The 243,793-nt window shown below is 43.3% G+C and overlaps 2 protein-coding genes and 1 long non-coding RNA gene across 9 annotated transcripts in view; 1 reads left to right on the top strand and 2 right to left on the bottom strand.

Annotated features, from left to right (window-relative positions):
• Positions 1-210: 210 nt before the first annotated feature.
• Positions 211-189,099, bottom strand: ARFGEF3 (ARFGEF family member 3). 7 transcript variants are annotated; one of them, XM_086707978.1, is made up of 35 exons: positions 188,853-189,099; positions 180,021-180,072; positions 143,684-143,765; positions 139,851-139,982; positions 121,430-121,498; positions 111,087-111,218; positions 108,206-108,328; positions 104,225-104,267; positions 101,306-101,384; positions 93,888-93,992; positions 92,668-93,001; positions 80,669-80,781; positions 78,971-79,881; positions 63,142-63,308; positions 61,648-61,813; positions 57,756-57,863; positions 57,194-57,409; positions 56,923-57,033; positions 55,272-55,422; positions 53,630-53,950; positions 51,047-51,180; positions 48,898-49,043; positions 46,966-47,145; positions 38,343-38,487; positions 36,392-36,514; positions 31,459-31,562; positions 29,693-29,837; positions 24,680-24,808; positions 22,604-22,780; positions 20,622-20,736; positions 19,609-19,711; positions 19,239-19,370; positions 16,823-16,944; positions 11,612-12,830; positions 211-7,919 (listed from the first exon to the last, which is right to left on the bottom strand). In XM_086707978.1, exons 1-35 carry the CDS (start codon positions 188,935-188,937, stop codon positions 7,728-7,730), a joined length of 6,666 nt encoding a protein of 2,221 aa, XP_086564104.1. In that variant the 5' UTR covers positions 188,938-189,099; the 3' UTR covers positions 211-7,727. The 7 variants fall into 7 exon arrangements, with proteins under 7 accessions (XP_086564104.1, XP_086564097.1, XP_086564099.1 ...); XM_086707971.1 differs by lacking the exon at positions 111,087-111,218 and having other exon boundaries at positions 188,853-189,093; XM_086707973.1 differs by lacking the exons at positions 111,087-111,218; positions 139,851-139,982 and having other exon boundaries at positions 188,853-189,098.
• On the bottom strand, positions 120,095-121,408 carry LOC147581244 (uncharacterized). The gene is made up of 2 exons (XR_015251575.1): positions 121,046-121,408; positions 120,095-120,800 (listed from the first exon to the last, which is right to left on the bottom strand). It is a non-coding gene; the product is annotated as an uncharacterized LOC147581244 (long non-coding RNA).
• A 50,453-nt stretch (positions 189,100-239,552) lies between the features above and the next one.
• Positions 239,553-243,793, top strand: part of PERP (p53 apoptosis effector related to PMP22) — a 16,233-nt gene continuing 11,992 nt past the window's right edge. Inside the window, exon 1 of the mRNA XM_086707970.1 lies at positions 239,553-239,892. Within this exon, the coding sequence (XP_086564096.1) occupies positions 239,679-239,892 (214 nt within the window). The 5' untranslated portion in view covers positions 239,553-239,678. The remainder of the gene's footprint in view (positions 239,893-243,793) is intronic.

The raw sequence follows: 243,793 nt of genomic DNA, 5'->3' as shown, positions 1-243,793 counted from the left end.
GGAGACACAGAATCGGAAACAGGCTCCAGGCTCTGAGCCATCAGCCCAGAGCCCGACGCGGGGCTCGAACTCACGGACCGCAAGATCGTGACCTGGCTGAAGTCGGACGCTTAACCGACTGCGCCACCCAGGCGCCCCTGTGGTAGTATTCTGTAAACATAAGATATTTACACAAATTATTTTGATAGGTTTTTTAGATAAGAAAATTGATCCACATAGATTTTTTTTAATGCATTTGAATTTTTATTCTACAACACAAGCAACATAAATACAATATCTTTTAAAATATTTTCTCTTTAGAATTTTCATTTTCACCTCCGATAAAATGTACACAAAATACACTTGCAAGCTTGCTTACAGGGACCTGATAAACAATGAACAGACAGATTCTATCAAATCAAACAGTTTATCAACATATAAAGGAGGGTAGTCTCAGTTGTGTGTGTGTGTGTGTGTGTGTGTGTGTGTGTCTTTTAATAAATATGACCAAACTAAGAAGGCAAAATAAAAACTGTACTTCTAGACAAGTCCTTTGGAGTAAACAAAATGCTTCAAGGCTCCTGGTGAATGGGATTGCGAGGATGAATTCTGCATTTTATAGATAAAATGGTACACTGACTCAAATCATTATGGCTATACCAAGCTTCATTTGTTTATAATTTTTAATGAAAACAAGTCGATTCTTTGGCATAATATAAGAAGGGATAAAAGAACCCTTACCACCCACTGGCTTTATTTAGAGTGGGAAATGATAACAGGGAAACTGTTTATAATGTAATTTATTTTATTTCTCTTAGAAAAGCAGGAAAATAATCTCGAATAATAGTTTTTTGGCATGATTAGGGCAATAAATGTCTTCTTCTTAGCCACCCCCACCCACCCGTTGAAAACAAATTAACAAGCAAAAATAACGGAAAGCAGCCGTTCCCTCTGGGCACCTGCTCCTGCCCCTATCATGCCATACCTGGATATCCTATCACATGGCTTCAACTGAAGTGAAACCCACAATATCAAAAGCACTAATCCTTGTCCATTTTCGCCTATTCAGCAGGGAACCGATTTTTATTACAGAGAACCACTTCCAACAAAATACAGATGGAAGAACTTCCATGGGAGGAATGCAAAGTAGCCTGCACATGACCATGAGGTAGCCCTGGATGACTGTTGTGGCTGGTAATGTCAGGGCTTGAGATTCCCTAGCTTGAAGAGAAAACATTTTGTGTGGTAGTTCAAAAGGTTGGCTTTTAGCTTCCCCCCCGCTCCCTTTTTGGCACCAGTTGGTAAAATAAGTTGGAACTAAATTATTCCTAGAGATTAATATTTTAAATTTAATTTGAAAACCAAGGACTATTAAAAGAACTAAATGCACACAGAGTTTCCAAAACAGATTATGGAAAACAAACGTGAACTGAAACAATTATTTCCATCCACAGAGGCAAGAACTTGACTCCTTAATACCATCAACCCTTTGATATGCTTTCTGATCTCACTAACTCTCGTAAATATAGTCATTTCTATTCATACAACAGTCTAAAGTAATTTAAATGATGTCAGCGTATTTAAGCAGAAGGCTTTATGAAATCAATAAGAATGATATAATTAATATAATTTATACATGGATGATAATTTTAAGGTACTTAATTTTTCTCTCTTGAACTATTCCCTGATTATTCTTTTTTTGGTGGAAAAAAGAATTTCCGAAGTGAACTAATCAGACGAGGTGTTAAGAAACATAGGCCCCACCTATATTTAAGTTAACATAATTTCACTGTATTCCCAAAGCCTGCTGATGCCCGTGTACATTTCTCCCATCACTGGAAGATGAGATAATGAGTACGGTCTCCACTGTGCAGGTATGAACACAAACACACTTACCAAAAAGTCCTTCAAACAGGCACATGTACTGCTCAAAAGGGAGTTGTTCAGTTTGCAAATTTCCATGAAGCCACTTGGTAGACTCTTCACAGGTACATAAGAATTAAAATATTAATTTACACCAGACAGTTAAGATGAAGCTACGTCTAATAGTGTAATACCATTTTGAAGTGTTGATATTTGGGTGACTAATGAGAGAGAGAAACCTACTGGCAAGCAAGCAACTACTCAAAACTTCTGGAAGCCAGGAGCCAAAGTTGTGATGGAGTTGAGATGGAAACGTCTCACTAAAACTGTAATGACAGAAGAAACTCAAACACTACATATTGAAATTTAAAATCACCTCAGTACAAGTCAAAGGGTCACCATCATACAAATGATCATCCATAACCAGTGTTTCTAAATACAAAGACGAGAAGCTTACACAGAATTCACTGTTTCATTGAACTTATACATTCATTGTCTTCTAGCTTGTAAAAAAAAAACCTAATTGTTGGCATAATAAACCTAGAAACTGGGAAGATTGAGTAGGAATGCTGTAGAGAATCCAATCCCAAGGTGTCTGCCCAAGATTCAGTTCAATGTTTCTATAGAGCTTGATAAGTCAGGCTGATCTCATAGGCAGTAGTTGGAAATTTTTTCAAGCCAGTTCTCAAAATGTGGTCCCCAGACCAGCAGCACTGACCTCACCTGGGGACTTATTAGAAATGGAAATTTCCAGACCTACTGAATCTGAAACCGTGGGCATGGGCCCAACGACCTGGGTTTTAACAAGCCCTCCAGGTGATCCTGATGTGGGCCAAAGTTTGAGAACCACCTAAGAGCAAAGTCAAAAGATACTAGACAACAACCACTAAAAACTTTAGGATAGGAACTAATAATACGCAGCAATTCTTGGTGGTTGACAAGCTGGAAGGACCATACCTGGATGGGATGCACCAGTAGCTGACTGTAATTTTGTTACTAAGATGGTCAGCTAGTCTCTCCTCCCTGGAACCCTCACGCATTATTACACAAAGATACAGGGGAAAGGTTTTATATGGTGCTAGTGGTATTGTATTGCATTTTCCTCAATTAGTAAGAGGTGCCATTGTTAACAAGGAAATTGAATATTGTTCTCAACTGAGCTTCTCATAAATTATCCCCCGGGATAATTTTTTTTTTTTTGGTCTGTTTTCCCTGAAGCAATGATTGTATTTTGGAAATCTAAATGGTGTTCTAGTCCAAAACTCTGTATTAAAATTTTAGTTACTTCCACATCAAATATAAACATTATAAGCAGAGGAAGAGGATCTCATAAAAGGAGAGAGACCATTTGCTAGATTGTTCCACTATGAATGAACATAGTTTTTTTTTTTTGATGAAGCATAATTATGAGTTCTTTACTGATTTCATTAAATCTTGCCCCATAACAAGCTCCTTTTCCCAATAAAAAGTGCTTAAAGAGAGTCTCTTGCTTTTTCTAAGGCCACACTAAATGTCACCAGGATCACCTAAGTGGTACCCATGCATATCCAAGTTCTGTCACCCGCTTAATGTCATATGTTGGATTTTCCTTACGTCTGTTTCCTTGTCTGCAGAGTATGTAGAAATATTGAGGCATATGGCACATGGTGGATATTGACCTGATGCCCTCAGTACCTGGATCTTTAAACAATCTTGTCCTACCTGTCGCTTCCTTTTCAGAGAGTGCAGTGGAAAACTGGTTAGAACGGATTCTGCATATTCTCAAACTTCGATGATGACTTTTACTGCCATCTACTTCCCAGGGAAGCAAGTCGAGAGGCACTGTTGGCTACAGGGCACTTGATTCTGAGTGATTAAACGGCAATTGAGAAAAGTTTACCAATCGTGCGTGTCCTTCCGGACACAGACTGCCATGCATACCTGCAGAACAGCTGGCCCCGAATAGTAGTATTCCATCACTTCCGGCTAATTTGGCAAGTTTTCTAAATTACCACTGAGGGTCTGCTTTAAGACTAAAGTTCAGACCTTAGTTTATTTTCAAACACCCCAAAACATTATATTATGTGTGATCTTTCTATGAACGAACACGTTTTTAAAACCCTATTTGAAAAAATCCTCCTAGGATTGCAGATATGGGACATCGATTAAATACTTTCAACTCATTTTCACTGTTTAATTCCTGGCAACACTCATGTATTCACTCTGTGTCCTTAGAGCATTGTATTGTAGACAGAGCATGGCCTTTGAATTCAGGAACACCTCTTTTGCAACCAACGTTGCCATTTACTGGTGATCTTGGGCAAATATCTTAACCTCTCTGGGTCTGTGTCCTCATCTGAAAAAAATGAGGAAAACAGAACCTGTTTGACAAGGTTATCGTGAGAGCTAAAGGGTAATGTAGGTTCAGGTCTCCGGTCACGGTGGCATTCAACAAATGTCACCTCCTCCCTGTCGTCTGTAACCTCTTGCAATTGTTACCGGCTCCAAACTAAGGTCTTCACTCGCTTAGTCTGATGGGGCGGACACAAATGGATTTTCTTTTCTGAGAAAGAAAACCTTCTTGCAGAAGCAGCCCTGTGATGTATTTGGAGAAAGTCAGGGATCTCTGTCATATAATTGCATTACGTTCTTGCAGTGAAGGCTACTTGATGGTCTCAACGGGCTCTGTATAAACCTTGAAACAACAAGAACTAAAAGCCTGGTGACACTGTACCAAGAAGTTTCCATTTAAAGGTGCTTTTGAATTAGGTTAATATTCTGTCATGTTTGAAAATAATTTAATCTGAGCCATTATATAGGTTAGCATCTGCCTTGGTCATTACATAGCGTAAAGATAGTAGAAAGTGCCCTAGTTGTATATTGATGGAGGAGGCTAGAAAATAATCATAAGGGGAGAGATGGCAACATGGTGTAAGGAAGCAGCCTAAGCATTTTTAGAAGCTAATCAGGAGAGGCAAGAGCTAGGCGAGAGGCTGGCCCTCCATCAAACCTATGTCCTCATGGCAAGGAGAAATCTGATGATGCGTGTGGTCTACTTGGCTGTCAGGAATTCCTAAACACTTTGAATTTTCTAGGTATTTTCATGATGCACACTTTACCAAAATATTAGAAAAAGAGAGTACGTCTCAGTCGTAGGGTAACACACTTTGGGCAGTAAATACAGGCAACTGAAAGTGACGTGCAAAATCTTATTCTGCTTAGATCAGTAAATACATGGTCATGACTGTTTTCGCCACAAAGGCTGTCTTGACCTTGGTCTTTCAGAGACCTTGGGAGAGATGGAGTGAAGGAAGAGAGGGAGAGAGGCAGAAGCCCAGACACTGGAAGTGTGTGAGGGGCCAAACAGGGAAGGGACCACTCATCTACCGAGGGTCCCTAATTATTTCCCTTTCCTCTCCACTCCTGGAGAAGACAGACGTCATTGTGACCTGAAGTCGACGGACGTCATTGTGACCTGAAGTCCTATTTGTTAGAGATTATTTGTCTCCGGCGATGTCCTCTTGACAACAGCAAATACTCTGGGAAGTATCAAGGTGAGCTGAGACCAATATGGGCCTCGGGGTAGGCTATAGAATAATGATGGGAAAGGGCTAAAACCCTCTTACAAAATTGTAGGTAAAGAGCTATGCACGTTTTCTCACTTTTTCACTCTTCGAACCTATAATGAGTCCTAGTCTCAGAGCAGTGTTTGCACATAGTACGGGGTAAATTTATTTTCATAAACTAGCCTTGGATCTCATGAGAGAGAGTCTATGGGAGAATGAATTCTGATTTCCAAACAACTAACATATTCTGGGACGTGACATTCTAAATTGAGACTGGCTTTGAATTTTTATGCTATATAAAAAGTTGCTACATGTAAACATGTTATAATCATGGATTTGACACTCTGCTTCTCTGAAGCTTCCTCCCTACCCCACCCCATGGCCCTCACCCCCACCAAGTTAATTTTGTAGTCCTCATGGGTTCACAAAGGGGAAGTAAACCTCAGAGAAGCAGTATATCACGGTGGTTCTGTTTCTTTTTGTGGTTATTGTGAAAACAAAGGAAAAGCATCTGACTTTCCATTCTACTTCCAAAATAGAAAAAGTTTAAAAGTATAGAATACTCTTAAATACATTGCTGTTCCAACAATTCACTGCTTAAGATCAAATAGCTGATCTGTGTTTATACTTGAACTGTTGTCTAATGAGTAAAACCTGAAGGCAAAGAGAGGGTTTTGTGGAACTGGAAAAAATGCCTTCTGGATTTTGCTGTGATCTCTGGATGGCATACGAAATGATGGGGTTCTTTGAGATTGCCTAAATAAATCAGGGAACTCTGTCTTCCTTGAGAAATATGTAAATATCTACAAGGTTAAGATGAAGTTTACAAATACTAGCGCTGAGCAAAGTTGTTGGTTTGAAATCCTTACTTCTGTACTGAAGAGTTGATGTTTTATTTTTCAATGACATTCCATTGTGAACACGTTTTTAGGCGCTGGGAAAATGATAATGTATCTTAGCAACAAACTCTACTTTCTAGAATGTACATGAGTGGGCTTGATGAGTTTCAATCATTATAACTGAAGAACTATTAAGCGTACTGTAAATATAAAGTTTCCAAATTGATTTCCTAGTGAGATCTAAAAGAAATATTCGTGTAAAATAACAGCCTGGAAAGACACCAGACATAAGTAAATTTACTTGCCAGAGAGGAGAAGTGTTTGAAATTGAAAAACTTAATTTCCTAAATTTCATTCCGTGTCCCCTTCTCCTTTAGTTCTATTTTCTTCTGAGACCAGAGCTTGTATGCCTGACACCCTCATTTTATGTGATGCTTGTATAATATTTTAAGATTTAAAATGACTTCGTCACAATCTCTTTTCTCACCCCTTCCAGCTGTCTCCCTACCCCACACTTCCTGCCCCGTTCCCTGAGAAGTCTGCTCACTGGATGGAGAACTGAGTCCTTTCCTCCGAAGGTGCGGATACAAAATGAGTTGCATTTTAACGTTTTGTTTCCTTAAAAACCCAAGGTTCTGCCCTATGTCCAGGTAACTGTGGAGCATAGAAACGTCTGTGCAACAAAAAACTAAGGCACCATTTTTTCTTTCCTTTTCCTGTTTTGCCTTGGGAGCAAAAGCAAAGACTAATGGGGAGCCAGGGTGGCTGGTCAGTCTGTCTCTTGGCAACATCTGTGTCAGCCAATCTGTGTGTCAAAGGCTGCCAGCCCGTAGACTTAAAACCCTGCCAGGGAAGCATTTTCTTCCTTTAGAAATAGGGAAACGAAGGCACAAACGTACCTTAGAAGAAGTTGGTGAATACCAACTGGAAAATCTTGACAGTTTGGGACGACTTTGAAATGTTCTGGGATATTTTACAGAGGAAGCCATCCCTTTCTTGATTATGACCCCCAAGAATGTTTTTCCAGCTGCTAATAAGCCCATAATCATAATAGAAAATCTTCCTCCAGTGAATGTCTTTACTAGATGCCTGAGTGCTTACACATCAGCTTGACTTACCAGCAGATATTTCCTTAACATTTCCACCAAAAAAAAAAAAAAAAAAAAAAAAATCATAGGTCAATGTAGTGTTTTCAAAGGGGTAGTCCTGGAAAGGGATCCTTTTGGGAATAACATTGCAAGCAAAAGCACTGGGAAATAAACATCGAGATTTAGAAACGTATCAAGGAATGGAGACTCTTCTGCAATAATGTGCAAAATCAGAGTATCAGTTGTGTCATCCAGATACAAGGTTAGTGCCCAGGTTGGCCCCAGTGTTAGGGAGCAACAGATTGTTCTCTGAGACACTTGTTTTGGTGGGGCTGGTGGTGGGGATAACGCGATCAGTCAGACTGGCAGGCACTCTCTAACCCTTGCTGCTGAACTTCCTCAAAGTGAGTCGTCTACACGATGATGTCGTAGACCCGGCCCACTCTGCCCAGCCATTCTCTCACGGCCTGGCGCACGCGGATGTCGGTCACGTGACAGGTCAGCTGGCTGATGCACGGGAACACTGCAGGCTGGAGAGCCGTGAAGGTCTGGTCTGGAAGGATCTGAATCTGGTTGAGAACTGTTAGCATCATGTTGGTCCATGCCTAAGAGAAAGGATTTGGGGGAATTAGCCGCTTTCTCCTCTGGGTTCAGCTGAACTCTCAGGTGTGGCTAAGCCCTGCCAGGGTGCGAATGAGTTTTCTGTCTTTGGGCTGCAATAAATCTGTCTTTACTAATTGAATGTAGCGACTAGAAATTGTCATTTTGAGTTCATCCATACAAGGAATAGCAGAGACTCCTCTGACATTAGGAATACCTGATTTTCAGCTTTTGTAGGCTAGAGGCATAACTCATTTTATTGCAGTTTGCTTTTACTGGGCTTCCCAGATAGTGGGTTTTTTGTTTGTGTTTTCATTTGCTTACTTTGTGTCTCTGTGTCACATTTTGGTAATTCTCACAATATTTCAAACTTTTGAATTATTGTATTTGTTTGGGTGATCTGTGATATTACTATTATAACTGGTTTGGGTGCCATGAATTGTGCCTATATAAGATGGTGAACTTCATTGATAAACATGTGTGCTCTGACTGCCCCACTGATCAGCCCTTCGCCCGTCCCTCTCCTTGGGCCTCCCTATTCCCTGAGACCCAACAATATTGAAGTTAGGCCAACGAATAAGCCTACATTGACCTTTAAGCGTTCAAGTGAAAGGAAGAGTCACAGGTCTCTCACTTTCAATCAAAAGCCAGAAATGATTATGCTTAGCGAGGGAGGCGTGTTGGAAGCCGAGACTGGCACAAAAGCCTAGCTTCCAGCCTAAGTTAGCCAAGCTGTGAACGCAAAGGGAAAGTTCCTGAAGGAAATTAAAAGTGTGACTCCAGTGAACACACACATGATAAGAAAAACAACCTTAGTGCTGACAAGCAGAAAGTTCGAGGGGTCTGGATAGAAGATGAAACCAGCCCCAACATTCCCTTCAGCCAAAGCCTAATCCAGAGCGAGACCCTAACTCTCTTCCATTCTGTGAAGGCTGAGAGAGGTGAGGAAGCTGGAGAAGAAAAGTTTGAAGCTCGCAGAGGTGGGTTCATGGGGTTTAAGGAAAGAAGCTGTTTCCCTAATCGAAAGTATTGACTGGAAGCTGCAGCAAGTTTTCCAGAAGATCTGCTAAGTGATGAAGGCGGTTACACTAAACAGATTTTCAATGCAGATGAAACAGCCTTCTGTTGGAAAAAGATGCCATCTAGGACTTTCATAGCTAGAGGGAAGTCAGTACCTGGGTTCCAAGGGCCGGCTGACTCTCTAGTTAGGGGCTAATGCAGCTGGTGACTTTAAGTTAAAGCCACTGCTCATTTACTATTCTCAAAATCCTAGAACCCTTAAGAATTATGCCGTATCTACTCTGTGCTCCATAAATGAAACAGCAAAACCTGGATGACAGCACATGTTTACCCATGGCTCACTGAATATTTTAAACCTACTATTGAGAACTGCTACTCAGAGAAAAGGATTCCTTTCAAAATATTACTGCCTGTTGACAATGCACCTGGTCACCCACGAGCTCTGACGCAGATGTACAATGCGATTCACGCTGTTCTCATGCCTGCTAACACAACAGCCATTCCGCAGTCCGTTTCTACTTTCAATTATTTAAGAATTAAATACTTTCATTATTTAAGAAATGCATTTCATAAGGCTCGAGCTGTTACAGTGATTCCTCTGCTGGATCTGGGCAAAGTAGATTGAAGACCTGGAAAGTATTCACTGTTCTAGATACTGTTAACAACATTCATGATTCATGGGAAGAGGTCAGAACATCGACATGAACGGAAGCGTGGAAGAACTTGATTCCAACACTCATGCAGGACTCTGAGGGGTTCAGGACTCCGTGGAGGAAGTAACTGCGGTGTGGGGGAAACAGCGCAAGAATTAGAAGCAGAGCCGGAAAATGGGCCTGGATTGCTGCCATCTCATGATCAAACCTGAATGGATGAGGGGTTGCTTCTTAGGGATGAGCAAAGAAAGTGGTTGCTTGAGATGGAATCTACTCCTGGGGAAGACTATTGAAATGACAACAGAGGATTTAGAAGATTACATACACTGAGTTGATGGAGCAGTGGCAGGGTTTGAGTGGATGGATTCCCATTTTGAAAGCAGTTCTAGTGTGGGTCCAATGCTATCAAACAGCATTGCACGCTACAGAGAAATAATATGTCAAAGAGTCAATGCAGCGACCTTTATTGTCGCCTTATTTTAAGAAAGCGCCACAGCCACCCCAGCCTTCAGCAGCCACCACCCCGATGAGTCAGCAGCCACCAACATGGAGGCAAGACCCTCCACCAGCAAAAAGATTATGACGTGTTAAAAACTCAGATGAGTTTTAGCAATGAAGTATTTTTAAAATTAAGGTATGTGTATATATATTTTTAGATATAATGCTATTGTACACTTTATAGACTACAGTATAGTGTGAAAACTTTTATATGCACGGGGAAATCAAAAACTTCATTTGATATGCTTTGATATTTGCTTTATTGCAGTGGTCTGGAGCCAAACCTGCAATATCTCCAAGGTATGCCTGTACCAAAATCTTATTTATTCCTCATATTTTTAAAAACTCTCTCGCCTTCTCATAATGAAGAAACTTTATTTATTTTATTTTTGTGAGGAGGAGGAGAGAGAGAGAAGGGAGGAGAGGGGCAGAGAGGGAGACAGAATCTGAAGCGGGCTCCAGGCTCTGAGCCGGCAGCGCAGAGCCCGATGTGGGGCTTGAACCCATGAACCGTGAGATCATGACCTGAGCCAAAGTCGGATGCTTAACCCACTGAGTCACCGAGGCGCCCCTTATGAAGACACGTTAAATTATCAGTCTCTATAATGCCTAGCAAACTGGAATAGGACTACCATATGTCTCTGTTAGACTAGATTAGCAGAAGTCCAGTCAAAGATGATTTTTGTGGGTTCTAAAGTTTAGCACTATGTTCAAAATACTTTAGAGGAAAAAGAGGCATCTTGCAAGATTCATGCTAAGTCCAAATTTATGTTCGTCCTAAGAATACGGTTATGTGTAGGTTCATAGAATCCTAAGATCGAAGATCTTCTAACTTATGCCTGCAACAGGGGCCCGCAATCTAAGCGCCCAGAGTATTTTGAAAGGGCCCCTGCTCACTCTAGATTCCATTTCTCTTTCCCCATCTCATCAGTTCCTAAACTGAACAAACACTACCGCCACCGTTTTCTTCTCAGGCTGGGCTGTTGATGCCCCCACGGAATTACAAACATTAACTATATAAAGGAACAGGAACGCTCTGAGCCCTCTAAGGAGTGAGAAGTTTTGGGTGCTCAGAAGGGGCTAGCAAAACTTGGGACCAAAACAGTTCATTGGTAGGACCACATAATAACGCGTGCTCTGCCTGTGTCCTTTACATATTTCCTCAGGGCATCTTCAGACACACTCGGGACTCCATGCCAGAGAAGGTATGTTCACTTTAGAAGCTTTAGCTTCATCTCATTTATCCGAGTGAGCTCCAGATTCTCAATAATATCTCTTGGAACCCATAAAACCATCCCTGAAATTATCTAAGAATCAAATTTCAGTTTCACACAGATAGAGTGACGCAGACAGATGCTGCGTCTTAGGCTCAGGCCATCCTCTGACTTTGGAGGGAAACGGTCAACTCTCAGAATGCGTATGAGTGTTCTGTAAGGGGGACGTGTCTGCGCTGTCACGGGGGACCCAGCCTCCCTCTTGCGCTGCCAGGCGCGCCTCCCCGCAGCCTGGGGCTGGCAGGAACCCACCTGGATCTGTGCCTCGGCGTCCCTCCCGGATACACTCAGGGAGCTCCCGGTGGAGCCAGAGCGGGGCCTCTTCTCCTGTCGCAGGAGCTCAGGGCCCGCGCTGAAGGAATGCCGCATCTGCCCTTGGTCTACCAAGTGCTGGGGACGCTGAAGCAGCGGGGAGTCCTGGCCCCGTGGACCCAGCGGCTCGCCCTTCTTCTCCGCTTTGCCCTCTTTGGGGAACGTGGGCAGGTTATGCTGCTGTTTCCTCTTTTTGTATTCAGTCATCAACTTGGAAATGGTTTTGTCGGCCGCCATGGTGTAGATTCTGTTCCCCGCGTTCTCCCACCATTCTTTCTTCCGGCTGGGATCCTTCTTCTCCACCTTGGGGCTGGGGGGCAGCAGCATGTCCCCGCTGCCGGCCCGCAGGCTCCCCGGCTCGCCGGCGTGATCCCGCGTCTGGCTCCGGTCGTCCTCAGAAGGCGTGTCTTTCCCCGAGAACCCCCCGGTGGATGGGGTGGAGGACTCCGACTGGAAGGACGGAAGGATGAAGAACGGGTCACTCTTGAAGATGGGAGCCTCCTCCATGCTGTTCTCCAGGTCCAGGTGCATCTGGATGTAGTTGGTGGACAGCTCCATGCACAGCTGGTGCAGCCTCTTGACCAGCCACACCCAGTCCGCGTTGCTGATGGGCTGGACACTTAGCGACGGCATCCGGGCCCTCCACTGCCTCTTCTCCTTGCCTCTCGGGGGGCTCACCTGGGCCGTCTCCTCAAAAATGTCTTCGTCTTCTGAAGAGCACTGCTGGGAGGAGTCCGTGCTTCTCTCGTCGTCCTCGAAAAGGACTTTCTTCACTTGCTCGGCCGTGATGGTTTCTTGGTTGGTGAGGACCGCGCAGACGAGCGCGTGGAAGTAAATGTTAAAACTCATCGCGGACTGGCGGTAGAGGTTGGCAGCGCCTCCGATCCCAGACACCTTCTTCAGCAGGCACTTCAGCCCAGGGCTGGTGTCGAACTCTCTCGCCGTCCTGTACGAGTCCAGCAGCAGGTCGAAGATGACCGCCAAGTTCTGCATGGAGATGTACCTGAGGAAGCCGGCCAGCTTGGCCTCGGGCACCTGGACCGTCTTCTCCTCCCCGGGGGAGGGGCCCTTGACGAACTCTTCTAACAAGATGTCGTACAAGTTCTGGAGCAACACTTGATGCGAGAGCAGGCTCACCACAATTTCCCTGAAAGAAACGCTTCAAACGAAAAGAGAGGGATTGATCAGTAGTCTTCGTTCGGCCGAACGTGAGGTTCTTTAAAGCGATTGGGATGTTGCACGTTTTGGAACGACGCGGGTGAAATGATAAACTTACTTGTAGTTTAATGCCTTCCTTTAAGAAGGGGCATTACGTGGTAACCATTTTCACCATGATTACTGGGATTGCTGATACTTTTTTAAAAATCTAGGAGCTATAATATTAATGTATCATAAAAACTATTAAATACAGGCATTTTATTTCCTTCATAGCTACATGAAGTGTAGCTACATGAAGTGTCAAACCAGAAAGTAACAATTTCTGGTCAATTGTCTGCATTTTAATCGGCTTTCTCCTCTGCCCTTTGGCTTTTTTTCTCAAACTCCAAGACGGCAGCAATCTCACTGAAGCCTGGCTTTCTAGGGACCACACTTGCTTACCAGGATTAACTGTTAATGCTCTAGGTGCCTATGTGTAAAAACTCCAGTGCTGCCAACACGTGAGATGGAGAAGAACCAAACATGTGCAGCATGAAGAAAGATGTACTTTAACTCAAGCTTTGTAAGCCAAATTGAGGAGAGAAAGCAGCATTCACTCAACACACGCAATTCTCTTTTGTGTCCTCTCCCGCCAGCATGGCCAGGGGACTCCTTTGCGGACCCCGAATGCTCTTTTGGATCCACGGAGATACCCCTTGTGTCCGCTATGTGGGGTGGGGCGAATCCTCCCTAGACATCTAGCCAGGCCTCCTGGTTGAGAAGCGGGCACAACCCATCAGTCACGAGGACAACTTCCTCCTCATCCTCATCAGGGCACAGCCCACATATAAGGAAGGTTTAGAAATGCCCTTTGGCGATGTGGCCTCTTCTGTTTGGTTGCATTCTTATACTAAGAAAACAATTTCAATTCCAGGTACTACCTTCAGCTGAAAATTTTAATTCCCCCACGTGGCTTGTGGTTTCACATTCTTTTCATTGCTCTTAAGAACTCCATGCAAATAGCTTATGCCATTATGTTGCAAACTGATTCCCGTGATGGGATAATTATAGCAAGACGGCAACTCTTATTAATAATGTTTATTTCAAAAATCCAACCGTTACGTTAGTATGTCTAGTTATGACCTTGCATGTAAAAATTACTTTTTTTTTTTTTTTTTTTTTGTAACAGAAAGGAACACAAATGCTTCTGTACATTGAAAGGCTGACCCTGCCCTTTGTGCAGTGGAACACTGAGGGAACACCATATGCTCAGCAAAGATGGAAAGAATGAGCAGTGAAGAACCGTCACCCTTTTTTTTTTTTAATTTTTTTTTTCAACGTTTATTTATTTTTTGGGACAGAGAGAGACAGAGCATGAACGGGGGAGGGGCAGAGAGAGAGGGAGACACAGAATCGGAAACAGGCTCCAGGCTCTGAGCCATCAGCCCAGAGCCCGACGCGGGGCTCGAACTTCCGGACCGCGAGATCGTGACCTGGCTGAAGTCGGACGCTTAACCGACTGCGCCACCCAGGCGCCCCTCGTCACCCTTTCTAACGAGTCACTTAAGTAATTGTTTTGGTGGTTAAGCGCACATGACACAAAGTTGCTATTTTGGCCATCTTAAAAAGTACAATTCGGTGGCATTAAGTACGTGCACAATGTTGGGTAACGGTCACCGCTATTTCTAGAACTTTTTCATCTCAAACTCAATACTTACTGCACAGTAACTCTCCATTCCCCCTTTTGATAAGTTAGCTAATTAATTTTTAATTTTTTGTCCTCCGCCTGATAATTTATTGAAGGTATAGGAACCCCGAATATGCATTTTTCCGAAGAAGAGGGCCCGAAAAGCCACCAAATTGGTCTAATACTTTGTGTCTACAACTAAAGGACACTAACTATAAGGGAAGTCCTGTCACCAATTACTCAAGTCTATACCCTTGTCTGTCTTCTTCACCACACTCTAAAGTCCCCAAGGTCCAGGGCAGTATTTTATTCAGCTGTGTCCCCAGGGCCTGGGAAAATGTCTGGGGAGAGGAGCACTCAGTAAGTATCCAAGACGAACCGAGTAACCAAAACTTATCGGTTCTAGGTGCAGGTGCCTGAACACATCACTGCCGGGACAAAATGTTCTCCCTGAGAAATGGCTCTGATGCTCCAACCCCAGGGCCCTGGCAGCCTGGACTCCTGAAGCAGGAACCACAACCAGAGGGGTGAGTTTGATCAACCTTCTGAAGGTATAAACACCATAGCCCAGAGGACATGATCTATCACCTTCCCTGAGAACTGGGAAACCCTTCACCAGCAAACACTTAAAAAGAGGGTTGACGCAAGGCCATGTTTGAGTTCTGGAGGATCTTTACCAACCGAGATGCCCCTTTTGATGCTTTAGGATATAAAATGGCTAAGTGTGCGTGTAAAAAGAACAGAAAATCCCTTTTAGGTTCAAGCTGACTGATGTAGCAATAAGAAAACAAAGTGGCAGCAACAATACTGAGGAGATCAAAATTTCAGAAAGATATCAAAACGACATAACTGTTTACAGATATGCAACTCTTAATCATCTTTTTAAAAAGACCCAGAGCAAACAAAAATCCATAGATGATTTTTCAATTTGTCCTACCCAAGCGTTTCAACCTTTTGCTCAGCATATAGCATCCCTTTAAAGGAGGGGACCGTGAAGTGTTCAGATGCCAAGTGCAAAGGAAAGTTCTCCTCCTTGAGTTAATTGCATAACAAGTGGCTGACTTAAGACACGCTAATGTCAGTATCAGCGATAAACAGATTCCTGAAGTACTACTTCTTAAAGCTCTCACATTAGGTGGGTTGTGTAAAGCTCAGGGACTATCGATGCCCAAGCGATTTAAAAACTGCACCCAGATTTCTCTTTATTCATATTATAATCTGAATTTGATTTAGGTTTTTTTTTTAAATTTATTTCCATGGGTGATTTCAATATGGACCTCTGAGGATGCACTGGACGGCATATAAATGAACTTTTTTTAGGTCTAACTCCTCTTGCTCTCCGTCCTGTGCTAAGTTAAGGTCTGTAGTAAGAGTCAAATCCAAGAAGGCAAAGTGGCTCCACCCTTTTGCTATGTCCCTGGGTAGGTGGCCCAGCCTCTCTGAATGTTTCCTCGTGGATAAAACGGGAGTGGAAATACCTAGCCACTGTATTCCACATATAGTGCTCAAACACTTATCATCATTACCATTCCTGTGTCGGAAGTTTAAAAATGGAAATTTCAGTCATGGCTATTCTCCTTCAAGTCTAGGAACAATAGTTTTCAGGCAAAATGATAGTATTTAAAAAAGGCAAGGTTCTTGGGGCAGGGCAGAGATCTTTCTGTCTCCTGACAGCTGTCTTGCTCTTAAGAAGTTGACGTATTTCTCCCTGAAATAATATAAATCATGCCTCACGTTACAATTTTCTTTAAAAAAAGGGTGTAATATAGTCCTAAAAACACACTGAGTCGTGTCCCCACCAACACCACTCATATGTTGACATCTGAACCCACAGTACCACAGTGTGACTGTATTTGGAGATAAGGTCCTGAAAATTAATCAGGTAGACCCTAATCCATTATGACTGGTGTCCTTATAAGAAGAGATTAGGACACAGACATACACAGAAGAAAGACCACGTGAAGACACAGGGAGAAGGCATCCATCCAGAAGCCAAGAAGAGAGGGCTCAGAAGAAACTGACCCTGCCCACACCTTGATCTTGGGCTTCTAGGCCCCAGAACCGTGAGCAAATACAGTTCTGTTATTCTGTTTAGGCACCCAAGTCGGCGGTACTTTGTTATCGCAGCCCTAGCAAATTAGTACATGTGAAATGTGGAAACTTTGGTGGAGAGGTGAACAATTTTCTGCGAAAACCTTGGCTAGAGGACTCTGTGACTGTTTCCAGTCTTCTCAGCCAAAGCTTGGACTACAATGAGCCAGAACGGGAAATAAATGAGCTCTGCTCGTCCTAAGTTCCCCACATGTTTAGGCTGGTTAGCTGCTTACCTTTTCTTGGTATGTCCATTTGGCTTCTCATCGGGAGGCAGCTCAATAATGAGCTGACAGGACTGAGCGTGGTCGAAGTTGTTTGGAGTCTTTGGTGAGCACTGGGTGTCCAACATAAACACCTGCGAAGACATGCAAAGGTACAGTTCAGAGCCCCATCATCCTCGACCTGACTCCACCAGGGATTAGCTGGGTGGCCCTGGGTAAGTGGCTTATTCTTTCTACTCATTTTCTCACCTATAAAATAAGGTTGATATTGAGGTTTCCTACCTGGTGTGTTTGCTGAGAGAATTAATATGTGTACATTACATACACATAATGTTGGAACAGTAAATATTCAGAAGTTAGCGGCTGACGCTAACACTACTCACTACCTTTATCATGTGACAGTTCATTACACTCCAAGTAGCAAGTGCTGCTATTTAAGGTTAATTACGAGCACGTAAAGAGGGGCTGTGTTGGTGAAAAAAAAAAAAAAATCTGATTTTGATGTCAGTTATATTCTATCCAACACAGGAATGAGAAATTAATTAGGACCTCCTGTCGGGACTACTAACATGGACCTGCAATTCTACCAGAAGGTGGGAGAAGTGACTAAGAAGATAGCAACCGCTTCCCAGTCCTGACCTCCGTGATCTCATTTCACATGACTTCACAGACCTTCGCTACCTCCCTTTGGAAATAGAAATAGTCTTAAGAAACTTTTCCTTTGTTTACACAATTTAGAAGGGAAAAGTTTCTTATCAGATTCTCTGGGTTATCTGAAGGGTGGACACAGGAGGCACGTGGGAAACATCTGTATCTAGCGGTGTAATGATGTCCCATTAGACAAGTTATCCCATCAGAGGACCACCCTCTGGGCTTCTCTGTTACAGTGCCTTAATGCTGCAGCTGTCCACAACAGCCATGCGGATGTTAGTGGTTCTTCGCTGCAGCCTTAGGACCTTTCTTCTGTTCCAGCCTCTGCGGACGGGCCATGGATGCTTCAGAGGGATGTGCTTTCTCCCTTCAGAACAGTACAACCGTCACGGCCTGAGATATCACGAGTGTTGATGGCAGATGATGGGAGAAGCGGGAGGTGGAAGGTGGTCCCACTATGTGAGGAGTGCTGGGGAAAGCCCTTTAGAAACCAGGCCTAGCCTGGAAACTTCTCAACTGATAATCGGGGTATCCTGGATTATTAATGTACTAAGGGGAGATTTTATTAAGAATTTGAACAGATCTTATAGAGAAAGAGAGCCTCTGAATAACACCCCTAATTCACTTTATTTTTCTAAGTAATTAGAACGTATTTATTCAATGATTGAATCTGACATTGCATATACATTTATAAAAATTGCTTAATTTTATTTATTTTTTATTTGAGACAGAGAGTATGCGTGGGGCAGAGGGATAAAGAGAGAGAATCTTAAGCAGGCTCCATACTCAGCATGGAGCCCGACATGGGGCTTGATTCCGTGACACTGGGATCATGACCTGAGACGAAATCAAGAGTCAGATCCTCAACCTACTGAGCCACCCAGGTGCCCCACAACTGCTTAATATTTCAAACATACCACACATGTATATGCAAAATACCTTCTGTATATGAAGACATAATTCATATATATCTGTTGCCATTACATGAGACTGTATTCCCCATACCCACTCACTATTATGAATATATGTAAATTTAGGAACAGGGCTTAATTACTGCTGGAAGCCCATGCAGGGTTTCTTGGAGGTAGACTGACGTGTTGCTCAAGTGTTTGGGGGCATATCTGTAGCCAGTGCTAATGCTGGAAGGCCTTTTGTGATTCAGTTAACTCCCTGAGTCAGCAGACATTTACCAAGAGCCTTCTATATGCCCTGCTCTAGGGCGAATACACAGAACGTGCTCTCTGCTCCTCAGGAGCTCTACAACCAACTTTCGTGAGTTCTTTGACATCTGCCAGAAGAAAAAGTCATTGGTACATGGTGATCCCTGCATGAGTAAGTATATGTTAATTTCACTTCTCAGTTATAGTCAACTGAACTGTGAGTCTGCAAATTATGCAACTTGTAAGTGCCATCCTTAGGCACTCATATAGTCTGGCAGTAACATCAATATTTAAGCAAATACAGATAATCTAAGCAGTCCAAGCAAGGCAAGTGGTGTATGAAGTGGAAGCGGCCAGTCAGAAAAAGGACTCTATCTGATCTGGGCACTGGAGGACGCAACAAGCGAGAGACAGTAGAGACAATCCTAATGCTGTTGACTGGGTTAGTCATTCCTCTTAAAGGACGGTACGGACCAGGCGCAGAGGAACGACGTGTACGTCCCTAAGGGAGTGGAAAGCAGTCTGGTGATGTGAGAGCATCAGGAAGAGGCTTCTAGGATCACAAGCCCTAGTCCCAGCATCTAGCAGCCCCTGGGATCACAAGCCCCAGTCCTTACCTGCTGAGCCATGGCTCGAATGCGCCAGTACTCGGCCTCCGCACTGGGGGAGGAGGAGGGGGCCGCCACCCTCACCTGGCAGCCTTCCCCACTGAAGCTCTCCGTGCCGCTGTGGAAGCAGCCCAGCAGATCCTAGGGAGAAACACAGCAGACGTTCCCTGGGTGCGTCCAGGCCCCGTCCCGGAGCTGACACTGTCCCTGCGTCCGGGACGGAAGCACTGATCCGACAACTTCTCTCTCCCCCTCTGCAGGACTGCGGGTGAGACAGCCTGCTAAGGGGAGGAGGGCAGAATCCGGGTGCCCGACCTGACAGGGGGAGGGGGCAAAGGAAGGCTGGCCCCTGCTCGGGCTCCTCCTGCCCGCACTTTACCTTCACCGGCTTGAGCGTGGCGGAGAACGCGTCCTGCAGGGCACAGCACGCGAGCCTCCACATCTCCTCGGTGAACACGGGGCCCGCCGTGACGAGGACATACCTGCCCAGGGAAACAAGGAGATCCTGAATCTGTATGTTTGTCGTCACACGGTGTAAGTACTTACAGACGCGTGCACAGATTTATTCCATAGCTTCCATAGCAGGTCTCACTGCCTCTCATCACTCCTGGCTTCCGCCTGTGACGTTCCATCGTCCTAACACTGTTCCTAAAGCATTTGACTTTAGAAATGTCAACGGGTCCCCAGTGTAAATAGGGCAATGTTTAGGCTTGCATGCAAGACTGTATATATTCTGTGCTAGGTTTTCCATTCTAGCTCCATTTTCCGCCACTCCTCTACAAAGGACAACCAAACTCACCCCCCTCCGCCCCCGCCCCCGTCACTGGTAACTCTGATCTCTGTGCTCATGTTTGTGATGCTCTGCTTGTGAGTCCCCACCGATCAAAAGCTTACCGACCTCAGGGATCTGACCAAGTGTCATTAATACGAAAAGCCCTTGCTGACCACCCTGCTCCCCGGCCCTCCTGTCCCTTCTTGGCATGGAGGATAAGTCTTTACTATTATCATTTTTCATGGGTCTCTCTTTGTTATGTCCTTTAGAAAAGGCTATAAGCCTCTTGAGGGTAGGGATCTTGACTTCTTACCCAGCAGAATACCTCGTATAATGCCTAAGACGATAAATGTTTGCTGATTAAACACGAAATGAGGAATTATTAGCGTATATAGGTGTGTGTGTGTGTATGTATGTGTATATATATATACACACATACCTATATATGCTAATAATATATATATGTACACACACCTATATATGCTAATAATATATACACACACACACACACACACACACCCCTATATAGTCATTTTTACCTACAGAAAGCAATCTAATTTCCTTGGATTTTATAATAAAAACTCTTAATTTTGTGGAGCGCCAGGGAATCTTTTTCTCACCTAATACAGGAGCAGCCCACCCTGGAGATGGTCTCTGTGGGCTTGGCCACACACGCCACCAGTAACTCAAACAGGTCCTTCAGCATCGTGTTGATCATGCTCTCATACCTGATGTCTACAGGGAAAAGCAAGACCACGATTTCACTCAGTAAAGGAGGGGGTTGAAATGGCATCTGCAGCGAAAGGAGGAAGTCCTATAAACATCTGTGAGAAAAGTAATTTTCTTGGATTTTTTAAACTCAATTTTAGCTTGTATTATCCATTTCAAGATGAAATATATGTGGTTTGCTTTCATGTGTCGGTGTGCATTCAAAGTTAAGCGTATAATTCACCTACTTTACTAATTTATTACTATTAGGCGGAATACAGCATCTACAGCCTGAAGAGTGGCTAGCAAAAAATTTAAATTCTTAAAAAAACAAAAAAGAGAAAAATGAAACATATACATTCCTTATTGCTGATAGACTAAATTGAATTCAATGCTCTCAGCAAACAAGACCTCTCTTGTCTTACCACTTCTTGAACTTTTCAGTCTGGCACACTATCCCCAGACCAAAGGTGAGACTTCCCCAAGTCATTCTATTTGTCCAATTCAAGGGAATACATCTGTATTATTTTCCCTCAGAGTCCTTGTGATGCCACAGATTCCATTTTCAGTAGGATCATCAAAGGTTCTGGGCCGTGCAAAAACAATGATCTAGATGAGAACATCTACCCCTAGGGACAGTTATCGCTTACACGTGGAAAAATCCACTAGTTTTCTTTCGCGATTGACGTTCTTTTTTGTGGGGCAAATGGTCCTTCAACTTAGTGCAGCTACCCACTTCTTATCTTTGCTTTTAGACTCTCCCTTAGGGTGACTGTCTCAGCAGATTTTCTAATGTCTCTAACAAGGGAGTCTCTTACCTCACCTCTCCCTTTATAAAGAAAAGAGAAAGGCCTGTAGAATTATTATTTTTTAGTGCTTCTTTTGAGGTGGGGAGGGGCTGGGAGAGAAGGGGAGAGAGAATCCTGAGCAGGTTCCACACGGTCAGTGCAGAGCTGGATGCGGGGCTCGATCTCATGAACCTTGAGATCGTGACCTGAGCTGAGATCAAGAGTTGGACGCTTAACCGACTGAGCCACTTAGGCGCCCCGGCATACAGAATGAAAACCTCTAGAGTTAACGGCGATTCTTCTTCTGTTCTCAAACTTCCAACTCTTCCTATGAAGAACCATGAGCAAGAATGTAGATTTCACAAATGGTGCTCCCCTGGTACCACAGCTGACCTATTTCCCTTGCCTCTAGTTCCTGCTTCAATATATTATCTACCACATACTTTGAGATCTTTTTCAAAGTGCCACAGATATGAAGACACCTTACCCCCTACCCTCTTAAACAACTTCTTGCCTATAATTTAGGCCGGTTCTAAAATCTTATCTCCGCCGTTTAGCCTCCCCAGATGAAGCAGGAAGATATACACCCGTCACTTTTTTAATGTATTCATTATATATTTGAACTTGCCTCCCCTCTCCTCATGCATAGACATACTAGATGGAATTTTATTTTTAGTCACATATGTACTGCAAGTATCAATTTTCATTTTCATCATCTACTATGAGAAGGTTGGCCCTGACCACATAATTCTATTTTTGTCATTTCTGGACAAAAATCATACACTGGGGCGGGCGGGGGGGGGCACCTGGGTGGTTCAGTTGGTTAAGCAACTGCGACTCAGGTCATGATCTCGCGGTTCGTTGAGTTCGAGCCCCGCATGGGGCTCTGTGCTGATAGCTCAGAGCCTGGATGGAGCCTGCTTTGGATTCTGTGTCCCCCTCTCCCTTTGCCCCGCCCTTGCTTGCACTGTCTCTCTCTCTCTCTCTCTCAGTAAATGAATAAACATTAAAAAAAGTCATACCCTGGTATTTATAAGCACATTTAAATGGTGACGCTTGCCACGAAAAGAAATCCTCAGCATGGACTGCTGTGGCACCATAGATACCTGAGTGTATAAAGCTTTGAATGTGTTCCACCACCAGCTCACAGGACAGGCCAATGGCATGCTTGAAATTAGCAGAAGCCACATCCCAGTACGAATGGTCTTTATGGCTACGACGGAGCCAAAGGGACATCACAGGGAGGAGAAGGTGAACCACCGCATAGATCCCAAACCCGGGTCCTGGAAGAGAAAAGCCAGCATGAGAACTGGGATCGCAGAGCTCTCCTGTAGTGCAAGGGAAGCTCCTGCCATCGCTTGGCATCGTCCGTCTCTTTCCCGGGCATCCCCTACCCTCTGAGAAGCTGTAAGGAAAAAGAACTTACTACTGATTGGGGAATATATGGTCTTCGGTGGCATTTTTCTTCTTTGTTTCTGATGATTTTACTTATGGAAGTGACACATGAATAAATTCATAAAAAAAAATTCAAACACCGATAAAGCTATAAAGGATCACCTGATTGACTCCAGTCCCCAGATATGTGTGTATGTATCTGTAGGTTTATAAGAAAATACCCTCTAAAGTGTAAGTACATATGTCTACACGAAACACTGAGAAGCACATTAACATGTGTTAGAGACCATTCGTTGTTAGCAAATTTAGGTATTCCTCATTTTGACTGCCACATTCCATGGTCTGTATACACAGCAGTTATTTATCCGGTCCTTTACTGATGGACATTTAAGGTGTTCCTAATTTTTTGCTTTATAGACAATGCTATAATGAAAATCCTTGTGAAAGTGATGGATTTTTAAAGTCTGATTATAAAACTAAGGCATCCTATTTTTTCCCCTTTTTCTAATAAACAGAAAACACATGGGAATACAAAGAAGAAAAAAACCTCACCCACAGAGATAATCACATTTTGATGTTTGACTTCTGGTCTTTTTGAATGTACATGTATATTTATAAATGCATAACATTTCATAAATTTGAGATTGTACTCCGTAGTATATATATTTTAAATATTCACACTCATTTTAATGTCTGCAGAATATTTATATGCTCTTACTAGAATTCACTTAACCCATGTAGGGTGTTCATAATTTTTTTGCTGTTCAATATATTTCACCAAGCATCATTATCAAAATTAATAGCGAGACAAAATGTATATATGATTATCAAGTCTTCATCAGTTTATGATAAATATGAAACTCCTCTTACTACTAAGGAATTAACTAGTGGGTTCATTTGTGGTTCTGATTCTGTTTGTGAAAACCAAAATTTCTAGTTTCTTGGATCTTGGGAAAATTTGCATGTCTAAGTGTACATGCTAAATTTGATTAATTCAAAAGAAGAAATAAATGCCCTCAGGGCCATTCTTTTCCTATATTACTAAGGTACCAGGTGACCACTAAATGTCTTTTTCTAAATCTAATCACCTATGACCTTTATACATTTAAGATCTTGCTGTCTTGGGGCACCTGGGTGGCTCAGTTACTTGAACGCCCAACTCTTGGATTTTGGCTCAGGTCACGATCCCAGGGTTGTGGGATTGAGCCCTGCGTTGGCCTCCGCACTGTGCATGGAGTCTGCTTAAGATTCTCTTTCTCTGCCCCTTTCTTTCCCCTGCTCATGTGCTATCTCTAAAATAAAAATAAAAAGATCTTGCAGTCTTAATATTGCATCTATATGTATGTATATGTGTGTATATATGTATATGTATTTATATATATACATGATTTGTTTATGTCACTGGAGACCCAGTGAGTCCCACTGACAGCTCTGGGCCAAGAGCATGTAAGATCCGGTCAAAGAGGAAGACTGTAATCCTGGAAAAGAGCAAAGCCAATACCCTTGGCCTGATTATTGTGGGAATCCAACATCTCCAACTAACTGGATAGCACACATTATTTATAAAGGGACTGCTGGGAAGACATGGAAACAATAACAGGACATATCTTAAACATCACTGCATCATAGCCATTCAACAAGTATTTACTGAGCATCTATTTTGCATGGAGCTCTGCACCGAGTCCAGGGATATAGCTGTGAAACAAGCAGACCCACAGAAATACCCTCCTAAAAAAAAGTTACATGCATAAGAACTCCCCCCAAAAGACAGACGTAGAAATTCTTACCAGGTGTTTTGGTAACATCTCTCAACAGCTCAAAGAGTAAATCCAGGGTTGGTGGCTGATGCTGACGTGGACAGTTGGACACAGCTGCTGTTAGCTGCTCCAGCAGGATGATCCAGACTTCTATCAGCCCTGGAAACCAGAAAGCAGATCTCTGTGAAATCCATAATACAGAATCATCATAAGACCAAACTAAACATTGTTAGTTTAGCAATGTGCCGTGTGGATGTGAGGCATTGCCCGGTGGGGTAGCCCGCAGTGTCCACAAGCAAGGACAGATTATGATTTACATGTTCTAACAAAGTCAAAGGGCAGAAACCCGCCAAATTTCTTCTTATTCCACTATAGGAAGAAGGTGATATGGTAAATTCTACTATATTGAAACAACTGTCAGATTTCTGGGGAGCTGAGAGTACCAAAACACTAAAATATCCTTTTGTATCACCCAAGTATATCTTTAAAAAAATTTGTTTTTAATGTTTATTTTTGAGAGAGACAGAGAGAGCATGAGTGGGAGAGGGGCAGAGAGAGAGGGGGGAGACACAAGATCTGAAGCAAGCTCCAGGCTCTGAGCTGTCAGAACAGATCTTGACATGGGGCTCGAAATCATGGACCTGAGCCAAAGTCAGACACAGAACCGACTGAGCCACCCAGGTACCCCTAAGTATATCTTTTTTTAAAAAAATTATTTAATTACAGGGGCGCCTGGGTGGCTCAGTCGGTTAAGCGGCTGACATCGGCTCAGGTCATGATCTCGCGGTCCGTGGGTTCAAGCCCCTCATCGGGCTCTGTGCTGACAGCTCAGAACCTGGAGCCTGTTTCAGATTCTGTGTCTCCCTCTCTCTGACCCTCCCCTGTTCATGCTCTCTGTCTCAAAAATAAATAAACGTTAAAAAAAAATTAAAAAAAATTAATTACAAATATATAACAAAAATTTGCCGCCTTAACCCTATACATAATTATGCATACAATTCAGTGATATTAATTAAATGCATGGTTTTGTGCAACCGTCTCCACTGCCTATTTCCAAAACTTTTTCATCATCTCAGAAAACCTACACCCATTACACAGTAACTTTCCATTCTCCCCTCACTCTAGCCTCTGGTGTGGGCTTTATGGAAAAATGGTTTGGTACTTCTTCAAAAGGCTAAACAGAATGATCAGATGACCCAGAAATTTCTCTCCTGGGTCTACACCCTAAGGAATTGAGAGACTGTAGGCTGAAAAGTCTACTTTCTGTATGAATGTGCCTATTCTGGATATTTCATATAAGCGGAATCATACAGTATTTGTTTCTGTGTCTGGCTTATCTCACGTAGCATAATGTGTTCAGGGTCCGTCCACGTTGTCCTGTGTGTTGTGTCATGTTTTGTTTGTCTATCTGTCGAGAGACAAGGTGTGGTTTCCACCTTTGGCTATGGTGAATAAGGCTTCAGTGAGCACGGGAGTGTAAGCATCTGTTTCAGTCTCTCAATTTCTTAGGGTCTAGACCCAGGAGAGAAATTCCTGGATCACCTGGTCATTCTGTATAGCTTTTTGAAGAAGTACCGGACTGTTTTCCATAAAGGCCACACCATTTTATACTCCCGTGAAGGTTCCAATTTTTCCAGGTCCCTGCCAATGCTTAATTTATCTCTTGTTTTAACTGTAGCCATTCTAGTAGGTGTGAACTGGTACTTCACTGTGGTTTTGATTTAGATTTCCCTAACGACGAATGACGCTGAGCATCTTTTCATGCGCTGATCGGCCATTTGTTACATAGTTTGAGAAATTCATGTCCTTTGCCCATTTTTAACTTGTGTTGTCTTGTTGGGTTGTAGGAATTCTTTATAGAGTCTCGATATTAAAACCTTATCAGAAATAGGACTTACAAATATGTTCTATTCTTTCGACTGTCCTTTCACTTTCTGGATAATGTCCTTTGATGCACAAAAGTCTTTAATTTTGGTGAAGTCTGAGCCATCCATGTTTTTCTTTTGTTGCGTACGTGTGCTAGTCTATCTTCTTTGCTTTTCTATCATTCATCCCCTAGTGTCTCCTTTTTTTTTTTTTTTTTTTTTGCAATCTATACATCATTTTGAATTTACGTGTCCACATTGCACTTGGTGCTGCTCACACTCTCTCGTCCTGTGTCCACGCAAATCACTGCCTGTATCGCTCACAGGCAGGGAACGGTGCTCACGGCATCAACAGAATCATAAGCGCAGGCAGCACACTTCTCAGTACACAACTCTTCTCTCTCCTCTTCAGATTTCATTTTTATTTTTTTATTTTTAAAAAATGTTTATTTATTTGGAGAAAGAACATGTGCATGCACAAGAGAGTGGGGGAGGGGCAGAGAAAGAGGGAGACAGAGCGTCCCAAGCAGGCTCTGTGCTGTCAGCTTAGAGCCCAACGCAGGGCTCAGTCTCACAAACCCGGAGATCATGACCTGAGTTGAAATCAAAAGTCAGAGGCTTAAGGGACTGTGCCACCCAGGAGCCCCTGCAGTTTCATTTTTAGTTCATTTAGTGTTGCGCACTACTAGGCAAGGGAAAAAGCATGAGATTCTTTTTATTAGATGGAAATAATTTTAGTTTTGCCATTTACATAAGCACTACCTGAGCCAACACTCCAGTTCACCACTGCCTTTGGAAATACGTCAACCTGCAGATCGGATAACTGATACAGAGAAAGGACTCAGTTTCTCTAGCTTAATCCAAAAGGACCTAAAATAGAATACAAAAAAAGCCCACTCTACATTTTAATACTTCTAATTTTCCTGTGAAATATGACTGTATCAGACGATGGTAGCTTTTAAATATGCCCATTAAATTGGGGCATCTGGGTGACTCGGTCAGTTGAGAATCTGACTCTTGATTTTGGCTCAGGTCATGATCTCACAGTTTGTGGGATTGAGCCCTTTGTTGGGCTCCATGCTTAGCATGGAGCCTACTTGTGATTCTCTCTCTCCCTCTCTCTCTCTCTCTGCCCCTCCCCTGCTCATGCTTACACGCTCTCTCATAATAAATAAACTTTAAAAAATTCCCATTGAAAAAATTACTTCCAAAGTTTTGAATACACCCATTAATAGGAAGCAAAACCAAACCCATGGCCAATAAATAAAATCAGGTGACAAATACTTATGAACCTCAAAATGTAAGCAGGTGTGAACAAGCTAACTTGCAGGAAGTTTAGAGGACAGAATCACGTTATGCACCACTAGAAGGGGTATAACCAATAAAGTCCACATGGAAAACTCCATGGGACACTGGACCATACTTCTAACAAATGAATTGCAAAGGAGTGAAAAAGAGCTGAAGAGGAAAATCTAGAGATTGAAAGGGATTTAATAGACCTATCAGCCAAACATGTACTGTGGATCTTATGTGAATCCTGAAAATTAACTGACATAAGAAAATAGGAAATGGTAACACTGAATGGATATTTGATGTTAAAGAATTATTATTTTTGGGTGTGGTCATGGAATTAATGGTTATGTTTGTTATCTGTGAAGAACACATACTGAAACATTTTCAGATGAAATGCTATAATGATTTGATCTAAGACAGAGGAAGCGGAGGGAACAAAGGGAGGGTGTGTGTGTGTGTGTGTGTGTGTGTAAATATACAGTAGTTGAAGCTGGATGATGGGTACATGAAGGTTCATTATACCATTCTGTCTAGTTTTATCCATGTCTGAAATTTCCATAGGCACACACAAAAAAAGGAAATTATTGGCTCTTGGAAACCAAAGGAATAGCATCTAAGAATGCATTAATTTTTAAGACTAACTTAAAGCCTTTGCCTTTCTTTTCTCTGATCTAGCTATATTTCATATATAGTTGTAACTTTAAAGGCCTAATGAATTGATAACGTGGAAAACTTTAGAGAGGTGGTTGGTGGTAACTTATCCATACAAAGATGGGCTGCCTAGGAAAAACAATGGATTAATGGTTTGCACAAATGGAAAGGGGATTCCTGATAACGACCCTACACAAACCATGTACAACTGTTTTAAAGACTATATTATAGATAAACAACGTTAGTTTCTGTTTATAATGGTCTGGGCTGGAGCTTTAAGAGGCTAAGCACAAATTATTCTTAACTAATCATTAAATGAAACCTCTATCAGGCAACACCCAGCCTATTTCCAATATTTTCACTGTCCTCTCCATTATTCTTTCCTATGGTTCTTCCTTACACCTATTCTAAACTAGTGAGGTTTTAGTGTCTATAATCCCTATGGAAGACTGTCAATCCTCTCACTGCTCTCATACGTGGATTTATAATAGAAAAAGAAAACAAAAATTAAAAACAAATAAAAAAGCAAATGTAAAAAACCTCCCCCCGAAAGTCCTTCTGCAAGGGTTTGAAACAACCTGTGATGCATAATAGACTCCTTTAAGGACATAATTTCTATGTCTAGATCTAGAACAGGGCAGGGTCGACGGACTCAGAAGACAAGTGTGAGCATGAGTTAACCCATCTGAAAATGTCCCCAAGTTACTAGACTGAACTCCAATCCTCGGGAAATTACATGGGAACTAATTTGAAACACATTCTTTGAAATTATTCTTTTAATGAGCCTTCAGTTCCACCAGCCACAAAGAGATTCTCTCTTCAGTAGTGGCTTAATTTCCCCAGTCTCTAACCAAAGAGTCCTGCAGGAAGTAATTATATAATGATTGTGTTTCCTAGAAGGTATTAAAGACAATTACCAGCCAATTTAAGTACCAATGCAACCACATTCCAATTTACTAAATTATAGAGAATTCAGAGTTAGAAACTATATTTAGCGGAAGCTGCACTCTGTTCACACTGAGTTTCGATGGAAACTAAAAAGGATGGGTTTGGAGACAAGACATCAAATGATGTTTTTAAAGAGTCCATGGAAACTTTAGGTGGCCGTGTTCTATTAGAATTAAAAACAATAGCAACAGAAATGGATGATCATTCTTATGATCTGTAAGTTACTGAACTCATGACTTAAGCTTCTGGGAATATGAAAGTATTTCGGTCCAGTCAACTAACTTACCAGTGTCGTCATCAAAATCAGACAGGACTGACTCAATGCCATCCTCACTGCTCGCCGACTGCTCCTGAAGTCTTCGAGGCAAGCTAGCGAGTCGCCCGCTAAGGAATATTGGCTTCAACGGCATTTTGTAGATTTTGGCCAGTAACTAAAGAATGAAATATCAAATGCAATTATATATTGGAAAAAGCTGCACTCTGGGTGTTAATGAAGAATAAAATTATATACCAGCCATATTCATGTTAGGGAAAACCAGAAAAGCTCTCAACGTATGAAAGTTCTAAGGTTGGTTGGGATTTGGAGGCATCTATCCCATGGAGGAGGTGAGACAGCATTCAGTACAAACCAAAAGGTGGAGAAAAAGACTCTAGGGATACTTGTTCAGCATCTCAATTGCCTATGAATAGTATAGACTTTTGTAAACCTTCCCAGGGAACCACAAAACAGGTCAAGAGTTTTTGCCTATGGGGGGAGTATTCTATGGGGCTCACTGAGGAGAGAGTCTATAGGTAAACGGGATACTAGACTTTGATTTCCCCTTCCCTTCAGTCGACACCAAGGCACTGAGGCCAACAGTAAGTGGGGGAACGAAGGATTGTGTGGGCCAGGTGGGAGAGAGGAAGGTAGAGGAAGCAGAACTGACAGACTGCCCTGGGTTCCACATTCCCCTCTCACTGCTATGGAGCCTGTCGCCCAGGAATCAGCATTCCTGGGCCAAACTCCCCTGGAGCCTCATGAATTAGAATTGTGCCTGCTGGGCCTGTCCTGTTCCAGAAGCCAGGAAAACAGCTGTGAAGGGGAGAGAAAAAATTCCTGTCCTGGGGGTCTTACAATAACAATTTTAGACATAAAGGCTATAGGAACAATTAGGTGATATTAGAATGACCGGGGAATGTGGGAATGTTGGCAGGGAGTTGGTTCATAGCTCTGGTCTCTCTGAGGAGGTGATGTTCCTGATGAGATCAAGAGAAGGAGCATCCCACAGAGTTCCAGGGAGGGGAAATTCTAGGCAGAGGAGATGGCGATAGCCCTGAGCGGTAAGGCACCGTGTATCTGAGGGGCAAAAAATCTGTGTGGTTGGAGCCCAGAGCGAGAAGGAAGCATCTGAGGGTGAAAAGGTAGCTGCGGTTCTGTTGTGAGTGGGGCCTGGTGGAGGCAGCTGGGGGAAGAGGCGGGGGCTGGGTATCCTTTCTAAAGTCCTGGGGCTTCATGCTATACCTGCTATCACCATGGGAGAGGTTCCACAGTCCAGAAGAGGCCTGGGGACAGAACCCGCAAACACAGGACTACAACTACTGAGACAGGGTATCACTGAAGCCTGGGGGGGGGGGGCAGGGGGAGAAAGGGCTTCAGGAGGGACCATCCTCTGGTCCGGCGGTGTTGGACGCAGATATTGGCAGTGACTGGATTTCGCACAATGAAGGTCGCTGTTGACTTGGATGAGCGCTGTTGCATGGGATTTCTTCACTAGATCTTGGCCGACTGCATCCCGCTTTTGTTTCTGTTTCTCTCCACTGGCCGCACCCCCACGATCCATGTTCTGGTCCTATCGTGAGGACTTCCCGTGACCTCATGACTCCCTTCCTTACAGCCTGACGCAAACATAGAGATTAGGATGGTTCCTGCGTCTGAGCGTAAATGAGAAGTTTCAGAGACTGCAGTTCAGTTGTGCGTTCTAGTATATTTCCGTTACTTTCTTCCTTTCCTTCCTGGAAGGGGTGGGGACAAAAACTTATACTAGAGCTGCGTGCAAGCACCGCCCCCGGTACCTGAGAGCAGCGCCGGAGGTAATCCAGGGCAGGCAGGCACAGGTCTGGGGATGTGGCTCCCGGTCCTGGGACACAGTCTCCTATTTCTTTACAGTCCACTTCCCCTGGCGGACAGAGATCGACAAAATTACTCTCGCCTTCCTCCTTCAACAGGAGACCTGTTGAGTCACACGGCCTTCGCTCAATAAACGTCTACTGAAATAACCAGAAAAAGTTACCCCAAGCTCTGCAACCCCGGAGACAGTCCTTTCTCCCCTCTGCACGTGTGCATCTTAAACACGGTTGGGATCACAGCATGCATCTAATTTCGTTGGGAATATTCCATTTTGTGAGTCTCCTTTTCAGTAAGCAATGGACACTTTTTCTGGGTTCTACCACAGTACCCACGGTGGCTGGACGCTGTTGTTTTGTACCTGGACACCCTGTAACTCACTTCACTGTGCCCCTGCTGCTGTCGGTATGACTCTGAAGCTTGATGATTAAGGAGAATCCTGGCGACAAGCCACATGTTGGGCTGGAATGAAGCGCCAGGCCTCTCTCTGTTTGGAAAAGAACCCATCGGCTACCAGTGCTCAGCACTAAATAGTGATGATAAATAAAGGCTCTGGGATGATCTAAACATCTGGGGCTTGGGGACTGAGACGACTGAATTGAGTTGAAATGGTTTTTCTTGGGGCGCCTGGGTGGCGCAGTCGGTTAAGCGTCCGACTTCAGCCAGGTCACGATCTCGCGGTCCGTGAGTTCGAGCCCCGCGTCAGGCTCTGGGCTGATGGCTCGGAGCCTGGAGCCTGTTTCCGATGCTGTGTCTCCCTCTCTCTCTGCCCCTCCCCCGTTCATGCTCTGTTTCTCTCTCTGTCCCAAAAATAAATAAAAAACGTTGAAGAAAAAAAAAAAAATTAAAAAAAAAAAAAGAAATGGTTTTTCTTTCTTTTTATTTTTTTGGTGGTATATATCTAGAGATTTCGCAGATCTGTAGAGGGCATCTAGATTTTCTATAGGTAAATACTAGTCGTGGGGCGCCTGGGTGGCTCAGTCGGTTAAGCGGCCGACTTCGGCTCAGGTCATGATTTCACGGTCCGTGAGTTTGAGCCCCGCGTCAGGCTCTGTGCTGACAGCTCAGAGCCTGGAGCCTGTTTCAGATTCTGTGTCTCCCTCTCTCTCTGACCCTCCCCTGTTCATGCTCTGTCTCTCTCTGTCTCAAAAATAAATAAACGTTAAAAAAAATTAAAAAAAAAATACTAGTCGATTATCATTCTTCTCATGCAATGAATCTATTCACATAGTTTTAGTAACTTTGTTCCACTGACACCATAATTGTTTCCCATTGTCTACAAGGGTAGCAACTAGCACCCTTGCCCGGGGGTAAACAGACCTAATTACTAGGCATTAGTTAAAATTCAGACAAAGAGGCATGTTTCTCCTTTAAAAAGAAGAGATAAACATTTGTATTTTAGATCAAGGATCACCCTTTTCTGTACAGGTTAGACAGGAAATACTTCAGGCTTTGCAGGTTCCCTTGTTTTTGTAACACCTTCTCAAATCTACTGTCGAAGCACAAAAATAGCTACAGACAAATGACCATGGCTGTGTTCCGATAAACTTTATAAAATAATTTTTTTTTTTTGCCAATTGTTTGCCAACCCTCGGTTTGGATCAACACACTTCACAACGTGAAAACACGGCATAGAGCAAATTCATGTTGAATAAGCCAAGCGGGAATTAAAAATAACGTTCGTTTCTTAGCCTGTTGATCACAGTGAGCCGTCCCAAAGTTTTTTTTGTTGGTTTTAACCAAGGCCGCCGCGGTACACATCAAAGTCTATGCAAGTGGCGCCCCCTGGAGTCCGGGGCCGTCCACAGCCAGCAGGGCTGTACTGGAGGCCCCTGAGTACCCCCCAGGCTCCATGCTCCGTACAAATAACTCCACCTTATAATTCACAGAAAAAACCATCCTCCTTGTGCATCCCGATAATTCTGCATCTCCATTTGCTGCCCTTAACTCCCTCCTTAAGAGAAAATCTCACATTTGTGACACGCTGTTAGGCATCTCCCCTCGAGTGGAGTTTCACAGAAGTTCAACAGGTCCAAAGGTCCAACGTCAATACTTTCTCCTCTCCTCCACACCTAACCTGCTCTCCTTTTGAATGTCCTAACTCTGGGCAGCACCAGCCTTTGTATGAAACGTGGGGAACAGGAGCCATCCTCGGGTCCCCCTCCCCGACGAGCCCTACAGACCCCACCTCTGCCATGTGCTAGAGCCAACTGCATTCTCTCCACAATCCGCCTGCCCGCAGCTTCTCGCACCCACGTATGGGGAGATGTGCCTGCCAGAGTTTAGTGCCTAACCGTGCATGTGACTGGAGTACTCTTTACTTAATAACCCTCCCCACACATTCTGGATTCCTTGACTTGGCACGCGGCACCCTTCACAACTGCCCTCTTCCTTTCTTTCTGACTGATCACCCACCATCCCTCTTATGTGCGTACCTTCAGTGTACTTTGTCTTTAGGAAAGTAAACCCATGGCTTACCCCACCAAGTTCAAATGTCACCTCCCCTTTGAAGCTTGCACCTAGCTCCCGCTACCAAACATCTGTCTCAGCGGCTTATTCATTTCAGCTTACGTGTCTTCTTTTTTTTTTAGTAGCCTCCATGAAAATATTCATCTTACTGAATTGTAACAATCGATTTATATGGGTTTCCTAGAAGAGCCTGTGAGCGTCTCACAGGCAGGAACCTCTCCCATGTTTTATTCATCTTTCTAACTTCACATAGATGTGCCCACATGGCAGGCACTCAACTGTTCACTGAATAACAGAATAACAGTCATTATGACTCTTCAATGAAATATAAGACTGTGACATAATAGCAAACACATATACTGGTCTCTGCTCCCGGTTCCTGGCACATCGCTCCTAAAACCTTTGTAACTTCCCAAGTGACAAGAGTACTAGAAGCATCTTTTGTTCTCATATTAGGTCTTTGACTCCAATTCCTGACACAGAGCTCCTACAGCCTTGGAATTTCCTGGGTGGTAGGAATATCTATTGTTCTGATTGAGGCAACAGCCGGTGGGCTCCTGGATGTGGACTGGTCACCAGAAAGATCAAGCCATGACTAGAACATCCCCTTCCTAAATCCTAAACAGAGTTAAAGATCTATCATGCCTACTTGATGAAGCCTCCATAAAAATCCCCAAAGCATGGGGTTCAGAGATCTTCTGGGTTCGTGAGCACATCTACATGCTGGGAGGGGAGCACACCTCAACTCCATGAGGACAGAAGCTCCTGTGTTTGGGACCCTTGTGGACCTTGCCATATGTATCTCCTTTGGCCGTTCACCTGTATCTTTTATTATATCCATCATATGATAAACCGGTACACGAGTTCCCCTGAGTTCGGTGAGTTGTTCTAACAAATAACCAAATCCAAGGGGCAGGGGTTATGGGAAGCTCGTATTTGTAGCCGAGTCAGAGTTGTGGGTAACCTGGGGACCTACTTGTGCTTGGCATGTGAAGTGGGGGGCAGCCTTGGGGGACTGAGCCCCTGACCTGTGGAGTCTGCGCTAACTCTGGGTAGTGTCAGAATTGAATTGGATTGTAGGACACCCAGCTGGTGTCGCAGAGTATCACGTGCTGTGAGGGGCCGCCCCCTTCCCCCATCCAGTATTGGGAGTGTGGTAGTCATATGGGAACAAAGGAGATACGCAGGAGTGAGTTTTTCTCAAACAAAAGCTGAATTTTCTACTACCTAATAAAAGATGCATACTTTAAGTTCTTCTTATGATTAAGATTATTTGGCTTCTATTTAACATACAGCAGAATTAAAAAAAAAAAATCGTATGCTGTGCTTCAGAAGAAGTCTTCCTCTGAAGCCCAATTTGTAACATCAAGAAGCAAGTGGCTGCGATGGTTACCCTTCCGCTCAGTCCTCTGTTTCCCAGGGTGTACGTAATAATAGAATAAAGCATATATGATAAATAATAGACTACAACAACAATGGTCTACAGATCAGACTTGTTGCCTTCAGGCGCTATCCTGAAACTTGCATTTTGTTCCTGGTCCCTAAAAAAAAAGGGAGCGTGAGTGAAGTCACCTCGTTTCTCTGTGTCCAGTTTTCTTGTGCAAAGGAATTGTGAATTATTGAGCAAAAATTAAAAAAATATATATATTATGGACTTTATATTGCCCTTATTTAAATTGTTCTTAGCCTCCATGTCTCAGAGCACTCCAGGGCGAAGTTCTCAAAACTTTAAGATTTAAGTTCCTTCTAAAATTTCTGGTTTTAGGAACTGCTGGCAGAAACTAACTGCCCTCCCCTCTCATCCCAGGTAGCTTGCGCTTCATAGCAACCTGCTACAGCAGGTCGTGTTGTATAGCAGGACTCTACTTTGTTAAAGTATTGCTAAATCAAGCAGAAAATCAACTTAGTAGACTCTGACACCCACAAGGCCTCAGAGAAGGGGGACTTTGACATTCCAGAGAAATTTTATGATTAGCAAGGCCCAGGGGAAGGCATGCTTGATTTTTTTTTTTTTTTTTTTTTTAGGAGGAGCTGGGAACTCAGGCAGAGGCCGCCAATTATGGGACATCGAGGATCGTAGTTCCTGCATCGGGGCAGTTACTGAACACAGTACCGAATATTCTGAGACTCAAAAAGAAGTTGGAGCAAAATAACACATAGATTGCAAACGTGCTACAAGAGTGTCCCGTGAACACGATGAATGACAGCAACCCTGGACAGAATCCAAGCTGCTTTCACAGTAAGCTTTCTGCTCCTGAGTAGACAGCACACTGCCATCTGCATATCGCCCAGGCTTGCTTGCTTGCTTGTTGCCAAGCTTGTTCTTGGGCCTGTCTCCGGGCCCTTCCACACAAAGTCATCCAGGACGGGGCCCCCAGCTGTCACGAGGCATGGAAAGAAGACCCCACTTACCCAGTCCTTTGACAAACTTCATAAGGCACATGATGTAACTCGTGGCTGCATTGGCGAAGACCTGGATGTTGTCGGTATTGAGAAAAGCTTCAAATACATCAAACACCGGAGCTTGGCCTTTTCCTGAGGGGAGGAGGTTGTAGAATTGTAAGAAAATGAAGTCTGTACCCTTCAGGCTGTCCGTACTCTCAGCATCTTCCATGGGGTCTTGGAAAAGACCTATTGGAGGAAATCCCTGGCCTTTTGACGGAGCGCACAGTACTGTCTTTCTCAGCTTTGCCTGCAGGGGGAGCTGCAGGAAGGCTACAAATACCAAGACCTCGGTAGACCAGAGATGAGGGCAAACAGCTGAATGCAGGGCTGAGGCAATGTGTGAGTCTACAGGGTAGTGAAACATGCGGGCCTCTGGGATTCTCCTGCACACACAATTATAGGGAAGGGAAGGTTTTAGAAAAGCCCTGATGGCGTATTCTGATTGACTCATAACTGTGCAGAAAAGAGTTCACAGGCTTGAGACTGCTATTCTTAGAAGGCCTGCTTTGCAAGAGTTTCCCTTGATTGGTATCTGGGAACTGGGTTCTCAGAATATTCCCGGGCAACAGTTAACTGATAAGGGTGGTTCACGGTGCCTAGACTGTGCAAACAACATGGTTTATTCCGAACACTTGCTTTCCTTTGGGGAGTCTGGGATTTTGGTGGGTGCTAGGTAGAGGGTACCCATGTGGCCAGCTCTTAGCTGGGTCTCTAATGGGCTTTGCTGGGAAGAAACAGCCTCATGTTGCTGCATTTTCACTACTGGGGAAGAGTATGCTCTGTGGGACCCTCATGGGAGGCAGAGAGCACACGAAACCTGCACAGGGATGTCCCAAGATTCTCTGATTTTTTTTGCTCTGATCCTCTGGCCTGTCCTTAGTATGTTGCCATGATAAATCTCGGCTGTGAGCCATGTAATAAATCTGAGCCATGCAACAAGACTTAGTATAACTATAGGCTGAGTCCCATGAACCCCTCTGGTTGGTTTCTGAACGTATCAGTAGTCTTGGGGACCACGCATTGACAGAATACCCATGGTTGCTGGGCATGCTCTATGGGTCCCCATCCATTTCCAGCCAAACCCAATTTCCTTAACTGGGATTCTACTACATGATGATGCTTTCCTGCTTCTTACTAGCAAGTAAATAATGTTTTCCTTTTTGGCTTTAGGAATGAACTCAACACAGATAGGTGTAACTGAAACAACAAACAGGAGTGCCAGTCTTCTGTCTAATCTGTCCATAAGAGCAGGGCCTGATTCATCATGCTCAGGGTTCTTGGCCTGCTGGCAGAACTCAGAACGTGTGTCCCTGCTCTACCAGACTGTTCCCTGCTGGAAAAACATGGCTGCATGGCGGTCTTCCCTATTGCTCTGTTTCTTTAGATAGCATGAAAACTGACATCAAGAACTAATGCTTTATAACAAGAATCATCCAGGGGCGCCTGGGTGGCGCAGTCGGTCAGGCGTCCGACTTCAGCCAGGTCACGATCTCGCGGTCCGTGAGTTTGAGCCCCGCGTCGGGCTCTGGGCTGATGGCTCAGAGCCTGGAGCCTGTTTCCAATTCTGTGTCTCCCTCTCTCTCTGCCCCTCCCCCGTTCATGCTCTGTCTCTCTCTGTCCCAAAAATAAATAAACGTTGAAAAAAAAAATTAAAAAAAAAAAATAACAAGAATCATCCACATATACTTCCCTCTCACTATCCTCACTTAACAGAGGACTGGAAATGCTACCCACAGCAACTAGGCAGGAAAAGATAAACTACAATGCCCCCAAATCAGAAAGGAAGAAGTACAATTGCCCGTTTGTGGATTACGTGGTCTATTTTATTTAGAAACTCCTCAAGACTCCACCCCAAACTTTAGAACTCACAAAAGCGTTCAGTAAAGTTTCGGGATACGAGACGAACACACGTTCTTACCCATGGAGTAATCACCAACCAGATACTCCTTCACTTCAGACTTGTTCCCACTGTGCACCGTTTCCAGGGCACTGAACAAGGACCTCCATCCTGACTGGATCTGGGTGGAACACACTTCAACCAGCTCGCCGATGGATGTGACAACCTGGCGGAGGCAAAGGAAGTAGCACTTAAACTTCTTCCTTACAAGCAGCAGGAGAATTTCTGGAAAGGGGGATACGCTTCTCTGGTCCCTATATCTGGATCAGTGCCAGTGAAAAAGAAAAACCAGAATTCAGCCAAACTCACTCAAAAATCTACATTAGCAGCCACATTGCATTAATTTGCATTCTGCTAAAGACTTCCATTGTTGAGCAACTGTTCACACGCCTGTTAGCCATCCATAAATGTTCTGCTGTTTTTTTTTTTTTAATTGGGTTTTTGTCTTCTCATTATTGACTTTTTATTAATGAGTTATTAGAGTTCTTTATGTATTCTAGATTCAGGTCTTTCCTGGGGCGCCTGGGTGGCTCAGTCAGTTGAGCGCCCGGCTTCGGCTCAGGTCATGAGCTCGTAGTTTGTGAGTTCAAGCCCCGCGTCAGGCTCTGTGTTGACAGCTCAGAGCCTGGAGCCTGCTTTGGTTCTGTGTCTCCCCCTGTCTCTGCCCTCCCCCCCGCCCCCCGGCTCATGCTCTGTCTCTCTCCCTCTCTCAAAAATAAACACACATCCAAAAAAAAAAAAAAAAAAGACTATTAGATTCAGGTCTTTCCTGAGATATAGGATTTATACATATTTGGAAATAGTTTGGCCTTGTCTTTTTATTTTTTAATGGTGTCTTTTGAAGAACACGTTTTTAATTTTGATGAAACCTAATTCATCAATTTCTCTTCTTATGGATCATGTTGGTGTCATTTCTTTTCTTTAAATTTTTATTTTTGAGAGAGAGAGAGAGAGAGAGAGAGACAGCATAAGCAGGGGAGAGGCAGGGAGAGAGAATCCCAAGCAGGCTCTGCACTGTCAGTACAAAGCCTGATGTGGGGCTTGAACTCACAAACCGTGAGATCGTGACGTAAGCCTAAGTCGGATGCTCAACCAACTGAACCACCAGGTGCCTTCATGTTGGTGTCGTTTCTGAGAAATCTTTGCCTAACGCAAGGTCCCAAAGATTATTTCTAGTAATATTCACCATATTAGTGTGCATTTTGCCTGACATCAATACAGCCACCCCAACTCTTTCATGGTTACTATCTGCATGGCGTATCGTTTCCAATACTTTATTTGCAATCTGTTTGTGCCTTTGAATCTAAAATCTGTCTCGTCACCTGCATATTATAATATCTTATTGCTTTGTCCAGTCTTAGAATCTCTGCCTTTTGATACTTTTAGTCAATTCGTGTTTTCTAACATCTTTGAAACATAAATCACATACCATAAGATCGACCCATTTATACTGTGTAACTTTTTTTTTTTTTTTTTAGCATATTCAAGGAGTTGTGCAGCAATCTAATCAGTAGTCTAATTTTAGAGCATTTTCATTACCTGCCTGTGTCCACCAAAGCCAGCACCTGGGGACAGTCATCCTTCCCACCCAACCCTACCCTCCACTCCAGGCAATCCTTGGCCTACTTTGTATCTCTACTGATTTGCTTATTATCGATGGACATTTTACATAAATGCAATCATACAAAAGTGGTCTTCTGTGACTGGCCTTTTTCATTTAGTGTAATGTTTCTAAGGTTCATCCATGTTGTAGCACAAATCAGAACTCATTTTTTTTTATTGCCAAATAATACTTTATTATATGGAAATACCACATTTATCCATTTATCAGCAGATGGAATTTACGTTGTTTCCAACTCTCTGGCTATTATGAATAACATTACTATGAATGTTTGTGCCTAGATTTATACGGATATATATTTTCATTTTTCTTGGGTATGTACCTTTGGAGGAACTGCCAGACTATTTTCCATGGTGGTGCATTTAACCTTCCTGTCAGTAGCACATGGGAGTTTTGACTTCTCCACATTCTCATCAAAACTTAGTATCTTTTATCTTGGAGTCATTCTAGTGGGTTTGAAGTGATATCCCATTGTGGTTTTGATTTGCATTTCCTTAATGACTAATGACATTGAGCATCTTTTTGCCAATACATATTGAATGCTATTATTAACGATGTCTTATTTAGGTCTGTCATTTTATTATTTGTTTTCCACATATAATGTGATTTGTGTTCCTCTGTTCCTCCTTTACTGCCTTTTTTTGTGTTAAACATGTTTTTTTTCTTATATGAAATTTATTGTCAAATTGTATGGAATCCTTTCTCTACTTTTAATTTATTATTTGTGTTATTCTCTTGACTGTTGCCCTAGGGATAATATACATCCTTAATTCATCACAATATTCTTCAAGTTAATACTGACGTAATTCTGGCAAAATCTAGCAAATTTGCTTCTAAATGGTTTCATTTTCTCCCCCTTTGTTCTGTTATCGTTATTTATATTTTTATATTTAATAAGTCCAAAAATAGAGTGTCAGACTTAGCGCTCTAAACATTATTTTTAAAACAAAAAGAAAAAATACATAAATCTTTTTATATTTACTCATATAAGAACCATTTCTTCTTGTAAAACTGATTTACTATCTTGTTACCTCCTTTTAGTCTGAAGGAATTCATTTAGTATTTCCTTTTTTAAACCCTTTATTTTTGAGAAAAAGAGAGCACAAGCAAGGGAGGGGCAGAGACGGAGGGGGACAGAGGATCCAAAGGGGGCTTTGTGCTGACAGCAGTAAGCCTGACACGGGGTTCAAACTCATGAACCATGAGCTCACAACCTGAGCTGAAGTCGGATGCTTAACCGACTGAGCCACATTTAGTATTTCTTATAGGTCTGTTAGCAAGAAATTCTTTCAATTCTTGTTTATCTGAGAATGCTTTTACTTCATCGTTATCTTTGAAGGGTAATTACTCTAAATTATTCACTGACCTTTTTTTTTTTTCTTTCTTCTAGCACTTTCAATAGATCATTCCATTATCTTCTGGCTTTGATTCTCTCTGGAAAAGCAGCAATTAATCTTATTGTAGTAATGAACTATTTTTCTCTTGCTGCTCTCAAGGTTTTGTCTTTGAGCAGTTTGACTATAATGTATCTACTGTGGATCTCTATGTATTGATGCTAATCGGGGTTCCATTATTTTTTGAAATATGTTTTCTCACCCTTTGTCTTTCTCATCTATCTCTGAACTCCCATGCCACGTAAGCTTGATATTTTCCCACAGGTCTTCAAGGGTTTGTTTCTGGTCAAACAATCCTCTCCAATCTTTAGAATGGATCATTTCTACCAATCTACCTTCGAAGTTCACGAATTCTTCTGCCATTTCAAATAGTTTTCATTTCTTTAGACTATTTTTGAGTCATTGTCATATTTTCCTTTCATTCTTTGAACATATTTATAATAGCTGTTCTAAAGACTGTCCCTCACCTCCAATATCTGGGCTCATTCTAAGTCACTTTCTGTTTGTTTGTTTGTTTGTTTGTTTGTTTGTTTTTTTGCCTCCCCTCTCAATGTGTCACTCTTTTTTTGTCTCTTTGCATGTTCTTTTCTTTTTTTTTCCTGTAAATTTGACATTTTATATAATAGAGTGTAGCAATGCTGAATTCTGATTAATTTTTCTGATTTTTTTTTTAATAAAGGGTTGGACTTACACTGTGCAACATCTCTTCCTATGTATGAGAAGCCAAAGTCTCTGGCTCAGTTTCTTTTTTTTTAATTTGTCATGTCTTAGCCTTACTATCTCGTATTCATCCCCACGTCTGCATAGGTTAGTGGTCAGCTGATGAAGCGGGAAGAAGTTGTGCTCAGATAGCTCTCTTCAACCAATCCATGTGTGTAGGTTGAGGAAAATATTCCAAGGCTAACCAGTTTTCAAGTTTCCCTGGTTTTTACCTACTGATGGTATTTGTATGGTCTATCTTACACCATGTTTCAGTCAGCCAGAGATGTGCAAGGAACTTATCTAGTCTTTCTATTAAGTCTCTGGTTTTCAGAGACTCATGCTACATTTCCTTTTTTAAATTTTTTTTAATGTTTGTTTATTTCTGAAAGAGAGAGATAGAGCATGAGTGGTGGGGGCGATGCAGAGAAGAGAGGGAGACATAGAATCAGAAGCAGGCTTCAGGCTCTGAGCTGTCAGCACGGAGCCCGATGTGGGGCTCAAACTCACGAACTGCTAGGTCATGACCTAAGCTGAAGCCGGATGCTTAACTGACTGAGCCACCAGGTGCCCCCAAGACTCATGTTACGTTTCTTACCGGTTCACTGCTCGCTGCAACCTTAGGCTAGCAAAGTTGCGGGGTTCCCCTGTTCGCTTCCAAATGAATTCACCACGTTTAGTTGCCAAACCAATGGTCTTTTTTCATCTTCTTCAAACCAAGTCCATCACTTATAGGAGAAACACTGATGATTTTCCAAGTTAGCTCCACACTGGTCAAACTCCTATTCTTGCCAATATCTTGAGAGCAAGGGTGATGGGTATGGTCTTTGCCAGGAAGTCAGGCACTTCCACTGTTCCCAACCAAAGTTGTATCAGAAACTATTTCTACACACAAATGCTACTCAATTTGTTGTCTGTCCTTGGTCAGTCTCTAGAAACCTGAAAGTGTTGCTTTTGACAATTTTGTCCTGTTTAATACTTGATTTTTGTGAGGAAGATCCGTTAACTTTTTCATGCCACCGTTGCCCAAATCCCTCCTGTCCTAAATCTTCCTCAACATATTTAAGCATAGTAATTTTTTTTTATTATTTTTAAAATAATTTACGTATTTTTTAACTTACATCCAAGTTAGCATATAGTGCAACAATGATTTCAGGAATAGATTCCTTAATGCCCCTTACCCATTTAGCCCATCCCCACCCCCCACAACCCCTCCAGCAACCCTCTGTTTGTTCTCTATATTTAAGAGTCTCTTATGTTTTGTCCCCCTCCCTGTTTTTATATTATTTTTGCTTCCCTTCCCTTATGTTCTTCTGTTTTGTATCTTAAGGTCCTCATATGAATATGTGAAGTTATATATTTGTCTTTCTCTGATTAACTTCACTTAGCATAATACCCTTTAGTTCCATCCATGTAGTTCCAAATGGCAAGATTTCATTCCTTTTGATTGTCGAGTAATACTCCATTGTGTGTGTATGTATGTATGTATGTATATACACACACACACACATACCACATGTATGTATATACATACATACATACCATATCTTCTTTACCCATTCATCTCTCAGTGAACATCTGGGCTCTTTCCGTATTTTAGCTATTGTTGATAGCGCTGCTATAAACATTGGGGTGCATGTGCCCCTTCGAAAGAGCACACCTGTATCCCTTGGATAAATATCTTGTAGTTCAATTGCTGGGTCCTAGGATATTTCTGTTTTTAATTTCTTGAGGAACGTCCATACTGTTTTCCAGAGTGGCTGCACCAGTTTGCATTTCCACCAACAGGAAATAAGAGATGCTCTCTCTCTCTGCATTCTCGCCAACATCTGTTGTTGCCTGAGTTGTTAATGTTGGCCATTCTGACAGGTGTGAGGTGGTATCTCACTGTGGTTTTGATTTGCATTTCCCTGATGATGAGTGATGTTGAGCATTTCTTCATGTGTTGGTTGGCCATCTGGATGTCTTCTTTGGAGAAGTGTCTATTCATGTCTTTTGCCTATTTCTTCACTGGATTGTTTTTTGGTTGTTGAGTTTGATAAGTTCTTTATAGATTTTGGATACTAACCCTTTATCTGATATGTTGTTTGCAAATACCTTCTCCCATTCCATTGGTTGCCTTTCAGTTTTGCTGATTGTTTCCTTTGCAGAAATTTTTATTTTGATGAGGTCCCAATAGTTCATTTTTGCTTTTGTTTCCCTTGCCTCCAGAGACATGTTGAGTAAGAAACTGCTGTGGCCGAGGTCAAAGAGGTTTTTGCCTGCTTTCTCCTCAAGGATTTTGATGTCTTACATTTAGGTCTTTCATCCATTTTGAGTTTATTTTTGCATATGTTGTAAGAAAGTGGTCCAGGTTCATTTTTCTGCATGTCGCTGACCAGTTTTCCCAGCACCATTTGCTGAAGACACGGTCTTTATTCCATTGGATATTCTTTCCTGTTTTGTCAAAGATTGGTTGGCCATACGTTTCTGGGTCCATTTCTGGGTTCTCTATTCTGTTCCATTGATATGAGTGTCTGTTTTTATGCCAGTACCATACTGTCTTGATGATTACAGCTTTGTAATAGAGCTTAAGTCCAGGATTCTGAGGCCTCCAGCTTCGGTTTTCTTTTTCAAGATTGCTTTGGCTATTCGGGGTCTTTTCTGGTTGCATACAAATTTTAGGATTGTTTGTTCTAGCTCTGTGAAGAATGCTGGTGTTATTTTGATAGGGATTGCTAAGCATAGTTATTTTAAAGTCTGTCTCTGATAATTCTGATGTCTGGATCCCTGGCTGAGCATGCACGCATGTGTGTGTATTTTTATTGTTTTTCTTTTTGTTTTCAATGACATGTTATTTCCTTTTTAAAAATATTTTACTTTTATTTTTGAGAGGGAGAGAGAGAGAGAGAGAGAGAGAGAGAGAGAGAGAGAGACAGGCAGAGAGAGAGGGAAACACAGAATCTGAAGCACGCTCCAGGCTCTGAGGTGTAAGCACAGAGCCTGATGCAGGGCTCGAACTCATGGGTCGCGAGATCATGACCTGAGAGCCAAAGGTGGACACTTACCCGACTGAGCCGCCCAGGTTCCTCAACATATTATTTCTTAATGAGCCTGATTAGTTTTTGATTGAATGTAGACACTGCACATGCAAATCAAGAAGTAATCTGAATCCTTGGGATGATGTCATCTTCTAGCAGAGAGGTATTCTGCACTATGGCTGGCACTAGAACTCTCAGTCATTCATCTCGTGTTAGGAATTGGGATTATTCCCCGTTATGACTAGTCTGTTTAAGTTTCACTCCTCCTCCTAATACGTCCCCCTTTTCCCTTCACGGTTCTGCCCCGAGAGATCAGTGTTTCATTAAAGACTCTAATCTTGCTTAGTTTTTCAGTCTTTTAGCTTCCTCTTCTGAGATTCGGGGATTCCAGTTCACGGAAAGTCGTCTCAGGCACCAGGTACAGACTCTGGGTATTCTTTTTCTCCTAGATACTGGCCTCATAGCTATCGAATACATAGTTGTACTCCAATGCCTTCCAGTGATTGAACAAAAAATTTTTTTATCCAACTTTTTCTGGTTGATCCCTGTGGGAAGTTGATCTGAACTATCTAATTCACTATTATTGAACCCCCCCCCACCCCCCACAATTTAGAGTTTAGGTATTAACTTGCATTTTCTTTGCTTTCATTTCCTTAAGCTTATTAGGCATTCTTATTTAATATTTTGCAGGCCAAGATGCCAATATTTCAATGCTCTTTAGCCCTAATGGTACCACCTGTTCCTTCAGCAGTTCCCTCTGACTGCTGCCTTGTTTCCCTGTGTCTTTTGTAATATTTTGTAAATGCTGTGAACTCACACATGTTGGAACTTTACTTGTGGGATTCTTTTGTGGCCCGATTTGAGAAGAGTTCCTCTGGAGGAATTTCTGTTGCTTCTGTCACGTGCCTGTATAAGGCTTCTCAGTCCACCAGCGTGGTCTAATTTCATATGCTGACCGTACAGAAAGCCTAGCTTGTAATTTTAAATCCTACAGAGTTGTTTTTTTTTTTTTTTTTAATCTTTATCAAGAGCCAATGTTAGGGACAGGCTGCCAGTATCCTCAGGGACGGTGGTACTTGGATTTATTACTCATTTACCTTTGGCCTGAGTGAACCCCAGTTTTGTAAGGTTTGCATCGAGATCTGTCTCCCATTCCCATGGCCTCAAGAATGTGATAAGCAGAACTCAGCTCCAGCTGATGGCAAATCCCCTCGTGGCAAAGCCAGCCTTCCCGTTGTTACTTAGTTCTGGACATCTTAGTATTCTTTACTTTCTTGCCAGAAAGCGTCAACGTGCTTCAAAGGGATTTATAAACCTTTACTTAACGTTGTTGGTAGGTTTCAGAGCGTGGGTCTGTGTTCCTAGCCCACCGTCACGCTAGGCATGAAGTGTCCAGAGGGTACTGTAGTGATCAAGAGTAGGGGAGAGGTGGGGCGCCTGGGTGGCGCAGTCGGTTAAGCGTCCGACTTCAGCCAGGTCACGATCTCGCGGTCCGTGAGTTCGAGCCCCGCGTCGGGCTCTGGGCTGATGGCTCGGAGCCTGGAGCCTGTTTCCGATTCTGTGCCTCCCTCTCTCTCTGCCCCTCCCCCGTTCATGCTCTGTCTCGCTCTGTCCCAAAAATAAAATAAAAAACGTTAAAAAAAATTAAAAAAAAAAAAAAAAAAAAAGAGTAGGGGAGAGGTATGTGAAAGTGTAGACCGCTACAGCCAGATTGCCCCGTTTCGAACCCTGGTGCCACCAATCACTAGCCGCGCATCTAGTTAGCTAAAGCGCTTCCCCTCTCCGTCACAGATTCCACGGCGGGTTAGTAGAAAAATGAAATCTGCAAAGGCCGCAGAGCAGTGGCAGCCAGCGTAGTCAAGAAGAGCCCGCGGTGGGGCTGGCGACGCCGACTTGAACGGCACCCTGACCTGGTCCTGGACGTCCTCGTCGCACAACTCCAGTTGCATGATGCGCTCAAAAGGCCGGAAGAGGGCTTCGTTGAAGTGAAAATGGGGCGGCTCGTTCCAGTCGGTGAGGACCTCCGTCAGTATGTCGTGGATGAACGAAACAGCCTTCTGAGACACGTGTCTTTCCTTATGGCAGGCAGCCTGCGAAATTCGTGAGAGAGAAGAACACCGTCAGGACTTCGGGAAAATGGTTTCTCAGGTTCCTAACCGCCCCCCCACTGTAGGGAGGTAGAAGCAGCAATTCTGTTAAAGTAAAAGAGAAAAAAAAAAAATCCAAGGAACAAGTATAGATAAACAGGACACCAAAATTCAATGTTTAATCATTTAACCGAAGATCAGACACAACTCCAGTTTTACTTTAATATTTCGGGAAAAATAAGAGCTTCTAGTAATTTCTTTTTTTTCCCCCTTATAACGTTTCAGTTTTCTTGGGCGTGGAGAACACATGGACCATCGAGACACCAGAACCTAGGTCGGGGAGTTGCCCATGCTCTCATTTTTAGCCATGCCCCAGGTATGAAGATCAGATGAGACATCGTCCCTCAGAGAGGCGGGCCACCTGCACCGATAGTGCTCTGATTGGGTCACATCTTTGGATCTTTAGCAGTCCTCTCTCACACGGACCCTGGGCTTGGATGTCTGACCTGCTCTGGAAAATGGGACAATACCAAACACCGCATGAGTAGAGAACTGAAAAGTGGTTCTGATTCGGGGTCTGCCCTCTTGCTTTCCTCGGGAATCCTAAGAATGCCACGTCAATGAGCCAGGGCTGGTCCACTGAAAGGAGAGAGACCATGGAGAGAGGCCCACTTGTCCAGCCCACCTAGCCAAGGCCACCGGGAGCCAGCCGACCACAGACGTACAAGCGAGGGGAGCTGAGATCAGCCAAGCCTGGTTCAGACCAGAAGGGCCCCGCTGAGCCCAGCTCAGACTTCTGACGGACAGAATCATAAGCTAAGTAAATGGTTATTGTTTTAAATGGCTAGGTTTTCGGGGTGGTTTATTATAGTGTAACAGATAACTGATACACGGTTCTTCCATGACCAAGTTGTTATTTCCTTGCTAGAATGTTCTCAGTTTAGTGAATTAAGTTCCAAAAAAAAAAACCACCTTTATTTTATGACATAGCTCTACCAGATGAGCACTAAAGAAGGAGTAAGAATAGTTTTTAATGAAAAACAAGGCAACAGTTTTCCCATCAACTGAGAAGTAGCCAGTCGTCATGTGTTGAAATGCTTAGTTTGTATGACAGAATTTATCCTATGAACTGCTTTGTGGGAGAGTGAAAGGGGCCCTGGTATTAATTTTGTTGAGAAAACTAGGATGTATGGTTAGTTACAGGGTGCTTCCCAGATTATATATAATCAGCTATCAGAAAAGAGAGGCTGGCAGGAGCAAAAGGCATTGTTGTAATCACGCATAAAACTGAAGCCTTGGGGCGCCTGCGTGGCTCAGTCGGTTGAGCATCTGACTCTTGATTTCGGCTCAGGACATCATCTCACGATTCGTGAGACTGAGCCCCACGACGGGATTCTCTCTCCCTCACTTTCTGCCTCTCCTCTCCCTGTGCCCATACATGCTCCCTTTCTCTCTAAATAAATACTTAAAAAAAAAAAAAAAAAGTGAAGCTCCAGCCTTGGTTAAAACCGGAGCATGAAGAATGAAAAACCGGCTGTGGGAGGTACCTAGCCAAGTCACGTAACTGTAAAGAAAGAGGGTCAGGGTGACACCGTGGTGGTACCGCCCTTTGCGGTGACTCTCTAGGTGCCGTGACGGATAGAGAACTGTGGTGCTTGTGCCCAGGCGCTGCTCTCGGGCAGAGTGCTCTTTGTCCGCACACTGGCTGGAACCCCCTGCACTGGCTCCACTTTCCAGGTGCTCATAGGTGCTCACCTCCACCAGGTGCGGGGCCACCAGGCTCCAGCAGCGCATCACGTGGAGCAGCGGCCGCGATTTGCTCCGCACGATCCTCAGCATGGCATCCCCAAGGCGGAACAGGTGGAGGGCACTTTTCCGGTCTTGGGTGGATTTAACTTCTCCTGTAAGAAGGCAAGACCAGAACGCCCAAACACAGAACTAGCTGGACCCATTCGAGCGCAGAGACGCTAAAAATACCCAGAGCGGTAGGATTAGTCAGCTGGGGCCGAGCAAGAGGAGAGAGGACCCTGGATTCAAGACAGACAGGGTGGCTCACTCAACAAGGCCAGACCCCACCCCTCCGAGTCACCAGCAGATGCCCAATGCCTGCTGTGACAAGTGTGAGCAAGGCTGTGGATGAGGAGGAATGATGCGGTCGTTAAGGAGGAGGGCAGGGGAGTCCGGCTGCCTAGACTCAAATCTTGGCTGAGCCACTTAGAAGCCGGGTTCCGTTGGACCAGAGACTTCCCTCTCCAAGCCACGTTTCTGGTTGTGCAAGTGGGGATAACAGCACTCACCTCTTCAAGTTACTTTAAGGATGGTGCTCATCGCGGGGCTTGGCACATACGTACCGACCCCCCCTCCTAGCTCGTTGCTGTCGTCACTCATGCTCTACTTTGCCAGCCCTTAGTGGCACCTCTGAAGCCCTTGCCAAACAGGTCAGGCCCCTGCCTACTCAATAACATGCTTGTTTAACCTGCTCTGTCTGGTTCCGTGCAGTCCTTGCCTACTCTGACCTTTTGCAATTTCTTTGCCCCATCACCTTGGTCTTCTCCCTTCTTGTCACTTTCTTCTCACTCATGTCTGGCTTCTCTCATGCCGCCTACAAAATGCTGATCATTATCACGCTCCTCCTTTCTAATTAATCTTGCCATATCAAATAAACTTCAAAATGACAGTAAGAATAATCACTGACATTCACCGAACGTTTACTCGCCATCGAATGCTGTGCTGGTTCTTTAGGTGTCTTCAGTCACGTTATTATTTTTTTTAAAGCAAGCTTTAAACAAACGTAATTATTGCCATTAAGAACAATGAAATGTCAGGAAGGTAGACTGACTCGCCCAAGACAACGCAGCTGGTAAACGGTGAAGGCAGCATTTTAACTCCCGTGTGATTCATTCCGAAGCAAATGCTGCCTTCTCCTCCTAGGTGTGCTGCCTCCTTCTGACCCTGCTCGTTGCTTTTCGTAAGCTGAGAGCCTGCTGATTTCTCCAATGCAAAACACTCTGAAGGCTGCCCCTGGGCTCAGGGATGCTCTGGACGTCTGATGGGTCTGGAGGTTAGCTTTATATAGCTAAGGTTTTAAAGTGTGTTAAAAACTAGCGGGGAAAGAGTTGTACTTCTCAAATCAGAATCTGCAGTAAGGATCAAAAGGCCAAACATATACACTTAGAACTTCAGATTCCTCAAGATGGAAAGGACTTCAGATGTTGCGCAATCCAACCTTGCCACCAGAGCGCGTGCCCGGCCTGAACCCATCAGGACAGAGGCTCTCTGTTTCCGCACGACAACTGTGGCTGTTGACGGACAGTTGCATTTGTGAGCAACCTGCCACCCATTTGGGACCCACGGGCAGCTCAGTCCAACTCTGCTCCCTTCAGGAGGACCTTTCCTTTTCCCTTGGCCTCATCAGTGAAGACGGTGATATTGACTGATCGCTAACGAGACATGCCTTGATGGCAGGAGGCTTCTGACCCTTCTGCTTTTTTCTCCCACCAGTCCCTTGTGGAATTAGGCACCGCTGAGCTGAACGAAGAGACACGGTTTGTGATATGGAGATGGGGTCCCACCCTCATGTGAAGCTATCTGCACCCTGAGTAGCCACGCCATTTTCTACATCGCAAGCACAAAACTTAGTAGAGCAACCCAGCACCTGCTGTAGGTGTAGTAACACCTACGGTGCCAGCAGCAGCGACATTTCCATTCATGGAGAATAATACTGTCACTCCACCCCCGCCCCTGCCAGACTTCACAGCTGGAAGACAGATCTGCACCAGAACTCAGCCAGGGTACCGTGTGCAAAGGGAATGTGGATTCAAGTCTTCAGAGGGGCTGTTGCTATCAGGGATCTGGGCCGTTTCCCGCTACTCTCACAGCACAGTCTCTCCCGGGAAAGAATTACCTGGCATTGCCAGAGAGTAATCGACTGTGTCCGTGACAGAATGGAAGAGCTGGGACTGCGATGCTTTCTTCAGCTGATAAAGGAACCCTCCCAAAGCTGTAAGGTTCAACTTATCCGTAGCATCTTCAAAGAGCCTGGATGGAGTAAACAGATTTGTTATCTGGAGACAATCTAGCCAAGTCTTTGCGGTAGAATCATTAGGACGGTTTTGTCAAATGGGATTAATGAAAATGTGTCAACACTGAAAATAAATATATGTTATATACGTATTACTGCCGGGTACGAGTCTGCTCTACCTATGAGGTTTTTTTTTTTTTTAATTTTTTTTTTCAACATTTATTTATTTTTGGGACAGAGAGAGACAGAGCATGAATGGGGGAGGGGCAGAGAGAGAGGGAGACACAGAATTGGAAACAGGCTCCAGGCTCTGAGCCATCAGCCCAGAGCCTGACGCGGGGCTCGAACTCACGGACCGCGAGATCGTGACCTGGCTGAAGTCGGACGCTTAACCGACTGCGCCACCCAGGCGCCCCTACCTATGAGGTTTTAATCTAAGGGGCACAGATGATTAAAAAAAATATCTGTGTATCCCCATGGCTTAGCACAGCCATGCTAGACAGTAAGAGCATGTTTGGCAAGAAGTTGAAAACTGACAAAGCATTGGCCCCTGAAACTGAGTAACGGGGAATAGAATCCTTAGAAGTAGCTTCAGTGTCCTAAGCTGTATTATAGAGAAGCCCACTGAGTGAATCAAGGCATTTGCTGGGCTACAACTGATGAGTCTAATGCTGGGCTTGGCCTTGAGAAGGACACAAAACCCAAGTAAACCCAAGCTTGTAAGCCCCCTCAGGGTGGGGCTAGCTTTAAGGTTGCCTCTGACACACACCCAGAGCCTTGGACTTGGTGGGAACTCAAGTATCAGCCAAAAGAACAAATATCCCTACCCTAATGGGCCTTGCAGGTTCCTTTTGTTTTCTACTCAGCTGGGCGCAGACATTTCTGGCAGAAGGAGCTGGGAAGGAAGAGGGGAGCACGGGCAGCAGGGCTTAGAGAAGGATCGGAGGCTCACTGGAGTTCAGAAGGTTGGCATTAAATGTGCGTTTATATGGCCAGCCTTCCACTGCTCTTGGGTCACCTGCTGCGGGCCCTCCCAGTCTGTGCTCATACCAGAAGGACAAACAGCCCATGGGGTGTGACGTGCTGGGCAAGGGAGAGCGTCGCCAACAGAAATGGAACAAGGAGCCTCTTTTGAAGAGGTTATAGGACACGTAGGGGTTTTAAGATGGGAATTCGTGGATTAAACATTCGCAAACTATTGAAACAAAGACACTTTTCCTTGCTATTTTGAAATCCCTATTTTAATATTATTGAGTTTCTGCATCCTATTAACCATTTCTTCTCTCTCGTTCCTATTAAAAAAATCAGTGGTGGATATTATGCACCACCTGACACTCGTATACTGCTTTCCAGATGCCGAAACACTTTTACAGCCATCTTGTTGGATAAACAGGAAAAAGGGTTAGTAGATAGAGAAACTGAGTCTCAGCATAACTATTTACACAGACGTGGGGGCACCTGGTGGCTCAGCTGATTGAGTGTCTGACTCTTGGTTTTGGCTCAAGTCAATCCTACTAGGGATTCTCTCTCTCCTCCCCCACCTGCCCCTCTTCCCTGCTCTATCTCGCTAATACATATATATACATATATATACATATATATGTATATATATATAAAACATATATATATAAATTACATACAAAAATAAATAAATAAATATTATACACACACACATATATATATATATATACGTATATACATATATAATACACACACACATTACACACATACAACCAAAAACTATACGGATGTGACCTTGCAGTTAGCGTCAAGGCCAGGAAAGAACTCTCCTGAGCACCAGTGATTGCTATTCCGCTCTCCCACTCCCTGGCTGTCTGGCCCCCTGTGCAAACTTCACTGCACCTGTGCTGGGGGCACAATGACCCAGCGTGGAGCCTGAAGTGAGGCAGGACTACATGTGACTGGTGACCAACAGCACTTTCAACATCAGAAAGCGTCACTGCTTGGGGTTATCGTTGAGTTTTTCCTCTCGACCGTAACGTGGTCAAATAATATATCACACTCCTGGATGTGGGACTGTAATTATCATCCAAATAATGGATTTCTCCATTTAGCAAGCTCTCTCCTAAGTGCTTCAGTTAGTTTGACCTCACGGCTACCCTGTGAGAGAGTGACTTCGTGACCCTACTTTAGGATGAGGCAATCAGGGCCAGGGGAGGTGAACCTGCCCAAGGTCACAGGGTACGTGCAGACTTCTAGGCCCAGGGAGCCTGCCTCCCGAGCCTCCGGTCTTAGTCGTCAGACGGCAAGCGGTTCATTCTAAGTGCAGGGCATGCTGGGAGACAGAAGTATGTTTGGACAAAACAAAAAATCAAAAGAGGCTTAAATGACCGGCCAGCGAATCAAATTGCCCTGGGAGTGATTTTGAGCCCAGAGAGACGGACGTGGCGCTGCCCTCCGGCGAGCAGCCGTCTGGGGTGTGGGGACCATGGCGTGCGCTCATACCTGTCGGCCTGGGTGGACAGTGTGAGCACGGCCTTGGCCGCACTGCTCCCTGTCATGAGGCCGCCCCCACGGAAGTCGGAGGCCCGGCCTCGGCTGCCTTCCCTGACCAGCTCTTGGATGGAGAGGGGCTGGATGACAGGGGCCGCGCTCAGGGAGCTCTCCGGCTCCAGGTTCTGCTCCGCAGCCGAGTCCTCACGCTCTGGGTCGCCAAGGAGTCCAGAGTCCCCCGGCGCCCTCTGGGGTTGGCTGATGGTCAGAGGGGGCTGAGGGGTGCCAGCGCTGAAATGGGTGTGTTCTAACGTGCCCACGTACTCGCAGACCCTGGACAGAGTCACAGACAAGCAGCTGTTAGGCCTTGCCGCTCAGCAGGACAGCTCTGTAAATCCCACAGTGAGAGAAAGGAAGTCCGGCCAGCTTCACAGTCCTCCCCGATCTCCCTCCTTCCTCTGGTGAGGGCCACCTCTCCCTCTCCCTCCCCCCCCCCCCCCTCACTATCCACATTCTTTTTTTTTTTGAGTTGGACCGGATGGGTTGGAAGTGGGGTAAGGATTCCTCAGACTCTCACCCCATGCTGGGGGAAGGTGGGTAACAAAAGCCCTCTTCATCCTGTTGTGCCCTGTCCAGCTTCCTGGCTTATTTGGACTTCAGCTGTTGGAGGGAGTTTTCCCAAGGAGCCCTCTCCCCCTCCCTCTAGTGCTCTGATTAGGACCCAGGAAGCGCTTCTGTAGGATCCCAGAACGAATGTCCACGTGGCTGGCAGGACCTCTAGCCATAATGGGCCCTCTCGCAAGGGCTCTGTCCAGCCGTGTCCTGCCTCGCCCCGACAGCCCCATATCACTAATGCTGGGGTGGTGCCCTAATCACAGTAAACACAGAGAAGTGTCACAACGTAGAGTATAAGTGCCAACTTCCAAATTGTTCCTGCCCAACAGACCCCGGAACTAGGACGGTTCATAAGAGGCCCAGTATCACAGAGTAAGTCCAGTTACCGGTAAAGACCATCCCGGATAGTTCACTCTCGTGTTCTGTAACTGGGCAATTTTTTGACTGCGTGTAAAACGCTCTGGTACGATGTAAGTGGTTTTCCTGCCCTGATGTGCTTGTGAGAGGCAGGAAGAACAGGGGGTCTCCAGCCTCCACATTAAAACCCATTTTGCTCCAGGCTGATTCACCCTGGCTTTTTCATACCCTAGTTCCTCCCAAGATGGGTTTTGGGTTTTTCGATCCTTGGATGATCTGACGGATTCTCTCTTTCCGACTCAACAGACATTTGCTGTTGGCTGCATCTGCTTTGGGGGCATCAAACTGAACCCAGATCTGGCTGGTGCTCTGGCTGGCGAGATCCAGGTGCCTGAGCCCTGCCCCTGACTCCCCATTGCTGCTCTGCCAGAACGGAGCTTGGCGCGAGGTTTTGGGCAGGTGCTGAGAAGGAGAAGAAACAGCCTGGCGCCTGGCACCTGTCCCCTGCCTTGCCCCCCCCCCCCCCCCCCGGGCAGTGCCTCATTGTCCCAGGTCTGCCCAAATGCCTGGGAGACGGGCTTTTTGTCTTTGTCTCATGAGGACTGCGGAGCTAATGCCGTTTGCATCTTACAGGTGCTGTGAACTCTGTCACTGACCGGGGTTTGGGGATCTTGTCATGCACCTGAACACGTGTGGCCAGCAGTCCGGGTTGTGGCTCCCCATCTCCAGGCCTACGCTGAGGATGGCATCCATGCACAAGACGTGGGCTGTGTGCAGCCAGACCCCCTGCAGCTTCCCGATCTGTTCCAGTTTCTGCTCCACTTTGAGTTTCACTGTGCCAGAGAGACATTCATTACCATAATGGTCCGAGGAGGAGACAGAAAGGGAGAGAGAAAGGATGGAAAGGAAAGAATGGGTCGTTGTGCAAGGGCAAAAGGCAAATAGTAGATGTCACTCGGTATCACTGGCAGCAAGCTCCTCGACAGCAGGTCCCCGTGGTTCATCATGCAAGCCACCCAGCCCGAGGCCCCACAGACCCTGGCGAGCTCAGCTCTCTGCAGTTCAGGAGTAGGGTGGGTCCTCGGCTGGTGGTTACGGTCCTTCCAGACCCATCTGTGGGTTCTAGGTCAGTCACAGCAGTGAGGATGGGCTTCATGTGCTGACCCCAGCGAAAGCCCCTTGTGCCCAAGCCCTTCTCCCACCCGTGTACTCAAAGTGATAAGACAGAATTCCTGGCAATCTGTAAGTTCTCTGAGGTTTATTTAATGTCACATGTTCATGACGATGATCATCTAAACCAGGTGCATGTATGCTCTGGGCACATGGCTACGTTATAACCGAAGATTACTGAATCGTTTCACTCCCTTTTACATTTATATTTGTGATCTTCAAATAATACTTTTTTAATTGCAGAGGACTAATGAGAAAGGATGCACAAGGTAACTTGATATGTCAGTTACAGCAAACGCCAAGGCAAGGCCAAATGACAATATCATGGACAATAGCCATGAATCAAGGTTCCAAGTCATTGGAAGATGGGTCTGATGGGATAACTGAGTGATGGTCCAGAACGCAGGAACACAGCATGCTTACATCAGAGGAAGCCGAACCATATTCCTGTTGTAAGAGGCAAACTGAGTTTTAGCAAAGCATCGTCTTTCATGGATGTGATACCGACTTTAGTTTTCATTTGTGTAGGATTTGAACATCAATTCTGGTTTTATAATTTTTTAAGAACCTTGAATGTAAGGGTTTTTATGTAACTTACAGTTGTGCACATTAAGTATATATCCTAGATGATCATCTGCTTCATTGGCTAATGGATTTTAACCAGGTAAAAGTCAACTCTTTCTGGAGTTCACAAAGCTCAGGTTTTTCTCTTATAAGAACAAAGGTTCTCTGAAGCTCCTCTCCAGGATTTCCTCCATTTCATTTCCCTACTCAGAAAACTGGCCATTCTGCCTTGCCCCACTACAACCTGAGCGATCTTCAAATGTGTACTCTGTGCAGCACCAACACAAGCGGCTGGGTGATGACAGAAGTGTGAATAGCTCAGCCAGGGGGCCTCTGGTGTCCTACAGGACTCCTGTTAGCAGCCAAGTTGCCGGGGCCGGAATGGTACGTCTCTTGCCTTCACAGGGATCTACGATAGGCATTCTGCAGGGTCAGCCATGTAAAAGAGCCAAGCCTGTGATCCAGGCTGGGATCTTGTGATCAGCAGTAAATACATGCTGTGCATCACACAAGGAACAGGGACAGGTGTCTGTCACATGTGCAGGGGTGTGTAGACCGCACATAAGGCGCCAGGTGGATTCTGGCTCTTTAGCTGTTACCTTGTGCTATGGCATCACTGGGCTCTTGGACTTCCTTTTCCTCTTTTTCTTCCTGGACACAGGAGGCAGCTGCCATCTGGGCAAGGGCCGAGGCGCAGTTAGCTGCAACTCCTTTGGAGAAAAGAAACAATTACCCCTCACTGAGTCCACCGTCTAACCTTTTACCAAGCAGCCCTTCTAAAAGATTCGTTTTCCACGAGGGCCATTCCCACAGCGCTCCTCAGGGACACCCCGCGGGCCACGGGTCCGGGAACGTTACTCTCTCCTGTACCTAGAGCACAGCTCAGCCGCGCTGCTTTCCGCAGCCCATCGAGGCTCATGCAGATGGCATCACGTTCCTTTTGGTTCTGCTCTTTGACGCCTTCAGCTCCCAGAATGAAGGCCAACCCTTTGGAGCTTCCTGCCATGCGGCCAGTCAGGGGGGTGGATAAAGTATCGATCAAGTTCTTCCAGCAGCCCACCAGAATATAGCGAGCAAACGCCACACCTAGGACGTGAAGGAGCAAGGATCATTTTCCGGAGACAAAATAAACCACCGGCGGTGAATGGCATGGGAGCTTCTGACAATCAAGTTAGCAATACTGCGGTGTATGCAGTTCTACTACAGGAAATCAAATTTAATGGATATTGGATTGTGTTATACTTTGTGTTTATAAATAATGAATGTTGCATCATCAGCTAGGTGTTGCTAAGTAACTTCCTTCAGGCACTTTTCTGCCAAGACGAGATGTTAACTCATTTATGTCAGCACAGAAAGCTGCCACTTAATGATTTAATTGCTGGTAACATATGGGATGTATGTATATTCATAAAGTCAAGACCCAAGTCATTACCTGCCACTGTGGAGTCATCAATCCTCCTGCCCTGGGCGAAAGGAGACTCCGTAGAAGCTGAAGCCATCAGCTGGCCCCCAATCGCACTGCTCTCTAAGCCATCAATGTCTGTCAAGGAAAAGGAGGAAGGTTTTCCCAGATTGGAACACTCCAGGAAAAACCAAAACCAAAAACCAAAAACCAAAAAAACCCAAATGGCCAACACAATATTCATTTTTTTCCCACAACAAACATCCATTGGATCTATTATGTACCAAGTATGTAAGAATTTTTTTATCAGAATATTAAAATTTTTGTTTTATTCTTTTAGTCTCGTTTTCTTTCATTGCCAGAACATTCTTCATATTTTTTACTAAAAACATAAACTCTGCCCTCTCTGTTGTTAGAAAATCTATTGACTTAGAATATTTTGACGTTTGACTATTCCTTTTATCCAAAGTGGTGGCATCGTTCCTACATTTTATATGAGCAGTTTGCCCCAACGTGGATTTCTCTTTCAGAATTTCCTCACAGGAATGAAGACGAGAATAAGAATAATATCCCCTTGGTCAGATAATTACATCATCTGATTCCAATGTACAACAATAACTTGATAATAATATCTTACAATTCACAAAGTGTTTTCACATAACATTGTTTTCATCAAATCTTCCAGACAACTCCAAGCGGGTAGGCAGGGTAGGTATTATTTTTCCCATTTCACAGAGAAGGAAATAAATGTTCAAGGTAGGTAAACTGCACAAGGCCACGAAGCCGGTAAAAGAAGGAATTAGGCTTAGTATGCAAGTCTTCTGACTCCCATCTGGGCCTCTTTCCAATGACACCACACACTTCGTGCAGCGTGATATAGGACCTTCATTCTCCATTTAAATTTTTGTTAAAACCAACTCTCATCTCTGGAATTAGCTCAATGAACCACTTCTTAATAAATTGGCAAGAAGAGCCTGGGATTGAGAAGATTTAACTCTGAATTAAGTAGCCTTATAGCCCTGGGCTACACTGCATCTTCTGGCTTTGAATGTCTAAGTGGAAAGGAAGGAACCACCGGAGAAGTGACCATGGAATTGAAGCATATATCCTGAATGCAACTAATATAGTTGAATACAACACAGAGAGGGAATGGGAAAAAAGGGTAGCCTAAGTTTATTCCTTGACTTTAGAACTTGACTTTCACCAACAGGATGAGAGTTCTCTGCATGGTGTTTGAATACTATTTCATTATAGCTTTGATTCTTACAGTAAGTCCATGAAGCCTAGAGATTTCCGGCAACACATCTCTTTTCTCCCCCCTCACATTTTATGTACTTCTATTTGCATATTTAAAATGGTGCATTCCAATAATTAAAATCATACAAAGAAAAAAATGGCGCTTGATTAAACCGCATTTTACAGCCTGCAGAGTGCCTTAGACCAACTTAGGCTTTATTGGTCACCCCCAACCAGCTTCTTCCTTCACCAACATGCAAGTTCTTTTCCTTCCCCACCAGCCAGACAAGCAGAGGGAAGAGGAGGGGTGGTGTTCCTGAGCAACATATCTCTTTGAAAAAAGTTGCTAAGATAGGTTTTAAAATTTCTCACCACAAGAAAAAAAAAAAAAAAAAACGTGACCATGTAAGGTGATTGACATTAACTAAACTTAGTGAGGTGATCATTTTGCAATGTACACATATATCAAATCATCATTTTGTGCACGTTGGGCTAATATAATGTTATATGTCAATTATTTCTCAACAAAAATTGGGGAACCAAGGCAGGGAGAAATCTCAATGACTGCTCAAGTCGGAACAGGCCAGTTTCACTGAAATGAATTTGACCCAGAGTCAAATGGTCTTATGACATTACCCCAAAATTTCCAGTTACGAAAGTTATGTTTCCTATATGCTAGGTAGAGGGCTAATGGATTCAAGTAATACAAAGTTTATTTGAGTGCTAAAATTCCTCGGTTCTAGACAACACTTTTATATGACATTAGGAACGGCCACAGTTAGTACAACGTCAATGGTAAGATCGTGGCTATTGCTTTTAGCTGCACAAGATGAAAAGATCCGATGGAAGTTTCCAAGCTCCAGGTTAACTACTGCTCAAATTCACTTGCCATCTCATACTGGGAATTTGCTACAAAGAATCACAGAACTTTATTTTGTAGAATTCTGTGTGAAAAAGCCTATGTTTTTCTCTCATTTTCTAGCTAGAGTTAGAGAGCTCTCCCGTGGATGTGGCCCACTGAGCTTACAGTTCCGTGACAAAGGGGTGGCTGAGTCACAGCAATGACTGATGAATGTGGCTACTGTGAGTGACCTGTTGTTTGTTCATTTTTATGACTACTGAATGACTCCTTTTGTTAAGGTCCAGGTAAGAGTCACAGAGATTAATTTTGGCAGAAACTACGGTATTTGAAAATTAAAGCTGGCACATTTAGGATCCTTATCCAGGTTCCAAGGCCCTTTAAGCGCTGGGCAGTACTTTCAATCCCTATTGGACGGACTTGGCAAAGACAGGTGGAAACGAAGCACGGCTTACAGGCAACTGAGTAAATGTCCCACACGTGTATGTATTCCTAGATTTGGAATGGATGTAAGTGTGACCATGGTTAACCAAATGCAAATTGGTCACCTGTGCAGTGATCCGGATCCCCAAAGTTTGGGACCTAAGCCTCGCTTCTCTCAGTTGCATCCTAGTTCGAGAACTAGGACTCCAAACACCTGCCAATGGCCGAGACTCTGCTGGCTGTGGACAGACTATGTGTCTTGACTCCCTGCCTGGTTCCTAAATAGCACCTCACCCCACATTCCTCATTGTTGGGTTCTGCTTGTCAGCAGTCTACTCTGCCTCCTTTGTAAGAGCCCCCCAGTACTAACCAAAGGTAATATAACGTTCATTTTGGACAACAGAAACGGCAGGGAAGGCATAGAGCCATGCCCCACACATCGTGTTAGCCAGAGCCAGGAGATGATTCAGATCAGAAACCAGTCTGGGAACTCAGCTCAAACATAAGATGAGCCTGGAGATCTAATATATGAAGGCTACTGATGACAAGTCTTGAGTCCTCCCTGGTCTTTACCTGACATCATGGTGAAGCCATGAAAAGCCAGGAATGACTGTGTTTGCCCACCCCCCCCCCACCCCAAATTCCTTCATGACCATATCCCATACTGTTCTCTATGCTCTCATATAAAAAATCTTTTTCTTTTTGAGAGAGAGAGAGAGACAGAGAGAAAACGAGAGAGAGAATCCCAAACCAGTCCTATGCTCAGTGCGGAGCCCATCGTGGAGCTCGATCTCACGACGGTGAGATCATGACTTGAGCCGCGATCAAAAGTCGGATGCCCAACTGAGCCACCCAGGTGCCCCACGTGAAATTTCTAATGGACAGGGTTTTTAAAACTCAGGGCACTGAAGACAAAGAGGCTGGGCAACTGTTTGGCATTATTTTTAACTCTTGTGCAGCTGGGAAGGGAAGAGAGGACCTCCGACACGGATAGGAAATGGGAAGGGAGCCAAGTTGAAAGTCAAGCGTTTTAACGTGTCTGGCAGCTCAGGAGCACTGAAGGATTAGGGTCACCTACTAGCACGTGAGAGCTTCCAGGAACAATTCTGGGCTTCGTGCCCAGAAAGCACTTCATATCCCTAGCAGAGGCCTGTAGCTCTCCCCTGACAGACGTGGGTGCTAAGTAGTCCTCATCCGAGGGGGCACAGTGAGTCCTCCAGGGTCCCGCGTGAAAAATGGACGGAACATTCCTGTGAGGTGGCTTCGTGATACCTCCCTGGCACCGTCACCAGCTGCCGGGGGTGGGGGGGTTGCCGGGGCTGTTTCAAGGCTGCTTCTCTGAAAGGGGCTCTCGGGCACTCTCTCCCCGCCGAGCGCCACACGGCTGTGTGAGGAGCCACTGACCGGTCAGCATGGTGATGAGGGGAAGGCTGTTATCCTCTGGGCTGCCCCAGTAGCCAGCTTCTCCGAGCATGTTCCTGTCGAGCACCTGATGGTAGAGTTCCTCGATCCAGGCCTGGGAGAAAACCATCAGCACCCCGCTGGTCTGCACCTGCTTCATGAACTCCTTCTGCAGAGAGGACCACACGAGAAGGTGACCAGATAGGATCCCCCCCGCAAACGAACAGGCCCCTCCTCTGCCTCTTTCTCTCACTGGGGCCCTACCTGAGTGGAGGCTTCAAGGAACAACAAAACCTGTTGATTAGGAGTGGGGGGGTGGCAAGGGAAAGGGGAACCAAAATGGAGAAGTCCCAAACTTCATGAAGTTCCTTTTACTTATGATATGTTAAAAAAAATTTTTTTTATCGTTTAGTTATTTTTGAGAGAGAGAGAGAGAATGAGAGAGAGAGGCAGAGCGTGAGCAGGGGAGGGGCAGAGAGAGAAGGAGACACAGAATCCAAAGCAGGCTCCGGGCTCTGAGCTGTCAGCACAGGGCCTGACGCGGGGCTCGAACTCATGAACCCGGAGGTCACGACCTGAGCGGAAGTCGGATGCTTAACTGACTGAGCCACCCAGGCGCCCTACTTATGACATCTTTCTAAGAAACCCACATAAGGATAAAGAACGCTGCACTTCCTATCTTTACTCTTTGATGTGTGGGGGGATTAGAAACAGCACAGAAAAAGGAACGCAGCAGCTCCCTCTCACTGCCCCAACCGCCGCAGAGATGGAGTGTGTCGCCTGAAACAATACGTGTGCCTCGACAGATACTTGACTTACACCCACGAAGCTGCCAGTTCCCCTCGGGAGTTTACAATTTATCAAGCGAACCAATGATTGCGGATTCCCTTCTAGCAGTTCTGTGGACTGAGGCTCGTGAACTGGGATCAGGGCTATACCATGGGGTGGCTCGCTCCGGCGAGGGAGCCAAGCACAGCGTAATCACCATCGTGCTCATTCCACAGCTCATTCCCAGCAGGTGCTTTGTTACCGACAGCTAGTAAGCTTAGCTCTGGGTCACAAGTAGGTCTGGGTACCTTCTGGAGGACAATGAAGAGGTTTCGCAACACAGCAAGCCTTGCTTTTCAGGAAAGGGGGCCATACCCTGTATGTCGTCTGATGCTCCTGAACATTCTGATCACCTGTTTTGGAAGGTGGCTTACACTTGAGTGTGTGCAGCAATGCCACCGGCTGACATTACTAGGCCACCGGCAGGCGGCCGCTTCTAGGGACTGGGGGCCCTTCCCTGTCTGGAGCAAGGTGGGTAGCTGTGTGCCCCGCAGCACGATGCAAACTGCACCGCACCCCCTTCCACCCTCCACACAGCCCCGCAGGGACTGCCCAGTCCAGAGTAGCAGGGGACATCCCTGCTATCCCTCCCAGGGATCCCTCCCAGGACAGCGATGCTCGGCTTTCCAGCCACTTCTGGCCAGGTCCGAGTGGAGACCACGCACTCACTATCATGCCCGGTGCCAGGGTGGGCCGCTTCCGGTAGTAGTCGCCATGGGAGAGCTTCAGGTTGAGCAGCAGGGCGCAGTGCGCGGCCGTGTACAGGCTGTCGGCGTTCATCAGCATCTGCAAGCTGAGGCTGCCGCTCCCATCGAATCCGGGAGAGTGCATCATGCCTGGGGGAGAGAGTCAAGAAACCTTTGGGGTTGCAAGCAAGGCAGCTGGCAAGACCAGCCTGTGGACAGCCGTGGGCCAACCCTAGCAACAAGAACAGGCACCTTGTAGGACGCTCCCGGAAAGAAACTAGAGCCAGCCAGGAGTATCGTGAGGGCCGGACACACGCCTTAGCCTGGTGGGGAGGGGCATGCACTCTGGAGGGAATCTACTGGGCAAATCTTGAGGAGTTACCCACCAAATACTTCGGTAAAACCACTCAGACCCCCTAAGTCTCAGCTTCTTCACCGACGAATGGGCAGAATAATCGACTGCATCCGTCTCTTGCTCAGAGTCTCTAACGACTTCCCATCACAATACAAATAAAACCTGGACTCCCCCTCCTCTCTCCTCACTCCCCACAGCCACCCGGAGCAGTGCTGCTCCTAGACCAACACCGAGACTGGGCCTGCCTCAGGGCCTTTGCATTTGCTCTTGCCACACTCCCCAGAATGATTTCTCAGGAACTCTGGAGGATGTGCTCCCTTCTTTCAGGTTCCTGCTCAAGCATCAGCTTTACAGAGACCTTCCCTTTCAATTCCATCTGAGAGAGCCTCCCCAATACTACCACCCATGCAATATTCCTCCTCCCCACTCTGCATTGTTTTCATTGCCTCCATGTCATTTATTCTACCCAGCATTATACTAACATGTTTTTATTGTCTGCTGTCACTACTATTATCTACTTTTACGTTAAGATCTATGAGAGGGTGGGGCTTCGTTCGTTTCGTCCCCTACAGAATCCCCAGTGCCTGGAGAAATGCCTGGTATAAAGAAGACCCTTGAAAAATATTTGCTCAATGAATAAAAATGAATGAACACGTTTGTTACGAGAACTAGATGTGATAAGGCACGTAAAACGCTTAATGCAGTAACTGATGCATACTTTTCTAAAAGCAACAATGTTCCTCAAAAAGCAAAACCAGAATTACCACATGACCCAGTAATTACACTCTCTGGTACGCAGCATGCTCAAAAGAATTACAAACAGGGATTTGAGCAGACACTTGTACGCCAATTTCACTGCAGCATGATTCACAACTGCCCAAAGGCAGAGCCAACTGAAGAGTCCATCGACAGATGAATGGATAAACGAAATATGGTAGATACGGACCGCGGAGTTCTAATGCATGCTACACCATGGATGAACCTTGCAAACATGCTAAGTAAAATGAGCCAGGCACAAAATGACAAATGTAAGGTCCATGTAAATGAGGTACAGGCAAGAACAGGCAAATTTATGGAGACAGAAAGTAGATTAGACGTGACCACGGGCTGGGGAAGAAGACTTTCTCTTTGGGATGATTAAAAAAAAAAAGTTCTGGGGGCACCTGAGTGGCTCAGTCGGTTGAGCGTCCGACTTTGGCTCAGGTCATGATCTTGCAGTTTGTGAGTTCGGGCCCCGCATCGGGCTCTGTGCTGACAGCTCAGAGCCTGGAGCCTGCTTTATATTCTGTCTCCCCTTCTCTCTGTCCCTCCCATGCTCATGCTCTGTCTCTCAATAATAAATAAACATTAGTGCTCGCTTCGGCAGCACATATACTAAAATAATAAATAAACATTAAAAAAATCTTTAAAAACAAAAAAAGTTCTGAAAACAGTGGTGATGGTTTTACAACATTGTGGATACAGTGAGTGCCATTGAACCGCACACATAAAAATGGTGAAAATGGCAAATTGTAAGTTATATATATATATTTTATCACAATTAAATAATAATGTAATATACCAAAACCGTTGAACTGTGCCCTCTAAATGGGTGAATTGTAGGCTATATGAATTTTATCTAAATAAATTTTATTTCAATCAATCTTTTAAATGAGGAAACAGAGTTTCAAAAATATATGTAAATGAAGAGCTATTGGTTTTTCCCTCATTATTTTTTCTAAACATCGTTTTATGTTTAATAAGGTTTTCATTTTGAAGGGCTCCTTGTGCTTTATACAAATTAACTGAAAGAAAACAAACAAACAACTATATCCCCTGCTTTAAAGATGGGCTCACTCAGGGGCACCTAGGTGGCTCAGTTGGTTAAGTGTCCAGCTTTGGCTCAGGTCATGATCTCATGGTTGACAAGTTTGAGCCCCACTTGCGCTGACAGTGAGGAGCCGGCTTGGAATTCTCTCTCTCCCTCTCTCTCCCTTTCTCCCTGCCCCTCCCCAGCTCATGCTCTCTATCAAAATAAATAAGTAAACTTAAAAAAAAAAAATGTGCCTCATTCTTCTCAAAGCTAGAACAAACAATCCTAAAATTTGTATGGAACCACAAAAGACCCCGAAGAGCCAAAGTTATGTGGAAAAAGAAAACCAAAGCAGGAGGCATCACAATCTCAGACTTTAGCCTCTAATACAAAGCTGTAATCATCAAGACAGTGTGGTATTCGCACAAAAACAGACACATAGACCAATGGAATAGAATAGAGACCCCGGAATTGGACCCACAAAAGTATGGCCAACTAATCTTTGACAAAGCAGGAAAGAGTATCCAATGGAATAAAGACAGTCTCTTTAGCAAATGGTGCTGGGAGAACTGGCCAGCAACATGCAGAAGAATGAAACTGGACCACCTTCCCATACCATACACAAAAATAAACTCAAAATGGATGAAAGACTTGAATGTGAGACAGGTAACTATCGAAACCCTAGAGGAGGAAGCAGGCAACAACCTCTCTGACTTCAGCTGCAGCAATTTCTTGCTTGACACGTCTCCAAAGGCAAGGGAATTAAAAGCAAAAATGAACTATTGGGATCTCATCAAGATAAAAAACTTCTGCACTGCAAAGGAAGCAATCAACAAAACTAAAAGGCAACCGACGGAATGGGAAAAGATATTTGCAAATGACATATCGGATAAAGGGTTAGTATCCAAAATCTATGAAGAACTTACCAAACTCAACACCCGGAAAACAAATAATCCAGTGAAGAAATGGGCAGAAGACATGAATAGACACTTTTCCAAAGAAGACATCCAGATGGCCAACAGACACATGAAAAGTTGCTCAACATCACTCATCATCAGAGAAATATAAATCAAAATCATAATGAGATACCACCTCACACCAGAGTGGCTAAAATTAACAATTCAGGAAACAACAGATGATGGCGAGGATGTGGAGAAATGGGAACCCTCCTGCACTGTTGGTGGAAAGCAAACTGGTGCAGCTGCTCTGGAAAACAGTATTTAATTTAAAAAATGAAAAGTAGAACCACCCTACGACACAGCAACAGCACTACTAGGAATTTACCCAAGGGCTACAGCAATGCTGACGCATAGGGGCACATGTACCCCAATGCTTATAGCAGCACTTTCAACAATAGCCAAATTATAGAAAGAGCCTAAATGTCCATCAATTGATGAATGGATAAAGAAGATGTGGTTTATAAATACAATGGAATACTACTTGGCAATGAGAAAGAATGAAATCTTGCCATTTGCAGCAACGTGGATAGAACTGGAGGGTATGATGCTAAATGAAGTCAGTCAGAGAAAAACAGGTATCAAATATTTTCACTTATATGTGGAACCTGGCAAATTTAACAGAAGACATGGGGGAAGGGAAGGGGGAAAAAACAGTTACAAACAGAGAGGGAAGGAGGCAAACCATAAGAGACTCTTAAATACAGAGAACAAACTGAAGGCTGAGTGGGGAGGGAGGCGGAGGAGAGGGGAAGATGGGTGATGGGCATTGAGGAGGGCACTTGTTGGGATGAGCACTGGGTATTGGATGTAAGTGATGAATTATGGGAATACGCCCCCCAAAACCAAGAGCACACTGTATACACTGTATGTTAGCCAACTTGACAATAAATTATTTTTTAAAAAAGTGCCTCTTCTATGAAATGTAATAGTTTTCAAAACTAACAAGTACATTGGAAACATAAATTTGTAACTGGAATGGTTACTTATATCCTTGTGAATTTCTTAATGAATATGCTAGCAAGAGGATATGGACCAGAAGAAGCTTTTAAAGTTGAAAAATCTTCAAGACCTTTGCTTATTTGAGAACTGTATAAAGACTTTTTTGTTTGGAGTAGGTATATATGTTCTTCCAATAAAACTACTTTATGCAAATGTTAGGCATCACCTCTTCCTTCCTTTAAGAATTTTGCAGCTGCCGTAAGAGATTTTTTACTGAGGGCACTTTGTGATCAGAGGCAGAGGTGAATTTATACAAGAAGGGTTCTCTCTCTGTCCCAAAAATAAATAAACGTTGAAAAAAAAAAATTTTAAAAAGGGGCGCCTGGGTGGCGCAGTCGGTTAAGCGTCCGACTTCAGCCAGGTCACGATCTCGCGGTCCGTGAGTTCGAGCCCCACGTCGGGCTCTGGGCTGATGGCTCGGAGCCTGGAGCCTGTTTCCGATTCTGTGTCTCCCTCTCTCTCTGCCCCTCCCCCGTTCATGCTGTGTCTCTCTCTGTCCCAAAAATAAATAAACGTTGAAAAAAAAAATTTTTATACAAGAAGGGTTGAGAGCAGGATTTAAAAATGACATCCTTGGTCAGGATACAAACACTGTGTTCCTACCCCTGATGGTCCAGAGGAAAACTCCATACTCTTAAGCTCCTGGTGATCTTGGTTCTAGTCTCTGGTAAATTGAAAGCTGAATTCAGTGTTGCTGGGTGTTTATTCTGGATAGAAATGAATATTCGAGTTTTTCAGGGAAACAGAATTTGCAAGTGGCTCTGATCTTAGGCACGAGTAATAATTTCTTTAAAAAACTTAAAACCAACTACTATTTACCTCGGAATATGTCTTGGAAAACCCAGTACATGTTCAGATGCTGAAAAGGAAGAAGGCAGCTGATGCGTCTGCTGACCCAGAGACGCAAATCATTAGCGGAGGGGTGACAATGTCCCAGAGGGCACTACTAACGGGTATGTGGAGTTCTGAAATAATCTGTCAGACCTGTTAGAAACAATCCGTTGGTACTGCCTTCTCTCTCGAGGTTGGCTAAATTTCTTACATTACACAGAGCTGGCAAATTTGAGAATAAAACAAAAGGATGTATTATCTGTCAGTCATTTTCTTACCGTACCAAATACAGTTCACTGGTGATGTTAAGAAGGAAAATAACACAATGGCCATTACTTTATTAAGTGATTTCTAATTTTTAGAACAAGTCTCTTCTCATACATTATTTCATTTGACATATAAAGTATGTATCAATTGCCTTCCTTTATTTTACCAGTAAGGAAAGTGCCTCAGAAATATTAAAGGAATTTACCTGAAGTTATATAGCTAGAAATTGGCAAAAGGCTTTTGGTTACAAACTCCAGGCACTTTGCACTATGCCATGTCGTACTTGCTTCCAATGTCGTGAAGAGACTCCACTCTATCATGTCCCTCTTTGTTTTTTTAAATTTTTTTTTCAACGTTTCTTATTTATTTTTGGGACAGAGAGAGACAGAGCATGAACGGGGGAGGGGCAGAGAGAGAGGGAGACACAGAATCGGAAACAGGCTCCAGGCTCTGAGCCATCAGCCCAGAGCCCGACGCGGGGCTCGAACTCCCAGACCGCAAGATCGTGACCTGGCTGAAGTCGGACGCTTAACCGACTGCGCCACCCAGGCGCCCCTCATGTCCCTCTTTAATAGATAACTTTATTTTACATTCATCCTGACTGGGTTCATTGAAGTGTTCTAAATTTGGAGTGACAAACTATAGGAACTATGACCTTTACCACATTCTGGCCACTTGCTTTTTCCAGTGTTCTGTAACATTCTCTCCCTCTATAATTAAGATGTTCTTTACTGTCAGGAACAGGAGGGTGGGTCACCTGCTTGATTGGTTACCAGCAAAAAACTGGATACAAGATTAGCATAAATGACTTTGAAATATCTCCTCCATGTCTTAGACAATTTAATGTGCCTTTTCAAATACAAATTAGATACTTATGCAAAACATTTAACAGAACAGAAAAATTTAAAAAATAAGAAGAATAGTCCCTGCTTCTCCCAAGTCCCAGTGATACCCATCCCAGATCATACTACATACATTGTAATGAAACTTGGTATTTTCTTTTTTAAAATTTTTTTTTTCAACGTTTATTTATTTTTTGGGACAGAGAGAGACAGAGCATGAACGGGGGAGGGGCAGAGAGAGAGGGAGACACAGAATCGGAAACAGGCTCCAGGCTCTGAGCCATCAGCCCAGAGCCTGACGCGGGGCTCAAACTCACGGACCGCGAGATCGTGACCCGGTTGAAGTCGGACGCTTAACCAACTGCGCCACCCAGGCGCCCCGAAACTTGGTATTTTCTTAGTAATATACGTTCGACATCTCTTGATATGAGCACTTCTAGATCTGCCTCATTCTTTTCAAATAACTGGGCATGCAGGTCACGATCTCGCGGTCCGTGAGTTCGAGCCCCGCGTCGGGCTCTGGGCTGATGGCTCAGAGCCTGGAGCCTGTTTCCGATTCTGTGTCTCCCTCTCTCTCTGCCCCTCCCCCGTTCATGCTCTGTCTCTCTCTGTCCCAAAAATAAATAAACGTTGAAAAAAAAAATTAAAAAAAAAATAACTGGGCATGTAGCACTGCATGTTTGGAGTATGATTTATTTAAGTAATGCTCTATTGGTAGACATTTATGTAGTTTCAATTACGAAAATAGCTGAAATGATGTAATAGCTTTTAGCACTTATGCAAGTGTATCTGTGGGCTAAGTACCCTAAAGCAGAATAAAGACATACATTAGGTTTGATAGATATAGCCCAGGTATCTTCCAAATAGTTTTATACCAAATGTTCTTCCTACCAATGGTGCGTAAGAATAATGTTGTACCCACTCAGCAATACTGGGCATTATCAATTTTCTAAACCTTTATAATGATGTTATGTGATTCTTGGTTGCATTTCTATACACTAATAACAAAGTAGCAGAAAGAGAAATTAAGAGAACAATTCCATTTATAACTGTCCCCCCAAAGAACGAAATACCCAGAAATAAACTAATCAAGGAGGTGAAAGACCTATACTATGAAACCTATAAAACATTGATAAAAGAAACTGAAGACGATACAAATAAACGGAAAGATATCCTGTGCTCATGGGCTGGAAGCATTAATATTGTTAAAATGTCCCTACTACCCAAAGCAATCTCTATCAAAATACTAACAGCACTTTTCACAGAACTAGAATAATCCTAAAATTTGCATGGAACCTGAAAAGATCCCCAAATATCCAAAGCAATCTTCAGAAAGGTATCACAGTCTCAGATTTCAAGATACACTACAAAGCTGTAGTAATCGAAACACTATGGTACTGGCACAGAAATACACACATAGGTCAGTAGAACAGAATGGAGACCCCAGAAATAAACCCATGCTTATATAGTCAATTAATCTGCAACAAATAAGGCAAGAGTATACAATGGGGAAAAGACAGTCTCTTCAGTAAATGGTGCTGGGAAAACTAGACAGCTACTTGCAAAATAAAACTGGATCACTTTCTTATACACAAAAATTAACTCCAAATGGATTGAGGACCTAAATTTGAGACACAAAACCATAAAACGCCTAGAAGAAAAAGAAGCAGTAATCTCTTGGACACTGGCCTTAGCAACATTTTCTAGATATGTCTCCCCACGCAAGGGAAACAAAAGCAAAAATAAACTATCGGGACTACACCAGAATAAAAAACTTTTGCCCAGCAAAGGAAACCATCAATAAAACAAAAAAGGCAACGTGCTAAATAGAAGAAGATATTTGCAAGTAATATATCCGACAAGGGGATGAACTCCAAATATATAAAGAACTTACACAACTCAACACCAAAATCCAAATAACCTGATTAAAAATGGACAGAGGGCCTAAACAGGCATTTTTCCAAAGAAGGCACACGGATGGCCACCAGACACAAAAAGATGATCCCTATCACTAATCATCAGAGAAATGCAAACCAAAACCATAACAAAATATCATCTTACACCTGTCAGAATTGCTAGAATCAAAAAGACAAGAAATAACAAGTGTTCATGAGGATGTAGAGAAAAAGGAACCCTCATGCACCGTTGGCAGCAATGTAAATTGGTGCAGCTACTGTGGAAAACAGTATGGAGGTCCCTCAAAAAATTAAAAAGAGAACTACCATATGATTTAATAATTCTACCACTGAGTATTTACCTAAAGGAAATGAAAGGGGTGAAAAACACGCACCTCCATGGGTTGGTTACTGTAGCATTATTTATAACAGCCAAGTATGGAAGTGTCCATCCATAGATCAATGGATAAAGAAGATACGGTGTACACACACACACACACACACACACACACACACACACACACACACACACTGGATTATTATTCAGCCCTAAGGAGAATGAGATCCTGCCTTTTGTGACAACATGGATGCATCCAGAGGGTATGCTAAGTGAAGTAAGTCACAGAAAGACAAACACCTTATGATTTCACTGATACATGGAATCCAAAACACAAAACACACAAAAAGCAGAAACACACTTGTAAACCCAGAGGACAAACTGATGGTGACCGGAGGCAAGGTGTAGGCATACGCAAAACGGGCCAAGGGGAGTGGGAGATACAGCTTCCAGCTACGGAATAAGTCATGGGAATAAAAGCCCCAGCACAGCATAGCCACAGAATGTCGTCAGTGGTACTCCGATATGTTGTATGGTGACAACAGGTAGGTACACTTGCCATGACCACAGTATAATGTATGGATGTGTCCAATCACTAGGTTGTACACCTGTAGCTAGCGTCAATTAAGATAAAAAGATTACGCTATTTTACGTGGTAACATATTTCTTTAATGAAGTCTCTGGTTCTAATTTTTATATAACGTTACTGCTTTATTTTCTGATAGAAGTTACGAGAAAAAAAAATTTTAAGAGGTTTGGAAAAAGGTCCCAACAAGCAAATGAAAATAAAAATAGTCTGTAATTATACCATTCTGAGATAAGTACTAACATTTGATGTTAATTTTGAATCCTTTTAAAAATTACATTATGACCATTAACCGTGTCCTTATATGTTACTGGAAAGCATCATTTTAAATAGCTACATAATTTCACAAATGGAGGTATCGTAACTCAGTTAGCTTTTCCCTTATTTAGGGGCATTTAGGTTGTTTCTGGTATTTTTGCTGTGAAATACTGCTATCATATACATTTTGATATATAAATCTCTGCTTGAGTTTCTGTTCCGTTAGTATAAGTTCCTGAGATTCTCTCAGGAGCCAATGCAGTGACAGGGCTCCACGGGTGTCTGTCTGTCAGGACTTGGAAAACTGTCACACATTTGCTGGGCTACAGTCTGTGACTGTGCTTTTTTCTTTAAAAAATTTTTTTTAATGTTTATTTATTATTGAGAGACAGAGAGAGACAGAGCATGATCATGGGAGGGGCAGAGAGAGGAGAAGACACAGAATCCAAAGCAGGCTTCAGGCTCTGAGCTGTCACCACAGAGCCCGACGTGGGGCTCGAACTCGCGAACCATGAGATCATGACCTGAGCCGAAGTTGGACACTAAGCCGACTGAGTCACCCAGGCGCCCCTGTGATTGTGTTTTAATCCCAGCAAATCAACTTCCGAGGGTTCTGTGTTCTCAAACAGTGTCTCCGATTTGCCCATCCACTCAGCTCTCCTCCATTACCCCGCCTGCCCACCCTAGTAGATAGAGTGCGATACTAAGAACGGATCTCTGGACCCACACTTTGCAGATTTGTACCCTGGCAAAGTGTACACCACTTTGTAGCTGTGCGCCTTGTTTGATTTATGACTTGACCGCTCTGTGCCTCAGTTTTCTCGCCTATAAAATGAGGAGAATAATACTGCCTATCCTATGGGATTATTATGAGTATTAAATGAATCAATATATGTAAAACCCTTCATCAATGCAGGGCATAAGGGAAGTGCTATGTTCTTACTAGCTATTATTATTCTCAAGGATACATAGAAATGCTAAAAAATAACTTCAAGAAAAGACACCAAGATCCAAGATATTTCAGAGGCGATTTCTGGGTGGTATATAATTATGCTTTTTTGTCTTCATATTATTACATTCTCTTGATTTCACATTTCACAAATGCCAGGGTATTGGAGGAAGATTTTGTTAGACTACTTACTCCCTAACCCTGCTTCCAGAATACTTTCCTTCCTCCCCTTACTAAATTTTTTTTTAATGTTTATTCATTTTTTTGGGAGGGAGACAAAGAGAGAGAAAGGGAGAGACGGTGCAAGCGGGGGAGGGGCAGAGACAGACGGAGACACGATCCGAAGCAGGCTCCAGGCTCCGAGCTGTCAGCACAGGGCCCGACGTGGGACTTGAACCCGTGAACCACGAGATCGTGACCTGAGCCGAAGTCGGACGCTTAGCTGACTGAGCCACCCAGGTGCCCTGTTCCTCCCCTTATTAAAGCAAACCAATCAACCAACTCCACCAGTCATCGTGGTAAATGAGGAAACGTTAGGCGAAAGTCACACGTTCACAACGGGTAGGGCAGAGAGACAGGAGAAGCCATCACGGAGCGCACAGGACAGCCTACCTCGGACGTAATTTAGGGGAAACAAGTGGACTCTTCTTCTTAAAGTAAACACTTGAGTTTTCCACTCACTGCAAACAAACCTAATCCTAAGCGACCCGGAGGCAGGATAACACATTCACTTGTTTGCTGGAGGTCTTCTTCCTGTATTTTACCTCTCGTGTTCCACAAAGACACTGAGTTCCGTTTGTATCACCATCTCCTGGGCTGTTCAAATCCCAGGGCCCAAAACTGAAGCCGGAAAGAGCATACTTGCCTTCCTGGCTTTGGATCCACAGGGCTCCTTCCGGAGACTGTGGGCCGTTCCCAGAAGGCAATGAGAGGAGGGAGGAAGCAGTGGGGCAGAGGAAGGAGACCCTTAAACGGGCAGCGGATGGAGGTCTGTCTGTGGCTTTCTGCTGCCTGGCAGTGCCAGAGGGCCTGGGCAGGGCCCCAGAGGAGAACAGACAACGGTGCCTGGCCTTGCCAGAGCAGCCCAGGCCCCACGCCACCTCCCGGGTGCCAAGGAGTCTGTGAAGCAGATAACGGGGGATCCCTGGCCATGTGAGAGGTGAGCGGCCTCCCTGTGAAGATCCCACCTAAGCCCCAGCTTCTGGTTTTACCCTGGAATGGACAGCTGAGGGAGAGCATCAAATGCCCGGCCAGCCAGGCTGGCTGGGGGTGGGGGGGGTGGGGGGGGTGGGGGGGTGGGGGTGTCTGGAGTCAGACCTGTTGTAATGTAAAGAAACAGATATTTCTTGTATAATGGAGATTCATGATCGCTGTACTATCTTTTATGAAATCGGGTGCTTTATAAATATCAAATCGCTTGCAATGAGCCTCACATGTGGTCACAGTGAATCTCAAGATCGTAACCAGACACCGCTAATCGAAGGAATGGCAATCCCGAAACCACACGCCCGTGTGCCTCTATTCGTTGCTGTGTGAGGCTGGCTCCTGCTGTCTTGTCCCCGAGGAGCCACCTCACACAGATGCACTCTGCTCTATGCAGGAAGAGGAAGGCGTTTCTGCAGCTGTCCCGGCTCGCGTCCACTAATCATCTTTATAAAACCCATTTTGTCTGAAGGTTTTCGAGCGCCCCCACCGTAGGAAACTAATAGCTTTCAAAGGAAAGGCTCTCTTGAATCACGTGCGATTAAGGGGGCTCATTTTAACTGTATGTTAGTTGTCTGAGGATAGGAGTCTCTGAGAAATGCCGAGCGAGTCTGATCTCAGCCAGCAGGGCAGACCCTGATAACAGGTCAGGGACAAATGCCCAGTGGGAGTTGTTGGCACAATAAGGTTTAAAGCTTTTGACACAAAAGTAAATAATGAGCAAAATATCTGGGTTATCACTCAGGGAGACTGTCTCTTCTCCCCCTCTCCGGTTGTTACTCTCTGAACTTTGCCTTGGGTGGACAAAGGCCATCTGTCCTCTCCCGGGTCACTGCAGGGTACAGATGTTTCTTTTTTACTAATCTTCCATATTGGAGGTGATGCTCGCGCGTGCACTGGTTCGGTGCGGAAGTGAAGTGGACCCAAGCCAGCATCCGGCAGCTTCGGCTGACCCACAGCGATGGTCCCTGTGACCCATTAAACCACAGTGGTCACTGAGGAGAACGAGCTTATTGGTAGGGGGACCACAGAGTGATGGGCCTGTGATTTGGAAAGACCGACCAACTCCTGATTGGTAAAAGCATTGTGGAAGTCACTAGGACTAAAAAGACAAACGACTAAATCAGTTACAGGCCATTACTAAAAATTATATTCGGAAACAAAGGATTTTGAAGTCTCTTTTTGATGTATGGATTCCTATGTGTAAAACTTAAGGTGACAACATGCTGGGTCTGATGGGACATTTTCCTGACCTCTAAAATTTGAGGAAGTTTGCAACTTCCAAGAGGCCACATTCTGGCCAAATAAAACATTCACTCAAGCTCTGTTTAGCATGTACTGTAAATGTCCAATGTACAAGATGTCCAATGTACAAATGTACAAATGTAAATAAGCATTGATCTGAAAGGCACAAAAACACAAATGATAAAATTTGCTTTAGCTTCAAATTTGACAAAAGACTTTGCTAGGATTATATTTCCTAATTCTCATAGGAAATGAAGCAGGGCGCTTGGGAGGCCATCTTTGCTGCTATGACAACTCACTTATCTGGCACTACTTGGGGATGCTGTTTGTAAACAGGAAGTTATCTGAATGTTAGATCTTACGTTATTTAAATGCTGAAATTTCTGCAGCTGAGTTATTTTGTAAGGATTATTTTAATTGTAAATAGAAGGCCCTAAATATGCTTTTACTATTTCTTGATGATTCAAGGCCATCGTTCATGCAACCAGTGGCGGTGCCGTGATCTGATCCACAGCTGTTCTTTGGGACCACTGATGTTTGCTGGCCAGCCTGCCTTGGTGCCACGGACGCCAAGCTGGTCAGAGCAGGCTGCTGGGCTCCCTCTCCCCATGAATATATTCAGCTGAGAAGAAATCCAGGCTCAGAGGCCCTGCCAAACCCCATCCAAAGGGGAGTGAACATTCCTTCCAACTCAGGCTTTACCCATGATTCTTTCATACCATAAAGTATTTCACATGTTAAGGGACCAGAGTGCAAGCTCATGAGTCTACAGTCAATGAATATTTATTAAGAATAAGCATGAAAAAAAAAAACAAAAATAAAAAGGGGCGCCTGGGTGGCTCAGTCAGTTGGGCGTCCGACTTCGGCTCAGGTCATGATCTCGCGGTTTGCAAGTTCGAGCCCCACGTCGGACTCTGTGCTGACAGCTCAGAGCCTGGAGCCTGCTTCGGATTCTGTGTCTCCCTCTCTCTCTGCCCCTCCCCTGCTCATGCTCTGTCTCTCTCTGTCTCAAAAATAAATAAAAACATTAAAAAAATTAAAAAAAATAAGGCATGCCTATCTTATGGCCCCTGGTTCAGAGCACAATGAAGCTTCTCTATAAATGTTGACTGATGAAGTGTGTGTGTGTGTGTGTGTGTGTGTGTGTGTGTATGAGAGAGAGAGTGAGAGAGTGAGTGAGAGAGAGAGACAGAGGAAGAGACAGACACACAAAACACATACTAGCAATGTTCAACAAAACAGTGTCAAATTTAGTAATGGTGGCATAAAAGATCTTAGGGAAAAATATAGTTTTTAAGAGAGTATTTATACATTGTCTTAGTCTTTCAATGGAAGATGAATTTGCATATGTGTGTGTGCTCCTTCACACAAATCAAATATCTTGAGAAAAATGTTGGATAGCCTCAAAAATAGGTATTTTCACGTCTTAAAAGAATCACAGTGCAGTTAGGAAACCTCAGACATCATATGTGTCTCTTTCCAACCTCTAGAGAGGTTGAGAAATCCAGAAGTAGTCGTCTAGGATTATAAGTTCTATATTCCTGTGGCTGCTTCCAACTTTGGATCATTCTTATATTAAAAAGCGTCCTTCCTCAGATACACCTGGATTAAAGTGTCTTTTTTGTGTCCTTTTGACAAAGGACACTCTAGTCAGTTTCTTAAAGATACTTATTAAGCTACCTCTTAACGACACAGCAGTCAGCTTCTACCAAGTTCTAGTAACTGGGCTAGAATTTGTGTGTGTGTGTGTGTGTGTGAGATATGTTCTTTGTTGGAAGATCAAAATGAGTTACACATGGTTGGAGGGCTCAAGGAGCTGAAAGTTCAGAGAGGGAAAGGTGGATGCATTCACAAATAACTCTGATAAATGTGGTAAGGGCAATGACAAACACATGCTCAAGGCTGTGATGGAAGCACAAATGGTGATCTTGATCTGGGTTTGTTCTCAGGGTTAGTCCTTTCTATGTGAGCACAAGCCCAGCAGGGTCCAGCCACCTCAGTCGTCTGTGGTCAAGAGACCCTTGAATGTCAGGGGAAGACACAGTTGACCACCCAGGAGTCAGGCACTCAGTTATTCCTCCCATAAGTGTTTTGCACGCATTACTTTCTTTCTGTAGTACTGTGAGAGGATAGAAAATATATATACTGGTCTGTGCCTGTTTCCTGGCACAAAGCTCCTAAAATCCTTACAATTTCCTAAGTGACATGAACACTCGACGCATCTCTTGTTCTGATATTTGTCTTTCACCCCATCCTGATTCCTAAAACACTTGTAAATGGCTACGTGACAAGAGCACTAGGGACGTCTTTTGTCCCAAGGAGGCGACTCCGGGTGGACTCCTCGATGGGGGCTGGTCTCCAGAAAGACCACGCCATGATCAGATGCTGGAAGTTCAGGGGAATTCAGACTATATTGGGAGGACAGCCTGCATCTGATCCAAGGCCTCTTTTAAATTAGTTTACAGGGGCGCCTGCGTGGCTCAGTCAGTTAAGTATCTGACTATTGATTTCAGCTCAGGTCATGATGTCACTGTTTGTGAAGACTGAGCCCCCTGAGGGGCTCTGTGCTGACAGCAAGGAATCTGCTTGGGATTCTCTCTCTCTCTCTGTCCCCCTCCCGCTTGCACTCTTGCTCTTTCAAAATAAATAAATAATAAATTTACAAATTGATATACCAAAAGTGCATTGTTTTGTGACTTTTAAATGTTTATTTATTTTTGAGAGAGAGACAGAGAGAGACAGAGAGACCGGGAAAGAGCATAAGCAGGGGAGGGGCAGAGAGAGAGAGAGAGAGAGGGAGACACAGAGTCTGAAGCAGGTTCCAGGCTCCGAGCTGTCAGAACAGAGCCTGACGCGGGGCTTGAACTCACAAACCATGAGACGGTGACCTGAGCTGAAGTCGGATGCTTACCCCACTGAGCCATCCAGGTGCCCCACTTCGTGATTTTTAGACACTAAGGTGTAGAAGCATGCTAAGAACTCGATGTTCTGAGAGTCAGAGATTGTCAATTTGTCTCAGTCAGCAGCAGCTTTCTAGAATGCAGTCACCTCTTATTCGTTGCTCTGCACCACGTACATCTATCAACCTCCGAATATTCCAGCCATCCACTGCCTAGATTCAAACAAACCACCACCTGTGCGTCTTACGTTCCTTTGCTCTCTTCCAATACAAGAAACCCCAAGAGCCGTTAAGACGCTCTGGGCACCTGAACCTAAGGCAGGATGGCAATTTCCCATCCGGGCCGAACGCTCTGAATACGCTTACCCACTGTGGCAGGAGCCTGTTGCACGAACCTGAGCAGAAGGTGGAGGCGAAGTTCTGGAGGGCCGAGTCCACCTCCTCCACGCTGGGCAGAGCCAGCAGGCGGGGCAGGAGGCTCTCCAGGGCCTGCAGGAACAGCCTGGCGCTGTGCTGGTCCGCCTCCTGGTTCTTCAACAGTTTCAGGGACAGAGCGGCAGTCCGCAGGGACCTGTGGCCCAGGCAGTCCCGAGGGGTCTGCTCTTCGTCCGCCAGGGAGCCGTTGTCCGACCCGATGTCCGACACGTCGGACCTGCCCGAGTCCTTCTCTGCCGCCATCGAGTACTGGTCGCAGGAGTCGAACTCGGTCCGCGAGAGGTCTTGGTCATCTACGCTGAAATTGCTCTCACTGTACCGGGAGCCGTAGGACCTCATCCTGCAGTCCACCGACAGGAAGTTCGTTATGTCGGGGTAAGCCACCGTGTGGCTCCTCTGGACCACGTCTGGTTGGTCGACCGCCTCGGGCTCCGGCACCTTGCTCAGCGTCTCCCTGCTCTCCGGCTGTGCCGGCGACCTGAGGCTGTGCTTGTGGTTGTCGGAGCGGTCCTCGGGTGTGGTCTGGCCCAGCTCACCCTCCAGGGTGGTCTGGCCCGTGTCCGTGGTCACACTGATGCTGATGTCCGGGCTCCTCTCGTTCCCCGCCTCCCACGGCGTGTGCTCGGAGGACAGGACGCGCCGCTGCCAGCGGAAGTCGGCCTCGTTGATCTCCATGGAGTCCCGGCTCCATTCAGCCCCGTCCTTGAGCTCCTCCAGGCGCAGCAGCAGCAGCTGCACCTGGCCTTCGCTCAAGCCCTTGCCCTGGCTCAGCTCGTCCAAGGCCCCAAGCAAGGTGCAGACGCAGGACACGGCCGCATAGCACGCCTCGATGCCGCCCTTGATGCACGCTTCGGTCATGCCATCCATGATGCTAAGGGTTCGAGGGAGAAAACAACATCAGCATAGGCAACGTGGGAGAATGCTCCAGAAGGAACAAGGCGGGTGAGTCTGGTGAGCAGGGCAGTATGCAAAACAGATCCTCTGCTCTACATGAAGTGAAATGGTCTGGGCAAAAAGTAAAATGAAATAAACATGCTCCGGCTGGCAGAGGAAAACCTCCAGGTGAAGTGGCCCACCTTGAATCACACTGACTCTTGGTTGGCTGGTTTATCTGGAGACACACAAAAATTCCGGATGGGAGTTTGTGATCTCCACAAGGACAGGCACTGCATAATCTCACTTTTGGATTATGTTCGTTTTTTGTTTTTTTTTTCCCCCGAAAGCAAACAGTTATAATGGCTATAGGATAATGAGGACATCCTCTATAAGACGAATATATTCCGGAACAGGTGCAGGTGAATATAACAACTGCAAATTAGATGATGTTCAGTTTTCTAGGGAAGTGACAAGTAAAGGAATCTTATAGCTATAGTGCTGGAATTCAAAAAGTTTTTCCCCAACATAACCCCAATGGATAATTTTTGTACATTTCATTCTGTACATTGCGTTTACTTTAAGTATGACAATATGGAAAGTTACAGGATTGTAATACATTGAGATAAGACTTCTCATATGGCTTGCGGGGACATTATTGAACAATAACATTCCACTTAAGGCAGATTCATAAAAATTTCAGGGCCTTAAAAACAAGGTCAAGTGCATTCAGAGAAGCATCGCTCGCCAAACAATAGTAGGTGGAAAAGGGGAATGTATCATACAGTTTGAGAAGATCCAGATGAGACTTTCGTTTTGAAATTGATCTTTTTCTGGATTCTGGTTCAGTGGAGCCGGGTCCTGCCAAATCACAGAGGCGCTGTGGGCTCCCAAGTAGCTTTAAGAAAAGGGGGGGAAAATAACAGTAAAGTGAACACCATAAAAAAGCACAAGGTCTTAAAATTGTGAGTTCAAAGAGACATGTACGCTCTCTATTGATTGACACACTCGAAAAAAACCCCACAACTGTTTGGAACTACAAATCTTTTTTTTTTTTTTAATTTTTTTTAACGTTTATTCATTCTTGAGACAGAGAGAGACACAGCATGAACAGGGGAGGGGCAGAGAGAGAGGGAGACACAGAATCAGAAGCAGGCTCCAGGCTCTGAGCCATCAGCCCAGAGCCCGACGCAGGGCTTGAACCCATGGTCCGTGAGATCGTGACCTGAGCTGAAGTTGGACGCTCAACCGACTGAGCCACCCAGGTGCCCCTGGAACTACAAATCTTAATAGAACTGATCTAAGTATCCATCTTGTCACAGAACACACATAGGGTTCCCAGGTCCTCAGTTCAGGACTGGCTTAGACAAAGCAAATTCTCTAAGGGGTTGTTTCAAAAACTTTTATAGCACAGAACAATAAAGCACTTGTATCTACGTTCTTTAGTGAGAATGGCCTCTAATTTAACTTCCCTCTACTCTCTTTGTCTCACTTTGCTATCGGAGCCGGCTAGCTGCAAACTGCATTGATCAAGCATACCCAGAACATTCTCCAGAATAGATCATATGGGAGGGCACAAAACGAGTCTTAAATTTAAGAGAAATGAAATCATATCAGGAGTCTTTTCTGATCACATTGGCACGAAACTAGAAATTAATTACATGAGGAAAACTGGGAAATTCACAAATATGTGAATTTTAAACAACATGCTACCAAACAACTAACGGGTCAAAGAAGAAACGAAAAGAGAAATTAAAAAAGACCTTGAGACAAACAAAAATGGAAATATAACACCCCCATATTTATGGGATGCAGAAAAAGCAGTTTCAAAAGAAAAATTTAGAGCAGTAAATGCCTACCTCAAAAAAATAAGAAGAGTCTCAAACAAATAATGTAACGTTACACTTTAAGGAACTAGAAAAAGAACAGGTGAAGCCTAAAGTTAGTAGAAGGAAGTAAATAAGAAAGATGACAGCAGACATAAATGAAATAGAGACTAAAAAACAACAGAAAAGATCAATGAAACTAAGAGTCGATTCTTTGGAAAGATAAAATTGACACACTTTTATTAGACTCGCCAGGAAAAAAAAAACTGGAAGATTTAAATAAAATCAGAAATGAAAGAGGTGTTACAACTGATACCACAGAAATACAAAAGACCCCAAGAGACTCTTATAAAAATGATATGTCAACAAATTGGACAACCTAGAAGAAAAGAATACATTTCCAGAAATATATGACCTACCAAGACTGAATCATGAAGGAACAGAATATCTGAATAGATCAATTACTGGTAAGGAGATTGAATCAGTAATCAAAAGCCTCCCAACTAACAAAAGTCCAAGACCAGATGACTTAACCAGTGAATCCTACCAAACATTCAAGGGATTAATATCAATCCTTCTCAAACTCTTCCAAAAAGCAGAAAAGGAGGGGATTCTTTTCTTTCGAATTTTTTTTTTTTTTTTTTTTAGTGTTTATGTATTTTTGAGACAGCATGAGCAGGAGAGGAGCCGGGAGGGAGGAAGACACAGAATCCAAAGCAGGCTCCAGGCTCCTAGCTGTCAGCATATAGCCCAATGCAGGGCTCAAACTCACTAGCTATGAGATCGTGACCTGAGCTGAAGTTGGACGCTTAACCGACTAAGCCACCCAGGCGCCCCAGGAGGGGACTCTTTCAAACTCATTTTATGAGGCTGTCATCACCCTGATGCTAAAACTTGACAAGGACACCACAAGAAGAGAAAATTAGAGGCCAACATCTCTGATGAACATAGATGCAAAAATTCTCAATAAAATGTGATCAAACCAAATTCAACAACGTATTAAGAGGATCATATACCATAATCAAGTGGGATTTATTCTAGGGATGCAAAGATGGTTCAAGTGACTGAGCCACAAATTAGTCAAGTGATTCACAACGTTAACAAAATGAAGGACAAAATGAAAAGATAATTTCAATTGATGCAGAAAAAGCATTTGACAAAATTCCACATCCACTTATGATAAAAACTCTCAAAAAGGTGGGTGGAGACGGAATATATCTCAACATAATAAAGGCCATATATTTCAAATAGCATCCTATTCAACAGTAAAAAGCCAAAAGTTTTTCCTCTGAGATCAGGAGCAAGACAAGGATGCCAATCTTGCCACTTTTATTCAACATAGTATCGTCAGTCCTAGCTACAGCAATCAGGCAAGAAAAAGAAGTAAAAGGCATCCAAACTGGAAAGGAAGAAATAAAACTGTCACTATTTGCAGATGGCATGATATTATATATAGAAAACCCTACAGACTCTTTTAAAAAACTGTTAGAACTAACAAATGAATTCAGAGAATTTGCAGGGTACAAAATCAGCATATAAAAAAATCTGTTGCATTTCCATACACTAATGAACTATCAGAAAGAGAAATCAAGAAAATACTCCTATTTACGAGGCATCAAAAAATAAGGAAATGCCTAAGAATAAATTTAACCAAGGAGGTGAAAGACCAGTATACTGAAAACTATAAGACATTAATAAAATAAATTGAAGATGACACAAATAAATGGAAGGATGTTCTGTGCTCATGGATTCAAAGAATTAATCTTGTTAAAATGCCCTTACTACCCAAAGCAATCTACAGATTCAATGCAATCTCTACCAAATTTCCAATGGCATTTTTCACGGAAACAGAACAAACAATCCTGAAATTTGTATGGAACCATAGAAGACCTGGAATAGCCAAAGCAATCTTGAGAAAGATAAAAACAGGAGCCATCACACTCCCTGATTCAAACCTTATTACAAAGCTATGGTAATTAAAACATTATGGCACTGCATAAAAACGGACGCATAGATCAAAAAGAACAGAATAGAAAGCCTAGAAATAAGTCTATACGTGTATGTCAATTAATATATAACAAAGGAGGCAGGAATATACAATCGGAGAAGGACAATCCCTTCAACAAATGGTGCTTGGAATGCTGGACAGACACAAGCAAAAGAATGAAAATAGACGACTGTCTTCCACCATACAGAAAAATTAACTCAAGATGGATTGAAGGCTTGGATGTAGGCCTTGAGACCATAAAACTCTTAGAAGAAAACATAGGCAGTAAGCTCCTTGACATGAGTTTTGCAGATGACTTTTAAAATCTGATACCAAGTAAAAACAACAAAAGCAAAAATGATCATGTGGGACCACATCACACTAAAAAGCTTCTGCACAGCAAAGGAAACCATCAACAAAATGAAAAGGCCACATACTGAAAGTATTTGTAAGTCACGTATCTGATAAGGGGTTAATATCCAAAATACAGAAAGAACTCCTATCACTCAATAAAAAGATAAAAAAAAAACCCAAACAATCCAATTTTAAAACTGGGTAAAGGACTTGAGTAGACATTTCTCCAAAGAAGACATACAGATGGCCAATGGACATATGAAAAGATATTCAACATCAATCATCACCTGGGAAATACAAATCAAAACCTCAATGAGATACTACCTCAGACCTGTTAGAATGGCTATTATCAAAAAGACTAGGGGTGCCTAGGTGGCTCAATCAGTTAAGTATCTGAGTCTTGGTTTTAGTTCAGGTCATGATCTCATGGTTCACAGGATCAAACCCCTCATCGGGATCTGTGCTGACAGCATGGAGCCTGCTTGGGATTCTCTCTCTCCCTCTCTCTCTCTCTCTGCCTCTCTCCCACTCATGCATGTGTTCTCTCACTCAATAAATAAACTTAAAAAAAAGACTAGAAAAAACAAGTGTTGGCAAGGATGTGGAGAAAAAAGAATCCTTGTGCATAGCTGGTGGGAATGTAAATTGGTACAGCCCCTATAGTAAACAGTATGGAAGTGCCTCAAAAAATTAAAATAGACTGCCATACAATCCATCGATTACACTTCTGAATAATTATCTGAAGAAAATGAAAACACAAATTCAAAAAAGATACATGTACCCCCATGGTTATTGCAGCATTATTTACAATAGCCAAAATATGGAAACAACCTAAGTATCTCTCAAAGGATAAGTGGATAATCCAAAGAAGATGTCGCATACCCGCCCCCCCCCCCCCACAGAGAAATACTACTCAGCCATAAAAAAGAATGAAATCTAGGGCGCCTGGGTGGCGCAGTTGGTTAAGCGTCCGACTTCAGCCAGGTCGCGATCTCGCGGTCTGTGAGTTCGAGCCCCGCGTCGGGCTCTGGGCTGATGGCTCAGAGCCTGGAGCCTGTTTCCGATTCTGTGTCTCCCTCTCTCTCTGCCCCTCGCCCGTTCATGCTCTGTCTCTCTCTGTCCCAAAAATAAATAAACGTTGAAAAAAAAAAATTTAAAAAAAAAAAAAAAAAAAAAAGAATGAAATCTTGTCATTTGTGGTAACATTGATGAAACTAAAGAGTGTTATGCTAAGTGAAACAAGTCAGACAAAGAAAGACAAATATTGTATAATATCTCTTATAGGTAGAATCTTGAAAAACAAAAAAACAAAAGATCACGCTCATAGTTACAGAAAATTGGTGGTTGTCAGAGGTGAGGGGTGAGGGGATGGAAAAAATGGATGAAGGGGGTCAAAAGGTAAAACAACTTTTAAAAAATTAAAAAGAACACATGGGTTGAGGAGTATTCCCTCATTCTATTCCTTGGAAAAGCTCACATATTATTGGAACTATCCATTCCTTAACGGTTGGTATAACTTGTTTTTAAAGTTGTATGGGGCCAGTGGTTGTTTTTTTTTTTAATTTTTTAAAATTTATTTTTATTTTTATTTTGTTTTAGGGAACAATTTTTAACTACTGATTCAATTTTTTTAAAAGTTTCTAGGGGCGCCTGGGTGGCACAGTCGGTTAAGCGTCCGACTTCAGCCAGGTCACGATCTCGCGGTCTGTGAGTTCGAGCCCCGCGTCAGGCTCTGGGCTGATGGCTCAGAGCCTGGAGCCTGCTTCCGATTCTGTGTCTCCCTCTCTCTCTACCCCTCCCCCATTCATGCTGTCTCTCTCTGTCTTAAAAAAATAAATAAATGTTGAAAAAAAAAATGTTTAAAAGTTTCTAGAACTATTTAGGTCCTCAATTTCTCAGCTTGTTAAAGGCTATGCTATTTCCCAGGGATTTATCTATTTTATCTAAATTTTCAAATTTACTGGCATCAGTGGCCTTATTAGACCTTGATTTCTTTAACGTTTCTAACATTTATAGTTCCAAGTGTGTTTTCATTCTTATTTCTACTTAGTTGTTTTTACCTATTCTGGGATTTTGTGATTGCTTTTATCAAGAGTTTTTCAATTTCCTCAGTTTTTTTAGACCCCTGATATTTTTCACTTTAGTGATCCACTATATTTGCTTTTATCACATTACTTTCTGCTTTTATCTTCTTTATTTTTCCTCTTTTCTACCTTCTTTGAATTAAATCTGCTCTTCTTTTCCCAACTCTCTAACTTGGAGAATTAGAATATTAATTGTAGGCTTCCTAACTTTCAATATAAGCATTTTAAGCTATCAATACCCTTGTATATAGCGCTTTGGCTACATCCTACAAGTTTTCACATATAGAATTCTCATTACTGTTCAGTATAATTAGTTATTATTTCCATGTGTTAGATGTCTTTAAACAAAATTTTATTTTGAGGCTAATTCAGGAAAAGATTGGGCTAAGTGCATTGGAAAAGACTTTCAATCACTATGTCCATTATTTTCAAAGTGATTTACACTCATGGGAAAAGGTATATTAAGTAGAAAAAGTTGTATCTTAAGGGGCACTTCTCTTTCCCTCTCTCCTTCTACATTTCTTTTGGACCCCAGAAATTGGGAACTTCTACTCTCTTGGAGGCAAAGAAATGAAGCTTCCAATTTTCTCTACACATTTTATTTTTTTTAAATCAAAATATATTTACCTTTTTTCAGGAACAGAATTTAATGATTCATCACTTACAAAAAATACCCAGTGCTCATCCCAACCAGGGTCCTCCTTAATGTCCCTCGTCCATTTAGCCTTTCCCCCAACCCTGCCAGCAACCCTCAGTTTGTTCTTTCTTATGGTTTGTTCCCTCTCCGTTTTGTATTATTTTTGCTTCCCTTTCCTTATGTTCTTCTGTTTGGTATCTTAAATTCCACATATGAGTGAAATCATATGATATTTGTCTTTCTCTGGCTTATTTCACTTCGCATAATACACTCTAGTTCCACCCACATTGTTGCAAATGGCAAGATTTCATTCTTTTTGATCGAGTAATATTCCATTAAATATATGTACCACATCTTTATCCATTCATCAGTCGATGGACATTTGGGCTCTTTCCATACTTTGGCTATTGTTGATAGTGCTGCTATAAACATTGGGATGCACGTGTCCCTTCAAATCAGCATTTTGGTATCCTTTGGATAAATACCTAGTAGTGCAATTGCTGGGTCACAGGGTAGTTCTATCTTTAATTTTTTGAGGAACCTCCATACTGTTTTCCAGAGCGGCTGCACCAGTCTGCTCTCCCACCAACAGTGCAAAAGGGTTCCCCTTTCTCTGCATCCTCACCAACATCTGTCGTTGCCTGAGTTGTTAATTTTAGCCATTCTGACAGGTGTGAGGTAGTATCTCCTTGTGGTTTTGATTTGTATTTCCCTGATGATGAATGATGTTGAGCATTTTTTCATGTGTCAATTGGCCATCTGGATGTCTTCTTTGGAAAACTGTTTATGTCTTTTGCCCATTTCTTCACTGGATTATTTGTTTTTTGGGTGTTGAGTTTGGTAAGTTCTTTATAGATTTTGGATACTTACCCTTTATCTGATACATCATTTGCAAATATCTTCTGCCATTGCCTTTTAGTTTTGTTGTTTCCTTTGCTGTGCAGAAGCTTTTTATCTTGATGAAGTCCCAATAGTTCATTTTTGCTTTTGTTTCCCTTGCCTCTGGAGACATGTCAAGTAAGAAGTTTCTGTGGTCAAGAGCGGAGAGGTTGTTGCCTGTTTTCTCCTCTAGGATTTTGATGGCTTCCTGTCTTACATTTAGGTCTTTCATCCATTTTGAGTTTATTTTTGCGTATGGTGTAAGAGAGTGGTCCAGGTTCATTTTTCTGCATGTCGCTGTCCAGTTTTCCCAACACCATTTGCTGAGAAGACTGTCCTTATCCCATTGGATATTCTTTCCCACTTTGTCAAAGATTAGTTGGCCATATGTTTGTGGGTCCATTTCTGAGTTCTCTATTCTGTTCCATTGATCTGAGTGTCTGTTTTTGTGCCAGTACCATACTGTCTTGATGATTACAGCTTTGTAATACAGCTTGAAGTCTGGAATTGTGATGCCTCCTGTTTCGGTTTTCTTTTTCAAGATTGCTTTGGTTATTCGGGGTCTTTTCTGGTTCCATATAAAGTTTAGGATTGTTTGTTCTAGTTCTGTGAAGAATGCTGGTATTATTTTGATAGGGATTGCATTGAATATGTAGATTGTTTGGGGGAGTACTGACATTTTATTTTTTTGAAAAAATTTTTTAATGTTTATTTTTGAGAGAGAGAGAGAGAGTCAGAGCACCAGTGGGGGAGGGACAGAGAAAGAGAGGGAGACACACAATCTGAAGCAGATTCCAGGCTCTGAACTGTCAGCACAGAGCCCAACATGGGGCTCAAACCCAGGAGCTGAGCTATGAGATCATGACCTGAGCCCAAGTCCAATACTAAACTGAGCCACCCAAGCGTCCCTTATTTTTTTGACATTGAAAGAGTCAAGTTTCCCTCCCCCCTTTCCCTCCCTTTCCTTTCCTCTCCCTTTTTTTTCCTTCCTCTCCCACTCTTCTCCCTCTCCTACCTGCCTAGTCTCCTCCTTCTTCTCCCCCCTGCCCCCACTCTCTCTCATGCTACCTGCCAGGCCTGCACCCAAGTGAAGCTGGTGGGGTCTAAGTGCCTCTAGCTGTCCCATCCCTTGATACAAAGGTAAGTGCATTTCAGGGGCAGCATGGCTGTGGGGAATGTCACTTTCTTTTTGGATCTTATTACATTCTTGAATCTAACCTTACCAGTAACAAATTAGATGACAATATTTAATTCCCACATTAATCTTGTGTTTACTTCTCAGTTGTTTCCAAATCTGGAGGGAAAGGGCACTGAGTGATTACGATTCTGAAGAACCCTCAACAACTGCTTGAAGAAAGGCAAGACACGTTTAATCCCAGCTTCTTGCTGTGGGAATGAGGGATGTGATGTCAAGTGGCTGGGATGTCAAAGGTCTGATTAAAGATTAGGGAACTCCTTCTGAAGCCCGACCATGGGAGAGAGAAAAGGAAGCAAGGTGTACTATTGATCATTGTTCATTTTGGGGGAAAGCAGAAACAGGAAAGAGAATGTGCTTCGAAAAACAAAATGTCCTGTCTTTGATTAATGGGCGCACAGCGCACATGGCAGAGTGACAAATTACAAAGAGAACAGGGAAATAACACACCAAGCATTCAAACTCCGATAGGCTAAGCAAACATTCTGGTGCCCAGTGGTTTTCCTTGGGTGCACAGACTGCACATTTTGGTTTCCAGGTTACCAACCTCCCCCAATTATTGGTTGTCATAGCGAGTGGAGGTCCCACTTGTCACAATAACCTGGCCCATGTCAGTCTGCTGTGCTCCATGGGGCAGCACCGTCTGGACATGCTATTTAGGCGCTGGTGTCTAATTCCAGCCTTGCCCTGTAAGATAATCTCGGGAAGCTAGAAAATCTATGAGAAGGGGAAAACATATTTCCTCTGCAGTCATAAAGAAATTATCATGTAGGGGCACCTTGGTGGCTCAGTCGGTTAAGTGTCCGCCTTCGGCTCAGGTCATGATCTCACGGTCCGTGAGTTCGAGCCCTGCGTCGGGCTCTGTGCTGACCACTCAGAGCCTGGAGCCTGTTTCAGATTCTGTGTCTCCCTCTCTCTCTGCCCCTCCCCTGTTCATGCTCTGTCTCTCTCTGTCTCAAAAATAAATAAACGTTAGAAAAAAAATTAAAAAAAAAGAAATTATCATGTCAAATACATGTAGACACCTCCAGACCCCGTATGCAATGTATTTACTTAGCATTCACTCATCAAGTGGATCCACCATAAGTAGCCACAACCCCAGTGCCGGTCAACCCTGAGTGGGAAAGAAAGGTTGCTGCTGCTTACAAAACGTTGTCTTTGAAGATAGTCTGTCTTCAGGGCCATCTGTCATTCAGTCAAAATTTATCGAGCACTTATTCGGATTCAAGCACTGCAGTGTTGGATACCGGGTTGGGGGTGGGGAGAGGGAACCCAAGAAAGCAACGGATACAAACACGTATTTGAGAAGAAGTTTGCACCATGTGGAAATGTTCAGTGGGATGGGACGTACAATTAATTGCTAAATGAGGGAATTTAGAGAAGAGCAAAAGTAGTGGTTTGGGGAGGCAGCAGTGTGAAGGAGGAGGGTTTTGACGGCACAGAGAGCTGTTCTTCGAACATCCGGGTTCATGGGGCGGCCCTGCTACTCACAAGGACTTTGGGCAAGTAACTTCGACTCATGGAGCCCCAGCCTCCCCACCGAGAAACCGGGAGTAGTGTTACCTTCCTAAGAAAGTTTGTAAATCAACTAACATGCAGTGCCGGCTGCGCCTGGCACATTTCAATCAACTGCTTGACGCTAAGTGGAATGGCCCGTGGGGAGACGGGAGGGGAGTCTGAATGGAAGCAGGAGCCTGGGAGCTGAACGGAGCAAGGTCGGTCAGGTGGAACGAGGGTGATGACAGGAAATGAGGACGACGACAGAAGGGTCTAGCAACGGGGCAGAGGAATTCAGACTTGACGGAAGAGGCAACAGGAGCCATGAGAGCCCGAAAATAAACTGTTAACAGTGGTGATTGAGAAGTCTAAGTCCAGAAGGACAAAAGGAAGGAAACAGGCAGCCGGAGAGCAGAGCTAGAATTAGAGCCCCACTCTAGGCAGGAGGTCATGAGGAAGAGTGAGTTCCAGCCTCCACATGTTTTTTCTTTTCCTTGGGAAAGCAATAAGCATGCCAAATGTCTGTCTGGCCCTTTATGCTTGCAGAGTACCGATGCAAACCGCATGGCATTTTGAACCTTTGGAAGATTACTACTAGGCACGGATACAAAACTGTAGGCTCAGAGTTAAACGCTTGAGCTACTATAACCTAGCTGGGGAGTGGCAGAGAGAGGATCCAAACTCTGACTCTTCAACTGAGGCTTAAGAAGGGGGTAGCTGAGCCAGCAGGGGAACGGGGGCTCCTAGAATCACTGGCATTGCAATATCAAAGTCAAGTACGGTAGTAAGCGCGCTGTAGGAAAAGACCTTGGGTTTCAGGTCAGACAGACCGGGGTGTATACCCTTTCTCTTTCTTTGGGACCTTGCGCAAATCATTTGACTCTCTGAAGCCTCAGTTTCTTTGCGGGAGGGAAAATTCATTTTTTCTGGCATCGTGTCTCTGCGGGGAGGAACATTCGGTGGAATAAAATCCTGGACCTCTCTCCTCTCTCTCTCACTTCCTCCTAATTGAGGAGGGGGAGTCTGATCTCACTGGTGAACGTAGGGGGAGCTGAACATGAGTAGCCAGCCTCTTCCTCTTTCTTCCCCTTGAAGATCTGCCTATTCAGAGAAAGCCCATTCTGCTCCCGTTTATAAACTTAACAAGGGTAGGGCTGGGTCCCCAAGGGAGCTGGGTGGTGAGAAACTAGTCTAGTCTCACTTGCCTCCAAAGCTGTATTGTGTTCGTCAACCTGGGACTGATCAGTTATTAAAGCTGACCCTTTGTTTGTATTGCCTGAAGCTGTGATAGGGAAAAGAAATAACATTTTTCACTAGTACAGTTGATATACAACATCCAAGAGTTATCAAGAGTATTAGAGATAATATATGTGAAGTGCTGGGCATAGAGAAGGTAAGGATTCAAAGGTTATTATTGTGTGCTCATAGATTTTCGTAACCACAATTAGATCTGAATCACTCCTTCGTTTCTAGAAATATTGAGTCAGAACTTTCCATTGTTCGTTACAATCAAATCTTGTTAAAGCAACACCAAGGGGCATTTTAAATTAAGCTTTTGAGAAACTGATGAGTAGCAAATATTACTTTAAATAAATGAATCATCAACAAGGGAAATTTGCTACTCTGGGTTTGTTGTTGTTTTGGTGTAGGAACCAAAAGCAAAGGCAACGAACACGTGCACAAATACAAAAACGTGGGTCTCTTTTCTTTTTGGTTGAGAGACAGCAGAGAAATTCTTATTTGAAGTACCTTCACAATAACCCTAATTCCTCCTCAAAACCATGAAGGAGCACACGGGGATGGCTGTTACAAGCTGGACAATCTTTACCTTCTCACAGGGGTCATGATGTTTGGGATATGAGGCCTAAGAAGGAATGAGGCAAAGGGATTCCTTTTAATAGTCAGAGATTAGTGATGGTTTTGTTTTGTTTTGTTTTGTTTTTGGATAATATACAACATGAGTAGAAAATCACTTGGAAATCCAATTTTGGCAAAAGGGAATAAACACATATAGCTGCACAAACAGCACCTAAGGGAACGGGATGAAATCAGCCTGGGGCCCGGTCAGATGCCTGCAGCTTGAATTATCAATGGCTTTGCATCGGTCAGCACCCATCGACCCCTCCTTCCCCGGGCTCCCAACACATGGATACACGCCCCCGTCCTAAAGATGCTGCCCGTGACTGGATACCACGTAGTAACAAGTAAGTTTGAGCAGGTGCCTGGCAAACATTTTCTGAGTGCTTTCTGCGTGTAAGACACAATGTGCAGATAACGCCTCCCGCCATCTGGCCAGCACGGTGGCGTTCTTCGGGGCCTCCTTACCTCTTTCATGATTTTGATGGCTTCCACCCGGTGTTGGGGTGGCGGATAGAGCAGCACCCGGTGATACAGGGACTGGAGCACGGGCTTCATGGAGTCCACCGACCCCACCAGCCGGACCAGCTCGGCCGCGATGTAGTAAATGGTCCGAGCCACCGGCCCGCTCAGGGCTGGCGCCGTGGAGGAGCAGCCCGACCCCCGGCCGTGGTCGGAAACTCCCGGAGATGCAGAGTCCGACTCGACGCCCGCACCGGCGCTGCTGCTGTGAGCGGAGGTGATGGTTTTGTCATGAATTGGATTCCCCAGGATCACGATGAGAGCAGGGCAAAGGTTCTTCCTGGGAAGACACAGGAGGAAACATCCGTTCCGCGACAAGCCGAAATGACAAACTGTGAATATTACCCCTGATGCTACAAAAATGGCTAGTACGAGTTGGGTTCTTTACTGCCCCTCTTTTTGGCTAATGTCCTGCCTCCGTTTTCCGCGTCTCTCCGTCACTTCTAGGTATACGAAGAGAATACTTTTTCTCGGAACTCAAGGCAGAATTGACTAAAGAAAATCCCAGGAGAAGTATTAAGAAACTGTCTTACGTAAAGAAACAGACTCAAAATGCTAAATGGCTTCGTCAGAGTGACTCATTTTACTATAAATAACAAAATTATTTCTACTTCTAATTTCAGAAGTTAATTTGAAATTCTGACACATGGTACTGTCACATCATTCGATTTCCTCCCTGTGGAAAAGCCCCGGAACCCACAGTAACTAGCTGGCTGCCTGCGGGCCCTGTCACTTGTGTGTACCTCTGGCTATAATTAAGTGACTCGTCTGCACGTTGAGATGGAGAATGTACCACGGAAGGGCTAAGAATAACACTCAGTCGCTCTTGCCCCCCTGTGCAACCTTCTGGTGCCTTCGCATACTTTTAGGATAGACCGGTAACCTAGAAAACAATCCCCTCCTTCCTGAGTCTCATGATCCCGTGGTGTCAACAAAATGCAGGAGGGCCCTGGAGACCTATTTTGTTAAAAAAAAAAAAAAATCATAAGCTTCTCTCTATCCTGGTCTAGTGCATGCAAGCAAAACAATTTTCCTGCTTTCTAAAGCACGTGCCCACGGGCGAGATGACCAGTAGGTCACGGATGCCATGGGAGGGGACCCCCACTCACGGCTAGAAGGGGAGAACGCTCGAGTTGGGGTTGGGGGGTGTGAGGACGGGTGCTCACCAGATCAGGTCTGTGAAACCTCTGTGCAGGTGCATGGAGGGGGAGGAGCTGCTGAGCACGGACAGGATGCACTCGGAGTACAGGAGCTGTAGCTGCTGCTGGTCGCTACGGAAGAACAAAATCAGCGTGCAGACGCATGCCAGGTAAGGGCAAAATTGAAAAGGTGATGTGTGGGAAATGCTTGGAAAAATAGCAGGCGTTAGAGAAGTCTTAATTTGGGGGGGGGCGGTTGGCATTATGGGTTGAATTGTATCCCCCTCCAAATTTATATGTTGGAAGTCCAAACCCCTGGTACGTCAGAACATACATCAGAACCGGAATCAGGAAGAATTTAATGTGCAAGCACATATTTACTACAGACATATGATACTTTGAAGAGAATTCATTCAAGAATCCTGGAATCCTGGAAGGGAATGGTCAGAAATAAAAGAACTTGCTTTGAAAAATCTTTGGTTGTGTCTCTTTTCTCATAACATAAAGTAAATAAATGCCAAAAGGAAGCTTCGCGCCCTCAGTTCATATAACTTCCAGGACGGTGGCGGGGGGTGGGGGGGGGGGCGGCTGGTGGTGGCAGGGAAAGGCAAGACCAGGGACAGGCAGACTAGAACCCTGAGACAGGAAGGAAGAGAAGTTAGCACCAGTCCCAAACTCCAGAAGGTCACATACACACACAACTGTCAAAGGGAGAAAGGTTGCACAGATCCAAGAGCAAGGATTGCAAGAGAGGGGCCCGTGGGTCCCTGGTTTAAGCACTGTGTTAGATACCTTGGCGATCGGTCTCTGCAAAATTGACATCAAGCTGGTTGGCGAGCTATACGCCAAAGGCAAAATCCTGCCCATGGCCTCATGAACCAGACATGCTTTTCACGTTTTTAAAGGTTATAAAACAGTAACAGAAATGAACAGTGAGCAGAGGCAGAGGCAGTATGTGGCCCTTTACGGCAAACTCTGCTCATCTCCTCGTCCAAAGAGAACTGTGCAATGATTCAGATAGTGAGTAATCCAAATACTAATGCCATTATTCTGAAGAAGGGAACTCCGCTCATATTTGGATGTACTCTACCACACCCCCTAAGCGGGGAAGAAGAGATGGGTAAAGGCTGAAACTTATTACCACGAAACTTATTACCATTCGCCAAGAGGAAGGTGGTGGTTGGAGGAAGAATAAGAAAGGCAAGACTGGGGCGCCTGGGTGGCACAGTCGGTTAAGCAGCCGACTTCGGCTCAGGTCATGATCTCACGGTCTGTGGGTTCGAGCCCCACGTCAGGCTCTGTGCTGACAGCTCAGAGCTTGGAGCCTGTTTCAGATTCTGTGTCTCCCTCTCTCTGACCCTCCCCCGTTCATGCTCTGTCTCTGTCTCAAAAATAAATAAATGTTAAAAAAAAAAAATTAAAAAAAAAAAAAGAAAGGCAAGACATACTTAGCCATTTTGGGGCCAGGTCAGGACTTTCGGTTTCCATACTCCTACACCCACATGCTTCCCTACCCTTCTGAGCAAGACCTTGTTCCTGGCAGGAAGAGCACATTCTTCATTAGAAGAGACTAGAGACTCTCTAGAGTCTAGACTAGACTAGAGAGACAAGAGACTAGAGAGACAAGTAAACAAGTGGGTAAAGCACTGTGGAGGAAGTGCTACAGGTGAATGATTTAAACACAAGGTTCTAACGAGAGCACAGGAGTGGCATCGAATCCTTAGAAAGATCCAGAAAGAATTTCTAAAGGAAGTGGTATCTTCACGGAGACCTGAAGTTCAAGTAGGAGTCTTGCCTGGCAGCGTGGGGGAGACGGTGTGTGTGGAGCACAGGAGAGAGGGTGGTGGTAGTCTGTGGTTGGAGCAAAGTGTGAAGATACCATCAGCAAGAGGCAGGACGCGAGTGGTGGCAGGGGTCAGATCAGAAAGGGTCTTGGAGGACTTGTCTGGACAGTCAAGGCTCCTATGAGTATCTACAGGGTGTGCCACAGCAATATCGCAAGCTCAAGTAATCAGACCCCATGACAGACAGGATGCGTTGCCAAGGTAACTGGCCTGGGAGTCTCCTTGGAGACCGAACGCGGCAGCTTTTCTGTGGGCTGCGACAGTCTGCAAAAACGGGTGCCCGTGCCTCACGAGTCACGTCATTAAAGGAGCTGTCTGAAATGTAAGCAAATTCCACACGTGCCCCTTGCTAGATCCACATATGCGTGTGCACAGTGTGTGCGTTTCTTATTTGTCTGACCATAGACACACAAATATGTGAAAAGCACAAGGCAGAGAGAAGCCCAGAAACCAGCCAACTCTTTCAAAACACACAAGGAACAATCTGCCTACTTAGGAGGGTGGTGGGTCCCTTGGCCTGGTCTTCTGTTTGAGCATTTCATGGCTGGCAGGTTGAGTGTTGGCTGGGTTTCGTTTGCTGCTCATCTCTGAATCTCTTCCCAGGCTCAAGATCCACGGGGAGCAACTCCCGTGAGTGGGCCAGTGGGCCGTGAAGGCTGAGCAACCACCCGTCCTGGCAAGGCGGCTGCAAGGGTAATCTGGCGGCATGTTCTGGATCTCTGGAGTTCTTAATTTTTTTTTTTTTTTTTAATTATTAGTCATTTTGACCTTACCTCCCTTTGAGGTGGTTCAAATTTAGTTAGAAAAAAGGAGAGAGGGAATGAAGTAATTGTGTGAGAAGTAGAATGGAATTAAACGCATGATACGGACACTTGGCCTTGCCTCAATGATTCTGAGAATGCTTTGGTGTAGAGCCCTCTCTGACACTCGGTACTGGGAAGAGAGGGGGGTAGGGAGAGGTTGGTCGGAGACCAACAGGCAAAGAATGAATACATATCTTTATGAGCCCAATTATCCTTCCAAAAACTCTTGGATTTAAAAAGCACCATGTAGGGGCGCCTGGGTGGCGCAGTCGGTTAAGCGTCCGACTTCAGCCAGGTCACGATCTCGCGGTCCATGAGTTCGAGCCCCGCGTCGGGCTCTGGGCTGATGGCTCAGAGCCTGGAGCCTGTTTCCGATTCTGTGTCTCCTTCTCTCTCTCTGCCCCTCGCCCGTTCATGCTCTGTCTCTCTCTGTCCCAAAAGTAAATAAACGTTGAAAAAAAAAAAAAAATTTAAAAAAAAAAAAAAAAATCAAAAAAAAAAATAAATAAATAAAAAGCACCATGTAACTCGACGTGCCTAATACAGAGTTCTATGAATAACGCATCTCCAAGACATGTGAGTTGTTCCGTGTACTTGGACGCGTTTTGTGAATCCTCCCCCGAGACTGAACATATCATGAATACATACCCTTGACAGAGCGAAAGCCTTGCGAGGTATTTGGGCATTGATTTTGGAAATGGTCGTTGAGGGGAATAGTGGCCATAGTGTGATTTTGGAGGAAGAGGATATTTAGAAGGTGGGAGAATAAGAAGTTTAGCTAGTAGAAATGAGAGGAGTTGAGGGAGAAAAATCAGAAGAAATTGTAAAAGGCATGAAAACTTGACAAGAAGAATAAACAGAACCACCAGACTGAAAGCAGCCAAGAGCATGGTCCTATCTGACCAGGTGGCCTTACAGGTCTTCCGTTTACACGGCAATGAACGTGCGGCACCCCAGTGTCCTTGGCAACAGAACCCTCATCTTGGGGTAATGGAATCATGAGGCGAAAGACTATACTCAAACACGGTGAACAGGCTCCAGAGGCAGAATGATAACTGGGGAAATGCATTGAAAAACCAATCAAGACTATGAGAATCCTATAAAAACCATTAGGCTTCATAATGACATGCCTAAAGCCATCTTTAAGCCAATGACTAATGAGAAATCCTAGAAAAAACATGTATGTGTCACATGAATTACTTTTCCGAATGAAAGTCCACTTTAAGTCATGGAATGTTGTAAATATTGCAAATATTTATCCATAAAAAATTCCATTTGTCCCAATACTTCCTAGAAGATACCAATATTGAAACTCTATAATAATTACAGCAGATATAACCTAGGACTCCCCCAGATAAACTAGGTCATATGGTCACTCTACAGATGGAGGTCCCTAGGGCTGATGTTAGAGACATCCAGGTTTTTTAAAAAAATTTTTAATGTTTTATTTATTTTTGAGAGAGAGAGACAGAGTATGAGTGGGAGAGGGACAGAGAGAGAGGGAGACACAGAATCTGAAGTAGGCTCCAGGCACTGAGCTGTCAGCACAGAGCCCAGTGCGGGGCCCGAACCCATGAACCATGAGATCATGACCTGAGCTAAAGTTGGATGCTTAATTTACAGAGCCACCCAGGCGCCTCTAGACATCCAGGTTTTAAAGAACCATGAACTTCAAGCCCTTACTGGACTCAGCTGAAGACTCTTTGCTGACCAGTGAACAATGGTATGTTTTAAAGCTATCATTTATAGATCGACAGATTTGTTCTGATTTTTCTTGGTGGTTACTTTTTAATTATTAATGACATAACTACCTCGAGCTTTTCTAGCACTTAAAACCTTAGTCTTCCCTTAGCAAACCACTCAGGGAAAAAATGTTGAGCTTATTTGTTTTTCCTTGCCTGCAAAGTAATGAACATAGTCTTTAAATTTTTCAAAGTTTTGATGGCCTTTGTTTGATTTCCTGCTAAGACCTAAGTGGGTGGGATAGGAGAAGCAGCATCTTTGACAGTGGGAAACCGCCTGGTTGCTGTCAGTGAGCTGCGGTGTTCCCCTGGTGAACATAAACAACTTCATAGGATGTTAATATCAGATGAAGATTCTCCACGATGGTGACAGAATAAGAGGCGAGCCAATCTACAAACAGGCTTGAATGAAGATTTAAAAAGAATTCTGTACAAACACAAAAAAGACCAAATGTCATCCTCCCCTAGGAGTGACTCTTGCTTCTTCTACAATGAGGGCATTGGCTGGCTCCAATCTGCCCCCCTCCGCCAACAGCTTGATAAAAACTAAGATGCCCCATACCAGGATTGCCCCTACTTTCTGACAGCACTCAATCCTTGAACAGACCCTCATTTCCTTTAACCCACTCCAAATCACCTAACTCTGATTCCGATCCTATAGCAATCTCTCCTAAAATCCTTTGACTGGATACCATTGGCTCCCCATAGTATACAGACTCCCTTATTATTACAGGTAATAAACCTAATTCTGCTAACCTCAGGTAATTTTTGGCTACCGGGCATCAACTCTCTTTTAAGCAAATATTCTCACTTGATCCTTACAAAAACCCTAATATAGTTTATCTTACTAATATTATATTACATAAAAGAAAATAATAAATGATATATTCATTAATAGTAAATAATATATTAACTATTTTATAGGATACATAAGCTTATGGTAGTTGAGAGCTCTGCCCAAGAGCTAGTAAAGAGCAGAACAGGGTTTTATCCAGCTAAACCACCAAAGATAACATAGTTGAGCCAATAGTGGTTAAACACCATACATGATTGTATTTTAGGAGAAAACAAGCCAATGAGAAACATATCCCAGCTCTGATATAACAGCTGGCTCTGCTATGGGGGAGAGGAGCTAGGCAGGGGTGGGGAGGAGTGAGCACTAGAAGAAATCTAAACCCTGGTCACAAACAGGTAGAGTGAATATATAACCTATCCCAGCCAGGACCCTGTTAAGAGTGAAGGAGGGTGATTAAAATCATAAAGGACAGGCATAGCATGAAACTCTCCCAAGGTGATCGGGTCACATGGGGACTTCACAGATGGGGTTACGGTAGTTGGTGTTAGAGCCTTCAGGTTAGGGTAACAATCCGAGCCTCAGGCCTCCTGCCCCAACTCTCCGTGGTTAGGAAAGATGGGGACCTGAGCAGAGTACAGGAGAAGCCATCTACACATGCCATCTGCTGTCAGACCCATCCCTTCTGAGGAAAAATAATGTGCTGTCTAGAGTCCAGGGTGAGAGAGGCTTGAGGGTGGGGCTCTGGAAGAAGTGCTTTGCTTTTTGGCTTGTATTACCTATGGATTAAATAGATCTCTTCATTGTTTAAGTGCCTAACATGAAGAGAGCTTAATTTGGTCAAAATGTGCAAAAGGTGCAGGGGCGCCTGGGTGGCTCAGTCAGCTAAGCATCTGATTTCGGCTCAGGTCACGATCTTGTGGTTCGTGAGCTTGAGCCCCACATTGCATTAGGCTGTCTGCTGTCAGCAAAGAGCCCGCTTCAGATCCTCTGTCAAAAATAAATTAACATTGGGGTGCCTGGGTGGCTCAGTCAGTTAGGCGTCTGACTTCGGTTCAGGTCACGATCTCACAGTTTGTGAGTTTGAGCCCCGTGTCGGGCTCTGTGCTGACAGCTCAGAGCCTGGAGCCTGCTTCGGATTCTGCGTCTCCTTCTGCCTTTGCCCCTCCCTTGCTCATGCTCTCTTGCTCTCTCTCAAAAATAAAGATTTAAAAAAATTAAAAAAAATAAATTAATTAACATTAAAATACGTGCAGGCCCAGGTGACCTAGAGGAACGATGGACACACTGATGTAGAGACCACTAGGCAAAAACCTCAACGAGTCATTCTAAGTTTAGCTCTTAAAAATCCCGAGTTTATTAGAAAAGAAACAAAAATGAACAAATGAACAAGTTTCTGCAGTTTTTCCAGCAAAGTGAGAGACCTCATTAGTATCTCAAGTAGACTCTATCTCCCAACTTTTCACTATATATAAAAATTTTTAAGTAAAAGCTCTTTGAATTCTCAAGTATTCTAGTTACTAGTAAATGAAAGTGTCTTTCACAACTCAAAGGGCATTTCAGAATCTTACTGTGTTGTGGGAGTTTGCAATTAACTATGTATGTAGCTGGTGGAGACTTTTCATCTCATCTTGGAAAGTCTAGTCCTTTTACAATTTGGCTTGACTAGAAATGTATAAGTTAACTTATTAACCTACCGCCTGGAGAGTTCTGGAGAGTCGGAGCCATGGATACCGTCTATATGACCTAATTATCAATGATTAAACTGGCATGCAAAAAAAGATGAGAGCAATGTGTTCTTTCCAGAGATATGCAGGTGAGCTCACAGGCTCAGGAAATGTTTGAAGAAATACAGAAAGACCATACAGGGCACCCTTGCCCTTTAACAGAGGAGAAAAGCATAGCGCAGGGTGATGAGAAGACTATTTAGAGTCACACAACTGGGTTACGTCAACTAGCTTTGTCACAGCAACTACCTGTCAGCCAACATTCTTCTCCCTCAGCCCCTTGCTCGAGAGATCAACTCTTCTTTGCAAGCTATTGTTTTCCCATTTCTCACGAGAAAATGATACCCTTCAGTCATGGTCTTTGGTAATGTGGGCTTGCCCAAAGTCACTGCATATATTTCTCAGGAATGACAGGTGAATACCAATGGGGGGAACCATCGTCCCTATAATCTGCAATCTGAAGTGATTCTGTAGACCGAAGTTACCTCAGAAACGGACCTCCGATGAATAAGAACACCAGTGTTGAAGGCACTTACTTGATGGCGGCTTGTAGCTTCTCACACAGAACGGTGAGCACAGAGACAAGGTCATCACAAAGGGACTCAACTGTTGACCCTTCAAACAGAAGAGGTTATAAGCATTAGACATTGGCAGAGGGCACTAGAAGCTTCCCCAACAGTCCTTCCCATCCTCGGCTTTTGATGTGTTTGGGAACAAAAAGGTGGTGTTCAGATGCTGAGCCTGCCTTAGGTCACCAGAATCATCATAGAAAATATAAGTATTCATTTCTGAAGGAGAATACTGAAAATACAGTTAAAAAAATGACAGATGTTTCTTATCATACGTAAGACTCATTCGCACTTAACAAAAGATACTTTGATTAAGAAACAACACAACTGACCACGAATTTCTCAATATTTAGGCCAGCAGACTACCCATGTATCGCTTATTCTGACCTTTGGAATTTCTGGGTCATTTGACCACACTTGAGTGGTATCAAAGGGAGAAACGTGGCCGCACGGAAGAAACTAAGGAACTCGGGAAAGAGGGCACAATAACTTAGTCACCATCTTCACCACTTGTACTATTCGTCTCGCATCCTCAGGGCACAGGGTTGTTAATGGAGCAACCAATGTCGGAAGAAATGATTTTCCCTCCAAACATATTCATGTCCAGAAACCAGCAACCAACTCCCACGGAAGCACTGAATGTACTGGAAAAAAGGCTGACATTTAGAGTCTGCTCAAGTACTGGTCCACAACTTGCTGACCGCGTGAGCTCAGGTAAGTTCTGGTTTTCCCTTTGGCACAACGGGGACAAACGATCCCAACCTCACAGAATTGTTGGGCCAAGTGCAGTAACAAGTGGAAGCATTTGCTTTGCCTGTAACAGACACCTTTAAAGAGCTATACAAATGCAGCGAAGTATTTGATGAACATATAGAGGAAACAATGACCACGAGGTCGAGGAAAATGGAGGAAAAGGGCGAGAGCATAAGAGAGGAAAAGACCACAAAGTTGGAGGGGGACATGGAAGAGAAACGGCTAATTGTCAGAATTCATGACCTTCGATGCAGGAAGAAAACCTGAGAAATGACAAGGTACAGTGGTAAGACACAGTTACAAACAAATAAAACCGTAAGTAGCCCCAAAACTCAGGTTTAGGTAAATGTGAGTCCGTTCATTTTTAACTGATGTGTATTTTTATTCAACGTTTATTTATTTTTGCGACAGAGAGAGACAGAGCATGAACGGGGGAGGGGCAGAGAGAGAGGGAGACACAGAATTGGAAACAGGCTCCAGGCTCTGAGCCATCAGCCCAGAGCCCGACGCGGGGCTCGAACTCACGGACCGCGAGATCGTGACCTGGCTGAAGTCGGACGCTTAACTGACTGCGCCACCCAGGAGCCCCTGATGTGTATTTTTAAAGATCTGTCTTTGACCAAGAGGACTTGAACCTCTTTTTTTGGCTTATGAAACCAAAGTGAAGATTTTATGGGAGCTGCAATTGCCCAAAGAGGGAAAGAGTTGGGTGGGGCCGGTCACTGGGAGCTTCCACAGGTGGCAAGATGCTGACGCACATTCCGGTGGGTCTGTGGCCTGAGAACGGAGCAAGGGGCGATTAAAACAACACGCTCGGGGCGCCTGGGTGGCTCAGTGGGTTGAGCGTCCACTTGAGCTCAGCTTGTTTGTGCCCTGCATTGGGCTCTCTGATGTCAGCACAGAGCCTGCTTCCGATCCTCTGTCCTCTTCTCTCTCTGCCCCTCCCCCCCACTCTCTCTCTCTCTCTCTCTCTCTCTCTCTCTCTCTCAAAAAAGAAAAAAACAAACAAACATGAAAATAAATAAACAAAACAACATGATGCTCAAGCAATGCCTTCAGAGATGGCTTGACATCTTTCTCATTTCCTTCCTTCACTGTTTCTCTTAATTGTGGCTGTTTGGCTGTTTCTCTCTGTCCCTTCCGTTCTCCTTTTCATCCCCTCCTCCCCTTTTCTTATTACGAACAAGCGAAAATATCAAAGAAAAGCAGATTTTCCAGTAGTTTTTAAATTACTGAATAAAATCTGAAATAAAATACAGCTCAATTTTTTTTTAATGAGAGAATTTGGATATTTCGTACCTCTTTCAGAAAACAATACCACCAAACTAAAAACAAAAACAAAAAACCAACTGCTTGGCAATTTTATGTAGACCTTTGTTTTTCCTTTTCCTCTGGGTCAGAAGGAAATTCCCTACCTTGATTTCGTCTGTTATTTATTTATTTATTTTTTTTAATTTTTTTTTTAATGTTTTTATTTATTTTTCAGACAGAGAGAGACAGAGCATGAACGGGGGAGGGGCAGAGAGAGAGGGAGACACAGAATCGGAAGCAGGCTCCAGGCTCTGAGCCATCAGCCCAGAGCCCAACGCGGGGCTCAAACTCACTGACCGCGAGATCGTGACCTGAGCTGAAGTCGGACGCTTAACCAACTGAGCCACCCAGGCGCCCCTCGTCTGTTATTTAAACTGAGCTGTCTGTCCTGTAAGACTCCCTGTGAGGTTCCTTTTTATATATATTAAAAAAATGGCACTTCATAAACTTACTTCTGGTGCAATAACCCTGTGCCAATCAGGTTTCCATAACCTTCCGTCCAATTCTCATTTTACCAATGAATAAACCCGACTTCAAGGAGAACAGCAACAACAACAAAAACCTAGGCTCCAACAGGAAGATGTATGAAGAATTAATATCCTTCGGATGGTTGGTACAGAAAGAGGTGTAGCTGGCATGGGGTGCAGGGACAGAAGGGAGATTAAGTAACAGCTAATGAATTGCCAGTAAGGCAAAGGTAAGCCGAACCTCTGAGAACGGTGAACTAACCTGGGAGCTCCCACTCATCTTTACACCCCCAGTGCCAAGCACACAGTTGGCACCCACTTCTTAAATTGAACTAGCAAAAATCGAAACCAATACCTTGATTCCTGAATTCCTGTGGGACGTCCGGGTTTTCAATAATCTAGTGAGGGAGACACACAGAACAATCAGGAGATTCAGGCGAGAAAATTTCTGACTCTTAGGCAATGGAAAATTTTAGGAAACAAATGTCATTCTGAGCGCTCTGGGGCTCAATTAACTTACCTAAGTGCACCCTCCAGGTCTTGATAGCATTACTCATGGTATTTGTGAAAAGACTCTGATGTCTGGAACTGAGCTCATCAGTTCCAAAAATAGTTCATTCAAGAGTCCACAGTCTTCCCAGAAATTTAAGCCCGTTATGCACTTTATTTATGATTCCAGGGTGCTGAGCTGGGACTTAAAGCCATACCTATGTAAACAGGTTACCTTTGTACAGAGAGTTTGTCCCAAGGTCACAGATTACACTTTGATTGGCACCTAATGAATACAGACTCTTAAGAAGGATCAGGTTTCTGAACTTTAAAATACAGGTTCAAAGATGACTGCTGGTCAGGAGCACTTACTTCCTATTTGATGGGGGATCATATTAACTTCCAACTGTCTGACCAGACCAACCACTCTGGGCTGTGGCTAGGCAGGTGTAGAACTATCGGGGTAGAGACAGAACCTTGGGGGAGGGGAGAACAGGAAGGGAAAGACGTTGACTATTAATTAGGCTCACTTCCTATTGCAGAGAGAATTTAGTGACTACTAAAAGGAGAGTAGAAGCCTCTTAGGTCTCCCCACATCTGAGCACTGGAAAAGAAGAGAGCATTTTCAGGCTAATCAGCTACCAGACTTGTAAATCATCCCAGGGCACTGTTTTGTTTTTTAGACTTGTTACAGGCACACATCTTTCCTATTCTTTGTTCCTCAATTTGAAAGCTCAGCTGCTTCCATAGCATTCATTGTGAAATGCCATGTCAATGTCTACAGCTCAGTAAGTGGCTAAATACAAGTGTACAACAGCATTTTCTGGAGGAAATACATCTGAATCGTTTTTAAAGGACAAGAGAAACACTACCACCTACCCCTTAAGAATTTACGTGAGGCATTTTTGCTTTTTGAAATTAGTAACTTGAAATTTCACCATGGCTTTCATCATCTAAATAATTCAATAACAAAGCTTGATAATAACTCCGGGATCCTGATGATACAAAATCAAACTGCATAATCTTTCCTGGGAGTGGGGATAGACATTAGGTTGAAGATACAGTTGGACCCTTGAACAATATGGCGGTTGGGAGTACCAATCACCCCTTATGGTTGAAAATGTGTGTGTAACTTTTGACTCCCCCAAAACATGACCACTAACAGCCTATTATTGGCCAGAAGCCTTACCAATAACAAAAATAAGTCAATTGACACATATTTTGTATCTTATATGTATTATATTCTGTATTCTTATATTAAAGTAAGCTAGAAAAAAAGTGTTATTAAGAAAATCATAACAAAGAGAAAATACAGTACTGTATTTGGAAAAAATCTGTATATTAGTAGACCCAGGCAGTTCAAACCCATGTTGTTCATGAGTTAACTGTACATTTCATGCTAATGCTTTTGGCAGTCTAGATTTATTTTCTTTTCATTGTATTTAAGTCTTCCTACTTCTGATATGGCCCATGATGTCTTCCTGTGATGGGTCATGCTACATATCTTCCCCAGGTAATGTGAGGTTCCCATGGGAGAACATAAACTCTCCTTCGAATGAACCTCACTGTGCTTATAGACCTCTTCCCTTTAATCGCCATTCTTAGCTGACAAAACTTTTGTCTCTCTCTAGTTGACATCACAAATGCTACAAATATTAGGATCCTGAGAATTGTTTTTCTGGGACATGGACACATCTCCGGGGACTGCATGAGTAATAGAAAGGAAATAACAGGAAACACTAATTTTCCACCTAATTTGGGATCTTGCCTCAGGCTGGGTAAGTCCAGATGGTCAGTGATGAGCAGGACCAGAGGGCTGGTTAGACATACAATACCAGGGACAGAGGCAGATAACCCTGTCAGTTTTTATTTTCTTAAAGATTTTATTTTTAGGCAATCTCTACACCCAACATGGGGCTCACACTCATAACCCTGTGATCAAGAGTCCCACACTCCACCAACTGAGCCGGCCAGACACCTCACCATCTAAGTTTTATCCAGACCTCTACAGCTTTACCTGTTACCGTTCTTATAGAAGAGCAACATGAGCTAACAGGCTAAGTCATTTTACTTGAAACCAAATACCTTCCTACTTAAAAATTTAAAAATAAGATTAAGTGAACTAACATAAGTGAAATCACTTTGAAATTACAAAGTTTCATTTAATGGTTCCTCTTAAGACATTCAGACATCATTTCTATTATAGTATTTCGTCATGTTGCCATTTAGCAAGGATGAACTATGTATGATTAATATAAGATTCTCAACATCTGAGGTTTATCTCTAGTAAGATGTGTTTTTAACAATTTTTTCTTAAATGTTTTTTCCCTTAGCATGTTTTCCATTTACAATTTGAATTTCTTTTAAACTACTATTCCCATATTATCATACTCAAAATCCTAGTATAAATGAAGTAGTTTTTAACAAAATGTAAGCTAACGTCATGTCAAGATAAAACAATTTTTTAAAATAGAAACTTAGGCTTCGGACACAGCAAACATTGAAAAAAAAATCAGTATCTGCTTTTTCAGATTAGTGTGGTATTTTCAACACTGGCTGTTGCAGTCACAGTTAGGAGCCTAGGGGTTCGGTGATGGTTCTTTCACTGATAAGGTCATTCATTTTAGATTTCAATTTCACCTCTCTGGGCTTCATCTTCCTCATCTGTAAAATGAGGGCTAAAAGAATTGGACTAGGTAAGCTGGAAGGTTCCACTCAACTCTATAAATTAGAAAATAACTGAAGGTAAAAATTAGAAATGATTTTAAGTGAAACATGAGACCTTAATTTCTGTAAAGTTAATTCATGAGATGTCTCAGGCTGCCACTGAGATCCCTTATTCTAAAAAATAATAAAGTGTTCAATTCAGAATACTTCTTGTGGATTTCAAAAGAAGTTTAACCTGAATTCTTCAGAGGCAGATTTAAAAAACCAACCACACACCTATTTTGAACAGGAATCATCTCTTCATTAACATTCCCAAAAGACAGGACATACAAGAAGCCAGTTACGTTTATATTTTTCCCGGGAATGCTCATTTTAGACAATCTGTTCAAGTTTGGATCAATAAGCTCTAACCGGCTTTGATGACAGAGAGAAGTCAAATCCAGCTTCTCCCCCCCCCCCCCCCCCGCCACCCCAATCCCCCCATGGTACCAGCAGGTGAAGGAAGACCCCCCTCCCCCCGCACAATCTTTTAGTTAACAGAGAGAAACACAGACACCAAACCTTAAAGCATGTAATTGACTGCTATTAACTTTTCCTAATTTTGAATTCACTTCTGATACTTCTTAATATATCAGTCCAGTGTTTTTATATAAAAGCTTTCAATCTGAGTTTTTTTTTTTTTCCAACGTTTTTTTTTTTTTTTTTTTTTTTTGGGACAGAGAGAGACAGAGCATGAACAGGGGAGGGGCAGAGAGAGAGGGAGACACAGAATTGGAAACAGGCTCCAGGCTCCGAGCCATCAGCCCAGAGCCTGACGCGGGGCTCAAACTCACGGACCGCGAGATCGTGACCTGGCTGAAGTCGGACGCTTAACCGACTGCGCCGCCCAGGCGCCCCTTCAATCTGAGTTTTAAAAAATGATTTAAAAAGACAAGTGAATTATAAAAGAACGACTGAAAAAAAGAGTAGAAACCATAAAGAGAAACGACTCTCAAAGCTTTAAACAGGCAAAAATATACTTAAAGAGCTTAATTTATATGAATCGATGCTCTTCTAAACCAAGCAAGCCCTTCCTACTGTTTCAGTAGGAAGCAGCCCCGGCAGGGGGTGAGGGAGGGAGCGTCTAGGATGTGGAACACACAGCATGCAGTTACACAGAGACACCGGCAACATTGCTCACCGTATTTTCCTGCCTTTGTCGTAACTGTAAAGCCAAGTCACCCAGCATTTGACTGAGAGTTGCCCGCACAGCCGTGTTTATACTACGCTGGTGACAGCTACATATGTATGTCTCAATGCACACCTGGTAAAGAAATAAGATAGCAACACACACGCTCTGTAGATAACAGTTCATTACCAACATGCTTTGGAATTAACCGGAGAAGCTATTAAATCCTCCTCAAATAGAAAGTCAGCCTGTTTTAGGACCAATTATCCATGAGTGCTATAAATATTTACAATCCCGGAAAATCTGTTTTTCAGCCTATAGGAAAACTAACATTTTCCTAAATATTACCACTCTTAGAAGCTTATTATTCTGAGCATCATAGGAAGATGCAAATTAGTGAGTTTTAGATATGCCAGATAATGCTATCTAGGGCAAACTCAGGTGGCTGGAAATTAATCAGGAGAAGCTCCTTCCATGGCAAAACAGGAAAGGAATGTATGAGCTTCTGAGTTATGAAGGGTGGGAAACGGGTTAGTGAATCCCTTTCTCCTGCACTGTAAACAAGCTTGATCTTGGATTCACTCTCTAGCTGTGTCCTTCTGCAAACTTGGTAAAGGTGGACCATCGGCTACGTGACTGGGCAGCATGGCTTGGGGTGAAGGTGTCTCTTAATTACTAAGCTGCATCTGAATTGGGAAAGCTGTGGATGAACTTCACAAACCTGTGAACAGTCACAGGTTTCTGTCACCTGGGTGAACCCTGTCATTGCTCACAGCCTCTGAGGGACATTTCCTAGCTCTGTTCGTGGGGTTTTTACAGAAATTCTGGTTCTGACATAGTTGCAACGTGGGAGCTCCTAAGCCAACGTGACTGCACCCATCAAGGTGGCTCTCATCTTCTTGCTCCAAGGCGGACATTTGAGAGCACAGACTAGCCTCTGGACTGTTCCAAGGACTCCTGTGAGACAGAAATGCCGGCCAGTGTCCTGCTTCTACTCCCTGTCCTGTATCTGCGAAGCAGATTGGGTTGTGCGAGTCTGAATGTCTAGTTGGACCTGAGAAGATTCCCTGGTGGCTGCAGCTTGGAGGAATCCCAATTTGAAAAAACAATATCCCTCATGTGATGATGATGATGTTTAATGTCATGACTTTTCAGGTTTTACTCCCTGTAATTCTTCCGGAAGCTACAGGAATGGGTGTCACAATAAACACATGCTTTTAATTTATCCACTTTTTTCTCTATTTAAGGTATGTCATCCTTTTCAGTTTCCTAAGTTTACACCCACAAAAAGGAAAAGAAGGGATTTAACGTACCTAAATTATTTTTCTACGAATAGCTCCAAGATTATCTACAATGAAAATAAAGTGTTCTCACCTAAATGGCAAATTTAATTCGATGGATGATAAGCGAGATGGGAGAGAGACTAAGTGTTAACTTTTGTTGCCTCTACTGCTTAAGCTGGAGCTTTCTGCCAGGTGTCACTGTCGTAACCTTTTGGGTAAAATTAATGATGTAAAAGTAAATACTTTCTAACAATTTAATTTATCTCTCATGAAATGCTTGATAGTCCAGTGAGCATTTAAAATTCATAAATTTATAAAAAAATAAAACTCATATATTTATTTGGAATTTGGGTCAGATTAATTCATTTTTAGCTAAAAAACAAAAGCAGACTCCAAAATATTTATTTTTCAAATTACCATTGAAGGGCATGTCAATGTTAAATTCATTTTCTCAAATGATCATGGATCATAATGTACCTGAAGGCACAAGTTATACATACTTAGAAAACAATGGGTCTTAATCTCAGGGGGCTTTTACGTTGCATGTGATGAGAAGACACATAAACCTTGCAAATCCATCCAAGCAGGTGGTGTTTCACTTCGACGAACCAAATTCTCTGTGGTCTAAGTAGGCACAGCAGTACGAGTCGTGCCTCAGAATTTAAGTTTTCTTTAAATCCTACATTCTCCCCAGAAATCTTGATAGCTGTAGATCTTTAAGATCTCTGAGCTGTGACACACATTTAAGGGGAATTTTGAAGTTGTGGAAACAGTACAGATAAAAGAGTAGCTATTTTAAGAGCTGACCTCCTGCTCAAGAGAAGCACGATTCTTTTTAATACCGAGAGCCTTACCCCCCATGCGACCTCCCTGCGAAAATTGTATCAGTCACTTTAGACGCATGAAGGAAAGCACAAGTGAGGAATGGGGTTTATGTAACATAAACAGTACAGGATATGGACAAGAACCTCCTAGAAACCAAATGCGTTTGAGTTTTAGTGTCTCCACCATTTCTCATGTTTTATAGCTGCTACTATCAGGGGTACAATACTGGGAATGACTCACTGCATGTTTACTCTGCTTTGAGACGTATTAATCCAAGAAGCTCGTTCTGCTAAAGTTGGAGGTATAAATACTTTGATAAAAGAGTATCCTTTTAAATATAACAAGACCATGTACCTGATAATATCACTACCTTTAAGTCCACAGAAAGAGATGCTCTATCAGCTATCTTGACATCTTCAGAAAAGCTTCTCTCACTTGCTTCGTGATAATAATAAATTGGTAAACCAGTAAGGTTCTTCAAACTAGGGTTTCCATGATAAACCTGACCACTATATTCAAGGCCAATGATTTGTCACTTTGTGCATGTTTTTCTGCTCTACCTTGAGGTCGTGCTAAAATGAGCACATTGAATCAGAGAAGTTAAGAGAATACCAAGTCCAAAGGCAGGCTGAGTTTCCGGGAAAGGACTCATCAATTTCTTCTTGTAGTATCTCCAATATCATTTCTACCTCCCCCCTGCCCTTTGCTTTCGTAGTGCAGAACTGACATTCAAAAAGGCCCAGTCCTGTATCTCTGCCAGAGGCTCAAAGGGCCAAGTCAAATACCTTGTGAAAAGCCACAGGCCCCTGCTCGCCAGGGAACGCACGAAGACACAGGGCAGTGAGGAGTTTCGTAACGCACATTTTGACCATTTCATGCATTTGTGGACATCCAGCTTTATGGCATGCTAAACACAACTGAGAGCAAAACCACAAAGAGTTAATGAAGCAAAACAGACCCCACAGGCAGAAGGGAAAAAGAACAAGAGGACGCAAGTCTGCAAGCCATACATAAGCAATAGAAGTTTTATGCCATCAAGTAAGCGGACTGATAAATAACAGTACTAGGTTAAACCCAGGGTAGTATCACTATTATGAAGTACAAAGCAGCACAGTAGAATGTGGTAGACATTCAACACCAGCCAAAGTGATAACAAATTTTAAAGAAGCTGCCACAGGAGACATTTGTTTAGCTTTGCAAAATACATGTGATATGATCTTTGGGTCCTATCTGAATGGGGTTCGTGGCACGGCTTTGTTAAAACCGTGCTTGCTACGGAGTAACAAGTTCCATAAACAGAAGAGCTAGTGTGTTTTCAACTGGAAAATTTTTGTGGAGACGGAAAATAATTCACGGTGATAAGAAACACCGAGATCAAAAGATTAAGCTACAAGAAAGCAGAAGAAATGTCTTTTTGTATAGACTATGAGAGCTTATTGATCACATTCAAAGTCTAAACTCTACATTGAATCATCATGACAACTCAGTGGCCAACCCGTTTCCAGGTCAACAGCTGTAACAGGTGGGTATGTGACAGAAGTCACCTCATCATATGGTTCCTGCTGATGCAAACACACACACACACATACTCACACATGCACACGCACACTCACAAAATGAACTAAGATTACTTTACGATTCCTAAGAAATGCATGTGTCAGTAAGTCCGATCGTCATGTTGGGTATGGAAATTTCCTTTTGGAAAAGCATACGCAGACAACTCTGATTGTGACTTCCCTCTTCCGCCTCCCTATTCTTCTTGGCTTAAGCTGGCATATAAAAACAGCTTAAGACATCCCAGACCTTTAATTCGTGCACCTTGATCTATAGAAGGTCTACTGAACTCTAGCCTCTGGCCTGTGAACCCATCCAAAATGAAGTACAGAGGACGTCCGCAGTGTTCTGTGTGGCTTCTAATTCCAAGTTTTTTCAAGAACTATGTAAGTCGGAGGTTAAAGGCAAGTGTGGAAATGTGTTGCAAGAAGACTAGTTTGCTCAAATCCCATCTGGCAACAAATAACCAAAGAACAGACACCTCAAAGGAGTCAAATCAGAGTCAGTAAAGAGATGGGCCCACAAGGAAGAAAAGGGTTTCCAGAAGGAAAAGTGGAGACGTTCCTTAGAACAGGATTTCCTTCCTTCAGTGGCCTCAGCCACCCTGAGACAATGGTCTGGGCTCCCTTGACTGGTTTTCTTGCCAGGAGGTGGGGTTACTTCTCCCAGTTACATGACAAATAAGATGCTTCCAAGATAAACTGACCAGATCGCCTGTGTACTTTTCTCCTGGATTATACCTGCAGACTAATCTGGTCCTTAATTGTAGAATATTTTATTTGCTGTAGGTCTCAGAAATAACGCTACCACATTAGGCTTAAAAAGAAAAAAGTATCACTGAACATTTCAGGAGTTGTAAGTCAGCCCGTTCTAAAAAAAAAAAAAAAAATATTTTAATGACAACTAGTAGCATTAAATCGGAATCTTTGGTAGCAGGTCTTCAGCCTCAATGTTTTTAAACTCCCCGGGGTAAGAAGTGGCAACAAACTAAACTATAAACTATAAACATCAGATCCTCAAATGCTAACATAATGCTCAGAAAAGATAAATTGAGTATCAATACATAAAGATACCCAAGAAATGGCATATGCCTAACAGTCACTTGAATCTGTGGTCACACACACAGAAAGTAAAATTCATCAATACTTTTGCTTCACATATGAAAACACCATACCGCCATTTTCTAACAAAGCGCCTTCGTAAAGATCCAAGGTGGGTAAGACTCCTAAAAATTTCAGTTGGCTGCCGACATGATAATGGCAAGATTCTATTAACATTTTCTAAGACTGACAGTAGTGATGAAGCAATATAACATAGTGGTTAAACAGCCCATATTTGAAATATAAAAAGTCTGAATTGGAATGTCTCGCTGTAGAAACTTGGGCAAGCAAATGACCCTCACTTTTCTTGGGATTCTTTATCTATCTTGGTTGTGGCAAAGATTAGAGGGGAATGTACAAAAAAAGCATTTTATTGACACGCCCTAGGGACTCAACAGCTAGTAGCTAGGGTTGTTAGATGTTCTGATTAACCAGTGTTTTGCAGTTGAGGGATAGATGGATAGATGGAGTGAAAGAGGAAGTTCCCTGGAACTAAGAATCTTAAAGAAAAGAAACAATGGTCTTTGAGACAGACTTTGCTTGAACGTGACAGGATCAAAAACTGGAAGTTTCCCGTGAATCAGTAATCAAACCAGCCAATACACACTTACAAACAAGGCTTTCTCACTTTGAAAAATCCCACAGAGGAGCCTTTAGCATGCCTGAGAATATTCTCCGAATCTTTCTAATGGAAGAACACTAACCATTTTCAAATTTGCTCCCCAGAGCTCCTGGCTATGGTTCCTCTTCTTCCTTTACCCAAAGGCCTTGGCAATTTTTACTCCCACAGCTTTTTCCAATATTAAGGTAACTACCCTTGGAAAACTCAACCTATCTGCTAATTTGGGCCTCATACTAAAAGAAATCTTGGTCTAGCTTTCAACCAATGAAGAGAAGGACTATGTATCCATAGGGAGTTCTATTTCTGATTGTATAAGAAATTGACCAGAAAATACATGTTGCATTTTTCATAATTACCCATTTTTAGATTTGACGATATTTCTTCTTCCTCCTGTATCATGGAAAACCATGTTCTGAAAAGCTTTCATTATTATAGTTTAATTAAGCAAGTTAAAGTTAGACATACAAAGGAAGGCTGCCCTCTTATTTACATTTTAAGTGCTTAATAATCCTTTGATAGTTTCAACGGTGCCTTGGGGAAATGGCCTCATTTTTCATACTGAACTACACACCTCCATTTCCTGATCAACAGGTTTCAGGGTAAACACTGTTCTTGAGTAAAAGTCAATGTACGTCAGAGTAAGAAAGAAGAGAATGTCTGGATTCTTTCTCAACATTTCCACAGGAGTTGTAAATGGTTGGTTTGAAGGTGTTTTCATAAATTGCTTTCCTAGCTGTATCAAAAGTGACAACAGGAGAAAAATTTTTTCATTCAATTAAAGACTTATTTTTATGAAAAATCCAGAGATGACTAAGAAAGCTTCCAGCAGCTAAGTGGTAGTTTTAGGCTAAAATGTCCTGCTTACTTGCTTGTTTTGTTTCTTTTTTTGAAGGAGGGAGGGTGCAAGTGAGTGAGGGGGCAGAAAGAGAGAGAATCCCACAAGATGCACAGAGAGAGAGAGAGAGAGAGAGAGAGAGAGAGAGAGAGCGAGCTCACCCAGTGGGGCTCAAACTCACAAACTGTGAGATCATGACCTGAGCCGAAGTCACATGCCTAACCAACTGAGCCACCCAGGTGTCCCCGTCCTGCTTTCAAAACAGAGATGCAGATTATTAAAGGCTCAATGAGCAAGTGCAAAGCACTTTTAGAGCCTGCAGAATCACCATTCGAATAAGTCTACTGAATACTATTAATTTTTTGTGGCAATATAACTTTCTTACATAGTTAATTCTTTTTGATGATGAAAAAACATTTCTTTTTTTTTTTTTTTTGAGGCAGTTTTTTTTTTTTTTTTTTTCAAGCAAAGGTATGCACATAGAAAAAACTCATATGGTACAGAAAGGTCAAGCAACCGCTCCCTTCCCTATCTGGTGACCCTTCCCAGTCTGCCAGTTCTGTCGGGGTTTATGCCTCACTTCCTAGCACAGTTCTTTTTTTTTTTTTTAAAGCATTTCTTAAGTGATTTCTATAGTGAAAACTGAAAGGCCGTGAGCTGTTGTTACGGCAAATTTGAGGAAATATAAAGCCTGGTGAGAAAAACGTTTATCCCTCTCTTGTGCAGCTGAATTAAACAATGATTTCAGATGACCGTACTATTATTCTTTCTTAAATTAGCCTTTGTATTATTCGCCTAATAATCTAATATTTGTCACTACCGATCCATATGCTTATATTTATAAATTGTTGCTATGCTCTTCATATAAATAGGTGTGCTCATCCTGTGCCAGATTACATAAGTATGGGTGGGGGTGGGGGCATGCCCCTCCTTTCAAAGGCTGACAGGGGGCCTTAAGGTGAAAACACAAGGGGACAGCTCTGTAGCAGATTAAACTGCTAAAGCCTAAGAAATATATTTGATATTTATCAAGCACTGACAGATGGGAAGGGAAAAGTGGAGGTGATCTGGTGGGAGAGAATGGAAGATAAAGGGACAGGAGAAGCAAAGTTGGTACTTATCGAGGGCATGCTGCTGCTGGTGGGATTCCATACATGGGGGCCGGGGCAGGGGGGTTTGAATGGCCACGCAGAGGTAAGGCAGCTCTCCCTGGGTTTTAAACCGTTTAAAATGAGAGTATACGGACACTTACGTGGGGCACTGCTTCTTAAACGTGAATATGCACATGGACCCCAAGAGGGCTCTAATTAGAAAACAGATTCTTATTCATGGGTCTGGGGTGGGGCCTGAGGTTCGGCATTTCTTTTTTTTTTTTTTTTTTTTTTCAACGTTTATTTATTTTTGGGACAGAGAGAGACAGAGCATGAACGGGGGAGGGGCAGAGAGGGAGGGAGACACAGAATCGGAAACAGGCTCCAGGCTCCGAGCCATCAGCCCAGAGCCTGACGCGGGGCTCGAACTCACAGACCGCGAGATCGTGACCTGGCTGAAGTCGGACGCTTAACCGACTGCGCCACCCAGGCGCCCCTTGAGGTTCGGCATTTCTAACAGGTTCCCAGGTGCTGCTGATGCCTCCGGTCAGCACACCTCGCTCTGAGATTTTAGAGGACAACAGCTCATGTCATCACGGCTTTACAGAAAAGCTTGGTGGGAGGGGCACCTGGGTGGCTCAGTCGGTTAAGCGTCTGACTTCCATCATGATCGCACGGTTTGCGAGTTCGAGCCCTGCATCGGGCTCTGGGCTGACAGCTCAGAGCCTGGAGCCTGCTTCGGATTCTGTGTCTCCCTCTCTCTCTGCCCCTCCCCGACTCATGCTCTGTCTCTCTCTGTCTCAGAAATAAATATACATTAAAAAAAATTAAAAAAAAAAAAGAAAAAAAAAAGAAAAGCTCGGTGGGAGACAAGAGGGACCATCATGGCGGTTGCTCTCTACTTGACTTCTACAGCACAATCACTGGGGAGCTGTTACAGAATGTGTATGCTCAGGTCTGCCCAAGACCAAAACACTCAATTTCTGGGACAGCCCTAGCCATCATTTTTTTTTTTTTTTAAGGTTTCATCATTTTATTTATTTTTGAGAGACAGAGCTTCAGCAGGGCAGGGGCAGAGAGAGAGAAAGAGAGACACTGAATCCGAAGCAGGCTCCAGGCTCCGAGCTGTCCTCACAGAGCCCAACACGGGGCTCAAACCCACAAACTGTGAGATCATGACCTGAGTCAGACACTTAACCTTCTGAGCCACCTAGGCGCCCCTAGGCATCTTATTTTTGCTAACACTTCCCAGGTGATTCTAACGGGCAGTCTTTTGATGAGAATCACCAACATAAAAGCAAGTCCTCGAAAGCTTTGTGACTGCAAGTGTCCCATATGTGACGGTTAGTTTGGGGAGTGTAAAGAGGAAAAGCCAAAATTTACTTAAGCAACTACTGAAAATGGCTGACCTTCTAACAGCAACCTTTTGTAATCCTGTCCCTCGTTCTGATCTTTGATCACTGTTAGCAGTCAAATGGTGCATACTGCTCTTTTCATCAAAAGACACATTTTGAAGACAAAAGGCAAGATTAGTTTAACTCCAACACTGTGTCTGCACAGTATTCATGCCTGAGCCTAGCTTGGGATGAAGCGGGGGTAGCCTCGTTGAACGTTCCTCCCTTCACAGAGGACAGCAGCAGGGCCTCTGTGAGGTGGGCCTTCCACAGCCAAGATGGCGGTTGTGTGTGCTACACAGTGCGAGGGGAAGAAGCGCAGTCATTCTGACTGGTCTCACATCCCGGTTCCACCCCTTCCTAGCGGTCTGACTTTTGGGAAGTTGGCGAACCTCTATGTGCCAGTGTCCTTATCTGTCAAAAATGGACAACAATATTCCCTGCTTCACGGTACTGTTGGGTGGATTATAGGATTTGCTATAGAGAAAGCTCTTAAAACAGAGTCTGGCACAGAGTAAGCACTGAATAAATATTTGGGACAGCTGGATGACGTGGTCTTTGAGTTTACAAACTTGTCTCTTGCCCTAGCAGGTGCCATGATAGGTTTTCATGCGTCCGCAGAGTGACCAGTTGTGAGAAAGAATGGCCACAGATGAGCCCAGAACTAGAACTTAGGCTGGTGGAACTACGTTGAGTTGTAGCCAGGCCTCGTGGATACACGTCCGCTATTCTCCGCATGGGCTGCACTCTCCAGAGTGTGTCTATTGGCTTTTCAATTGGCGCAGCCGGGCAGAGTGCAGCTCGGGCCCTAGATCTGTGATGCTCATTCACGCTCGGGGGTCACCCTGCCTCTCTCAGCGGACTGGCTTGTCCTTCCCAAGGACTGGCCACACAGAAAAGTGGATTCCCACTCTCTGGAAGCTGATGTCTATATCAGGTCTATACTAGCAATTCTGCACACTACCATTTATCAAAAGTGCTTCGAGATGGTGACTCTCGTGGCTGTTACAAAGCAGCCTCCATACCCCTGCTATGCCGGAGGACGTTCCAACGTGTCCAGTCCCCAGCGCAGAGTGGCAGATCTAGTGAGGCACAGGAGAAACTGGCAGGGTCAACCATGTCCTGCTGGGAACGGGGCAGTGGAAGAATCCGCTTGTGGGTCTGCGGGAGAGGCGGGACCTAAAATGTCATCTGGGGGCCTGAACACCGTGAGGGAAGGCACCCGCCACCAAATTCAGAATGGAAAGTTTATTTTCAAGATCTCCACCAAGTCCTTCCTTCAAAGGAATGTAGTCTCAAGCCTTGATCGTGAGCTATAAAGTCCGAGCCAGCGTGGGAAGCGACACACTTTTCTGTGATGGGCTGAAGCCTACTTGGCTACCCTCACGCTGCCGTTGTGCCAGGTGGGGGACTCTCCCCCAGCAACGGGCTCGCAGAGGACATGGAAGAGGAAGTAAACTAGTTATTGTTGTCACAGGAGGCTGGCCCCATCGATGCTCCATCCTTTCAGGGTCCTGGCCGGGCCAGCATGATTCAGTGGCACTTGGCCATCATCATCAACCTGCAGCTCCCTAAGGGCCACAGCATGTCCTGCGTGGCTGGACCTGCGCGAACAGCTTCTTACGTGGATTCTATCTTCCTTGCCTAAAGGGCACACCCACACCACGAGGCAGGTACCGCCATGTGCACTGCCTTCACAGGGAACAAACACCGGGTCCAGGGAGGTAGCCAAGGCAACGCGGCAGGTGGGTGGGAGGTGGGAGAGCCGGGATTGACATCCGAACACTGCTACTTCAGAGCTTGGCTTCTTGCCACTGAGCTGGAATGCCTTTATCTTTATACTGCTTTTGGGCTGAGATTTTTTTTTTTTTTTAAGCAAAGAGTTTTGTTTTTCCCGTATAGGTTTTGGTAGAGACCACTGTGTTTTGACCTGTTATTCCATTTGGAAAGGCCTGCTGAATCTTTACACTGGTTTCTAGATGCCCTCAGCATAAACACCCTTAACCTGGCTGGTTCATGGCCGTGTGTGTCCACTGTTCCGGAATGACATCTTGAATCTTTCAGATTCCCATTCACAAACTGGTTCCTGCGAGGAATGATAAAGGCAGCCTACTCTCCTTCTTGCGAGCAGCTTGGGGACCCCTGATAGCCCCTCTCCCCTCTTGAGAGTCCTGCAACAACCTGTGCCCCCTCCCCAAGCTCCAGTAGCAGGACAAGCTGCTTCTCCCTTCTTGCTCTTCACATGGCAAAGGGCTAACTAACACAGGGCTCTTACATGCCGGTACTATTTCTTGCTCTAATCAGAAAGTGTCATTTTATTTTTTTAAGTATATTTATTTATTTTGAGAGAGAGAAAGACACACACACACACACACATGCACACACACACGTGCCTGAGTTGGGGAAAGGCAGAGACAGAGGGAGAGAGACGGAGAGAGAGGGAGAGAGAGAGATAGACTCCCAAGCACTGTCTGCCCAGAGCCCAGTGTGGGGCTTGAACTCATGAACTGTGAGAGGGAAGGAGGGAGGGAGAGGGAGGGAGGGGGAGAGAGAGAGAGAGAGAGAGAGAGAGAGAGAGATGGATTCTGCACTGTCTGCATAGAGCCTGATGTGGGGCTCAAACTTGAACTGAGATCATGACCTGAGCCGAAATCAAGACTCAGATGCTGAACCAACTGGGCCACCCAGGCACCCCAGCATTTGTCATTTTAAAAGGGAACCTACATGGGGTACTTAAAATAGATTCATACAAACAAAGGGTAGGTTGGTAATTTCCAGGGGCTGTGGGGAGGGGGGAATGGGTAGTTCATTGGGTATAAAGTTTCAGTTACACAAGACGATGAGTAAGTTCTAGACATCTGCTGAGCAACATAGAGCCTGTAGTTAACATTACCACATCAGACACTTAGAAATTTGTTAAGGTAGATTTCATCTTAACTGTTCTTACCACATGCGCAACGAAAAAATGAACTTGAAAATAATAAGAACACTCACAGTTGTTCCTTAAAAATCAACTGAAAAAAACGACTGATATTCTATTTCTTTACTTACATAGAGTAAAACATATAAATATGTTAAAGAGAAGTGTTCCATCTATATAAATATATACATTTGGGAATTTATATTGTAGTGCAAGGTCAGCTAATTGCTTCTTTTTCTTTTGATAGATACATAAAAATGTTCAGTGTGCTCAAAAATAATTTTCTCCTTTCACTCTTTAATACCACACAGTACCATAAAAAGCACATGTATAGGCCAATATAAATAATACTCGTGATAATGGTAACTATGTGAGTTGATGGATATTTTATGCAGTTGCATTGTGGTAGGTTCTTTCACAATGTATATGTCTATCAAAACAGTGAGTTGTAGACTTAAAATATGTAGAATTTTTGCTTGTCTATTACCTCAATAATGAGAAAAAGAAAAAAGAAGGCATGCCCAAAGTGCTCAATATCAACTTGGTATCCTCAAGAAATGGTAATCATTACTGTAAAAAAAAAAAAAAAAAAAAAAACAACCCACTGATCGTTAAGCTTTTTCTTCATAATTTCAGAATTCAGAATATCATTGCCTCTTTGAGGTCTGCATGTGTACGCTTGTCAAAACACATGAATCCTGAAGATACTCGTTTCAAGAAATGGTAGGAAAAGTAGTCTAAGTGTATTAAAGTATAGCTTTGGAATGCTGACGTTTCCAAAAGCCAAAGGCATATGCCAGGCATTCAAGAAGCCAAGATTTCTGTTGGACATGCTCTTGGAAGTGCTGGAAGGTACAAAGGACTCAGTCTGCAACACAGATGGAAAAGAGAAGGCTTTCCAATGATAGTCACAGAATGCGTTCATCGGGGCTTGGGGGAGGGGGATGGAATTTCATCGGTAAACATGTCTCTCACTTTTGTACCTGGTTTCTTTTTTTTTTTAAATTTTTTTTTTTTCAACGTTTTTTATTTATTTTTGGGACAGAGAGAAACAGAGCATGAACGGGGGAGGGGCAGAGAGAGAGGGAGACACAGCATCGGAAACAGGCTCCAGGCTCTGAGCCATCAGCCCAGAGCCTGACGCGGGGCTCGAACTCACGGACCGCGAGATCGTGACCTGGCTGAAGTCGGACGCTTAACCGACTGCGCCACCCAGGCGCCCCTGTACCTGGTTTCTTAAAAACCATTTTTAAAATCAATTGCTTCTCAATTACCCTTATGAAAAACAGACTGGGAAGGCAGTGCTAGGTGTGATACCCGGGTGTGGCAGTGGTGGAAGAACCAGTACTGTTATTTCCATTTTAAAGCCTCCAGTTAAGCAAACCAAAGCATGCAGAGCACGACTATCGAGCATGTTGGCGCCCACAGCCCGCTTCCTATAGATCAATTCCTTAGTGGAAATTCCCCCAAGGTAATGATCAGAAAAGGGCTCCCCCCACTGCCGGGCTGCAGCTCCAGCCCGTGCTTAAGCAGGCTGGGAGGTAAGGCAGCTGTGCGCATGCACCAACCGAGCAGAGCAGCCAGTGGGGGCTGGGAGAAGTGGGGCACTCACCTCTGCGATCTTCAGCACTGCGCTCCCATTCAGGTCAAAGGTCGGGGTGTAGGTTATGCAGAGTAAAACCTTGAGCATCCGGGAGGTGGAGGAGGAAGGGAGAGAGAAGGGGTTAATTTCAGAAATAAACAGAAATACGGGTTCACATATCATTTGTGCGGCCCCGCCGTTTTACGATTCCTTTGTTCTTTGCTTTATCTAATGTTTCTTCCCGGGCCACCTCACTGCTCCCTAATTAGTGGCCACACGTCGCCCAATAAGACAGAGACTAAATACCATAAAAAGCAAATGCAGAGACCCTGTCCTCCCAGGGAAGGGCCACTGCAAGACTGGCCAGCAACCACATTCCTCAGCAACTCTAGGAAGTCTGTCCAATAAGAGCAGGCTCAGTGCTAGGCACGACGTGCAAATTATCTAGGTTGATACTTTTGAAAAAGATATTTATTTATTTTGAGTGAGAGAGAGAGAGAGAGAGAGAGAGAGAACAAGCAGGGGGGGAGCAGAGAGAGAGAGAGAGGGAGGGAGAGAGTCGCAAGCAGACTCCATGCTCAGCCCGATGAGGGGCTAGATCTCATGACCAAGAGATCATGACCCGAGCTGAAATCAAGAGTCGGATGCTCAACTGACTAAGCCACCCAGGCACCAACTGCCTTTTTTTTTTTTTTTTTAAGTTTATTTGTTTTGAGAGAGAGAGAGAAAGAGAATGTATGTGTGTGTGTGTGCATGTGCCCATGAGCAGGGATGCAGAAAAGAGAGAGGGAGACAGAGAATCCTAGGCAGGCAAGCAGGCTCCGCACTGTTAGCGTGGAGCCTGATGTGGGGCTTGAACTCATGAACCATGAGACCATGACCTGAGACGAAATCAAGAGTCGGACGCTTAACCACTGAGCCACCCAAGCGCCCCTAGGTTGATACTTTTAATAAGTGTGATGACTATTGTCCTTATTGCCCTGATAAGGAAACTGATGCTCAGAAAGATTAAGTAAGCCGCCCAAGACCATACAAGTAACAAACTGTACAGTTGAGATTTGAACCCAAGTAATCTGACTCCATGCCCTGAACCACCATGTCATCTGTCTGGTCCTCCTCCTAGACCCAGGCCTCATTGTACTTTTCTGTTCCTGTCCCCTTCCCAAATCCACAAGGGATTAGAAATTCTTTACCAGACACCTGTAACTTCCCCCCAGATGCTGCCCAGAGTTTACCTATTTATTAGTCTCAGGTTCCCCTTACTCTACAAGATATATAGACAGTGAATTGCTGACGTTTGCAAGATCTTCAAGGACCATTAAAAATTTCACTTTCTACTTGAAGAGCTGTCAGATAACAGATTGATAAAAGCCTGTGCCATTTGAAAAATCATTTCTAACTTTATAGATAAGAGTAGATAAGAGGCCAGACTCTCCCTGTCCTTTGGCTTCTGATGCTGGACTTTTCTCGCTGATAGCCTGAGGGACAACAGTGCTGGTATCCGCTCCTTCATCTTGAACCCAACACCCGTGTTCCGTGCCCTGCCTGCAGCTTGGCCCTGTCAGTGGGGATTGCCTGAGGATGTTTCTCATCGGGTTCTGCACACTTCATGAAAGAAGGTTGAAGCCTAGCAAATTTACCTAGCGCAGGATATGCCCCTAATCAGCACCCCAAAAAAGTGCAATTGCCAGATGGGATAAGGAATCCCTCCTAATCCCTCGGTCTTCGTTACTGGCCCATCCACCCTAGGAACAGCTGCTCCTTCAAAGAAAGCAAATATGTATGCGATTAAAGAAGGAAGGGGGGGGGCGCCTGGGTGGCGCAGTCGGTTGAGCGTCCGACTTCAGCCAGGTCACGATCTCGCGGTCCGTGAGTTCGAGCCCCGCGTCAGGCTCTGGGCTGATGGCTCGGAGCCTGGAGCCTGTTTCCGATTCTGTGTCTCCCTCTCTCTCTGCCCCTCCCCCGTTCATGCTCTGTCTCTCTCTGTCCCAAAAATAAATAAAAACGTTGAAAAAAAAAATTTAAAGAAGGAAGAGGGGATTTTTGCCCATTTTCGTTACCAGATTAGATAAGTTCATTGTGGATCGGTTCCTTAGTCTTTTGATCCTTAAGGTGCCTGCCACTCAAGAGTCAACTCCAGATAAAAATCGTCCCATGCCAGGCAGGCTGACAGAGAGAGACTGTGGGAGCAGCTGCCCTCAGGCCTACTGGGAAAAGGCCTTCTTCTGTCCAATGACTATCTTTGGGGGTTGGGGGTTGGTAGACAAGTAGTGACAGTTGAGGACAGCAGTGTCACCACGACGTAAATTGGCCCGGGGTGGGGGAGGGGCTGGGGTTGGGGAGAGGCCATGTCTTCTAATGCCTCTGTACTTGGTGGTACCCTTGCCCGAAACCCTCCCTCGCTTGCTCCTCATGTGGCTTATTTGACTGGTTTCTTTCAGGTTTCCACTTAAATGTAAATCCCTCAGGGAGACATGTAGCCTCCTCGGACCACCCTCTCTAAAATGGCTGGTCACATCTTGTTTCAGGACTTTAGAGCATATACCAGTCTCATGAACAACTGGTTTGTTTACTTATTTATAATCTTTCCATTAGATTATAACATTGGTTGGGCTTCTGAAAGGCCCTCAAGGCTTTCTCATAGGGTGCTTTCTTACTTCGAGTTTTTGCTATCTCACAGTTTCCTTTCTTTGGTTCCTTCTGTTCCCCTACCTCCACCCCCCCCTCCCCCCACCCCGTGATTCATGGCAGGTGGGTGGGAGGTTATGAGAGACTGGCTGGTGGCGGTGGTGGTCTGTGGAGATAGGAGAGGACTTGTCCATCTGGGCTCTTGGATCTTTAAGTATTTACAATAAAGACCGGTGACTGGCAATACTTTACAATATGGAAATAATAATGGCAAATGCTTGTCTAAACTGGTTAATTATTAATGTTACTTGTGAGACCGGTGATCGACTTTCTGCCTTGTGCTACTCTGTGCTTTCATACAAGGTACACAAGAGTAGATGTGCAATAGTCTGAGGGAAGTTCAGGATCCCCGTACCCAGCAAATGCTGACAGAGTTCAAAAGGTCTTTGAAAAAAGGCTCTGGCCATTAATATCCAAAGACACGCTGAGCTGACTGCAAAAACCAACAGCAACCGAAAATAACGAAACGGACGTGAAGCGCGTTCACGAAGCCAGCTCCTCAAGCTCACGCCCGGTTTGTTGTGTTGGGAGCACAGCAGGTTTTAATTACAGGGAGGGCAGTGCTCGTGGCCCCTGTGACTCGCACAATATAGACAGAGGGCACGGTGTCCAGCGAGGACGATGCGGTAGACAGAAATGACGTACCAAAACCATCAGTGGAGAAATGGCTGGTGTGCCCAATGCCTAGCCAGCATTAGTTCACTGGATCAAAACACAGATTGGGTGTAGGAAATTTAGGGGGCAGCAAAGAAATGTAAAGCACGATGAGAGGGCAGAAAGCTCAGATTCACGTTCTGAGCACACTGGCCCTCCGGGAACACAAGAGCAGCTAAACACTGAGGGCAATTCCATTAAAAATACATCCCTCATGGGGTCATTAAAGTATATTGACCACATCATCACTGAACAGCAGGAACTTGAGTGATCGGCAGCATCTTGCAATCTAGCTTGCTTGCACAGCCTCCATAAATGAGCTACGAGGATAGGAAAACAGGCACAAAGTGTTCCATGAAATGGGAAAAATCACTGCAAAGGCTAATAAAAATTCCAATCATTAAAAAACAATAATCGAATAGCTACTATGTGCAAAAAAGCAACCCCTCAATTTAAAACGTGTATACAAACTCTGGATAAAAAAAGATTGGGCCAGAAAGGAGAAAGTGAAGCTGATTTATTGTAAGAATCAGGCGTAAGTGACAAGAAGCAGGGAAACGTGGTCACCTTGGGAACAGAGGGGGACAGATGTGGACAAATAATGATGACGAGCATAAGGTCAGAGGTATGTTCTTCTGATCATGAATACCCTGGATTAACCCTCTCCCAAGGGCTTCTCATGGCCACGATTGGGGTCTCTCCATCAGCAGACCTGGCCCTGGACCATATCATGACATGGCAGGTGCTGTGATAATCAGAGCTAAAACACAGTGTTTTAGTAACACGACTGTGGCATTTGATTCAGTGCCTAACTGCTGTGTGACTACATTCTCTATCCCCTTATCTGTAAAATCCACCCCCCCCCCCCACCTCGCAAGGATATTTAAGGAACGAATACATTAAATGATGGGGTAAAACAATAGTGCACATGATGCATCTATGTCCAGGGCTGTCTTCTCACAGAGGTGAAACAAGTCTCCATTTGATGTAACTCATCGTGGCCATTCTAACAAACAATTGGGTGCATTTTAAGTTAAAAAAATCAATCATGTTCAAAAACATAAATCTTTTGGAGTCTGCATTCTACTAATTTTTTAGAGTAGTTTTTTTGTTTTGTTTTTTTTAGTTTATTTACTTATTTTGAGAGAGTGCGCACCCGTGAGTGTGCAAGCAGGAGAGGAGCAGAGAAGAAAAAGAGAGACAGAGACAGAGACAGAGAGAGAGAGAGAGTCCCAAGCAGGCTCCAAGCTGTCAGTGCGGGGCCTTAGGCAGGGCTCAAACTCACAAACCTTGAGATCATGACCTGAGTCAAAATCAAGAGTCAGGCACTTAACTGACTGAGCCACCCAGGCGCCCCTGCATTCTGCTATTTATCACTGCCCCAGATTCCTACTACCCAAAGTCCTTGTCATTCTGATGTGGCTTCCCTTTCTCCCTCCTTTACGGGCTCCCTTCAAGTCAGTTCAAGTCATTATTCACTAAGAGTCTAACTGCTGTGGAGTCACAAATATAAAAAGCAAGCACAGTCTTTGACATCAAGGAAGCTCATCTACCGGAGAAACTAATGCCTGCATACTGTCCTTCAGGGCTGGCTGCGGTAAATGCTGCTTCCGTTTTGGAGGCGAGAAGACATCGAAACTCGGAGAAGAGAGACTTTGAGGAGGAGAGTACACATGGGCAGAGCACCGATGCAGGACAGAACAGGGAGGGAGAGACGTATCGAGCCAAGGAAATGCCACGAGTAAAGGCACGAACATGCGACGGTAGAGGCCAGAGATGGTGCTGGAGCCGTAGGCTGGGACCTTGTTGCGTGTCAATTTATGTGCTCAAGGTTAACCGTTTTGCGAATATTGTTTCAGGGCTGGCCAGTCCAATGAATCCCAAATAAAAGCAGAGGTGCTGAGCCAAACTATCAACCGGAGTGATAAAAGGAGACGCTTAACGAGATGGAGATAAGGTTGAAGACAGAGCCTCGTCATTCCAGTAACAATGAAGCGACTAGGGTGCATTTGGCAAAGGGATGTGAGAAATTCCCACAGTAAAAGGCAACAGTCACCCACATGTGAAACCTGAGGATCATCCTACCCCTGCTCTCCCCACCTACCATCTAGTCAATCTGACCGGTATCTCTCCTGTCTCCCCTGTTCTTGTATTTATTTTTTTTTACAAAGCTTTATATTTAGGTATTAATATAGTAGCCTATTACAGAGAACATATTAAAATACCAGAAAAATGATAATACTTTGTTCAAAATGCACAATACCAGATATCACTATTACAGACGTGATGATCCCAGAATGGGCAGGAAATGCAAACAGCATTTATACGGAGCAGCTTAGACATACTACTTAAATCTGTGTGCCCTCTCGATGCCTCATTAGATCGATAAGCTCCTTAGTAGTGAGATCGGATTTTTTGATGCCCACCACGTTTATGGTACCTCGCTGGGCCCTGGGAGCTAGTCCGTCCTGACCCATGCTCAGTCCCTCAGATACACTGTCCTCGTGAGTGATCAACCTCACAGAGTTTCAGTGAGCCTGTGCACCTACGTGCCTGGTCATTATCGTAAAACATGCAGGTAACACGCTAAGACAGCCCAGTTGTACAGAAGAAAACTATCCTGGGAATTCGAGTGTTGGAATCAGGTGGTGTGACTGGCTAGAGGCAGATTTTGCAACCACACAAAGTAGTCATACTGGAGTTTCCCATGACTTGGTTAGAGCAATCAGAATTCAGTAAGCCTGCTTTCGGGGTGGCCAGCTGCCTGGCAGGACCTCACTCTGGACAGGGAGAAATCATCTCCACTAACCAGAGGGCATCTCCCGAGAGACTTATGGAAGGAACGCCCTTTCTGAGATCTGCCATGCTTTGCTGAGAACCCGCCTTTTGTACTCAACGTCGTAAATGGTAAGTGGCCTAAAATTTAGGACTCAAAGATCTCACTTCTGCCAAGGTTTCACATGAGTCCTCCACAGGACCATTTCTGTGAATACAGGAGTGAAGAAGTGATTCTTGAACTTAGTGGGCAGCAACTACATGTCTGCTTTGCATCGAACCGCGTGCTGTGTTACTTGGGCTCCCGTTCATGTATTCAACAAATATTTATTGGTGTGTTACTAGGGATCTGATGTAGTGTGGGTGTTGGGCATACGGTTCTGAACCAAAAAGATACCATGACCCCTGATCTTGCAGGGCTAACAACACCAGGTGTTGAAGACCGTCATAAAGTAAGGAATTGCAGTAAGTTGTGATGGGCACGGGGCCTGGGAAAATACACTGAGTTCTGGGAAAGCCTCTCTGGGTCTAACACATAGCACACTAGTTGTAATGCTGTTTTCATCTTTTTGTGGATCTTTAAATTTAACATTTTGGAACACAATTAATAAATTAAACCAAGGGGAGGAGACACGGGTTCCATCAAGAAGTGAGCTGATTTGGGGGAGTCCAGGCACATCTAGGGCATGGGGGCATATTGAACGAACAAGGAATTCTTCTTTTCCTCTTTCTAAAACTATTAAAATTGTCTTATTTACATTGAGGGGCATCTTGAGGTGACTGTAGTTTCATTTTTCCAAGTACCAGATGTTATTTATAAATCAAAGCAAACAAAATCTACGAGAGCTCAAAAAAGTAACTAAAAACTTGAGCACAGCCCACAGAAGGCCTTGCCTTTCCCGGTGTATGGAGAGGAGCAGGACTCTCTTCAAATTCTTAATGCCAAGTGCATTTCCAACCCCAGCTCTGGTTCTGGCTGAAAATCTAGCTTTGTTACTTAATGCACATTTCCTTCTGGCCTTTCATGTATCTTGGCATGAAATTTCGGAAAATTAAAAATAATTGCATAATTTCTTCTTTTCAGAAACATTCCAGTTCTTTTTTTACTCTGTCAAGTATGGCAAGAACAAGGACAGAAAATTCCGTGTTGAGCACGGAGATCCTGAGCCACCAAACGCCTTTCCCTCGGGTGCAGGGCCTGTCCCACTTCTGCACGTTCAGACTTATGCAGTGGGAACTGCTGAAGGTACCTTGGCCATGAGATAGAAACAGATTCTTTCCCTCAGGGTCTGCACACGAACAACAAAGCAGACTCAGCCTCCTGAAGACAGCAGAACGGCGGAATGTGTATCTTCAGAGTGGGGCTGGGGGCGGTCACAAAGTACACACGGAATGTCAGGGGACATTTTCTTATCATCTAAATTTAAAATGGGGCTACCTACAAGAAGCATTTTTTTTTTCTTACTTTGATTAAAGTTTCTCAACCTCAATATTGTGGACATTCGGGTCAAATAATTCTTGCTGTGGGGGACTGTCCTGTGTATTGCAAAATGTTTAGCAACATTCCTGGCCTTCGCCCTCCAGAGGACAGTGGCATTCCCCGTTGTGACAACAAGAAATGTCTTCAGACATTGCCAAAGGTCCTCTGGGGGACAAAATGGCCCCCAGTTGAGAACCACTGTTTGGGATCACTTACACCCCATGTGCCTTGTGAACAGAGCTAAGAACCCCTACAACATTGCTCTGCTTCCAAAGGCCTTGGAGCCAGAATCCAGGACTTTCAAAGGCGATCTGGGATGACCCATTGATCCTTCACCATGCTTCAGAGATCCTGGACTGAAGGCAACAAGAGGTCGTTGAGCTATAGCCCCGAGGCATGAAACTTTCCCCCTTAGGACTTAAATTGATTTATCTTAGGCTGAGGTGACAGGTAATTTGAGAAATCACTTTCTGGCTCAATTTGCCCACATTCTGGCAAATGGCTATTCTGAGAGATTATTTTTTTAAGTCCATAGAATATGTTGCTAGAGTTCTTGAGTACTCAGTTTGGAAAACACTTCTAATGACTCACTGGCATACGGTCATGTCTCAGGTTCTTTTCTGGCCTTGACTTGTTGCCACCAGTAGTAAGTCTGATATTCACTGATATTCATCAATACACCCTTAGCACCTAATTCTAGGAAGTACTGTACCAGTGATATCTGTAGAAAAAGATGTACATATAAATTATAACGAATTTGGCTAATTCACTTGAACAAATAAATAAACCGTTTTTATTCTTCCCTCCAAACTCTCTCCCTTGGCAAATTCTCCTAACTCTTCCCTCTAGAGTTAGGAGAGCCTCACAAATCTATCACTAGAGCCAATTATCGCTTCCAAGTTTCAGTCCCTAATTTCGACTTCTAAACATCACCAACAAATATACGCAATTCCATGAAAACCATATTAACCTCATTAACTCTCTAATATGATAAACAGCTAACACTTCCCCCGCCTCTAAAATTCTAATTATGCAACCATTAAAATTATACTTGAAAGAATAAATACAGCCATGTGGGAATGTTTATAATCTAACGCAAACAGAAATAAAATCCGGGGCGCCTGGGTGGCTCAGTCGGTTGAGCGTCCGACTTCAGCTCAGGTCACAATCTCACAGTCCATGAGTTCGAGCCCCGCGTCGGGCTCTGGGCTGATGTCTCAGAGCCTGGAGCCTGCTTCCGATTCTGTGTCTCCCTCTCTCTTGCCCCTCCCCCATTCATGCTCTGTCTCTCTCTGTCTCAAAAATAAAAAATAAACGTTAAAAAAAAAAAGAAATAAAATCCTATATACACAATGAATATAACTGTGAACATATAAATAGATATGATTAGAAAGAAACATACAAAACTCAGTCATGTTTATGGGATTTACAACAAACTATTTTCTATTGTGGAAAGACTGCAGTGGGATATTACTTGTATTTCTTTAAATTGTCCTTTTAAAATATTTACAATTCTTGGGGCGCCTGGGTGGCTCAATCGGTTAAGCGTCCGGCTTTGGCTCAGTTCATGATCTCAGGGTCCATGAGTTCGAGCCCCGCATCGGGCTCTGTGCTGACAGCTCAGAGCCTGGAGCCTGCTTTGGATTCTGTGTCTCCCTCTCTCTCTGCCTCTCCCCTGCTCATTCTCTGTCTCTCTCTCTCTCTCAAAAATAAACAAACATTAAAAAAAAATTTACAATTCTTTAATATCTGACAATGTGAAGTCACTGTCCCTCTCCTAAACTGGCCCCTTAAAACCCATCATTCAGTCAGAAACGCTGGCTCCTAGACCTGTAATCATCTTGGATCTTTCCTTCCCCACCTACTTACCACCTACAACACTGCCAGTGACCACCGCTCCTGATTCTCTCTCTGCAGATCAGCTCGGTGCAGCTGGGGTGCGCCTTTCTGCACTTAGTTGCATTGGACCCTTCCTGTCGCCACCAATCTGACTCAAGTCCTCAGGACCTCTTGCTTAGGCTCTTCCAATAAATCGTTTCACCAGTGCCTCTGATTTGGTTCTGCTGATTCCAGACCATCCTGCAAAACCCCGCCCCACTTTAACATCTAATACCCAGCTCTGGAATTGTCCCTTTTCTGCTTGGTCTGACCAGGCCCTAGAGAACCTCTCTCAACCAGGCTCATCGCTCACTAGCCTTCACTAATCCCACTTTCCACTCCATGCTTTCCCTTCTGCAGGGCTTTTCTTCTCTACCAAGAATGCCCTCCCTCCTTATAGAATTATCTGAGTTCCATACACCTTTCAACGTCCAACTCAAGTACCATCCCCTCCTTGAAATGCTGATCTACCCAGCTCAACATGGTCTCTCTTTCTGAAGTTTTCCAACTGTACTTCTGCTTACAACATACACAACTACCTTGGATTATGGTAAATGTGTACATCGTTACCTCTTTCCTGGTAGGTTAGGAACTCTCGTCTTTGAACATTTTGCTTTTAATCCTACAAAGTTTTATGTATTGCTAGTAATGAAAATATAGTTGCCGAACAAGCCAATGAAAATAAGTCTAAAAGAAAACAAATTAAAAAGTTCAATGAATTGTCCTTTCTGGTTTAATTGTAAGACACTTGTTTTGACCTACTCTCACAGCTGAATTTTTAAGAAGTAAATTCTTAACAGACAACACCTTTTTTTTTTTTTTTTTTAAATTTTTTTTTTTACCGTTTATTCATTTTTTTGGGACAGAGAGAGACAGAGCATGAACGGGGGAGGGGCAGAGAGAGAGGGAGACACAGAATCGGAAACAGGCTCCAGGCTCTGAGCCATCAGCCCAGAGCCCGACGCGGGGCTCGAACTCACGGACCGCGAGATTGTGACCTGGCTGAAGTCGGACGCTTAACCGACTGCGCCACCCAGGCGCCCCAACAGACAACACCTTTACTTCTTCCTTCTCTCTTTCCCTCTCAGACTCTCCCCGGAATGGACACCTCATTTCAGACAGTGTTTGCTCATATACATATGAAGCTTTTGATAATTTTATAATCAATACCTATAGACATGACCAAGCAAGCCCCTTGAGATAGTTTTTAAAGGGCTAAAGCCAGGGTGCCTGGGTGGCTCAGTCAGTTAAGCATCTGATATCGGCTCAGGTCATGATCTCATGGTTCATGGATTTGAGCCCCATGTTGGGCTCTGTGCTGACAGTTCAGTTTGGATTCTGTGTCTCTTTCTCTCTCTGCTCCTCCCCTGCCCAAGCTCTGTCTCTCTCTCTCTCTTTCAAAAATAATAAATAAAACATTAAGAAAAAAATTTTTAAAGGGCCAAAGCCAACTTGATTCTATGTCAAACATTTAATAATTGTAAAGCTCTTCTAGAATATCCAAATCATATGAATTCTGCCTAGTAGGGTGGAACAGAAATTTACTGGCATAAATGGTGGGGTGTTTTCTGTAGACTGTGGAATCATAGCTAATGATTAGGACCCTAAATGTATCTAGGTGGACAACTGATAAATAACAACTTACAAAGCTTTTGAAAGCTACAATTCAACGACAGTAAATATGTTGAAGTCCTTTTGTAGGAATCAGAAATATATATGATGAAACACACACTCTTCCTTTCCATTACTACAGAAGAAAATTACCATTATAGGCTGCATAGAGGGAGGCTATAGAGGAAGACAAGAGATAGGAAGGAGACACTCTTAAAGCAAAGGTGTTTCTAATGTTCTGGTTCAAATTTGAATGAGTTTAGAGGTATTCATTTTATTATCATGCTGCACATACCCTTTTCTAGTAACTGTAACAAAAATGAAATCTAACACCAACCTTATGCCATGCATTGTAAGAACTTCTTTTATATTAACTCATTTAAGACACAACAACTCTAGGACACATGCATCACCATTATTCCCATTTTACAGATCAGAAAATTGAGCCACAGATAAGTAACTTTCCCAAGGTCGCCAGGCATTCTAGCTCCAGAAGCTATGCCCTTACCACTCTGCTACCAGATATTTGAAAAAAAAAACTGTCAAGAAGTTTAAAAACAACAGAATTTGAAGACTGTTTCATAGGACAGTTACCCTACACGATTTCCTCCTCTTCCAGGCCATTGAAAGTTTCCTCAGTGAGTTCCTATCTACTGCAAAAGATTTCTCTTCTCTCATTAGGTTTCATTATTTTTCAGAAGCCACATTATTCACATTAACCTTGCAGTGAACTTAAACACGGGCCTGAAATGTTATCTTCTCCACCTAGTCAATATCACATATCTGGAGACCAGGGCCTTGCTACAAAGCCTTTCCAGAAACAGAAATAGTTGAAAAAGTTATTCTGCTACCAACCACTGTGTAAGTGCAGCTGAGTAACTGGATCATTATAGCTTCAATTCACCTATGAAAAGAGGGATCTGGTGATACAGGAGGTAATTTCAATTCTGAAGTGTGAATCTGCGTTGATTTTTCTCATTTTTGAATGCACGCAGATTATTATCTGTAATCACAAGTTTAGTGTCTTTTGCTTGTCATTTACCCTGGCGGTCCACTGACCCTTCTCCTCTCCATGAGTCAATAACCATGTAAACAAGCAATTAGTAAGCCCTGTGCCAAATGCTCTGGTCATGCTAAGGGGACAAAAACAATACTAACAATATGTGATTAGTTTTCACCTCCTAACTAAATTGTCTAGTCATGCCTGGGCCGATAGTTAAGGACTACCCATCTGGAGAGATAACAATGTGTGCTTTCCCTAAAGAGTCCATTGCAGGCCATTCACTGGGTCTTAAACTCCTCTCTCTCTGGACGCAAGGCCACCCCTGCCCTCTGGGGAAAGTGAAGTAAGAAAGGTAGTGGAGGGGACGATGAGCCAGCTGCCTCTAGCTGGGGGGAAATACACCAGCCTATAATTCTCATGTGATAAGTGACTGTGGAAGACTGCCAGTCATCTTTCAACACTATCCCCTCTGTTTTTCAAGAATAGAACTCTGGCAGACAGCTGCCCGAATAAAGACTACATTTCCCATCCTTCCTTGCGATGAAACGTTCCCATACAGCCGAATTCTGGCCAATGGGATGTACTCAGAAGTGTCTCCCAGGTGGTTGCTAGGTGAACTGTTGGCTGGGGATGGGGCACCATCATGGACCACATGATGGAGAAACAAAATCCTGGAAACAAGGATCTCAGATCATGTGGTTCAACCAATACTGACGTAAGTTTATGAAAAAGGAAAATAAACTTCTGCCCTGTATCAACTGCAATGAATTCTAATTAATAAAGCAATCTTTTCTTTCCTTTATCTAACCCTATCCCCTTGCCCATCTGATTATTATGCTTTAGATCTTATTTATTTTAAATGTCCCTTCTTAAGAATTGCCTTCTCTGTCTTCCTCTTCATCTGCCCTCCATCAGGCCCCGTTATAAATATACTTTTAGGTCCCTAGATTTTTCTTTCCTTGTATTCATCACAATTTATATGTATTTATGTATTTCATTAATTTATACCTCCATCATTAGTCTCCAAACAGACTCTGTTTTTGTTTGGTTTTGGTTTCATTTTCTTCACCACAGGATCTTCTGTGGCTTGCGCAGTGCCTGGCACACAGGAAGTAATCAAATATTTGAAGAATAGGGGTGCCTGGGTGGTTTAGTCAGTTAAGTGTCTGACTCTTGGTTTTGGCTCAAGTCATGATCTCACAGTTTGTGGGTTCCAGCCCCGCACTGCACTCCGCACTAATGGTGCAGAGCCTGCTTAGGATTCTCTCTCTCTGCCCCCCCCACCTCCCTCTCTCGGTGTCTCTCTCAATAAACAAACAAACAAACAAACTTTAAAACACAACTGAGAGGGGTTTAGAAACAGTCCTTCCATTTGGCCCATTTCTTCCTCCCCGGCCAAGGCACTGAATACAATGCTGGTACATAAAAGCACTCTCTCCTCCTCACTATAAGACCAGAATTCTAAATGGACATCCTGAAGCTTTGGTCTCCCAGATTCTCAGCCCTATAGCCATCAGCTCTTTTTCATCAGTTGCTCATCTTTGTATTTTCTGTAGATGTTTGGTTGGCTTTTGTTAAAAAATATAAAAATGCTTCAACAGCAAATGGCATTCTCCTTCCCTTCCCCCAACCTGATCTCTATCTTTCTCTCTTTCCCATTCTCTCTCTCTCTCTGTCTCTCTCTCTCTCTCTAACACACACACACACACACACACACACACACACACACACACACACAGAACTAATCTAGTGGGAAAGAGACATTGATTCTTCCTTTGTATTTGAATCTAAGTCTTGAAACTAGTGAGAGAACGCGCTGTCATGAAAGATACAGAAAACACACAGGACTCTGAACCACTGTTAGTTTTGCTCCTTATCAGCCTGTGACTTAATTTTTCTGTTCAATCATCTTTGGAATGAGAATGGTAATGGCTACCGCCTACAACCCTTTTAGAATAGACTTAGACGGCAAGCAAGAAAACGCACTGTTTAAGAGACACGCACGGCCTCCAGCTGAATTACAGTTCAAATCCTGGCCCTGCCACTTTCCTTGATGTACGATCTGAGTATGAATGTAGAGTATTTACCAGAGTGTCTGATGCAGAATAAATGTTAATTAATTAGCCCCTGTCATTTCTCCTTTAAAAATTGTGAAGTATCCCACCAGTATTCATTTCTGTTACCCCAAGATGCATGCAATGTAGAATGGCCAATAACAGAACGTTCATCCAATGCTTTCTCAGGATTCAGTATCACATCCTTCCTTATCCACAAAGCCGGCTGCCCTCCCCAGACAGAATGCTCCCTTCTGCAACATACTTATGTGAGAAAAGGCCAGCCACACAATTCCCTTCAGTTTTAAAGACTCAGCTGGCTCTATGAATTAATAACCTCACTAAAGGTTATCTACCAGCAAGAAGGGTGGGGAAAAAAGTCCTAATTGCTCTAGTTGGAGATGTCATTAGTTTGTTGTACCTGACTCCTATCAAGTCTGCATGGCATTTATAGAAAGGGCAGATACCAAGGGAAAATATTACCAAAGAGGACAAGCGTTGAACCTAAATACTAAATAGCTCCCTGCCGTCAACTAATCCATTTCTAAGGTAATCTATCTACAGAAAAACCTTTCTGATTCTACGGTCCTGATACTCGATTTGCTCAAGCTATAAAATTTTTATTTAGATCCCAGGGCCATTTCGATAAATCAAAATTGCCTTTTCTCCCCCTGCTGTTAGATAGTAAAATCCTGTAGAACAGGTCTTAGACTAAGTGATCTAACCTAATTTAATTTGTCAGGAGCAAGCACCACTGATTTTTTTTTTCTTAACCCTCCAATTGCAAGTCTAGGGCCTTCTTTCTAAATGGGGACACTGCCATCAGAATCCTGAGTTCCATTATTAGTTAGTTAGTTTAATCTTAGGGAAACCTCTAAAAGAGCAAACCATATTATTTTCTCTTCCGGAATTTAATACAACTGCTACATACCTACTCTGAAGAGTGTGACACAGTTCAATTTCTCATGTTTACAAACACTAGCAGATAGCAATATGTGAGCAAAATGCATGGCGTAGCTTTTTAAAATAGAGCACCTGGGGTTTGTCATAAAAATGTGCTATGCTGTGTTTAGACAGACATAAATAAAAACTGCATGGTGTGGCTTTATCGCTCCTGAAGTGCATACCAACGTTTGAAAATGCCTACCGTATTTCATGTTAAAACATTTTCTAGCACCTACAAAATATTTATCTCAAATGACTAGAAGAGTTTTACAGGAAATGCCCGGTTTAGATCATTTATCACGAGAACAAGCTATGTAGAAGCATCAAGGATAAATATACCTTTCACGTGTATTGGGAATCCAGCCTTTCTTTGAGGACTCATCCAATTCTCTTTGTTCAATGTAATTTTAGGGAGAACAAGGGGCAAGAACATTGTAATATGGTAATGGTATTGGCAAAACAAGGGTTTATTTGAGAGTTTTTACAGGGCCATCATAAGTATTATAGAATCACAAGATAAAAGGGTACATGCTTTGAAAAGTACTAAAGTTACCACAGAAATTCTTCCAGCATAGAGACAGGGTATGAACATTATTATTATTTCTAAGCGAGAAATGCTATAATTTGGATAGGTCTTCATACACAAATAATCTAAATGTCAGAAGTAAATGACCATGGAGCCCTCCCTTGTGGGCCAAAGCAGTCAGACCACTATCTCTAAAGTTCCATTTAATATGAATAATAATAATACCACTCTAAAGCACAGTTACCTCATCATTTATGTTTTAGCTGCTTGGCTCAAAATGTTTATCTAAAATAAAAGTATACTATAAGAAAATTAGCTTAGGGGCAGCTGGGGTAGCTCAGTGGGTTAAGCGTCTGACTTCGGCTCAGGTCATGATCTCACGATTCATGGGTTCATGCTCCGCGTCACGTTCTGTGCTGACAGCTCAGAGCCTGGAGCCTGCTTCGGATTCTGTGTCTCCCTCTCTCTCTGCCCCTCCCTGTTCATACTCTGTCTCTCTCAAAAATAAACATAGAAAAGAAAAGAAAAGAGAAGAAAATTAGCTTAAAGCTAGGTTTGTTGTGAGCTGAAATTTTTTTCCCCCAAATTCCAATGCCTAAATGGTTAAAAATAACAGCATCAAGCAAAGGCCCTTATACTTTTAAGCATTTTGGAAATCTAATTATAAAGAACGGCTGGTCTGATTATGGCCTTCTTTTTTCTGACAATGCCTTATTTCTTCCCAGACATTAACAACGAGTACCAACGGCCTATTATGGTGTCATTAGAAAGTCGATGAAGATGGATTTTCCAGCATTTCCAGGAGAGTTAACATGTGTCAACTCCTGTCCCCAGCAAGGCTAGCAGAAGACACTGCTGGGCTGCAGGTAGGGAGCGAGCGTAAGTTTTCAAAACAGGTGTTAATGTTGACACAACCATCAGACATTCTGCTTCTCCAAGGCTTTAAGAAGAATACGTACTTTTAATTTTTAAGACAAATTTGTGGATTCCATAAAAAGGTGTATTCCTGGGAGAATATCCAGAATAATGGGAAATCTGTGAGACAGGTCTCTCAGCATGATACCACAGTTCACCCTCCAGTATATGGAGACTAAGAATAGGACGACTCAACAGACTGGACTTGGACGCCACAAAAGTGATTAATTAACACGGCAGCTGGCCTGGCCTCTCAGTGGCAGCACGTGGAAAAGTAAAATGAGCCTAGAAGTGGTTGCTTTTCAGTTCCTATGACTCCAGAGCTGCCGCACGTGTGTCAGAGGACAAGGCAAAACTGTACATTTTACAGAATCAAAGAGAGTTAAAGACGATTAAGATCTTAAGGATCAGTTAGCTCAGAGATTTTCAACGTTTCGGTGTTTAAGGGTATTTCTAGATTAGAGCTCCTGGGTGGCTCAGCGGGGTGAGCGTCCGACTCTTGATTTCGGCTCAGGTCACGATCTCACGGTTCGTGAGTTCGAGCCCTGTGTTGGGCTGTGCTCTGATAGTGCAGAGCCTGCTTGGGATCCTCTCTCTCCCTTTCTCTGCCCCTCCCCTGCTTGCACACACATGTTCTCTCTCAAAATAAATAAACTTTAACAACAAAAAAAAGAATATTCCTAGATGCACCCACTGAGATTATGACTCAGCCGCAGCAGGCAGGAAGTAGTGGGAATATGTAACACTTCTAAAGCACCTGCTTTATGCCAGATACTGTGCTAAGTTCTTTACAAATATCACTTATTTAATTCTTGCAACAATCCTACTGGGTAGATGCTATTATATCCTCCATTTTAGACATGAGGAGACGAAGGCACAGAGTGATGAAGGAATCTGCCTGAGGATGCCCCAATAGAAAGTGAATAGGTGTTAAGTATTCAAACCCAGACAGGCTAGCTTCAGAGTCTCAGCTCTTTGTCACTCCACTAAATCACCCATGGACTACGGGCTATGGTGAGGCCCAAGGCATTAACAAAATGTCATCACTGAAATCATCTTTTCTTTTCTGAATGGAGAAACTCACACCCAGAAGAGTGAAATCTCTTATCTAAGACAAAAATCCTTCAGTGCATTTTCGGGGAGAAATCAACCATTATACAACACCCAACTGTTCTTAAATATTTCTCTATGCTTATTCCTCTAGGGGGGAAATGAACAGATGGCATTATTAAAAGCCAGCCCAGGGGTTTCAGCTGTGATTTTCTGACCAAGGTGCTGTTCTGGACACAGACTTCCATCCTCTTCTGCCCAACTCACCGTTCATTCACAGGAAATGACACGTTCCAGAGTCAGCATTAAGGGCTCCAGATCATGGTGATTCTCAAGGGAGGGAAAAAGGCAAGGGGAAGGAGAGATACCATCCCCCAAAATGGTAAGTGAAGATACGGTTCATGTAATTTGAGGATGGAAAAGAAAGATGTGATTGTGATATGGTTCCTAAGGATGGTGTTCCTGTCCCTAAAGTGTCTATTCCAAAGCCTTAGTATGTGGGAAAACATCATTAGGTCCTCGCTGTGTTTTAACATAAACAGGCAGCTGAATACCAGAATGATCAGGTCTACCCTAAGCTGGACCAACTCACATACATTCTCGCAAAAAGTGATAAACACATCACCTAACAACATTAGACACGCAGGATCAGGCCCCAAATCATACATGTCACTGAAAAGTTACCTTTTTACTCAGTTGTCATTTCTGTTCAGCAATCCAGGTAATTCTGGGGGACCATAAGCAAGGATAACCATGCATTCCAGATGAAGGGGGTGCCAGCATGACCACAGCGCAGAGGCACTTTCAAGGTAACAATGGGGGGGGGGGGTGGAGGGGTTAGCTCGTTCCTGTTCTAATGACGTCAAACCAACCTTCATCACTTCCACCTGCAGGTCTTCATGGAGGGAAGGCGTCACTTTCACGGCATTCAGGATCTGATTGAGCAGCTGCTTCTCATCAGAATCTGTTTCCATGGATACAAACCTCTCTTCTGACAGAAGCTTCTGTAAAGAGGCACAAGGCAGTGATCACAGATAGGCTTCCCCCCCTGCTGCCTCATTCTGTTGTATCTTAGTATGTACTGAGGGTAATTGTACTCGGGAGCCACGTAGGTGGAGGCCGGTAGGGCAGAACTCATGCCATGTGCCAGTGAAAAAGAGAAATGCATCGAACCCTTGGTCAACAGTTTGGGCAAAGACCTTTTGCTGCTATTAGGTAAGTCATTCTAAATAACACAGCAACCATTCAGGTCACGTGGTTGGTGGGGGCGGAGGATGAATGTGCCCGGCGGGGATCCGGCACCTTACAAAGGTCACATTCACGCACACCCTTTCTGAATGTGGCTTTGTCACAGGAAAGGAGAAGGTCTTGTGGTCGACAAGTTCACTTTTCAGAAAAAGTTTACCTTTTTACTTTACCAAAGAAGCGCTCACGAATTCACACATCTTCATGCATTTTCAGCAGAAAACGAATCCCACAAAAACCGAACGAGAGAACATTCACTTTCACGAGGTCAGGAAATGTTACACCTCACAGCTCTTTTGTATTTGGGGACAACTCTTATTTTCTAGAAAATTCTATCTTCAATTGTACCACAACCCACCTCCCGACAACTTCTAAATCCTTCATCTTTCGCCGGAGCCACAAGGGCTAAGCTAAAATATCTGAAGTCAGCTATGAAGTCCACTTCAGTCTTTTCTTCTCTATACGAGACCTCCTGAGGCATCTTTAAATGTTCTTGGTGTGATACGGTTTCATAAATACTCTCCTGCTTGAGAGTATGCGGCCTCCAGAGTGAATGTCACACATTAAGGGTGGTCCGACATTAAAGAATAATGCAACCAAGAGTGCCCCCTAAGGTCAACTGTGAACTTTGCGTGATTGTGTGTCACTGTAAGTGGATCGTTGGCCAAAGTGTACCATTTGGGGCCCCTGGGTGGCTCAGTCTGTTAAGCATCTGACTCTTGTCGGCTCATATCGGCTCAAGTCATGATTACATGGTCATGGGATGGAGCCCCATGTTGGGCTCCGCACCGAATGTGGAGCCTCCTTGGGATTCTCTCTCTCTCTCTCTGCCCGCCCCCCCCCCACTTGTGCTTTTTCTCTCTCTCTCTCTCAAAATAAATAAATAAACTTAAAAAAAAATGTACCATTCTGGTGAGTGATGCTGTTCATGGAGGAGGTTATGAACGGGTAGGGTAGGCAGTATATGGGAAAGCTCTGCACTTCTTATCAATGTCACTGTAAATCTGACATTGCTCTTAAAAAAAGGAAAAAAAGTCTTAAAAATGTTTAAGATGGCAGAAGGGAAAGGCACAAAGAAATGGGGTCTTCGGTGGCACCACTGAGCTGTTGAATTAGACCTAGAACTGACCACCACCAGAATTCTCATTATGTGAGATGACTAAATGGGTTTATTGCCTAAAACCAAAAACTGAAAAACAGCAATGTAGAATTTTAATTATAGTCTCGGATCAAATGAGCTTAGCTGCAAGTCACGGTACATTCTATGCTGACTTGCCCTGAAATCCTTAATTCTCATTCACCAGGGCTTCAGTTAAGCTATTCTTCCCATTCTGTCCTGAGGCAGTCCATTTTTGAGACGCTGGTGAAAGATTCTGTATTTATCCCTTTTAAATTTGTCCTCGTCCCGTTCAGGGTAGAGCCGCAGCGGGGAAGAACTTTTGGAATTCCGATTCACCTTGGGTAAGGACTCCCTCTTGTAGCAGAATGTCACTGCAGATCCAGAACACAAGCATTTCGAACCTTCTTAGGACTGCCTGACCTTCTGGCCATATCCTTTCAAAAGAGGTTTTTTCACTACCACACAGTGCATGCCAGGTACCCCAGAGTTAAAGTTGACATTCAAACCTGTTTTTACTTCAAGTGATAAAGACTGCAAAGGCCTACAAAAGTGCCTACACTTGACAGTAGGTGACAGACGGTGGTAAGAGTACCCAGTGCCCACTCATTAGAATTAACAGATAAAGCAAGACCTTAAGAACATGGTTCTGTAAGCTTAGAGTGTCTGGGGGTTGAGAAATAACTACATGGGAAATCCATACAATATTAGAGAAAAGGAAACACACAGGTTAACACAAACGCTCATTCATATTCATGGCTGCCCCAAGGAGAAAACAAGGAGTATTTAATAACATTGACAGTGTTTAACAATGTTTAATACTGGGGCGCCTGGGTGGCTCGGTCGATTGAGTGGGCAACTCTTGATATCAGCTCAGGTCATGATCCCGAGGTCATGGGATTGAGCCCTGAGGTGGGATCCTCACTGAGCATGGAGCCTGCTTGGGATATTCTCTCTCTCTCTCTCTCTCCCCCTCCCTCCCTCCCTCCCTCCGCCCCTCTCCACATACATGCATGCTCTCTTTCTCTCTCTCTCAAAAAAAAAAAAAAATCTAATATTAACATGTACATTATCTAATTCCAATCCACTGGAAAAAGAAGAGTCTTAGTTTTCTCATTCATATGTATTGACTTTTTTTTTTTAATGTTTACTTATTTATTTGACAGAGGAAGAGACAGCGAGACGGGGAGAGAGAATGCCAAGCAGGATCTGTGCTCTCAGCCCAGCGCCAGACGCTGGGCTTCAACTCACGAACCGTGAGATCATGATCTGAACCTAAATCAAGAGTCGGACACTTAACCAACTGAACCACCCAGGCGCCCCATCAGAGGTATTAACTCTTAAGAAGCATTAGGGCCTTCTCTGGACTTAAAGGATGAAATAATACATACTAATGTGAAAAGACATCTGACAAATGCTACCCATCCATGGCCACACTGCATAAACCCCATAGGCTTGAACTACACAGAGCTTTGTCACTTAGAAACCAAACTGCTTCAATGCATTTATATAGCCATGACCTTTGCACTGTTCGAATTAGACCTATTACATATGGTGTAAAATATACAGGAGCAAATGCTCAGAGAAGGAAAGTGTTCAAGCAATCTGACTTTTATTGTCTTCTTCTTTTTTTTTTTTTTTTGTTTTCATTTTAGAGAGAGAGAGAGCATGTGAGCAGGGGAGAGGGGCACAGGAAAAGAGAGAGAGAATCCCAAGCAGGCTCCACATCTAGCATGGAGCCCAGTGTGGGGTTTGATCCCATGACCCAGGCATCATGACGTGAGCTGAATCAAGAGTCAGACTCTCAATGGACTGAGCCACCCAGGCACCCCTGGCTTTTCTGATTAGACCAAATTTCTTTTTGGCCCTCCAAGTTTGCTCTGGAAACAAAACACATGAGTTCATTCACTAACCTAACTGTAAAATGGAAAACAAGATAAAATCTTTCCAGTTTACTATTAATTCTCCTTACGCAGAACCACAGATGTTGAATTTATATAAGATTTTACTTGGTATAGAACTTGAGATGTTTCTCGGGGGATCAAGAGATCCTGGGCCCTCCTAAAGCTGGCCATCCTCCAAAACATTTCATTTCTATGCGAGCCTAGCTGGGTCCCCAGGAATCAGTATCAGATGACAAAGGCTCAACAAGATAATGCGATCCACAGAGAAACGCTGGTAAATGTAAGAAAATCCTCTGTCTTCTGTGGTTATTACCTAGTTCAATCAAATTGTGGTCTGGGTCTTTGACGGCTAGTATTCAAAATGTTAAGTATTTGTTCTTTCAACGCCAAAGTAGCCTGTCAATTTCTGTCATCTGACTGCACCCAGTGAGAGCCTTACCTGTATTCCTGCCAAGGCATGTTGGGCCAGTTTCACATTCTTGGATTCCAAAGCCAACTGGAGAGGTAGCAAGCATTTCTCCCTGGCAAACACATAAATAAGGACAACAAAACACATGAGCTCAGCAAAGCTGGCAGTCAAATGATTGAAGCCTTATGTACACCCACTCCCAAATGCTGTGACACACATACATAAAAACTATAACCAACGATAAAAATGCACAGGGACCTAAAAAAGCCACAGCTAAAGAAATATGAACAGAAATGATAGCATATCAGCACTTGCCTTGGCTACAGGAAGAGCCAACACAAGGACTCTCAAACAATTGTTTTGACGCACAAATTATTACATGGTGGGATTCTTACCAGTCCACGAACATGCCTTGCTCTTTTCTAAATATACTTGCTTATACCCGATACATCTGGGGTGAACAAGTCTGGAAAGCACCATTAGAATAGATTTCTATGCCTTGCTCATGCCTCTCTCTTACCTACAAAGAGAATGCATCACCACCACTAGTCTGTCTCATCAATATAAGCTGAAAGTCTATTTTGTCAGTTTCTCTCCCATTCAAAATGTTCCACAATCATTTATAATTTGTAAATTTGCTTTTTAGCCTCCATCAGGCAGATCTGAATTCTGTGATGGGTTCCTAATAAACATGTTTCCAAGACAGAACGATAAACAAAATAGCAACAGCTTTGACCAATGAGAAGTACCTAGTGCCATGGGAGAGATGAAAAAGACCTATGTGGAGAGGTACTTGGGGTATTTTTAAAATATTTATTTATTTATTTTGAGACAGAGTTAGCAAGCAGGGGAGAGGCAGAGAGAGAGAGAGAGAGAGAGAGAGAGAGAGACAGAGACAGAGAATCTCAAGCAGGTCAGCACAGAGCCTGATGTGGGGTTTGAACTCATGACTTGAGCCAAAATCCAGAGTCAGACACTTAACCAACTGAGCCACCCAAGTGCCCTGGATATTTTAAAGCTTAAAAACAAATAAATGGGGACTAAAATACGTTAGGAATAAACCAAAAGGGCTACCAAAAAAAAAAATCTTTCTGTTAGAACATTCACTCTAAATAATTAAACAACAGTCCAAGAATTTTAATCAACCTGTTATTTCCCCATGGAGCTATACTGGCATAACCAATGAAATGTTCCTTAATTTTACCAGGTTCCTCCACCCCCACTTTAACTGCAGCAATATCATTTTTATCTATTCAGCATAAACCGAAAGATTGATTGACTTTAGGGAGTATAAAAGCTATAGGGTAAGACTATAAGATTTCATCTTTGGAGAAATAAGGATCACTGTTGTAGAACCCAATGAAACACAAAGTTAATTATAGCTTTGATTCCTTCCTATCTGTCCGGCAGCTCTACTGCTTTTCTATGGAACCTTCCATCAGCAGAACAAAGACAGACTCCACCAGAAAGAACATCCACCTTCCCAATCCTTCTCACCTCTCCCCTTACCAACCCAATGCTGCAATAGCCTCTTTTACGTGACAATCGATGAACTCTACAACCATTTTTCATTAGACACATCCTGTGACAGATGGGTAAGTTACCCAACTGTGTTACTTCCAGCGGGGTGGCTGGAATTTTGTCACCGTACTGTTATTACCAGCTTCACTACCATTACAAGACACACGCGTCTGCACCCTCAGTTAAAGCAGGAGTAGTTGATTTTTCCAAATTCGTTTTTTCTTTTGTTTAATCATAACCAGTTTATAAGCTGGAAAAATTAACCGGAAGGGTGAAAGTTGAGAAGTAGGAATGAGAGGCAGATGGAGTATGAGCCAGAATAACCACAGAATTTCACCTATAAACCCTTGAAACAATCAAATTTCCATCAGGATTCATTAACCGTGAAAGAACTTTCACATTCAGAGTGAGATCTGCCAGTGAAGGCGCAGGACCAATGAGCGAGCACGAAGGCCCGTAACTCTTACAGCCTCGCAGCTTGGGGAAGGGCAAGTCTCTGTCGAGTGGCCGTGTGCTGAAAATCCGTAAGTATCACACATTACTCACTAAGGGCAGCAAACAAGAGTGGAGACCACATTCAGCAAATAGGGCACACCTGGAAATGCCGAACCTTCTGACCTTGGGAAGCAGCATTATGTTTGCATACAAACAGTTGCAGACTCTGTTGTAGGTAATTGATGAATCATGGGAATCTACCCCCCAGACCAAGAGCACATTGCATACACTGTATGTTAGCCAACTTGACAATAAGTTATATTAAAACAACAACAACAACAAGAAACAAAACACTGCAGACTCCTATTGCTTTGCCACCTTCAAAAATAGTCCGTGAAATCCACATTCCACCTTCTCATCTAGATATACATTCACACGATTTATCTTCAGACCTCAGCCAGGTTACGAACAAGTGTGAGGGCCACCAGGTTGTACCCCGATTCTAGAGGACATCACTGATTGGCTTGCTCCCTGTGCTAGTCTTCTTGGTCACCAGACAGGACTGAAAGATGTTAAGTGGTTCCGCTAGGCTTTGGCTGACTTGAAAGGTATCAGAATTTGGTGGAAAGAACATGGGCTATGGAATCACACAGAGCCAGATTCAAACCCTAACTATAAGCTGTAGAATCCCAATCAAGATACTTAACTTTGTTGGATATTAGCTTCTCATTACATAGGAAGGGCAACTGAAGACCAACCCAGCAGGACTGCAGTAAGGAGAACAAATATTACATATCAGGGGCTGGCAAATTTCGTCTGTAGATAATAAATATTTTAGGCTTTCCTGTCCATAGTGTCTCTGTCCTAAGTACTCAGCTGTACCACAGCACAAAAGCAGTCGTAGATAATACACAAATCAATAAACAGGGATATGTCCCAATAAAACTTTATTTGTAGAAACAGGCAACAGGCCAGATTTGGCCTATAGGCTATCGTTTGCCCCATCCTGATATAGACAAAGGCCCAGCACAGATCGTGATTTGCAGCACAGGATAATAAGATCTAATCTTCTCACAGTATGCAGAAAGATTTTGCACAGGACGTGGAGCTAATTGTCCTGGGAGGGTTTTGGCAAAACCTCTCTCTTCTAGAGAGAGATCTTAGACTACCAAGATGTCTCTTGGAAAATAAGTGTTTTGAGAAAGCAGATAGATTTCATCTAGGTACTGAGCCAAGGCACTGCATCCATCCAAGCATCTATTCAACCAACATCTGAGTGCCTTATGTATGCAAGGCACCATCACGGGTGCTCGGAAAAATCTGGCCAGAAACACAACAGAACAGGTACTTGCTTTCATTTCATTCAAGGAATGAAATGAGGAAAATATAAAATTAGCACTTATTTCTGTTTAGTGTACCTGTCACTTCCACCTTAAAATAGGTGTTTTTACCCCATTTTACATTTAAGAAAATGGATGTTCAGAGAGGTTCTACAGCCTGCCCAAGGCTACACAGCTAAAATCTATTAGAGACAATCCAAATGTAAATCCATCTGACTCTCAAGCCCAGTTCCTTCCAACACCCTTTGGTCTCAAAAGATCTGAGCAGAGTTAGAATAGATTTGTTTCCTAACCTTTTTGGGATCACAAGCATAAAATATCTGGCACAGGACCCTCTTCCTAGAGAAATGCAGAAATCATTTCAGAGGACTCATGAGTCCCCCAAACCCCAATTTCACATGGATCCACATTGAAGGCCCCCTGACCTCAAGGGAAAGGACCCTGCCCAACATGGCGGATATTTTGGTGTGTCAAAGAGAGTCATGTTCCCTGACTGGGCTTAGAGTTCCACAAGGATAGGCTTTGAAGTGATGTTATGCTGAGCCTGGGGCAGAGAAGTAGGTTCTTTGCGGGGGGGGGGGGGGGGGGCATGGAAGACGGGAGGAGGTAAGGGGAATGACTGTCTCCTCCCCTCAGACCCAGCAGAGTCCCAAATTAGCATCACAAGCCTCAGTTCCTGGCTTCAACAGGAAATGAACACATGGGAAATGAAGCTCATGGGGCACAAATGATTTCCTTGTTTGCCCTGTGATACCATCAAGATCCCGATGCCCTGGTTTTGTGTGTGTGCGTGCGTGTGTGTGTGCGTGTGTGTGTGTGTGTGTGTGTGTGTGATTTTAATAAAAGAAAATACAGGCCTGTTAATTAGGTCTCAGGATGAAATTCATAATGGAGATGCGAGGCGGCACACAGTCCCCTTTGCACATACTGTATTGGAATAAATCATCTTTTGATCTTTCTAGATGCTGCCTCATTAGGAAAAGGGCATACCAAAAATCAATATTCAGTTACATTAAGTGATTATTTTTTATGCACAGGCATGTGCAAGGTCCCTCTTGCCTAATTAAATACAGGCAGTGGCTCCAGGTTTCATGTCCTGACATGCGATTATTTCTTAAAGAAGAATTAGTTGTGTTGCATATGCATGAGGAAGACGTCATCCCGGGACACTGCCTGGTATGTCAAGGAGACTAAACCTATTTCCTTTACTGTGCTGTCATGGGTCACAGACCAGCCTCACTGGGTTGGAAGATGACAATGAACAAAGGGAAATTAAAATAGGTGAATAAGGGGAAGTTACGATTTACCAAAAATCAGCTTTCTATACTAACGTCAGTAGGGGCTTCAAGTAAAACCAAATTCCTGAAGGTGGGGCTGGTTTCTTTTTGATGAACCACAGGGGGAAGAGCACAAAGATACTTCGGATTTCTAAAGTCTGCTGACACGCTCCAATTCTAGGATTCTAGGATCTAAGCCATGAATTCAGCAACTGTCTGCATTGCTTCACATAATAACCATGGCTCTGGCTGAGAATCAGAGGCTTGCGTGGGCAAAGTCCCGTGGTCACATATTCACATTTATATTTTCCTTACAACTTTTCAAAAAAATTTTTTTTCAACGTTTATTTATTTTTGGGACAGAGAGAGACAGAGCATAAACGGGGGAGGGGCAGAGAGAGAGGGAGACACAGAATCGGAAACAGGCTCCAGGCTCCGAGCCATCAGCCCAGAGCCCGACGCGGGGCTCGAGCTCACGGACCGCGAGATCGTGACCTGGCTGAAGTCGGACGCTTAACCGACTGCGCCACCCAGGCGCCCCATCTTACAACTTTTCAAAGTAGAGATTTCATTGTCAACAAGACGAAGAGACAGATTACCTGCCCAAGCTCACAGGTTGGTAAATGAAACAGTTGTGACTTAAGCTTGTACCATGTGTCTTCAAAACCCATAGCCTAGGTCTCCGCGAGGCTTTTACCAGCAGACAGCTCCCCACTGACGGCGGAATATGACAGACACATCATTTTATAAATAGCATTCAAAGGTCGCCCAGGTTAAAAGACTGGGGACAGGCATCAGACAAGTAATATAAATTATCTTATTTTGAGCGATTGTTGATGAAACAACGCATGGTATTTGACAGCCGGTATGTCGTTATGAGAAGGTATCCGCAGTTTGGATGAAGGGGGAAATGTGGCTTTCAAACCAGTTGCTGAGTTCAGCCTCCAGCCATCCGCTTCTCCTCGTAGCCACAAACTTTCCTAATTTGAGTACCAGTGAGGGAGGTTTCTCACTGCTCCCCCTCCCCACTTGTGTGACACCTGGGGACATGACTGTGTTTATGAATACTGAGGCTTTAAACAGTTTGTGTTGGCACTGATGAATTTGCATGGACTACGTTTTGCCAGAATCAATTCCACTGAATCAACTGGAATTGAATTCATTCCTTAATAAATTGTCTCTGCAGTGCCTTTAAAAGAGTTTACCTTTTTGGGGTGCCTGGATGGCTTAGTCGGTTAAGCGGTTAAGCGTCTGACTCTCGTGTTCAACTCAGGTCATGATCTCAAGGTTCATGAGTTTGAGGTCTGCTTCAGGCTCTGCACCCAGCCTGCTTGGGACTCTCTCTCTCCCTCTGTCCCTCTCTCCCGTGTTCTCTCCTCTCTCTCTCTCTCAAAATAAATAAACTTAAAAAAAAAAAAAAGTTTCCATTTTATTTGTTTTCATGTCTAATTTAATAAAATTATTTTTATCAGTATCAATCCTTTTCTGTTTCATAACAAAGATTAGATTCACCCTCCAGGAACTTTTTTTAGGTGCTATGAATGCAACTATCAACAACATAAAATTCCTTCTCTCCTATGGGCTTTCAAGACCCCTTAGCAAGCCTACTGCAATTAAGTTGAGCATACGAAGTGGCCATTTTTGTAGATTGGAAAGGTTTGAATGTCAACAATTTTATATGATTCTATTTTTTTTAATCCCAAATAACAGAATATGGTTATGCTCATATTTTCTCTCAAAATATATGCTTTCACTATCGTTTTATTGTAAAAGGCTTACATGTACATAAAAACATTCAAGCAGTAGAAAGGGTTATGTATATAGCAGTGATAATCAACTAGGGCACTCTCAGGAGACCTGGGCTAAATGTTGACGATGGGTGTTTTCGGACGTAGCATGGGGGAATCTTCTGTTGTTTTATACTTTCTATTTGTATCAGTTGTTTTTATTAAGAGAATTTTTTAATGTTTATTTTTTGAAGGAGAGAGAGACAGAGCGTGAGTGGGAGAGGAGCAGAGAGACAGGGAGACACAGAATCCGAAGCAGGCTCCGGGCTCTGAGCTGCCAGCACAGAGCCTGACATGGGGCTTGAACCGATGAACCGTGAGATCATGACCTGAGCCAAAGTCGGACGCTCAACTGACTGAGCCACCCAGGCACCCCTATTTCAATTTTTATATGATAATTTTAGAATATAGTTGTATAATCTGAACAGAATATTTTTTTTTAATTTTTTTTTTTTAACATTTATTTTTTGGGGACAGAGAGAGACAGAGCATGAACGGGGGAGGGGCAGAGAGAGAGGGAGACACAGAATCAGAAACAGGGTCCAGGCTCTGAGCCATCAGCCCAGAGCCCGACGCGGGGCTCGAACCCACGGACCGCGAGATCGTGACCTGGCTGAAGTCGGATGCTTAACCGACTGCGCCACCCAGGCGCCCCTGAACAGAATATTTTTTAAAGCCATAAAGCCACTGGCTCCTTACAAAGATAACCATCACTGTGTTTCCTTCTGTTCGGCTCACAAGGTGAGTTACTTTGTTTGTATGGCGGCAAAATATTAAATATAGAACTAATTTTCTTCCATTTCTTACTGGTACTTACATTGACAGGCCATGCATTCTTTATAGCAATTATACCAGCTGTTCTGGTCTATAAACAAAGCCTCCATGTACAAGACAGCCACACCATGCTAATTGACTTCTTTTTGTAATGAAGGACAACTATAGGCAATGAAGTAGGCTGATCAATCATCGGAAAGCTTGTAAATATGATCTATATTCTACCTTTGCTGTCTGATACGTCTAATGGCTCTTATATAGTAGTTGGGTATATGTACGGAAGTAGATTAAATTTGTTCAAACTCTAGAATTTACCTTGAAAATCTTATTTTTCTAACATCTATGAGACAAGCTTGTTTTCCTGACATTTCTTTTTTTTTTTTTTAATAAAAGAATGCAATTCTGAAGAAAACAAGTTGCAAAAGAAGAGAAAGCAACATAAACACAAAAACTATTTTGTTACATTATTGTGATAGGACAACGGTAAACCCACTTACCTTTTCCATTTCAAACTCTTCTACTAACATTCTGACAATATTTTAAAAATACAGAACACTACAGGTCAAGAAAACAATTCATTAAAAAAATACAGTTTTATTCATTTTGAAAATATTTGCCCACTTTTACTGAGAACTTATTCAGTTCTAGGTGTGCAACATAATGATATATGCATATACTGCAAAATGATTGTCGCAGTAAGTTTAGTTCACATCCTTCACCACACAGTCACAATTTTTTTCTTGTGATGAGAACTTTGACGAGGCCTTTCTTGGCAACATTCAAAATACACAACAGCGTTGCTAAAACTATAGTCACATGCTGTGCATGACATCCTAGAATTTATTTATCTTTGAAAAAAAAAATAAAGATGCATTATGGCTTGGTATTTTCACCTACAATCTGGGATTATCAAAAAATATACATTCTATGTAATCAGGTGCAAAAACACTACAGTTTCCTTTTTTTTTTTTAATTTCTAGAGGAAAGGAGACATGAAGTCCATATTAATCATAAGGGAGGTTGCTCTGGAATTCTTTTTTTTTTTTTTTTTACAACTATCGAGCATTTATTACATTCAGGGCACTGCGCTTGGTACTGAGTACAGAACAGAGGGAGAAGCAGTCATCATTCCTGTCCAAGATACAGGCAACTGTCAATTCACCTCCTGATCATCAAAAGAAGGAAAATGCCTGAGAAGTGTTAGCATCAGGGTTATTAAGGTTAGTTAGCTGAGCCTTTAGTTAACTAAAGGTAAGTCCAGTAAAAAGACCAAAGCAAGTGGCCTTCTCCTTCCACCGGACACAACCTGCTGTGTTGGACACAACATATCAGTTTTCTTTGGCTCGAGGGTTCTGTCATTTTCAACCAGAGGATCCTTAATTGATACACGGGAGAGCAGCCATGCAAGTATAGAGACGCCATTTATCGAAGCCTCTAAGGGCTTAGGCATATGATCGACTTTAAGTTTTACGCCAACCCAATGAGGAGGGACAAATAGTATCCGCATTTATCGATGAGGGAGAAGAGGATAAGAGGAAAATTCACTCCTGGAAAAGTGGTGGCGGAGTAACCCAAGCTCCTCCATAGCATGTGACCTTAATGGTTATCATTTTGTCACTCTCAAACCCAGTTCCAAGACTGGGTTAAGCATTTTACACACAATAAGCCTGTGAAGGACCTTTCATGACAAACAAACAAAAAGCCCAACCTCCTTTCTTTCTGTCCATTGTCTATCCAACCTTGCATTTCCTCGTATTACCTCCCATGGCAATCATTTACACACTGACTTTTACATTTTTCCACTGTGAGACACTGTAAAGCACTCCTCACCTCCATTAACACACTTAGCAATTCCTCATATGACCTCGTCTTGTGACACCATGGAAAGGTTTATTCTTTAAGACTTCCATAAACAAAAGTTTGTCAGGAACTATCAAGAGCTGAAAAAAAAACTATGCTTTCATGGAGGATCTTCTATTCCATAAAACTTTTCTAAAGAAATCATTATGCATGTAGCAAAGCTTTGGATGTGAAGATTTTTTTTTTTACCGTCATTTTATTTATAACAGAAATAACGTTAAATAAATCATGGCACATCTATAGAATGGAGTAAGAGACAACAATTAAAAGTATTCTGAAAAGTTTTCATTGACACAAGAAACTGCTTTGGAATCTTATGCCAAAAAATTAAAGAATGAGAACGAACAGAGAATATATACCATAGCGTGGACCCCACTCTTAAATAAACAATTACATACAATTGCAGAATGGGTGGAGGAGAACGAGAGGCTGGAAAGAAATTCCTCAAACCATGTTCAGAATGTCTCTCTGCCTTTTGGGAATATGGGTGATCTTGGTGTTAGTATTTATAGGTTTGTACGTTAAAAAAAATTTCAAGAATATATTACCTTTAGAAATAAAAAGTAGAGATAGCCCTATACTACACTAGCAAAAACACCCTCTGATTTTCCTTCAAAGCTTCTGGTCTGGGCCTCTGAATGGCCTTATTTCTGGTAACAGCTTTCATCTAATACTTCGTGGGCTTCCTCTGTGCCAACTTCCTCTCCTCTGTTAAGTCACCACTCTTCCCTCTTTATCAAAAACTGGGTCATATTCCTGGAATAGTTTCCCTTCTCCTTTCCTCCAAGACATTCTCTTATCATTTTTCAAACACATCCTGAATTCTTTCTTCTCCCTAAAGTCTTTTTGACTGAAAATAGGCTTGCTTGGGACCCTAAAATATAGTTACCTTAGTCATATAATCTATAATCAGTATGCTTAATCTCATTTTGCTTCTTCCTATGGCGTGTTTTCCTTTTGGGCTTAGAGCATAAATATACCGACAGCACGACCTGCCTATGGGAGTTGCTCTGCCCTGCATTAGAACACAGACCACGTGCATTTTGTTACTTAATGATTTCTTATGATGAAAGTGTTCCAACTGGCGATTAAGAGGTCAGATTCTGCCCAGAATCTCTGCCGTGAAGAGTCAAAAAGTGATAAGCCACCAAAACAGAAAGGATTTCTAATTCAAATATTCAAATTTTAGGGAAGAAGAAAAAGTAGCTGGACAATACCACCAACATAATCTTTTTTTATGCGCTGATAATTTTACGCAAATAGATAGCTACCTCTTCAAAAATAGCAGTTTTATGGCATAAATATCTTCCAGAAAAGTCTACATAACCAAAGACAGTAACCTAAGAAAGCACAACTAAATTAATCACATTGAGACAAAACTGTGATTTATGCTCTATTCAGAACTCACTGGCCTATTAAAGCTCACAAATTATATATATGTATATGTATATACATTTTTATAAAGATGCTCATCACTTAAATGCCATGACAATGAAATCCTAGGACTAAATGTAAAGTAACATTTTTCTGCGAATTAGAAATTTCCAGTGTCATGTCAAAATGCCTCCTAAAACCAGTCCGTTAGCAGATCTGCACAACCATCAGAACTAAAATTTGTATTCCTTGATTGTTAATAATTTACTTGTGAAACATGCATAAGATTTTTTGTAATAAAAAGGTCTTTTAAAAAAAAATACTTATCTAGCCTACTATATATGTCCAGACTCTGTATGAAAACAGAGGCATATAATGATAAGACACCCAGCTCCTGTCCACATGGAAGCCACGGCCTCAGGGAAGTAACAGACAAGGGATAGCAGAAAACCATAGGTAATAAAGTAATACACACTTGTATTAAGGTATAAACAATCAACTATGAGCATATAACAGGAATAGGAGAGATCCAGTCTAGGAAAATTCAAGTATCTTCATGGGCAAGGTGATGTTCATTTCACTTTGAAATGGAAGGGATAGTGTAGGACTTGGCAAAGCAGAGAAAGAAGCAGGAAAGACATACCCAGCTGAGGCTGTGGGTGTCAAGGCACACAGCGGGTTCGTCATGACCGGGGAAGGCATGGTGGGAATACTGATGAGAAATGAGTTTGGCAAGGTAGATCCAAGACAGTTTTTGAAGGGTCTTTGCATGCTATGCCAGAGAAACTGGCCTGCAGTCAGTTGCAAATGAGGAGCTAATGGAAGATTTTTAATCCAGGGAATAATGTGACCACAGACATTTTCTACAAAACGAATCTCTGGCTACAATGTAGGGAAAGGATAAAAAGTAGAGTATCATGGAAAAAAAAACTTCTGGAGTCCAACTAATCTGGATCAAACTCATGCTCTGCCCATTATAATCTATACACTGTTTAACCTCTGCAACTCTCACTTTGCATATGGACCTAATATTGCCTACCTGGAGAAATATTATGAGGATTAGATAAAAAGCTACATTAGAAAAATTACTGATTTCTCATCCTAACATTTACAGCACTCCTGAAGGTCCCTGGCCAAACTGCCTTCTCTTCCCACCCCTGGCTCTATCCTGCCCTCCAATGGGTCTCGTGGCACAGATCTCAGACTACAAGCTAGGCAAATAGCTGCCCTTTATCCAGCCCTTGTGCCTAGAGATGCACACATCTGAGGCACCATCTGCTTTCTGAAAGATACAACCGGGAAAGAGGTCTGCATGCAGTTTCTGCAAGGAGGCTCAGCATAGTCCAAGCAGGGAATTCTGAGGTCTCAAGTGTCCAGAACATGAACTGAGGCGCTGGGGTGGGCTCTGGGTGGGAATGTTCCCTCCACTCTGGAGAGGACAAGAATGGAGCCTCTACTACATAAGCCCCGAGAAGGGTCCCACTTCTCCCAGGATGTAGGGTGGTATGACAGTGCTTAGCATGTCGTGTACACTCAACAAATGATTGTTGTCATGGTACCTTTTCTTACTTTCACCACTGTCTTGTTATTATAGTTTTGTTGTTGTCATCATTATTTACTGGAGGTAGCAAAGCCTGGAGGAAGGAACTACACTCTGTTAACAAGGCCCAGCACTAGAAGTACGATACAGTTAAGTTATGTTCAGGAATGCAAAGGAAGAAACAGTGGGGAGCCTGGGCAGCACAGTCAGTTAAGCATCCAACTTCGGCTCTGGTCATGATCTTGCAGTTTGTGAGTTTGAGCCCTGTGTCGGGCTCTGTGCTGACAGCTCAGAGCCTGGAGCCTGCCTCGGATTCTGTGTCTCCCTCTCTCTCTAACTCTCCCCTGCCTGCACTCTGACTCTTCCTCTCTCTCTCTCTCTCTCTCTCTCTCTCAATAAGTAATAAACATTTAAAAATGTTTTTTAAAGGAAGAAACAGAACCTAGAAATAGCACAGAAGAGGAATAGAGAGGACTTACTGGAAGAACAGTTTTGAGGATAGAAATGGCAAGGATAATAACTATATTTTTCAATATTTTGAGTTTCAGGTTCCTTTGGGCATCCAAGTGTTGATAAGCAGAAAATTGGATGTACTGGTTTGGAGCTCAGCAATTAAAGGATATCCATCTTAACGTGGTGGCTGAAGTCTTAGGAGCGGATGAAACTTCCAAGGCAGAGTATAAGATGCACAGCAGAAAGACTGAGCGCAGAAAAATCCCTCCAGCCAGCGAGCGGAGAGAGGGAAGGATGCTAGCAAAGAAGCCAGAGGAAGTTGTGACTGCATAGAAAGGTGGCAGAAGGGAAGACAGCAGAAGGAAAGGTCTCCTTCAAAGATATGCCCATCCAGTACGAGTACTCACCAGTCATTGAGTGCCCACTCTGCACCAGGCATTTTATAATCTCATTTAATTGAGTACTTACTACCAAACTGGGAGAGGTAATTATTTCCACAGGATCAATGAGCTAACAGATTCAGAGATGGTAAGTAATGTGTCTGATGCCACCTAACCAGTATACAGCGTTCGGTCCCATTAGAAGCTTAACCCTACTGTTAAAACAGGAAACAAAGGAGCACTTGGGTCATTGCTCTAGAGGAGGAGATGTAACAAGCCGAGAAGTGATAAGCCCATCCATTTAAGCTGGGAACTTTTCCATTAGGTTATAGCTCATTTAATCCTCATGAGAACTGGGACACTGGGCATTATCAAGCTCATTTCATAGTTCAAGACATGAAAGCTCCCCAAATTATGTAAAAGGGCTGGTAAATGGAAGAATCCAGATTCAAACAGAACGACTATATATATGGCACAAAAGCCTTCTCTCTTTCCACAGCAACATGCTACCTCTCTATCATGAGGAAGCAAAAGCTAAAAGGAGAGGATAAAGACATCTACAATATGGAGACAAGCATAGGCATCCTTGAATATTGACCAAAGTAATAAGTTTTTTTTTTATTTTCCAGCTGACCTATGTTCTCCCCCCAAACAATCCAGCACACAAAAGCCAATACGATAATCCCCGCTTTTCTCAGGATGGGTATAACTGAGAACTGTTTCCATCTGAATAGTGCACTCAGATATAAAATGTACAGGCCCACAGGTCGCAGAAAATAGAAGAACCTGTATCCTTTACTCTTTCATTGACTTTTTGTCTACAACAATAAACTCTTCAGCCTTAAATTGTCAAATTTAGCCCAACATGTAAAAGCTAAGCATCAGGCTACTTTGAATACAGGGAAAGGCCAAGGACAATACGTTAAAGCTTAGATCTCCCGTGTCAAGATAGACTGTACCATTCAAGGCTAACAATTGTTCATCAAAGGCATGCTCAGGGCTTTTAAACCTCATGTCCTCTCTATTTACACATCCATCCATCTTCACAAATGCTGACCTCCTTCACGCTTCTGCTTGACCCTAGTAGCATTTCTAGAGCCCCTCTTGGCAGGGTCAGTGCCTTCTTCCCCATGACACAAGACACAGTGGCTGGTTACATGGGTGGTTAGGAAAATTGTTAACTGTCGGGGGGGGTGAGGAATGTATTCACCTTTCTTGGCTCACAATTAACTGGTAATCAAGGTCTTTGTGAAATCTACTAAGCAAGTAAACTGCCCTACTAATATTACAATGGCATACACTTTTTTTTTTTAACGTTTTATTTATTTTTGAGACAGGGAGAGACAGAGCATGTACAGGGGAGGGTCAGAGAGAGGGAGACACAGAATCCGAAACAGGCTCCAGGCTCTGAGCTGTCAGCACAGAGCCTGATGCGGGGCTCGAACTCACGGACCGTGAGATCATGACCTGAGCCAAAGTCGGCCGTTTAACCGACTGAGCCACCCAGGTGCCCCAACAATGGCATACACTTTAAAATTGAGACCATACCTTCAAAGAGGAGCTCTCCAGAATTTTATGCTAATTTTTAGCAATTTTTAGAATTGTAACTACAATGGGGGAAATATTAAAATGACTTTTCCTATGGTACATCAATTTGATGGAATTTTAATAGCCTCAAAATGTTCTTAAAGAACTCCTAATAGCATCTAAAAAATTTTTTTCAATATAATACTAAGTAAAAGTAGCAAGCTGCAAAACATTACATACCTTGTGACCTAATTTTCATGATATACATTCAAAAGAAAAAGCAATGTTAAGATGTATTATCCCTAGATGATCTGACTTTTGCATCCAACTGTCAAGGTTTGGAATTCAGACTTTACCAGTTATTACTGGGTAACCTGGGGCAAGTGCTAGCCGCCCCATGCCTATCCGCTCATCTATAAAGTACAGATGTAATGAAACTTACTACATAGTTCAAACAACAAGGCACTAGATATCAGGAATGACGTTTTCTAGGCTTTTGAATTTTCTGCAGTAACAACATGCTTTGCAACCTAAAAACATTCTTTTTCCCCCCACAAGTGTGTTATTTGTCTATTCTTTTACTTTGTAGATAATTTAAAACAAGTATATTTCATATAGTAGGACAAAATACTACCTTTTAGACCCCTCTCATATGCCACTCACAAAAATTAACTCAAAATGGATTGAAGACTTAAATGTAAGACCTGAAACTGCAAAACTCCTAGAATATGGTAAAAAATCTCCTTGACATTGGCCTTAGCAACAATTTATTGGGTAACAACCAAAGGCACAGAAAACAAAAGCAAAAATAAACAAGTGGGATGACATCAAACTAAAAAAGTTCTTCACAGCAAAGGAAACAATCAGCAAAATGACAATGCAACCTACAGAATGGGAGAAAATATTTGCAAACTGTCGACCTGATAGAGGTTATATCCAAAATATGTACAAAATGCATACAACTCAATAATTATAAATAATCCCGTTAAAATGAGCAAAGAAACAGAATAGACATTTTTCCAAAGAAGACATGAATTTCCAACAGGTGCATTAGAAGGCTGTTCAAAATCATTAATCATCACGGAGACGCAGATCAAAACTACAATGAGACATCACCTCACATCTGTGAGGCTGGCCATTATCAAAAAGATAAGAGATAATAAGTGTTGGCAAGGATGTGCGCTGTTGGTGAGAATGTAAATTAGTACAGCCCTTATGGAAACAGTACAGAGGTTCCTCAAAAAATTAAATAGGGAACTACCATATGATCCAACAATCCCTGGGTACGTACCCAAAGGAAATGAAACCAGTCTCAAAGAAATATCCGTGTTCCCATGTGCACCACAGCATTATGAAAGCAGTCTCAAATATCCGTGTTCCCATGTGCACCACGGCATTATTTACAATAGCCAAGGCATGGACACAACCTAAGTGTCCACCAACAGATGAATAGATACAGCAAATGTGATATCTATCTATCTACCTACCTACCCACCCAGATATAACTAGATATCTATACTTAAATACAGATACCTAGGATAAATACACAAACACATGATGGATTATTACTCAGCCATAAGAAAGAAGGATTTCCTGCCATTTGTAGCAGCACGAATGCACCTAGAGGACGTTAGGCTAAGTGAAATAAGCCAGAGTCAGAAAGACATACAATGCACGATCTACTTATTTGTGGAATCTAAAACAGTTAAGTCAAAGAGAGAGTAGAATGGTGGTTGCCAGGGGCCAAAGGGTGGAAGAATAGGGAGATATTGGTCAAAGGGTACTAACTTTCAGTTATAAGATGAATAAATTCCGGGGATGTAATGCACAGCGTGGTGACTATAGTTAGTAACACTGTATTACATACTTGAAATTTGCTAACACGGTAGATCTCAAGTGTTTTCATCACACACACAAATTATAACTATGTGAGATGATGGATGTTAATTAACTTGATTGTGGTCATCATTTCACAATGTCTACGCATATCAAGTCATCGTGTTGTACACCTTAAATATACACAGTTTTATTTGTAAATTAAACAGTTTAATTTGTATATACTGATTTGTAAATTACTTGTCAATAAAGCTAGGAAAAGAAACTGCTGCCTTTTTATATTTTGAAGTTACAGCCTCTGTCCCATTAAACGCTCTACAGTTCTTCCCCCATAGGCATCAAAAATCACATTCAGCCATCCACGTATAGTGATCACTCCCCCTAAGCAATACATTTTGGCAATAAGCATCAGACAGAGAACAATGATGTAAAATTTTATATTCCCATAAATAGCAACTTCTCCCAACAGTAATATGTGTGTGGTGTTTCAACTTCTGAGTATCCCAATAGATTCTGCTCTGTAAGCACTTTTTAAAAATAGGCTGTGGGCGAAAGCCAAAACGATTGGTTTGGTTCCTTATTAGCTGTCTGCTTTAAACACATTATAGATTCTATACTTCTCTCTCCCAGCCTGTAGACTCGGCTGAGTAAGATCCACATTAATCTGCCACTCAATAGCCTCATGTCTGGCACTCTTCTGAAACGAAGAAAAGACTGTTTCTCAGGATAAATATAGTTTTAAAGGGTGGGGTCGTGTCTGGGTGCTAGTTACCCTTCAACCCTGTAAACTGCCTTTAGAACCCAGTCACCCTGAAAGCAGCTGTATTTGTAACAATACATCAGCACAGAGCTGCTTTATTCCACTGGAGGAAGTATCCAATCTATTATACAACTGCATGGCCTTCCTAAATGAAACATGTACTGGGAGAAAAACAAATACGTGCAGTGTTTTGTTTTTTTTTTTAATGCACCCAAGAGAAAAAAACCAGTAGCGGACTGCTTTCCTAGGGAAATGATTAAAGATCACAAGACAGTAAAAGCTGCCCGACGACAATCCCAGCCCAGGGTATGAAAACGGGACAGCGAGGGACTGAAAGCTTGACTCAACCAGGAGGGCCGTGGTGGAGCCCCTCCCCCTTATGGGTGTTAACAGAAGTTGGCCTGGCATTACGGTTCTCGCCACTCACAGCCGTCACAGATCACACAGAGCAAATGCAACACAGCCAAACTGCTACAGGTTTGGCCCTAAATGGCCTAAATCCAAATAGGGACTTGGTGAGTTTGCACAAGCACCTATATGGGTACCCGCAAAGCCAGGGAATCCTGCAGGCTGATAAAGATGTTCTCACGGAAGAAAGGTAAAATCGAGAATAAATTTATCAAGTATTCTGGAAATGCAAGCTGGTGCAGCCACTCTGGAAAACAGGATGGAGGTTCCTCAAAAAACTAAAAACAGAACTACCCTACGACTCAGCAATTGCACTACTAGGCATTTATCCAAGGAATACAGGTGTGCTGTTTCGAAGGGACACATGCACCCCCATGTTTATAGCAGCACTATCAACAATAGCCAAAGTATGGAAAGAGCCCAAATGTCCATCGATGGATGAATGGATAAAGAAGATGTGCTATATATGTATACACACACACACACACACACGCGTGCGCACACACACACACACACACACACACACGATGGAGTATTACTTGGCAATCAAAAAGAATGAAATCTTGCCATTTGCAACTACGTGGATAGAACTGGAGGGTATTATGCTGAGTGAAATTAGTCAGAGAAAGACAAAAATCATATGACTTCACTCATAAGGGGACTTTAAGAGACAAAACAGATGAACAGAAGGGAAGGAAACAAAAATAATATAAAAACAGGGAGGGGGACAAAACAGAAGAGACTCATAAATATGGAGAACAAACTGAGGGTTACTGGAGGGGGCGGGGATGGGCTAAACGGGTAAGGGGCACTATGGAATCTACTCCTGAAATCATTGCTGCACTATATGCTAACTAATTTAGGTGTAAATTTTCAAAAATAAAAAATAAAACAAGTTAAAAAATCTTATCAAGTATTCAAGTATTTTAAATACTATAATTCTGTTATAATTATTATTTATATTGGCAAAATCTCACTATGTAAAGATCTCTAGCTAAGGGTTTCTCCTTCTACAAGATAAAAAAAAAGAACCCCCACTCATTTTCTATCCTAATATTGACGGGAGAGGTCCCCAAACTATGGAAAACCGAGAGTAACTCCACCACCGAAACTCTCTTCCGGCTGCACAGATACCTTGTCTAGTCACCCAACACACTATTCACATCACGGTGTTCTTCCCTGTGTGTCAGAGGCACCAAGGCACTCTTAGTTCCAGCCTGGGAAGGCAGGAACATGAAGACCAGGACCAAAATGATGAGGAACCCTGCTGCTCAAAGACAGAGTCAGATCAACCTGGGGAAACCTTCATAGTCAAGTTTATGAGCACTTCCCTACTGCTACTCTTCACAGCCCCACTGACTGACTGTCCTTTCTCCCTGGGGACTCGGAGGGACCCGATAGTTTTATGCCGGCTGGGAAGCTTTTTGTCCCCGAAAGGCCAGAGACATCTGTGCTAGGAAGCCGAGTCGCTGGGGCCTGCCTGACTGAAAGCCCGGGGGGTCCGGGCAGGAAGTCCCCCTGCTCTGGTTTAAGTGTGAAGCTATAAGCAAAGATCTCTGTATCAGGGAAGGCAATGGAGTCTGGTAAAAGAACTCTGGGCTGATCTGGCAATCTGTGGGTTCATTTTGGCCAACAAATGTTGGGTATAATCCTCAGCGTGTTACTTAGGTCTCTCTGGCGTGCAGTTTCTATTCACAAGATAAAGGCAGAAGCTTTCTGAGCTCCTTCAAAGGGACGGGAAGAATCAACCAAGTAGGGATATGAGAGAGCTCTGAAAGCCAACACCTGATGGAAATCTGAGGGAAGCAGAGGGAGAAGAGCAGCAGAGTCTAAGGAAACCAGCTCTCTGTCTCCGTATGGCTCAGCCATCTTATCAGCAAGATGGGGTATCTCCATCGCCTTCTCAAATGCGAACGGCCTCTGCTTCTTTGAGGCACGTGGCTCGCAGTTTTCGCAGGCTTCTTAGCAACTCGATTCCAACTGTGTTTTTGGCTGACAGCATGGTCAGCCCCAAGTGGTAGATCAAGAATGGTCTAAGTCATTGCCGACAATCCTGTTTTCCCTACTTTTTCAGCCTTCCTTGTGGCTCCCTGGAGTACTTTTGCTTTCCTGAGAAAAAGGACAAGACCTGTTTAGTTTGCACTGCCCTTCGGCCTTTCGTCTTGCTGCCTTCCGTCTTGGATGGGGGGTGTGATGACTGCAGCTGCAAGAGCCATCGGTGGTACAAAAAGCCACATATAATGAGGGCCAGTAGGTTCCCAGACGTGAGGAACCTAGGCCCCATCTTGTTTAAGCCACAGTTAGGCTTTCTATTCCTTACAGCCGAAGGCATTCATAACTCATATACTACCAACGGCTATTTCTAGAGAAAAGCCAATATTCAGGTAATATTTCCTTCTGTCCCAATACATTTCCCGAAGGTGAAAGGGGAAATGAAGGAATAGACAGGGACAACAATAATTCCAATTTTAACATATCTAAGTGACGGGTATTTGGCAAATATCCGTTGAAGACATAGATTATATTAGTTAAAAGAACAACTTTCAAGTCAGACCCATACTTATTTTTTGTCTATTTTATTTTATTATTTTACTTTATTTTACTTTGATGGCAGGGGGGCACAAGGGAGCGAGGGGCAGAGTGAGAGAATCCCACGAGGGGGAAAGGGAGAGAGAAGCAGGGCTCGGGTTTTTACCTGAGGCGGGGCCCGAGCTCACAAACCGAGCACTCATGACCTGAGCCGAAGCCAGATGCTTAATGCCTGAGCCACCCAGGCACCCTCAAACCTGTGTTTGAACCTCTGTCTGTCCTGTATTAGCCGTGTGACTTTAGGCAAATGATCTTATCACTCCAGCCTCAGTTTTCCCATTAAAATTTAGGTCGTATGAGTACCAATCGTACTTACTGTACGATTAAATAAGATAACGTATAACGTCACTAGCACAATTCCTGGCAAAGATCGATGCTTCATAATTGGTTACCTTCAATATTGTGGGGAGGCACATTACACCACGTGCCTGGGTATAAGGGTGACAGAGTTTAGAATCTAGCTACCGGCAAGCACATAAGGAAATCAGTTATCTGGGGCAGAAGAAGGCTATAATATGCACCAGTGTGCATACTGTGTGGGAGAGGGTGACAAAGCCCCACGTCTAGGCCCTCACACCTTGTAAATGCCACAGACGTCTCAGCGGTCTTCCCTGACTATTTCACGGGAGTTACCAAATACTTAATGTAGAATTTCCTTACCCTTCTCCTGCAGAAGAAATAAACAGGTCAACAGAATGGTCAAAATGCAGCCAGACAATAGGAAAAGGATTCCAGCGAGAGAACTTCTAGGCTGCCAAATTCACCTAGCCCCCCCTCCCCTCTCGGTCCCTGAGGGTCACGTGGTTTCTTTTAACGTGGGTATATCAGGGAGAATGCTTTCAGCTGCAAGTGACAGGAAATCAACTCCCTAAGTAGCTTACACATGGAGACAGGATAGTCAGAGGTTCAAATACAGGTTTGAGGGTGCCTAAGTGGCTTGTACATGGAGGCGGGTTGGCCCCAATTTTAGGTGATTCGGTGCTCTGATGACACAGCCAAGAACCCAGGTTCTTTCCATCTTCCTCCTGGCCCACCCTCTTAAGTATCTGCTTTACCACAGCTATGGCCACTCCAAGCATCATTTAAATGTGGTAAGTTTCAGGGAAGAAAGAACTTCACTCTCACAAGTCTGAGAGAGCATCCCTCTCCCATTCCATGTGGATCCATCTGACGCAGGGCACACCCGTTGGCCAAATGGGAACGTTGCGCCTGTGATAGGGCAGCCTCCTCTGAGGCAGACAATAAAAGCAGATCCTGTTACCCACTCAGGTCCTGTTGGCGGTCGGAGGTGGTGGGATGTTGGGAAAGCAACCAAAGGTCTCTGTTCCAGGGGAAAAGGACGGAAGGCCCAGAGACTCTACAAATGCTGACAATTATCTCCTAAACTAGGAAACCCCCTGCACGTCTTCTGGTTCAAAACCAAACTATTACCTTTAGGCAGGTATGTGGTGTGGTACCCCTGCCCCCATCAACAGCCACCCTCATCCTGGACTGGCCCAAGAGAAGCCAGCTCAAAGAACCTTCTTGAGTCTACAAGCAAAAATGGAAGAGGAAGACCGAGTGGCATTAGATTCCAGTTTCCTTATTTCAGATGCTGGAATTTATTTTAACCAACACTTTAAACTGCCACAGGGAAGTTGTGCAGATCGAGCCTGCTCGGGCTGATTTGCTTCTAGTTCCCAAGGACCAATCAGTCCTCCCTGTATTCTTAGGAATCAGAAATAACACTACTTAAATTCAGATTCTTATCGGCTCCTTTGTTCCTGGAACCTGTTCTGCTATCTAAAAATCACACTTTGAAACTCAGCACTAACTGGGGGGTGGGGGAAACAAAAATAAACCAAAAAAACTTGAATCATGCTGCAAACTGCCAAAACACCATAAGCCTATTTTCTATTTTATCAGAGTGATATTACACTCATGATTTGATGTACGTTCTGCAAAGGACCATCTTATTTAAAATCTTATGTAATCTTCCTAAGACCCCAGTAAGGAGTATTATTTGCAGGGCTATGACAGGGCAATGTCATAGCTCTGCGGGATGACAGGTGACCCAGGTGACAGTTCTACAGGTGCATGAGACACAACAGAGGGCCATCTATCTCTCTACAAAGCGTAATAACAGGATTGCTGCGCAGGCCTAAAGCTTGGAGCCCAAGGACAAGCCTGGCAAAGGCAGGGCTAGGAGGAGTTCCCGTCCTCAGGTAAGAGGAAGAGCTGGAGACTCTTATGAATGAAGGATTCAGGATGCTGACATCTAAAATGGGGAAGACGTGGTTCTCAAAGGGTAACCTAGATGCCTGAGACCCTTTCAGAGGGTCCATGAGGTCAAAAGTTTTTCCATTCTCAATCTCTCAGGAGTATAGGGGGGACTTTATCAAAAAAGAATACCCACAATTATCTGAAAAGGCAATTCAGATTCCTCTCCCATTTTAAACTGCTTATCTGTATGAGGCAGGATTTTCTTTATCGCCTTCAACCAAAGCTACGTATTGGAGCAGATGGAATGCAGAAGCAGAGCCAAGATTCCAGCTGTTTTCCTTTTATGAAGCCAGATACGAAAGATTTGCAAAAAAATGTAAAAGTCATCTCACTAAATTTTTCTTAGTTACTTTTCAAAAAAATGTCATTCATATTAACATACAATAGGCTTGTTACTTTTAATGAATATTTAAAAAAAATTTTTTTAATGTTTATTTTTTGAGAGAGACAGAGACGGTGTGCAACTGGGGGAGGGGCAGAGAGAGAGGAAGACACAGAATCCGAAGCAGGCTCCAGGCTCCAAGCTTCCAGCACCGAGCCGGATGTGGGGCTCGAACTCACGAACTGTGAGATCATGACCCCAGCTGAAGTTGGACGCTTAACCAACTGAGCCCCCCAGGTGCCCGTGAATTAACATTTTTTAAGTTTCTGTTTTAACTTATAATGTGGTAAATATTGATAGATATAATACAAAGATTTCCCTACAAAGCGCCTTGGGATCCTCAATAACTTTTAGAAGTGTAAAGGGCTTTAAGACCGAACAGTCTGAGTACTGCTCCATTAATGTGACAGCTGAATGGATAGGGAAAGTGTGGCGTGAGTGCACACACACGATGGGGGACATTACTCAGCCATAAAAAAGAAAGAAGGAAATCGTGCCCTTTACAGCAACATGGAGGAGCCTTGAGGACATTATGCTAAGTGAAATAAGTCAGAGAAAGGCAAACACCGTGGGATCTTACTTTAAAGTTCTCCTCCCACACCCACGCAAAATGGTAGCTATGGGAGGTGACGGACGTTCACTGACCTGACTGTGGCAATCACTTTACAAGGGAAACATATATCAAATCATCATGCTGTCTACCTTAAACTTACACAGGGTTATGTCGCTTATATATCTCAATAAAGCTGAAAAAAATATATATATACCACACGGGGGGACCTGAGCCAAAGCCCTGTGGGCTAGCGGCTCCTCTCCTGCTGAAATGCTCAGCAGATGAAAGGAAGGAGGAGGTAAATCAGAGGCTCTTCTCCTGGACGGGAGGCGGCCAGCAAGCATGCTGAGCCCTTCTTTGGGGAGACAGAGTCATTCTCTGTGGTCCCACTAGGGTCTCTCTAGATCGGTTTTTCTCTGCATCTACTGGTCAGTCAATAATCACACTGGGGAAACAGAGGCACCTGGACGCCTTGCAGTGTCTATCTTCGTTTGTGGAAGCTGACCGGCAAAATGACTAGTTCAGGGTCCCGACGGTCATACGTGGGAGAACTGGGACTTGGAGCCAGGACCTAGTGTATCACCATTACTGTTTCCGTTTCCTTTCTCTTCAAACGGTGTGCTCTTAGAGGGGAGACAGTCAGTGTCCTATTCCCAGTACACAGGATGTGGCCCAGGGATGCCTGTCCCTGCCTGCCACTGCCTCTTCCACCACAGCCGAGACCCCCTCACACTGTCCTCCGACTGTTGATCACAGCTCCAGACGCCTCGACTAGAGATGCTGGCATTCAAGACCGAACGCTGCAAATAATCCCACGAGCAAATATTTATAAAGGCGTCCCCTGTACTGGGTGCTTGGGTGCACACACCTTAAACCAACAACGGTTCTCTTTCTTAATCAAATATCCTCTTGACTTTAAAATTACAACTATACGTTTTGCGACGTCTGAAACACACGAGTGCTCTCCTCCCCACTTGCAGCAAATGTCAGGTTACTGGCCTTGTCTTCCACAGCCAGCTTTATTTCAGAAGTGGAGTTAAGATCCCAGAGGGCAGACACAGCAGCCCTCCCCAGGTCAACCCAGGTGGCCTCTGTGTCCAGGCCCCTCCCCACCAACCACAGCTGGACACAGTTTCCTGGCTTTTTTTCTGCCAACACTCTGAAATAAACATACAAAAGCCCTTTTGTCTTTGAAAGATTTTTCTCCCAGCTGGCAAATACAGAAAAACAAAATGGGGCTTACAAAAGAAAGCAAGCAACGGGGAAGTTACAGGTTCAGAGGCCAAAACACCCCCAACTTTAAAATACAATAATTCTCTCTGGACTTCATTAAATGAAAAGTTAGTCCAGGTCTGCTCCCACCTGGATGTGATCTATGCTGGATGCGTTTCTTCAGTTTAGGCCTAACTTGGTAAAAATCAGTCCTGCACTGAATCTCCTCTCGGTAATTCTGCAGGCTCGCGCAGCATAACCCTCCCTAAAGAGACCACCTTAGCTGCTGCTTAGCAGTTTCCTCAGTCAAGTGAGCAGAAGCTCCGAGAGGTAAGGGTTAGCTAATTACGTAATGACTCAGGCTTCCCCAGTGGGTACTCACATCAATTCCAGACCAGAGTCTTTGATCTTAAGGTCTCCTTCTGCCTCACAAGGAAGAAAAGTCAATTTAGGTCATTTCCTGGCAAAGTCCTGTCCACACACTAATCTCAATGGCTCTAATAATTCCTGGTTCTTCCCTCAGCCTGAATGTATGACACACCCTCTTTTAAAAGCCCTGACTCCTTGTAGATTGCATTTAAAGTTGTTTCAGCGCAAGGCGATCTTATCCGTATTCCTACATTAGTACCTTGCTCTCGTGAGTGAGCAGCGGCTAAATACAGATTTCCCAAGAGCTCTTTCCAACGATGGTGCTTCATCAAGTCATTTACTGCATGAAATTTAATATTCTATATCTCAGCTTTTCATGTAAGTTACAAATAAGAAAAAATAAACCTCTGTGATAAGTCAGTAATGGTAGAGGGAATACCCCGCCACAGTTTAAGACAGTAAACTCTGGAGTCCAGCACAGTCCCGATTCTGCCCCAGGCCAGCTTGAGGAGTTTGGCCGGTCTCTCCAAAACCTCAGCATCTCCCTTGCCTCCCTCACAAAAGCGCCGTCAGGATAGAGATCAGGATGCATAGCACCGAGGAGAGGCCCTGTCACACAGTGAAGATTTTCAAAATGTTAACCTGTGTTCTCAAGTGTCCCGAAATTAGTTGAGAAAATACAAAGCCTGGTAAGCATGCCAAGAGGCATCGCACTGACAGAGTCCTGGCCTATCAAACAGGTAAAGGGAGAGCCAGCTCCAGGGTCAAATTTATTGGACTTAACTTGAAAAAGATACACCTGGGTATTGTTGTGTCCTTACATAGTCGTACAGATTTATCAACAGTTCAGCTGCACACCTAAATGTGCAGTAAAACAAAAAGAGAAAAAATATAAAATATTCAACAAAGGAAGGTGTCCCAAGAAACTAAATATGATTTTAGTTTTTGCGCCGTGCTTTCCCCAGTAGAAAAAAAGTCCTGCGGGGTGAAAAGGAGAGATACAAACAACTCACTGAACCATTTCCACCACCGAATCAATAACCTCCAGTCCCTGACCATCTCTTGGAATCCACTGTTATAACCCATCAATAGAAACAATTTCTCAGAGGCATACTTTGAAACAAAGCAGGAAATTTGGACCTAAATCGCCTATAAGGCACAGTTTAATTATAAAAACCAAACAGAATAAAAAGCCTACCTTCACACCATTCAAAAAAAAAAAAAAGAGAGAGAGAGAGAGGCTTAAGAAAGAAAATTTGTGATTAGATGGTTATATTTTTCTCAAAATGGAGTTTTATGTTTCCTTGCAACACTTCCCTTTAGAACCAAGGGCTATAAAATAAAAACATCAATTGACATAAAGGAGTGATGAGTGGCCATGGCTATTTTCAAGCATTAATAGTATCTGGTTCACATTCCAAAATATCAGCCAAGCCCAAGATCCTCTACATCCTACTTTGGGTGGGTTATCCACTTCTTTAATTGACTGCATCATTTACAGGGGCTTTTAGGGCAGGGGCTATTAACAAGGAGAAGCTTTATAATGGAGAGCTAATTGTAGGTCCTCCTTATCAAAGGGAATAGAACACAAAACCATTAGGACTGGCCTACGGGCTGGCAGATAACACACAGAAGAAGGTTTTTGTAAGTGAGGAAATAGTATAGTATTGTTACTTATGCTATTTGTTGTTAAAGGTGACAGGAACACTCTTTGACTCCCATAGCAGCAGGGGAAGGAAAGAGAGAAATCAGATCTTTGGGGCACCTTGATTTCTAACAAGGATTTCAGCATCCCCGCTGCTAAAGGCTTCTCCACATGCCCCATTCCTTTTGCCAATATTTGTGGCCGACAGGGAAATGTCATTCTGCTCACCTGCTCACCTCGGGCAAGCCTGCTCTCAGGAAGCTGGAATACCAGGTCAGCTCCAGGGCAAGTCCTCGTTCTCTTAAATGGTCCCTATCCACCTCCAGCAAGGTTGACAGAGTCTCCTTCCTTCCTTTCATGACTTGCTGACATAAAGAATTCTCTACAACTTGAAAATGAGCCAGGCTTAGATTTAACCAAACTGTCTTAAACCTCTTCTTTTTTAAAAAATTGTTTTCCTATTGCACAACCAGCAAAATATCAACAGAGCCAAAATTTACTTGCATTTGCATGCCTTTGCCAAGGGAAGTCAGCTGTACTGGGGAAGAAAGGCAGAAGCCAGAAAAGAGAGGAGCCCTCAAGATGAGCTTAAACCCGTGAGAAGCACAAATGTTTGCAATTCACCTGGAATAGCCTGGAAGCCTGATAAGCAGCACCTGTCCTGCACTTAGGCCACAGCCTCCATTCAGTTAGCACAAGCTGAACACAGGACCTGAGAATTCTACAAGAACATCCTTTGCTTCCTTCTCTTGACCATAGGATAGCAAGGGGAGCCCAACACTTCTCCCAGATACAAGAAAGGCAGAAACAACGGTGAGATTGAAACTGCCTGCCAAAAACCACTATTGAGGTATTTGCGGTCCTCATCCATTTAAAATCAGTCTTTCCCAGTTGATGTGGATACGGTGACTTCTTCAATTAAAAAACAAACATAAATTTTGCACATCCTGTAGAAGTGGCTCCAGGGTTCAAAACAGAACTAAAACACTAAAATAGATGAAAGCAGCAGAAAGGCAATTAAAATGAAACCATACAAGGCATGGAAAGCTATTATGGATGGTTCTCTCAAAGCATAAATGCTGATGAGTGTGCTCCCATCCTGCAGGAAAGATCAGTAGGGCCCCCCATCAACATCTGAGTTGAGAAAAGGATGTGGACCAGGCAGGCAAAATGAAGCAGAAGGCTAGGCAGAGGCTCAGCCAGGGTGGGGACAGGAGAGGTGTGGGGGACACAGACAAGGGCAAATGGGAAGAAGGGCTGTTAGAGTCTTTCTGGGAACAACAACTGGCAGGAGAAAAGTAATTAGGCTGAGATTGGATGTGAAAAATCACAGAGAAGGTAAGCAAAAGGCAGCTGGGCCATGGCCGGGGTAATGTCTGGGATTGCAGTCAAAGGGGCACTAAGAAATGCCAACAAGAGGTTCATTGCCATTGGCTGCCTTTTAACAAGACAGGCTGAGGGTTCCCTGGACCGTTTTATCTCATCGGTACCAGTCCTGTTGTAAATAACCTGGGCTAAGAGAAGGGGCAAATCCTGGATTAGAACAGGATGGGGGTGAAGGTTCTTTAGTTCTTTACAACAGGAATACTCCACAGTCAAATTCATGTTGGGAGTGTGGCAGGGCAGGCAGCTTCCCTCTTCCACGTGGGCCAATGAGAGCTGAAACCCTTGGAGAGTCAATGTCCTTTGGCCCAGCACATTAACCAACTCCCAACCCCTGATCTAATATACGTCAGGCTAGTTGGGGCTTTGGTTGACGAGAGAGGGAGGAATTTAAGACTCTACTAGCTGAGGTCAATGGATTGGGTGCTAGGCTTCTGGTTCTACTCTCTGGGACCAACCCCCTCCCCCCGTCAGCCAATGAGATCTGAGAAGTTCTATTGCCAAAGTTGAGGTTCCATTCTGGGATTCTTTCAAATACTATGTTTCCTCAGACTCTGGAGAGGAGGGTACAGGTCCCCTGGGATATGTGTGGCAGTGTGGAGAAGCAGTTTCATCCTACAAGCATTTACAGGGCACCAAACTAGGGGATGAAAAGATGAATAATTTACATATATGAACTCCTTGAGGATAGGGTCTCAGAACAGAACCCCTAGACAACTGCCGATACAACGGGTAAGCGCCATGAGAGATTTATGTATAGTGAGGGCACAGAGAAAGATCACTTCTAGCAAACACAGCTCAGCCTTCAAGGAGAAGTAGGAGGACGAAGTGAGAAAGGCTGTGTGTTATGAGACACTCAGTGGACAATCATGATGAAAAGGGCAGGTCAGAAAATGCCCCCCTCATGTTTTAGTGCCCCATATAAAGGGAGTTTAGGATCGCTAAGGAAACACCTCAGACCTACTGCTTTAGTCTAAGCTTTGGCATGCAGAAGAAAGAGGATTTGTAACAAGCAAGCTTTATTTCAGCTTCTGAGATGGGCCCAGGAAGGAGGAGGAACAGGTGCTGGGAAATGCCTTCAGTAAAACATTAGTACACGTGGGAGAGGGTATCCTGGAAGTGGGGTCTTACCAAGCACAGCCCTCATCCTAGGAAAGAGCGGGTTTTCCTGATAGTACATGTTGCCAAGGCTCCGCCCAAAGCAGGACAGAAGAAACAGTCTGTGGAATCTAGACGAGACCGAATAAAGCTTGATTTGAATGTGGATGGCCCCAGCAGCCATGAGAACTTTCTAAGAGTGCAGGGCTGGAACTTGGGTGAGGTGGGTGAGGCACCAGCCTCGGGCACAAAATTTTAGGGAGCACGAAAAAACTCAATCAGCAAGATCAATAATATTTTAATGCCACATTTTTTCCTTTTTAAAATTCCAGTATAACAAGCACACAGTGTTATATTAGTTTCAGAAGTACAATATAGTGATTCAACAATTCTCTAAATTACTTAGTGCTCATCATAAGTGTACTCTTTCACCCCTCCCCCCCACTCACCTCCCCTCTTAGAGCTATCAGTTTGTCCTCTATAGTTATGAGTCTGGTTTTTTGTTGGTCTCTTCCCACTTGTTTTAGTTCTTAAATTATGAATGAAAGTCTTTTTGACTTTCTCTTATTTTGCTTATCATTATACTTTCTAGATCCATCCACGTTGTAGCAAATGGCAAGATTTCATTCTTTTTTATGGCCGAGTAACATTTCATTGTGTGTGTGTGTGTGTGTGTGTGTGTGTGTGTGTGTGTATGAATATATATGTATTCTTTTTTTCTTTTTCTCCATATCCTCACCAACACTTGTTGTTTCTTGTGTTGTTTTCTTTTTTTTAACCATTCTGATTGGTGTGAGGTGCTTTAAAGCCACATTTTAAAAACTCGAAATGAATGCCAAAATTCCATGGCAAACGAAATGCCAAATTTTAAATAAAGACAGGATCTGGCCCTGTACTTGCATGACTTAGCCTCACTCACCTCACCTGCTCCTGGTCATGGGGGAGTGAACCTCTTGGAAATCTGACAGGGGAGGCAGAGTAGTTTGTCAGAGACCCAGGCAGCTCAACTAAGACATCAAACTTGTAGTGGCCTAACGTGTCTGGGCCTCGGCATGGAGTGAAAAGCATCCTCCTTACAGATTTTTTTTTTTTTTAAATTTTTTTTTTCAACGTTTATTTATTTTTGGGACAGAGAGAGACAGAGCATGAACGGGGGAGGGGCAGAGAGAGAGGGAGACACAGAATCGGAAACAGGCTCCAGGCTCTGAGCCATCAGCCCAGAGCCCGACGCGGGGCTCGAACTCACGGACCGCGAGATCATGACCTGGCTGAAGTCGGATGCTTAACCGACTGTGCCACCCAGGCGCCCCCTCCTTACAGATTTATGTAGAGTTATATGAAGATGTCCAGATCCACGGCCACCAGAATTTGGAGTTCGAAATCCACTAGAAAAGACACCAGGCAAGCCATTCTGGCCCAGTCTCTGGGTGAGACTGACCACACCCAACCAAAACTCAGAAGCAGAAGAACACTGCAAAACTCCATGAGACAGGGAAGAACATTTTTTAGGAATGTGCCAGCAGGTCACGAATGATCTGGTGGGCGCCTGGGTGGCTCAGTCAGCTAAGCGTCCGACTACGGATTTTGGCTCAGGTCACGATCTCATGGTTTGTGAGATCGAGCCCTGGGTCAGGCTCCACACTGTGTGTGGGGCCTGCTTGGGATTCTCTCTCCCCGTGCCTCTCTCTGCCCCTCCCCCACTCATGTGTGCACGTATGCATGCATACACTCTCCCTCTCTCTCAAAATAAATAAACATTAAAAAAAAAAAAAAAAAGAATGATCTGGAAGAGGCAGTGACTGCATACAACAATGGTACTGAAAGATCCACAGAAGAACCCTTTTCTTTTCCACAATTAGGGTTGGATATAATATAAACTCTTCAACAGTTCTGAGAAAAAAAAGATCAGACGGAAGCAGGTATCATCTTAACCAAGCCACGGCAAGGACAGCGGGGTATGGAGAGGGGGATGGCTGACGAATCAACTTGCAAGAACTCAACATTCCAGAAGTTGTGGTAACTCCAGGTAGGCTTAAGCCAGGGGCTCCCTGCCAGGCAAGGCTGGTGACAGCTTCACAAAACACAGACATCACACCTGAATATTCATAACAAAAACCACAGTAGCCCTGAAGAATCCATAAATGACCAGGCTATTTTGGTTATATCGCTTGATTCCCAAACCACAGGGAAAAAGCAAGGAGGTTTAGGGGGTGAGAAGATAAAGTAGAAAAGTGTCAGAGACCAGAAAACATTTTGTGTTATTAGCTACTAATATTTCTTGATCAGTAGCTTTCCCAGGCTAATTTATCACTTGGTTGAAAAACCAGTGAACAACAATGAACAACAATGAACTCAATGACTATTAGTGGTGACTTGACTTGGTCAGAGATAGTTCACCAAGTCTATCCCAATTAGGAAGCACCGAAAGTTGCCTTCTGCTTATCAGACAAGTAGGACCTAGAAGTGGAAACCCCAATCAAAGGAACAGCCTGAACTACTTGATGACCTCCTTCCTGAGTATAGGGACACTGTGATGGCCCACGAATTCATAGGTTTTTGACCCTGTGAAGACACGGAAGGCCTGAAGTTTAAGAAGAAGCAAACGAGGAGCAAAGACAGTGAGGGTACAGGCTCCTCATGGCAGAAGATAAGGACTTCTTAAAGTTCCACTCCCAAGTTCAAAATCAAGACTTAGCGCAAGAAGGTAGAATGATTCTCACATAACTGTCTACTAACAAACTCGGGAAAGGTCACCCTGGAGCTTCCTCCATCCCTGACGTTGAATCTCACCGGCACTCTGCATGAACGCCTGTCCCTGTTGCTATAGCTGCTAACTTTATAAACCAGGAGAGTGGACAGTGGCTCAATGAAGGAGCTTGAGGGGGAAACAGGCAATGCCTCTGATCACTCCTCAACTTCACCTACAATGTTTTATGGTGGGGCTTCCCCCCGACAATGCCCTACACATGACTGAATAGGGCACTGTGACTAAAATCATTCACGTGACAGTAGTCCACTTTGGACTACTGTGGTTTGTACAAGAAGTCTTCAGAGCAATCAATGGTAAAACAGAAGTAATACGACCATAGGTCTCTCGAGGTTTCAGTCTTCTTCTGATCGGAGCTATCATTCCTAATATATGCAATTGAGCGAAGCAATATTAGCAATGATTTATCACGATGTTAATATATTTATCATAAAAAGCAATCCATCAGTGGCAAAAGAAAACTTAAGAAAAACAGCACAGCAAAAGTCCTTGAGATTTGAATTATTCCCTATTGCCCTTTCCAAAACAACAAAATACCTGCAAATAAACACTTCTAAGTGATTATCAGAAATGGAAACTGAATCTGAAATATAAAATCAGGAGAATACAAGACATAGTTAATGTATCTGCTTTCTTTACCATATACTAAATAGAAATATAATTGAAGAAAAAGACTTAAAACATAATTGAAGACCAATAATCAACGTATCCAAATTCTTATGCACAAATATTTACAGTCACTAGATTTTTTTTTTTTTTTTTGAGCAGGTACTCAAACAATAGAAAGATGCCCTCTTAAATAACTGGACAGAGTAAGTACTCTTGGTTTAAAAATTCCTGGCAGTGGAATCAAAGAATCAAAGGAAGACTGATTTCACAACAAAAGAAGAAAAGCCCATTACAGCATATCTCACTATATCGCTTCCCCTTATGATAAAGGGAAATAGGAAATCAGACAAATATTGATTCAATGGCTCTTTTTTGTCCTAATTATGGCTTATTCCTATACCCTGAAAGAGGCCTTAAAAACCTCCCAACTATTGTGAATCATAGTCAGACTGAAACCTCCTTATATGTATAAAATCTACCATAAATTTACAGTCACTACCACAAAAACAGTGTTTTCCAGCTAGGTATTTCTTTATTCTCCTCCCTCTGCTCACATCTGCTTCGTCTCATTTATGTGGTTTAGTTCTCTGTACAAAAATGGTTGATAGATCTCACTGCACGCCTGGAATACAAACACATTCCTTTGCACACAAGGATGGCATCACCAGCTCTTTATCATTAGGATAAACACTCCAAATTATCTGCTAACAACGGTGAAAGCATGAAAACACATGATAGATAGATAGATAGATAGATAGATAGATAGATAGATAAGATAGATAGATAGATAGATAGATAGATAGATAGATAGATAGATAGATAGATAGATACAGATAGAATTCATCCACAGTTCCTGGTCCACCATCCCTGCCACCAGTTTGGTGACCCCCTTCTACAGGTTATACAAGCTGGCAAGCTGGCTCTGGGTAAATCTTGAGGCCATGGGTGAAAGTAAAGTTAAATGACATGGCTGAACGGAGACCAACCATGTTTCCATTAATACTGCACTTTCTCTAACTCATCTGCCCCCTGCCCCAACACACACACCAAGAGTTGGGAAAGACCAGTTGTCTTTTGATGAACATTCTTCAGCAGTAGGCCAGGAGCCTCTTCTGGTATCACTGTTATGTTCTTAGGCCTAACACTAATAGGCAGAACTTTTATCGCAGACCCAGAACCACAGAAAGCTCAGCTGTCAGGTTCAACCACTCTCTGGATTTGGAAATAGCTTTTAGAGCCTTTGTGGCTCCAATAGCCACTAAGAAAAATGTAAAGTTCTGGTTTGCACATATTTTAAATTGACGTTTACATTTCTTTGTCATAATTCTAATTACTTGAAAAGGCTATAATTCTGGCATATTGGAATTATAACAGTTTTTAGTTAAAACATATCACTTATTTAAATGTATTAATGAAATCGAAATACCACAGCAATTTGAAAACCAGCTTTATCCATCAAAAAAGTATATGAGCAAACTTAAAAAAAAATTTTTTTTAATGTTTATTTATGAGAGACTCAGAACACGAGCTGGGGAGGAGCAGAGAAAGAGGGAGACGCAGAATCCGAAGCAGCCTCCAGGCTCTGAGCTGTCAGAATGGACCCTGCTGCGGGGCTCAAACTCATGAACCTTGAGATCATGACCTAAGCTGAAGTCAGATGCTTAACCCACTGAGCCACTGAGGCGCTCCTATGAGTGAACTCTTCAGAGTAAAAGATGCTACATTGTTCTCTTTTCTCCTTGAACTTGTATTTCCATTCTGCTTCCCCAACTTAATTTTCTCTCAATATTATATGTTTTAATTATGTTTTTAATGGTTATTTATTCTGAGAGGCACTGTACATGAATGGGGCAGGGGCAGAGAGAGAGAAAGAGAGAGAGAGAGAGAGAGAGAGAGAGAGAGAGAGAGAATCCAAGTAGGCTCTGCACTGTCAGAGCAGAGCCCAATGCAGGGCTTGATCCCATGAACCCTATGATCATGACCTGAGCCAAAATCAAGAGCCAGATGCTCAACCACCCAAGCTACTTAAGCGCCCCAATATGTTTCAATTCTTGAGAGCTTTTTTATTAATCTCCCTACTATATTTCTGTGTATAAAATGTATACAAAGTGATTTTTTAAAAGTCTCCTGTGCTCATGAGGCTTAAAGGTGTTTACTTTTCTTCTGGCTTGAGGTACCATTATGAATGCACCTAACTGATACAAACAGTATTAATGATTATATATAAGAATGTTAATGTAGTTAACACGAAAAGTATAATTTTATCGGAAATGCATTCCAAAAGAAACAGATAGGTAGGCCTTGTTTATTTTTATCTTCAATTACTTCATATATCTATGGATGAGTATCCCTTAGTGCTAGAATAAGGTGGGATTTAACATCATTTCTAGACTTTTTCACTCTTACAGATGTAAGCAGTAAGAAAACTTAGTTACATAAGTAAGAATGAAGGAGACTTGGCATCAAAACATCTTTTTTTGTCTATTATAACTAGAAGAGGTCTTCCTTCAATGTTGCTGAAAGCCAAGAAGTAAAAACTAACCTGCAAAAAGATGTGTGGTCTGGTCATTACAGTCATCCCTTTTACCAACACAAACACTAGTATTTTCACAGTCCTTTGTTGGGGGAAGACATTTCTGCACCCCCGCAGAACATACTGCGGTAAGATTCAGAATGGGATGGGTAATGGCGATGCTTTCCTTGCTCAAGGGGAAGAAGAGGGACTATAATAGGTAGGCTAGAAAAGGAGATGTGGCAAAATCAGTTTTTGGAAAGGGCACCTATAGATAATGAGGACCAGGAAATCATCTCCCTTAAACTACCTATGCCTTCGTATCTCTAGGAGAGTCTTCATGTTCTCCTATGTGCATGGGTACCCCAGCTGAAACACCACCCCCAGCCCCCCTGGACAAGAGCGATGCTGGCAGCCATTCTGTCCATTTAGCTTTATGCACACAAAAGTACGTGTGGTTTGATAAACACATGAATTTCCTTACAATATATCACCTTGCAGCAGATGCTATAGGAGAAGCAATAAATTTTTAAAAGACGCAGAATCATAATTCTTGTTCATTCTACTTGCAGAGATGGAAAACGCCTAATAAGTCATTATGTCCTGACAGTTTAGGACTATACTCAACAAAAGAGTGTAAGTTCAATATTTTTAATAATGTCCCAAAACATCTGGAAACCATCCAAAGGTCTAATACTAAGAAAATTACCAGGGTGCCTGGGTGGCTCAGTGGGTTAAGCATCCGACTTTTGATTTTGGCTCAGGTCATGATCTCATGGTTCATGAGATCAAGCCCCACATCGGGCTCTGCGCTGACAGCACAGAGCCTGCTTGGGATTCTCGCTTTCCCTCTCTTTCTACCCCTCCCCCCACTTGTGCACTCTCTCTCACTCTCTCAAAATAAATAAGTAAACTTAAAAGAAACTTATTAAATAAATGTTAGACCAGCCATATAATGGAAGAATATACAATATTTTAATTTGAAGAACATATATTGACATTAGAAAATGTTCTTCATATGATATGGGCTGAAGAAATAAGCAGGAAACAAACATAATTAAAATTTCATATTAACTTATAAAAATATGTATATGTAGGAAAAAGTCTGTTAAGAAAATCTATTAAACTGTTTTTAGCGGCTACCTTTAGGTAGTGTAATTATGGGCAACTTTCTTATTTGTTCTTTCCAAATCTCCCACAGAGCGCATTTCTCTCATTGTTGAAGGATGATGGGGAATTGTCCGGAAGGTGGGGAAAATAGACTCACCATCTCAGGGCTGTTGTAGGTGGCCAGAGTTTGTGAGATAGTGTTCAGCCAAGGGGCTGGTGGGAGTTAGATCAACCCCACAGGGTGTAGGGCTGCTTCTCCCCAGTGGGGGTGCCATTTCCCGATCTACGGTCAAAGACTTTGTCCACTGGCTACATTCTTATTGAGGTGTTAGTCATTTTTCTCCTTGACCAATTTTATCCTTTCATCTCACTTCCTCAGCTGTTTCTTTCAGATTACTGACTTCACTCATTCCACAGATACCTAGAAATCACCACAATCAGGTCCCCATCATGCTAACCTCATGATCTATCCCATTTCATGGATGTAAAAAAGCCATTGGTCCACAAGTAAAAGGCTATAAGCCAGTAGGATTATCTGGGCCTTCAGGGAAACCCAGTAGGAGATTTTTACTTTCACTATATTATACAACTCCGGTCTCCTTACCTCAGCAAGTGTGGGGGGATCTTGACAATGGTATCCACACCACCCAGGGTTTCTGCAGAAGGAAAATTACAAAGTTAAAAATAAATATGTATAGAGTGGGAATCTGCAAATAAATATCATGGTTAGTTTTTTTTTTTCCCCCTAGAAAATCCTATAATTATAAATTGGTCAGTTCTCAATTATCTGCATGCAAGTTATCCATACTTCAAAATCCTTCTCCCTTGATAGCTCCAAAGACGCCCTTAAAGAAGTTTAAAATTAGGATATATTTCCCTATAGAGATACAAAATGAATAAATTTTTAACCTGAACTGGAATGCCAGTTTAACCTATTGGCTAAGTGGCTAAAATGCTGTGTTCTTGTAATAAAAAGCAGAGAAAGGACAAAGGACACAAAAGTAAAAACAAACTCTTGGGATGACATCAAACTAAAAAGCTCTCGCAGAGCAAAGGAAACCATCAACAAAAACAAAAGGCAACCTACTGAATGGGACAAAATATTTGCAAATCATGTATCTCATAAGGAGTTAATATCCAAAATATATGAAGAATTCATACAACTCAACACCAGAAAATACACAAATAATCCAATTTAAAAATGGGCAGAGGATCTGAGTAGGCATTTTTCCAGAGAAGACATACAGATGGCCAACAGACACATGAAAAGATGTTCAACGTCACTCATCATCAGGGAAATGCAAATCAAAACCACTGTGAGATATTAACTCACACCTGTCAGAATGGCTAGAATCCGAAAGGAAAGAAGTAAGTGTTGGCAAGGATGTGACAAAAGAGAACCCTTGTGCACTGTTGGCGGAAATGTAAATTGGTACAGACACTGTGAAAAACAGTGTGGAGGTTTCCCAAAAAATTAAAAATAGAACTACCATTCAAAATTCACTAATTCCACTATTATGGGCTCCTTTACTCAAAGAAAACAAAAACACTAATTTGGAAAGATATATGCATCCTACATTTATCGCAGCATTATTTACAATAGCCAAGATATGAAAGCTACCTAAGTGTCCCTCAATGAATGAATGGGTAAAGAAGATGTGGTATAATATATACAATGGAATACTACTCAGCCATAAAAAAGAATGCGACATCTGTGACAACACTGATGGACCTAGAGGGCGTTATGCTAAGTGAAATAAATCAGACAAACAGAAATACCACATGATTTCACTTCTATGTGGAATCCAAAAAACAAAATAGACCAAAACCAAAAATACACTCATGAACATGTACAGAGAACTAGTGATCACCAGAGGGGAGGGGTGTGGGGGATGGGCGAAATAGGCGAAGGGGATAAAGAGATTCAAACTTCTAGTTACAAACTAAGTAAGTCGCAGGGATGAAAAGTACAGCATCGGGAATATTGTCAATAATATTTTAATAATTTTGCATGATGACATGGTAACCACACTTAAATGTGAACATTTTGTAATGTATACAATGGTCAAAACACTAAGTTGTACACCTGAAATCAATATAGTATTGTATGTCGACTAAACTTCAATTAAAACATAATGGGGCACTTGGGTGGCTCAGTCAGTTAAGCATCTGACTTTAGCTCAGGTGATGATTTTGTGGTTCCTGAGTTCCAGCCACGCACTGGGCTCTGCACAGACAGTGTGGAGCCTGCTTGGGATTCTCTCTCTCCCTCTCTCTCTCTGCCCTTCCCCAACTTGTTCTCTCTCTCTCTCTCTCTCTCTCGCTCAAAATAAATAAACTTAAAAAAAAATAGTAAATATAGAAAGGAAAGCTATTTCCTTGAAAATACTGTTTCAATACCCTTAAATAATAATTTATACTTGTGAGAGACTTTGCAGTTGACAAAGCATTTTATGCGACATCTCATTATTCTCATGCACACTTATGACGTGATATATTCAACTTTTTTTTAAATTGCCCTATAGCTAGGGATACTGAAAGGAGGCTCACTCTTAAATCTCATGAATTCAGGCTGGATGTTCAATACTTTACCATTGTTGTGGATTATATACATTACTTCTGCCTCCAATTGTAGAGAAAATGAAACACGATTCTTTTTCTAAAAACTGTTCTTTTTTTTTTTAAAGCTTATTTATTTTGAGAGAGACAAAGACAGCGTGAGTAGGGGAGGGGCAGAGAGAGGGAGAGAGAGAACCCCAAGCAGGTTCCACACTGTCAGTGCACAGCCTGATGTGGGGCTCGAACCCATGAAACCGCAAGATCATGACCTGAGCTGAGACAGAGTGGGGCGCTCAACCGCCTGAGCCACCCAGGCGCCCCCCCAACCTAAAAACTGTTCTATTTCAATAGCTCTAACAATTCTGCACCCAATTCTGATGTATGTGGGGGGAGGGGGAGGGGGGAGGCTTCCCCACATGAACAAGCAATTCTGTCACACCAGCCGAGTGTCCTACAATTTAACTCAATTCTGACGCTATCTACCTGGAGAGAGTATCAGATCCCACGGATTAAGGGCTCAGTCCTCCAGGACTGCACCCCCCCCCCCCCTTCAGACACCAATCCCAAATCCAGGTTGTCACCTGGGCTTCTGACTGACCGGCTGTAGGTTGAAGGGTCTAATGGCCCCCTCCTTGGGTTCAGTTAATTTGCTAGGATAGCTCCCAGAACTCAGAGAAACATTTCACTCACTACATTCCTGGCTCATTATAAAAGGACATAACTCAGGAATGGCCAGCTGGAGCTGGCAAAGGAGACAGAGCCGCCTAGTGAAAACATGTGGTACGCAGAGATGCATACGTCAAGGTGTGGGGAAAAAGCGTGGAGCTTCCATGCACTCCGAGGGTCCCATTCTCCCCAAACCTCCGTGTGTTTACCCACCCGGGAGCTCTCCACACTGTGTTCTTTTGGTCTTTTCATGGAGACTTCATCACCCAGGAATGATGACATCCTTGGCCATCCGAGACCAGTCTCAATCTCCAGCCCTTCTCCTTTCCCTGGGATTAAAAATTCCAACTCTCTAAACACAGGGCAGGTTCTCCTGGTAACTGGCCCCCATTCTTAGGTCACTTCCCTAACATGGCACAAACCACTTTCTGGTTCTCTTCCCCTAGGAAATTCAAGGATTTTAGGGGCTCCGTGCCAGAAGCCAGGACAAAGACCAAATATATATTTCTTATTAGAAATCCCAATATCACAAGCTCCAATTTGTTCCCAGTTTTTCAGCTCAAACTGTGTTGACTCCTTCTTCATTGCTTAGGGTCGACGAGCCCTGTCAACGTGAACCGTGTTCATTGGAGGAGGAGGAAACTTTCTCCCAGCCTGTTAAAAGATCAGAAGGAAAAATGGACACGAGATGTATCCCTGAGACTCAGGAGTACGAACAGTCCAAAACGTGATGATAGGATCTGGGTCTGTTGTGGCCAAAGGGACAAACAGTAGGCGTAAGCAAGAGGATCCGCAAAACAGAAAGATGGGATCAGCAGGGTCGGTTATGCTGTCGCCAACAAGGCCAACAGAGGAATGGGAAGAACTGAGGTCAGTCGTTAGGATGAGACGTGATAACAAGAAAGCGAAGCCCTGAGATGCATATGCAGGGAGCATATCCAAGACCACTCGCATCAGCACGGCCTCCAGTTAGCAGGGCAGGGGCCAGTGCTCGGGACAATTTGATGCCGTTCCCCAAGAGGAGGGTTTGACACTAAACAGCCAAATCAGTGTAGTTCCCCTCATCAGAGAGAGGGGTTTCTGTTCAACTCAGGATGTTCAATAGTGCCCAGCCCTACAACTGCTAACAAGGAGCCCTGGGTCTGGCTGCGTTCCACTCCAGTGGGGTTGGAGGTAGGAGAAGAGGGCTCAGGGATAACTCCTGAGAAACTCAAACATTTCGGCTAGGGGTAAGTGCTGGAGCTGGCAAAGGAGACCGAGCCGCCCAGGCGCGATGAAAATTAGCAGGGGGTGGTCCTGGAGGCCAGGGTCAGGCGTCCATGGGTATGTGCTGTGGGGCTGAGAGCACCCTGCTGGACCGAGGTCTGTATACCTTAGCCTTCACCCTCCGTTGGTGGAATGATGAAGGAGGAAGTCATATGGCAGTGAGCTGAAGGGTAAGTAGAAAGTGGGGATGTGGACACGATCACTACAGAGACTTTTTAAGAAGGGTGTGGCTGCGAATATAACAGAAACTGTGGCTGGAAGCAAAAGTAGGTGGGAAGGTGGAGGGAAGGATGGCAGTGAATGGACTCTTCTTCCCCTACCCGGCGTCCCAGCCTCTACTTTTCTTTCCCCTCTCCTCCATTTTCCAAATCCATTCTACACAAATCCCCGGACATACGTAAAACACTAAAAGTTTCTAAAATGAAGACATAGGCCCTTCCAGTTCTGATGTTCTGACATCTTATCCCATCCAGCCGTTTCCGGCTCACATGCCTCTGGGATTGCCAGTTCTTGAAGGAGAATGCTATTCTCTCCTCGGTCTACAATCTGACCCCTTCCCTTATTCTTGTCTGTTCCCTAGTTAGACCCTTGTCTCCCTGACAAGAAAAATATATAACCTCGTTCACTCAAAATAGAGGAAAGATACATACCTATATTCCCTATCTGTAGTTACACAACCATTAAGAGCACTGATTTTCGGGGGCACCTGGTTCACCCAGTCAGTAGAGCATGTGACTCTTCATCTTGGGGTTGTAAGTTCAAGCCCCACACTGGGTGTAGAGATTACTTAAAAAAAAAATCGTTAGAAATAAAAAAAAGAAAACTGATTTTCAGATAAGTGTTAATAACAAAGTAGAAAATAAAACCAAAAAACCAAAGTTAAAAAACAAAAACAAATGACAGTCCACCATATATAGTATAACCCTTTGCAGAAGGGAAATACTCCAAAATGTGATTTGGGTGTTGAGATTACAAGTGATATTAGCTTTTTTCTTTATGCTGTACAAACATTTTTCAATATTCTAAAATGAGTATATATGTTTATAAATAGAAAAAAAGATGAATCTCACTTAAGACCCAAACGAGTGACCAATGGACTTTGTTTATTGAACATCTGCTTCTCCTCCTACAGGGGCAGAAGCCACAAAGAAACATCAGCAACAGTCCCTATGTTCAAGAAGCACTTGTCTACACTGTCGACCTTTGTTGTTTTGGCTGACCAGCATCCACTCCCTTGTCTTCTGAAACAGCAAGCTACCTTTGTTTTTAGGAAACCATCCCTTTCTTTTTTTTTTTTTTTTCAACATTTATTTATTTTTTGGGGGGGACAGAGAGAGACAGAGCATGAACGGGGGAGGGGCAGAGAGAGAGGGAGACACAGAATCGGAAACAGGCTCCAGGCTCCGAGCCATCAGCCCAGAGCCTGACGCGGGGCTCGAACTCACGGACCGCGAGATCGTGACCTGGCTGAAAGTAGGTGGGAAGGTGGAGGGAAGGATGGCAGTGAATGGACTCTTCTTCCCCTACTCGGACGCTTAACCAACTGCGCCACCCAGGCGCCCCAGGAAACCATCCCTCTCTGACTCAGAGATTTCATTAAGCCTTGTAGCCTAGGCCTAGGCCAGTTAGGCCATTCTATTCCTTAGCTAGAGGACTGGTTCGGGTACACACGTGACTCCTCAGGATCAAGAGAGAACAAATGAAACCAAAAACTGGGAGGAGTGGCTAGAAGAGCTCCAGTCTCTTGGGACAATTGGATGATGGGCCAAGTGGGAGATGACCTCTTTCTCCCGCGATGGTCTAGGTATGGCAATGGCCTATCTCCTATGATAGAGATAGTTTCAGTGGGAGATGACTCCTCTCTCCTGTGACAGGCTAAATGTCATGGTGACCCCTCTCCCCTATGATGGTGCAAGTGGGAGGTAACTCCTTTCTCTTGAGACGGACTAGGTGTGGAAATGACTCTTCTCTCCCACGATGGCTTTAGTGGGAGATGATCCCTCTCCCCTCAGATGGTCCAAGTGTGCTAATGCTTCTTTCTCATGAGATGGTCTAAATGTGATCATTCAGAAGCCCAAAGCCATGGAGACTCACGTAGAGCATGTCAGTCACCCCAAAAAGAGCAGAACAAGGTCCTTGAACAGAGTCTAATTCCTGAACCCAACTCACCCCCACAGCTAGCCTCACCAGGGATAGTGAGTTAATACAGTGAACAAATTGTTGTGCTTAAATCAACTTGAATTAGGGTTTTGTTTTCCTTTGTTCTTCATTTGCTTTTGGTCTCCTGACTACGATATTTCTCAATTATCCTGGCCCTAGAAGAGTAGCTACAGCCAACTATAACCCAAAGTAGCAGGTGCTCTAAGACAGTCATGAGGGCAGGGCTCCAAACACAGAGGAGAAACGGATTCAACTGAAGAGCTCAGGAAATGCTTCCTCTGTGAGCTGGGCCTTAGGAGTCTGGAAATGGAATTCTCAGCATGAGTAAAGGCAGAGGAGTGTGCAGGGCACAGCGTGTTCAAGGAAGTGTTTGTAGTTTATTGAACCCTTGGTAGGGGGAGCAGTAAGAAAGAACAGCCAGGGTTGGATTCCGAAGCATGTTCGAAGGAATTTACCCTTTAATCTAGACAGAAATTATGGAGGTTGAGGAGGGGAAAGTGTTTACAGTAAAAAAAAAAAAAAACAAAAGTGGTGGACCGGTGGAACATAGACTGGAGTGGGAAAGAGAACAGGAAACCATATAGCCTTTGTTCATGTTGCTTTCTCCGTCCGACATGCCCTTCTAACACACTCCTTATAGGGAGGAAGCATTTTACTCGTCCTTATATCCCCACCGCTCGATACAGGGGAGGCCTTCATAAATGCTTGCTAAATAAGTGAAGAAAAGAAGGAATCCACAGCTTACCTATTTTTCAAGTCAAATCTACTTTTTTTAATCAAAAGTTTTTTAACATTTTTATTTACTTTTGAGAGACAGAGAGCCTCAGCATGAGCAGGGTAGGGGCAGAGAGAGAAGGAGACACAGAATCCGAAACAGGTTCCAGGCTCTGAGCTATCAGCACAGAGCCTGATGCAGGGCTTGAACCCACAAACTGCGAGATCATGACCTGAGTGAAAGTGGGACGCTCAACTGACTGAGCCACCCAGGCATCCCAACTCAAATCTACTTTAAAAGCCCACCAGCTCACACCAATTCCCACCACTCAACCCCTAACCCCATACACATGACCTCCTCTTTTGATGTTTTCCTGATTTACTCATTTCAACCTGTACAACGAATGCCAGGCCCTGTTACTTAACTATCTCATGTACTGTCGTCTCCTGTTGGTAACTATAGAACAGTCACTGGGAAAGGAATCACATCCGCTCTTACAATCAGGCTGGACTCCAGGCTCGACTCAGATAGTCTACTTACTTCCCAGGTGGGTTCAAGGACTTAAACTCAGCAACACTGCCGTATAACTTAACAAGATGTTGAGTATCAAAATTTAAACATTAAAAATACTACATTACACTTCTCTTCCCTGTTATCTAAATCTGCTTAACTTACAGCAAAATAATAACGAACACAAGGAATGGCATGTTTAAAGCGCAGTCAAGCCCTGCTTTATTATGTTACTCAGCCATCTGTGACCCTTCATTAGAGGCATTTGGGAATCTAGCTCTGAATCACTCTGCTGAATGACAATGGCAATGCAAAAATAGTCCTGTGGCTTTAAGAGCCTCGCTGCTCATTTATATTTGGTCCATATTTCTGTAACAGTAAACAATGGTCAAGTTCTGCCTACGTGATAAAGTTCCTGGTAGAAAATGTGATGATAGGCAGATGTTAAAGAAAAATGATATTGCTATGATTACTTGTACACACACACACAACACATGTGAATTCGGATCTTCTAAGTATTAACAGAGTTGCCTAAAACATCATCGGATTCTACATCTAGAGGCAAACCTGCTAATGGCACTTATCTCTTTTCAGGTTGTACCACATCGGTGTCATAACAAGCACTGACTGCTTTCTGGTCAAGAGAGAAAGAGATGTAATTTTATTTTGTAACTGAATGGCAACCGAGGAATCACAGGCAGGCTTGGGCAAGGCCAGGGCCCCACGGGGCTGCCTTGGTTTCTCCTCGGCCTTTCCTTCTTCCCATCACTATCACCCAAGGCATGCTCCTGATCCCTCTGCATTCCCAACCAGAAACAAAATTTTGATTGCCCAAATTCCTGCTTAATTGGAATGTCTTTCGGTCTTCTCTGAGGTGGAGTTCTGCCCCTTGGGTCTGATGGGAAACCCAAATGTGCCACCTGGAACTTATTTCAATGCTTGCACAGCTCACAAATTTAAAATCCCACCTGTCTGAAGGGCAGACCACAACAGAATTGCAGACGTAACACAATCCCACCCGTGCGTAATTCTTCATGTACAATAACCATGGAAGCCAATACTCAACAAGCCGGCCGCTATCTGGAAAATCAAATCAAATAAGCCATTCCTGGCTGGTCACATTCGCCAGTGTTTCCAGACGGGGGTTGCTGGTTCAACTTCCCTCTTCCCCACAGGCGCTTGGAATCGGGCCCCTGGATTCGCACCGGCTGGTGGTCCTAACTCGGAGATGGGTGACCATCATCCACCTTGCTGGGGATCTGGAAAAGGGGGCCTCCTGGCGGGGAAGACGGCCGTTCCCCGTTAAGGTTTACTAGAAGATAGAGACCAGAGGGGAGGCGGATGGATGCTAACGCCCGAACCAAAATTCTCATATCCCACATCTAATCACTGAGGCAACTCTCGCAAATCGCGCGAAATGCATCCATCACCGAAGCTCCGCGGAAGCACCCCCCCACGCATCAGGGCCGGCTCAGCCCCAGCCCGCGCGGCCCTCCGGCGGCGGCGAGCAGGGGCGCGGGCGCCGACCGGCCGGGCAGGTGCCCCGAGCCCCGCGCTTACCCAGGGCCCAGGTGCAGCTCTCTTTGATGGCTTTGTACTTGCTCCCGGACGCCTCCTTCTGCAGCTTCCTCAGGATCTCTTCCATCTTGACCTTCGTAGGGGCCCGGCCACCGACAGCGAGAGGAGCGCGCGCGAGGCCCGGCCAGGAACGCCGCCGCCGCCACTGCCCGGCCCCGGGCGCCTAGGCGGCCGCTGCGCTCGCCCCCCTCCGGCCCGGCGCGGCGGCTGATGAATCACGCCCGCTCCATGCCGCGGGCCACGTCAGCCCCGCCGCCCCGCCCCGCCCACCGCCCCGCCCGCCAGGGTCAGGTGCGCTCGGCGCGCGCGGCGGCGGCGGCGGGCTGGAGGCTGGAGGCTGGAGGCCGGAGGCCGCGGCCCCCGACCCGCCGCCCGGGCAGGCCCCGAGGCCCCGCGGAAAGGTGGAGGCGGATGTCCGGAGCTGGCTCGCCGGCCGGGCGTTGGCCGGGCGCGGCCCGAGGGAGCGTCTGATCGGCGGCGGGCAGCTGGCGGGGAGTGGCCTCGCCGCGGTCACCCCGACCCCGACCCGCGACCCCGGCCCTGCGCGGCGGAGGGCGGCGTGGGGGCGGCCCCGCCGGCCTTGCGGAGCCCCCCGCGCGGTGGGGCGGCGCGCCCTAGCATCCCGTTGTCCGGCGCTCTCTGTTTAGTGAGCAGCCCTCTTGGGCCACTCTCGGTGACAGGCTCGGGCGCTACCTGGGAATAGACTGTTGCTCTGCCCAACCTTGTACCAACACTATCCCGTGGAGGGGCTTGAGGGTGGCGGTTCATATCCTCATTATACACACGAGGAAGCCAGGCCCGGAGAGGTGCTCTTACTTCCCCAGCCTCCAAGAGTTAGCCTCAAAACACATTTTTGTATTCGAACCCGCTTTTAAAAATGTCTCTTCTATTCCCCCCTCCCCCACCCGCCACCCCGATTTCCCTTCCTCTCTTGAGCTAAATTGTTATTCTCTGAAAAAAAAAAAAAAAAAAAAAGGCGGGGGGGGGGGGCGGGACGCACAAGGGCCCAAACAGGTATCCAACTTTGGTGGGGGTGGGAGAGGGTGGACAGGAAGAGCCTCCGCAATGGAGAACCCTTAGGCTGAACTTGGGAAACAGACCGGGTGGCCGGATGTGGAAGGAAAGCAGCATTGGCCAGGGCCTCAGATCCCGAGAGAGCACGCTCTCTCGGTAACTTAATGTCCTTCACTCTGGAGGCCCTGGAATAGGCAAGAGGGAAAGCAGGAATCTCATTTGGCAACTCATTGTTTCCCTGTTGTGAACACCGTGACTAGGAACAAGAAGGGATTTTAAGCATATTCGTTTTTCTTTAGAAATGTAACTGTAGTGGTAGTCGGGGGGGGGGGGGGGGGATGGCAAAGGAGTAACTGGCAGCCGGGAGAACAGTAATCTAGAAATAAGCCAATGGTAGGTGGAAAGAATAGAGGAAAATATAGCAAGAGATATTTAAGGAGTTGAAGCTGTACCGTTTACTGACAGATTGAGGTGGTTAGCATCTGGGATGATTTCCAGGTTTCTCCTCTGAGAAAATGGGAGGGTGGGTGGCCCCCTCTTCCAGGTTAAAGAAGAGAAGGGTTTGGCTCAGTTTTGAACGTATTCAGGTTGCAGCCGATAATGAGATACCCACAGGGTGTTTCATTTATGGGCGGGAACTCAGGACAGCGCCGCCTGGTAGAAACAGGATTGGAAAGCCTTCAGGTATTGAGAATGGTTGATGCCTGGGGTTTGGCAAAGGTTGCAGGAGGCAGTGGCTGGAATGGGGAGAGCAGGATGCCAGGAAGGAAGTTGCGGTCCCCTTCATTTTTTTTAAAAAAAGTATTTATTATCTTTATGATTAAAAGCAAATTTACTTACGCTACAAACTAAAATGAAAAGTCATTTCAGAGATATAAAGTTTAAATAGCTTTGTAAAAAAGCTTTTACAGAGTATTAAGAAACAGATGCACTTGTACGCTCTAAAAAAATAGGCAGTGATTATGAAGTCAGTGCAAAAGAAATGCAACTAAGTATAACCTATGAAAAGTGTTCAAGCACCTACTGATCAAAAGAGCACAAACATTGAAAGAAAATGTGATTTTTAAAAAATCAATCAAATTGGCTGAAAGATTGTAAATGCTGTTGCCCAGTATTAGTAAGGAGCTAGCCAACTGGATCCTCTCGTACTGTGGGTGCTAGAGGAAGGGTAATCCTAGAGGGATTTTTGGATGGGAACACAGCACAGAAATGGCTACAATCCAGCAATCGTACTTTTAGGAATTCATCGGAAGCAAGTGATTATAGAAGTGGGTAAATATTTTCTGACAAGGATTTCAGTGTGCTGTTCAATCATTTTTTTTAAAAATTGAAAACTGCCTACAGTCCAACATTAGAGAAATGGGTAAATAACCCATGATGTATGTATCCATAAAGCAGCATACGATATAGCCTTTAAGAATAATGTGGGAGAGGAATATTGAATGACATGAAAAGTGGTTGCTACTGCATAGCCAAGTGAACTAAGAAGGTCATAAAAAGCTACATACATCCATGCACTAAATGACCTCAGTTTTGTTGCTTAAACATTTGGTGTGGATGTACATAAAAGTTTTAAAAAATAAACATACACGCACAGGAAAATAAACATTTTTTTTTCTTTTTAAAATTGCAACGTGTTTTATTTTAAGTGGTAGAAAAAAGAAATAAAAGTAGTATACAGGCAATGGCCATAGAGTGGACAGAGATAAATACAGAAAAGGATCAAATGGATGTGAGAGTTTAGTTAGGAAGCCTGTCCAAGAAGAATAACGAGGGCAGAGTCTGGTTGCAGTAGATTCAGAGCCGAGAGAAACACAGGTGTAAACAACCCGCTCTAAATGTTGGCTATGAAGGAAAGTGAGAGCAGAATCATCAAAACACTTTTTTCAAACATCAGGTCCGTAGAAAATACCCTTTGTATCCACCCACTGTATGCAGAGATACATGTATAGGTAGATTAAAAAACTGAAACAAAAAAATGTTTAAGTCGCCTCCACACCCAATGCGGGCTGGAACTCACAACCTCGAGATCAACAGTCTCCTGCTCTACTGACTGAGCCAGCCAGGTGCCCCTGAAACCAAGTGTTTATTTATAAAAGGATACTTACTGTTAAAGAGAAGAGAGTTACTATTAAATAGGATTTGATTCATTGTGGTGGGCTTGCTTGCCTGCTCTTAAATTCATTCCAGGCTGGAGACAGGAGGATAATGCTACATGCGCAACCCAGGTGCCACATGCTTTGATGTCTATTCCTTCCCACAGTCTCAGTTATTTTGGTTAAAAATTCTGGTTCACACAAATAAGTTGCCATGCATGCTATTAATATACTTCTACTTAGCAAGTGAAATTACAAATTTCAGCAGGTTCTTCTTTAATCCTCAGCTAAAATGGTGATAAATTTATATAAATTCTTCAGTGTATTTGAATCACAAAGCATTGGTAAGTAGTTTTCTTCTTTGGGCATCAACGTTAACACAATTATGGATTCAGGATTTTGAAAAACAAATAGATCTTTTCTTTAAGTGCTTTTTCTTGGTATTTCAAAGGTCTTTATTGGAAATGTTTGCAGTTTGACACAGAGACTTGTAATATCATTAATATCTTTAATTTTATACCATTCAGGGTGTCTTTACTAATGATGCTCTCTTCCTGTGCTGCAAAATGTTGAGAACATAGAGTAACCATGGTGATTACTTAAAATGTATTTTGTAACTGTTGGATATATTCAGCATCTTGAAATATAGTGTTACTTTTTTTCCCGTAGATCCAACTCCAGTTATTAAAAAACGTTAAGTTATATGTGCCAATTTTGTTGCTAAAATACCATCTCCAAAAATGTTAGCCAAATGAGATAGCTTTTAAACAAAAATGTGACTCCCATTCCTGAGTTCATATAGCTTAATTAATATTTTCCTCATAACAACCAATAATTCCAGTATGATATAACATATACATATATTAGTTCATGGAAGGGCTAAGCTAATTTAACAACGACCCAACAAGACAGTGGTTTACGGAACATAGATGGACTTTTATTTATCATTTAAACTACGTCCTGAGTCCCAGGGCAGGTCAGCATATAGCAGTTCCTGGAGATCATTTGAGGACGATGTACCTTACTTACATCTCACTGCTCCACCATCCTGGAAGGCATTGTTCGCCCGCAGTGGGTCCTAGGCAGGTTGCATTCTAGCTGATAGGAAGCCAAATAGAGAGTATATGAGCCCAGGCGTCAGATAGACGTGATAGAAGTCACACAAATCCCTTCTCTATTCCATGGGTGAAGGCTGCAGAGACCCACTTGGATACAATGTAGTTTATCTGGGCCTTCAAGCCCCCCCCCCCCCCCAAAGATATCTTCCGGAGGCAGAGGGAGGGAGAAGAATTTGGTGGATGACCACCCCTGTCAGTTATGGTTCCGATGTGAACAAAACGTAACAAAACGTAAAGGTTCTCTTAATGAAGTTAAACAATTATCACTACATTTGTTTTCAAGAGATTCAGTAGAAGTCTTAGGATGCCAAAGGTATGAACAGTGTGTGAACAGTGCTTCCAAGTAGCAATGTAGGTGGTGATTTCTAATAACATTGGAAATTACTCTGCTATGTTTCCTGGTCATGTTTACTTCTGAATCACTTGCAATTCTATTACAATTTACCGGTTTAATTTATATTTTTCAGACAGTATTCCTCCAATTCTATCAAGGTCCTCAAACCAGTTATATTTTAGCTTAAATTTAAACAGAATAAATCCTTCATAAAAATTGTCATATACATTTGACATAAATTGAATGTATAATAACTTGAGATATCAGTGCTCCCATCAAGTAGAATCATATAACCTGTGTCTGCTCGCACCTTACTAAGTATTAATTCTATTCTGTATATTCTCTGGACCTATAAATTTGTGAAGAGACCGTATTATCACTTAGCAGTATCGTTTTAAGTTTCTCCGATGATTTGTCATCAAGGATCGTATTCACCATGACCATACATGCCAAGAATAATTTTTTTTCAACAACTATGTGGGTAATTTTCTCTTTGTCCACACATATACAACTAAATACAAAACTAAATAGTAACAATTTCTCATAGCCAATGTAAAATGGTGAGATAATGTTGACAAATTTGTCTTTTTTCCCCTACTTTGAAAATATTTGAGGGCCTTATCAACAAGTTTGACTTACTGTATTTCCAAGTTTGTGTTTTCCTCTTTGTAAGATTTTAGATTTTCATTTGCAATAATATCATTTCTTCTTGAGAAAGAAGAACAAAACTGGAGGCATTGCATTCCCTTATTTCAGACTATGTTACATTTCAGACTATGTTACATTTCAGACTATGTTACAAAGCTATACTAATTAAAACAATGGTGTTGGCATGAAAACAGACACGTAGATCAATGGAACAGAACAGAGAACCCAGAAGTAAGTCCTTGTGTGTATAGTCAAATAATTTACAACAAAGGAGGCAAGAATGTACAATGGGAAAAGGACAGTTTCTTCAAAGATGGTGCTGGGAAAATTGGACAAGCACAACCAAAAAAAAAAAAAAAAAAGAAAAAGAAAAAAAAAGAAAAAGAAAAAGAAACTGGACCACTGTCTTACACCATACACAAAAATAAACTCAAAATGGAAATAAAAACTTCAATGTAAGACCAGAACCTATAAAACTCCTAGAAGAAAACATAGGCAGTAAGCTCCTTGACATTGGTCTTGGCAATATTATTTTGGAACTGACTCCCAAGACAATGGCAACAAAAGCAAAAATAAACAAATGAGACTACATCAGACTAAAAGGCTTCTGCATAGTGAAAGAAAACATCAATAAAATAAAAAAGGCCACCAGCTGAATGGGAGAAGATACTGATATTTGGGAATCATACATCCAATAAGGGGTTAATATCCAAAATATATGAAGAACTCACATAACTCAATAATAAACAAATAAAAACTAAATAATCCAATTTAAAAATGGGCAGAAGATGGCACACCTAGGTGGCTCAGTCGGTTACGGGTCCAACTTCAGCTCAGGTCATGATCTCGCAGTTCATGAGTTTGAGCCCCATATCGAACTCTGCACTCAGTGCAGAGCTTGCTTGGGATTCTCTCTCTCCCTCGCTCTCTGCCCCTCCCCCACTTGCACACACAGGCACACAGGCTCTCTCAAAAATAAATAAATAAACTTTAAAAAAATGGGCAGAAGATCTGAATAGACATTTTTCTAAACACACACAGATGGCCAATAACACATAAAAAGATGCTTAATGGGTGCCTGGGTGGCTCAGTTGATTAAGCGAAGATTTTGGCTCTTTGAGTTCGAGCCCCGCATGGGGCTGGCTCTGTGCTGAGACGCAGAACATACTTGGGATTCCTTCTCTCCGTCTCTCTCTGGCCCTCTCCCATTCACACTCCATGCATACTCTCTTTCTCAAAAATAAATAAACTTAAAAAAAAAGATGCTTAACATCATTAGTCATCAAGGAAATGCAAACTGAAATCACAGTGAAATATCACCTCAACCCTGTTGGAATGGCTGTTATCAAAGGGACAAGAAATAACAAGTGTTGGGGAAGATATGGAGAAAGGAACCCCTAATGCATTGTTGGTGGAAATGTAAATTGGGGCAGCCACTATGGAAAATATATGGAATTTCCTCAAAAAATTAAAAATAGAAATACCATACGATCCAACAATTCCACTTCTGTGTATTTCGCTGAAGAAAATGAAAACACTAATTGGAAAAGACATATGCACCCCATGTTCACTGCAGCATTATTTACAATAGCCAAGATATGGAAGCAAGCGTCCATGAGCAGAAGAATGAAAAAAAGAAGATGTGGTATTTACAGAGTGGAAAACTACTCAGCCCTATAAGGGAATGAAATCTTGCCATTTGTGACAACATGGATGGACCTCAAGGTTATTATGTTAAGTGAAAAAAGTCAGACAAAGACAAATACCATATAATTTCACTTGTATGTGGAATCTAAAAAAACAAAACAAATGAGCAAAGAAAACAAAACAACACTCATAGATACAGAGAACAGATTAACGATTGGCAGAGGGAAAGGGTGGGCAAAATGGGTGAAGGGATCAAGAAGTACAAACTTCCAGGGGGCACCTGGGTGGCTCAGTCGGTTAAGCGTCCGACTTCAGCTCAGGTCATGATCTCACAGTTCGTGGGTTTGAGTCCTGCATCGGGCTCTGGGCTGCCAGCTCTGAGCCTGGAGCCTGCTTGGGATTCTGTGTCTCCATCTCTCCCTGCCCCTCCCCCACTAGTGCTCTGTCTCCTTCTCTCAAAAATAAATAAACATTAAAGAAAAAAAGAAGTACAAATTTCTAGTTATAAAATAAATGTCATGGGTTGTAATGTACAATACGGTGACTATAGTCAATAATATTGTATTACAAATTTGAAAGATGCTAAGAAACTACACCTTAAATGTTCCAATCACTAAAAAATATATATTTTGTGATTTTGTATGGTGACAGATAATAACTAGGCTTCTAGTGGTGATCATTTTGCAATGTATACAAATGACAAATCATTATGTTGCACACCTGAAACTAATACAGTATTGTATGTAATTATACTTCAATAAAAATAAAGTATAAAAACACTAATATATTAATATATACTTTCATTAGCTAATATCTGGTTATTAATTTTTTTAGAAGTTTTTTTGTTTAATTTTTTTTTAACGTTTATTTATTTTTGAGACAGAGGGAGACAGAGCATGAACAGGGGAGGGGCAGAAAGAGAGGGAGACACAGAATCTGAAACAGGCTCCAGGCTCTGAGCTGTCAGCACAGAGCCCGATGCGGGGCTCAAACTCACAGACCGCGATATCATGACCTGAGCCGAAGTCGGATGCTTAACCGACTGAGCCACCCAGGCGCCTCTGGTTATTAATTTTTTTAATACTTTCAACTATCAGGTAAGGGTTAAATAAATTAATGATCTCTTCAAATAAGAATAATACTGTAAATAATACATTCTTAGTGGTTTTGAGTACTTGACAAGGTACACTTAATCCTTGTTTTAATTTTAAGGTTTATTTATTTATTTTTGAGAGAGCCAGCACAAGCAGGGAAGGAGCAGAGAGAAAGGGAGACAGAACCCAAAGAAGGCTCTAGGCTATCAGTGCAGAGCCCGATATTGGGCTTGAACTCACGGACTGTGAAATCATGACCTGAGCCGAAGTCGTACTCTTAACCGACTGAGCCACCTAGGCGCCCAATACTTAATCCTTTTTTAAAAGACTAATCGTTATTTTTTTTTTTGTTAAGTTCAAATTTAAAAGAATGTATTGATTAAAAGAAACCTTTTTCCCATTGTTGTTACTATGTATATAAGTTCAACACAAAATATGCTTCTGTTTTTTTAATGTCATCATCCTTATTTCTTCTAATAAAATAAACTATCTTAAGAAGATTTCATGCAGTTATTCTTAAAATGTACAATTATTTGCAAAATCAAAAAATGCCTAATGATTATTTATGCCCAATCCAAAATTTCACACTGAAAATTATGAACTCACAACCAAAAGTTAATAGAAACTCTTGCTGCCCTTGGCAACAGTGGATGAATTCTTCTAACTTCACAATTAACCGCTAATTACATTGACACAAATTAAACTTTTAAAACATTAACTCTCCTGATATAATTATGGTCAAATCCAGAAACTCAAATGAGGCATCAGTGAATGGAAGAGTGAAGGGCCTGCTGGCTCCCAGCCAATGCCCATAGTCATTACAACCCCTCCATCAGCTGTCACTCAACTCAGTTGACCCCAGTATTTGCTGCAATGCGGACGGCATGACTTAGAATGCAAAGTGCCACGTTCCAATATTGAAGATTTCATACCGCTTCATTTCTAAGAAGAACACACTCTGGTGAAACAGACTAATTGATTTCACAACCCGCTAACAGAGAGACCTGAAATTTGAGAAACACGAGACCAGTGGGAAATTTAAAGACTCTATTTGTGGGAAGTATATTTATACCCAAAGGTAGAAGTTGAATAGGTAGGAGGCAGCCAGCCTAACAGGTGAAATAGCCATCGTAAGGAGATGGGAAAGGTAACGTTTAGCCTTTTAGCATACAGATAGAGTCACTGGTCCAGTAAGGGTCTGATGGCCAGTCTCCAGATACAGAGAGGAAGATGGAAACCGGGGTTTTGATAGTGTTCAGTTTGTTGATGTGGAGACAGGGATTGGCGGAAGTTACACCTGATGGCTTGTTTTCCTTGTGAAACAGGAAGATGTTTGGTGAGTGTAGATGTAAATAGCAGACGAAAAGCATGGAAATGGAAAAGAGAGGTGACCAAGGATGCATAGAAAGCTTCCTTGAAGTGCCCTAGAAATTTCCTGTTTATGAATGTTGAGTAGTCCCAATGCAGCATAATTTCAAACTCTGGTAATATCTAGTGAATTTGTTATTATTGCTTCAGATGTGGAACATCCAGGTTGACGACGCTAAATCCAAATTTCCAGCTCGAATTTCCCTTTCAAGCTTACTTTGCTGATACTCATTTATTCGGGTACCTAATTCACAGTCTACTAACGAAACTTGTAGGCAATACTGTTTGACCCAAACATGCACCAGTATAATCTGAAAGTAAAATAAGCATAATTTTGAATTAAATTCAGTTTTGTATGAAGTTCAGCCTAGGAAAATAGTATCTAAGTTGAAGGTGGTTTATGAAATCCTTTGTGATCTTGAACATTTAAAAAGGCACATGACAATGTTTAATATACTTTAAGGAGTTTGTATATATAATATGTATAATTTGTACACTATAAAATATAGAAAAAAATTAAATACCTCCCAAATAGATAACATTAACAATTATTAACATTGAAAAATGGTTCCTTTGTTTGCAAAAAAAAAATTTTCTTTTTTAATATTAACTTTATTTTTGAAAGAGAGAGAGCGTGTGCAAGCAGGAGAGGGGCGGGGGCGGGGGTGGGGGGACAGAGGATCCAAAGCGGGCTCGGTGCTGACAGCAGAGAGCCTGATGCAGGACATGAACCCATGAACGGAAGATCATGGCCTGAGATCAAGTCAGACCCTTAACTGACTGAGCCACCCAGGTGCCCCAGTTTCTTTCTTTCTTTTTTTTTTTTTTTTAAGTTTATTTATTTTGAGAGGTGTGTGAGGGGCAGAGAGAGGAAGAGACAGAATCCCAAGCAGCTTCCATGCTGGAGCCTGACACAGGGCTCTATCTCACAAACTCGGAGATCAAGACCTGAGCCGACATCAAGAGTTGTTTGCTTACCCAACTGAGCCACCCAGGCACCCAGTTTCCATTTCAGTAAAAATTAATATGTACTGGGACGCCTGGGTGGCTCAGTTGGGTAAGCATCCAACGCTTGATTTTTGGCTCAGGTCATGATCTCAGGGTTGTGAGATCGAGCACGCCAGGCTCCGTGCTCAGCGCCGAGCCTGCTTAAGATTCTTCGCCCTCCCCAGACCTCTCTAAAGCAAAAAGAAAAATTAGATATGATACAACTGAACTTTTGCTTCTGGCTATGATGGAGCACCTGTATCAGAACAAACTTACTGTTGCAAGAAATCATAAAACTGGATTGACAAAATTAAGAGTGGTTGTTTGAAGGCATCAGAAACAACCAGGGTGGCCAGAACTGAAGGGCCAAGGTCTTGGGCAGAAGGGGAAGGCACAGAAATGAACCAGATGTTCTCTACTCGGAGCATTCATCGGTATATCACAGTGCATACAGGCCAAGTTAAAGATGGTGGCCTAGAGATGTCAGAGTTCTCAAAGTCTGCGGGGAAAAAAAAAAAAAAACTTGGTCTTCTGCGTTATTAAAGCAACTAGAACTTGAGGAACCGAGGTGCCAGGGAAAAGGGGATCACACAGAGTTAAGGCTAGAGAAAATTATACATAACATTGTAAACAATAGAGTAAATGAGTCAAAGGCTTGATGCCTGCTCATTAATAAAATTTTAATGAAGAGCCTTTCTCATAGTTATATGTCTATGTGTGTGGATGTGTATATATATATAAATGCACATATTCATATGCCTTTATGTAGGTGAGGTAATGTTATATATGCTCTTAAATATTCAGTTTCTTTTCACTCAATGGTCTGTCAAGACAAGTTTTCCTTTCATTAAAAAAAAATTTTTTTTAATGTTTCTTTAGTTTTGAGAGAGAAAGAGAGAAACAGAGTGTAAGCAGGGGCGGGTCAGAGAGAGAGGGAGACACAGAATCTGAAGCGGGCTTCAGGCTCTGAGCTGTCGGCACAAAGCCTGATGCAGGGCTCGAACCCACGAGATGTGAGATCATGACCTGAGCAGAAGTCAGACGCTTAACCAACTGAGCTCCCAGGTGCCGCTAAGTTTTCCTTTTAAATGACTGCTTATTATTCTATTGTATGACTCTAGCAAACTTTAATCAATCCATATTGTTGATTCCACCTTTTATTGTTATCAAGAAGTTTTTAATGAACATTTCTGTGGTTATTATATTACTTCCCTATTAGAATATCTTCCTAGAGTAAACCTCTAGGTTTTTTGAGTCAAAAAGCTCACACAGTAAAAGTGCTTGCCCACCTTGGCAGGCAATTCTCAAGGAAGATGGGTATTTGTTTCCGCCAACAATGCACAGGAGAACTTGGATTTCTCCTCTTCAGCATCACAGCATATTAGAAATCTTTTCCCCCTTTGCCAACTTATGTGGTGAAAATGTTGTATCTAGGGGCACCTGGGTGGCTCAGTCGGTTACACGTCCGACTCATCTCAGGTCATGACCTCGCAGTCCGTGAGTTCAAGCCCCGCTTCGGGCTCTGTGCTGACAGCTCAGAGTCCCGAGCGTGTTTCAGGTTCTGTGTCTCCCTCTCTCTCTGACCCTCCCCCATTCATGCTCTGTCTCTCTCTGTCTCAAAAAAATAATAAATAAACGTTAAAGAAAAAGTTGTATATCTAATTTTAGTTTTAGGATATAACTAAACCTAAAAGATGAAGTTGAACATCTTATTTTTATTGTTTTCTCTCTGCCTGTTCATGTCTTTTGCCCATTTAAAAAATTACGATATTACCTCTTTTTATTAATTTCTGAGAGCCTGTTTTATAGTAGGGATAGTAATTTTGTCAAATAGAATGCGAATGTATTTTTTAAATTTGTCATTTATTTTTAAATTTTGTTTAGGATTCACTATGCAAACATTTTAAATTCTGTTACTGTGTGTGTGTGTGTGTGTGTGTGTGTGTGTGTGTGTGCAGTTGATGGCAGAATCCTCTTTATTAAGTCTCTTTCTCATTGTTGGCAGCAGTAATCTTCTAGAACACCATGAAAGGACATGAACTACCTCACAGACGTGAAAGCAATGGAGATTGTGTCCCATCCATCAGTAACCCAGGCAGAAGACAACATGGGTGCTGCTATAGGCTATGCGGTGGAGACAGGTAGATACATCCTTGGGAGAAGCGGAAGGGAATTACTGAGGATGTGACTTTGAAAAGTCTCCTCTGGGGTTTTATAGTAACAGGAAATTCTGGTTCTTTAGAATGCTCCATACTTCACCCTCATCCTTTCCAAGTCTTAGCTTCTTAAAGACCCTGCAATAGGCTACAGCAACTTCCATTAATAATTTAGAAGGGGGAGAATCCCCAATTCTGGTGTCATGTGTGCAGCAAAGGGAGATATGCACTCGGACTTTCAATTTGAAATAAAGAATAAATTCTCCTATAGGCACATTATTACGCCTGCTGACTAGATTGTTGGATGGAATCTTATTGTGACAAAGACAAGCATCCGGACATTTACAAGTTACTTTGTATTATTCAGCACCTGAACATTCTTCCCATTTAGCAGCAATTACTCAGAAGGTTAGAGAAAGAGCCCTGTGTCATCCTATGGATGCTAACATATGGCATCTATTTTTCCTCCTCAATGTGTCTGTTTGAGGTTCTGATTCTGAAGCAAATACCAAAAAGAAGGAAATGACATAGGTCCATGACAAGAATGCTCCCATCACCACCTCTATTCAACAGTGGACTAAAGATTACAGGCACTACAGTGAAACAGGAAAAAAAAAAAAAAGAGGAACATGAGTTAAGAAAGAAAGAAAGACGTCATTATTTATGGATGATATAATTATCTACATGGAAAATTCTAAAGAATCTACAGAAAAGTTGTCAGAATTAATGAGTTTAACAGAATTTCTAGATGTGCTATTAATATAAAAAGACAACTGCAGTTCTATTCCCCAGCAAAAGCAGTTTTAGTAGAATAAAATAATATAAAGCATCTAGGAATGAATATAAGAAACTATGCATAGGGCCCTTGTAGAGAATACTCCAAGTCTCTATTGAAGCATTTTAAGGAGATTCAAGTGGATGGAGACATATCTTGCTTCTCTAAAGACAAAAGATTGGATGACAAACAATTCTAGTGAAATTCCCAATGGGTATTTTCATGGAACCCAAAAGGCTTACTTTATTTTATTTTTTTATTTTATTTTATTTTTTTGAAAGAAACATTATTTTAACGTTTATTTTTGAGACAGAGAGAGACAGAGCATGAATGGGGGAGGGTCAGAGAGAGGGAGACACAGAATCTGAAACAGGCTCCGGGCTCTGAGCTGTCAGCACAGAGCCCAAAGCGGGGCTCGAACTCACGGACTGTGAGCCGAACTCGGCCACTTAACTGACTGAGCCACCCAGGCGCCCCCAAAAGGCTTACTTTAAAATTCATGTGGCTCTTTTGCATAAACTAGTTGACCATATGGGTTTATGGTCATAAACCCATATGGACCATAAACCCAAATGGGTTTATTTCTGGGCTCTTATGTTCTATTCATCTATGTGTCTGTTTTTATGCCCATATCACACTGTTTTAACTAGTTTAGCTTTGTTATATAGCTAGTGCAGGATAGCCCAGACTACACCATGGAGAAAGGACAGCACCTGCAATAAATGATGCTGGGGAAACTTCACAACCACCTGCAAAAGAATGAAATTCGACCACTATCTTATACCATACACAAAAATTAACTCAAAATGGAGTAAAGACTTGAATGTAAGACTAGAAACCATAAACTTCCAGAAAAAGACACAGGTGGTAAGCTCCTTGACAGAGGTCTTGGCAATAAATTTTTGAGTCTGACACTAAAAGCACGGGCAACAAAAGAAAAAATAAACAGATGGGACCACATCAAACTCAAAAGCTTTTGCACAGCAAAGAAAGCCACCAACAAAATGAAAAGGCAACCTTCGAAATGGAAGCAAATATTTGCAAATGGTGTATTTGATACGGGGTTAATATCCAAAACATGTAAATAACTCATACAACTCAATAGCAGAAACAAACAATCCAATTAAAAAACGGGCAGAAGATCTGAATAGACATTTTTCTAAAGAGGACATACAGATGGCCAACAGATACATAAAAAGATGCTCAACATCATTAATTATCAGGGAAACACAAGTCAAAATGACAAGGAGAAATCATCTCATACCTGTTAGAATGGCAATTATAAGAAAGACAAGGCGCACCTGTGTGGCTCAGTCAGTGAAGCATCTGACTCTTGATCTCAGTTCAAGTCTTAATCTCATAGACGTGAGTTCAAACCCCGTGTTGGGTGTGAAGGCTACGTGTAAAAAAAAAAAAAAAAGACAAATAACAAGTGTTAAGCATGTGGAGAAAAGGGAACCCTTGTGGGAATGTAAACTGGTGCCACCACCACAGAAAACAGTTTGGAGTTTTTGCAAAAAATTAAAAATAAAACTACCACATGATCCAGCAATTCCACTTTTGGGTATTTATCCAAAGAAAATGAAAACACTAACTCAAAAAGAGATATATGCACCCCCATGGTCATTGCAACTTTATTTACAATAGCCAAGATATGGAAACAACCCAAGTGTCCATCGATGGCTGAATGAATAAAGAATTGTACAAGCGGAGGGGCCGGACTCCGTGAGTGCTGGCAGCCAGCGGGACTTAACATCTGGAATGTTGAAAGTCAACCACTCTGCTCTTGGAGAGTGGGGAGGGCCAGAGAACACTGGGAGAGAGAGTTGTTGAGCCCCAGAAGACAGAGTTCAGCGCGGGGGAACAAAGGTGCTGGCAAGCACCATTTCCCTCTCTCATCCCCCAGCCGAAATTCCAAAGGGAACCAGCGCCCATCACTGAACTTGCTTGCACCGCGCAAACGCCCAATGCTGTGCTTCTGTGGATCCATCCCTCCGACGGGCCTGCCTTCCTCCCGGTGCTGCAGGGCCCTTCCTGCAGGGGACCACCTACGGCAAAGCGAGCTAAGCCTGCCCCTCCTGCCCCTGTGCACCTTGCGGATCCACCCCGGCTAATACGCCAGATCCCATTGAAGAAGCACCACAAGTCTGGCAGTGTGCAAATAGCCCAGACAGGGGCCACACTATTCCACAGTGAGTCCTGCCCCTGGGAGAGGGGAAGATAAGGTACACACCAGTCTGACTGTGGCCCCAGTGGCGGGGTGGGGACAGACATCGGGTCTGACTGTGGCCCCGCCCACCAACACAAGTTACTCCAGACAGCACAGGGGAAGTGCCCTGCAGTTTGGCCCACCCCAGCGACTACCCAAAATGATGAAATGGAAGAACTCTCCTCAAAAAGAAACTCCAGGAAGAAGCGACAGCTAACGCATTGATCAAAAATTATTTAAACAACATAACAGAACAAGAATTTAGAATAATAGTCATAAAATTAATCGCTGGGCTTGAAAAAAGCATAGAGGATAGGAGAGAATCTATTGCTACAGAGATCAAGGGACCAAGAAATAGTCATGAGGAGCTAAACAATGCTAGAAATGAGGTGCAAAATAAAATGGAGGCAGCCATAGCACGGATTGAAGAGGCAGAGGAGAGAATAGGTGAATTAGAAGATAAAATTATGGAAAAAGAGGAAACTGAGAAAGAGAGAGAAAAAAAATCCAGGAGTATGAGGGGAGAATTAGAGAACTAAGTGATGCAATCAAGCAGAACAAGGTCTGTATCATAGGAATTCCAGAAGAAGAGAGAAAGGGGCTGAAGGTATACTTGAACAAATCATAGCTGAGAACTTCCCTGATCTGGGGAAGGAAAAAGGCATTGAAATCCAGGAGGCACAGAGAACTCCCTTCAGACGTAACTTCAATCAATCTTCTGCACGACACATCATAGCGAAACTGGCAAAATACAAGGATAAAGAGAGAATTCTGAAAGCAGCTAGGGATAAACAGGCTCCAACTTACAAAGGTGGACATATAAGAGTAGTGGCAGACCTATCTACTGAAACTTGGCAGGCCAGAAAGGAAAGGCAGGAAATCTTCAATGTGACGAACAGAAAAAATATGCAGCCGAGAATCCTTTATCCAGCAAGTCCGTCATTCAGAATAGAAGGAGAGATAAAGGTCTTCCCAAACAAACAAAAACTGAAGGAATTCATCACCACTAAACCAGCCCTACAAGAGATCCTAAGGGGGATTCTCTGAGTGAAATGTTGCAAGGACTGCAAAGTACCAGAGACATCACTACAAGCATGAAACCTACAGACATCACAATGACTCTAAACCCATATCTTTCTATAATAACACTGAATGTAAATGGACTAAATGCGCCAACCAAAAGACACAGGGTATCAGAATGGATAAAAAAACAAGATCCATCTATTTGCTGTCTACAACAGACTCATTTTAGACCTGAGGACACCTTCAGGTTGAAAGTGAGAGGAGGGAGAACTATCTATCATGCTACTGGAAGTCAAAAGAAAGCTGGAGTAGCCATACTTATATCAGACAAACTAGACTTTAAATTAAAGCTGTAACAAGAGATAAAGAAGGGCATTATATAATAATTACAGGGTCTATCCATCAGGAAGAGCTAACAATTATAAATGTCTATATATAAAACAATTAATCACAAACATAAGCAACCTTATTCATAAGAATGTGGTAATTGCAGGGGACTTTAATATCCCACTTACAGCAATGGATAGGTCATCTAGACACAGGATCAATAAAGAAACAAGGGCCCTGAATGATACATTGGATCAGATGGACTTAACAGATATATTTAGAACTCTGCATCCCAAAGCAACAGAATATACTTTCTTCTTGAGTGCACATGGAATATTCTCCAAGATAGATCACATACTGGGTCACAAAACAGCCCTTCACAAGTATACAAGAATTGAAATCATACCATGCATACTTTCAGACCACAATGCTATGAAGCTTGAAATCAACCACAGGAAAAAGTGTGGAAAACCTCCAAAAGCATGGGGATTAAATAACACCCTAGTAAAGAATGGATGGGCCAACCAGGCAATTAGAGGAGAAATTTAAAAATATATGTAAACAAATGAAAATGAAAATACAACAATCCAAACGCTTTGGGATGCAGCGAAGACAGACCTGAGAGGAAAATACATTGCAATCCAGGCCTATCTTAAGAAACAAGAAAAATCCCAAATACAAAATCTAACAGCACACCTAAAGGAAACAGAAGCAGAACAGCAAAGGCACCCCAAACCCAGCAGAAGAAGAGAAATAATGAAGATCACAGCAGAAATAAACAATATAGAATCTAAAAATCTGTAGAGCAGATCAATGAAACTAAGAGTTGTTTTTTTATTTTTTTATTTTTATTAAAAAAAAATTTTTTTAACATTTATTTATTTTTGAGACAGAGAGAGACAGAGCATGAACAGGGGAGGGGCAGAGAGAGAGGGAGACACAGAATCGGAAGCAGGCTCCAGGCTCTGAGCCATCAGCCCAGAGCCCGACGTGGGGCTTGAACTCATGGACTGTGAGATCGTGACCTGAGCTGAAGTCGGATGCTTAACCGACTGAGCCACCCAGGCGCCCCAAGAGTTGGTTTTTTAAAAAAATAAACAAAATTGATAAACCTCTAGCCAGACTTCTCAAAAAGAAAAGGGAGATGACCCAAATAGATAAAATCACGAATGAAAATGGAATTATTAAAACCAATCCCTCAAAAATACAAGCAATTATCAGGGAATACTATGAAAAATTATATGCCAACAAACTGGACAACCTGGAAGAAATGGACAAATTCCTAAGCACCCACACACTTCCAAAACTCAAACAGGAAGAAATTGAAAACTTGAACAGACCCATAACCAGTGAAGAAATGGAATCAGTTATCAAAAATCTCCCAACAAATAAGAGTCCAGGACCAGATGGCTTCCCTGGGGAAATCTACCAGACACTTAAAGCAGAGATAATGCCTATCCTTCTCAAGTTTTTCCAAAAAATAGAAAGGGAAGGAAAACTTTCAGGCTTATTCTATGAAGCCAGCATTACTTTGATTCCCAAACCAGACAGAGACCCAGAAAAAAAGAGAACTACAGGCCAATATCCCTGATGAATATGGATGCAAAAATTCTCAATAAGGTACTAGAAAATCGAATTCAACAGCATATAAAAAGAATTATTCACCATGATCAAGTGGGATTCATTCCTGAGTTGCAGGGCTGGTTCAACACTCGCAAATCAATTGACGTGATACATCACATTAATAAAAGAAAAGAAAAGAACCATATGATCCTGTCAATCGATGCAGAAAAAGCATTTGACAAAATTCAGCACCCTTTCTTAATAAAACCTCTTGAGAAAGTCGGGATAGAAGGAACATACTTAAAGATCATAAAAGCCATTTATGAAAAGCCCACAGCTAATATCATCCTCAATGGGGAAAAACTGAGAGCTCTCCCCCCGAGATCGGGAACACGACAGGGATGTCCACTCTCACCGCTGTTGTTTAACATAGTGTTGGAAGTGCTAGCATCAGCAATCAGACAACAAAAGGAAATCAAAGGCATCAAAATTGGCAAAGATGAAGTCAAGCTTTCACTTTTTGCAGATGACATGACATTATACTGGAAAACCCGATAGACTTCACCAAAAGTCTGCTAGAACTGATACATGAATTCAGCAAAGTGGCAGGATACAAAATTAATGTACAGAAATCGGTTGCATTCTTATACACTAATAATGAAGCAACAGAAAGACAAATAAAGAAACTGATCCCATTCACAATTGCACCAAGAATAATAAAATACCTAGGAATAAACCTAATCAAAGATGTAAAAGATCTGTATGCTGAAAACTATAGAAAGCTTATGAAATAAATTGAAGAAGATATAAAGAAATGGAAAAACATTCTGTGCTCATGGATTGGAAGAATATTGTTAAAATGTCAATACTGCCCAAAGCTATGTACACATTCAATGCAATTCCAATCAAAATTGCACCAGCATTCTTCTCGAAGCTAGAACAAGCAATCCTAAAATTTGTATAGAACCACAAAAGACCCCGAATAGCCAAAGTAATTTTGAAGAAGAAGACCAATGCGGGAGGCATCACAATCCCAGACTTTAGCCTCTACTACAAAGCTGTAATCATCAAGACAGCATGGTATTGGCACAAAAACAGACACATAGACCAATGGAATAGAATAGAGACCCCAGAATTGGACCCACAAAAGTATGGACAACTAATCTTTGACAAAGCAGGAAAGAATATCCAATGGAAAAAATACAGTCTCTTTAACAAATGGTGCTGGGAGAACTGGACAGCAACATGCAGAAGGATGAAAGACCACTTTCTTACACCATTCACAAAAATAAACTCAAAATGGATAAAGAATCTGAACGTGAGACAGGAAACCATCAAAACCCTAGAGGAGAGAGCAGGAAAAAACTTCTCTGACCTTAGCCACAGCAATTTCTTACTTGACACATCTCCAAAGGCAAGGGAATTAAAAGCAAAAACAAACTATTGGGACCTCATCAAGATAAAAAACTTCTGCACTGTAAAGGAAACAATCAACAAAACTAAAAAGCAACCGGCAGAATGGGAAAAGATATTTGCAAATGACATATCGGACAAAAGGCTAGTATCCAAAATCTATAAAGAACTCACCAAGCTCCACACCTGAAAAACAAATAATCCAGTGAAGAAATGGGCAGAAGACGTGAATAGATACTTCTCTAAAGAAGACATCCAGATGGCCAACAGGTACATGAAAAGATGCTCAACATCACTCCTCATCAGGGAAATACAAATCAAAACCACACTGAGATATCAGCTCACGCCAGTCCTCTTTAGGCATGCCTGAAGAATGTCCTCTTTAGGCATGCCGCTTGCCCCAAATCGCGACATGTTCTCCAGCCCAGACGGGTGTCTGAGAATTCAGTGTCCAGCCCAGACGTTCTCTGAACCCTGTCCTTTTGGGTTGTTATGAAGGCTTCACTACCTAGGCATGGTTGATAAAATCAGTGGCCATTGGCAATTGATACAAATTCTAGCTTGTAGCCTCTCACCCCACCTTCTTCTCAGATGACCAGAGGTGTGGGGGAGGATTTCCAGACTCCTCCGCTTACCCAGGGGTGGGAGGACTTCAAGTTTCACCCTCCAGTCACATGATTGGGTCTCCGGCAACCAGCCCTCATCCTTAGATGGGGTCCAGAAGTTAGGCATTAAGCATTAATGTAACAAAAGACACCTTTAGGGCTCTCGTCACTTAGGAAATTCTAAGAGTTTAAAGAGCTCTATACCAGAAATGATATGAGGACCAAAAATCTATGTATTTCTTATTATAAGTTACAATCTCATAATGGTCACTGATGAACATGTAAGTGTGACTTCACTTATATAAAATAAAAAAAAAAAAAACAGGCAGAACTAACAAGCTGTATAGAGTTTGGGGACTCAAATAGGTAATAAAATTCTACAAAAAAAGCAAATTCAGGATCTCAGTTACCTCCAAGATGGGAGAAGTTATCAGAAAAGTACTCAAGGGGTTTCAAAATCATGATTTAGCAGTAGCTACAAAATTGTTCACTTTATCATTCTTTAAACTGTACATAAATGTTCTATCTCTTCTTTTCTTGGGTCTGATTTCCCCCTACAACTTAACAAAGCAAAGGAGCGAGGGACAGTTTGGAACTCATTCCCGCAGTGATATGCAATGCATCTGGTAGCAAAAGCCGTAATGGAGTCAGGTGTGGGGTGACTGGTTAACCACCCCCACCCCCACCTGGACACTTGACCTGGAAACTGCACTCTTCTTCACTTGGTCTCCTTTGGATTTGACCTGCTTTCTAAGCCTGAGTTCTTCCGTCTTCCCGTTAAAATTCTGTGAACTCCCAGATATCCTTCCAAAAAATTGTCTTTCTTCTTAAACTTATCAGAGTTGGTGGCTGCTATTTAAAAGCAGTAAGGAAATATGGTCATTGCCATGAAGGGAAGAAAACGGTGCATGGAGGGGCGCTTACCCAAGATGGGGTTGGGAGCCTTCCCAATGTAGTGCCATCTAAACGTTGACCTAAAGGATGAGTAGAAGAGAACCAAGTGACCAGAGGGGAAGGTGAGGGTTCCAGGCTCCTCAGGTTAAGCCTCTCCAATGCCTCCCCTGCCATGTGATTTGGTTTATTGCCATCTCTGCCCTGCCCTTCCCAGTACATGTCTTTTGTTTCGATACCTTAGATAAGCCTTCCATTATATTGTATCTCTTGGTAGCATTTGATATCATTGACCACTCTTCATGAAACACACTCCTTTACTGGATTCTGTGAAACCACATTTCCCTTGTTTCCTTTCAAGTTTTCTAATGATATGTTCTAACCAAACTTCTAACTATCTTCTCTACAGGCTCTCATTAGAGTAATCTCACACGTCAATCCTAGTTTTCTTTTTTTCATGGTTCTCTCCATTTCTCTCACTCTTTATCTTTCTCCCTCCGTTTTTCCTGCCCCTTCTCTCGTCTATCTTTCCCTCTTACCCCGCAGAGGCTATCATGTCTCTTTTTGGAGCTTTTAGTAATTTTTAAAAGTTTATTTATTTTTGAGAGAGAGAGGAGAGGAGAGAGAGAATGGGGGGAGGGGAAGAGAGAGAAAAGGAAAGAGAGAGAATCTCAAGCAGGCCCCATGCTGACAGCACAGAGTCCGACTCAAGGCTCAACCTCGTGAACCGTGAGATCAGGACCTGAGCCCAAATCAAGAGTCAGACGCTTAATCGACTGAGCTACCCAGGAGCTCCTTTTCTCAGAGCTTTTAACTCTATCACTTTGCTGATCACTTTCCAGCTCAGGTATCTCCTCCGGGTCAAGGAGAAAATAACCATGTCTGTTTTGCTCACTGTTAAATGCCCAGTGCCTAACATGGTGCCTAGCCCATGATGGTTATTCATTCAAATATATAAGAATGTTTGAGTGAACCAATATACTTAAGTTACTCCAGGCGTCTGGAAACATCTATCTTTATGTTTCTATTAGGTGTTCCAGCTTATATTGAAATTTTAAGTGTCCATTTACTATGGGAACAAACAAACCATATCATATCTTTTTGGAGGTATGTATACTTTTGGATAAAGGATTGCATTTGGTTAGCAAACTCTGAGAGACTCACTGGGTCAATAATTTAGTGGTTGGAAGAAAAGCAATTTTCTCTCGGGCTAAGGAGTGGATACAAGAACCAAACAAAATGAACTTCCAGGGAAGATGGCGGAGTAGGAGGACCCAAATCTCACCTCATCCTACAGATACAACCAATAACACTCACATAAGTGCAAATAACCCAGAAAAATGACCTGAGGGCTGGCAGAACAAACTCTACAACTAAATGTAGAGAAGAGGCTACCCTGAAGAGGGTAGGAAGGGCGGAGATGTGGTGGGAAGCTAAACCCTGTGGGTCTGGCCACTGGAGGGAGGGAGCCACAGGTGGGGAGAAGGGTGACAAATAGATTCTCACGCTGGGAGGCTAAACAGGGAACACAAATCCCCACAGCATTTGGCTTTGAAAATTAAAGGGGCCAAATTTCGTGAGTTCTTACAACCAGTAGGACTTAAAGCCTGGAACTTTAAAGATCAACAGGCTTGGCTCTGGGATAGCCCAGAGGGTGATAGGAAGCTGAGTTCCTGCCCTTAAGGAGACAGTGCAACAAACAGCCCTCAGAGATACAGCTTAGAAGCAGCAATTTCAAAAACACTGGAGCGGGGCGCCTGGGTGGCTCAGTCGGTTGAGTGTCCGACTTCGGCCTGGGTCATGATCTCATGGTTCGTGGGTTCGAGCCCTGCATTGGGCTCTGTGCTGACAGCTCAGAGCCTGGAGCTTGCTTCAGATTCTGTGTCTCCCTCTCTCTCTGCCCCTCCCCTGCTTGTGCTCAGTCTCTCTTTCTCAAAAATAAAGACTTAAAAAAAGTTTAACAAAACAAAAAACAAAACCACAGCAAGAGACCTAAGCAAAATGAATGTTAAGTAATATGCCTCATAGAGAATTTAGAGTAATGATTAAAAAGGTGCTCACTAGACTTGAGAAAGGAGTGGAAGACATCATTAAGACCCTTAACTCAGAGATGAAAGAGAGCCAATCAGGGATGGGGAACATTCTAATTGAGATTAAAAATACATTTGATGGAGTAAACAGCAGGCTAGAGAAAGCAGAGGAATGAATTAGCAACCAGGAAGGCAGAGTAATGGAAAGTAATGAAGCTGAGAAAATGAGAGGAAACAATGATGCAAAACGAGAATAGACTTAGGGAACTCGGTGACTCCATCAAGCACAATAACATTTGCATCATAGGGCTCCCAGAAGAAGAACAGAGAGAAAAGGGGGCAGAAAATTTATTTGAAGAAATAACAGCTGAGAACTTCCCTAATCTGGGGAAGGAAACAGATATCCAGATCCAAGAGGCGCAGAGATTCTCCAACAAAATCAACCCAAGGAGGTCCACATCGAGATACATAGTAATTAAAATGGCAAAAAGTCACAATAAAGAAAAAAAAACTTTAAAGCAATAAGAGAAAAGAAGAGAGTTTTATACAAGGGAAACCCTATAAGGCTCTCAGTGGATTTTTCAATAGAAACTTTGCAGGCCAGAAGGGAATGCCATGATATATTCAAAGTGCTGAAAGGGAAAAATCTGCAGCCAAGAATACTGTTTCCAGCAAGGCTATCATTCAGAATAGAAGGAGAGATAAAGAGTTTCTCAGACAACCAAAACTAAAGGAGTTCACGGCCACTAAACTGGTCCTACAAGAAATATTAAAGGGGACTCTTTGAGTAGAAAGGAAAGAGCGTAAGTAGGTGTATGAAAAGTAGGAAACACAAAAGCAGTAGACATAAGCATATCTGTAAAAATCAGTGAAGGGATTCACGGAACAAAAGGATTTAAATATGACACCATATACTTAAAATGTGGAGGGGAGAAGGGTAAGGAATGGGTTCAAACTTAAGCGACCATCACTTCATATAGACTGCTATACGCAGGAGATGTTATATAACAGACCTAATGGTAACCACAAATTAAAAACCAGCAATAGATATGCAAAGAATAAAGAGTAAGGAATCTGAGTGTATCACTAAAGAAAGCTAACAAACCATGAAAGAAAGTAACAAAAAAAAGGATCAGAGAAAAACTACAAAAACCACCAAAAACGAATAACAAAATAACAATAAATACATATCCATCAATAATTACTTTTAATGTAAATTTTTTTTAACCTTTATTTATTTTTGAGACAGAGAGAGACAGAGCATGAACGGGGGAGGGTCAGAGAGAGGGAGACACAGAATCCGAAGCAGGCTCCAGGCTCCGAGCTGCCAGCACAGAGCCCGATGCAGGGCTCGAACCCACAGACCCCGAGATCACGACCTGAGCTGAAGTCGGACGCTCAACCGACTGAGCCACCCAGGCGCCCCTACTTTTAATGTAAATGGACTAAACGCTCCAATTAAAAGACATAGAGAGACAGAGTGGATTAAACCAAACCAAAACAAAACAAAACAAGATCCATCTATATATTGCCTGCAAGAGACTCCTTTTCAGACCTAAAGATACCCGCAACTTGAAAGTGAGGGGATGGAGAAACATTTATCAAGCAAGTGGTTATCAAAAGAAAGCTGGAGAAGTAATACTTATATCAGACAAACTAGACTTTAAAGCAAAGACTGTAGCAAGAGACAAAGAAGGACACTATATAATAATAAAGGGGATAATCCAACAAGAAGATGTAACAACTGTAAATATTTATGCACCCAACACAGAGCACCCAAATACATAAAACAGTAACAAACATAGAGAAATAATCTATAGTAATACAGTGATAGTTGGTACGTTAACACCCTACTTACATCAATGGACAGATTATCCAAACAGAAAATGAATAAAGAAACGGTGGCTTTGAATGACATCCTGTACCAGGTGGATTTAACTGGACATCAATATGCAAAAGAATGAAATTGGACCGCTTTCCTACGTCATACATAAAAATAAACTAAGGGCGCCTGGGTGGCTCAGTCGGTAAAGCGTCCGACTTTGGCTCAGGTCATGATCTCGCGGTTTGTGAGTTCGAGTCCTGCGTCGGGCTCTGTGCTGCCAGCTCAGAGCCTGGAGCCTGCTTCAGATTCATGCTCTGGGCACCTGGGTGGCTCAGTCAGTTAAGCATCTGACTTTGGTTCAAGTCGTGATCTTGAGATCCATGAATTCAAGCCCCGTGTCGGGCTCTGTCACTCATACGTGGAATTTAAGAAACAAAAGAAACGAGCAAAGAAAAAAGAGAGCAACAAACCAAGGAACAGACGGTTAACCATAGAGAATAAACTAATGATTACCAGAGGGGAGTTTGGGGGGGGGGGGGGCACGGGTGAAATAGGTGATAGGAATTAGGAATATACTTATCATGAGGAGCACTGAGGAACGTACCGAATTGCTGAATCACTATACTGTACACCCGAAACGAATTTAACACTCTATGTTAACTACACTGAAATTGAAGTTAAAACCTGAATAAAAAAAGAAAACGAAGCAAAATGGACTTCACCTCTCTAATCTCCAAAGGTTCTGACCTGGGGGCGGGGCAGAGGGAATGGGAAAGAGAACTGCAATCAACCAGACACACCTGACCTGGAGGAACTTGCCCAGCAAGTGCTACTCCAGATTACAACTCCCCCAGGCTCCTCTCCGCTCAGTGTAGACTCCGGGGGTCCCTGACCAATGGTCGCACAGGGCGTGCACTCCGAGTGGCTGGCTGAGTGACTGGCTGGTGGCGGGAGGACAGGTTCTGAAAGGCAAGAGTCCTAACCCCCGCCGCTGTCTAAAGAAAACACTTCCGGTGCTAGAAGTGGAAGGCAATGACAACTGTGTGTTAGGTACTAACACCCTGCAGGGATGTTCTCTAGAGCAATACTCTGATCTGCCTCTGTCACACTTACAAATTTGTGCTGCAAAAACGTTCTGTTTCAACGAACCTTGAAGAGAGTTTTGAGGAGATTCAGAAGGGAGGAAGGCTGAACATTTCTCTTCTGTGACTCAGTTTTTTGTTGGTTTGTTTTTTTTTGTTTTTTGTGTTTTTTTTTTTTTTTTTTTTTTGCTTTACTGGGACTATTACAGATATTGTTTTACAAGCACAGGTCACGTCCCTCAGAAGCTTATGGCTTCTGGGTTCATTTCCAAATTTTAAATTTTAGGCAATAATTTATAATGTTTAGACTTCATAAAAATGTTTGCTTCTATAGAAAATAATAAAGATCTGGGGCGCCTGAGTGGCTCAGTCAGTTAAGCGTCCGACTTCAGCTCAGGTCATGATCTCACGGCCCGTGAGTTCAAGCCCTGCGTCGGGCTCTGTGCTGACAGCTCAGAGCCTGGAGCCTGTTTCGGATTCTGTGTCTCCCTCTCTCTCTGACCCTCCCCCGTTCATGCTCTGTCTCTCTCTGTCTCAAAAACAAATAAACGTTAAATAAAAAAAATTAAAAAAAAAAGAAAATAATAAAGATCAAATGATCAAAAAATGATAAAAAAAATATGACAAATTGAAAAAAAATTTGCAATATGTACAACAGTTGAATATCTCCAATAATGGGGTGTTACATGGGTAAGAAAAGGAGTAATAACACCAGAGAAAATTGGACAAGAAAGGAGAAAATGAGGTCATATGAGAAGAAACACAAATGACCAACAAACCTTTGAAAAGGTGTTTAAGCTACAAGTTCAAAATTAAACACATAAAATGGTAAGGATTGACATCTTGCCTTTTTCTTCATCTTAGAGGTAATACATTCAGTCTTTCACTATTCACCATGATGTTAGTTGAAGGTTTTTTGTAGATTCCCTTTACTGGTTTGAGGAAGTTCCCTTCTGTTCCTAATATATATTTTAAAATTTAGTTTAATTATTTTTTAAAGTAAACTCTATGCCCAATGTGGGGCTTGAACTCCTGTCCCTGAGATTAAGAGTCACATGCTCCATCCACTCAGCCAACCAAGCACCCCTGTTCCTAATATTTTTGAAGTTTTTTTTATCATAAATGAGCATTCAGTTTTTTCCCAATGCTTTATTCACACTTATTGAAGTAATTATATATATATATATATTTTTTTTTTTTCTTAGCTTTTAGTATAAGATATTACATTGATCTTCAAATGTGAAATCCATCTTGCATTCTTGGGATAAATCTCATTTGGTCGTGATGTAATATCCTTTTTATGTATTGTTCAATTTGATTTGTTAATATTCTGTTAAGAATTTTGTGTCTATATATATTTAAGAGACATTGGTCTGTCATTTTCTTTTCTTGAAATGTCTTCTCTGGATTTGTATCCTGGCATTGCTGGCCTCATGAAATGAGTTGGAAAGTATCCCTTCTCCTCGCTTTTCTAGAGAAGTTTATGAAGAATTGATATTATTTCTTCTCGAATGTTTAGTTGAATTCACTATTAAGTTCATCTGAGCCTGGTCTTTTGTCTGTGGAAGAGTTTGTAACTATAAATGTAATTTTTTAATAAACATGGGGCTCTTCAGATGATTTCTTCTTGGCTGAATTTGTGTAACTTATGTTTTTCAATTAATTTCATTTAAAGCAATTAATATAATTTGATTGTGTACTTTATAAAATTTATTTTTTAATAATAGCTTTACTGAGATGCCGCACAACTTACCCCCTTAATGTGTAAAATTTACTGACTTTTCATTTACAGCATAATACAATCATTACTATAATCTCCCAGGAGGAGGAAATAGGGGTGGAAACTGCCCCGTTTTGGCTCAGCCTCTCTGGGCTTCTGTTCCTTTGGATCCAGCCCTTCTGCAGGACACATTCCTTCTCTGTCCCTCCATCTAATAAGGCCCGAAGTGGCCCCGTGACCACTGGCTTAGGTGACAAGCATATGAGGCCCTCTGCTGTAGCTCATGAGAGTTCCCTTCACTGATACTGATTACTATCAGCAATCAAAACCCGCTTTTGCCCTCCATCTGTCTGCTTCCTGCACTGGTCACTCAATTGTTTACAAACCCAACAAGGTATGAAGCTAGTGTTGTTTATTAATCTCTTGCAATTCCTAGTAAGAATGAATGAGAAGTCAGAACGAAAGCTCAGCTGGGGTGTGGGGGCTAGGAGGCACACTTTGAAAAAAAAAATGACTAGCTTCACTGAATATATTTATTTTACAGAAGAGATTTGCAAGGCACAAAGATGTTACAGAAGTTTTAGTTTACACAGCTAGTGACAAGAGAGTTTGAGAACCTAGAAATCTTGACTTTTTGAACCAGTGGTCTTACCTTGTCATTTTCTAAATATTTACTATACGGTATGCAGGATCCGAAGTTCATAAAATTCACCTGTGTGCGTGGTCCTTCCTTCAAAAAAAATATTTACGGAGGAAATTTATTGCCACATCTGAGAAAACAGAAAAGTCCTTAGGATATTATATGTCTGTTTCTCAGGTATATTTGAAACCCTCTTAACTTCAACTTAACTTTAAATTAAATCCCGAAAACCATGACTTGGTTCGTATATAGGAAAAAAAAAAAAGATTACAAGTGCCTCAAATGATCTATTTTTCTTGTCACATGAAGAAATGTCAGAATGAACTATTATAATATCCTTCTAAGAAGTTAACTTGACGGTGACTTAGTGACCACTTTCATTCCATACATTAAAGAAAGTATCTTTGGAAGTCTTGGATCAACTATAAACCGTTTGAAAGTTTAAAAGGAAGTATACACCTACTTCATTCAGTAAGCTTTGCAAGGTGCACCGTGCTGTAAAGACCCCGTGCTGTCTAGATCATTCAGAAACTATTGAGGATGGTGATGGCACCTGCTCTCGCCGCCGCTGGGGATCCAGGCAGGGGCGGAAATCCCTGCTTCTGCAGTCTGTATTGGCTGAGAGCTGCCACCACACCTGGAGCCTGGGGCCAAAGAGCTGTAACAAGAGCTCGACAACTTTTACCCCCGAGTTGTGCTGTCTATGGCGCTTTCCTCAGGCGCATGCGCACAGGACTGCCTAGCGCTCTGCATGATGTCTCAAACTTGTGCAGGTGTAGCCCTGCCTTCCCTCCCAATTCTTTCTCCGGTGACCTCTCTCCTCCTTAGTCTCCACACCCCATTCTCACCCCTCTCTGGGGACAGTCTGGTTCACAGATAAGTGATGGCCCAACAGGAGAGGAGAGTTAACAGACTCACTGAGGCTTGCAGTAAGAGGATAGTGTTTCGAATAATGAATGGAAGACAGCTTTGTTATTACTTAGGGAAGCAAGCTCACCAAATACCTTCACTTCAATGTTTTACTAAGCTCTGCTCCTCTAAGCTTCTAAACGGACCAATCCCTGCTGACCTCTGCAGAAGTCTTGGGAATAAATGAGTTCATAAGAACTGAGGCCCGGCTTCTCTTAGAACAACCTTGCGGAAAGAAGAGTGATCTACTAATGCGTATCACACAATTATTGTGAAGACAGATGAAATAATATATGAGAAGTACTTAGTTGAGTTGAATGCTTAATAAATGTTAGTTGCATTCTGTTTTTTCCCCTCTCAAACTCCAAAAAGGTATGCGAAAAAACTCAGTTGCCTTCCTGTTCAGTATGCAACTCTTCGTTCGTGTTCGAGGACCTAAGAGCAAAACTCTGTAAAGGCAGAGTGTTGCCAAGAAACATAATTCAACATTTCAGATGGTGACACCGCTGCCAGGTTGCCTCCAGCTTTGTGTGTTGGGAGCGATGTTGGTCTTTTCAGGGTTTTGAGCTTATTATGGGAAATGCTAAATGTGGGCCTCTGGGTAGGCGAGTAAATCTCTTTGAGTAGGAACACTAGGTAGAGGAGTCTCCAAACAAAAGGGACGGCAGGAACCATCTCTGAAAATAATTAGTTCTTTTTCCCATTAATGTAACTTATATGCTAGACTGAGTTTAAGAAGTTCCCCCACCTCCTACCCCACCATCTACATTCACTAGAGGCCAGAATGAACCCTTACTTAAAAATAGGATCTCTGCAGTTAAGATGAGGTCATACTTGATTCCAGAGGGCCCTAAATCCAATGATTGGTGTCTTTACAAGAGAAAAGAGAGGGAGACTTGGACGCGCGCGCGCGCGCACACACACACACACACACACATCCCACAGGGGAGATGGTCATGTGACAATGGGTGCAGAGTTCCTAGCTTCTGGTGGCTATCCGCAGTCCCAGACTTTTCTTGGCCACCAGAAGCTGGGAGAAGGCTAAGAAGAATTTTGTTCTGGAGCCTTCGGATGGCCCTGCCAACACCTCGATTTCAGACTTTCAGCTTCCAGAACTGTGAGAGGATTTCTGTCATTTCAAGCTCCAGTTTTAAGGTACTTTGTTATGATAGCCCTAGGAAACTAATATAAACACTCAAAAAGGCAGGGATTCTGGCATACTTTTCTCCCTTTGGATGGAAATGCTCTTCTGCTCCTGTGAGAGTTCTCAGTTCTCATTCCGAGGCTCTGGAAAAGCTACTTTGCTACTTTGCCTGGTTCCCTGTGATAGGGTGACCAACACATCCCTGTTTGCCCAGGACTTGGTTTTAGCGCTAAAAGTCCTGCGTCCTGGGAATCCTTTCCGTTCCAGGCAAACTGGGACATTTGGTGGCTCTATCTGAAAGGCCCTTCCTTGTTACATGGCAGGTGGTTCCCTCCAGGCAGAAGCTCTTCCTAGAAGTGCTGTGGGTCCTGAGGGCTAGAGGGAAGCTTATTCTCTCAGGAGGATTCCTGTTCCCTCCTCACATGAATCACGGGGAGTTCTTGGTAAATATACACCCAGGCCTGCTGTCGATGACCATATGGCCCGGTTTGTCCAGGACGTTTCCTGCTGGCCCAGCTTACCGTTTAGAAGATAAATTTTACACACGCCTCCCTTAAACTATATTCTATAGGCACGCAGCCTAGGAAGTCGTGATTTTAATAAGCCCCCGGGTGATTCTTATTATTACCGAAGTATAGGGTCAGCAGAGAGTCCCTTGTACCCGTATTTGACTTAGCAGGGTACAGCAGCCCTCTTTCCGAAAGCAAGGGACCTACACTTGCTTCAACAAGAACGGTGCGACTCTCATGGGACTTGGCTTTAGCCAGGGCTTCAATTCGTTGCCACAGTAGGATTTGTTTTCGCTGCGGCAGGATTTATTATTATTCTGATCGTGCAGATCTTCTTAGATGCATGGATCCTCAGTTCCCACTGTCCTTCTCCCGCCCCCTTCCGGTTTCATCTCAAAACACAGATTCCCGGGGCGCCTGGGTGGCGCAGTCGGTTAAGCGTCCGACTTCAGCCAGGTCACGATCTCGCGGTCCGTGAGTTCGAGCCCCGCGTCAGGCTCTGGGCTGATGGCTCGGAGCCTGGAGCCTGTTTCCGATTCTGTGTCTCCCTCTCTCTCTGCCCCTCCCCCGTCCATGCTCTGTCTCTCTCTGTCCCAAAAATAAATAAAAAACGTTGAAAAAAAAAAAATTAAAAAAAAAAAAAAAAAAAACACAGATTCCCACAAAGTGAATATTTATCTGTGTCATCAACCCTGCCACAAGCACCCGCCCTTAAATAATTCACTTTCTGTTGTGCCTTAACGCAGAAGATGCTACCGACATTTAAATGCAGTCATTCTCCAGTGTCCTGTGAGCACGAAGAAATCTTTAGTCCAGGAAATAAATTGCTCTGTTGTGTATGACCAGTTCGCTTTATAATTTGTGCCTGAATCATGAATAATCATGAATAATAATGTCTTCTTAACAGCATTTTTTAATGAAAGAAACAGATACAGGGATCTTAAATCATTTTTATCTCTTGCATGTTTGTGAGTTATTCTCCCGTCCTGTATAATTTGTGGGCAGAGCAGATGGCAAGAGCTAAGTATCAGGTAATGTAATCATAAAACACTCTCCCACCCCTCAAAAAGGCAGAAATGCTCTATATTGAAAACTTGTTTCATTTATTGAAGGATTTTTTTTTTTTTTACTCCACTGGAATGCACTGCAAAAAATTATGACGTTAGATAAAAAGATATTTCCGCATCAGGAAGTTCAAAAGATTCAGATGCCACTGAAATGTAAGTTAAAGGAATTCATAAATGTTTCAGGAAACATTATAGTAGAATTATTACTATCATTTGAGAGTAGGCAGCCTCTGCAATAAAGTGAGATTCATTACAAAGCCAAAATTATTTGTCAAGCCTCTGACATATTTAGATAGAATTCTCATGCCAAGTCAAATAATTATGAAATTTAAAAATTGCTTGAAGGTATGCTTGGAGTTGCGTGCTAATAAAGATTTAACTGTGGAGGGTTGTTTTCCTCTGTGAAAATGTTACGTTTCACAAATTTCTTCCAAGCTCTCGAGGTGTACAAGAGTGACAAAATTCCTTTGAGAAACAGTGGCTAAGAGGAACTTATGGTAAATACTTCTTCAAACGTTTCACTTACTCATTCAGTGATTCCGTCACCAAATTTCTACTGAATGTCTGGCTCTGGGCTGATTTCCACGTGTGTAGCATTGGAGACACAAGACAAGGTCTTTCTGCCTTCATGGAACCATCTTCTAAGGAGGGAAATAATCCACAAGGAATGAATGAATAAACAAGACATTTCAGACTGTGTTTAGCTCAGCAGGCCCAGGTTGTTCAAACCCTGCACCTTCCAAAAGAGGCCTGTCTTCAGCAAGACTGACCCTTGATCGGCTCGTAGGAGGTAACCATTGAGCCCTTAGAATACCTTGCCTCATAGGAGTGTTTTCACTTGGTTTGTGCTGTGTCAGTTTGAGCCCGGCAGGGCCGGAAACTGAATTACAAGGTTAGTCACATGGGTAATACGAGCCTGTGAGACGGGTCTGTAATAAAAACCCTGGACACCAAAACTCAGCACACTTCCTTGGCTCGCCATACTCACACATACCGGCACGCATTGTTGCCGGGACTATTAAGGGCATGTCCTAGTGTTCCCACTGGGAGGTGCACCTGAAAGCATGCGCCTGGTTTCTCCTTGACTTTGCCCCTCAGCTATCTCCCTTTGCTGATATTGATCCGTATCCTTTCACTGTAATAAACTACAACCATGAATAAAACAACTCCTCGAAGGGCGCCTGGGTGGCTCAGTCAGTTGTGCGTCCAATTTTTGATTTTGGCTCAGGTCATGAGCCCAGGGTCACAGGATGGAACCCAGCATGGAGCCTGCTTGAGACTCTCTCTCTCTCTCTCTCTCTCTCTCTCTCTGTGCCCCTCTCCCCCACTCGAGCTCTCTTTCTCTAAAATAAAAATTAAAAAACCCAAAAACTCCTTGAGTCCCATGATTCATTCCAGCAAATCACTGAGTCTGAGTGTGATCATATTAAATGAAAGAAATGGGGACTGAGGGAAGGTGCATAGTGAAGAGGGGGAATGGACTGGAGCCTGAGAGACGAGAGTGTGCTGGGCATGTGAACATAGGGAGGTGTGTTCCAGGCAGAGGGAATAGTAACTGTGAGGGCTTTGGGACAGAGAAGTAGGGGGTTGGAGGGACAGGAGGAGACCAGGAGAGAGGAGAGGTAGGATTAGCAAGGGCCAGATCAGGAGAGGCTTTTAGCTCTCAGAAAAGAGTTTAGGTTTTATTATAAGCAAATGAGTCTTGCCTGGTGAGGTTACACCCAGTTCTGTTTCTGTTACGTTTTACTACACACAAACTTAAGGCGGGCGAAGTCATTTTTACCAAGGGGCTCACGGTCATGTTGTAGAGGCATGTAAACCTTATAAGAAGTAATCACCAAATAAATCGAGTGCTTGGGCATGGAATATGGATTCAGAGAAGGAAGACATGATTCTTTCCCCATATTTTCTGCTCTGAGTAGTTGTAACCCTAAGCTCAGTGCTGGACAGTCTTAATTTTAAATTATTACAAAATACAAATGCCCAATACGCACATTCCACTTCAGCTCATGAGCTGAAAATCAAATCAAGGAGACACCATTATTATTATTATTATTATTATTTTTTACTTATCAGACTTGCAAAAATGAGGAGCATTTATAAAATGCAATGTTGGCAAGCACGTGTCAGAATTTTCATACGCTCTTAGTGGAAATGAAAATGGGTGTTGCCTTTTTCAAGGGCAATTTGTTAATATCAGTCAGTTGGTATATCACCTTTGATCCATTATTTCCACTGCTAGAGATTCATCCCAAGTGGATACTTGCTGAAATATACAAGAGGAAGTTTGTCGTGGCATTGCCTATGAAAAGCGAAAAGCTGGTCGCAATCTAAATATCCATCAATAGAAGATTGGTTGCCTTAATTATGGTTATTTTATATCATGGAATTCGGATGCACAACGAAAAGAGAATGAGGTAGAACTGTGTCTACAAGTATTAAAAAAAATAAGTCACAAAAGCAGAGGTTTATGTCCCATATCACACCATTGTGTATCGTGTATTCCTATGTGCTGAAATCATCTCTAGAAGGAATCGTATAACTTGTGTTTCTTTCTCTCTCTCTTTTTTATTGACAGAGAGAGAAATAGAGGGAGAGGGAGGTAGAGAATTTTAAGCAGGCTCCATGGCAGCGTGGAACCCAACACGGGGCTCAATCTCACAACGGTGAGATCATGACCTGAGCTGAAATCAAGAGTCAGATGCTTAACTGACTGCCCCACCCAGGTGCCCCTCATGTTTCTTTCTCTTAAAATTAATACATTCATCCCTGAAAATACAGATAAATTTAAATTTAAAAGTGAAAATAAAAATTATTTACAAAATTTGAAAATCACTTTATACCTGTAACTTACCAGCCCCAAATGACCATTGTTAACATATATCCTATATCTTTCTAGTCCTTTCTCAGGCATATAAAGATACAGCTTTAAGTTTTAAAACAAAATTCAGAAAATGTCCCCAGACTCAATGAAAAGACAAGATTCAGTAATGGTGGTAGAACAGACTCCCTGAAGCAAGGGAAGGGAAGGTTAGGTAACAGTGCCCCTCCGATGCTTGGGCAGAAAATATGGAGAGACGCATGTAGGGCACAAGCAGGCTCAGGGGTCATCAATCTCTCAGACGATGTTCCTCTTGAGTGCATTGGGGCTTTAGAGAGTGTGGCCGGGAGTTGCCACCACATCCACAGGAGAGAGAGGTACTTAGAGGTCAGTCTTCAGGATGGATGGGTCAGGTCTATTGCAAAGCCTTGCAGACGTAGGGCACTTGAAGTCCCTGCCTTGGCCTGGCTTTCAAGGGCCGTACACTGGCCATCCTTTGACTATGCCCTCCACATGGGATAAAGAATCCAAGGGCACATGACCACCCATTGCTTTCACTGGCCCTCTCTGGACCGTGTTCTGAGTACCCATGTCTCTTAAATTCCTTGTCCAGTCAGCCCAAATTTGGGTACACCTTCCCAAGGTCCAAATGTGCTTCTGGCATGTGTACCCTTAGGCCTACGTGGTAGCCAAGGGCAGCTGTTTACAGGGACTTTGGCCAGAGCGTGGTGTGTGGGATGGGGTGTGCCCACTGGGCCACACAAGGGGTTGGCAATACAGGAAGGAGGCAGAGGTGGGAACAGAATGGGGGTGGGTTGGGAATCAACATTCCATGGTTTCTAAATTCAATCCTGTCCTTCCAGATAATTAGGAAGGCATATTTGTCAAGATAGGAGGATAGAACATATTTTATTTCAGTTTGTTGTCTTAATTTGTAACTTTTACACATTTAGAATATGTTATTTGGCCTCCATTCTTAGTATCATCACAGGCACAGATTCCCCAAATATTCAGAGATGGGTCTGTGGGGTGTCACATTTCTTATTTCCATCAAAAAAATGTCACTGTATTGACTGTACATAAACATGTAAGCTATGGAGGTAAATTTATGTAATCGTCTAGAAGCGTCTCAGAAATCGTCTCCAACATGTTTGTCCTAATTTTCTCGATATCTCAGGGGAAAGTATTTCAGCCTAAGATTACCTGGATAATTGACTTCACCTTACATTCCATTTTTGTAACTCTGTGTTAGCAGAGTGTTTTACAGATGAGGCAAATGAATTGCAGAGAGACTTAGTGTGTTTTCCAAAGGTATAGAATTAGCTGCAAAACCAAGACTGAAATTCCAGCTACTTCCCGGTCCAATTCTCTCCGTTACGTTGGCTCAGAGATCAATCAAGAAGGGTGAAATCCAGGCTACTGTTCTGAGACTTTGGGACAGAACTAAATATGGTGTGGAATCTGCATTTAAGGGGATGGTCCCATCGGGAACCTTAAAAGGGGACTGTAAATCCATTCTGCCATCACTTACCAGGTACACTGAGAAAACATCTCCTCCTAACTCCCTCCCTTCGCCTCTTGGCTTATCTTCACTCTTTAATCCTTTTTCCCTTTGGAAGTGCTGGGAATGTTTCTCAGATCTCTGTCCTGGACCCATTCTGGTCCTCATACCACCATGGGGTAGCCGTCACTCAGGTCCTAGAAATTCTCAAATATTCTGGGAAAGTTGACAGCCAGCATACTAGAACCCCAAAGGAGCCATATCCCAGATTACCTAAGTAGTCCGATGTTTTGGTCCTGGTGTTTGCAACACACAAAATGGGCTAAGTCCCAGCATTTCTTTAGTGACATTCTTGACAGTTGGAATTATCCTTTTCACCCCAAATTATTTATATTATGCTCCGATCAGTAAATTCATCTCCAACATTGCCACTAAGGCAGCTAATAACATAGGTCATATGCTGTTCCGTGAGTTTTTAGATAGCTGAAAAATTAGAAATCATAAAAAGCACATTTCATCCTTTTTAAAGCATGATCTCAAGTGGCAGTGGTGCTTAAGTTAAAAGACCAGAGGCTTTACTTAACAGACCCAGAAGAGTCCTGGCTACCAGTTCTTCTCTGTGAGACCTTGGACGTGCTACTTAACCTCTCTGAGGCTCAGTGTCCTTATCTGCAATATGGGAGTCAAGGTGTCTTAGGGTTTGGAGAAGGAAGGCGTGCAGAGCATGTAGGGAATTGCTTTTCACAGCCCTTGACTCACCATGGACATTCATTAAGTGGTACTTCTTATTAGCTCATCACCTCATTGTATTTCCAGGGAAATTCTGAAACAAATGCTGAGCGTATTTGCCTACGACCTGTATTCCTCTGAGGCTAGAGAAGTGTCATGATTTACCAAAACACATTGCCGGACGGTGACAGTCTTAGGACATTCTCTGCATGCGGTTACTGCAGCGGGATGGACGTTCCTGCTGAGACCTTCTCCACCTGTTTCCGCAGACCTCCATCCTTGCCACAGAGGTTCGTCAAGGGCCATTTTCTCCCTCCGTGCTAAGCTCAGTCACGTGCTCTCCACACCAAATGTAAATGTAGCCAGGCTCCCACACTGCCTGTTCACATCAACTTGTCCCAGGGTGCCTGCTTGCCAAACAGGAGGCTGGGTGGGATGTGATCTGGGTGCCACCACCACATGTGTGCAGAGCCACCGATCCCCCTGACTGTGAAATTCAGTGTGGGAACCCGCCCAATGGGCCATTTTTCTTGTCTTTACAGTGTTTTAAAATTCAGGGTTTTGTTGACCTTCCCTGACCTGACAGTGGCTTAGGATAGGGGTGTCCAGCTCATCTGGGCAGGTTTTAGCAGCTTTAGGTCTCTAGAAGAAAGGTTACGTGTCTTATTTTTTCCTTTCAGAAGCCACTGGGCTGCTTACGCAAAATTCCGTGCTTCACCCTAAAACCTTCAAGTGTCCACAGCTGTGCCTTGTCTTACAAACATACCACATAACTCCACACTCTCTCTTTTTTAAAAAAATTTTTAGGGGCGCCTGGGTGGCTCAGTCGGTTGAGCGGCTGACTTCGGCTCAGGTCATGATCTCACAGCTCGAAGGCTCGTGAGTTTGAGCCTCACATCAGGCTCTGTGCCGACAGCTCAGAGCCTGGAGCCTGCTTCGGATTCTGTGTCCCCCCCTCTCTCTCTGACCTCCCCTGCTCATGTTCTGTCTCTCTCTCTCTCCCTCAAAAAAATAAACATCAAAAAAAAATTTTTTTAATGTTCATTTACTTGAGAGAGAGGAAGAGAGAGAATGAGCAGGGGAGGGGCAGAAAGAGAGGGAAACACAGAATCCGAAGCAGGCTCCAGGCTCTGAGCTATCAGCACAGAGCCCTACGCGGGGCTCGAACTCACAGACCGCAAGATCATGACCTGAGCCGAAGTCGGCGCTTGACCGACTGAGCCACTCAGGTGCCCCACACTTTCTCTTTTTAAAGGAACGTTTTCTGTCCCCCAAACTGTGGACTGCTCATCGTCCCTGAGCACAGCTCATGCAAATCTGTCTGTGGTCACGCTCTTCTGTAAACTTCATCGGGCCAGGAATCACGTCTTCTTTGCTCATCATTTTAATCCCAGTAATCGGATATCAATATTATTATATAAATATCTATTGGATGAATAAATGGCTCTTCTCTCTGGACTAAACCTCTTAGTACATATTTACCTAGAACATATCCCTCCTTTAAGGTGCATTCTGGTCTCTCCTTCTGTGTGAACTGTTCCCTAAATTCTAAGAGTGGCTCCCAATAACCTTCATTTTTGGATAATCCTCCCCGGTGAGTGTGGGTGGAACCTGTGATCTGTGATCGTGTCGCCTTATATGGCAAAGGGGAGATAATCTGGGGGGGGGGGGGGATGATCTAATCAGCTTCTAAGCCCGTTGGAAGCAGAATTTTCTCCAGCTGGCAGCAGACAAAAGTCAGAGAGATTGAGGTCTGAGCAGGTGCCAAGGCACTGTTGCTTTGAAGGACGACTTTGAAGATGGACGAGCCTGAGGAATAGTGAGGGCCCGCCTGACAACCTCAGAGCTGCGGTCCCCGAGCACTGAATTGTGCCCACCCCGTGAATGCGTGTGGCCGCACACTTTTGTCTGGAGCTCTGTCATATGAGCTTCATCCGACCAGATTTCGCTTTGGGAGACCCTAAGTAGAGAACGGTCTGAATAGTAGTATGTTCCCACCTGGACTTCAGAGTCACACATCTGTGAGCTCACAACTGGGTGTTGTCTGAAGTCACTAAGTTTGCGGTAATTTGTTACAGAGCAGCAGAAAACGAATATACCTGCCTACCCATAATTCTATTTCCAGCTCTCCTCCGAACGTCTACTCAATATATCTCCACCGAGCACTTACTCATAAATACTTTTTAATGCTACTTGTTTTCATGTATATTCCAGTATAAGCTGTCCTCCAAATTAAATTGTAAACTCCAAGGAAACAGAGGTGGGGTCTATATTTCTTTCTAATTGCCACAAATCCACCCGATAAAGTGCTTGATGAACTCATGGCTGTTTTTAAAAGAAACACTGCTTTAAATCTTTGGAAAAGTAAAAGAACGACCCTCTTAAAAGAAAATAATTAAACTACAAATTGCTGCATCGATTATAAACTATTTTGTGACTCATAAAGTGGTTTGGAAACACCAAAAAATAAAATCCAAAAAGCCCATAATTATTGTTTACCATTTGCAATTTCAGTGATTTCTTTCCATTTTTATTTTAGGGAGAGAGAGAATTGGGGGGGGAGGGGCAGAGGGAGAGACAGAGACTCTTAAGCAAGCTCTATGCTCAGTATGGAGCCTGATGCAGGGCTCGATCCCATGACTCTGGGATCACGACCTCAGCAGAAATCAAGAGTCAGATGCTCAGCCAACTGAGCCACCCACACGCCCTTCAGTGACTTTTTTTAAAGACCTCTAGGATTCTCCAGCTATATGCCAAGATCATACGGGATAAATGAAGATTTCTATAAATTTCATGTATGACATAATCACCAATTTATTAAATTTCTCAAACCAGAAATCCATCACTGGTTCACTAAAACAAAGCATTTCTATTCCATATACCTTGTGTGTTGCATAGTTGTGTGTACAGGGCACTAGGATTAGAAAAAGGATGAATAGATTTTGCTTTACTTAGGGAAGTCTTCATGTGAGTCCAGTGAATGGAAACAGTGACAAGGATCCAGTAATGGACAAGTAATGTCATTCTGCTAATTTCATCTTTGGAAAAATCCATCTGCAAATTTGTCAAAATGATTTGAAGATATCCTTGTATTCTATTTAATATTCTACGTGGGCTCTAAGAGCCAACACAGTTCTTTCAACACTCTCTAATTGAACATTAATAAATTAATAGCCCCCTGGACTGCTGCTCACGTCACCTCACTCTCTGCATGGCAATGCCAGCTGACTCAGACGCAGATTCCGGGAGGTGAGGAATGACTGTTTCGTCCTCGACAGAGATATGAAGTAGTACCAAAGATTCATGTATTTAAGAATATATTTTTCTTTCTAATCTCTATCTTTAAGGCAACTCAATTTATTACTTGGCATTTATATTTCCAGAAATCAAGAGATATGGAGCCTGGCAGATTACGTGGGTGCTAAAAGGCTACAGAAGTGCAAAACTTCCTCTGGTGGTTTTTAAGGTCAGTTCGAGAGATAAAGGCGGAGACCCGTGTGGAGAGGAGACAAGGCCAAGTGGTCTCTCAGAAGCCCTTAGGGGCTGGGCTGAGGTGGCCTCACATAACGGATCAGTTGTAAACAGGAAAAAACTCACAGAAAACTTCAAATAGAACAAAATGTCCGTATCAGAAACAGACTGAAGTGTGTGAATTTTTTTTTTCAACGTTTATTTATTTTTGGGACAGAGAGAGACAGAGCATGAACGGGGGAGGGGCAGAGAGAGAGGGAGACACAGAATCGGAAACGGGCTCCAGGCTCCGAGCCATCAGCCCAGAGCCTGACGCGGGGCTCGAACTCACGGACCGCGAGATCGTGACCTGGCTGAAGTCGGACGCTTAACCGACTGCGCCACCCAGGCGCCCCAGAAGTGTGTGAATTTTTAAATAGAAGAAGTCTCCCAAACACTGATGGTTCCTTCAATTCACTAAAGAAAGAAGTCTGTGTAACTTTCAAATTTTCTTTATGTTTAAAAAATTTTTTTAAGTTTATTTATTTTGAGAGAGAGTGAGCGTGAGTGAGAGAGGAGCAGAGAGGGAGAGAGAGAGAGAGAGGGAGAGAGAATCAGAGGCAGGCTCTGCACACTGTCAGCGTGGAGCCTGATGGGGGGCTAGATCTCAAACCACAAGATCATGACCTGAGATGAAATCAAGAGTCTGCCACTTAACCAATGGAGCCTCTCAGATGCCCCAGTATAACCTGGGGACTGCTTTTCATCCCTTTCTGCACAGCCTGGGACCATGCTTTTCATCCCTTTCTCTATATTGTGAGTATATTTTTTAAAAGTGTATTTTAAGAGCATGTCTGACACATTGAGGCCTTAGCTGGATATTTACTGGAAATTTTCCAGGATGAAATAACCCTAGAATATAGTGATCATCCTGGGGCACAAAAACCATCTTTGTACTAGCGTGGGGGTGGGGAGAGGGAGAGACAGAGCACACTGGGGCACTGGCTTGGAAAGATAAGTAGTCTTTTTTTTTTAATGTTTATTTATTTTTGAGAGAGAGAGCGTGAGCGGGGAAGGGGCAGAGAACGAGGGAGACACAGAATCCGAAGGAGGCTCCAGGTTCTGAGCTGTCAGCACAGAGCCCGACGCGGGGCTTGAACTCACAAACTGTGAGATCGTGACCTGAGCCGAAGTCAGACGCTTAACCGACTGAGCCACCCAGGCGCCCTGGAAAGATAAGTAGTCTTAGAATATATACCAACGGCTGGATACGCTCTACAAATTTTACCTGCATCACAATAGATTGAAGAATTTGCACGCTAAAATTGAATTTTAGGAGTTAACTGGGCAGACTCCGCAGTAAAATGTCTGGACTTGAGCCCAGCTCTGCCCCTTACTAGCTGAGATATCCAGGAAAAGTCATTTAGCTTCTCTGTGCCTCAGTTTCCTCATCTGTTATGTAGAAGCAATCGTTGTACATTGCTCATGATACTGTGGGGATAAGACAAACTGATGTGTGCTTGAAGAAGGCACTGGCACGTGGTAAGTACTAGTATATTTTTTTTAACGTTTATTTATTTATTTTTGAGAAAGAGCAGGGGAGGAGCAGAGAGAGAGAGAGGGACAGAATCCCAAGCAGGTTCTGTGCCATCAGCACAGAGCCTGATGCGAGGCTCCAACCCACAAACCGTGAGATCGTGACCTGAGCCGAAACCAAGAGTCGGATGCTTAACGGACTGAGCCACCCGGGCGCCCCAAGTGCTAATATTATTATTCTCGTGGTGGTTAGGTGCTGAGACCTTAGACCGAGAAAGTTGGTCTGGGCTTTAATCCCAGCTAAGCCCAACTTGCTGGGTGATCTTAAGCGAGTAATTCAAACCATCTGTTTCGGCATCTGTATCTCCAGAGTGGATGCGATCATTGTACCTACCTCATAGGATTGTTCTGAGAATATAGTAGTTAATACCTATCATGTACAAATAAAAGTGCCACATACCTTGAGACGCCAAAAAATGTAAGCATTTATTCTTTCTAATTAAATTTGGGGTTCCAGATGACATGATGCGAGCTCCGTATTTCATTCTCTGTTTATTCAATGACATTCAAAACTCGGAAATGATGTTGAGGTTGAACCTCTTTCTATACAGAGTGTGTGTCCATGGTAACCTTTCATTAACACTGTTCCCTTGTTTGTTCAGAATGCTGTGCTTCCCTAAGAAACCACTTATGGTGGAGGGGACATGGTATGGACACGGCGCAAGTAGATCGGGGCTCGAACCCCCTTATTTACTAAAGAAGTCTGGACAAGAAATGCATTTGAAAGTTTCCAGCATAGCGTCTAAGCCATGAGAAAAGCGGCGAGAATGATTTACTCAGTAGCTCGATTTCAGTTTTCTTCATCTGTAAAATGGGCCTAACAGAATTTAACTTGCAGAGGGTCGTGAGAAGTCAAAGGGAGGTTACTTGTAACATGGTGGAGGCCTTTGGACCCAGCATTTCAAACAAATAGTCGTGGACCCTACCCACCGGAAGGCTATCAATGCGTCCCTTTTGGCAAGTTGTTACGTTGGTCCGAGGGAGGGGTGTGGAATTGGGATTTAGGTGGAATTGGGTCACCGAGAATACCTGGGCTTGAAACGAGCCCTTGTCTCCCACTTTTAATGAATGTGCCAACTGCTCCAGGGCCACGAGTGATGCCCCCTCCTCTCTGTTCCCACAGGCCCAGGCACAGCCCTGCATTAGCACAGGGCACTGCAGTGACATCAGCACCACTTGGTGGCAACATCTCCCCCAAACCCTGGGTGGTTCAGTTGGTTAAGCGACCAATTCTTGATTTCGGCTCAGGTCACGATCTCATGGTTCATGAGTCTGAGTCCCACGTCGGGCTCTGCGCTGACAGCGTGGAGCCTGCTTGAGATTCTCCCTCTTCCTCTACCCCACCCCCACTCACACTCTCTGTCTCTCTTAAAATAAATACTTTTAAAACTTTAAAAAACAAACAAAAAAAAAACCGATCCAAACATGGGACATCATCAAAGGTAGCCAAGGCCGGACAGGTCAGTGCTTATTGGCGGCAAAAGTAAAGGGCAATGTGTATTAAAACTTCAAAATATTCATATTTTACCTATCAAGTGAAAAAAAAAAACAGGCTACAAAATTATAGAGTGTAATCTTAATCTTCTAAAAACAGACGTATATATAATATACTGTCCATACATATAGATGCAGGAGTGTGTCCATGTAGAAAGAAAGAGTAGAAATAGAAAGAAATATACAAAAACATTAGCTGTGCTTATCTCTGAATAGGTGACAGCACTATGAGGATTTAACATTTTCTTTCTTATGTTTTCGATAATTAAAAATTGTATCAGAGTTCTATCAGGAGACGAAGGCACATCAGTTCTTTAACAGGGGTGGGCAGGGGCCAGCCAGCTGCTGACCGGGCAAATTTTAATCCAAGTGTCATGGGCATTGCTGTTTTGTTAAAACCTTAACTAGGAAAGTGGTGTGTATCTTTAAACATCTCTCTGGCTGCTCTAAGGGGATAAGAATGGACATTAGAAAATCAATTAGGAAGCTATTACAGTAGTCTATTACAGTATGGTGGCTTGGAGTAGGGCAGTGATAATGAACTTGCAAAAGCTGCGTGGACCTGAGATACACCTTTACAGGTGGCAGCTAATGATTTTCTGATGGGTTGGATATGGGACAAGTGGCTTGAGGATGGCTTCTAAGAAGCTAGAAGATGCTGGTACCATTTATTAATATGGATAAGACAGGGGCGCCTGGGTGGCGCAGTCGGTTAAGCGTCCGACTTCAGCCAGGTCACGATCTCGCGGTCCGTGAGTTCGAGCCCCGCGTCAGGCTCTGGGCTGATGGCTCAGAGCCTGGAGCCTGTTTCCGATTCTGTGTCTCCCTCTCTCTCTGCCCCTCCCCCGTTCATGCTCTGTCTCTCTCTGTCCCAAAAATAAATAAACGTTGAAAAAAAATTAAAAAAAAAAATATGGATAAGACAAAGAAGGGGGTAGAATACACTTTGGGGATGAAAGTGCTCAATTTGGGCTGTTTTATGTCTGATATTATCTGTGAGAGATTCAATTTGAAGCTTAGAAGAGATGTCTGGGTCAGAAATAAACTTGGAAGTTTCCAGCATAGTATCTAAGCCACAGGAATAGTGGAGGTGATCTAAAGAGACAATGCAGAGGTTGAAGAAGGTGCCTGGATCAAATCCTGATGAATCCCACTGGTTTGATACAGATGCTAGGGAAGAAGCCTGAAGCAGGGTGGGAGGAAACCAGAAGAATGTGGGCTGCTAGGAGCCAGGGGAGAAAAAGTCTAAAACAAAAGGTCGAAATATTAGCAGCCCTTGACTGTGGTTGAAAAGAAAGAAGCAATCGTCTGTGGGTGATGTATTCTTTATACTTCCTGTCTTCAGATTTTCTAAAATAATGCATTCCTAATCACAACAGGACAGTAAAATGTTAAATGAATAGCTTTTATTTCTGAATATCTGACGCTGATGTTTAAAACTTAAAGATTAATTATTGATGGGGGGTTTTTTGTATTTAATTTTAATTTTTTTAACGTTTATTTATTTTTGAGAGAGACAGAGAGAGACAGAGCATGAGCGGGGGAGGGGCAGAGAGAGAGGAAGACCTAGAATCCAAAGCAGGCTCCAGGCTCTGAGCTGTCAGCACAGAGCCCGACGCGGGGCTCGAACCGACGAGCTGTGAGATCATGACCTGAGCTGACGTAAGATGCTTAACCGACTGAGCCACCCAGGCGCCCCTTGTATTTAATTTTATATGAGGGAATGACTGTTACTTGGGTTTTCATATTTATTTTTTTGTATGAGAAAAATTATATACTAAGAATATAGAGGCATTTAAAAATAATGGTTTAGAATAGTTCAGTTTTATAGAAAACTTGTGATAGTAGTGTTCCCATAAACCCCTGCACCTAGTGTTCCTTATATTAACATTTTCTATTAGCATAGCATATTTGCTTTAATTAAGAAACCAATATGGACGCATTGCTATTAACTAAAATCTAGAGACATTTGAAAAATCATACTACTATTTGGCTATTAGTTTTTCTATGGGTATTTGATCAATTTTAGGTCTTGCAAATGTTATGCTGAAGAATAGTATTCCACTGCCATCTACTGTTCCACATAAATACATATTCTTTCCATTTTGAGTCAGAATTTTTTTCATTTATCTATACTTTCATAGCATTTTAGAGTCACAGGTTTCCCTGAAGTGACAGGTCGAGGAGAACTGACAAGATAAGAAAGCGAGTAAAGGGGACAGATGAGGTTGGAGAGGCAAAACGGGCCAGACCACAGAAGAATTTGTGTGTTACTTTTAGGAATCTCATTCCTGATGGCAGAGGTGATGGGGAATCAGTGAGGGCTGCATCAAGGAGCGTGTCGGAGTCAGACCCACATTTAGCTGGATCACTTTAGTCTTCTTGTGGAAGACGGACTAGGGAGAGGGGCGTGTTGAGAACTGGAGGAGGGCACGGCCCTGGCAGTGAGGGCAGGGAGAGGGGAGGAGGGGTGGAGCTGAGAGTCTGCACTGCAGACTGTCTGGGGGCTGGCAAAACTTTTAAGTTAGTGCATTTGAACGGGATCTGAAAGAAAGAGTCCAGGATGATCTTGGAGGTTTAGTTTTGGTGACCAAGATGATAGAGGTGGTACGGGGGCTACAGGGAGAAGGTACCGGTTGATTAATGTGGTTGAGGGAGAATCCAGGTGGCGCCACTTACTGGAAGTTGGATATAAAATTCAGAAGCGTAGATAGGAAGTGGGTATATTTGCAAGTCACGAATAATATAGAGATAGGGGTTGAAATCATCAAAGTGGACGACGTAACACAAAGACAATGCCTAGAATGAACCGAAGGGTGGCACAGGAAAGAATCCCAGAGGATCCAACCTTGGGTGAGGGCAAGGGTCAGAGGAGGACAAGCACATTAGGGAGAAGGGGAAGGGACGGAGGGAGAGATTCATGGTGGCCCCGGGGAAAGAGAAAGAAAAAGCCAGTCCCTGACAGTTGGTGATTGTCCTGGCAGCCAGTAGCTGGGCCAGGACGATCCAATGTCAAGCATAAGTAATCTCACAGAATGTTAACATCAGACAAGGTCACTGTATCATTATGACAGAACAAAACAAAAACAAGACCGCTCCGTGTTCACATCTGGACACAGAAAAAAACGCACCATGCAACTACAAAATAAGATAGCACTCTTCCTGATATAGCATAACTTAGAACAAAACATGAAACCAATTTGCCAATAAATTTCATATATTGAAAAAAAAAAGTGAAAAAACAAAACAAAAACAAAAAAAACTTAGAACAAAACAGCCACATCCCTGAACCCTCTCCAAAATCACCTGGCATCAGCCTAAATTGTTTTTTTTTTTTAAGTGTATCTATGTATTTTGAGAGGGAGGGGGGAGGCAGAGAGAGAGGGAGAGAGACAATCCCAAGCAGTCTCCACACTGTCAGTGCAGAGCTTGATGTGGGGCTCGAACTCACAGAACCGAGAGAGCATGACCTGAGCCGAAACCAATGGTCGGATGCTTAACCGACTGAGCCACCCAGGCACCCCAAGCCTAAATCTTTTGACTGAGCTCTCCTAACATCCTCTGAGACACTCCCAGATTTTCCCATGGTGTGTAGTGTCCTTTGCTGCAGAGTTAATAAATCTAACTTCATTTGACTATAGGTGTGTTCCTGATGATCTGTAGGCACTGGGCTTTAACATCTTTATAGAAGCCCAGAGAGCAGACAGTTTTACAGAGGGAGACATCACAGTATCTAGCGGAACAGAGAGGCTAATGATCGCCACTGAATTTGGCAAATATGAGCTTACTGGGGGAAGAGTTTTAGTAGGATATTGGGGGTAGACACAGGGGTGTGCTTTTACTAGCGTGAGAGAGATGATTATGTATATTTCTTCCAAACTCTGTTCAGTGACATCAAGGTGGTAGCTGGATATCAGCTTTGGGGGAGTTTTACATGATGGAAATTGGCAGATGCTACAAGTTGAGGATGGGGGGGGTGGTCAGAAAGTTGGTTGTTAAACATTTACTATCACACTACTGGGTAGAATAGACAGGAAGGAATGGGAAGGGAGAGTGGAGAGACAATGAAAAGTTTGCATGAACAGGGGAAGGGGAGAGATGGGACAAACATTAGAGGTGAAACACAGAGTCAGCAAGAAGTGGACTTCAGAATGCCTGGTTTCCTGTGCCTTGCTCGTTCTACACCTGCACGGTTATCACTTTGGTTTACTAGTGAGGTCATGGCAGCTTCTCTGGGACCATTTCATTACAGCTCAGGAAAGAATTGGTAGTGGGTGGGATGTTTACAAGGGTAAAGAGGAGGGACGAAAGAAGGAAACTTTTGGAGCAATATTTTCCAAATTCTTACAAATGGTTATTGTGAATAGCACTGGCTCTGGTGACGAACGGCTTAGGACGACGTGGGGGCTCGCCACTCGGGGACTGTGCGGTCTTGAGCAAGTTACTTAACTTCTTGGTGCCCCAGTCCTCTGGTCTATATGAAGGTGATGGGAGGACATGCCTCACCAGGTGGGATGTGGAGTACTTTTCCGGCACATAGTAAACTCCCAGCAAATATTAGTTAGCTGCTATGACCATCAGAGAAGATAGTAAAACAACTACATGTTTTTGTTTTTAAATTATATATTCACGCAGTTTTGTTTGTGATATCTATTGCTTTTATAACCATGAAAACCCCAATCGATAAAAATAAAAACCTTTTTCAGATACACTTTACATTGTCAAGTGCTCTGTGATCCCTGTGTTATCCAGCAGGGGGGACTATTTAATTGGCTATTATCCACTATAAGCTATCATTTCACTAATAATGATTAGGATGAATGATTGCATTGTCTGCGAAAACGTAACGATTTACAGTTGGTATTCGTACAAAGAATTTGTTCCTTACAAGCGTGCAAAGGCCCCTTTCTAATCTTATTAGAGTGGGAAGCCTATGAACATCATCACCATCAACCCTTTTATGGTGGCTTACGATGTGCAGGCACTATTCTGCACACTTTACATATGTTAGCTCTTTTAATACTAATTGCAACACTATGGGGTGAGCACTATCCACTTTACAGATGAGGAAACTGAGGCACAAAGAAGCTAAGTGTCCCCGTATCGCACAGCTAGTATCAGAAAGGATCTGAACCTGAGCTATCTGGTTCCACAATCTGAGAGACATATGTTAGGTACATTATCCAGACAGGGTGGGTTTAGTCTCTTCGAGAAATTCCGAAGAGCTACTCTGCTCCCTTTCACCTCATTAATACTCTCTTTCCCTCAAATCTATTGGAACAAGAGAAAGAAGGTATATCTAGTCCCAAATCATTTAGAGATATTAAGACCAATGAAACTCTCGTTTTGTCTAAAACCACTTTGCTCCTGATGAGTACTCTATTTGATTTGTAAGAATCTGATCTCTTCCCTCACAAATATACTATAGATACAGCTACTTAAACAAATATTTACCTAACTTTTGAAAACCTGAGAACTTATTTTCTTTACACAATCTTCACCGTAGGCAGTTAACTCTTGGCAGAAGCCCTCCCCCCACCCCCATGCTCTTCTTTCAAAGTGAAAATATTGGCCTCTAAGGAAAATAGGTGAATTCGGTTCATGTAAAATTAAGGCTGGGGAAATTTTTTTTTCATGTGGTTTCAAACACTAACTTTCTCAGCACTTTTATTTCATGAGTCCTCAACAATTGTCGGAGAGCTGCTTAAGGCAAAATAGTCCTCTGTTTCTATCGAGAGTACCGAAGTGAAACAGACGACTAAATTTTAAACATTGCGAAGTCTTTTATAACAACTGGGTGGGATTCAGCAGAGATCTGTGGAGGTGAAAGGTAAGATGTGACCCCTCGTGGGATGTTTTTCATAATTTGCCCAAGGCCACCGTGGAGCCTGACACTGAGAATCTGTTTCTCCTCAGTGCCACTCCCGGCTGCCACCCCACCCTCCCTACCACACCCGAGTCATGGTGGTGACAGAAGCAGGGCCGGGACACTGGAGGTGGGATTTTAGGCGCTGGCTGCATGCTGACCTATGGCTTTCATTTGGAGAAACCTCAAAATAGTAAAGGAAAAGAGGAGATTAAGTGGGGCTTCAATAGGGACAGGTTTGTGGTGGAGAGTGGACTGCCGCAGATCGGAACCTGAACCTATCTGGGAAGCCAAGATAAAGCGCTTCCAAGACTGGGGTGGCATCTGTTAAATCCTGTGCGTTCAGACATTAAATGTTTCTTTGAGCTCCCCCTAAGACCCAGACACAGCGCCAGCCACTGTGTTGAATAAAACCTGGCCTCTGCTGGCGAAGAGCTCCAGACCCAGCAGGAAAGGCGAGTACATAAACAGATAAAAGCGAGCCACGGTACAAGGTACAAAGGTGGAGAGCAAGAGGAAGTGCCCACCTCTGCTTAGGAGGGTCAGGGACCGGCTCCTGGGTTGCGCACGCGTTCAACCGGAGTGCGGCACTGACCCACAGGTACAACGTGGACACCCATGTCAAACTGCCTGAAACCTGAAGGCAGGATTGTTGAAAATCAGATCATTATCCGACCTGGGGGATGAAATATTTAGCTGGGTGGCTCGGATGAAAACGTGCACCCGGCGAGGCACGGAGAAGAACCACATTTGGCGTGAGAGGCTCAAGGAGGCCGGGGAACGGGGCAGTGGGGAGGCGCAGAGGCGCGCGGGGCTGCAGCCGGGACCCCCCCCCCTCCCCCGGGCCCCCTTCCCAGGCCGGGCGCTGGCCCCCCGCGGCTCCAGGGCGGCGCGGGCGGGCCAGGCTCACCCACGCCCGGTGTAACCCGAGCCCGGCCCCGCCTCTCCCCGCGCGCACCCCGGCCGGCCGGGCAGGTCGGGGCGGCGCTCCGTGAGTCACCGGAATCTAGGTGGGGCCCCGGCGCCCCGAGCCGCGTCCTCCGGGAGCCGCCTCCCCGCGGCCTCTTCCCTTTTGTCGCGCTGCCTGCGCTCGCGGGCCACTCTCCGCCGGCGACCGAGCCCCGCGCGCTCCTCTCCTCCGCGCCGCCACCGTCGAGATGCTGCGCTGCGGCCTGGCCTGCGAGCGCTGCAGGTGGATCCTGCCCCTGCTGCTGCTCAGCGCCATCGCCTTCGACATCATCGCGCTGGCCGGCCGCGGCTGGCTGCAGTCGAGCGAACACATCCAGACGTCCTCCCTGTGGTGGCGATGCTTCCACGAGGGCGGCGGCAGCGGGTCCTACGAGGATGGCTGCCAGAGCCTCATGGAGTACGGTGAGTGCCGCCGCCGCCTCCGGGAAGCCCTCTGGGCTGCGGCTGGGCGTGCGCGGCCTCCGGCCTTCGGAGGCCGCCCTAGGCAAAAGGAGTGAACCGGGGCAGAGGTAGTGAGTGATTAAAAAAAAAAAAAAAATGTATTTAGAGCTTAGGTTAGGCATCCGACCCGAGCAAAAGAAAGCAGCAGCAGCTTTGAGTGTCCAAAACCAGGCTCACAGCTGGGCCAAAATGGCCCTAGTTCAAACTATTTTTTTGTAGGGGTTGTCGGTGACATGCAAAAGGTGATTTTTCAGCCATCAAAGAGGTTTAGATGAGTAAATACAATGAACAAAGTCTATTTTCTTGGAGACCTAGTGAACTCTCTTGCCATTATGCCACCGCCTCCTCTGATTCCTTGTAAGATGAAAATATACGCGCCTTCCCCAAGGTCGGTGTATTCGTTTGGCTTGAACTGAGTGAAAGCAACTCTTACTCGGTTAAAAAAAAAAAATGGAATTTTTGGCGAAAGTGTTAGTTATGATTTCAATGGGTACTGCGGTTCTTTTAAGGAGCAGGCTAGTTCTGGTTCTTTTTTTGTTTTTAGGGGGTGTCTTTTTGACTTAAGTACGGCATTGCTGTTGAGAAAACTCAGTTATTTTCATCTGATTTGAAATCTACACAGCAAACACATCTTCTACACCAGCAAAATGAAGCAGCGTTGACAAATTTCACATACTGCAGTTGGAGTTGCTTTATTTTTCCAGCATGGAGCAGCCTGGGTGTTTTACTTAATCGGCGCCACTGGAAAGGGGCACATTCTTGCCCGCTGCCACCCCCCACGAAGGGTAGTTGCCAAAAACAGCTGGGATCTATTGTGATTAGTGTGTGTGCCTGGGGTGCTGGAGAGGAGGGTTTAAGTACGAGCCCAATTCCCAACTGAAAGCCAAGTGCTCTCGAATGGGGCTTTAGCAACTGAGTTTAAAACCGAGGAAGAAGCCTGCCCTGCCTTTCTCCATTCCCTGCTAGGGCTATTGACTTGATTCTTTACTCTGAAGTGGCCTAGGACTTCGAAGCACCCAGTTTATTTCTGGTTCTGGGGGCCCGTATCCAGAGCCTGGTGCTGTATCTTATCTACTGCGGAATTGTTTGGAAGTTCTCACCATGAGCTTGCCCCACAAAGGGAGGCATGGTCCTCATTAGCAGGTAATGAAATGTAAAGACCGCAAGGAATTCCTGCTTGCCTTAAAGTCTGTGTTTTTCCTCTCTTAAAACAAACAGAACGCCTGCCGGGGTTTCTAGTATCTCAGATCTTTTAGGGTTTTAAAGGGAATTAATTTCTTTGAAGTCATACATCTGTATCTTTTAGCCAAAATGCATTGGAACTCAGTCTCTCTGGGGGACTTACGAAGACTGCTTATACAGATGTGTTCTTGTAAACGGACTTGATGATCAGACGTCAGAACAGAGACTAATACAGACCCAGAGAGTACTCTGCGGTCCTCCGCATTTGAAGGTTAGGCTGGAAGAGAGGTGCTGCCAGAACGGCCATCAACACTGCTGCTGGGACATGATCTAGCCTGCACGGCTCTCCCTGGCTGTGGCTACAGCCCTCTTGTGAAACTCACACAATGCAGTTCTTATTTTTCCTGGACTTGGAGGATGAGCTCACCTTCCCAGGGCGTGGCTCCTCCAGCCTCAGAATGATACAGTGCTTTGTATGTGGAAGGGAATAAGCAGGTTTTGTTGGTGCAATTTTTTAATTAGAAGGCTAACGCATTAACTTTTTTAATTGTAAAGACAACACTGATCCAGTCCATAAGCTATGTTTCAATTTGATATAGAAATTGGTTTTTGGTGGGGTGCCTGGGTGACTCAGTCCGTTGAGCTTCTGACTCTTTTTTTTTTAATTTTTTTTTCAACGTTTTTATTTATTTTTGGGACAGAGAGAGACAGAGCATGAACGGGGGAGGGGCAGAGAGAGAGGGAGACACAGAATCGGAAACAGGCTCCAGGCTCCGAGCCATCCGCCCAGAGCCTGACGCGGGGCTCGAACTCCCGGACCGCGAGATCGTGACCTGGCTGAAGTCGGACGCTTAACCGACTGCGCCACCCAGGCGCCCCTGAGCTTCTGACTCTTGATGTGGGCTTAGGTCATGATCTCACCCTTCTTGGATTTGAGCCCCCACATCAAGCTCCGCGCTGACAGTGTGGAGCCTGCTTGGGGTTCGCTCTCCCTCTGCCCCTCCCCCACTCACGTTCTCTCTCTTTCTCTCAAAATACATAAACTTAAAAGAAAAAAAGAAACTGGTTTTTGGTAAAGTTCAGTTTTCCAAGCGGGTCTTGAAAAATCTGTTACCTGTATGATGCGGCAAGACTGATTTTCCGTAAGGGGGCGGTGTCATTAACATCTCAGTTCAGTTATTCCTGTGTCGTTTGCAAAGAGAAGTGCCAATAACGTGTTCGATGCAGCTTTTGCTCTAGACCTGGAATCAAATCATGAATCCAGGAGCCACGGTCATGGTCATTAGGCAACCGTGGGAAGAAGAATACTGATGTGAACTCTCAAAGAGAGGTCCATTTCAGGCTATTCTGGTCAGAGATGAGCTGGAGTGTTTATTACACTTTCACTTCATTTTCTGCCATGGATGTTGGCTTCCTTAACAGGTGTAAAAATTGTGTATTCCTACACTATAGGGCGATTATCTAGGCATCTCTGAACCCTGGAGATTTTCAGATTAACCCCAGTAAGGCTTTGTGGAAAACAACGTGTTTATGGGAGGTTTATCTAAAATGTAGTGAGCAGTTTACACACACTCCCACGTATGTATAAACACAACAAAGAGTAAGGTGGATGGCTCTACTTAAAATATCTCAATACAGAGGATTGACTTTTGTACATCCACTTTTTAAAAACTTCTTGAAATGTACTAGAACATCAACATGACTTATCATTGTAACTTAAAACAATTTTTTTTATTGTTTCATTTATTTTTAAGAGAAAGAGAGAGAGACAGAGAATGAGCAGGGGAGGGTCAGAGGGAAAGGGAGACACAGAATCCAAAACAGGCTCAAGGGTCTGAGCTGTCAGCACAGAGCCTGATGCGGGACCCGAACTCATGAACCTCGAGATCATGACCTGAGCCGAAGTCGGATGTTTAACCTACTGAGCACCCAGGTAACTTTAAGCCACACATGTAACTACAATCGTAACTTTTAAGAAAATATACCTTTTTATTACAAAGCGCTTGACCATCTCTTTGTATTAATATTCATAACATTAATATGCTCATTTTGATATTAAAAACACAGATTATTCTTCAAGTATTGGCAATAATACTAATAACATAGATGTTTTTATAAAGGGAGATAGTTCCTTAGAACTATGTAAAATGCAGAATATTATATTCCTCGTGGTTGTTGACAGTTTTTTGAAGAATTTCAGATTGCCACATCACCTCATTTTTCCTTATAAATCAACCAAATTATAAGCTGGATATTTGTTTTTACATGGTATTAACAACTAAATAGATACCCAGCTTAACAAATACTTGTTTAATTTTTTAAAACATCATGAGCATGTAAAGCATAGAAAGAACCTCACATATTTCTCCAAACAGGAAAAGAACATTGAAATAATTGTTCGAATTTCACATGTAAATAAAATGCAAAATTAAATTGGAATGCATGTTCATGCAGACTGTTTTTGTACCGTCGGCACCTTTTATTCCCCGTTTTTAAGAAGAAACACATCAGGAAGATATTTTAAGTGTCAGTGATACAGATTCTAAAGCCCAAGCAAGCTCTGGCTTGTCAGGGTGGAGACTAATGGAGTTGGATTTATGCACCGGGATAATGGCGATGAGTTTATGCACCAAGAATGGCAGTGGGGAGTCAGTACGGCCAAGTCCAAGAGGGCTTGCTT

This window comes from Puma concolor, chromosome B2 (genome assembly GCF_028749965.1).
Source record: "Puma concolor isolate L17-30 chromosome B2, mPumCon1.1.hap2, whole genome shotgun sequence".
NCBI classification, from domain to species: Eukaryota; Metazoa; Chordata; class Mammalia; order Carnivora; family Felidae; genus Puma; species Puma concolor.
The sequence above is the reverse complement of the archived record's forward strand: the minus strand, read 5'-3'. Positions and strand labels throughout refer to the sequence as shown.

Bases quoted from the DNA above. Each gene is read 5' to 3' on its own strand.
- ARFGEF3 (XM_086707978.1), bottom strand. From the start codon at position 188,937: ATGGAAGAGATCCTGAGGAAGCTGCAGAAGGAGGCGTCCGGGAGCAAG. The intron at 79,882-80,668 runs GTATGATACATT...TCGAACCCTTAG, and splicing joins CATCTGGATCTTCTCAAACT to CATCATGGATGGCATGACCG. The intron at 31,563-36,391 runs GTAAGTGGGGTC...TCTGTCCGCCAG, and splicing joins GAAGTTTGTCAAAGGACTGG to GGGAAGTGGACTGTAAAGAA.